This window comes from Crotalus tigris, unplaced genomic scaffold (assembly GCF_016545835.1).
Source record: "Crotalus tigris isolate CLP2741 ecotype Arizona unplaced genomic scaffold, ASM1654583v1 scf7180000018413.2111637, whole genome shotgun sequence".
NCBI lineage: Eukaryota > Metazoa > Chordata > Lepidosauria > Squamata > Viperidae > Crotalus > Crotalus tigris.
This window is the reverse complement of record NW_024096990.1, coordinates 426,512-666,473: the sequence shown is the minus strand read 5'-3', so window position 1 is coordinate 666,473 and position 239,962 is coordinate 426,512. Positions and strand designations below refer to the sequence as shown.

The 239,962-nt window shown below is 47.2% G+C and overlaps 10 protein-coding genes and 1 long non-coding RNA gene across 27 annotated transcripts in view; 7 read left to right on the top strand and 4 right to left on the bottom strand.

The window, feature by feature from the left end:
• Positions 1–1,584: 1,584 nt before the first annotated feature.
• On the bottom strand, positions 1,585–25,809 carry GSK3A (glycogen synthase kinase 3 alpha). Its single transcript, XM_039352145.1, has 11 exons — positions 25,202–25,809; positions 23,275–23,462; positions 23,103–23,186; positions 17,224–17,334; positions 10,545–10,675; positions 9,112–9,218; positions 7,060–7,157; positions 6,769–6,864; positions 5,535–5,721; positions 3,721–3,822; positions 1,585–3,099 (listed from the first exon to the last, which is right to left on the bottom strand). Exons 1-11 carry the CDS (start codon positions 25,404–25,406, stop codon positions 3,023–3,025), a joined length of 1,386 nt encoding a protein of 461 aa, XP_039208079.1. The 5' UTR covers positions 25,407–25,809; the 3' UTR covers positions 1,585–3,022.
• A 16,695-nt stretch (positions 25,810–42,504) lies between these two features.
• Positions 42,505–87,730, bottom strand: ERF (ETS2 repressor factor). 6 transcript variants are annotated; one of them, XM_039352137.1, is made up of 5 exons: positions 87,494–87,730; positions 78,433–78,518; positions 47,678–47,912; positions 45,378–45,493; positions 42,505–43,755 (listed from the first exon to the last, which is right to left on the bottom strand). In XM_039352137.1, the coding sequence occupies exons 2-5, from the start codon at positions 78,494–78,496 to the stop codon at positions 42,548–42,550; spliced, it is 1,623 nt and encodes a 540-aa protein (XP_039208071.1). In that variant the 5' UTR covers positions 78,497–78,518; positions 87,494–87,730; the 3' UTR covers positions 42,505–42,547. The 6 variants fall into 6 exon arrangements, with proteins under 6 accessions (XP_039208071.1, XP_039208072.1, XP_039208075.1 ...); XM_039352138.1 differs by lacking the exons at positions 78,433–78,518; positions 87,494–87,730 and adding an exon at positions 61,944–62,020; XM_039352141.1 differs by lacking the exons at positions 78,433–78,518; positions 87,494–87,730 and adding an exon at positions 59,919–60,105.
• On the top strand, positions 60,477–80,377 carry LOC120311988 (serine/arginine repetitive matrix protein 1-like). Its single transcript, XM_039352144.1, has 3 exons — positions 60,477–61,512; positions 75,435–75,629; positions 80,122–80,377. Exons 1-3 carry the CDS (start codon positions 60,830–60,832, stop codon positions 80,375–80,377), a joined length of 1,134 nt encoding a protein of 377 aa, XP_039208078.1. The 5' UTR covers positions 60,477–60,829.
• A 6,757-nt stretch (positions 87,731–94,487) lies between the features above and the next one.
• Positions 94,488–149,171, top strand: CIC (capicua transcriptional repressor). 2 transcript variants are annotated; one of them, XM_039352135.1, is made up of 21 exons: positions 94,488–96,199; positions 100,716–103,295; positions 120,371–120,520; positions 120,757–120,976; positions 122,213–122,342; positions 123,114–123,296; positions 124,525–124,663; positions 124,758–124,939; positions 125,270–125,489; positions 129,268–129,368; positions 130,118–131,393; positions 133,377–133,597; positions 136,243–136,412; positions 137,314–137,483; positions 137,612–137,884; positions 140,190–140,665; positions 142,268–142,536; positions 144,329–144,480; positions 146,192–146,323; positions 146,748–146,879; positions 148,358–149,171. In XM_039352135.1, exons 2-21 carry the CDS (start codon positions 100,748–100,750, stop codon positions 148,708–148,710), a joined length of 7,497 nt encoding a protein of 2,498 aa, XP_039208069.1. In that variant the 5' UTR covers positions 94,488–96,199; positions 100,716–100,747; the 3' UTR covers positions 148,711–149,171. The 2 variants fall into 2 exon arrangements, with proteins under 2 accessions (XP_039208069.1, XP_039208070.1); XM_039352136.1 differs by lacking the exon at positions 94,488–96,199 and adding an exon at positions 97,376–97,481.
• Positions 149,172–151,628: 2,457 nt separating this feature from the next.
• On the bottom strand, positions 151,629–159,118 carry PAFAH1B3 (platelet activating factor acetylhydrolase 1b catalytic subunit 3). 5 transcript variants are annotated; one of them, XM_039352130.1, is made up of 6 exons: positions 158,777–159,118; positions 157,845–157,936; positions 156,166–156,255; positions 155,960–156,076; positions 153,411–153,533; positions 151,629–152,293 (listed from the first exon to the last, which is right to left on the bottom strand). In XM_039352130.1, the coding sequence occupies exons 1-6, from the start codon at positions 158,976–158,978 to the stop codon at positions 152,027–152,029; spliced, it is 891 nt and encodes a 296-aa protein (XP_039208064.1). In that variant the 5' UTR covers positions 158,979–159,118; the 3' UTR covers positions 151,629–152,026. The 5 variants fall into 5 exon arrangements, with proteins under 5 accessions (XP_039208064.1, XP_039208066.1, XP_039208068.1 ...); XM_039352132.1 differs by having other exon boundaries at positions 158,730–158,915; XM_039352134.1 differs by lacking the exon at positions 158,777–159,118 and adding an exon at positions 158,418–158,565.
• A 2,724-nt stretch (positions 159,119–161,842) lies between these two features.
• Positions 161,843–181,106, bottom strand: DMRTC2 (DMRT like family C2). 3 transcript variants are annotated; one of them, XM_039352125.1, is made up of 9 exons: positions 180,974–181,106; positions 177,800–178,040; positions 176,197–176,366; positions 175,402–175,499; positions 172,850–173,021; positions 170,044–170,161; positions 167,074–167,149; positions 163,657–164,644; positions 161,843–162,532 (listed from the first exon to the last, which is right to left on the bottom strand). In XM_039352125.1, the coding sequence occupies exons 2-9, from the start codon at positions 178,027–178,029 to the stop codon at positions 162,363–162,365; spliced, it is 2,022 nt and encodes a 673-aa protein (XP_039208059.1). In that variant the 5' UTR covers positions 178,030–178,040; positions 180,974–181,106; the 3' UTR covers positions 161,843–162,362. The 3 variants fall into 3 exon arrangements, with proteins under 3 accessions (XP_039208059.1, XP_039208061.1, XP_039208062.1); XM_039352127.1 differs by lacking the exon at positions 180,974–181,106 and adding an exon at positions 179,100–179,329; XM_039352128.1 differs by lacking the exon at positions 180,974–181,106 and adding an exon at positions 178,733–178,907.
• Positions 175,358–176,429, top strand: LOC120311983. The gene is made up of 2 exons (XR_005557769.1): positions 175,358–175,530; positions 176,178–176,429. It is a non-coding gene; the product is annotated as an uncharacterized LOC120311983 (long non-coding RNA).
• A 65-nt stretch (positions 181,107–181,171) lies between the features above and the next one.
• LOC120311982 (guanylate-binding protein 1-like) lies at positions 181,172–194,393 on the top strand. Its single transcript, XM_039352129.1, has 11 exons — positions 181,172–181,322; positions 182,719–182,913; positions 184,156–184,283; positions 185,062–185,171; positions 186,464–186,651; positions 187,069–187,311; positions 188,917–189,197; positions 190,612–190,824; positions 191,004–191,106; positions 192,181–192,374; positions 194,014–194,393. Exons 2-11 carry the CDS (start codon positions 182,742–182,744, stop codon positions 194,224–194,226), a joined length of 1,845 nt encoding a protein of 614 aa, XP_039208063.1. The 5' UTR covers positions 181,172–181,322; positions 182,719–182,741; the 3' UTR covers positions 194,227–194,393.
• Positions 194,394–200,663: 6,270 nt separating this feature from the next.
• LOC120311980 (guanylate-binding protein 1-like) lies at positions 200,664–217,728 on the top strand. 3 transcript variants are annotated; one of them, XM_039352122.1, is made up of 11 exons: positions 200,664–201,231; positions 202,094–202,272; positions 203,718–203,845; positions 205,226–205,335; positions 206,673–206,869; positions 207,960–208,202; positions 210,330–210,610; positions 211,928–212,155; positions 213,292–213,394; positions 215,578–215,771; positions 217,203–217,728. In XM_039352122.1, exons 2-11 carry the CDS (start codon positions 202,101–202,103, stop codon positions 217,437–217,439), a joined length of 1,893 nt encoding a protein of 630 aa, XP_039208056.1. In that variant the 5' UTR covers positions 200,664–201,231; positions 202,094–202,100; the 3' UTR covers positions 217,440–217,728. The 3 variants fall into 3 exon arrangements, with proteins under 3 accessions (XP_039208056.1, XP_039208057.1, XP_039208058.1); XM_039352123.1 differs by having other exon boundaries at positions 200,664–201,331; XM_039352124.1 differs by having other exon boundaries at positions 200,665–201,231; positions 211,928–212,140.
• Positions 217,729–223,340: 5,612 nt separating this feature from the next.
• On the top strand, positions 223,341–228,589 carry LOC120312048 (adenosine receptor A1-like). The gene is made up of 2 exons (XM_039352252.1): positions 223,341–223,827; positions 227,262–228,589. Exons 1-2 carry the CDS (start codon positions 223,508–223,510, stop codon positions 228,013–228,015), a joined length of 1,074 nt encoding a protein of 357 aa, XP_039208186.1. The 5' UTR covers positions 223,341–223,507; the 3' UTR covers positions 228,016–228,589.
• A 5,998-nt stretch (positions 228,590–234,587) lies between these two features.
• The window catches only part of RPS19 (ribosomal protein S19), a 12,074-nt gene continuing 6,699 nt past the window's right edge, over positions 234,588–239,962 (top strand). The window contains exons 1-4 of one of the 3 annotated variants that reach the window (XM_039352120.1): positions 234,653–234,676; positions 235,254–235,308; positions 236,154–236,224; positions 237,956–238,056. In XM_039352120.1, coding sequence (XP_039208054.1) covers positions 236,154–236,224; positions 237,956–238,056 — 172 coding nt within the window. In that variant the 5' untranslated portion in view covers positions 234,653–234,676; positions 235,254–235,308. Of the gene's footprint in view, positions 234,677–234,787; positions 234,870–235,253; positions 235,309–236,153; positions 236,225–237,955; positions 238,057–239,962 lie in introns of those variants that run through there. The other 2 variants (XM_039352119.1, XM_039352121.1) reach the window with 2 other exon arrangements.

Here is a 239,962-nt window from a genome sequence, read left to right as displayed (position 1 = left end):
AACATTTTAGCGTTAACGGGGAAAGGAAATAATGATTTCAATGGCAGTGAGCATCTCCTTGGGTGGTTCGTTTTACCATGTTGTATTTGCAGCATTTGAACAACAGACTAACATGACTGATGTAACCCAATCTTGAGTTCATCCAGCGTACTAAACTTGAACTAGGCCGGCTGGCTTCACTAAAAGCACTTGAGCCATTTGCAGAATCTGGGATTGTTAGCGAACAGGCATGTTAGTTACTGGATGGAGTCACTGAAGCGGTAGGTGTGAATTTAAATGGACTCCAGAAGATGGTAGAGGACAGGAAGACCTGGAGGAACGTTGTCCATGGGGTCGCGATGGGTCGGACACGACTTCGCAACTAACAACAACAACAATGTTAGTTACATGGAAGGATATTACCTTTTTAGAATATAAAACTCAAAAAAGAGTTTAACCACCGAAGCAGATGGAAACTGCAGGGATAAAGCTAACGCCATTCAGTGGGAGGATCCCACTGCAATAACTAACCACCTGGTTGAGGCCATAACGGATATATTAATTGCACACACCTACAGTCCAGTTGGCAAATTCTCAGCTAATGCTAAAGGTTATTTTTTAATCGTGCAGTTCAGTAGCAAGCTTGAGAGCTGACACGGCTAAGACTGATGTCTCCACTCATACTCGCTGAACCAAGTAGAGCTGGGTCATCCAATCTAAGCACTCTTTTATGAACTTGAATTCTGTATAGGAGAATTTATGGCATTTCAAGTCGCCGGTGTTGACACAGGGAACGTGGCTGGAGCCTAAGATAGATACATAGCTCTAATTCGCACTGTGTGCCCCCAAAGAGTCAACCACCAATGCCTGGGGCAGCAAAAACCTTGATCCCAACATGAAGGAACGTTACGGAACCCCAAAACCCTACACATTCACATGTACGCAATGAAACTAGGATGGTACACAACTGAACCAATTCCATCCTCGCCGAGACCACTACAGGTAGTCCTCAACCTAGGACCACAATTGAGCCCAGCATTTATGTTGATAAAGTGAGAAATTTGTTAACTGGGTTTTGCCCCATTTTATGACATTTCTCGCCACACTTGTTAAAGTGAACCACAACTACAGTTGTTAAGTGAATCTGGCTTCCCCACTGACTTGTCAGAAGGTTGCAAAAGGGGATCACATGACCCTGGGACACTGCAACTGTCGTAAGTATGAGCCGGTTATTAAGCATCCAAATGTAAATCACGTGCTAAAATGGTCATAAGTCTTTTTTTTTTTCAGTGCCGCTGAAACGTCTAACAGTCACTAAGTCAGTGTTTCTCAACCTTGACAATTTTAAGGCATGTGGACTTCAACTCCCAGAATTCCACAGCCAGCAATGCTGGCTGTGGAATTCTGGGAGTTGAAGTCCACATGCCTTAAAATTGTCAAGGTTGAGAAACACTGCACTAAGTGAACATTGTAATTCAAGGACTACCTGTATTTGGCAACAAACACCTCGACAGTGATTTTCCATTTTCTAGGGCCTCCTTACTATTATTATTGTTTTATCTCTTTCGATTCTCTCCCCATTAATAAGGAGCTTCATGACAGTCCTTCCGTTCATGCCAATAATTTATTGAACCGGATGTCTGTACATAGCCAAAAAAAACCTAAGAAAGAAACTAACACACAATGTTGGAAGGAAAGAAGGGAGGGAGGGAGGGAGGCAGTGATGAGGATAAATATGAGGGTGAGGGAAATTATCCACAGGCTGCACCCTGGCTCCCTAGGGGGAACCCGTCAATCCTAGATGATTTGAAAATGGAAGGAAACGGGATTTGGGGGCGGGGGGGGGGTGTCAATCATTGCAACATTTCATTAAGAAAAAAAATAATCTATTTACAGGGATAATGGAAAAAGGAAGCCATTTTAAGGGGTTTAGATGAGGAAAATACGTATTTACAGCAGAAAGGGAAACAGGCATTTAAATTAAAACTTGCCTTCTCCCTTTTGAGAACCTCCCTACGGCCCCCAGAGGTCCACAACATGGATCTGCAGCACCGGGGAGGAAAACTTTGCGATAGGGAGCGGATGCAACGGAATTCAGAGCAAGCTTCTGCTTGTTTCCTGCCTGCTCTAATACCAGCTTGTTCCAGACACGCACGCACACACACGCGCACACATACAACGCACACACTTCACAGGGTTTCCCCCGCGAGAAATCCCAGTGCTACCTCTGATGGGATGGGAGGAAGAGCGAGGAATGGTTGGCCATGCCCCCCTCGCAATCCAAGGCAAGGGGGAGAGGGGGTTTCTTGTTCCCGGTTAAGAGATTGCGGTAGAGGCATGGCAAGCAAAAGGGCCAGGTCGGGATGGGGTGGGGGGGTGTTGCCAGGGGGGGGAAGAAGGGTGGTTTTCCCCCCGCTGGAATGGGACAAAACTGAATGTTTATTGGGCTATAAAACCGACCTGCTTTAAAACACAGCATCCGGGTTTCATAGGCAGACAGGCCTTGGGGATGATGGAGGGCAATCTGGGGAAGGAACCATTAACAGTGTGAAGGGATATACAGAGGGGTGGAGTTCGGAAAGCATGAATGACAGACTGGAAATAAAACCATTTTTTTTCCCCTCCCCAGGGGACCGTTAAAAACAAGAGCAAATTAAAACTCAATTAGGACAGACTTGGGATTACCCAGAGGGAGAGGGAGAAAGGAAGATGGCAGCAACTCTCCGGTCCTTCACCCCCCCCCCCTCCGGAGGCACCAACCTGGACCGCTTTTGACAAGAGAAGGGAGCCCTCAAGCCATGGGATTTTTCTGTCTCTCTCCCCCCCCCCCCAAGCCAAAGCATTAGAGGACAACCTGTGAGGGACTCCCCCCCTCCCCTCCCTCCTGTCCAAGTGGCCACCTATCCCCAACTGGCCTCCCCCTCCACCAGGTCCCCAGGCCAAGATTGCTTTCCCCCACCATTCACAGTTCAGAGAAGTCCATGTGGGTGGCCTGGGGGTAGGGGGTAGTGGAGGGGACCTGCCCCCCGGGCCCAGCGACCCCTCAGGAGGTATTGGCAATGGGTCCTGCACCGTCTCCTGGTGTGACCTGGCTCCTGTCAGTGTTCATTCTTCCCTCACCTAGAAAGAGAGAGAGAGAGAGAGAGAGACAGGAAACAGTCTGAAGCTATGTTGGACCTTCCTTTTCAAAAGAAGCCAAGTTGTTTGTCTCATTTTGTTGTTAAGGTGCCTTGGCGGTACAGTGGTTAAACTGCAATACTGCAGGCAAACACCACCCAACATCCTGGAGTTCCGAGCCTGACGGGGTTCAAGGTCAGTAAAACGAGGACCCAGGTTGTTAGGGGCAATAGGCTGACGTTGTAAACCGCCCAGAAACTGCTATATAGCACTATCGAGCAGTGTGTAAGTGTAGCAATAGCAATCCCACTTAAGACTTATATACCGCTTCATAGGGCTTTACAGCCTTCTCTGAGGGGTTTACAGAGTCAGCCTATTGCCCTAATAATCTGGGTCCTCATTTTACCAACCTTGGAAGGACGGAAGGCTGAGTCCACCTTGAGCCGGTCAGGATCGAACTCCTGGCAGTGGAATGCGGAGTTAGCCTGCAATACTGCCTTCTAACCACTGCACCACTTGGGCTTTACGTGCTATTGCTGTTGTACGCCACACACAAATAACCCCCTCGTGTTATAGCTCCTGCTCCAAATTCAAGCGAAGCACCGCAAATGAGATAGCACTCACTGTGCGAGGTTCCAGAGCCAGACACAGGCCCGACTGAGCTCGCCTGGGACCGGATGTGGGGTGGAATGAGGTTGGAATTCAACCCTGGCTGGATGGACAGCTCTGCAAAGAAAAAAGAGAGAGGGTGAGGCACCCATAACTCATCTGGGGAGGATCCGTTCATTTCTGCAGGCTCTTCAGCGTGCCCGAGGAGCTGTTAACCTACAAAAGTTGAGAGCTCCACCAGACGTTTTATTTTTTGATACACAGCGTAAAAAGACACAACTTTGCAAATGAAAAAATGCATTGGAAACTCAAGCTCTTCGCCAGCGGTGTTTTTAAAGCAGCTTTTAATCTCCCAACACTGCAAAGCTTCCGTTCCCAATTAATTGTTTTAAGATCATTCACACTCAACCGCTCAAAGATGTTATCTGGAGCACGGTGCCAGCCTGATGTGAAAGGCTGCAGGCCACGTGATAGCCATCTAGGGCACTTTTCTCCTGTTAAAGCTGTTACACGGACAGCATCAACTTTGCTGAATTGAAAGGAGCTACGCTGTTTAAAAAAAGAGAATGTCAGCATTTCAGGTTGCAGCCAATTACGTTTCTAGGGCTGGTATTTTATTCCTTTGCCGGTTCTACTTCACGGAGGCGGAAACCCTTCCTGGGACACCTCACCTGACCTTTTGTACAGAGGGAAACCAAACCAGATTAACTCTCTCAATCATTTATTCATTCAAACACAGGGAATAGGAAGCAGCAGAAGATGGAATGGAGTGGTGAAAAGGGCCAGCAAAAATATAGATCTCACAATATAACTGTCATAAATTGAACTGGGAGCTGAAGTCCACGAGTCATAAAAGAGCCAAAGTTGCCTACCCCTGGTCTAGCGGATAAGGCACCAAGCTAGAAAGTGGGAGACAATGACTTCTAGTTCTGCCTGAGCCATGAAAGCCAGCTGGCTGACCTTGGGCCAATCACCAAGAGACTGGGAGTTCTAGTCATGAAAACTGGTTAGGTGATTTTGGGGTCATCGCTCTTTCTCAACCCATTTCACCTCAAGAGGGTTTTTGTTGTGGGGAAAACAGGAGGAAGTATTGTTCACCACCTTGAGTTATTTGCAAAAAAGCGGGATATAAATTAAATAAATAAAGCATTGGGGGGAGGAGAAGGCAGTTCCCGATACGGCATTCAGCAGCAGTTGATTTGATGCCTGGCTCGATCAAGGCATAGGTTGGACCATAAAAAAGGCTGAGCGCCAAAAAATGGAGACCTTTGAACTCTGGTGCTGGAGAAGACTCCTGCGAGTCCCCTGGACTGCAAGGCGTTCAAACCGGTCGGTCCTAGAGGAGATCAACCCCGACTGCTCTTTAGAAGGCCAGATCTTGAAATTGAAACTCAAGTACTTTGGCCACCTAATGAGAAGGAAGGACTCCCTGGAGAAGAGCCTAATGCTGGGAAAGATGGAGGGCAATAGAAGAAGGGGACGACAGAGAATGAGGTGGCTGGATGGAGTCACTGAAGCAGGAGGCGTGAGCTTCAATGGACTCCAGAAGATGGTAGAGGACAGGAAGACCTGGAGGAACATTGTCCATGGGGTCGCGATGGGTCGGACACGACTTCGCAACTAACAACAACAGTTCTCCATAACAAATATCTGTGCTTCCTTGAATTTTTCAGCATTTTGGGAGAGGGGGGGGTCAGCACTGTTTCCCTGATTATTATTATTTTTTCCCAGCATTTGGGGGACCGTTGTGCCTGTTTTCCCTCGGAATTTTTCTTTTTTAAACCAAAAACACTTGTTTGTGTCCGACTAATTAGATCCCAGCCACTTACCCACAGGGCTGAAATTGAAGAGCGGGGGCAAGTCACGGCCATTGGGCAACCGGGCGTTGGGCTCGCGCAGCTCGTCAAAGAAACTGTTGGCACAGGCCTCCAGGGGAGAGAGACGAGTGGCCGGGGTGTACTCAAGCAGGCGGCTGCACAGCGAGATGGCCTCCAGCGGCGTGCGAGGCTTAAACACCTGCGGCGGCAAGTAAAGTCAATGGAGAAGGCTGGCTTCGCTTAATGACTGCATTGCTTCGCTTACCAACCAAAAGGCTGTAAAAATCAGGTAACTCACATAACAGCTGCATTTCTTAGCCGTGAAAATCCTGGCCCCACTGTGGTCATAAGCTGAAAAATACCTGTGCGATGCATGTACAGTAGTGGCCGAAATTATGAAAACCTTTTGGGAAAAGTGTATTTTTGAGGTTTGATGGCTAATAGCACCACTTTTTTTTTTGGAGCAGTACCATAAAATTACATATCAATTGAAAGATAATTTAATCAAGAATGTAACGCAACAAAGTTCGTTCGATTATCTGTACTGTAGTCTATGAAAAGTTACAGCCAAATAACCAGAAAAAGGAAGCACAACTTGCTTAGGTTGATATCAGGGAGCTTTCCTTCATCTGACGGTAGCCAATGAGCGTTGAGTGTTTAGAGAGCCAATCAGGTATCATCTTGTTTTGGCCATGAGCCAATCAAATCACAGTAGGATCCAATGATTGATGTCATGTACTGAAGCTGAGAGAAGGACATTTGTCTCTGTGTTATGTGATCGCTATCAAGTTGGTTGGGGTTTTTTTGGTGTTCTTTCATTGAGCGAGCTTGTAAAACGTAATAAAATTAAAGTCATGGTGCAAAGAGTTGACTGGTCGCCCAGAAAGCGATGTAAAATAGTATTTTTAAGTGAACAAGGCAACAATTATAAAGAAATGAGAAGAAAAATGGGTGGCAACTTAACCGAAGTGTTCCTACTGTACACTTTTCCCAAAAGATTTCCACAATTTTGGCCACTACTGTAGTTGCTGTATTTAACTGGCACAAGGGCAGCTGGCAGGGTTCCCTGGGGTGGCCTGGTTGCAGAGATTTATTTTAAAGCCAGGCGCATGGAACCCAACGATGCCAGGACCCTTCAAACGTGCCCTTTTCAGGGCTACTCTAGAAATATAACTCTCTTGGGCAAGAGCATGAAGTCAGCCCTCACGTTTCATCTTTTCCGCCCTCTCTCTGCCCCCCTCTTTACCTTTATCCATGGATGTGCTTTGATCTGGGGGAACTTAAACTCTGTATAGTTGGGGTTCATCTCTCGTATCTGTTCCCGCGTCGGTGTTCCCAACACCTACAGGAGGGAAGGGAAGGAGAACGATCAGAGCACGGCAAGTCTGGATCGTACTTCGATTAACAAAAGTCCAGTCACTCATCAGCCCATCAGGCTGACTCTCCAGTTCCACTTTAGAGCGTTGTTTGCAGGACTGAACACAGGCTGTAGCACTCTCGCTAAAGGGCAGCTGGGGGGGGGGAGTTAAAAAGTTACCTTGATGATCTCCACGAGCTGATCCACTCCGCTGTCCCCAGGAAAGATGGGCTGCCCCAGGAGCAGCTCTGCCAGCACACAGCCGGCAGACCAGATATCTACGAGGGAAGCCGAAAAGGGATGTCGTCAGTCCCGCCCTGGCGAGCAGCAGTACCCCACTGCTTGCTGTAAGGAGCTTGCTGTCAATGCTGCAAATACTGTATATTCTTGCTTTGACAATATGCAAAACTGTCTGGTAATTACTGGGTTAATACATAGCTTAGAGTGGGGGGGGGGAAAGCCTGGGAAAGAAAGAGGAAGTAAACTTTTGACCTTCACACTAATTGGATAATGTGACTTGTGACTGCAAGACAAGGGAGGGGTTTAGCAAGAAAAGATTGATGCCAGCGAGAGGAAGTCAGATTCTGGCATCAATACGTCCATGATTGTGACCGGCAAAATTGTAGCTCTGTAATAAAGACTTTAGGAAACATGCCTGAAAGTTCTTTGAAGTGCTTCATTAGTCGGAACCTGTGACACTTGCAGTGCTTCCCCTTGGTTCCTGAAACCGCCCTCCCAGCTTGGCTGGTTTTCTGGCCAGACAAGAGATCTCGGCTTCAAAACTCAGCAGCTCCAAGCAGATGGCAAAACAAGGGCCAGCGAAAATGCTTGTCAGTGAAAGACAAAAACACGGTCCTAAGTGACAGGAATCAAAATGCTTGCTAAAAAGATTGGGGAGGCAGAGCTGAGGGGCCTAACGGCCACTTCCAATGCTCGCCTGACCGTTACAAATAGTCCTCCAGGTACAACTACAATTGTGACTGGAACTTCCGTTGCTAAGTGACGTGGTCGTTCAACGAGTCACATCCAATGTTACAACTTTTCCCACAGTGAAGTGCACTTGGTTTTCCCCATCAGCTTTGTTGGAAAGCCCTGGGAAGCTCATAGGTGGCAATCAGAGGGCCCAGTGTAGTAATCAGTGCTCAGTCATTGCAGGGTGCAAATACGGCTGCCCGTCTTCACAGCATTTATTGCATTGTGTACAGTTTTACAAGCAGCAAAAGTTTAACATGGCAATAGCGTAGCAATAGCATTTCATTGGTTAAACTCCTTACCAATCCTTAAGGATAGAAAGCCAAAGGCCCAAAACAGGGAGCAGTTGGCTGTAACATCCTGTTGGTGTAAGCTACCTGATATCAGGCAGGTGAGGTCATTGTACCAGCCTGGGGTACATTGTACCAGCCTGCCATGGTGATGTGTAGGGATGAGATAATGTAGAGCAGTGGTTCTTAACCTGTGGGTCAGGACCCCATTTGGGGTCAAACGACCATTTCACGGGGGTCGCCAAACAATGCAGTCCGCCATTTTTTTCCCCTTTTCCTTAGCTGTGCTACTCCCTTTTATTCTATTGGCTTTTGAAAGCCAATAGAATAGACTCTCTTGAATAGAGTCTAATTCTATTGGCTTTCAAAAGCCAATAGGAATTGTCCAGGCTGTCTCTGCCCTGCTGAGCCCGCCAAAAGTCCCATTCTGCCAACGGTGCTGCACCAGTTGAGTAGTCCTCAACTTACGACCGGTTGGGGGTCGCGGCATTAAAAAGGTTGAGAACCACTGATGTAGAGAGAAGAGGCACACAGGCTTTGGAGGGGCAGTTTGCTGCACACGACCTCTACCTGGCCCCCACCTCTACAGCCCAGGATGCTGCAACTATTTTAAAGACACGTCAGTTGCGGAATGTCCGAATTCTGACAATGTGGCCGCGGGGACCCTGCACTGCCACAACTTTGAACAGTTGCTAAAGGAATGGTCCTACCTATATAGGTCTGTCTTCCCAGGATGCAGCACAGACAAGAGTTATACCCTAATGCACCCCGTTTTCAGGCAGGCTACAACTCCCAGGATTCTCCAGCTAAGGCATTTCTGGAAGTTGTAACGCCACACCTGGAGGTTTTGGGAGAAGGCCAACGCTCGGAGTTTGCTTCCGGAAGCAACACATCGATAGGAAGGAAATTCACTTGGTCTGAGAGACAAAAACCTGTCAGATGCCTCAACGGGCGGCCAGGCCATTCTCACCTATGTTTGAAGTGTAATCGGTGGCTCCAAAAATGAGCTCAGGCGCACGATAATAGCGAGAACAGATGTAGGAAACGTTTGGTTCGCCCCGCACCAGCTGCTTCGCACTGAAAAAAAGAGGGAACGGTGGATGGGGGTCCAGAGAAAACTGGAATGCTGTTGAAATGAGGGCAGAGAGGCATAAATCAAAGCCTCCCTATGACCCCACCCTCAAGACCTCCAGCATTTGTGAACTTTATTATTTATTATCTAACCAAAAGTGAAAATTATTCAACACGCAATCTAAGAACGCCAATATAAATTATAATGTATCTACAGTACAATTCTATGTAAACAAAATAAATACAAGGATAGCTTTTGGTCCTGGCTCCACTCAGTTTTGGGGACTGCTGTTTGCCCTCAGCCCATCATTCAAAAGCCACAGAGCGATCTCAGCCCAGAAAAGGGATACCTGCTGCCCCATTTAAAAGAGTAACAGAGCTGGAAGAGACCTTGGAGGTCTTCTAGTCCAGCCCCCCCCCCCCCGCTCAAGCAGGAGACCCTATATTATTCCAGACAAGTGGCTGTCCAGTCTCTTTTTAAAAGCCTCCAGTGATGGAGCACCCACGATTTCTGAAGGCAAGCTATTCCACTGGTTAATTGTTCTCACTATCAGGAAATGTCTCCTTAGTTCCAGGTTGTTTCTTTTCTTCTTGAGTTTCCATCGGCTGCTTCTTGTCCTTTCTATTCTATTCTATTCTGTTCTGTTCTGTCCCTCCATTCCATTATTCTATTCTATTCTATTCTATTCTATTCTATTCTATTCTGTTCTGTTCTGTTCTGTTCCGTTCCATTCTATTCTATTCTATTCTGTTCTGTCCCTCCATTCCATTATTCTATTCTATTCTATTCCATTCCATTCCATTCTATTCTCTGTTCTATTCTATTCTATTCTATTCTGTTCCGTTCCGTTCTATTCTATTCTATTCTATTCTATTCTGTTCTGTCCCTCCATTCCATTATTCTATTCTATTCTATTCTATTCTATTCTGTTCTGTTCTATTCTATTCCATTCCATTCCATTCCATTCCATTCCATTCCATTCTCTGTTCTATTCTATTCTATTCTATTCTATTCTATTCTATTCCATTCCATTCCATTCTCTGTTCTATTCTATTCTATTCTATTCTATTCTATTCTATTCTATTCTATTCCATTCTCTGTTCTATTCTATTCTATTCTATTCTATTCTATTCTATTCTATTCCATTCCATTCCATTCTCTGTTCTGTTCTATTCTATTCTATTCTATTCTATTCTATTCTATTCTATTCCATTCCATTCCATTCCATTCCATTCCATTCCATTCCAATTCTATTTTTGGCTGTAGTGCCACAAGGTCTACAGGCAAACCCACTCCCCTGGTTAGAGGGTTATGTCGCGTGCTTCTCTCACCTGCCGAAGTCGCAAAGCTTCAGTACTGCTGTATCAGGATCCACCAACAGATTCTGAGGTTTGATGTCTCGATGACACACACCTTGAGAATGAATGTAAGCAAGGCTGCGGAACAACTGATACATGTATACCTGAATGGAAGAAGGGCAGCAGCCATTAACAAGTGTCAGTTTGATATACTTTAAATCATTAGCATAGAAAATAGCAGCCTGTGAATTCTTAGTCCTGCCTCAGACAGGAAAGCGGGCTAAGGGACTTTAGGCCAATGACCAGGAGATGGTGAGTTCTAGTCCCTCCTTAGGCATCAAAGCCGGCTGGGTGACTTTGAACCAGTTCCTCTCCCTCAGCTTGCCTCACAGGGATGTTGCTTATTGATTATTTAATTTTTATCTCACCTTTATTACCTTGGAGAGTGAACACACCTAATCCTTCTACTTTCCCCTGTATAACAATCCTCAATTGTTGCAGTGAAAACTGATGGAATGGGTAGTAGGTTATGTTCGCTGCTTTCAGTTGGCCAAAATACATATTTTAAAGTGGGATGAAAATATAATACTATATCTTAAAGCAAAAGCTAGCTATAAATATCGGCTTCCTTCATACTACGATCCTCCTCTAATTTTAATATAGCCAACATAAAGAGTAACGTGGTATCCGTCTACCTACTCTTATTATGGATAATGCAATCACATGTGATTTTAAAGCACATTCCTCTGTCCGATGATACCAATGTCCTTATTGTCTAGGCCAGGGGTAGGCAACCTTGGCTCTTTTATGACTGGTGGACTTCAACTCCCAGAATTCCTGAGCCAGCCATGCTGAGGGGAAAGAGAGAGGTTTCCATGCTGAGCCATGCTGGCTCAGGAATTCTGGGAATTGAAGTCCACGAGTCATGAGGGGGGCCATAGTTCTCCCATGCTGGCTCAGGAATTCTGGGAGTTGAAGTCCATGAGTCATAAAAGAGCCAAGGTTGCCTACCCCTGGCCTAGCAGATTCAGTTCAGCATATCTGGAAGCTGTTAGCTTTCCCCAACCTATCTTAAGATTACCAGAATTGAAAGACCGTGTTGCATCCGAGCAGATACTTCCAACAGCAACTGGGCAAGTATATTTGAGAATTTAAATGAGATAACCTTCCCTATTATCATTTGTCCCTATCGTCTGTAGTCCTCAACTTACAACCACAATGAAGCCTGGAATTTGGGTTGAAAGTCATTGCGTTCATAAGTTGAGGCACCAAGTGATTCACTGTGTGATTCATTTTACGACCTTCGACTTAATTTGAAGACTGTTTTCAGGGAGGCCGTAAAGAGAGTTGCCTGATGAATCACTTGATTGGTAAGCAAATCAAACATAGGCATTATGCAAATTAAACATAGTCAATGGACTTTTTTTTTTTTTTTTTTGCTGTTTTCTGCCAGAAAAATGGGGGGGGGAGACAGAAATCATGATCACATGACTGCAGGACACTGTAGATGGTCGTAAATGTGAGCCGGTTGCCAAGCACCCAAAATGCAATCACATGACCACAGGGGTGGGGGGCGGGATGCAGCAGACGTAATTTCGAGGACAGGTCGTTAGTTATTTTAAAGACCGCTGCAACTTCAGACGGTCATTAAGCGGGGACTGCCTATAATACGTCTGCAAAAAGGGGGTCCTAATCGGACAGCCTGTTGATCAATGTTGGTAGATCCCATCATTATGGAGGCATCAAATCAAAGCCTCAATGCTCGCTGTCGTCCATTTGTGCAATAGACTATCCCAGTGGTAGCAAACCTATGGCACGCGTGCCAGAGGCGGCACTCGGAGCTCTCTTTGTGGGCACGCGCACCATGCCCTGGAGAGGGCAACCATCTTCTTCAACCAGCCGCCCGCTAACTTGCCGAGGTCCCATGCGCTTGCTGGCCTCTGTGTGCGGGGGCCGATGGTGTCAGGCAACAGCCCCCTGGCCCCTGCCTCGCCTAGCCCTGCGACATGGCACCCCCGCCCTGCCTCGCCTCACCCCGCAGAACCAGCCTCCTGTCCACCGCCCCACCCGCCAGAGACCCCTGGATCTCCCCCAACCCTGCCCGGCCCCCACAGGTGTCCCTCCCCAGGAGCAACATTGAGTTGGCCATGCCCACCCTGGCCATGCCCACCCGGCGGGCCACGGCCACCTGGCCAATACATAAGGTGGTTTGGGGTTGAAGTTTAGACACTCGGTCTCTAAAAGGTTTGCCATCACTGGACTACCCCATGGAAAACATAGGGGAAACGCCATGCCCACGGGTCATGGGTATGGATGGATTAAAAAGGGGGGGGGGATTTTTTTCTTTTAGCACTCTTTCTGCTAAACCACTGCTAGTTAACTCAGTGTTTCTCAACCTTGACAATTTTAAGGCATGTGGACTTCAACTCCCAGAATTCCACAGCCAGCATTGCTGGCTGTGGAATTCTGGGAATTGAAGTCCACATGCCTTAAAATTGTCAAGGTTGAGAAACACTGAGTTAAATGGACAGAAAAACCTAGATGCAGGCAGAAACGATCACAGCGCAGAATAACTATCGAATTCCGTTTGAGAACTCCTGACAGGAACCTAAAGGGAGTTAAGAGAATGAGGGGGGAAAGAGAAATGAGAGAGAATGAAGAATGTGGGGAGAAGACAAATAAACTGAACAGAAGGGCAGGCAAATACACCCATTCCAGTAGTCATACGATGAACGTGGGCTACGGGCCGAACTATTGCACTGTGTGGTCGTGAATGCGAACGTTGCTTGATTTTAGTGCTTGTCAAATATATTATGGAGAGAGAAAATTAGGAGCTTTTTTTAAACCACAAAATAATGCGAGTCAGTTTTCTTAACGGTGAAATCCACTTCTTTTTGCTTGGCCTGAGGCAGTCTGCAGCTGCCACCCACAGCAGCCATCAAGGGCAGACGGGGATCACTATGGCATCCAAATTGTGAGTCATCCTTTGCCCATGGTTCATTACCGCTTGCCCCAAGGGAAGCAGCCCTGGATGGGGAGGAAGACATGCACAGTCTGTCCCAGAAGCCTTGCTCACTGGGCTGCATGTGGTTGTCACCACCAATTGCAACAAGGAGCCATTCCAGAAGTTCTCCTTAAAAAAATAACTTATATTTGTTTGCAATCTTTCGGCTGGCTTAAAAGCCATTTGGAGAGGACTGGCCTCGAAAGACATAACGATACTAATGAAACAAATAAATAAACAGAGCCAGTTTGATCTAGTGCAGTGATGGCAAACCTTTTAGAGACCGAGTGCCCCAAGACCGCCCCCGCTCTGCCTCCTGCCCTTGCTTGCTCTACCCACACCTGCCCCCTGCCTCACCTGCCCGCAGGCCACGCACAGCCTCCATGGCCCGCTGCAGATTGCCCAGGCAGCCCTGCAGCGCCATGGCAGCCATGCCCTCCGCCACACCCCGCAGCATCATCTGCACACTATGGGGCTCGAGGGTGGAGTCTTGTCCATGCTGCCCGGCTGTGTCCTTGGCTGTGCTGCTCTGTGCGGGCCGTGCCTGGGGGTGACTCTCCTCCAGGGGGGCTGCTGGTGAGGAGGGGGCCACAGGGGGAGGTGGGGCTGGGGCGACGGTGCATGTGTCCACAGAGAGAGCTCCAAGTGCCGCCTCTGGCACGTGTGCCATAGGTTCGCCACCACTGATCTAGTGGTTAAGGCACCGGACTAAAAACTGGGAGATGGTAAGTTCTACTCCCACCATATCTATGAAAGCTAGCTGGGTGACTTTGGGCCAATCACCAGGAGATGGTGAGTACTAGTTCCACCTTAGCTGGAAAGCCAACTGGGTGACTTTGGGCCAGTCATTCACTCTCAGTCCAAATCACCTCACAGGATTGTTGTTGTGGGGAAAATAGGAGGAAGGAGGTGTGTTGGATATGTTAGCTGCCTTATTTGTAAAAATAACAAAGGCGGGAGATGGATGGATGGATGGATGGATGGATGGATGGATGAATGGATGGATGATAGATAGACAGATGATAGATAGATAGATAGATAGATAGATAGATAGATAGATAGATAGATGGATGGATGGATGGATGGATGGATGGATGGATGGATGGATGGATGGATGGATGGACGGACAGACAGATGGACATAAGGGCAAAACAGATATTTGCCTTTGGACTCCCTACAAGTAAAAAAAAACCTGATAATAATAAAGAAATAGCTGCTAAAGCCATTGCAAAATGCCATGCCATTCCATCTTTACACCCTGCCCCTTGAAGAGAGGGACAAACCAAATTCGACCCACTTTTCGGAGAAAAAGATCAAGAATTAAAAATAAAAGAACAACAATAAAAGAAAAAAAAAGAAAACACAGCACCCCAAAAGCACTGCATTTAATGGAAAGGTGGTTCGAAAAAGACCAAGGTATTTAAAAAAAACAAAAACCCGGAGGTATTTAAACTCAAGTGATTAAGAAGAATGCAAGGCAGGGTGGCACCCAGGACAGGTCATGCAATGGGGACCAAAGCTATTTAAGTGATGGGGAGGAGGGGAGAGAGAGAAAAAAAAAAGGGGGGGGAAGGTTTAAAAAAATAGGCTTTGTGTAAGGAAAGTCTCCTCCCAGTTTTTCTGGTAAAAAAGAGCTCAGGTCAGGAGGTGGTGGGATTCAACCGGAGCCCCTGGAAAGCTGCTATTCTTAGTTCGATAATGCCCAGCTGCTGGTAGAACCAAAAGTTTTCTTGGGAATCGGACGTTTTCTTGGCATACTCTCGTGTGGGATTTTATAAGTACAGGAAGAATAAAGAGATCTTTAAATCAAATAGGAATCCACCCAATCACTTGAAAGGCAAGCGGAAGGCAAAGAGCTACTGGTATGCAAAGAGGTGTTAAACAAGAACAGTGATCCCACTTCAGAGGTAGCTGGAGATCAGCTTCCAGGCTAAAGGTGAGGGTCAGCTGGCTTTGTGCTCCTCGCAACAACTGGACAACTACCGTTTCCCAATGCCAGTCTTGGCACTGCAGTCTGAACACTATCTTCCGTCCCTGAGTAATGCAAAGGCCAGGGCAGGTAGGAGAAGATAACCAAGTTGTAGCCAGACTGAGCCCTACAACGATTAACTTCACTGAAAATCAAGGGGCTTTGATTTGGACCCATTCAAGCTTCTTCCACACACAATATAAAACCCAAACAGTCAGTGGGGCAGGGCAACAACAGTCATATTCAATTCATGCCTTAGAAATAGAAGGTTCGTTCTAGAGAAAAGTCTATCTGGCTGCTTAAAAAAAATGACATTAATATTGTTATTAAATAGCCAGGGAAGATGGAAGGCATAAATGCTCGATGGGCAAAAATAATTTTACAGGAATAATTTCTCTTGTTAAGACAGTATTACGGGTGAAGGATTCCGCCGCAAACAAGTTTCTTTTCTTTTTTTTTATGATAATCGGAACAAATGCCCCCAAAGGCGTTACCCACAAGAAAGCTCACGTCGGACACCCATTCTGCCCAACCCGCAAACTGTAACTGATTCCCACAACTTCCTCCAGTCCTCAATGTGCAAACAACGGCTTGGTTTTTCTCCTAAACCAGGGGCAGGCAACCTGGGCTCTTTTATGACTCGTGGACTTCAACTCCCAGAATTCCTGAGCCAGCATGGCTCACCATGGAAACCTCTCCCTTTCCCCTCAGCATGGCTGGCTCAGGAATTCTGGGAGTTGAAGTCCACGAGTCATAAAAGAGCCAAGGTTGCCTACCCCTGGCCTATACTGTTCAAATGGCTGTCCAGTCTCTTCTTAAAAGCCTCCAGTGATGGAGCACCCACAACTTTTGGAGGCAAGATGTCCCACTGCTTAACTGTTCTGACAGGAAATTTCTCCTCAGTGCTAGGTTGCTTCTAGAACGAAGGAGAAATTTCCTAATGGTGAGAGCAATAGACCAATGGACTAGCTCGGGGGTAGGTGACCTGGGCTCTTTTATGACTCGTGGACTTCAACTCCCAGAATTCCTGAGCCAGCATGGCTAAGCATGGAATCCTCTCCCTTTCCCCTCAGCGTGGCTCGCTCAGGAATTCTGGGAGTTGAAGTCTACCAGTCATAAAAGGGTCATAGTTCCCTCATGCTGGCTCAGGAATTCTGGGAGTTGAAGTCCACCAGTCATAAAAGGGTCATAGTTCCCTCATGCTGGCTCAGGAATTCTGGGAGTTGAAGTCCACGAGTCATAAAAGAGCCAACGTGGCCTGCCCCTGACCTAAACCTAAGCCGTGATTTTTAAACCCTGGTTTGCTGAACAAAAGCCACAGTGGCCTGCTCATGATGTGAAGTTGTGAGTGAAGAGAGACAGAGATACGAAACCAAAAAAAAAAAAAAAAAAAAAAGAGAGAGAGAAAGGAAGTGTGTTCAAAGGGAAAGCGTGGGGAGCAGTACACTCACTTCTCTGCTCTGTAGACCGGCCTTCAGCAATTCTGCTCAAGGTCACTCTCTCCCTTTAGGGGAGGGACACGTTTTTCTCCTCTACAAAGTTCCTTTCCCAGCCCAAAGCGCTTGCATTTGGTTAAGAGTCCGAGACCCCTTCTGCAGGCCCACAGAAGGAAACGGATGGATTCTCCCATGACGCTCAACCTAAAACTCCAATCTCATTTATAGCTTCGTATGCGGTGGGAATTAACCAAAGCCTCCCTTCGCTGGTAGGAGAGGTTTCGAGAGAGGAGCCGTACTTACCTTCACATAGATGACAGGGATGGTCTGTTTGGCTTTGGTGAAGTGGCGGGCCACACGATAGACCGTTTCGGGCACGTAGTCCAGGACTAAATTAAGGTAAACTTCATCCTTCTGCAAGAGAGTGCAGAATGTAAGAGAACAAATGGGATCCCCCCCCAACTCACAGCGCCTTATCCAACAGGGGTGGGGAACTGTGGCCCTTTGATGACTGGTGGACTTCAACTCCCAGAATTCCTGAGCCCTCAGGAATTCTGGGAGTTGAAGTCCACAAGTCACCAAAGGGTCACAGTTCCCTACCTCTGCTATAACACGACTATAGACTATACCAGGGGTAGGCAACTTTGGCTCTTTTGTGACTCATGGACTTCAACTCCCAGAACTCCTGAGCCAGCCATGCTGAGGGGAAAGAGAGAGGTTCCCAGGCTGAGCCATGCTGGCTCAGGAATTCCGGGAGTTGAAGTCCACGAGTCATAAAAGAGCCAAGGTTGCCTACCCCTGGTCTAGGTTTATTCTAACCACACAGCCCAGCTCCCTCTAGGACACGGGTAGGCAACCTTGGCCCTTTTATGACTCGTGGACTTCAACTCCCAGAATTCCTGAGCCAGCCATGCTAAGGGGAAAGGGAGAGGCTCAGGAACATGCTGGCTCAGGAATTCTGGGAGTTGAAGTCCACAAGTCATAAAAGAGCCAAGGTTGCCTACCCCTGAACTAGACATCCCTAATTCCATTGCTGGCAATAGGGTGGGCACGGCTTCTGCATGACATGTCCGGCCAGCCGTTTGACACCCCTGAACTAACTGTCCTCATAGGCTCAGAATACTTACCTAGACAGAAACTTTATCCTGGAACGGTTAGTTCTAAGACAGGGGTAGGCAATCTTGGCTCTTTTATGACTCGTGGACTTCAACTCCCAGAATTCCTGAGCCAGCATGGCTCAGCATGGCAACCTCTCCCTTTTCCCTCAGCATGGCTGGCTCAGGAATTCTGGGTGTTGAAGTCCACGAGTCATAAAAGAGCCAAGGTGGCCTACCCCTGAGCTAGGCCTGTATTTCTCAACCTTGGCCACTCGGAGATGGGTGGACTTCAACTCCCAGAATTCCTTACCCATCATGGCCAAGGTGGCCTACCCCCCGACTAGACTATCGTTGTTTATTTGATTTGTATGGCAGCCCATCTCATCTAAGCAACGCTGGGCTGCTGACAACAGGTTAAAAAAAAAAAATCCCACAAAAAAGGCAAGTTAAATATCAACATACAAACACATAAAAAGCATCCCGCATCAGTGATGGAAGCCTGCATCTTGTTAGCAATGTCGCTTCAATAAAGAAAGATTCTAGCCCTGCTTGGGTAGCTGCAGTCTAAAAATGCAGAGATAAACATGCTTTGTTTATAAAATGAGAAAGGCCCTTTCCTGTCACCCTCTCAGAAAGCGGGGTGCAGCCGGCACCGTTGTGGCTTCCTCCTCTATAATTCTTGCGGTTTTGTGCTCAGAGGTATCCTGCTATTACTATCTCCAATTATTTTTGGATTCAGCTCCAAACATGCAACTTGCAGCGGAACTCCAGAGTCTCTTGCCTCGACTAAAACAGGGCTTTTCAACCATTTCACCCATTGTACCACTTTTAGGATATGGCAACATCCGAGTACCACCAGTCGCCTAGCAAGGGGTCAAAAACATGATGACCAAAAAAAAGGAAAGAAAGTGATAAAGTACAGGTAGTTCTCGACTTACAACAGTTCGCTTAGTGACTGTTTGAAGTTACAATGGCACTGAAAAAAGTGCCCCCCAAGCCACAGCCAAGCAAGACACCTGCCTGCCCGCCCGGTGGCACTCTTCCTCCTGTCCGAGGTTTTCATTGTTGTGAGCATTTCTGTTGAGGATTGGCAGCGGGGGTGGGGTGGGGTGGGGAGGTGTTTGGTTTTTATTCCCCCCGTCTGCTGGGTGGTTGCAGCAGGTTTTGGTCGCTTCACATGACCCTGGGACACTGTGACTGTCATAAATGTGAATCAGTTGCCAAGCATCTGAATGTAAATCACAAGACCCTGGAGAAGCTGCAACAGTCCAGCGGATCGGCGCATCTTCTGGGCTCAGCAGAAGCGCCAGGATCAGCGCTGCTTTCCAGCTGATTGGTGCTTCTTCAGGGCTCAGCAGAAGCACCAGGATCAGGGCCGAGCTCCAGCTGGAGCCTGGCGCTGATCCTGATGCTTCCACTGAGCCCTGACAGCCCTGCAGCTCCAGCCGTCTCTCACTCAGGCTTGTGCGGTGCTGCCACCGGTTCAGCTCATTCCCCTCCCCCGCTACTTTTCTAGGATGCTGGCGTACCACCTGCCAGGTGCCAATGTACCACAGGTGGTACCCGTACCACTGGTTGAAAAGCCCTATTCTATTCTATTCTATTCTATTCTATTCTATTCTTTCTAGTCTAGTCTAGTCTAGATCAGGGGTTCTCAACCTTGGCAACTTTAAGACTTGTGGACTTCAACTCCCAGAATTCCTCAGCCAGCTTTGCTGGCTGAGGAATTCTGGGAGTTGAAGTCCACAAGTCTTAAAGTTGCCAAGGTTGAGAACCAATGTTGAGAACCCCTGGTCTAGATTCATTGCATAAATCCTATTAATCCATGTTCAAGTTCCCTTTGGGACTATCACTATGGGAGATCACTTGAGCCGCAACCAGGTTTAAGCTCCTATTTGGTTTTCAAACTCATTGGAGAACTTTGACACACATAGCCGTTGAATTCATGCAATGCCTTAAGACAGAATCCAACAAACCACAGCGTTACCAGGAGACCAGATAATATCTATCAACCTAATCTGTCTCACAAGGCTAATGGGTGGGTAAAACTGGAGAAAAGAGCGGACCAGAAGTATAGGGAGGACACGTTGGAGAAACAGTGCAGACACCAAAACGCTAGCTCAACCAGAGGGAATCCGCGTTTGAACAGAACGTGTCCAGAAAAAATATCTTTTCCAGTGATCATGACACCTAGTAAGCTTAATGAATAAAAACATGAATACTCAATCTAGAGGGGGTACATATAGTCCACCTCAGTCAACAGGTGCATGGAAGCACAAACTATAGTAAGGAGGACTTAAAATCTTACCAAAAAAAAGGTTTTTAATATAAAAAAAACCCTCATGGTGTCAAAAACCAGGAGAATATCAAAGTGCGACTGAAAGATAAAAGTATCAAAAGTCAGGACAGGAACGTCAATCAAGAATTAGCCACTTACACTCCTGCCTGATCCATCTTCTAAAAAATCAACAATATTCCATGACAAGGTAGATAAAAATCAGCCGGTCACAGTCCAATACTTTTTAGTTTATAAGATAAATGACAAGAGTCTATAGGAAGTGAGTGGTATAAACATTTCTCCATTCTCCAGCCTGGTTAATTGCCATTATTTTTCCCTGTTATTTCTCTTACTAGCCTGTTTCCACATTGAGAAATCTGTGTGGAATCCAAGAGCTACAAAGCCATTTTGAGTAACGATCTGATTACTACTCCAGATAACCTCTATGCCAGTGGTGGCGAACCTATAGCACCGGTGCCAGAGGCGGCACTTGGAGCCCTCTCTGTGGGCACACGCACTGTCTCCCCAGCCCTGCCTCCTCCCACGGCCCCTTCCTCACCAGCAGCCTCCCCCCGGAGGAGAGTTGCCCCTGGGTGCAGCCCACACGAAGCAGCGGAGCCAAGGACATGATAGCTGCGCAGCGGGGACAAGACTCTGCCCTTGCATCCCGTTGTGCGCAGATGATGCTGCGGGGCACGGGTGGAGGGCATGGCCGCCATGGCACTGCTGGGCTGCCTGGGTGATCTGTGGCGGGCCATGGAGATGGTGGGTGGCCCAGTGGACAGGGCGGAGCAGGGACAGGGGTGGGGGGCAGTTGTTGGGCACTCGGTCTCTAAAAGATTCGCCATCACTGCTCTATGCTTACATTACTTTGGAAAACTGTGTGGATCAGCAGTTATGGATCTCTTAACTACTCATCCTGGCTCAGAGAACTCTATTAAATGGACCTTCTTTTCAATCTCTGATTCAATAAACTTATGCAATAAACACTAGGAGATGTTTCCTTCTTTGGAGGTTTTGTCCACCAAGGGAAGGAAGTAAATTATTTGTGGTTTTTTTCCTTCCCAAGGTCTAGTATACTGCAGGCGTTCCTCCACAATTGAGCCCAAACTTTCTGCTGCTAAGCGAGACAGTTGCTAAGTGAGTTCTGCCCCATTTATACGACCTTTCTTGCCGTCGTTAAACTAGTAACGTGACTGTTAGTTGAATCAGGCTTCCTCCATTGGCTCTGCTGGTCAGACAGTCGCAAAAGGTGATCACATGACCCCAGGACACTGCAACCGTTATAAATATGAGTCCATTACCAAGCCTCTTGAATTTTGATCATGTGACCGTGGGGATACTCACTTTTGCAGTGCTGTTGTAATCTGAACTGTCACTAAATTAAGGAGAAGCTTCCTGACAGTGAGGGCAATCAACCAGTGGAACAGCTTGCCACCAGAAATCATGGGCGCGCCGTCACTGGAGATTTTTAAGAAGAGACTGGACACTCACCTGTCTGAGACAGTATAGGTTCTCCTGTTTGAGCAGGGGGATGGACTAGAAGACCTCCAAGGTGCCTTCCAGCTCTATTCTATTCTAAATGAACAGTTATAAGTCGAGGACTATCTGTATCTATCATCTGTTTCAAGAATGGGCTATGAAGTACAAAGGATGCATTTTGATTGTGAACATGGAGGGGCATCAAGTATTAACCCAAATTTCTTGAGTCAGGTCATAAACATGGTTTCTGCACAGTCTTGGATTCCTGTCAACGCTTTAGAGCAGGGGTCTCCAACCATGGCCACTTTAAGACTTGTGGACTTCAATTCCCAGAATTCCTCAGCTAGCATGAATCTTAAAGATTACCAAGCTTGGAGACCCCTGCCTTGCAGTATAGACAGTATACTATAGATCAGGGCTTTTCAACCTTTTCACCCATTGTACTACTTTTAGGATATGGCAATATCCGAGTACCACCAGTCGCCTACCAGGGTGTCAAAAACATGATGACCAAAAAAAAAAAAGGGGAAAAAGTGATAAAGTACAGGTAGTCCTCAACTTACAACAGTTCGCTTAGTGACTGTTCGAAGTGACAATGGCACTGAAAAAAGTGCCCCTCGAGCCACAGCCGAGCAAGACACCTGCCTGCCCGCCCAGCGGCGCTCTTCCTCCTGTCCAAGGTTTTCATTGTTGTGAGCATTTCTGTTGAAGATTGGCAGTGGGGATGGGGTGGGGGTGTTTGGTTTTTATTCCCCCCCGTCTGCTGGGTGGTTGCAGCAGGTTTTGGTCACTTCACATGACCCTGGGACACTGTGACTGTCATAAATATTCAGATGCTGAATATTACATTCAGCATCTGAATGTAAATCACAAGATCCTGGGGATGCTGCAACAATCCAGCTGATCGGTGCTTCTTCTGGGCTCAGCGGAAGTGCCAGGATCAGCGCCGAGCTCCAGCTGGAGCCTGGCGCTGATCCTGGCGCTTCCCCTGAGCCCTGACAGGCCTGCAGCTCCAGCCGTCTCTCGCTCAGGCCTGTGCGGTGCTGCCACCGGTTCAGCTCATTCCCCTCCCCCGCTACTTTTCTAGGAAGGTTGCGTACCACCTGCCAGGTGCCAATGTACCACAGGTGGTACCCGTACCACTGGTTGAAAAGCCCTGCTATAGAGAAAGAAAGGGATTACGGGAATTCCAGTCCAAAATACAAAGTGGGCAAATTACAAATCTGAGGCAGACCCTCAAAAGCAGAAAGAGGGCCAAGAAAAAAATAAGCCCCGTTACTCTTCTATGGCGTGCCCTCTTTTCTCTCTTTCCAGCTTTTCCTTACCTTTTCTCCGCTCGAGTAGAAGAAATATCGCAGGCGGACAATATTGCAATGATCCAGCTTCCGCATGATCTGTAGCTCCCGGTTCTGAAGTAAAGACAAGAGCGGCCAAAATGAGACAGGGAAACCCAGTGGTAAAACCAGCAAAAGACAGACCAGCCCCTTCCAGTCTCACCTTGAAACGTTTATCTTGTAATACCTTCTTGATAGCCACCAGCTCACCAGAGTCTGCTAATCGGGCTTGGTAGACAACGCCAAAGGACCCATTGCCGATCACTTTGATATCGGAATATGAGACTTCTTGAGGGCGGTCAGGACCCTGGCCGGGTGTGGCCACCACCGTGGTCACTTTACTATTATCTCCTGGAAAGAGGAAGGACGGTCAAGTCCAGATGGCTCAGACGGGACAAAAGTCTGATGTAGTCCAAGTGGCCTAGTTTGAACTTCCCATGTGTCTTCCTCTGTCTTTCCCAATCCATCTCCACAAACGACACCCTTAAAACATGTCCCGTTCTAATGAAAAAGATGATCTTCACCAAACCCACATTAATACTAATAGCAATAGGCGCCTTGGGTGCAACCCCGAAAACAGCCCGAACACTCCTTGAATACCATCAACATTGAGAAAATCCTCCTCAGTCAATTGCAAAAGGCAGCTTCACTCGGAACAGCTGACATCCTGATACATATCTGTAACACCTTCAAACATGCTCATCTGCCTATTCCAGGTCCCTGGGAAGGACTTGATAGGTGGACAAAAATACCAAACCCAGTCTGAACATCTGGCTGTGTGATGAACCATAGGAATAATAATAATAATATAAAAAAACAAGTGGTTCATCCTTGGCCCCATGGGTTCCAAAGTCAAATTCTACCCTAAGACGACCCAGACGCCTACAAAGCACATCATCACATCCCAACTCCTGACGTGCTTGAATGCCAGGAAGGAACAACTAGATGCCGCCAGGAAAGAGCAACTAGATGCCCTAGTAGCAAGGTTGACCTTTTAAGATGTGATGGCCGGCTCATTGCTACCAAACCTGCTACCAAACCGGGGGTAAGTCGTTAAGAAAAACTGGGGGGGGGCAAATAACCAGAGAGAAGAGCAGAAGGACAAAAGATTCGGGCACCCATTTGTTTTTTTTTGCCCAAAGGAGCTGGCAAACCACTACCATGGGCTTTATCCTCCCGCCTGCCTCACCCGGTTTTCCTGCTACAACTTGCATCCCTGGTGAGTTTCGCTTCAGGCTTGCCACTCCGATGCCCTCACCCCTCGCCTGACACCCCCCCCCGCCCCACCCCTCGGCCCCCACCTCTGGCCAGCAGGCTCTTCTCTCCCCTCTTCCCTCCAGCTGTCTCCCCTCGCAGCCCTGGGGCTCCGGGGGAAGAGCCTCTAGCAGCCCAAGGCAGGGCGCCCCTTCGCCGCAGCCCTCCTTCTTCTTCTCCTCCTCCTCCTCCTCCTTCGCAGCCGAGCCCAACCGGCGCTCCATCCAAAGGCTACGGGCGCCCGCAGTCGGCAGCCGGGGACAGCCCCGGGAAAGCAAGCCCCGGAGGCCTCCTCTTGCCCAACCTCTCTCCCCCCCCCACCCCACTCCCTACCCCTGATTTCATCCTGACGTCACCGGGGTAATTCTGCAGCCCTCTTCCAGTTGCTGACCTCGGATAGCTTCGCCCTCCCGAGCCCCGGTGCTGCCAGGGGAGGACTTCTAGGCGGGCGGGCGGGCGGGCTCACCTTGGGCGAACCCAGCCGGCCTTTCCGCCCTACCCCGGCCGGGCCCAACGCCCCCCGCCCACTCGAGGGGCGTCCCCTGGCCCTCCCCACCTGCTCCCTCCCTCCCTCCTCCTCCTCCCCCAGAGCCCCCTGACCCAACTCCTGCGGCCCCCCCCCGGGGGCAGATGAGGCTCGCGGGGTCTTCCCCCCCCCGCCCAGGTTTCCCCTTTCCGCAGCGCGGCTCCTGCCCCTCCCGGCGCCTCGTGCCCGGCTCCTGGCGCCCCCCCCGCCCCCACCCCATTCCGGCCCCCTCGGCGCTCCTCCTTTGTGTGGCTCCCCCTGCCGCGCCTGCCCATTCATTCCCGCCCCGCCCGGCCCGGCCCAGACTTACGCCCGAGCTTGAGCCCCGGGACGGCGACCGTCGAGCTGGTCCCGCCTCCCCCCGGGCCAGGCCCGGCAGCCCCCCCGGGTTTGCCCCCAGGCGCTGCCCCCGAGGTTGGGCCGGGCGCGGTGGGGGCCGTGGCGGGAGCCCCGCCGGACGGGTCTGCGAAGGAGCTCGTTCGGGGCCGGGAAGAACCGGCGCTGCCGCTGCTCATGGTGAGGCCGACACCGGGGAAAAGGGGAGGGGGGGCCGCGCTGGCTGGCTCCGTCTGAGGCGGCTTGGGAGCCGGCCCTACCCGGCCCTGTTGCAAGAGCCGACGGGAAATGGAGTCTCGGGCGCGGCCCGCCTACTTATCTGTTACGGAAGGGAGAACTCGATTTCCCAGAAGGCGCCGCGCAGGGGACGGTCGTCAGCGCGGCGGCCGAAAGAGCTGATGGGACATACAGTCCTCTCATCCCGCACCCTTCTGCAGCCGGCCGGGCTCAGGACTACAAGCCCCGGTGTGCCTAAGCCTTGAAGCGAGGGAACGTGGGAAATGGAGTCTTAGTCTTCGTAGCGCGTAATTCAGAGCTGACGGGAGAGCACTCCGCTTCCCAGCATTCCTCGCGCGGACCTGGCCAGCCTATCGCACAAGAGGCAAGGGGACGTCTGAGGGGAAAAAAAAAAGATTTGAGTTTGGCTCCGCCCAACCAGAGCAGGGAAAGGAATCATGAGGCGCGATAGAGGCGCGAGGCGAGCGCTCGGCCGCCTGAAGAAAAAGCCAAGAGACTTAACCTTTTGCCCATCGCCATTTCTTATCCATTACCCCAAACTCAAAGGGATCCGCCTGGAGGGCTAACAGGCTGTGCGGCGCGACGCACGGAGGGGGAAAACTTGAGGGGCTCCGGCAACTGCTTTTCCCGAAGTGCTTTGCGCAGGCCCCGTGACTCGGCCTGGGCTCGGGCTACCAGGGCGGACTACGGGTCCCAGAGTGCATTGCGAGCAGAAAAGGCGTCGTTGGGCTGAGGGGTCTTGGCGCCGCCGAAGTACCGAGGAGTCGTGAAACCCTTCGCCGCCGCCGCGGCAGACGAGAAGCGCGATATCCAACCAGGCGGCCGATACCCCCGGCCCGGAGGGCAGTCGGAGGAGCTCAGGCGGCCTTTCGGGCGCCCGGCGCGGCCCCGACACGCTTCCCGTCATGCACCGCTCTGCCCTCGAGAGGACTTCTGGGAGTTGTAGTTTGCACTACAGCTGGATAAAGGCCTCTGGCTCAGAACCAAAATAACAGAATTGGAAGGGACCTTGTGGGGGATCTAGTCTTGGAGGCAAAAATCAATAGCACTTAGGCCTATTATACGTTTTTATTCTTAACACATTTATCCCACCAAACTGAAAGTGGAACAGTATACAGGTAGTCCTCCACTTACAGCCACAATTGAGCCCAAAATGTGTGTGGCTAAGTGAGAAGTCGGTTAAGTGAGTTTTGCTCCATTTTATGACTTTTCTTGCCACATTTGGCAAGGGAATCACTGCAGTTGTTAAATCAGTAACACGGTTGTTAAATGAATCTGCTTTCCCCACTGACTTTGCTTGTGAGAAGGTCGCAGAAGAGGATCGCGTGATTCCGGGACGCTGCAACCGCCATAAGTTCATGCCAGTTGCCAAGCATGTGAACGTAAATCATGTGACCAGGGGGATTCTGCAACGGTCATAGGTGTGAAAATTGGTCATAAGTCACTTTTTTTCCGTGCCATTGTAACTTTGAACGGTCACTAAGCAAACTGTCATAAGTTGAGGACTACCTGTAGCTTTTCTTTGATTTATTTTGCAAGAACCCAGTGAAGTAGTAGATGGCAATGCTGGGTTGTATATCAATCATTACATTTCATAGAGGAGTGGGAATTTAATCCAGGTTGTTTGAATTTTATGATTGATGATCAATAACTTATCACTTTGTTAGAATAGAATGGAATGGAAGAATAGAATAGAACAAAGCAGAACAGAATAGAATAGAATAGGAACAGAGCAGAATAGAATAGAATATATAGAATAGAATACAGAATAGAATAGAATAATGGAATGGAATGGAATAGAATAGAATAGAATAGAATAGAATAGAATAGGAATAGAATAGAAAATGTGGAATGGAATGGGAATATTAGAATAGAATAGAATAGAATAGAATAGAATAGAATAGAATAGAATATATGGAATGGAATGGGAATATTAGAATAGAATAGAATAGAATAGAATAGAATAGAATAGAATAGGAATAGAATAGAAAATGTGGAATGGAATGGGAATATTAGAATAGAATAGAATAGAATATATGGAATGGAATGGGAATATTAGAATAGAATAGAATAGAATAGAATAGAATAGAATAGAATAGAATAGAATAGAATAGAATAGAATAGAATAGAATAACAGAGTTGGAAGGGACCTTGTAGGTCATCTAGTCCAACCCCCTGCCCAAGCAGGAGTCCCTCCACCATTTCTGACAGATGACAGTCCAGTCTCTTCTTGAAAGCCTCCAGTGATGAAACACTGACAACATCTGAAGGCAGTCTGATCCATTGATTCATTTTCTCACTGTCAGGACATTTCTCCTGTTGTTTGTATGTACACTGAGAACATGTGGACCAGAGACAAATTCCTTGTGTGTCCAGTCACACTTGGCCAGTAAAGAATATTCCAATTCCTGGTTTTCATCCTAACTCGGTGCTTCTCAATCTTCTCAGTTTCAAGATGAGTGAACTTCAACTCCAACCAGCAAAGTATAACTCTAGCTATAATCTCCTAGCCTTTCCGCGCTACTGTGCAACAACCCTGTGGGGTGGGGTGGGTTGAGAGAGGGACTAGTCCAAAAGTCCCCCAGCGCACCCAATGGAAGACTAAAATTCACCCTTTCCCCATTTATAACCCAGCATCTTAAATGCTGCACTGTAAAGGCTCCCGGTTTCTTAGATTCCTATTTCACTAGATTTGTTTGGGTTGCCAGATTTGTTTGCAAAGTATATTTGATTACCTGAAACAACCTTTCCTGAAACATAGTTCGCACCTTTCCAGGTAAACAATGACATGCAAAGCACTACCTCAGCTGCTCTTTCAAGGAAGGAGAGCTCACCTGTGTTGCCATGCCACAGAGGTGAAAGGGAGGCTATGGCTAGTTAAGAAACCAAGGGAACTGTCTTGTGCAAACTCAGAAAAGGGGGAAATTAATAACCAGGTTGGGTATGTTATGAAAGCCACCCCACATTTGGTGTACCATCAACGCTTGTGTGTACCGTTTCCTGAGACTAATAAAAAAAAAAAAACTCCAGGCTAGGGTGCATTTTGAGAAATGAGTAGCACTGACCTTTGAGCTGGTTCTTAAAGGGTGGAGAATGAGTTTCTCACTTCCAACCTCTGGAAAACTGCACCTAATCTCATATGTGTGAGTCAGTCTGGAAAATTCCTTATATGACCTCCATTATTGGAGGCAGAAGAGCCAAAGGTGAGCGCATTTAAGATATATGGACTTCAGCTCCTACAATTCCTCAGCCAGAGGAGTTGAAGCCTATACATTTTTAAAGTTTCCAAGTTTTTTTTGGGGGGGGGGAGAAGCAATCCTTTTTTAGAGCCAAGGATTGTGAGATTCCAGGCGATGATGGTGGTAGTGTGTGGTTGTTGTTTTTTTTTAAATAATAGCTGGCATTGCACAATCTTCTAAGCTGTAATGTGGTTTCAGCTGTTTGCGGTTTAGCACGGTGCACGAACTTGCTATTAACTTTAATTTGGCCAACCATGGCTTAGCAGGTTGAGCTGAAGGCAAGCTGTATGAAATCTCTCTCAACGGCGGTGGGCAAGGAGAATCAATCTTTTCCAGCTTTCCACCTCGGCAAATCAGTTTCTCTTACTCAAGTTATCCACAAATCCATGTTTGTGTTTAAAGCAGCGTTTTTCAATCTCACCAAAGGTTCAAATGTGCGGACTTCAACTCCCAGGTGAACATTTGGGGAATTCTGGGAGTTGACATCCGCAGGTTTTAACCTGGCTGAGGTTGAGAAACATTGGTCAAAAACCAGGGGGGGGGCTCCTGTGTGGGATCCACTAGGGGGCACTTGGAACACTTGCAAAGAACAATGCTTTCTACATACAGTACACACGTGTGCATGTAGCCTGTTTCTTAAGGCAAAATCAAGGACCTGGGCAACTGTAGAACCTGCCACTGAGCACAATGGCTGAAAACTGGATCGCTGGAATAAGCACCGCCAAAGATTAGTGCTGTGTTGAAAATGACCTGCAGGACGGATTTCATGCTCATGACTCAAAGCCACCTAAGAACTGTCTGATTCCATCCGAAGTCCATCACGTTGAGTCTGAGGCTTCTAACTTCTGCTCTTGAAAACTGGTGGAGGACACATCATTAACCCCCAGCCGGTCAAGTGAATGGTCATCACCTAGTGGTCCCGGCGTTCTTACTGCCAATCAGAAGCTCATGAGTTAGGCTACAGCACTGATTCCTCCACCCCTCTAGCCTTTGTTCTAGTAATTATAGAGCTTAGTGACTTTTGGACACCAAGGTAGCATTTTGGTCTCTTTTGGGTGTATATAGGTCAGTGGTTCTCAACCTTTCTAATGCTGTGACCCCATAATACAGTTCCCCATGTTGTGGTGACCCCCAACCACTTATACATCACCGGGTGCCAGGGGCGTGGCCAAAGAAAAGGGGGGGAAAATGGCGGACAGCCTTGTTTGGCGACCCCCGTGAAATGGTCGTTTGACCCCAAATGGGGTCCCGACCCACAGGTTGAGAACCACTGACATAGGTCTATGTCAGCCTTTTCCTAATTTGGCATGTGACAGATCGATTTTTTCAGGGAAAGTTCCAGATTTTGCAGCTAAGATGAAATTCAAAATGAAATTCAATGGTGAAAAAAGTAAGGTGTTACATTTAGGCAAGAAAAACCAAATGTACAGGTATAGTATAGGGGGTACCTTGCTCAATAGTAGTAACTGTGAGAGGGACCTCGGAGTCCTAGTCCTAGTCCCTGCTCCAACACTGGAAGTTTTTAAGAAGAGACTGGACAGCCATTTGTCCAAAATGGTGTAGGGTTCCTGCCTGAGCAGGGGGTTGGACTAGATGACCTCCAAGGTCCCTTCCAACTTTATTATTATTATTATTATCGATCATCGCACAGTCAGCCAGATGTTCAGACTGGATTTGGCATTTTGTCTACCTATCGAGTCCTTACCCAGGACTGGGATAGGCAGATGTGGATGTTTGATGGTATTACAGATATCGTCGCAGGATGGAAGCAGTTCCTAATAAGGCTGCCTTTTGCAATTGACTAATAGCGAATTTGTCAATGCCAATGGTGTTCAAGTGGTGCTCCAGTTGTTTTGGAATTATTATTACTATTATTATTATTATTATTATTTGCAAGTCCAGCCCATTGGGATGCTGGATAGGGAAGGTTGGTCAGGCTTTATGATGTAAAGATAGTCCTTGACTTACGACTCAGACCACAGCTGAGCAAAAACCTTCTGTTGCTAAGCAAGACAAGTTGTTAAGTGAGCTTTGCCCTCATTTTATGATCTTTCTGGCCACAGTCGTTAAATGAACCGCTGCGGTTGTGAAGTTGGTAACACAGTGGTTAAGTCAATCTGGCTTCCCCATTGACTCCCCACGTGACCTCGGGACACTGCAACCGTCATAAATACATGCCAGTTGGCAAGCATCTGAATTGTGATCACATGACCACAAGGATGCTGCAACGGTCGTAAGTGTGAAACCAGATTCCAAGTCACTTTTTTCAGTGTTGTTAGTAACCTCGGTCACTAAACAAACTGTTGTAAATTGAGGACTACCTGTATATATATATTTTCTTCCGTTCGATCATGTCCAATTCTTGGAGAAGTGCCTGGAGAAATCCCTGCAGTTTTCTTGGTAAGGTGTGTTCAAAAATGGCTTGCTTTTGTGTCTTTTCTAGGGCTGAGAGGAAGTGACCGGCTTTGTGTCTGAAGGCGGGACTAGAACTCACACCCTCCCAGTGATTGGCCCAAAGATTGGCTTTGTGTCTAAGGCAGAACTAGAACTCACAGCCTTCCAATTTCTAGCCTGATGCCTGAGCCACCACCTGAAGCTAGTATTGACATTATGCAACACACTATTTCCTGTCTTTAAATTTCCTTTGCTAATCAACCTCCTGACTTGATCTCCACATAGAGTACTCGGATCTAGTATAATTAGCAAACTGGGTGTGTTATGTGTCTGATCCTCAATTACTGGAGCCTAAAATAATCGTGTGCTTGCCCAAACAAGTCTTGCTTTGGAACAGGACTGTATCTGAAGCAGAGCTTGGCTCTCTAAAACCACTTTTTTAAAAAAATGTCTTTGATCTCTGGAATTTTGGAACCTAGCGTATTTCTGCGCCTGTGCAAAATAAGCCTCCGTGCAGAGAAGGAGGAAAGAACAACCTCTCCCAACACATCTGGATTTAGGAGCCAGTCCTCCAGGTGTTCTCCAGTCTGTGTTTCCCATCAAAATGAACCAGATCAGGCACTTGGTAATCAAACCAGGAAAAAGTTAATTTCTGCCCCTGGCAGACAGTTGCCTTCTTGGTGGACAATCTCCTGGAATAGTGTTTCTCAACTTTGGCCACTTTAAGGACTTCAACTCCCAGAATTCCATAGCCAGCCAGTTTAAAACCAAGAAATCTTTACTTTTTCAATCTGCTACCATTATAATGTGATCCTTTCTAAGCCCAGCTACTCTGTTGCACCAATTCAGCCTTGTGGAGGGATGAGGGTTTGTGTCACGTGAAGAGTTTAGAAGAGAAAAACAGCATCAATGCACTCTGACACTACTAAGAATGCCTGCACTGTACTTGTTTCCATGCTTTCAGTCCCCTTGGGTTTTTAAAAACATTTTTTCTAGGGGAAATTAAACCAACCCTGGGCCTTATTAACTTTCCTGAACAAGCTTCCTTTAAAACAGGGGTTCTCAACCTTGGCAATTTTAAGACTTGTGGACTTCAATTCCCAGAATTCCTCAGCCAGCTTTGCAGTTGAAGTCCACAAGTCTTAAAGTTGCCAAGGTTGAGAACCCGTTTTAAAATTAACAAGTCCGGCTCAGATATGTGCAAGGTGCTGGTGATTTTTTTCCCTTTATGATTCCTTTTTCTATCTTTTGCAGAAGTTTATGGTATGGTATGGTACAATATACAGGTAGTCCTTGACTTACGACCTTGAGCTCAAAAATTCATGTCGCTAAATGAGAAATTTGTTAAGTGACTTTTACCCCATTTTAAGACTTTTCCTGCCACATTAGTGAAGTGCATCGCTGCTGTTGTTAAATTAATAACACCGTCATTAAGTGAACCTGGCTTCCCCCATTGACTTTGCTTGTCAGAAGGTCACAAAAGGGGATCACGAGACCTCAGGATATGGCAACGGTCATAAATGTGAGTCAATTGTCAAGCAGCCGAGTTTAAATCACATGCTGCAACGGTGCTTATGTGTGAAAATGGTCATAAGTCACTTTTTTCAATGCTATTGTAACTCTGAACAGTCACTAAACAAACTGTTGTAAGCCGAGGACTAGCTGTAGTATGGTATTAGAATAACATATGCTATTTAAAGTGAATAGAATAGAATAGAATAGAATAGAATAGAATAGAATAGAATAGAATAGAATAGAATAGAATAGAATAGAATAGAATAGAATAGAATAGAAAATAGAATAGAATAATGGAATGGAGGAATAGAATAAGGATAGGATAGGATAGGATAGGATAGGATAGGATAGGATAGGATAGGATAGGATAGGATAGGATAGGATAATGGAATGGAGGAATAGAATAGAATTCAGAAAGAATAGAATAGAATAGAATAGAATAGAATAGAATAGAATAGAATAGAATAGAATAGAATAGAATAGAATAGAATAGAATAGAGGAACGGAACTGAACGGAATGGAATGGAATAGAATAATGGAATGGAGGAATAGAATAGAATAAGACTAGAATAAGAATAGGATAGGATAGGATAGGATAGGATAACGGAATGGAGGAATAGAAAAAATTAGAATTAGAGTGGAGGAATAGAATAGATTGTAGAATAGAATTAGAATTAGAATAGAATAGAATAAGAATTAGAATTGAATTAGTGGAGGAATAGAATAGATTGTAGAATAGAATAGAATAGAATAGAATAGAATAGAATAGAATAGAATAGAATAGAATAGAATAGAATAGAATAGAATAGAATCTGGAAGGGACCTTGGAGGTCTTCTAGTCCAGCCCCCTGCTTGAGCAGGAGAACCTATACTGTCTCGGACAAGTGACTGTCTAGCCTCTTCCTAAAAACCTCCAGTGATGGAGCACCCACGATTTCTGGTGGCCAACTGTTCCACTAGTTAATTGTCCTCACTGTTAGGAAGTTTCTCCTTAATTCCAGGTTGCTTCTCTCTTTGGTCAGTTTCCAACCGTTGTTTCTCGTCCTTCCCTCTGGTGCTTTGGAGAATAAGGTGACCCCCTCTTCTTTGTGGCAGCCCCTCAAATACTGGAACGCTGCTATATTTTAAAAAGAGAAAGAAATGCATCATGTCAGAGGCATCCTGTCTGGACAAGTACAGCTGATTTCACACGTGGTGGCTAAGGGGTTTGTTCCACTTACAACACGGTTAGATGGCAGGAATACCCTTGTGCCTTGCACAGCATAACTTCAACCCACACTCCCCCCCCCCACAGGAAAATATTTCTGGCTTTTTAATTGCTGCAAGTACGCACTTGAGGCGCAAAAACAAAATTCCAAGCCAAACCAAAACCTCCCGGCATTGGGAGGTAGACAAAAGTCTTTGACTTATAGCCATTCGTTGAGTGTCCATTCAAAGTCACAATGGCACTGAAAAAAGGTACTCGTGATAGGTCCTCCCACTTGCGACCATTGCAGCGTCCCCCACGGTCACATGAACACAATTTCGGGCACTTGGCAACCAGAACGTATTTGCAATGATTGACAGTGTCACGTGATCGCCATTCACCGCCTTCCCAGCCAGTCTCTGACAAAGCCAGTTAATGGGACGGGTTGGGGGGGGGGAAACAGGATTCGCTTAACGACTGGACATTCATTTAACAGCTGCAGTGATTTTGCCTAAACAGCCTGGCCAAAACACTCCTAAAATTGGGCAGAATTCTCTTAGCAACCCCCTTGCTTAGCAATGGAAATGCTGTTGCCTATTGTGGTCGTACGCCGAGGACTCCCTGCAGCGTTGAAGTTTTGAAACTTACTGCCATTTATTTAGTGACCGTTCAAAGTTACAACGGCACGGAAAAAAAAGAGAGACTTACAGCCCCTTTTCACTCTTTACGACCGTCGCGGCATCCCCACGGTCACCTGACCAAGATTCAGAGGCCTGGCAACTGACTCGTATTTATGACCGTTGCAGAGTCCCGGGAAGCCAGATTTGTTTAACAACCAAGTGATTCACTTAACAGCTGTGGCAAAAAAAAGGTCGTAAAAAGGGGCCAAACTCACTTTGCCACTGTCTTGCTTAGCAACTGAACCAGTGGTTCTCAACCTTTCTAATGCCGCGACCCCATAATACAGTTCCCCATGTTGTGGTGACCCCCAACCACTTATACATCACCGGGTGCCAGGGGCGTGGCCAAAGAAAAGGGGGGGAAAATGGCGGACAGCCTTGTTTGGTGACCCCCGTGAAATGGTCGTTCGACCCCAAATGGGATCCCGACCCACAAGTTGAGAACCACTGAACTAAACTGTTGGGCTCAATTGTGGTCATAAGGCAAGGACTATCTGTATCTATTTTGCTTTTTTCTGACCGAGATGGCATAAATTATTATCCTCTACTGTTAACTAGTGTACAATCTCTCCGAAAAGAGGCCAGGATCTTTTCTAGGACTGTTTTTTTGAAGCTTCAGACAGCTAAACAATAATTCCCGTTCTAGAGCAAAGCCCATTTCTTCCACTTCCAGTATGCATGGAGGAGGCTGCAGTTCCTGGAATCGTGAATTTCAGCCGGACTGGCAGATAATCTTTTAGGAAAGACAAGAACAAGGAAGAGACGAGCGTGTGGCACCACCATCTGACTAACAGAGAAAGTCCCTGGGGAATTTCTAAAGACTTACATAATTGTAGAACGGTGAGCTGTCATGTCCAAACCTCCTCCCCAGATTCTCAGCCTTTTGGCCATGGAAATAACTCTCAATCGCCAGGGTTTATGGGGTTCGCAAAATTGGACTTTTAATAGAACTGCCTTCTGCCAAGAAATTAGATGAACAGTTCCTTGCCCCAAAGGGGGTTACAGTCTTAAACATAGCAGGGTTAAGAACAAATGCCCAATTAAATGAAATTTGCAGAGTATATACGAGGGGTAGGCAACCTTGGCTCTTTTAGGACTCGTGGACTTCAACTCCCAGAATTCCTGAGCCAGCTTGGCTGGCTCAGGAATTCTGGGAGTTGAAGTCCACGAGTCCTAAAAGAGCCAAGGTTGCCTACCCCTCGTATATACCGTAGGTAGTTCTCAAGTTACAATCACTCATTTAGGGACCATTCAAAGTTACAATCATGCTGAAAAAAAAATATGACTTTTTAAGATTGGTCCTCCCATTTATGACCGCTGCAGCATCCCCACGGCCATGTGGTCAAATTCTGGGCATTATATTTACAATGACCACAGAGGAGTCCCTGGGGCACGAGATCACCTTATGCGGCCTTCCCAGCTAGTTTCTGAGAAGCAGAGTCAATGGGGGAAGCCAGACTCGCTTAACAACGCCCGATCCACTTAACGACTGCAGGGACTTCCTTAGTAACCAGGGCAAAAAGGTCATAAAATCAGTGTAACTTATTTAACAACAGCCTTGCCTATGAGCAACAAATTCTAGCAGGACAGGCTTGTCCCAAAGGTGGGTTTTAAAAGGGATCTACACCTAGAATAGATATTCGGTAGTAACTTTTCCCAATCTGTTGCCTTCCAGAGTGTGATTCCTATTGGTCTCCTGATGTTGCTTAGCTATTTGGGATGGAGAAGATTCGTATAACGTTAGAACAGTGGTTCTCAACCTTTTTAATGCCACAACCCCCCCAACCGGTCGTAAGTCGAGGACTACTCAACCGGTCGTAAGTCGAGGACTACTCAACTGGTGCAGCACCGTTTGCAGAATGGGACTTTTGGCGGGCTCAGCAGGGCAGAGACAGCCTGGACAATTCCTATTGGCTTTGGAAAGCCAATAGAATTAGACACTGTTCAAGAGAGTCTATTCTATTGGCTTTCAAAAGCCAATAGAATAAAAGGGAGTAGCACAGCTAAGGAAAAGGGGGAAAAAATGGCGGACTGCGTTGTTTGGCGACCCCTGTGAAATGGTAATTCGACCCCAAATGGGGTCCTGACCCACAGGTTGAGAACCACTGCTCTAGGCGCAAAGCAAAAGAGTTTGAATGCAAGGGCTTCAAAAAAGCAGATTTCCCCACAGCTGGCTGGGGAATTCTGGGAGTTGAAGTCCACTTAGTTGTCAAGGGTTAGGTCTAGTCCAGGGGTCTTCAAACGTGACCCCTTTTATGACTTGTGGACTTCAAGGACTAGGGAGGGGGGACATGATAGCGCTGTTCCAATATGTGAAAAGCTCCTACAAAGGGGGTCAAACTCTTTTCCAAAGCACCAGAAGGCAAGAGAAAGAAAGAATAGTTGGAAACTAACCAAGGAGAGAAACAACTTGGAATTAAGGAGAAATTACCTAATGGGGAGAGCAATCGACCAATGGAACAACTTGCCTTCAGAAGCTGTGGGTGCCCCATCCCTGAAGGCTTTCAAAAAGAGACTGGACAACCATTTGTCTGAAATGATATAGGACAGCGGTTCTCAACCTGTGGGTCGGGACCCCATTTGGGGTTGAACGACCATTTCACAGGGGTCACCAAACAACGCAGTCCGCCATTTTTTTCCCCTTTTCCTTAGCTGTGCTCCTCCCTTTTATTCTATTGGCTTTTGAAAGCCAATAGAATAGACTCTCTTGAATAGAGTCTAATTCTATTGGCTTTCAAAAGCCACTAGGATTTGTCCAGGCTGTCTCTGCCCTGCTGAGCCCGCCAAAAGTCCCATTCTGCAAACCGTGCTGCAAGTTGTCTGCAGCGAAGGCGAGCTGTCTGGAAGTTTCCACCCCTCCCTGCTGAGCAACTACTAAAAATGTAAGTAAAAGAGGGCCAGGGGTGGGAGGTGGGAGGCCGGCGGGCGCAGGGAGGGTTGCTGGCACGCGTGGGGCCCGGCGGATGCCTTACCTCCCTTGGGCTGGGCCAGCTGGTGGCCCAGCCAGTAGTCAGCCTGCACTGTCTCTGCCGCTTGCCAGCTACGCCTCGGCCGGCGCAGGGGGCGGCACCCCGCATACGCGGCGCTCCCGGGCAGGGAAAGTCCTTGACTTATGACCGGTTGGGTAGTCCTTGACTTATGACCGGTTGGGGGGGTCACGGCATTAAAAAGGTTGAGAACCACTGATATAGGGTGTCCTGCTCTAACAGACTCAGGGCTGGAAGGAACATCCGAAGGTCATCTAGTCCAACCCTTTGCTTAAGGCAGGAGCCTTATAGCATCCCAGTCAAACGGTTGTCCAATTTTGAAAACCTCCAAGTGAAACACAGATTTCCACTCCTGAAGTGGAATGGCTGAAGAGCCTGTGGAAAACAGACAGGATTTTTCTCCAGGGCAGGATGCAAGAGGCACTTTCAGCACAAACCAGTATTTCTGGAAGCCAGCACAATACTGTGGCATCAGTGACAATTTTAAGGGGTGATTGTGTGCAAGGCTAACTCCAGTATCCTAATACGGGCTTTTAAAAAGAAAAAATTAATATTTTTTTTTAAAAAAAACACCAAAGCATTAACTTCCTTCAAACAAACACATCCCTTTTTGTTTAAAAGCTTTTTTTTTTTTTTAAATATGCACCCATCAAGCTATGCACTTTTTTATCAGCTGGGTGTTTTTTGAGTTTGTTTAATTTCACTTTTATCCTAATAGTGTATGACTTGTGGCAAAAGAAAGGAGTAATAGTAGTTCTTTATTTCTGTCCCCTCTCTCTCCCCCCACCCCAACAGTTTGTGGTTTTCAAGCTTGCAGGAAGCAGTAGTTGGCCCAATCTAAACGTTTAGATTTGTATTTTTTAAAAGAAAAAAAAACAACAACTAGAGATTCTCCAAAAATCTAATTCTGCAGCCAATGCCATGTTCCACAAGTTCACAGCATGCACTATTCCTATTGGTGCGTGTGCGTTTTTCAAAGCTTCGGAATCAGGATTATATTATCGTATCAGGCAAATCAGAAACTTTACATACGTTTCCATATAGAATTAAAGCAAGCTAGGAAATCAAGTCAGGAAAAACAGGGCACCTCTAGATTTAAATTGAAGGGAAATAAATAAAAGCAGGCTAGATTAAACTGGACACACACACACACAGAGGCCAAATTGGGTTTTGCAAGTACAAGAGAACCAGCATAGGATGAAGGAACATAGGTAAACATCTATTTTCTGAAGCAGCTCAGGGTCATTACTTGACCTCACCTCCAACATAAATTCAGCTACAATGCCTACCTTAGCAAAGAACTTTTACTGATAGTCCTTGACTTACAACTGTTCATTTAGTGACTGTTCAAAAGTTACAATGGCAATGACAAAAATGACTTATGACCAGTTCTCAGTTACCACCTTTGACAAAAATCCAGATGTTTGGCAACTGGTTCATATTTACGACCTTTGCTGTGTCCTGGAGTCACATGATCCCTTTTGCGACCTTCCCAGCTGGATTCTGACAAGCAAAGTCAATGGAGGGAAGCCAGATTCGCTTAGTAACCAAATGACTCACTTAACAACTGTGGCAAGAAAGGTCGTCAATGGAGAAGCCAGTTTCACTTAACCACCCAGGATACTCATGTAACAACTGCAGGGATTCACTTAACAATTGTGGCTTGAAAGATCGTAAAATGGGGCAGGATTCACTTAACAACAGAAATATTGGGCTCAGTTATGGACGTAAGTCGCAGACTACCTGTATTACCCAAACACAGGTAGTCCTCAACTTACCACCATTCAATGACTGTTCAAACTTACAATGACTCTAAAAAAAAGGAACCTATGACCAGTCCTCACATTTACGACCATTGCAGCATCCCCATGGTCATGTGATCAAAATACGGGTGCTTGGCAACTGATTTGTATTTATGATGGTTACACTGTCCCAGGATCCCCTTTTGTGACCTTCCCAGCTGGATTCTGACAAGCAAAGTCAATGGAGGGAAGCCAGATTCGCTTAGTAACCAAATGACTCACTTAACAACTGCGGCAAGAAAGGTTGTAAACTGGGGCAAAACTCATGTAACAATTATCTTGCTTAGTAATGGAACATTTGTGTTCAATAGTGGTCATAAGCCAAGGACCCCCTGTATGCTCTCCCCCCCGCCTTCCCCAGTGTTACCAAAATATCTCTGCTTCCCCCCAAATATACATATTGATTGCACCCATATCCCAAAATTCATAATGGACCACCAAGTTATGAAATCTCAAAACCCTTTATTGTTTTCATTTTCTTTTTGTACATTCTTAAAATGAACGACACCCCATTTTCTTTGATATGTACAAGAATCTGAATAAGGCTATATATATATATATATGTATATATACATACATATACATATATGAAACAACCCTCAAGCATGTTACTGCTTTATATTGACCCCACAAAGAAGAGGTTATTCATTCCAGATCCCGCTTTGGGGTTCATGGCAGCATCCCTTAAGTCAGCTTTTTTTGGGGGGGGGTCTACATGCAAATCTGTCTCTTTGGGGAACTGAGTCACCTCTGTCTTAACAGAGTGGAGAGCAAGGCAAATACATCCATAAAGATTTGAAGCACAGCTGAGGGGAGACATGGCTGCGTTGCAAGATTCCCAAATATTTTTTTTTTGTTTACTCCAAGGCACCATCATCCTGCAGGATCACTTTTGTTGATCCTCTTCCATGGAGGATCCAAACCTTCCCTTGCAAAAGCAAGGAGGTGGGATTACTTAACAAGATGGGGGGAAAGAGTTGTCTGGGCGGGAACGGGCACAAGGAAAGGACAACAGTTGTGTGGACAGAAATAAAAAAAAAAAGGATGCCCGCTCCCTGTTTACGTTTCCTTGAAAACAGCAACAGGCACTTTTAAAAAAACCCTTCGGATCCCACCCACCCCTTTAATTCCCAAACCTAATGGGGGTTTAATGGCCACGAGGGTCCAACCTTTTGGCTTGCTTGGGCTGCACTGAGTGAAGATGATTTTTTTATTTTATTTATTTGTATCCTGCCTTTTTTACGTTTACAAAGAACTCAAGGCAGTGAACATATTCAACTCACTTTCTTACTACTACTACTTCCTCACAACAACCCTGTGAGGTGGGTTGGGCTGACAGGGAAAGGTCACCCAGCTGGCTTTCATGGCTAAAACGGAACTTGAACTCACAGCCTCCTGCTTTCTAGCCTGTTTCCTTAACCACTAGACCAGGGGTAGGCAACCTTGGCTCTTTTATGACTCGTGGACTTCAACTCCCAGAATTCCTGAGCCAGCACGGCTCAGCTTGGAAACCTCTCCCTTTCCCCTCAGCATGGCTTGCTCAGGAATTCTGGGAGTTGAAGTCCACGAGTCATAAAAGAGCCAAGGTTGCCTACCCCGGCCTAGACCAAACTGGTTCTGGAATCATCTTGGGTGGCCTATAAAATACATACAGGTAGTCCTCGACTTACAACCATTTGCTTAATGACCGTTTGTTACAACGGTCACATGATCAAAATTCAGACACTTGGCAACTGCCGTGTATTTATGATAGCTGTGTTGCCCCGGGGTCATGTGATCAATGTTTGTAACTTTCCCAGCCGGCTTCCTAGCAAGCAATTCAATTCGCTTAACAATCACACATTTCAGTTAACAACTTCAGCGATTCAGTTAACCACCAGGGCGAGAAGGGTTATAAACTGAGGCAAAACTGCCGCCATTTTAACAACACAACATCTATCGCTACAGTTACCAAGGGAATCGTTTGGTCACTAAGCAAAACTCACTTAACGACGGTCTTGCTTAGCGACAGAAATTCGGGGCTCAGTTGCGGTCATAAATTGAGGACTACCTGTAGTACAGTTAATGTGTATAAATCACATAACGTTAAAAGATTACAGACTTGTGAGGTGGCATTGTTAGCTGTCCAGGCCTGCAGGCTGGACAAGCCTGAACTAGGCCGAAGCCTATCCTTGGGTTTGGTTTTTTTTTTTTTAATAGTTTCCTGAAGCATTGTTATAAAGGGAAAGTCTTTGGTGGGGCGGGCAAAGATAGATAGAAAAAATCATCTTTTGCCACTAGTGGTGAGGATGACATTTTGTACAGACACCCGTCAACCATCCATGGGGTAGCAAGCCCCGAAAACGTACGCGATCCCCTTTTTTTCTAGGTTAGAAGACAACGGCAACACAACAGACGAGTTTTAACAACAAGGATGCCTCAATGATCCCGCGCTAACCATTTACAGCGGGCATGTCAAAGCTTTCGACTTGCCTGGGCTGCATTGAGTGAAGAGGAGTTGTCTTGGGCAGCATATAAAATATTTAATATAGTTAATATATAAAAGGGAAAGGTCTTCCTGTCCAGTTGTGTCCAACTCTCCGTTTCTTGGCTGAGGGAGCCAGCGTTGTCTGAAGACAATTTCCGTGGTCATGTGCCCAGCATGGCTATGCGCCAAAGGCGTACGGGAAGGGGTTAAGAGGGACAGAGAACATATGGCTAACTCTCTTTTTGATCCACTGGGGGATTAAAAAGTGTATTGTGCTTAAGATTGCTAATTGCAAGTGTGTGTGTGTGTGTGTGTGTGTGTGTACGAAATAACAGGATGGCCGCTTCCATAAGATAATAAGGGTAGCCTTATTATCTCCTGCAAAGCTCCCCCCAATACACCATATTTTTTTGGGGGGGGCAATCTTAATTAAAAAGGTCCTGAGGCTTATAGTATGTGGGGCGGGAGAAAGAGGAAAGAGAACCCTTAAAAACAAACCTGGCATATTAATTTTTAGAAATCCTCCCCTTGCAAAGAGGTTTTACATATATATAATATATATATATATATATATTTAGATTTAGATTTATATAATGCATATAGACAAGTAAAAACTTCCCCGCCCCTACGTATTTTTTTTTTCTGGCTTCCAAAGAAAGAGAAGAGCATGTACAGAGTTCCAGGCCAAGGAAGGAAGAAAAAAGAAAGGAAAGTAGAAAGATAATCTCTGAGTTAAGGCAGCAAAGTCAGCCCACCCACCCACCCCGTCATCAGTCCATCTGTCCAGAGGGAGGGAGGGCTGTACGTCCCCGTCTAGCAGTCCCGATTCTCAAGGGTCAGCTCTGCTGTGGCCTGCTGCAGCTCCGTGCTGATCCGCCGGCCTCCCACTGCGTCCCCGTGACCAACAGCATCCTCCTCACCCTTCACTTTCTTGTCGTCTGTTTGGTCGCCTGTCCCGCCGGCTTCCAGCCGCTGATCCTCACTCCAACGGCGTTTGAAACGTAATTTGAGGGGAATGCATTTGCCGCTCTCCCCGGCCCGAGACACGGGGGGCGCCAAGGCTGAAATCTCCCCATTTTCGATCTTCTCCAGGGGGACCGAAGGGGCCTTAAAGACCTCCTCGTCATCCTCGCTGATATCGGTGACCTCCACCGTGAGGTCTTCCTCAGACTCTTCTTCCGAGATGGGTTCCACTTTGATCTGGGGGACGAGGGGCTCCGGAGCAGCTGCAGAAGAGGAGGAGGAGGAGGCAGGAAGACCACTGCTGGAGTCTCCCGGGGGCACAGCTGGAGCTGGCGGAGGCTGCTTGTCACGGTTGCGGCGCCCCAACGGTGGCGGCTGCAGCTTGAATTTGAAAGGGCTGGGGGTCTCCTCAGCCTGTGGGGGCGGAGGGGGAAGAGGGGGCTTCTCCAGGCGCTGGGGCTGCGGGATGATAATGTTGGGGTAGTGGAGGAAGGCCCTGGGACTGAGATGGTAGTTGTATACACTCTGGGTGTGCGCTTGGAGGTAGCGCTTCATGTCCTCGGGGTTGAAGGAGAAGTGGGAGCCGCTGGGATACATGGGGCTGAGGGTGGGCGAGGGAGTGTAATTCATGTGAGTGGGGGTGAGGGGCAGGGCAGGGGACATCTGGGGGGGCAGGAGAGCAGCAGGCCCAGTCATGGGGGACACGGGGAAGGGGCTAAGAGGCTCAGGAACCCGCGGGCGAGGATAGATCCTAAAGAGGGTGTCGTGGGTCAAACGTGGATGGCCGGGCAAGGGGGGACCACGGAATCCACCTGCCTCTCCTCCACCACCACGCCGCTGCTCTTCGGCCAACGATTCCTCGACTTCTGAATTGGCTGAGGTGCCGTCGCTGCAGTCGCTGACCGAACCCCGAGCGAGGCGGCGAGCCACGGCGGAGAAGACCCCAGGCGAACGCAGATCCTCGGCCGGTGACAAGACATCGGATGGGGTGGAAGGGGGAAAGCGGAAGTGTGACCCACCCGAAGGCACAGGTGGGGCACTTTGGGGCACGGCCCCACCTACAAGGAGGAGGAAAGCAAACCAGGGAAATCAGCGTCACAAGAAATGAGGGTGAAAACATCTAAGAGGAGAACTAACCTCCCTCTCCATCCAACCACTCCTTTCTCAAAGTCCAGGTGGGCAGATTCAGCTCAAGGAAGCAAGACCAGTGACCTGTTAAATATCTACCCCATTTGTCAAAGGCCTTTTCCGACTCCCTTGTCAGGCACCAAAGCTCAGGTCCCCATGTGAAAGTCCAATCTAACTGATTAGTTGCTAATCCTGAATTTTCTCAGCTAACTTTCGGCACCTGCTTAAAGTGAGACAAGGGTCAACAACATTCAAAAGGGGTTGGATTTTGTCTGCGTGTTAGCTATGTAGGGATTCTAGGCTGATACCCCTTTTCACTCTCCCTCCAGATACTGCCGTCCCTTTTCCTAGTATAGTAGATTGGGGATGTCCAACCAAGGCAACGTTTAAGACTTTAAAAGACCTTTAAGACCTTCAGGAGCATCTAAGACAGGGGTGTCCAACCTTTGCAACTTTACAACCTACAGCCATGGCTGGCTGTGGAATTCTGGGAGTTGAAGTCCATAGGTTGTAAAGTTGCCAAGGTTGGACAGCCCTGCCTTAGATGCTCTTGAAGACATTCCTTGGTGGAGAACCAGGGTGATCATGGAACAAACAGAGCATGGGAAATCAATGGAAACCTCCCTTGAAGTCCACAAGCTTGGACATTCCCACTCTAGAACTTTTGAACTGGCCACATCCTGGACTGTATTCTTGCTAGACAAACACATTTGTCTCCCAAATGGTCATCTTCCCCAGGACCAATCAGCCTATTACCCCCCAAAAAAGAGAACTCAGAATTTAACTTGCAATTCCTTCCTTTCACCTCTATGTTAAAAAAAACCTTCCACCTATACCAGTGGTTCTCAACCTTTTTAATGGCGCGACCCCCAACCGGTCGTAAGCTGAGGACTACTTAACCGGTCGTAAGTCGAGGACTACTCAACTGGTGCAGCACCGTTGGCAGAATGGGACTTTTGGCGGGCTCAGCAGGGCAAAGACAGCCTGGACAATTCCTATTGGCTTTTGAAAGCCAATAGAATTAGATTCTATTCAAGAGAGTCTATTCTATTGGCTTTCAAAAGCCAATAGAATAAAAGGGAGGAGCACAGCTAAGGAAAAGGGGGAAAAAAATGGCGGACTGCGTTGTTTGGCGACCCCCGTGAAATGGTCGCTCAACCCCAAATGGGGCCCCGACCCACAGGTTGAGAACCACTGACCTATACTCTGTTTCCAGCACAACTACAGGGACACTCCCGTTCCAAAGTTAAATTATTTGATGGGAAAATTATCTTCCTTCCTTATGGGTCGATATATTTTTCCATAAGTAAAATAAAGACCTTTGAACCTCTCTCTCTTTTTTTTTTTCCTTTGGGGCACACCCAATAGACCCATCACGATGTAGATGCCTGCGTGTCTGTGGTCGGGCGTCGCTCATTTTTCCAGCGGTACTAAATGCTTTAAACTTAAGTTTCTTTGGCGTTCTAGCCCTGGGTTCGAGAACGTCTGCAGAAGAGCAGAGAGAAGATTGCCCAGAGGTAATCTGCTCTGCAGGGCTTCCAACCATGCTTACCTGCCATGCCCATATCAATAAAAGGGTAGTTGACCAGCACCAGTTTGTTAAAGTTGAACTTGTAGGTGAAACGTTTTCCTTTGGTCTTGTGCAGGATCCGCTTGTTGTAGTAATATCTGCAGGATCGTGAGGAAGAGGAGGAAGAGAGGGGTCAGTGACTCACAAGTCCTACTTCTCCCCCACCATCAAAACCAAACTCGGGAGTCTGTGGGTGTCTGCACAGCCTCGAAAGGAAGTGTTACAGCCTCAGCAAGTGTGAAGCAGCATCTGTTCGTACGGGGAAAAAGCGATGCTTCTTGTCCCTGTGATTGCAAAGGGATTTGGTAACAGCCTTGTAAATAGCCACTAGCCCACAAACTTTGCATAGGAACAACTGCCTATTACATAAAGATGAGAAACCAGTCTAAGCAAATTATTAGCCTTGGGGCATGTGTACATTTTCTACCCCTCCAGTTATGAGGTTATTCCTCTATTATACATGTGGAAAAGAGGGATTTATTGGTGTCTATAAGCTGACGTTGGTTTGCATCGAGTTTCCAATCCGAATCATTCTTTTTAATGGAATGGCACACACACCCCTCGGTCAATAGCTGTGAGTTGGATTAGGACAGGGGTAGGCAACCTTGGCTCTTTTATGACCAGTGGACTTCAACTCCCAGAATTCCTGATGGGAAAGGGAGAGGTTTCCATGCTGGCTCAGGAATTCTGGGAGTTGAAGTCCACCAGTCATAAAAAAGTCAAGGTTGCCTACCCCTGCCCCTCGAACTAGGAGGCACCCAGTCATAAAAGAGCCAAGGTTGCCTACCCCTGCCCCTGGACTAGGAGGCACCCATTCCTAGAGGTAGTCCCTAACTTACAACCATTTGTTTAGCAAAGTTACAAAAGCACTGAAAAAATGTGACTTATACAACTTAATCCTTGCACTTAACAACCACTGCAGCACCTCCATGATCAAAGTCAAGAGTGCCTGGCAACTGGCATGTATTTACAAGTATCGCAGTGTCCTGTGTGTGTGTGTGTGTGTGTGTGTGTGTGTGTGTGTGTGTGTTGTCATCGCCATTTGCAACTTTCCCAGGCAGCTTTCGACAGGCAAAATCAATGGGGGCGGGAAGCCCGACTCGCTTAACAACTGCAGTGATTCGCAATCACTGGCAAAGCAAGTCACAAAAGCGAGCATGACTCACTTAACTTCCGCCTTGCTTAGCAACAGAAATTCGGGTCCCAACTGTGTTTGTAAGTTGAGGAATACCTGTACTCCTATCATTTTAGGTGATCTTATATAGGGGGGCTACATCTAATTTTTCCCAAGTTGTATTCCACCAACAGCAGAAACAGTCTCACCAGCAGCATTCCACAATTTCAGATAGGAATCTTTTTCCAAGCTATACAGGAGACATTTGTGAATGCAATACAGGTAGTCCTCAACTTACGACCACAATTTGTTGAGTTTTGACCCATTTTACGACCTTTCTTGCCACCGTTGTTAAGTGAATCACCGCAGTTGATAAGTGAGCATCACGGTTGTTAAGCGAATCTGGTTTCCCCATTGACTTTGCTTGTTATGAGGTTGCAAAAGGGGATCCCAGGACCCCAGGAAACTGCAACCGTCATAAACGTGAGTCAGTTGCCAAGCATTTGAATTTTGATCACGTGATCATGGGGATGCTACAAAGGTGTGAAAAATGGTCCTAAGTCACTTTTTCCAGTGCCGTCGTAACTTTGAGCGGTCACTAAATGAACTGTTGTTAAGTCAAGGGCTACCTGTACAGTTCCCCTAGTTTTGTTAAGTGGAAAATTTATAAAGTAACCCAACAAACTAAATCAGCACCTAAACAAACAAAAACTGGTCTTCACTGAATTAGCCCTTGAACGTAACGTAAACTCCTGCCATATCTTGCATGGAACGTGTGCTTAGAATCGTAATCACCCTATTCAGACAGCGATAACGCTCTCAGCTGCTTGGGAAACGAGGGGAATAAAAAAAGATTTTCCACCCCTAAAGTTTTATTCTCTCTTGCAAAACATCCCCAATTTATTTTTCATCGGAGCACTGCAAAGTGAGCCAAGCTTTCCATATTTTTGCGAGAGAAGGGCTGGGCCAAGTGGCACGTGCATGTGTACATCCCTGGATGCCTTGCATGCATGCCTGTGTGGGCATGTTTCTAAGCCCTAAATTAAAAAGCTGCAGAGAGCCCCACTGGCTGAATTTTGCAGCCGTTCCTTTCCCACCATCCCCGCTGGCTTCTCACCAGGTGCTCACCCCTCGCCTTCCAAATTCCTGGAATTTCTGCCCGTCTCACCTCAGGGCCCGGCTCAGCTTGTCGTAGTTCATCTGAGGCTTGCATTTCCTCACCCCCCAGAGCCGGGCCACTTCGTCGGGATCCTTGATGACAAACTCGCCGTAGTCCCCTTGCCAGGCGATGACGTCATGGTACTCTTCCTTCCGCAGCAGCTCCAGGATAAAGTGCCAGAGCTGGATCTGACGGGAACCGGGACTCGACTCCGGTTTATAGGCCCAATCCGGGAAGGCGAACCCTGCCAAGGAGAAGGGCAGCCAAGGAGAAGGGCAGCGTTAGCCAGCTCGGTCTGGGAAGGGAGGGGCGTGTTTCCAAGACAGGGTAGCCAAGAGCCCACCACCCCGCCACCATGCCCCCCCCCCCTCAGCATAGAAGAGTTAGAAGCAAAGTGCCGGCAATTCCCATACGCGGATCCTCTGGCTGCATCTGATCAGGACATGTTGGCAGGAGCCCTGGGTGGCTCAAAGCCACCCCCCACCAGGATGCAACGGCTGTGGCGGCGGCATGTGGATTTTAGCCACCCCCCCTCCCCAGTGTGCCAGGGGAGGAAAAACAGGAAACCTTCCGCAAGTCGTCGCCGCCTCTCCCCCTCTGCAGCCAGGAGGCTGGGAGGGCAGCCAAGCCACCTCACGACTTCCAGGCTGGGCCCTCCAAGCGTGGGAGGGCAGGGGCAGCCAGCTCGAAGGAAAGCCTCCCTGCCTGCAGGACGGAGGACAGCATCCCAGTCACCCCCGATGCCCCAACCCTGGCGCCCGGGCTTTGCACGTCCTACCCAGCAGCGCCACGGCTTGCAACCTGTCCTGGGCAGCCGAAGGGTGCTGGAGGGCGACCGGGTGGAACCAGCAGCAGAAAGGGGCGAAGGAGAAGGTCTGAAAAGACTCCCCCAGCCCAAGGAAAGAGTTGGCCCCCGTTATGGCCTAGACAAGCACCGGGCGTGTTTAGAAGTGGGGGAACGGGGCCCCGGGAGGGCCTTTGTGCCATGTTCTCTCCCCGGGCAGCGCATACATGAGGAGGGGCAGAAGGGGGAATGGTTCTCAGCTGAGGTCAGCAACTTCAAGACAAGGCTTTCTTTTTTTCCCCAACGCGCAAGCATTCCTGGGGAGGGGAGGGGGGGGCAGAGAAGCCACCACTGCTGCCCCCGCCCCCATCGGCTTTCCCCCACAAAGGCCGGACAATAGCCAGGGCTGTGGAAGACCCCAGATGGTCATCGGTGTCCCCCCCCCCCGCCCTCCAAACTGGGGAAGGAACAAACAGGAGGAGCAGGAGGAACTGCTTGCAAAGCCCCCACCTCTGAAAGTTTTCACAAGGCCCCCTCGCCGCCGCCCCCAAACAGGAAGTCGCAAATAAAGGCTGCCGTGGGTCTCTCCAAGATGGGGGCCTCTCCCATTGTTTCATAAACAATCTTTCCAGCACAGCAGTCAGAAATGCTGGCTCTCCTCCCCTGGGGAGGCAAGGAGGAAGCTGTCCTTTCTCAGCCATTTGGGGAGGGGGGGTCCCCCTTCCCAAATGGCTGGCTGTGTCTCAACAGTTCTGGTTGGGCCAAACTAACTCAACACAACGCGCGCGCACACACAGACACGCACCCAAAACAAGGCAGTCATTCATATCTCAGGGTGTGCAGCCAGTATCCTAAGATTTTTGACACTAGACCCTCTTGCTCTAAAATGTAGTAGTAGTAGTAGTAGTAGTAGTAGTAGTAGTAATAATAACAACAAATTCGCTATTAGTCAATTGCAAAAGGCGGCCTTACTAGGAACTGCTTCCATCCTGCGACGACATCTGTAATACCATCAAACATCCACATCTGCCTATCCCAGGTCCTGGGTAAGGACTCGATAGGTAGACAAAATGCCAAATCCAGTCTGAACATCTGGCTGACTGTGCGATGATCCATAATAAGATGTAGATGTAGATGAAGATGAAGAAGGAGGAGGGGAAGGAGGAGGAGGAGGAGGAGGAAGAAGAAGAAGAAGAAGAAGAAGAAGAAGAAGAAGAAGAAGAAGAAGAAGAAGAAGAAGAAGAAGAAGAGGAAGAAGAAGGAGAAGGAAGAAGAAGAAGAAGAAGAAAGGGAGGAGAAGAGGAAGAAGGAAGAAGAAGAGAAGAAGAAGAAGAAGAAGAAGAAGAAGAAGAAGAAGAAGAAGAAGAAGAAGAAGAAGAAGAAGAAGAAGAAAGAAAAACATCCACATCTGCCTATCCCAGGTCCTTGGTAAGGACTCAATAGGTAGACAAAAATGCCAAATCCAGTCTGAACATCTGGCTGACTGTGCGATGATCCATAATAATAATGATGATGATGATGTTGGAAGGGACCTTGGAGGTCATCTAGTCCAACCCTCTGCTCAGGCAGGAAACCCCACCTTTCTTAAAAGAGCTGTGGACTTCAACTCCCACAATTCCCCAACCTGCATCAAAATACACAGGCAGTCCTAGCCTCGCGATCACAAGCGAGCCCAACAGTTACGCTATTACGGGAGACATTTGTTTTGCCTCATTTTATGACCTCCTTTGCCACGACTGTTAAGTGAATCGCTGCAGTTGTTAAGTGAGTCTAGCTCTCCCAATGCCTTTGGCTTGTCAGAAGCTTGCGAAAGGGGGTCACGTGACCCCAGGACATTTCAACGGTTGTAAGTACGAACCAGTTGCCAAGCGTCTGAATTTTGATCACGCGATCATGGGGGTGCTACAAAGGTTGTAACTGAAAAACGCTTTCAAGTACCGTTCAGTACCATTGTGACTTGGAACGGTCACTAAATGAACTGTTGTAAGTCGAGGACCATCTGTACTTCTCTCTGGAAGAATTGGCCTGCAGTCTTGATTTTCTCCCACAGCCATGTGAAGTCGGTTAAGCTGTGGTAGCAACTGATCAAACATTGCAAGAGCTCCCATGCTGGGCAGACGACAGAGGTTGCTGTTTCTCTGAGCCCACTAAAGTGTGAAATCACAAGTGTTCTTTTGTTAAAGCCGGGTAAAAGGCTTTCAAGTATTGTGTCATGCAGGCAGTCTTCAACATACAACTGTTTTTGTAGCGGTCCTAAAGCAAACGAGCAGCTGTAAAAGAAACACTGAGTAGGTTAAGCTAACTCGTGGTTTGCTTTGGCAAAACCACTGTGCAACACAGCCACATTGCTGTGAGGCCCTGGAAACGGCCATAAAATTTAGTCGTGTTGCCAAAGTGCACAAAGTTTGGCTAGCGGACTGCGAAGGGGGCCCGACTGTTGGAACTTCAAACCTGGGTTTTCAAAAAAAAAAAAATTCCCCTTTTCAACGTTGGTCATATGCATTGGCTCCTTTGTAGTGCACAGAGTAAACCTTATAACTTGGCCACTTTAAGACTTGTGGACTTCAACTCCCAGAATTCCTCAGCCAGCTTCGGCAAAGCTGGCTGAGGAATTCTGGGTGTTGAAGTCCACAAGTCTTAAAAGTGGCCAAGGTTGAGGACCCCTGCCCCAAACCTTTAGGGAGCAAAGCTGGCTGGGGAATTCTGGGTGTTGAAGTCCACAAGTCTTAAAGTCACCAGAGTTGAGGACCCTGCCTTATACTGTATACAAGTAGACCTTGAATTACAACCATCCTTTTAGTGACCAAAGTTATGTCACCGTCGCCCGGTCGGTATAAGTCACACAAACCCGCGTTGTGTTCAAGGTTTCCCATCTGGTGCATAGACCTCTGCCGTGGGAGGGAAACTCTGGCTGAGCATGTTGTCTGAACTCAGCCTGCCTGTGGCCCAGGAGATACACACACACACACACACACACACACACACACACACACACACACACACACACGCGCGCGCACACACACACACCATGCTTTTATTTCTCCTTGGCTGAAATTGCTGAGCCTGGGCCCAATACCTTCAGAGAGGGTGTCAGAGCTTGGTGGGGAAGGAGGGAGGGAGGAGGAGGAGGAGGGGGGGCGCTGTGGTTTCCCATTTCCCAAACCCCAGGCGCTCTGAGCCCATCAATAATTCAGGCCCCTGTAATGGAGGCCAGGGACACGGGCGCCCGTTCAAGGGCATCAGCGTTAGACCGAGCCATTAGGATGGTGATGTCATCTTGAACGAGGGGTGGGAGGGCGAGAGCCAAGCCCACATACTGCAACCTGGGGGGGCTGGCATGCCTCAACTGCATCTACCCCGCCCCCCATGCCCACCAAGCACAGAATTGCACTAGGGCCAAATGGAGTGGTACACCCCCCTCCCTTTCAAATGCAATTCAGCATCCTTCCCTCTTCCTTGCTTCTTGGCACTACAAGACCTAAAAAGACCCCCCCCAATACTCTTTCACACACACAACCCCCCCCATACACACACACACACACACACACACACACACACACACACAGACACAGAGGCACGGCACCAGTCTCCAAGCAACAGGCAACGGCAAGAGAGGCAACAGCTAAAAATAAACGGGAGGAAGCAAAGAGAGACAGCACGAACTGGGCAGCACCCCAAGAGTGACAGCCACGAGCACCCCACAAACTGAGCTGTCTTCCAAACCCCGACAAGGAGGAGGAGAAGCACGTGCTGGACGTGGGGACAACTGCCTCCTCAGCTCCAACCCGCCTCCTCAGAGGAGTGCGGCAAAAGAGGGCTGGCGTGGGAAGTTTGCTCCCTCTTGGAGCCCAGGGGAGACGTGAGGACACCGAGTTGCAAGCGCGCACAACACGTGAGTCGTCGGGGCCCACCAAAGCCTCCGGAAGAGGCAATGTTGAGAGTAGGAAGCTGCCTACCATCCATGGGTCTAGCTTACTTAAGGCCTTCACCTGCTAGTTGTGGCGAGCTTGGAGAACAAGAGGTTGAGAGAACGATTGGAGAAGAACAGTAGTAACACATGGACTCTGCTCTTTCTCCATCGTCCGAGTTAACCTATCTCTCTCATGCACACGCAGGGACACATGCACGCGCACACACACACACACACACACACACACACACACGCACACAGAGCCTGTTCTCACTAATTAGCAAGGGAAGAAGGGATGGTGGTGGTGGAGAGACCGTGACATCAGCTGCCCAGCCCCACTGAATGGATTACTGTTCTCAGGCTGGTGCTGCCCGATACGCTGGTGCGGTCTGCCTCTACCATCCAGATGATGCTCCCAGGGTGTAACAGGCCACCCTCCCTCATCTCATGTGACTGTGACAATCATGGCATTCCTCTGCATGGACATCCCGAGAGGCTTCCCCATTGAACTCAAAGCATGGGTCTTTGTTATCACCTGCACACGGGGGGGGAGGGGGCTCTTCGCTAGGCACCGTCCATCAGGAGAGGGGTTTAGGCCCAGTACAACTTTTTGCAAGGCAAAAGAGGGGGGGGGGGTGTGTGGTTCAAACTCATCCTTTCAGTCCTGGTCAAGTGGGACTCCTCACTTCAGGGCCATCTAAGTCAGTGGTTCTCAACCTTTTTAATGCCGCGACCCCCCCCAACCGGTCGTAAGTCGAGGACTACTCAACTGGTGCAGCACCGTTTGCAGAATGGGACTTTTGGCGGGCTCAGCAGGGCAGAGACAGCCTGGACAATTCCTATGGGCTTTTGAAAGCCAATAGAATTAGACTATTCAAGAGAGTCTATTCTATTGGCTTTCAAAAGCCAATAGAATAAAAGCGAGTAGCACAGCTAAGAAAAAGGGGGGAAAATGGCGGACTGCGTTGTTTGGTGACCCCTGTGAAATGGTCGTTCGACCCCAAATGGGGTCTCGACCCACAGGTTGAGAACCACTGATCTAAGTGCACCCAACAGGCTGGGCTCCCACACTGCACCTCTCCATCACGTGGTTTGCGCTAGGGATGCTTATTTAAGACATGATGGGCAAGCAAACCAGGATACATCACAGTGTGCTTTGCATTCCGTACTAGTTCTGTTTTTACACTTTAAAAGGAAAATACGTGAAAAGGTACCCTGCACTTTTTCTGGCCTTCCTCAGGCATGAGAAGGCTACGATCTCTTTTTCTGGACATATGACAGGTCTTATGCATGACCAGAATGCGTACAAAAATAGAAAAGCACTCTATACATAGATGTATATATTTGGCGTCAAAGTCTTCTGGAGTTGCCCATAAGAGTGCTCAATACTCAACAGAATATTAGGCCCAGGAGAAATCTCTAAACCCCTAAAAACTAACTTTTATCTCGGTGGGTCAGATCCAAAGGTTTGGATTGCACAAGCCACAACGATGGAGAACACGAGAGACAACAGTGGGCCCCAAAAAAAACAAAACAAAACAAAAAAAACTTTAAAAAGACAGAACTGACCCCAAGGGAATTAATAAATTCAGCCTGAATAATCCCCAATGCATGGAAGCAAAATGAGACAAAACAAAGCTATTTTGGGACTGGAAAACGTCATACTGCTTCTACTTTGGAGGACCAGACTTCTAAACATATCCATCCCAGAAAGAGCTTTGGTGTGGTCCAGTAGGAAGTTGTATATTGTGTTTCCATGTCTCCTCCTTTATGGATTAGGTCACCAAAATTCTTGCTCAGCCAGGGGAGAAGCGTTGCTACCCACACATGAGAAAGCAGTGGACTGGGTTAGGGGTGTCATGGGAATACGGTCCAATGGGTGCCTTACGAATGGCAGAGGCAAGGAGGACAGTCTATTTATCCATCCTTTTGGTAAGGAAATAGACTCATCTGAGCGTTGTCTGGATTACTAATTCAGAGAAGCCTCTGCTTCTCACAAAGAGATGGAAGAGAAAGGCAAAGATAGCACAAGCTTGCCATATTACACACTCACATGATTTGAAAGGAAACATCTGGATGCTTGGCTTGTGGCAAGGCTCCTGGAGGCCAAAGAGGAAGCCTGTCCTCAGGTTGACAGTCTCCATAATCAAGGTGTGCATTCCCCAAAACCAGGGGTCTTCAAACTTGGCCACTTTTAAGACTTGTGGACTTCAACTCCCAGGGCTGGCTGAGGAATTCTGGGAGTTGAAGTCCACAAGTCTTCGAGTGGTCAAGTTTGAACACCCCTGCCCCAAACCTTTAGGGCAGTGGTTCTCAACCTGTGGGCCGGGACCCCGTTTGGGGTCGAACGACCATTTCACGGGAGTCGCCAAACAACGCAATCCGCCATTCCCCCCCCCCCTTTTCCTTAGCTGTGCTACTCCCTTTTATTCTATTGGCTTTTGAAAGCCAATAGAATAGACTCTCTTAAATAGAGTCAAATCCGATTGGCTTTCCAAAGCCCATAGGAATTGTCCAGGCTGTCTCTGCCTTGCTGAGCCCGCCAAAAGTCCCATTCTGCAAACGGTGCTGCACCAACTGAGTAGTCCTCGACTTACAACCGGTTGAGTAGTCCTCGACTTACGACCGGTTGGGGGGGGGGTCGCGGCATTAAAAAGGTTGAGAACCACTGCTCTAGGGAGCCAGCTTGAAGAAACAGGCCGCCTTTTCCAAGATCCTGCTCCATCCGTGGATGTCCCAGGCCTGGCCTGCTCTGAGGCTCTCGCTCAGGAACAGCTTCCCAACAGGCTACCTGCATCTTCCTGTACTTAGGGCTGACCAGGAGGGAGGGAGGGAGGGGTTGGAAGAGACCTCTTTTCTTGACCCATGCTTTACAATCCTCTTACCAATCAACAGCCACGTGTCTATGGAGATTCTCAAGTCCTCCAGGTCATGGCTACTGGACTTTCTTGGTTTTTCCTGGAAGATGTTTCGCTTCCCCTCCAAGATGCTTCTTCAGTTCTTTCTTCAGTTTCTCAGCAGCTTCTTGGAGGAGAAGCGAAACATCTTCCAGGAAAAACCAAGAAAGTCCAGTTGCCTTTTGGAAAAGCACCTTTGGGACTATCAGCTGCCTCCCTTTCCAGTTCTCAGTTTCTTAATGCTGATCAGGCTGAAGCAGTTATAACCTTCCAGAAAGGGGGGGAAAATGACTTTATGCAGGAAACCACCCTCCTTTGAAAATAATAATAATAATAATAATAATAATAATAATAATAATAATAGGTAGACAAAATGCCAAATCCAGTCTGAACATCTGTCTGACTGTGCGATGATCCATAATAATAATAATAATAATAATAATAATAATAATAATAATAATAATAATAATAATAATAAAGTTGCGCTCTTCACAGTCACTTCTCATCTTATTCTTTTTTGGGGTATTTTGGAAATCCAAATTAGGAAGCCCAGAGTAGCAGGCTGTCACACTAAAAACCTTCCGTGCCTTACAGACACTCCTATCCTTCACTCTCCCCCTCCCCACTCCCCCCACACAGCATCTCTTCCCAGAAACTTCTGGGGTCTGTTTGTTCCCACCTCCAAGGTAGAAGAGGGAGCCTGCAGAATATTTCCTTAGATTCCCTCCGCCATACCTCCTACGCCATTGCCAGCATAGCTCCACCAACTCAGCTATCTTCTTTGCCAAGCCCAGAGGGAGGAGGCAGAAAAAACAACACACCGCCGTCTGTTGGCTGGCATTGCCCCCAGGCCTGGCACAAACCAACCCCAGACCAGCGCCAGGGTGTGGGGAAGGAAAAGACGAGACAACCGGCAAGCTCTACCACAGAGGCCATGACAGTCTGTACCACCCACACAACCCCAATCTGGGTCCGGGAAGAGGGGGGGGGGAAGAGCACATATGTGGGAGAGCCAAGGATTGCATTGCTCCTATCTCCCCCTTCCCATTTTTGGGGGGAGGATGGTCCCAGACTTCCCAACAAGTACCTACTCAACAAGATCTTGTGCAGGAGAGCCAAGGGTTCAATGGCTGCCTTCTCCCCTTCTGCATCTCTTGGGGGTCCCAGTCTCCCCCACAATTAACCTCTCAACAGAACTTCACGTAGGAGAGCCAGGGATCTGATCCCTGTCCTTGCCCCTTCCTCGTCTTTCGGGGGTCCCATTCTCCCCAACCATTATCCATTCAATAAGGCCTTGTGTTGGGAGAGCCAAGGAACCAATCCTTGCCATCTGCCCCTCCCCAATTTTGGGGGGGGGTTCTAGTTCCCCAACAATTACCCCACAAGTCCTTGTGTAGAAGTAAGCATCTAATCACTATCCTCTCCGCTCCCCATCTTTTTTGGGTCCCAGTTCCAATATATATATCCCCCACAAGTCCTTGTGTAGGAGAAGTAAGAATCTAATCACTATCATCTCCGCTCCCCATCTTTTTTGGGGTCCCAGTTCCAATATATATACCCCCCCCCAAGTCCTTGTGTAGGAGAAGTAAGAATCTAATCACTATCGCCGCTCCCCATCTTTTTGGGGGTCCCAGTTTCAATATATATATACCCCAAGTCCTTGTGTAGAAGTAAGAATCTAATCACTATCCTCTCCACTCCCCATCTTTTTTGGGTCCCAGTTCCAATACATATATACCCCCCCAAGTCCTTGTGTAGGAGAAGTAAGAATCTAATCACTATCATCTCCGCTCCCCATCTTTTTTGCGGTCCCAGTTCCAATATATATACCCCCCACAAGTCCTTGTGTAGGAGAAGTAAGAATCTAATCACTATCGCCGCTCCCCATCTTTTGGGGGGTCCCAGTTCCAATATATATATATATATACCTCCACAAGTCCTTGTGTAGAACTAAGAATCTAATCACTATCATCTCCGCTCCCCATCTTTTTTGCGGTCCCAGTTCCAATATATATACCCCCCACAAGTCCTTGTGTAGGAGAAGTAAGAATCTAATCACTATCGCCGCTCCCCATCTTTTGGGGGGTCCCAGTTCCAATATATATATATATATACCTCCACAAGTCCTTGTGTAGAACTAAGAATCTAATCACTATCATCTCCGCTCCCCATCTTTTTTGGGGTCCCAGTTCCAATACATACATACATACATACATACATACATACATACATAGTTATATTGAGACTGGCACACAAAACCTGATGTAGGAGAGCCAAAGATCCAATCACTGCCATCTCCCCCTCCCCATCTTTTGGGGGGTCCCAGTTACCCTGCCAACACTTACTCTCCCAACAAGGCTTCAAATGGCAGAAGGCAATGGGCCACACACACCCAGGATGGGAAGCAGGCCAACGCCAATCCTATCCCAGGATGGGATGCAAGCCTTCCAAAGTTACTCAGTGGAAGGGCTGAGTGTAACAAGGGGCCCCGCTTTGGTGTGAGCACAGCTACGCGCCCGCCACACAATGCGGCGAGTGTTTCCAATCCCGAAGTCCAACTTTTTTTTTTTTTTTTTTTACAGCAGGCTTTCTGCCCGGCAGTTCATATTTTCCACCAGAGCGCCTGTGTGGGAGCTTGAGTGTCTGTGGGCTCAAACGGCTCTTGGATGTGCCAGAGTTTAATATTTATATATGTATATGTTAAATTTCAAAACCTCAGCTGAAAGGGGACTCCATCTTAAGACACTTTCCTCCTCTCCCCCCCCTCCGCCCCCCCCCCATTTTCTGTCTGGCTTACTAACTCAAAGCCAGTTCTGCAGGATTCACCTTCCCTAAGAATGAGGGTCTATTTTGGACCGTAATTATTTGTTGAGGATTTCCTGGAAGATGATGTGCGCAGCCAGACAAAAATAAAAAATAAACAAAACAAAAAAAAAGGGAGGAAGAGGGGGGAGGCGAATCGTGTTGGTGTCTCTTTAAATCATGCCCCCTCCTTAACACACTCTAAACCACACCACCCCTGTGACTAATCCCCGGAGCCAGAAGCTAAAAGGGCTGGAATTCAATCCCAGCTTTAGAAGAAGAAGAAGGAAAAAAAAAAAACCCTTAATATTACATCACTCCCCAATGCCAACAGCGTCTTAAAGATACACACACAAGCACACCATTCTCTGCCTTTGATGGGGGGGGGGGCCTTCACACAGGCAAAAGGAACCCACATCAGAGACTTTTGGCTTGCAGTGTGCCAAAGGGAGGGAGTCACCCCCCCAAAAAAAAATCAAAAATCCCACACCACACAATGTACCAGACAACTGTTTTGTATGCCCCCTTTTCCCATCATCACACACTCCCAAAGCTTTGGCTGAAAACACACACAGACACACAATTTTGGAAAGAAAAAAAAAGTGTTTCAGAATCTGGAAAAATGAAGGGTGGCTGCAAAGATCCAGGAAGGAGGGAGGGGACACAGCCCTGCCTGGGTGCTCTTTGTGGGGAGGGGGTCCAGCCTGGGAGAGTTGCTATGCTGCAGATTTATTTTGTTAGCAGTCTGGGCGAGGCCCAAGGAATTATTATTAGGGGTGGCTGTTTTTGTTGAGTTTTTTTTTTTTTTGCTCTGGTGTGTGTGTGTGTGTTTTAAACCTGCGCCTGAAAGAAAGTAACTTTCCCCAAGTTTGGGGGGGGGGGAAAGGAGGCGGAAAAAAAAAGTTTGCAGCGGCCTGGATGATTGCAAAAAGGAAGGCAAGCCTGAACAGAAGCAAGAGGCACTTAAACAAAAAAAAAAAGACACACACACACACACACAAGATTCCAGGAGACAGACAATCAGGCAAGGGAGGGGGGGAGGTGGCGCCAGGGGGGGATGGGGTGGAAGCACTGAACAAAACCAGAGTGAGTGAGAGAGAGAGAGAGAGAGAGAGAAAGGGGGGGGGAGAAGAGAGGAAAGAATCTATTCAATTCTTCCCGAGCCTTTTGCAAAAAGGAAAAGGGGGGGAACCTCTTATCCACCCCCAGCCCCCCCTAAAGGATCTTTTTTTTTCTTTTAAAGCCATTTTCAAACAAACGGGTCCTCCACCTCTTAATGCAAACGCAGCTTTCTCTCCTTCTCTCCACCCAGCCCCCTTTCCCGGTGCAAAGTCCACCGAGACCCCTCGTCTTCTTAAAAAGGAAAGGGGAGGGAGGGGAAAAAAAAAAACTCGTCCGCCGCGGAAGTTCCTCCAAAGCCGTTTTCAAAAGCGCCCTCCGCCAAGAATCCAGGGTAAGCGCCACCCCATCCCAACCCCGCGGGAGGAGGAAAAAAACCCTCCGCGGGTCGAGGCGGACTCCGTTACTCCACCCCCGGGGCTCGGGGAAACTACTACTTAAAGCCAGCCGAGGTGGGAAGTCGGCCTGGCTTGGATTTGAAGCAAAGCGGGACTTGTTTTTTTTGCAAAAGCCCACCCCCCTCTCCGATTTCTTTTCTTTTTAAAAAGAAGGGTTAAAGTCCCGGGTTTAAGGTTAGAGTTTAAAACCCGCCGCCACCCTTTTCTTCGCCCCCCCCCCCGCAAGACCGAAGTTAGATTTAAGGTCGCCGCAACTTTTTGTTAAAGTTAAAAGAAATCTCGGCCGTTTGCCCCGTTTACACACAGACACACACACACACACCCTTTGATCTTAATCTACCTGGCTCCTTTAGCACGCTCCTGCTTTAGATTTGGGACGGGGGGGGAGCAGATTTTTCATGCATCCCCGGCCCACTCCGGTCCGCCTTCCCCCCCCCATTAACGTCACGTTGTTGGTCGGAAACAAAAGTTGCTTTTGTGTGTGTGTTTTCTGAAACGCCCGATTTCCAGTTCGGAAAAGCTTTGCAACTTTTTCTCCGCTCTCCGCCCCCTCTGCAATCAACACCCCCCCCCCAGCTGTACAGGCCACACTAACAACCATGGAGAACAGCCCACAATATTTAGGGGATTTTTTTTAAAAAAAAAAGGGGGGGTGGAGGAAAAAAAATATATATACCAATCACACTCTGGCTTCTCCTTCCCCACCGAAGAGCAGCCACAGCCCCTGCCGCCCCCTCCCCGGACCCTCTTAGCCAAGGCGGGGAGAGTTGTGCAGCGCTTCCGCGTTGCTGATAAGAGGGGAGGGCTGGGGGGGGAAGGAGCCCCCGCGATCGGCCAGATTCACTAGGAAGCGAGTTGTTTCTGCCTCCAGATTTCCTCTCTTTCCCCCCCCCCCGCTTCACTATGGACGCTTCAACTCGTTGCGCGGAGCAGCAACGTGGCGCTCCGTCTCCGTGCAACACTCTTTGAAATCAGCAAATCCCCCCCTCCGTGTACACACACACACACACAAGCACAAATCTGGATTTATTTCCTTCTCGCTCAAGCGCCAGAAGTTGACAGAAGGAAACTACCGTCCTCGTTGATTGGCGGCATTGGGGGGGGGGGGAACAGAGTGTCGATCCTCCGAGGCCTTTTCTTTCCCCAAATGCGATCCACCACCCCCCCTCGAATCAACTCCGCCACCCCATTCATTCCCCGGCCCCCCCTCAAAGAGCCCGCGAGGCTCGTTGCAGAACCGGTGGCGGCCGCATGGGGGGGGAGAAAGGAGGGGGGGTTCGAGGGTGCAGCAGGCGAAGTGGCCCCCCACTTCGGCTCGCCCCCTTCGGAAAGCCACCCCATTATTCACCGCCCCCCCTTCCCTTTCGAAGTCTTGGAAGGGGGGGTCGCCTGGGCTCCGGTAGCCGATCCTTCGCTCCCAAAGGCGACTTGCAAAGCCGAGCCCGGAGGAGGAGCAGCCGGGCAGGCAAAGAAATGCAACAGGTCCGCTCACAAACTCCGAGGCTTTGCAGCGGGCTGAGTCCCCGGCCGCCTCCCTCTCCGGCCGGCCTGGCCGAGCGCTTCCTCCCGGGGGCTGCTCCAACTCCTGCCCGTCTCCTTTCGCGGCCGGAGCCCGAGCCTAAGCAGGCAGGCAGGCGGCCGGGAAAGCGGCCGGGAAGGGGGGGAGGGAGGCGAGCGCAAGAGCCGGGGACCTCGCCCGCAGCACCATTCCCCACCCTTTCCCAGCAGGAACCTCCATTACGGCGGCACCCAAGACGGCAGGCGAAGCCGCCGCCGCGGCTCTTTCCCTTCCCGCCAGCACGTCCCGCTCCGGAGCGGAGGCGCCGGCCGCTTCCTCTCCAAGAAGCCCCCTCCCCACCCCATTTGGTGAGGGCCCGGTCGGCGGACTACAATCCCCATCAGCCGCCGCACACCCAGCGGCTCCGAGAGCGCAGGTGAGGCCGAGGGGGGGGGGAGAAAGAAGACCCCCCCTCCGCTTTGGAGGAGCCCCCCCTTCCTCCACTTGGATGTTCCCCGAGTTGGTTTTTTTTATGGAGCCCCTCCGGCCCTCCCCCGTCGGCTCCTCGATCTCGCCATCCCTCCGCCCCCCGCTTTCCTCGTCCCCGCGCCCCATTCATTCCCCCGAAGGGCTCCCCAAAAGTCCCCCCCCTCCGCCCCGGGTCGCCTCCCCCCCCCCCGACGCCCGAGAACGGCGGGGCAGAGCAGAGGACGCGGGGGGGGGGGAAGATGGAAGTAAGTTGCTCGCATCCCCTCCAACTTTCCAGCCCACGTGTCCTGGTGGTCATCCACCGACAGACCCCCCCTCCGCCTCCCCCCCCCCGAAGCCCCCCGAAGCATCAGCGTGGGACCCTCCGGCAGTCCCCACCTGCGTCCGCCGGGGTCTTCATGGCTCCTCGCGCCGCAGCCTCCAGCCGCCGGGTCGGTCTCGGGCTCTGGCCCCCCTCGTTTCCCCCCCCTCCGCTTCATATGGAGCCGGGACGCCCACGCCCCCCCGTCGCACGTCACCGCCGCGTCGCCATAGACACGCTGAGCCCGCCTCAGCCTCCCTCGGCTCCGCCCACAGGCCTCACGACGGGGGGGGAGTTAAAGGGGCGGCGGGCGGCACCTTGGGTGGGATGGCCGTTTGCAGGGCCGGGGGCGGGCGAGGAGGAGGAGGAGGATAGGGGTGGTGGGAGGATGCCCAGAAACGCACCCGTGAACCCGGGCCAACTTCCCCACGACTCCTTGCACGGGCTTAAGGTGTGTGAACCTTTGAAACAAAAAGAAGAAAATAACAAGGCTTGGCAACCTTATGCCTTATTTACACCAGGGGAAAACGAATTTCATAACTCCATAAACAACAGGCAGTCCTCGCCTTATGACCACCGTTGAGCCCAACGTTTCTGCCGTTCAGTGAGTTTGGCCCCGCTTTTATGACATTTCTTGCCAAAGTTGTTAAGTGAATCACGGCAGTTGATTAACTTAGGAACCCTGGTGGTTAAGTGAATCTGGCTCCCCCCCCCCATTGACTTTGCTTGTCAGAAAGTTGCAGACGGGGATCACGTGACCCCCGGTGGATGGTGCAACAGTCATAAGTATGAACCGGTGGCCAAGCGTCTGAATTTTGAGCACATAATCATGGGGATGCTGCAAAGGTTGTAACTCTGAAAAACGTTCATAAGTCACTTTTTTCTGTGCTGTTGTAACTTCGAAGAGTCACTAAATGAACTGCTGTAAGTTGCGAGACTACCTGTATGCAGATGTTAAGCCTGTGTGCTTATCAGTAGGCCCTTTTCAAAATGTGGAATTTATAGGGTCCAAACGAGGAATGGCAGAATTTACTGCTCTGAGAAAAGATTGCAGGACCACATTTTGGAGTCAGGGAGAAAGTATTAGGATAGGATAGGATAGGATAGGATAGGATAGGATAGGATAGGATAGGATAGGATAGGATAGGATAGGATAGGATCTGGAAGGGACCTTCTAGTCCAGCTCCCTGCTCAAGCAGGAGAACCTATACCACCTCAGACAAGCGTCTGTCCAGTCTCTTCTTAAAAACTTACAGTGATGGAGTGCCCATAATTTCTGGAGGCAGGCTGTTCCACTAGTTAATTGTCCTCACTGTTAGGAAGTTTCTCCTTAATTCCAGGTTGCTTCTCTCTTTGATCAGTTTCCAACCATTGTTTCTTCTCCTGCCCTCTGGTGCTTTGGAGAATAATTTAACCCCCTCTTTTTTGTGGCAGCCCCTCAAATGATACTGCTATCATGTCACCCCTGTTTCTTTTTTCCTCTTGGCATAGATGAAGCAACATCAGAAGGAATCAAATCCTTCCTGGTGTGGATGGCAGGTTCTCGTGGGTATGTATGTTGAGAATGACACCTTGCAGCAGTCATTGGGGTTTTACTCTCAAAACTGTGCAAGATTGCAACTGGAGATTTAACCACTTCCAGTATCTCTCTAAAAACGAAACTACGTACAGCAGAGTGTCTTCCTTACACATTTGCATCATTGTTTCCTCAAAACAAACAGTTTTACAAATGTTATAACTAACTACTTAGCTCCTGATGATCATTCCCAAATCATGATTGTGACAGAAATCAAAAGAAGAAAATAAAGAGCTAAAAGGCAGATCTGCTATTTCCCAAGATTTCGGGGGGGGGGGATTTCCACTTATTTTCCATGTGTTTCTCTTCATTTTTGTGGTTGTTTTTTTTTTACTACAGTGTTTTTCTGGTCTCGGTATTTTTGGGTGTGACATTTATTGTCATCACTGCATTGTACTAATTCTAATGTTTATTTTGTCCCACTGTTTTACCCTACTTTAATAGCTGCCTTGAAGGGGCTTTGTGCCCTAAAAGATGGCCTAAAGGTAGTTTTAAAAAAAACATAATATAAATAACCCTTTTATAAATAAGAATTAGAACGCCATCCCAAATAACTTTAAAATTTCAACCTACTGGCGAGATCTACAAATTGTGCTGTGTTCACGTAAAGCTCTGTAATTTCACCTAATAGCCTGGTTCCCCTGTGCTACTACACTATTAATTTGCTCACCTTAATTTTTAATTTAGTCTACAGGTAGTCAACTGACTTTCAACCATAATGGCCTGGTTGTAAGTGGTATCTATCATAAGACAGGTCACCCATGTGACCAACCACATTTTATGACCATTTTTGTTGTGGTCACTAGTCGTAAAACGAATGCCACAGTCGTAAAGCAAACCAATTGTTTGCTGTGGACTGATTCTGCTAAAAACTGGAAATAAATGCCAGTTTTAAAATGTGGACATTTGACTGCAAGACACAGCAAACAGGCATAATTGGGGCTCGGTTGCCGAGTGACCATCAGAACTGGGTCATAAGTAAGGTGGCCAACTTTTTTACAATGAGAAGGAGGACACAAATAAATTGAAGAAAAAAAGTGAGTCTAATGCGTGCGTATGTGCTGTGTCATGTTTCGGTAAGAAGTAAACAAAGCCACTTGCGTGCGGCGCACTCTTGCACGCGGCGCACTCTCTCAAAACAGTTCTCCTGTGCGGAGCACATGCGTCTCATAATCGCGTCTCGCCACACTGTACCGAGCCTTGACGAATCGTCATGTCAAATACAAATACATCACATCACACGCAACGGATCGGATCGGCATCGATCGAGTACAGAGATTTACAGATTAGTCTTCACATATCGAAAAGTAGGACATGTAGGAGGACACTTTTCAAGAGAGGACAGAACTTACAAAAGAAGGACTGTCTTCCCTAAAAGAGGACAATTGGTCACCTTAGTCATAAGTGCTTTTTTTTCTCGGGCCTGTAGTAACTTTGAACGGCCATTAAACAACCAATTGTAAGTCTAGGACAGGGGTAGGCAACCTTGGCCACTCGGAGATGGGTGGACTTCAACTCCCAGAATTCCTGAGCCAGCATGGCTCAGCTTGGAAACCTCTCCCTTTCCCCTCAGCATGGCTGGCTCAGGAATTCTGGGAGTTGAAGTCCACGAGTCATAAAAGAGCCAAGGTTGCCTACCCCTGGCCTAGGCCTGTATTTCTCAACCTTGGCCACTCGGAGATGGGTGGACTTCAACTCCCAGAATTCCTGAGCCAGCATGGCTCAGCTTGGAAACCTCTCCCTTCCTCCTCAGCATGGCTGACTCAGGAATTCGGGGAGTTGAAGTACACCAGTCATAAAAGAGCCAAGATGGCCTACCCCTGGCCTAGGCCTGTATTTCTCAACCTTGGCCACTCAGAGATGGGTGGACTTCAACTCCCAGAATTCCTCACCCATCATGGCCCAGCATGGAAACCTCTCCCTTTCCCTGCAGCATGGCTGGCTCAGGAATTCTGGGAGTTGAAGTCCATGAGTCATAAAAGAGCCAAGGTTGCCTACCCCTGGTCTAGGATTACCAATAGTATGTTTTTGAACCAAATCACTGGGAAGAGACGTAAAATGAAGCAGAATGAGAAGGAGAAACAAATGTGCTTCCATTCAATGCCTTTTGTTTACCTCAGAGATATTTGTAGGCCAGGCATCTTCACCACAAACCTGCTCAGGAGCTGCTAAGCACCCTCTCACTGTTTTTAAGGGTGGGGGGGCTTTTGGACCAGACTACCAAGAATGAAGTCCAGCAGATTATCCTTCTGCCTGACATAATCAGAAATAATTTATCCAGAGGGCAGAGGCTGACAGAATCTAGACCTCATAGAAGCCAAAACTGCAATAGTCTCTCTCTCTATATATATACCAGGAGGAAAGGACGTAGAGTTGAGGTCTTAAAGAGAAAGATTTACTGTTTATTGCTGAGAGTACCCTGGAGGTATAGATTTTTAAACAAACATGTCTGTGATGGCAACACAGCAGAAGAGGAAAGAGCTAAAAAGGCCTTCTGCAAACAGCCTAGGGGAGTAGAGAAAGGGTATAAAAGCGGAGAAGATGAATGGCTGAGGAAGAATGTCCAGACAATGGACTAAAAGCACATGATGCTATTAGGTCTGTTGAAGCTAAGCAGGGATCAAGCTTAGGTGGGGGACAACCTAATCACAACTGGCTTGGCCACTCTCGGCAGTCCCTGGCAGTTACCTCGGGGCACCTGCCCTGCCGGCCACAGAACTCCCACACAAAATGAGTTTAGGCCCACTCCCACAGTTCTGGGAGATGCAGCAAACAATTGGGGGATGCTTTATCAACTAATATATCAAGGTGCCTGGGGATCCAGCTGTGTGATTCGAAGCCTGCTAAGGTGCTGTGCTGGTTGACATTTGACTTGCACTTGCCTGCTTGTTATATTCTCCGGTTCTAAATGTTGGTTTCCATTGGGTTTTAGAGGAGTTGATTGTTTTTTTAGGACTTTTGTATTTTGTTTATTGGTTGTTTTAATGCGGTGAACTGCCCAGGATCACACATGTGAAATGGGCAGCTACATAGGAAGGAAGGAAGGAAGGAAGGAAGGAAGGAAGGAAGGAAGGAAGGAAGGAAGGAAGGAAGGAAGGAAGGGTGGGTGGGTGGGTGGGTGGGAGGGAGGGAGGGAGGGAGGAAGGAAGGAGGAAGGGTGGTGGGTGGGTGGGTGGGAGGGAGGGAGGGAGGGAGGGAGGCAGGAAGGAAGGAAGGAAGGAAGGAAGGGTGGGAGGGAGGGAGGGAGGAAGGGAAGGAAGGAAGGAAGGAAGGAAGGAAGGAAGGAAGGAAGGAAGGAAGGAAGGAAAGAAGGGTGGGTGGGTGGGAGGGAGGGAGGGAGGGAGGGAGGGAGGCAGGAAGGAAGGAAGGAAGGAAGGGTGGGAGGGAGGGAGGAAGGAAGGAAGGAAGGAAGGAAGGAAGGAAGGAAGGAAGGAAAGGAAGGGTGGGTGGGTGGAGGGAGGGAGGGAGGAGAGGAAGGGGAAGGAAAGGAAGGAGGAAGGAAGGAAGGAAGGAAGGAAGGAAGGAAGGAAGGAAGGGTGGGTGGGTGGGTGGGTGGGTGGGTGGGGGGAGGAGGGAGGGAGGGAGGAAGGAAGGAAGGAAGGGTGGGTGGGTGTGGGTGGGTGGGAGGGATGGGAGGGAGGGAGGGGCAGGAGGAAGGAAGGAAGGAAGGAGGGGGGAGGGAGGGGAGGAGGAAGGAAGGAAGGAAGGAAGGAAGGAGGAAGGAAGGAAGGAAGGAAGGAAGAAGGGAAGGTGGGTGGGAAGGGAGGGAAGGGAGGGAGGGAGGGAAGGAAGAAGGGAAGGAAGGTGGAGGAGGGAGGAAGGAAGGAAGGAAGGGTGGGTGGGTGGGTGGGTGGGAGGGAGGGAGGGAGGGAGGGAGGCAGGAAGGAAGGAAGGAAGGAAGGAAGGGGGAGGGAGGGAGGGAGGAGGAAGGAAGGAAGGAAGGAAGGAAGGAAGGAAGGAAGGAAGGAAGGAAGGAAGGAAGGAAGGAAGGAAGGAAAGAAGGGTGGGTGGGTGGGTGGGAGGGAGGGAGGGAGGGAGGAAGGAAGGAAAGGGTGGGTGGGTGGGTGGGTGGGAGGGAGGGAGGGAGGGAGGCAGGAAGGAAGGAAGGAAGGAAGGAAGGGTGGGAGGGGGGAGGGAGGAAGGAAGGAAGGAAGGAAGGAAGGAAGGAAGGAAGGAAGGAAGGAAGGAAGGAAAGAAGGGTGGGTGGGTGGGAGGGAGGGAGGGAGGGAGGGAGGGAGGCAGGAAGGAAGGAAGGAAGGAAGGGTGGGAGGGAGGGAGGAAGGAAGGAAGGAAGGAAGGAAGGAAGGAAGGAAGGAAGGAAGGAAAGAAGGGTGGGTGGGTGGGAGGGAGGGAGGGAGAGAGGGAGGGAGGAAGGAAGGAAGGAAGGAAGGAAGGAAGGAAGGAAGGAAGGAAGGAAGGAAGGAAGGAAGGAAGGAAGGAAAAGGATCATATAGGAACTACTCTCATAAATTCCACCATTGACAGTTAAAAATGGCCTTTTATCTACATTATCACTATATACTATATACTGTATATTTTTTTCTGTTCTGCCCTATAGCCAAAGCTCTCTGGAAAACTTACTGATTTATTGAAAACACTGAAATGTTCTGACTCGGTTTGCAGAAGTTGCTAATCCCGCGAAGCCCTCATTTTTGAACGAGGCCAATCACTCACCTTTGCTGAACACAACCAAACCACTACACAGGCTGAGTGCACACAACACATCGCACTAGAAACTAGGCCTAGTTTCTTCCTAGAAGATTCTGCAAAGTCTTTATAAAAATCCACATTACTGGAAAGGGGAAGAAGGAGAGTTTGGGGTTGACCTATCGAAAGCATAAAACATTTTTCAAACGCCTGGTGCGTTGGGTGGACTCTTTGCCCCGAAAAGGCTAAGATAGTTAGGATGCTCCCGTGCGGGAGACTGAATGGGCCGATTCTGGCAAAACACCCGGTGGAACACACCTGGGGGGGGGGGGCTTGCCAGGATCCTGAGAAAGCTCAACGTATGAGGATGAGAGCAAAGCAGTTGTCTGTTCCCGGGCCACGGGGCATACAGCAGGCACCAGCAAAATTTGAAAGAATGTGAACGGGGCGGGATCCCTGTCCAGGCACGTTGGGGAGTGTGGAAGATTCCATGTTGCCCTGTGAGACAGACAATGATCAGAGCTAGGATGGGGGGGGGGGGGAAGCTAGCTGGGAAGTCCCTGAGAGAGAACAGCAGCTGAAAGCACAGAATTGTTTTGCAGCTGCACCCAAAGAAATGGAGCCTGGGCCATCGAAAACTTGCAATTTTGGGGGTTAATCCTGGATCCCTAAATTCGGAGTGGGACAACTCGCCTCAGCCAGCTTGCTGCCGCGAGACAATTCAACACTTCGATGTGATTATTTAAAATAATTAAAACATTATTTTGAATTGTTGTAATTCCCATTTTATCTTGTCCCTCCTTTGGCATCCTCTCCTTTAACGATTCTATTCCACCATTTCTCTGATATTAAATATTTCTTGTCCTGCGGACAGTTGGCCACGATGAGTTGGCTGCAGCAATTTGGCTCTGGCAAGTTGGCCCTGGCGAGTTGTCATAGACCACCCTAAATTTGGGGGACTAATCCTGGCTCCCTAAATCTGGATCGCTGCATCTTCCAACCCTGTTGGCCTTTCGTAAGGTTTTAAAAACTTGACAGTGTACCCAAGCTTTGGGCTAGCTAGGAATATGTTAAGGGCCCTGTCTCTTGGCTTTAGTGTTAGCTGGTCAACTCTCCCGGCTTGCTACATGTCGGTATTTTGGGGAGGTTTTTAATGTTTGGTCCTTTTTTAATTGTATGAACTCTTTTATAGTTGCAGAATTGCAAGCTTTTTGCAATGGCAAGCTACCATTGAAATGGTATAGGGTCTCCTGCTTGAGCAGGCATTTGGACTAGAAGACCTCCAAGGTCCCTTCCAATTCTATTCTGTTCTGTTCTGTTCTGCTCTGTTCTGTCCTCTCCTCTCCTTCATTCCACTATTCTGTCCTGTCCTGTCCTATCCTATTTTTCATTCCACTATTCTGCCCTGTATTATAATAATAATAATCCCAAAACAACTGGAGCACCACTTGAACACCATTGGCATTGACAAATTCACTATTAGTCGGTTGCAAAAGGCGGCCTTACTAGGAACTGCTTCCATCCTGCGACGATATCTGTAATACCATCAAACATCCACATCTGCCTATCCCAGGTCCTGGGTAAGGACTCGATAGGTAGACAAAATGCCAAATCCAGTCTGAACATCTGGCTGACTGTGCGATGATCCATAATAATAATAATAATAAAGTTGGAAGGGACCTTGGAGGTCATCAAGTCCAACCCCCTGCTCAGGCAGGAAACCCTATACCATTTCGGACAAATGGCTGTCCAGTCTCTTCTTAAAAACTTCCAGTGTTGGAGCATTCACCGCTTCTGGAGGCAGGTTGTTCCACTGGTTAATTGTTCTAACTGTCAGGAAGTTTCTCCTTAGTTCTAGGTTGCTTCTCTCCTTGATTAGTTTCCATCCGTTGCTTCTTGTCCTGCCTTGGAGAATCTTATTTGGAGAATCTTATTCTTCATTCCACTATTCTATTCTATTCTATTCTATTCTATTCTATTCTATTCTATTCTATTCTATTCTATTCTATTCTATTCTATTCTATTCTATTCTATTCTATTCTATTCTATTCTATTCTATTCTATTCTAATTTTTCTACTTCATTCCATTATTCTATTCTATTCTATTCCTGCCCAGAGTCTTGTGGTTGAAATGGGTGGCTCTAGAAATTGAATAAGTAAGTAAATAAATAAAAGGAAGTAAGTAAATAAATAAAAGGAAGGAAGCAGACGGACAGGAAGACAGAGGGGGAATTCCGAACAGCAGCAAGGAGGGCAACTGGATTTTAACAACATCACTTGCTGCAGAGAACTGAGAAGAGTGATTCACTTACAACTGGCTCTGCTCGTGACACCGTAAGCCATGAACCACAGTTTATAAATCACACTGGTTTGGTTTATGCAGCATGCTTGGCCAACGGGAAAGCAACCACATCACAGTCTGGCACCGGGTGTGAACCCCACCTGCCTCAGTTTCCATTTGCATACAAGGATCCTTCAGGTTCATGGGAATGGAGCTCTTGAGTAGAGCAGTGGGAGGGGGCCTTTGTACCCTAGCAAGAATCCCCAGAGATATCAGCCAGGTTGGATGCTGGCATTGTGAAATCCTTAGATTCCATTTGAGTTGTTCAGTTAAAATGACCAAGTTTTCAGTCTTTATGATTACGACCCACCCTTCCTTCCTTCTTCCTTCCTTCCCTCCCTCTCTCCATCCCTCCCTCTGTTCTTCCTTCCTTTTTACCGTCTTTTCCTTCCTTCCTTCCTTCTTACCATCTTTTCCTTCCTTCTTTTCTTCCTTCCTTTTCCTTTCTTCTCTCCCTCTCTCCCTCCCTGTTCTTTCTCCCTTTTTACTGTCTTTTCCTTCCTTCCTTTTCTTCCTTCCTTTTCCTTCCTTCTCTCCCTCTTTCCCTCCCTCTGATCTTCCTTTCTTTTTACCATCTTTTCCTTCCTACCTTCCTTCCTTCCTTCTTCCTTCCATCTTTCTTCCTTCCTTTTTTCTTCTTTCATTTTTACCATCTTTTTTCCTTCCTTCCTTCCTTCCTTCCTTCCCTCCGTTCTTCCATTCTTCCTTCCTTTTTACCATCTTTTCCTTTTTTCCTTTCTTATCCTACAAATCCATTGCCTTGTGATAATGCTGTCACTGAAATCTTGAACAGGTTTCAAATTTAACAGTATTTCATCTTTTTTTTTTCACTCTCCCTCCCCAGAGTAAATAGTGATGGTATGAAACTGTGTAAAAGGAAGTGGAATTTTTTAACAAAGACGTTGCTGTAAAGTTCCAGAAAAGGATTTGGAGGGAAGTAAAATAACTAAAGAAAGAAAAAGGAAGGAAGAAGGACCAGTTTATACTTCCTCAAAACTCGGATTAGCCTGAACACATTGGGAAAACACCAGGTTTAACACCAGGGGCCTAAATGCCACCTCCAGGAATTGTAGACTGCAATTCCCTGTATATATATTTAAGGAATAAGGTCCAATAGCTGGGGTAGTTTTAAAAACTTTCTCCAGATTTGGGCACCATTGTAGTTTAGCAGTTACTGGCTGTTTTGATTTATTTGAATATCTTCTGAAAAGTCACAGGCAACACAGGCATTAATCCTGGGATGATTATGGGGGCTTGCCTCTGAACCAACCCAATGCATCTCTTGTTGGATATATGGAATATTTGTTCCAGATGCACATTGCCTTAAAGGGTATGACTGGATTCACAAAGGGAGCGGAATTATACAGGTGGCCCTTGACCTGCAACTGGTTGTTTAAGCAACATTCAAAATTATAAATGGGCCCAGGATAGGTGCTTTGTAGCCCATAAAGCATACCTGGCCTCTGAATTTGAGTTTGGTTGTTTTCTTGCCAACCTTTCATTACCAAACTAGGTAACACCATCAGTGCTGCAAGGGAATATAGGGTTTTGTAAGAGCACTGAGGATGTTATTTAAATTGGTCATGAATCTTCAGCAGGAAAACCACCAAGCTCAGAGAGCACCAAGGACCCCACAGTTCGACCCTAAGCTACAAATATTCTCTTCTATTGATAAACAGACTTTTGTCCTATAAACCAGCGTTTCTCAACCTCGGCAACTTTGAAGATGGATGGACTTCAACTCCCAGAATTCCCATAGCCAGCATGAAGTCCACCCATCTGAAAACCGCCAAGATTGAGAAACACTGCTATGAACTCTCTGGAATAATAGGAAACAATTTTTTTAAAAAAAGTAGTTTTGTCTGCTTCAGTTAACTGTTCAAAAATTATACTCTGAGGGCATCAATATAAGAACAGCCTAAGAGTGTCAACTGAAAAATAACCCAGAGCTGTCCAGAACCCTAAGTGCACCTCACCCTTTTTTTGCAGGTAAATATTACTGATTGACATTTATTAATTTTTTTCCCAAATCCTGGAGCCAGCCTTCCTCAGTGATCCCACCCCACCCTATTGATCCCCGGGCTGTTGTGAAATGGATGATTCCATGTAGCCGGGAGAAAGAACTACAAAAGCAAAAAGCAACTCACTAATGGAAGAACGGAGCTGGTCTGGTTTTAATCAAGTCCTGCTTATAGCCAAGATAATGAACTGACATTTGGATTCTTGACCTACTGGACCCAAATGCTGACAGAATTATACCTCCGATTTGGCAGTGGAGTTTGAAAACCTTGGTCCCTCGCAAGCGGGTTCCTAAACAAAATCTGATGGATCGTGAACTGGGGAGATCTAAGGAAAGAACTATTGGTTCAAGTGAAATTTCCATTTACAGACAGTCCCTTGACTTAACAACAGTAGTGGACGATTCGAAGTCGCAATGGCACTGAAAAAAGTGACTTGCGAACATTTTTTCACAGCTGCGATCTTTGCAGCATTCCCGTCCTCTTGGGATCAAAATTAGCTGACTCATATTTATGATGGTTTGCAATGTCCTGGGTCATATGATCCCCTTTTGTGACTAGCAAAGTCAATGGGGAAGCCAGTTTCGGTTAACAACTGTGTTACTCATCAACTGCAGTGATTCGCTTAGCAACTGTGGCAAGAAAAGTTGTAAATCGGGGCAAAGCTCACTTAACAGATGTCTCGCTTAGCAATAGACATTTTGGGGCTCAATTATGGTAGTAAGTCGTGAGCTAGCTCTATTCCCATGTCCTGTTTTGTACATGATCACCCTGATTCTCCATCAAGGAATATTTTCAGGAGCATCATACGGCAGGGGTGTCCAACTTCGGCAACTTTACAACCTGTGGACTTCAACTCCCAGAATTCCACAGCCAGAGTTGAAGTTCACAAGTCTTAAAGTTGTCAAGGTTTGACATCTTGGCTCTAAGGCAGGGATTGGCAACTGTGGCCTGTTTACAACCTGTGGACTTCAATTCCCAGAATTCCTGAGCCAGTTGACGTCCACAGGATGTAAAGGGACCACAGTTGCCCATCCCTGATCTAAGGGCTTCCCTTGGTCACATAGCCTAGGAAGTCATGCCAAAGGTGTCCCACTATGTATAGGACTAGTGTCACACAATGTGAAAGTGTGAAATAAGCCCTTACTGGTTGAGTTTCCACGCATCGTGAAACCATAAACCATGATTTCCAAGCCCCAATGTTTGTAAAGCTGAAGTCTATGAAGCTGAAACTACATTATGGATTGCCTTTGTCTAATCCAGTGGTTCTCAACCTGTGGGTCGGGACCCCATTTGGGGTCGAACGACCATTTCACGGGGGTCGCCAAACAACGCAGTCCGCCATTTTTTCCCCCCTTTTCCTTAGCTGTGCTACTCCCTTTTATTCTATTGGCTTTTGAAAGCCATAGAATAGACTCTCTTGAATAGAGTCTAATTCTATTGGCTTTCAAAAGCCAATAGGAATTGTCCAGGCTGTCTCTGCCCTGCTGAGCCCGCCAAAAGTCCCATTCTGCAAATGGTGCTGCACCAGTTGAGTAGTCCTCGACTTACGACCGGTTGAGTAGTCCTCGATTTACGATCGGTTGGGGGGCATTGGTCGCAGCATTAAAAAGGTTGAGAACCACTGGTCTAATCTATTTTCCAGAGCCATCTGAAGGAGCACATGCCACGTTCTCAAGTCTTCCCAACTTAACACTCTCCAAATGCGCTCCATCGTTCTCTAACCTCCATCATGGTGGAAGTTGAAAACCAAGGTTAGAAGAGGCGAGTAACTAAGTGATGCCAACTCTGAAGAATACCGCCTTTTGTCTGTTAGATTTGATATTCCAGTTCAGTGGCTCTTGAGTCATGGATTTCCATGGAAACTCATCTTCGCAATGAGAAGGTCAATAATAAAAGACAGAATTTTTTTCCAAAGAAGAAAAGAAGAAGAAGAAGAAGAAGAAGAAGAAGAAGAAGAAGAAGAAGAAGGAAGAAGAAAGAGAAGGAGAAGGAGAGGGAAAGGGAGAGGAAGAGGAAGAGGAAGAAGAAGAGAAGAAGAAGAAGAAGAAGAAGAAGAAGAAGAAGAAGAAGAAGAAGAAGAAGAAGAAGAAGAAGAAGAAGAAGAAGAAGAAGAAGTTTGTCCACCAATCAATCCTTCACAATTCACAGCTGCGTGAGAAGACTGGCCCGGCTTTAGGATGCAGCTATATCACAGTTTCTTTAGAATCTGTCCCCAGAAAATGTTGCGACATGCTGGGTTTCCATGGGAAACAGCCACTCCGTCTTCCTTCGCAGAAAAATGAGTGGAAAAAGGGGATATCCTGAGAGCAATAAAGTTTTTAAAGCTTGTTTAATTTAAATTATCTAATCCCAGATTTCCGGGCAAACTTTCTATGCCTCTTACATTCTACACAAGCTATGATCTGTAGCTTGGATTACGGTACAAGCAGTCCTGGACTTAACAGTTTGTTTAATGACCAATCAAATATATAACGGCACTGAAAAAAGTGACTTACGACCGTTTTTCACACTTACGACCTCTGCAATATCCCCATGATCATGTGATTAAAATTCAGACCTTTGGCAACTGACTCATCTTTATGACGGTTGCAGTGTCCCAGTCAATGGGGAAGCCGGATTCACTTAACAACCTGGGTTACTAATTCATCAGCTGCAGTGATTCACTTAACAACTGAGGCAAGAAAGGTCGTAAAATGGGGCAACGTTCACTTAACAGCTGTCTCACTTAGTGACAGAAATGTTGAGTTCAATTCTAGTCATCAGTCGAGAACCATCTGTACCTATTAAATTTTAACAGCGTCCTAATTGTAGAGAAGAGCTGGGAAAAAAATCCACAAGTAATGATGATAATAAAGAATAATAAATCTTAGGTATGCTTTTAAAAATTGGGGAGGTTGGCCATCAAAACTCGAAAACAAGATTTCTTTTCTTGCTCCTAATCTTCTGATTTTAACTTTTTGGTTTTTTTCCATTGCATTTGCAGGTCATCCTCAACTCAACGACTACAATGGAGACCAGGATTTCTGTCATTAAGCAAGTTGCGTGCCAAAAATATTCATGCTACATCATGCCTCCGCTGCCGGGTTTTGCTTGCTTTTCCTTCTGTTCAAAGGAAGCTTTTGGAGAGTCGGATTAAGATGACAACCCAGCAGGTTCCCAGCTTGTCTGACGATTGCAGGTGGTAGCATCCAATGTTTATTTAAGTTGTCATTTTAAACCGCCAAGATTTTGCTTTTCATAAGCAAATAACATTTGTAGGCATGCCTGCGTAAGCAGTCCCTTAGGAGCTGAAAACCTGAGTTTACATTAGCAAAAAAGTCTGATGATTTAATAATAATAATAATAATAATAATAATAATAATAATAATAATAAAGTTGGAAGGGACCTTGGAGGTCATCTAGTCCAACCCCCTGCTCAGGCAGGAAACCCTATACCATTTCAAATGGCTGCCCAGTCTCTTCTTAAAAACTGGAGCATTCACAGCTTCTGGAGGAAGGTTGTTCCACTGATTCATTGTTCTCACTGTCAGGAAATTTCTCCTTAATTCTAGGTTGCTTCTCTCCTTGATTAATTTCCACCTGTTGCTTCTTGTCCTGCCTTCAGGTGCTTTGGAGAATAGCTTGACTCCTTCTTCTTTGGGGCAGCCCCTGAGATATTGGGACACTGCTATCATGTCCCCCCTCGTCCTTCTCTTCATTAAACTAGACATACCCAATTCCAGCAGCTGTTCCTTGTATGCTTTAGCCTCCAGTCCCCTGATCATCTTTGTTGCTCTTCTCTGCACTCTTTCTAGAGGCTCAACGTCTTTTTTACACCGTGGTGACCAAAACTGGATGCAGTATTCCAAGTGTGGCCTTACCAAGGCATTGTAAAGTGGTATTAACACTTCACGTGTTCTGTTAATGAACAAGCTCGTTCCAAATTCAATTTACGCAGGATTCAATGGGGCTAAAATCTCTTCTAATGTAGCATATATCAGCAGACTATTATACTCATATAGCATATATCAGCAGACTATTATACTACTCATGCTGGAAGTAGACTTCCGTGCTGCTTCCTGGTCAATTACCGTGCAATAGCATCTCCAACATGCTTGCTTATAAGTGGAATCCACCCTTGTAAATTGTGTCCTCACGATAGGCTTAACCCTGTTTAATGAATCAACCCATTTCTGGGTTTTCTACTGTATGCTGAAAGATAAACTAACCCAGTGATCTGGTTTCATACTGAACCACCAACCACTCCACAAAACCCTAAGGAAGCTCGGAACAGGTTGTCCTCGACTTACGACAGTTCATTTAGTGACTATTCAAAGTTACAACAGCACTGAAAAAAGTGACTTATGACCAGCGGTGGGATTCAGCCGGTTCGCACCACTTCGGCAGAACCGGTAGCTAATTTTTTGTTGCCCAGGCCCAGAATGGACTTCCGGAAGTGGCATCCACACAGAGAACCGGTTGTTCACATATTTGAATCCCACCACTCCTTCCTTCCTTCCTTCCTTCCTTCCTTCCTTCCTTCCTTCCTTCCTTCCTTCCTTCCTTCCTTCCTCCCTCCCTCCCTCCCTCCCTCCCTCCCTTCCTGAGGTTTCCATGCTGAGCCATGCTAGCTCAGGAATTCTGGGAGTTGAAGTCCACGAGTCATAAAAGAGCCCAGGTTGCCCACCCTCTGCCCTAGATTGAAATGCAACAATAGACTCGGGCTGTATACATGGTACAAGTGTGCTGTAATCATTGTCCCACACTACCTAGCTCCATGGGGACCGTTTTCTCTCCTCCAGGCCTCTGGATTGCACCCCAACCTCAAGGGGGTAATTACAAAGATGTTTGTTTTCGATTGCCTCATTTAGACACAAGTGGCTTTTGTGCCTTACAGAAGCCACCTTGTTTGTGTGCGTGTGTCTAGCTGCATGTGTGTGTGTCTGTGTGTTTGCATGATGATGCAAGAATTCAACATTCAGGGAAGTATTGTTACCTTCTTAATTAGAGGGAGCTGTGTCTTCTAATTTAGTGTTTCTCAACCCTGGCAACTTTAAGCTGGGTGGACTTCAACTCCCAGAATTCCCCAGCCAGCTTTTGCTGGCTGGGGAATTCTGGGAGTTGAAGTCCACCCAGCTTAAAGTTGCCATACTTGAAAAACACCACTGGTCAGTCTTCAACTTACAACAGTTCATTTAGGGACCGTTCAAAGCTATAACGGCATTGAAAAACGGGACTCAGGACCGTTTTTCACACTTACGACCGTTGCAGCATTTCCCCACGGTCACGTGATCAAAATCCAGAAGCTTGGCTACTGAATTCATGCTTACAACGGTTGCCGTGTCCCGGAATCGTGTGAATCGGCTTTTGGCGACCTTCGGACAAGCAAAGTCAATGGGAGAGCCCGGATCACTTCACAACCGTGCCACTAACTTAACAACTGCAGTGATCCATTTAGCGACGGTGGCAAGCAAGGTTGTAAAACAGGGCAAAAAAAATCACTCAACAAATGTCTGTTTAACAACAGCAATGTTGGGCTACCTGTACTTCGGAAGCTAGGAGAAGAAGACCCCAACAGGAATGGATTCTCCGAAGCAGGAATTTGGGGAGGACCATCTTCTATTCTAGCCCCCCCCTTTCCACCCCCCCCCCCCCGGTCTTTTATTTCTTCTCTATCCCTTCCAGGTCAAATGAAGGCCTGGACCATCCCTGGAGATGGACTCTTTGAAACAGCAAGCACTAAAATTAGAAGACCTGTAACTAGGAGTGGAAGCGTGGGAGGCCTTAGTGTCGAGGGAGTGCGCCTAAATTATTCCTAACTTTATTAATTACAGTGTTAGTAACACCTGAGGCAGCCTGGAGCATGCACGCACAGAGAGACACACGCATCTGCACACACACACACACACACACACACCCCTGTAAAAGACTCCTTGGGCGAGAGGAAGCCAGGTCTAACAAGCAGGTGTAAAGGACAAGGAGGCGTGTAAGGCGCCACTCACCTGCTCTCCAGTCTGCCGCAGCTCCATCCCGTTTGGCATCTGACAGTCGGCATCCACAATGCATTCCACTGCTGAGGATGCCACAGCTGTGCCAAAAAAGCCAACAATCCAAGGTTACACAATAGGCCCAAAAAAAGGGGGGGGGAAACACAATTTATGTTTTGAGGTTTGAAGCTGTCATCTCCCGGTGAAAGAGCCAGTCGGACGGCCAGGCATAAAACTCCTGAAACTGCTTGAGAACCATTGCAAAAGTAGTCAGCTTATAGCCATTTAGCACGTATTCGAAATTACAACGGACTGAAAAAATGATTTAGGAGGGGTCCTCATTACGACCACCAACGTGGCCTCCCCCAGGGTCCCAGGATCAAAATTGGGGCACTTAGCAACCAGCATTTATTTACGACCGTGCCAGCATTCTTGGGCCAAAGGATCGCCATATGTGACCTTCTCACCCGGCCTCTGATATATAAAGTCAGTGGGGGAAGCTGGATTCATTTAATGACCAGGCAATTCGCTTAACAACTAAAGGGATTTGTTTACTACAACCGCGGAAAAAAGGTCGTAAAACGAGATACACTTAACAACTGCCTTGCTTAGCAGTGGAAAATCTGGCCTCAACTGCGGTCATAATTCCAGGACTGCTTGCATACTGTGCGGAGAATGACCGAGGCAGCGGTGACAGTCGGCCATCTCACTCAGTCAGCTGGGAAGGCTGCAAAGGCTGAACGGTTGCAGGATTTGGGTATGGCCAGTCTAGAGAAAAGAAGCCCCTGAAGGCAGGACAAGAAGCAACGGAGGGACACTAATCAAGGAGAGAAGCAACCTAGAACTAAGGAGAAATTTCCTGACAGTTAGAACAATTAACCAGTGGAACAACCTGCCTCCAGAAGCGGTGAATGCTCCAATACTGGAGATTTTTAAGAAGAGACTGGACAGCCATTTATTTATTTATTTATTTATTTATTTATTTATTTATTTATTTATTTATTTATGATACTTATATACCGCTTTAAGTGCAAGCACTCTCTAAGCGGTGTACACCAGTAAGCAATGTATATATATATTTACATTGCCCCCAACAATCTGGGTCCTCATTTTACCTACCCCGGAAGGATGGAAGGCTGAGTCAACCTTGAGCCGGTGAGATTTGAACCGCTGACCTGCTGAACACAGTCAGCTAAAGCGGCCTGCAGTACTGCACCCTAACTGCTGCGCCACCTCGGCTCCATTTGTCTGAAATGGTATAGGGTTTCCTGCCTGAGCAGGGGGTTGGACTAGAAGACCTTCAAGGTTCCTTCCAACTCTGTTCTGTATTTTGTAAAAGTTCAGAAGAAGAGGATTAAGGATGACATGATAGCAGTGTTCCAATATTTGGGGGGCTGCCACAAAGAAGAGGGAGTCAAGCTATTCTCCAAAGCGTTGTTGTTGGAACAATGTTCCAACACTGGAGATTTTTGAAATAGTATAGGGGGCTGGATTAGAAGACCTCCAAGTTCGCTTCCAACTCTATTCTCTATTCCAACTGTGACAAGTCATAAAATGGGGCAAAACTCACTGGATGAATCTCTCACTTAACAACAGAAAATCTGGGGTTCAGTTGTGGTCTTAAGTCAAGGACAGAGGTGGGATTCAGCCGGTTTGCACCGCTTCGGCAGAACCGGTAGCTAATTATTTGTTCCCCTGGCCCAGAATGGACTTCCGGAAGCAGCATCCACACAGAGAACCGGTTGTTCACATAGATTTCGGAATGGCAGGAATTTTAGGCCAGGACACAACTGGAGGGCAAGGAAGTTGGAGAAGGCGGATTTCAAGCGACCCGACAGCTGGGCAAGGAAAACTGGCAAGTGTCACAGCGCAGCTCATGTCTACTACATCAATCTCTAGAAATAAACAACTGATCTCTGATTGCACTCAGCACTCTCTTCTTCCCAGCCCACAAAGATAGATACACATCTTTGTGATGAGGCAGGATTGGGAAGACCTCACAAGGACAAACTCCAGGGGACTGGAGGCTAAAACATATAAGGAACGGTTGCTGGAATTGGGTATGTCTAGTTTAATGAAGAGAAGGACGAGGGGGGACAGGATACCCGTGTTCCAATATATCAGGGGCTGCCCCAAAGAAGAGGGAGTCAAGCTATTTTCTACACCCACCCAATGGGCCACACCCGCCCGGCACCCAACGATGCATAAGTGGGTTTTGGAGTGTTGGCTATTCCTTCCAGCTTGGTGTCGTCTGCAAATTTGATGAGTTCCCCATCTATCCCCTCGTCCATTTCGTTGATGAAGATGTTGAAGAGCTCTGGGCCCACAACAGAGCCCTGGGGCACCCCACTACACACTTCCCTCCATGTAGTTGCGGTTCCATTGAGGACCACACGCTGAGTACGGCCGGTCAGCCAGCTACCGATCCATCTGATGGTGATGCTGTCTAAGCCGCATTTTTGTATCTTCTCAAGTAGTAGGTTGTGGTCTACTTTGTCAAATGCCTTACCTATACAAGTGGTGCTTGTATAGGTAAGGCACTGTATAGGTAAGTCCTGGACCACAACCGAGCCCCAATTTGAAGCGAGACCGTTCTTAAGGGGTTTTTTGCCCCCATTTCACAACCTTTCTTGCCACAGTTGTTAAGTGAATCCCTGCACTTGTTAAGTTAGTAACCTGGTTGTAAAATGAAACTGCCTTCTCCACTGAACTTTGCTTGTCAGAACGTGTCGCAAAAGGGGGATCCCCTGACCCCTTGGAACTCCGCAACCATCATAAATATGAGCCGGTGGCCAAACGTCTGAATTTTGATCACGTACTCCGGGGGATGCTACAATAGTTGTTCAAACGTGAGAAGCGATTGCATGTCCCTTTTTTCAGTGCCGCCGTAACTCCGAACGGCCACTGAGTCGAGGACTACCTGTCTCTTTTCATTTTCAAACCCTTTGGGGGTCTCTCTTGGCGGGCAAGAGAGAGTCGGAAAGGAAAAACACCAAAGAGGAGAGAGACTGGAATTTCCTGGTTCAGCCCCTCTTCCAATCTCTAGGAACAAAGGAAAGGAGAAGGGATGGAGGAACAGCGAGGCTGGGCCCAGCACCCAAAGGGTTAACTGATGTTTGTGCTCTGGCACCTGTTTAAAGAGAATGTGGGAATGCTGGGTCCTGCCCCTGCCCCTGACCCCTGCCACCAATCTGCTGGGGGGGGGGAAGCAAGCCAAAATATGGGAGGTATCTCCCTAGGCATGAAAAGTGACAACGCGGGGAGAATGGAATGAAAAGAGGCTGGGGAATCCGTGTATTTCGGGGTGGGGGTGGGTGGCGAAGAGAAAGGCTATACAAGGACCAGCCATGGAAGACCCCCACTCAACAGATCCCCCCCTCCCCCCCTTTCTTTCTTTTTTGTGCAGTCTTTCATTGCAGGGGAAAATCCTCTTCAAGTACCCTTTATGGACCTTCTCTGCCCCGTTCTGCCCTTGAGCCTGGAGAGGGTGGGGGCAGTGTGTGTGTGTGTGTGTGTGTGTGTGTGTGTGTGTGTATGGGGAGGAGGGGTCACCCTCTGAAGGCTAACCACCGAGGTCTGGTGCCACATCTTCTGGGCCCGGGTTTATAAATAGTCAGCTTTATAAATAATGCAGCATTATTCTCTCTATAATTATCCGGTGGGAAGTTTGTGGCGAGGCAGGTCTTGTGCACATGGCTGCAGGGTGCGTTGACAGGCGGCCAGCGTCCGGCTGCCGCTTTGAAGCAGTTCCCTGTCCTCGTTTGCAGGCTGCTTTGGGCTGGCCGGGAAGCCAACCCGCAGCTTCTGCCATCCTATTCTCTGTCTGTGTGTGTGTGTGTGTGTTTCCCGAGATTCCAAACTGCATCCCTTTCACCGAAACAAACTTTAAGATGTGTGGACTTAAAGTTGCTGAAGTTGAGAAACTCTGATCTAAACTTCAGGGTCATTTAGTGACTATTCAAAGTTTACACCAGCCCTGAAAAAAAGTGGCTTTTTTCACACTTTTCTTTTTTTCATAGTGAAACAAATGTTCAATAGTATTCCACGGCTTAACAGACTCATAGTCAGCTGCAAATCAAAGGGAGAGAGATGAATAGGTGAAGATAGGAATGTAAAAAAGAATGAGTGAGTGAGAAAGAAAGAAAGAAAGAAAGAAAGAAAGAAAGAAAGAAAGAAAGAAAGAAAGAGAAGGAAGGAAGGAAGGAAAGAAAGAAAAAGAAAGAAAGAAAGAAAGAAAGAAAGAAAGAAAGAAAGAAAGAAAGAAAGAAAGAAAGAGAAGGAAAGAAAGAAGAAGGAAAGAAAGAAAGAATCAAAATAGAGCTGGACGGGACCTTGGAGGTCTTCTAGTCCAACCCCCTCGGATTATTTTTCACACTTAACGACGGTTGCAGTCTCCCCACAGTCACATCATTAAAATTCGGATGCTTTTGGCAACTACTTCACATTTACGATGCTTGCAGTGTCCCGGAGTCATGTGAGCACCTTTTACAACCCCCCTACCCCCTCCTCCAATAAGACAGATTCACTTAACAACCATGTTACTAACTTAACAACTGCAGCGACTCACTTAACAACTGTGGCACGAAACGGTCGTCAAATGGGGGGAAAGTTCACTTTACAAATGTTTCACTGAGCGACAAACAATGGGGGCTCAGTTTTTGGTCGTCAAGTTGAGGATTCCCATCTCTCAGGCAAGGCAGGTGGGAGGGGATTACACAAATGACAGGCCAGGGTTAAATTAGAGATAAAGTCACTCAAACCCTCTTCTTCGGTTTAAACGTAAAGGCTCTCTAGATGAGGTGATCTTTGATCCAGAGGCTTGTTCCCTAAACCAGGGGTCCCCAACCCCCGGTCCGTGGACTGATACCGGGCTGCGGCATGCCAGCAACCGGGCCGCACAAACAAGCAAAGCCCCATCCACGGGATGCAGGCAGCACACAAAACCACACAACGTCTGGTCCATGGAAAAACCTCTCTCCAGGGAACCCGTCCCTGTTGCTCAAAAGGTTGGGGGCCTCTGTGCTAAATCACAAAAGCATCTCAGCCTGTCTTTGGGACTCTGCTAAGGCACGGGATTACAGAAGAGAGTAACAAGAGTTGGATGGTGCCTTAGAGCAGTGGTTCTCAACCTTTTTAATGCCGCGACCCCCAACCGGTCGTAAGTCAAGGACTACTCAACCGGTTGTAAGTCGAGGACTACTCAACTGGTGCAGCACAGTTTGCAGAATGGGACTTTTGGTGGGCTCAGCAGGGCAGAGACAGCCTGGACAATTCCTATTGGCTTTCAAAAGCCAATAGAATAAAAGGGAGTAGCACAGCTAAGGAAAAGGGGAAAAAAAATGGCGGACTGCATTGTTTGGCGACCCCCGTGAAATGGCCGTTCGACCCCAAATGGGGTCCCGACCCACAGGTTGAGAACCACTGCCTTAGAGGTCTTCTAGTCCAGTGATGGCGAACCTTTTAGAGACCGAGTGCCCAAACTGCAACCCAAAACCCACTTATGCATATCAGGTGCCGGGTGGGTGTGGCCCACTGGCTGGGTGTGTCCCATTAGGTGGGCGTGGCTGCAGTGGTAACGGCAGACTGGGTGGGATTAAAAAGTTCAATCAATCAATTCCAATTTTGCAAGATCTTTTTTTTCCGCGAGAAGTAGAAATTGACTGATTGATTGGACCTTTTTTTTTTGTTGCACACGGCGGCGGAGGCCTAAAGCAAAAAGGCTTTATAAAACCCAGCTGAAGGCCTAGGACTGGGGCGACGGCGCACGTGCCCACAGAGAGGGCTCTGAGTGCCGCCTCTGGCACCCGTGCCATAGGTTCGCCACCCCTGTTCTAGTCCAACCCCCTGCTCAAGCAGGAGACCCTAAATCAGTGGTCCCCAACCCCCAGTTTGTAGACCAGTACCAGGCCACAGCATGCCAGCAACCAGTCCGCACAAACAAGCAAAGTCCCATCCGCGGGATGTAGGCAGCACACAAAATCACGCACTTTCTGGTCCGTGGAAAAACCTCTCTCCAATGAACTGGTCCATGGTGCCCTAAAGGTTGGGAACCTCTGCCCTAAACCAAAAAGGGCCTTGAAATTGCCTGTGGCTTCTTGATTACAGGGAAAAAGGGATGTTGGGTGTGTTTTAAAAACATTGTGGAAGTGTTTTTCAGCAGAGATCCTAAGCATAGCCTAATGGCAGATCCTTTCTAATTAGGAAAACCATCACTTTGCTGATCATAATTAATGATTTAGCTCTCCTTGTGCAGCCGGTCCTCAACTTACAACCACAGCCGAGCCTATATTTTTTGTCGCTAAGCGTGACAGTTGTTAAGTGAGTTTTGCCCCCATTTTATGACCTGTCTTGCCACTGTTGTTAAGGGAATCACTGCAGTTGTTAAGTTAAACAACACGTTTTCTGAAGTGAATCTGGCTTCCCCATTGACTTTGCTTGTCAGAAGGTCACAAAAGGTCACGTGATCCCAGGACACGGCAACCGTCATAAGTACATGCCAGTTGCCACGTGTCCAAATTTTGATCAAGTGACCATGGGGATACTGCAACGGTCGTGAGAACCGGCCATACGTCCCTTTTTCAGTGCTGTTGTAACTTCAAACTGTCACCAAATGAATAGTTGTAGGTTGAGGACTACCTGTATTTCAGAGCTCAAACATCTTAACAGTTCATTTCACACAACTCTTGGCTGATCAGCTGCGTTCATACCATGCAAAACCATAAAATCTCTTCTCATAATAAATGAAGTTGACTTCCAGATGTGTAAAGCTCCTTTTTAAGAATTCTGGTTGTCATCCAGCACATCTGGGGAGCATCAGAGTGGGGCAGAGGGTAGCCACAGTGGGGGTTCTAGCAAAGTCCTGCCAGTGGAGAAACTGAGGCAGACATCCTGAAATGCAAATCCCGGAAGTGCAGGCGTACTTATTCTCTACAGCAGTGGTTCTCAATCTGTGGGTTGGGACCCTATTTGGGGTCGAACAACCATTTCACGGGGGTCGCCAAACAACGCAGTCCGCCATTTCCCCCCCCCCCTTTTCCTTAGCTGTGCTATTCCCTTTTATTCTATTGGCTTTTGAAAGCCAATAGAATAGACTCTCTTGAATAGAGTCTAATTCTATTGGCTTTCAAAAGCCAGTAGGAATTGTCCAGGCTGTCTCTGCCCTGCTGAGCCCGCCAAAAGTCCCATTCTGCAAACGGTGCCGCACCAGTTGAGCAGTCCTCGACTTACGACCGGTTGAGTAGTCCTCGACTTACAACCGGTTGGGGGTCGCAGCATTAAAAAGGTTGAGAACCACTGCTCTTCAGACTGCCAGCTTAGAGAAATTAAGATCAAGGGCATGATTTTCAGGCTTCAACCTCTGCGCACCTACTCAGAAGTCCGTCTTACTGAAGTCAATGGCTGAGTAGACCTCTGTTTCAAATATTTTTATTTTATCTCTTTATTTATTAAATTTGTTCGCTGCCCCATCTCACCATGAGGCGAGATGAAAAGTGAAAAGAAGGACTTACAGGTGACATGATAGCAGTCTCCCAACATTTGAGGGGCTGCCACAAAGAAGAGGGAGTGAAGCTATTCTCCAAAGCCCCTGAAGACAGGACAAGAAGCAACGGATGGAAACTCATCAAGGAGAGAAGCAACCTAGAACTAAGGAGAAACTTCCTGACCATTAGAATAATAACCAGTGGAACTACATGCCTCCAGAAGCGGTGAATGCTCCAACACTGGAAGTTTTTAAGAAGAGACTGGACAGCTGTTTGTCTGGAATGGTATAGAGTTTCCAGCCTGAGCAGGGGGTTGGACTAGATGACCTCCAAGGTCCCTTCCCACTGTTATTCTGATAACATTTGCAGGAATAGAGCATGTCTAGTCTAGTGAAAAGAAAGACTGGGGTGCCATGATAGCATCTTCCAACGTTTAAGGGGTTGCCACAAAGAAGAGAGGATGAACCTGTTCTCCAAAGCGCCTGAAGGCAGGACAAGAAGCAACGGATGGAAACTCATCAAGGAAAGAAGCAACGTAGAACTAAGGAGAAACTTCCTGACAGTGAGAACAATTAACCAGTGGAACGACTTGCCACCAGAAGTTGTGGAGGCTCTTAAGAAGAGATTGGATAACCATTTGTCCAGGATGGACAAATATATATGCCCACCCACTACTTACTGGGTGACCATAGGCGAAGCTATGCAAGCATGCGTGTAGATGCACACCGTGTATATGGTACAAGTCTATAATAAAATGAGAAGAAAATAAATCTTCCTTACAGTGTTAGGAGTCAGACTTTTATTAGCTCTAAAAAAGATAAAAAGAAAGCTGTTCCTCTTGCAGATGTGGCACATATGAAGTTTTAGGCACTTTCTTTTTTTAAACTCAATTCCCTTTGCCAGGCAAAGAAGTAAAAACAGCTTTGGCTCGGCACACACATTCAGATTTCAAACGGGCTCCCTTAATTACTCCCCCCCCCCTTTCTCTAACCTAGATCCGTAAGTGGTCCAAATGGTGAGCGAGCCATTTGTCAGCACCCACTGCGGGGGGGGGGGGAAATACAGGGGTTTAGAAAGGAAACGCGACCGCTCTACCAATTAGAACCACCTCCTTTAATTCTAATTACGGGCCCTGCTTTTAAACGATTGGATTTTGCACAAAACTGCCGTGCCCGAGGGTCGTCCTCCTAGTATCCTTTGCAGGAACAGTTTTGATTTCACTGCCCGCCCGAACCATCGAAACCCATCCACGGCCTCCCCCTATTTTAAGCCCCTTTCGCGGCTTCCCCCTAGCCCAGGGGTAGGCAACCTCAGCTCTTTTATGACTCATGGACTTCAACTCCCAGAATTCCCGAGTCAGCTATGCTGAGTCAGCATAGCTGACTCGGGAATTCTGGGAGTTGAAGTCCATGAGTCATAAAAGAGCCAAGGTTGCCTACCCCTGCCCAAAAGAAAGGTGTCCATCCGGCACAGCCCAAAGGAGGAGGCAAGGAGCCCCCCCAAGAATGGCTCCACGAGATTCAAGAGACCCCCCCCCAATCCTTCCCCCAAAAAAGCAGGGGCGAAGAAAACGAGAGTATCGTAAAGACACTTACAGAGCAAAGAAGAGGCGGGGATCGCGAGGAAAAGCGGGGTCCCTGTTTCAGAGGACCCCCTCCTCCCATTTGGGAACCTCGACCTCCCCCCCGCCCCGCTCTCCGTTCGGCCCCGGCGAGGTCGGAAAGGCGATTCGGCCGCCGCGCACTGTCCAGACCGAGGCAGGGCGAGGAAAGGAAGGCGATTATATTTAGCTCCAGGGCGGGGTCGACTTTCGGAAGAAGTGAAGGAGGAAAAGGAGTATCGGAGGCTGAAACTTAGAAAGGAGGGCCGGGCGCCTTGTGACTCCCGCCGTGGCCGAAATAGCAAAAAAAAAAAAAAAAAAAAAGTTTGCTCCTGCGGCTGAATTAGCAGCAGGCACTAAAAACAGCTGCTGTGCAAGCTTTCCTGCCTGCCGCCGTCGCCGCCCTGGGGAGGCTGCCAGTTGGCATCGCTCTCCTGCCTTACCCCGGGCGAGGGGCGCGGGAAACGCAAGCCCGGGCCGGCTCCGCCGCTCGCACGCAGCCCCAGCGAACGGTTCCCGCCGGCTCGCCTGCCCCGCTTGTTGCTTTTCCCAGCCAGCCGGCCGGCCGGCAGGGCGCGTTGCTCTCGCCGGTGCGCTGGCTTCGCGGCGCCTCCTGCCGGCCAGCAATTAGCCCGAAGAGGCGCTGCGGAATAGCCCGCTGCCCTTGGGGTGCGCGTCCCCACGAGACGCTCTTTGCGGCTGCGGCCCCGCAGACCCAGCTCGTTGCGTCCGTGAATCCAGCAATCGGGTTAGGGGGTTTGTGTGAATGCAGCCATCGTGGGCTTTTGCAGGCTTTGAGAAAGTCGGTGGGAGCGGAATGACCCTTTGACACGTTTTCTTCTCTCTGTAGCGTTTAACCTTCATTGTCATTTTTTCCTGTGGGCATAATGGCACATTAAAAATGAAATGTAGTTGCTTCCTCTCAAAAGCGTACACATACGTGACGCATGCTTAAAAGATATTATATACAACGTATGTATAGACCTACACCCTTACATATAAGTAACATATGTATTCGGTGGAGGTCATTGTTTTTCCTGCCAAGGCGCAGGAACTCGATGGGTAACCTGATAGTAAAGTGACTCTCTTCTGAATGACTGCAGTAATTTAGCAACGGGCTCTTGCGGCCTGCTGCTAGCAAGCTTTTTTTTGCTGGCTTTGGACGTAATTGATTGGCACGACAGCCTTGTTGTGATTACAGTCTGGCTTCAGAGGTCATTGTCAACCATTGATCGATGGCCCTAATCCATTTGGGAGGAATAAGTGCAAAGTATGCAATAGTGGCCACTCGGGTATAGGATGAGGGTGAAAGTTCGTTCTCCGAGCTTGTGGGTTGGTTTGCGAATGTTTCGTTAATTCAAGGTAGTCAAAATAAGCATTCATAATTGATTTGTATAAGTATATACTTATACTAATTTGTATAAGTCTGGCAGGCCAAAAAGGAAGAATAGCCTAGTTCAGTGGTGGCGAACCTATGGCACGGGTGCCAGAGGTGGCACTCAGAGCCCTCTCTATGGGCACGTGCGCGGTCGCCCCAGTCCTAGGCCTTCAACTGGGTTTTGTAAAACCTTTTCGCTTTAGGCCTCCGCCGCTGTGTGCAAAAAAAAGGGAGAAAGTTTCAATCAGACAATTTCAACTTCTCGCAGTAAAAAAAATCTTGCAAAGTTGGAATTGATTGATTTGAACTTTTTAGTCCCACCCATTCTGCCGTTACCACCGCAGCCACGCCCAGCCAATGGGCCACACCCACCCAGCACCTGACAATGCATAAGTGGGTTTTGGGTTGCAATTTGGGCACTCGGTCTCTAAAAGGTTCGCCATCACTGGCCTAGTTACAAGAGTGTGCAACTGTGCCAAACTCTTATTTATTTGACCGCCGTCCCATGCAGAGGCTCAAAGAGGCAGGCACGGTGCCCCTTCCTCTTAGTTCCTGCAACAACCACCCTGTAAGGTAGGAGGGATTGAGAGGGACTAATCCAAAGTAACCCAGGGGTCAGCCTCTCTCTGTTCTGATCAAGTACCTTCACCCCTTAACAGAAGGACGGTTTGCACAATGTGCTGAACTGGACCCCTTACCCAACTCCATTTTAGCCTAGCCTGTTGTCTGAAGACACACTCTGTATAAGTTTCTGCTTTTTAATAAAATAGGCTAACAGGAAAAGATGCTACCGGATTGATTTATGATACACAGCGTCTTTTTAATTCCTTAACTGCAAATACTGGCCTTTGACTGCAGCCGGTTCCCAATGTAAGAACTGTATATTTTTTATGAACTTCCCTTCGGCCCGCGTGGACACGAAGGGAACAATTCTGTTTTGCCGATAAGGGACGGCAAGATTCGAATCTTGACTCAACATGGCAGAAATCCCACGTCTGGTTCTTTGTAAGAAGAGACTTAACAGGGCGAGGATTTTTTTTTTCTTCCTCCTTCCAGCTGGGGGAGGTCAAAATCACAAAAGAAAGCAAAGTGGAAAATATGATATAAATGGAACTGAGTTTCTAAAATAAAAGCTGCATTCTTCCTTCTGGGACGGCCATTATAGCATCAATAGTGTTTGTTTGGAAAAAGTACGAGAGGATGTTGCAGGACCAGTTCTGGAATGCCGCAAGGTTGGAAATTTGCCAAGTCTCAGAATTAAGGGGGGGGGGGAACTATTATTTCCAGTCGTTGGTTGCAATTCTGTTCATTTCCTTCTAATTTTAAGGGGAAACCCATCCCCAACATTTTGAAACTGCAGGTAGTCTTTGACTTATAACCACTGGTGGGATTCAGCCAGTTCACCACCAGTTCGGCAGAACTGGTAGCTAATTTTTTGTTGCCTAGGCCCAGAATAGACTTCCGGAAGCAGCATCCACACAGAGAACCAGTTGTTCAAATATTTGAATCCCGCCACTTCCTTTTCCTTCCTTCCTTCCTTCCTTCCTTCCTTCCTTCCTTCCTTCCTTCCTTCCTTCCTTCCTTCCTTCCTTCCTTCCTGTGGTAGGATTCAGCTGCTTCGCACCACTTCGGCAGAACCGGTAGCTAATTTTTTGTTCCCCAGGCCCAGAATGGACTTCCGGAAGTGGCATCCAAACAGAGAACTGGTTGTTCACCTATTTGAATCCCACCATTGTTTATAACCATTTGTTTAGCAACCGTTGGAAGTTACAACAGCACTGGAAAAAGTGACTTAAAACTGGTCCCTGCACTTATAACCATTGCAGCGTCCCCAACATCATATGATAAAAATTTGGGCACTCAACAACCGACACGTCGTCACAATGGTTACAGGGTCACGTGATTGACAGACAAAGCCAATGGGGGAAGCTGTGTTTGTTTAACAATTGTGCTGTTTGCTTAACAATTGTGGCAAAAAAGGCCATAAAACTGGATGTCATTCATTTAAACAGCTGTCTTTCTTAGCAGTGGAAATTTTGTTCAATTGTAGTCATACATAGAGGATTTTACCTGCAACACATCTGAGAACATGAATCCTCCAGATCAGGGGTGGGCAACCTTGGCTCTTTTGTGGACTTCAACTCCCAGAATTCCTGAGCCAGCCATGCTGAGGGGAAAGGGAGAGGTTTCCATGCTGAGCCATGCTGGCTCAGGAATTCTGGGAGTTGAAGTCCACAAATCATGAAGGGGCCAAAGTTTTCCCCATGCTGGCTCAGGAATTATGGGAGTCCACAAGTCATAAAAAAGGTTCCCCGCCTGTTCCAGATATTTGATTTCAATTTCTATTCAAAATCAACCTACGGATTTCCATCAAGAGATGATGGACTTCCTAAATTTAAGACTGAGGATTGGTACCTATGATGTGCAAGATATTTTACCCCAATCCAGGTATTGTCTACCTCTATACTGCAGGATCCATCTCCCCTTTTAGACATGGCACGATGAAAAACCAAAAGCCAAAAAACTCTTGACTTCACACAGCAAATAGATCTATCTCAACGTGTATACAAATGATTCATTGTTAAGAAATTTAAAGTGGCTTTTATTACCCTACATCTTGACCTTTGCATATTGACAATGATCCTACGATATATCGCTTAAATAAACATTTTGCACCGCCTCTAAAGCTGCTGAATGTTGCAAGCCGAAACAGCAACTTTAACAAAAGTCAGGGCACAGTAATCCTTATGTTTTCTTTTGCCTGTATCGGCTTTGACTGCATCAACGGTGTTTTTAAAGCACTGCATATTTTCAAACCTTTCAAGATATTTTTCCCCACTTGTCTGCAGCCAAGACAAACCAAAAGGCACACAGGGCAGAATGAGTTTGTACATGTCTAGACTCCTGGTCACCTGAGAGGCTTGTGAACAAAGGATTTTTGGGTGTGTGCATACGGCAATCATTCCGTTTGCAAGGAAAGTTTCCAAAATACCTAAGCTTAAGAAACAGAATAGACACCATAAAATAAAACCCATGTTTGAATTAAGCTTGGGGTTGAAACCAGGAGCCCCTACAGCTACGGATAGCCTTAAAAAAATAAAAAGGAGCATTGGAGCCCTTTTACAACTCAGACTTTTTATTCGGAAGTGTACAGGTAGTCCTCGTTTCACAACTACAATCGAGGCCCAAATTTCTGTCACTAAGAGAGACCGTTGTTATGTGAATTTTATAACCTTCCTTGCCCCAGTTAAGTGAATCAGGACAGTTGTTTAGTAACACGGTTGCTAAGTCAATTGGGCTCCCCCATTGATTTTGTTCAGGGGTAGGCAACCTTGGCTCTTTTATGACTCGTGGACTTCAACTCCCAGAATTCCTGAGCCAGCATGAGGGAAAATTTGGCCCCTTCATGACTCGTGGACTTCAAGTCCCAGAATTCCTGAGCCAGCATGAGGGAAACTTTGGCCCTTTCATGACTTGTGGACTTCAACTCCCAGAATTCCTGAGCCAGCCACGCTGAGGGGAAAGGGAGGTTTCCAAGCTGAGCCATGCTGGCTCAGGAATTCTGGGAGCTGAAGTCCATGAGTCATAAGAGAGCCAAGGTTGCCTACCCCTGACTTTGCTTGTCAGAAAGTCGCAAAAGGGGATCACGTGACCCCTGGGACGCTGCGACCGTCATAAATAGGAATCAGTTGTCAAGCATTTGAATTCCGATCACATGACCCTGGGGAAGCTGCAACGGTCATCAGTGTGAAAAAAGCTCCCGGGTCACTTTTTTCGGTGCCGTTGTAACTTTGAACAGTTACTAAATGAACTGTCGTAAGTCGAGGACTACCTGTATGCCTTTCAATTTAAAAAAAAAAAAAACTGGAAAATATGCTACCAGATTCCTTGAGATATTTTGCCACTGTAAACTATTACACAGCCCTCCTTCCGTCAGGCAGCCTCTGAGTCTCATTTTTGCATTCTGATCACAATGCCAGATCATGGGCAACATGGGTTTCCAAAATTTGGAAGCAGGACCTCCCTGAAAGCAGCAGCAGCAGCAGCAGCACCTTAACCCTTAAATAATCATAATCAAAGAATATAAACTGCTTTTCGAAACCCAGGGAAATAACCCAGAGAATCTGGCCCAGATGACGTGACATTTCCTCACTTACTTGGCTTGGTTAAAGCAGTTCTCTACTTACGACCATTCACTTAGCAACAGTGGCACTAACAAAGTGACTTACGACTGGTCCTCACACTTATGACCATGGCAGCATTTCCCCACAATCATGTGATCACAATCTGGATACCTGGCTTGCCTTTATGGTGATTTAGCATCCCGAAGGTCATGTGTTCTCCATTTGCGACCTTCCCAGTTGGCTTCTGACAAAGTCAATGGGGAAGCCAACAGGAAAAGAGCCGAGGTGGCGCAGCAGTTAGAGTGCAGGACTGCAGGCCACTTTAGCTGACTGTGTTCAGCAGGTCAGCGGTTCAAATCTCACCGGCTCAGGGTTGACTCAGCCTTCCATCCTTCCGGGGTAGGTAAAATGAGGACCCAGATTGTTGGGGGCAATGTATGTATATATACATTGCTTACTGGTGTGCACCGCTTAGAGCAGTGGTTCTCAACCTGTGGGTTGGGACCCCATTTGGGGTCGAACGACCATTTCACGGGGGTCGCCAAACAAGGCTGTCCGCCATTTTTTCCCCCTTTTCTTTGGCCACGCCCCTGGCACCCGGTGATGTATAAGTGGTTGGGGGTCGCGGCATTAGAAAGGTTGAGAACCACTGGCTTAGAGAGTGTGCTTGCACTTAAAGCGGTATATAAGTCTCATAAATAAATAAATAAAATAAATAAAAGTTGCAAATCATGGCTTACTTAATGATTATATTGCTTAACGCTGAATTTTCCAGTCCCAATTGTGGTTACACAGTGTAAGTTGAGGACTACAGAAGCTTACCTCATTATAGCTTCTTTCTTTCCAAAAATGTAGCCTCCAGGTAGTAAGAGACTGGCCAGGTCTAGCTGTTGCCATACCTATTCTAGATAAACCATACCTGAATCCACAAACAAATTTATACAATATGTTTCCCTGCCTTGTTAATCACTAGGATCATTCACACATGGACAATTAATGAGCAACTTGGACAAATCCCCTCCCTGCAGATTCTCACAACTCTGCTTCTCGCCTGCAAGTTTTTGCCCGTTTTGTATGTTCAAAATGTTTTGCATGGAGCATTGGTAAGAAACATGGATATAGAGCCAGAGAAAGTGCTCCATTTTTGATACCTGCCTAGAGCCAGTCCTTGGCTTATGAGCACACTTGGAGCCAGAATTTCTGTTGCTAAGCGACACAGTTGCTAAGTGAGGCATGCCTGATTTTATATATTTTTTTTGCCACAGATAAGTGAACCACTGCAGTCGTTAATGAATCACACGATCGTTAAGCGAATCCAGTTTCCCCCTTTGACTTCACTTGTCAGAAACTGGGCCCGAGAATGTCACAAATGGGGATCATGTCATCTGAGACGCTGCAACCATCATAAATAGAGGCCAGCTGTCAAAGCACCCAAATTTTGAACATGTGATGGGGGGGTGGGAATGCTGCAGTGGTTATAAGTGCGAGGACCCCATCCTAAGTCACTTTTTTCAAAGTGCCGTCGTAACTTTGAACCCTGTCTAAACAAACGATTGTGAGTTCAGGACTCTTTGTATTTCTTTTCTATTCCAAAGCAGAGAAGCCTGCAGACTGCAGAACTTTGTATACACCTTCAAAGCACTTTCTTTGCAGCAAAAAAGTTTCCTGCAAGTAGCACCTCGCCCTCAAGTCATTTGGCAACTTTGGCAAAGCTTTATACACAGGATCCCTTAAGGCAAGGTGGTGGTGATGGGAACAGGCCACTCTGGGTGCTCAAAGGCACTGCGCTACAGGGTCTGAAACAAACGGCCGCCAATCCTAGTGGTAGGGGTTGCACCAACAACTCAGGCTGCCAAGATCTGGAAAATCCCAGGTCTCCCAATCAGGCTTTTGTGCACCTCTGTATCTCCCATACATTAATTCCCTTTTCATGTTACACTCTGCAATTCACCCACTTGCAACATTTCTAGCAAAAATCTGTGCCGTCCACCTATGACCAGAATTTATAAAAGATCAGCAATGGAAGGAAAGCCACATAGCTTAGCAAATAGTCCCCACTTGGTCTCCTATCCTACCTCCCAGGGTTGTTGTGAAGATAGAATGAGAGGATCAACACAATGTGCTCAGATCTCAGAGGAAACGGGTGCATACATGCACTAGATGGAGGGTTGAGGGAAGGAGAGTGGGAAGGTGGGGTATAAACGCAACCATTTTACTTATGATTGCTGGGGCATATTCATCCCTCTCTCTCTACATTAGGGGTGTCCAACCTTGGTGACTTGAAGACTTGTAGACTTCAACTCCCAGAATTCCCCAGCAGCAAGGTGAATTCTTTGGGGTATAAATGCAACCCATAAAAGTACTTACCATTGCTAGGGAACATTCATCCATCCCTCTATACTAGGGGTATCCAACCTTGGCGACTTTAAGACTTATAGACTTCAACTCCTAGAATTCCCCAGCCAGCCTGGAGAATTCTGGGAGTTGAAGTCCACAAAGTTGCCACGGTCGGACACCCCTGCTCTGTACGGACACAGCCCAAACATTAAAAATGATACAAAGGCTGGAGCCTTTCCTCTCTTCCTGCAAGTGTCCCAGAACTGCAGTCCTGGGAATTGGGTTGCCTTCCAAAGTCCCAAGTGCACTTTCTCTACACACGCCACTCCTGTTTGGGCAGGGCAGGGCAGGGCAGACCATAAGGTCCTTCGGGTAACGTTTTTGCCACGATCGTCCTGTGCACCCCCTCGAAGGATCGCGTACAACCGCGGGCTAAAAGAGCACTGTCCCCGTTGACTTTAGGCAATAAGGGGGGGAAAAAAAGAAGAGGAGGTGGGAATAAAGCAACACACGCGCGCGCAGGCGAGAAACCCCAACTCCGAAGAACGGCCGCATTCCCACGTTGCCAAATACACTCAACTCCCGAGTTCTCGCCCATTCTTGTCCTGTTGGAAGCGTTTTCTGATTGGCCGCCGACCTTAGCGACAGCGCCCAATCCAACTGCACCATGATGACCTCATTCTTCGGCCGCCCCAGGTCAGGATTGGCTGCTGTTGGTCCCGCCTCTCCATCCCCACGTGGGGAAAGGCGATCCCGGTCCGGGCGCTGATTGGTCGCGGCGTTGTCGGCGCTGGCTCCTCTGTTGCTGAGGGGAAGCGCAAGAGGCCCGGCCGGGATAAGACAGGCCAGGAGCGGACCGCCGGTAAGTTGATGCATATGCTAATGACATGCAAATAGGATTCAAATGAGCCCTCCCGTGAGGGGATTTCTGAGGGGAATGAAGTCCACCTTCCCTCACCTCAGGAGTTGTACTTTGCGGTCCTGCAGGGGGGAGGGGACGGACTCGAGGTAAGCCGCATAGCCTGATGGGAGTAGTAGTTCTCCAATAGGGAAGTCCCCAGGAAATCGGAACGAAGGGTCGCCGCTGCGGACTACAATTCCCATGGAACCCGCGCGTCGGGTCCGGGCTTGTTCAGGAGCTCTGTTTCCTCAAAGCATGATGGGTGTCCTAGTCTTTTCGCTCTCGCGTCCTTCCACTCGCCCGGTCTTAAGCGCCGCTCCTGAAGGATTTTCGCTCGCGCGAAATATCCGGCATCTCCCCTTTTCAAGAGCCGCGGTGCGCGCTGCATCTTGGGAGTTGTTCCTCTGTCTAGGAGAACTTCCTGGTTTCTTCTGTAACACTTTGTGGGCTCCGTGACTACTACGGCCGTGAGGCTTTGCGCGCGCCCCAGCATTTCGGAAGACGGGAATGGCTTTGCCCCGGTGCAACATGGGAGTTGGTGTCTTTTCTTCCCTTGGGGGTGTCGTTCCCGATAGGAAGGATAAGGCGCAAAATTACAAGTCCCACGAAGTCGGACTCTTTCTCCTTCGCCCAGCCTCGTTTCGCGGTACCTTCTGGGAATTAAAGTTTTTGGGGCGAGCAGAACTGCTTAAGCAGTTAAAGAAGGGAGCCTTGGAGAGACTACATGTCCCGTGAGGCTTAGAGTAGGTTCCTTCTTCCTGTTCGCCTTGCGCCAGGTAAACAAGTCTTTCTTCTGGCTCCACCTCTTCATTTCTATTGGCTACTGTATGTTAAGTTTCCTCCCCTGCTTCCTGAAGTCGCCTTTTCACAGGTTACTGTAAGTGTTCCTCTCAAGGGAGGGGCAGGAGTCCTTTGAACGGTACAGCCCGCCCTCTTCAGCGCGGATAGGCGGCGCTTGCTGCCTGTCTTGGGAGGTGGTGCAGGCGAAACCTGCCATGAGGCGTCATTGGCTGCGGCGAAAATCTGTCACCGAGTTGTGGCTGCTGATTGGACGGCTCTTCCAGCTGGTCCAGATTCATTCACCATTTTGTCTGTTGGAGTAAAAGGGGCTCGGAGGGGCCGAGAGGGGCTCGGGCTGGACCATCGGGGGAAAAAGGGGAGGGGGGAGTTGAACTGTTCCAAGATTTCCGGGATACAGACTTTGGCTCTACTAAAGCACTCTGGAAAAGGGGGAACCGTTCAGGTAAGGGGGCTGGGAGGTGCCAACTTTAACACCCCCCCCACTAAGGGCGGGGGGGAGGGGGAAGGGGAAGATCTGCAGAAGGAGACAGCTGCACCCGGAACCTTTCAAAGTAGGAGAAGGAATACATGGCAGACCCAACTTTATTGATTTGTGTCCCCCCCCTCCCCAATTATGTTGGGGAGGTACCAACTCTGGCACCCGGGGCATTCCGCACTCCCCACAAGTTTGAATGGTTCGCCCCAGAGAGAACCTGCAGAGCTGGGACAGCCGTTTGGCAAAAAAAAAAAAAAAAAGAGGGGGGGAATCCAGGAGCTCCCCAACTTTGCCCCTTTCCCCCCCATCAGAATGCAGGGGCTGGGTTACGTGTCTGCTTGGATGTGTGTGCGTGAGACAGAGGGCGAGAAAGCGAGCCAGCGAGCGAGCGCAGGCATGTTTATTATGGGATGGCACCGAGGAGGCAAGGTTCCAAGCTGAGACCCAATCCCAGTTATTATGGGATAGAGGGATTGACAGGAAAGCTTCGGCCGGTGCCTGCCTGTAGCAAGAGTGGGACGGAGAGGCTGGTAAGTGGAGGAGTTGCATAATATGGGAGGGTCTTCCCCAAGTGCAGAATTGGGGGCGGGGGGGAGGAAGGGAGAGAGGGAGGGATCCATAAGATCCAAGAGAAGGATCGCAGCTTTTGGAAAGCATTGAAGGTGGAGGGTGTGGGGGGGGGGAAAAAGTGAGCAAGGTCACCTGCTGGAGGAGGGGATTCAGGGTTGGCTTTTGAAAGAGGAGGAGGAGGAGGAGGAGGAGAAGGAGGAGGAGGAAACATGGCACAAGCAATAAGCTGGTGGTGGTGACTCTGGAAAATCCCTTCCGGAGAGATTTTCCCAACCGGGGATTTTGGGGCTGGGGGAGTCAGGGGGAGGAGGAGGGCTGAGACAAGGAACGCCGGGGCTGGATTGGTTTCCAAGCCTCCTCTGAGTTGCAAGGAATCTGACGTAGATGCCAAGGAGATGTGATGTAACGGAGAAAGAATGCCTCTAAGCATGCACAGAATTCTGTGCATTAAATAAAGGCCAGGCTCAGGCCGGACACCTATGGAAAAGGGGGGCAAGGAGACTGAACACATGGAACTGACTGGAAGCTTAGAAGGGCCATTGGCACCACATCCCTGGCCCTTTCTCTTCACAAACAGCTGATCTTTGCAAGCTGGAAGGAGAAGGCTTCAAGTGATAACCTTATGAATATTACAGAGTCAATCCTTAGATTGCTTTTTTTCCAGGAAGACTCTCTCTCTCCCCCCCCCTTTTTTTTGAGGTAGGGTGGGGGAAAAGGAAAGAAATTTGGCCTCTGTCTCTACTTGACTAAGTTAACTAACGGATGGGTTGCAGCCATTCTGCATTCCTTTGCACCCTCCTCTCTCTCTCTCTGGCCAGCAAGGAGATAGGAATTCAGGACTCTTTGGGAGGCCTCCAAACAGTTCTGTATTCCCTTCCCTGCTGTAATTTACTCTCAGAAATGAATTACGTTCTTCAAATACTGCCTATAAGCTTAAACTTATAAAATGTAGAATCTTCTCAGCTGGGCCAAGGTTGATAGTGAATGAATGAGAGAGTCAATGAGCTTTGTTAAAGTGCGAAGAAAATGACTAGTTTTGAGCTATTTATTTTTTGCCATCCCTTTATTACCTTGACAAATAAATCGCGGCAAGGAACACATCCAACATACATTCCTCCTCTTATTTTTCCCCACGACGACAACCCTGTGAGGAAGGTTGGGTAGAGAGAGAGGGACTAAAGTCACCAAAGTCACCCAGCCAGCTTTCATGCCTAAGGTCAGATTAGTGCTCACCGTCTCCTGCTTTCTAGCCTGGTGCCTTAACCACTAGAACAAACAGACTCTCTAATATTTATATAGATTATAATTAATTTGGGGAAAGCAGTTCACTCTTTGGGACTTCACTGAACTCCAGGGATGTCCTTCAGCAGAATCAACAGTGTTAAGGATCACACATATATATATATATATGTTTTCTGAGGTTTTTGCGGGTGTTTGTATGTAGGTCTTTGGTTATTCGGGTTTTCTCCCGCATCAGATTGGAAGTGTCTTGGTGACGTTTCGACGAAGTCCCATTCGTCATCTTCAGGCTGGTGTTTTCGGCTTCGTGCTTCTAGGAGCTCCTAGAAGCACAAGGCCGAAAACACCAGCCTGAAGATGACGAATGGGACTTCGTCGAAACGTCGCCAAGAAACTTCCAATTTGACACGGGAGAAAACCCGAATACCAAAGACAGACACACACACACACACACACACACACACACACACACGCACACACACACACACACACACACATATATGAGGTGTTTCTCCATGATTCGAAATGTAGCTAAAGACCGGCTTCATATCTCATACCAAGTCATTGTTTTCTTTATTCATGATGCAATAAGCTATAGTGGATGGGTGCTAAGCTATAAGTCACGGTTTGTAACCAGAAAGGCTGGGTTCAGGTAAACACCAAGCTAAATCCACATTATTGGGATATTTTGAACATAACAATGGAAGTTGTAATCTCTCCTATACTTACATTGACACTGAATTGGTATCTAATATTAAAAGTGCTGGAACTCCTGATGTTGAATAAAATAGAACCCTCTCTCTCTGTGTGTATGTATGTCACCTTATTTTTGTATCATTTGAAAATGTGTTTTTATTTAGCACGTAAATCCCAGATTTATTTTAAATTAATTCTTGGCTTGTTTCAGCAGGAGCAAGTGCCTGGACCGCCACCCTCTCCCTTTAGGATGAGTTTACATTTAAATAAATAAAAACAAAACCCTTTGCCTGTCTATAGATATTATTGCATAATGTCTTTTTGTATTTATATAGAGTGTGCAGCTTCTTAAAAGGGTGCATTCTTAGTTATTTCCAGCTGCCAGGCTGGAATTGAGGCCTCCTTACAGTTTGGAGTTTAGAAAGTTCAGGATAAGGAATGGGATGAGATTAACAAACCCAAAGCGAGTCCTTAGACGTGGACGAACAGCCGAGAAAGTACTTGTTTATTAAATGAGTGGTTTATGGCTCAAGCAGGACAGTTATTGGGTTCACATTTCAAAACATGTCCGCTTTAAAACCAAACATTCAGACTTCTCGAGCTGGAAGGATTAACGATGGTTGGAGAAAACCGATTACAGGGGAGTGTAGAGAGGAGGATGGTCCGGTAACCTCCATCTTGTCTTTTTCCTCTTAGCTCCCTGAGTCTATGCCCAGCCTGGGAGGAAGATGAAACCAGTGAGAAAGGCTGCCAGTTCCTCCTCTTCCAGTAGCAGCAGCTGCAGCCGCTCTCCACCCTCCACCCGAGCCAAAACTCAGAAGCGCAAGACCGCCATTGACGAGAGCCCCACGCTTGAAGGAACAGGAGAGGAGGCGCCTGATCAACCCCCAGCTTTTCTGGGTGCCCGGCGCATGCAAGTACAGATGGACCCCAGCCTGCGGGACTTGGCCGGAGCTCACGATGACCCCTACAAACTGCCCGAAGGTGAAGCACAGGTGGGGCCCGAGGCCTGCGGGGCAGAAGCCTCCTTGAACCGCAAGACGGCTACGTTTAAATCACGGGCGCCATGCCGGAAGTACCCCGGCGGTGAAGAATCGAACGGCAGCGAGAACGTAGCCATCGCCTTGGAGGAGGAGCCTCGCCGCTGTCCGTCTTCCAGCACAGACACAGCCAGCGAGCACTCTGCGGATGAGAATGACAAGGGGGTGGGAAACGTGTGGGCGATGCCCCCCAGCGCCTACGACCTGCGCCAGCTGCGTTCCCAGCGGGTGCTGGCTCAGCGGGAAGGACTCTTCCAGCCAGCCATTGTGAAGCAGGTCAGGCGAGGGCAGGACTTGGGGGTGCAGTTTGTGGCGGACCGGGTCACAGCGTATTACGAAGGGGCCCTGGGGTCTGCGGCTGTGGATATTGTGCTGGACACTACCCCTCCCCCTGGGGCTTTGACTGTGGGTACCCCAGTCTGTGCTTGTGTGGACCCCGAGGAGACAGCTTACCAGGAAGGCACAGTGGTGGAGGTCAGCGTCAAGCCTGCTTCCTACAATGTGCGATTCAACCGTTCTGTGGTTCTCCCTGGAAGTGCCAGTGCCACCTGCAAGGACTCCGCCTGGGTGCCACGCTCGGCCCTGCGCCTTCTGCGCTCCCCATGGCATTGTGACAATCCTTCTGAAGACAACAAGCCACCCAAAACGATGACGCCATTGCCAGAGCCAGAGGAAGTAGCTCTGGCTCTCTCGTGCCCTGAACCCAAGCAGCCCGAAGACGCCGAAGTATCCAAGATCAGTGCTGGGGTGCGGGCAGAGGAGAAGTCCATGGTGGTGCCACCCCAGATCCTCTCCCCTCCGAAGTCGCCAGCCTTCCCTCGCCTTCCTGAGCAGCGATCGCCCATGCTGGGTCCGGAAGCCAGCGGAAGCCGCAGTAGCAGTGTGATGTCCGTGGACAAGTGCAGCACCCCGGGCTCCTCTCGCTCTCGGACGCCCCTCACCGCCGCCCAGCAGAAGTACAAGAAAGGGGACGTGGTGTGCACCCCCAACGGCATCCGCAAGAAATTCAACGGGAAGCAGTGGCGCCGACTCTGCTCGCGCGACGGCTGCATGAAGGAGTCCCAGCGGCGGGGTTACTGCTCGCGTCACCTCTCCATGCGCACCAAGGAAATGGAAAGCCTCTCGGAAGGCCGAGCCAGTGGTTTGCGGGAGGGCAGCGCCGAATTTGACTGGGACGAAACTTCGCGGGACAGTGAGGCCAGCAGTGCCCGCGGGGACTCGCGGCCTCGGCTGGTGGCTCCTGCCGATTTGTCGCGCTTTGAGTTTGATGAGTGCGAAGCTGCCGTCATGCTGGTGTCCCTGGGCAGCTCCCGCTCGGGCACCCCATCTTTCTCGCCAGTCTCCAACCAGTCGCCCTTCTCCCCTACCCCCTCCCCCTCTCCTTCCCCTCTCTTTGGCTTCCGTCCAGCCAATTTCAGCCCCATTAATGCTTCGCCCGTAATCCAGCGGGCCACTGCTCGCAGCCGCCACGTGAGTGCCAGCACCCCGAAGGGAGTCGGGGGTGCCGTGCTGAGCCCCGAGATGTTGCACCACGCCACCTCCCGGGAGCGCCATCATTCGGGCATCAGCTTTCAGACCAACCTTACCTTCACCGTGCCAATGAGTCCGAGTAAACGGAAAGCCGAGTCGCACCACAGCAGCACCAGCTCGGCGGCAGACTTCCACAAGAATGACAGTCTTGACTCAGGCGTGGAATCTATTTCCCACACCCCTACCCCTTCCACCCCTGCAGGCTTCCGGGCCGTGTCGCCTGCGGGTGCTGGGCCCTTTTCTTCGCGCTCCCAGCAGGCCTCTCCGCTGTTGCTGGTGCCTCCGCCCGCTGGACTGACCTCCGATCCAAGCCCCACCGTGAGGAGGGTGCCTGCCGTGCAGAGAGACTCCCCCGTGATTGTGCGCAACCCCGACGTCCCATTGCCCTCCAAGTTCACCGAGAAGCCGCTGGAGAGCCGAGGGGGCAGCCCAAGGATGGGGAAAGCCGGCTCCAAGGAACATCTGGCGGGCAAAGGGCAGTTGCAAATGCCGGTGCCCATTAACGTGGGCCGAACTCTGCCATCCAGCCAGCCTAGCGTAGTGTCTGTTCCCGAACAATCCCAGCCAGTTTTCAGTGTGTCCTCCCCCTTTCAGCCTGTGGCCTTCCACCCATCTCCAGCTGCCCTCCTGCCTCTCCTTGTCCCTGGAGAGTACACCAGCCACCCGACTCCCAAGAAGGAGATCATCATGGGACGACCTGGGACAGGTAAGCTTTGGGGCTTCCTTGATTGCGTTAAGTTTTTTGTCTTCGGGTGTTTGCCTCTCTCTGTTTATTTCAAAATAAACACAGGATTAATTTCAAAATTAAACAGTGCATAGTGGCTCTGGGGAAAGGTGCCAGGGCTCTATGGCCATTTGCTGCAGCTAGATGACCAGGGCCAACTTGCCACAGGACAAAGAGTTACACTAATACAGGGGTCTTCCAACTTGGCAAGTTGCCAAGTTGGAAGACCCCTGCCTTAATATCAATGAAATGGTGGAATGCTAAAAGAGGAACAAAATAAAACAGGAATGACAAAAAAAAAAGAGAGAGATTTTTGGTTTATTTTAAATAATTAAATGGAATTGTTAAATTGTCCCTCCGCGAGTTCGCCTGTGGCTGCAGCAAGTTGTCCCGTTCCGAAGCGCGGGGTGGGGGGGTAGTATAAGGGGGGGATTGCTGGAGTCCCAGTGCAAATCCTGTTTGAGTTTCCATATTCCAGCTCCAGAATTCCGAGCAGTTCTGACAACTGCTTTTTTTTTTTTTTTTTTGGCATAAGACTTGTCCGTACAAGCTGGAACCTTGCTTGGTGTCCGTGGTATGAAAAGCAGCGCTGATTTTCTTTGCAGAAAGCCAGAAAAAAAGCAAGCTGTTCAAAGAGGCAAGCCTCTTTCTGCAACTGAAATAGAACTGCAGTTCTGCATTCCTTCTCTGTCGGCCTCAACAGGCTATTAATCTCTCTTTTTTTCCCCCCTTTTTTCTTTTTCTTTTAAAGTCTGGTTTTCCTTAGTGGATTGGATTTTGAAGAGCTGTTTGCGAAAGGTTCTCTTCGTACACAGCTTTGGGCAATCCTTTCGTTTTTTTTTTTCTTCTCTTGTAAACTATCACTAACACTAGCCTCCTCCACAAAGGTGGTGGAGAGAGTAAGTACGTTAACTATAGCAGAACCCCCCCCCCAACCTTTTGGGCACCAGGGACCGTTTCCGTAGAAAGAGATTTTTCCGTGGACCGGAGGATGCGTGGTTTTCTGTGCTGCCTGCATCTCGCGGATGGGGCTTTGCTTATTTGTGCGGATCGGTTGCTGACATGCCGTGGCCCGATAACGGTCCACGAACCTGGGGTCGGGGACCCATGAACTGTAGTAAAAGCTGGGGGGGGGGGGAACAAGATTTCTCTTCCAAAACCTGGGATTTTAGGGTTGCTACACCCAGCTGAAGTTGTGATATCAGAATCATTTGTTGGGAGACAGTTTTTCAACGTTGTCTTCCTCTTGTCTACTGGAAAAAGGAAAGACTAGTAAAAGAGAGAATATTGATATATGTATGAAAGGAAAACCATTTTTAAAAGACCAAATTCCATTCTCTGGGGAGCGCTCCTGATGAAAAGCCTCTGCAATCCATCATCCCGTTGCTTCTGAGAATAGCTTCCAGATGGTTCCAGGAAGCCGAGTGTGAAGTCATCTCTGTTGCTCTACTCACTGGAGATTCCAGCTATGTTTTGTGCCGAATAGTCTTTTGATAGGCCTGTCTGTCACGAACCTCAATCGTGGTTTAATAGCACCCAGTCTCTAAGTTGGTAGGCTTTAACGTGGCAGACACTGTCATGGTGCTTTTTAGTAAGAGAGATTTAAAAAACTGAGTTTAATTCTTCTGTCAGGTTTACTCTTGACTCAGATTGGCTCTTATCCAACTTCTTTAATATCGTAAAACAGGGGTCTTCAAACGTGGCCCTTTTATGACTGGTGGACTTCAACTCCCAGAATTCCTCAGCCAGGCATGCCTGGCTGAGGAATTCTGGGAGTTGAAGTCCACCAGTCATAAAAGGGCCACGTTTGAAGACCCCTGGTCTGGATCTAAGCCTGCAGTTTCATCAAAATGGCCGACTGAGGAATTCTGGGAGTTGAAGTCCACCAGTCATAAAAGGGCCACGTTTGAAGACCCCTGGTCTGGATCCAAGCCTGCAGTTTCATCAAAATGGCCGACTGAGGACTTCTGGGAGTTGAAGTCCACCAGTCATAAAAGGGCCAAATTTGAAGTATCTCTGTCGTAAAACCTATTCGATAAGTGTAGTATTGGTGTGTTCAGAGCTCAACTGGATTTTTATCTTCGGTTTCTTCGGTTATGATTGAAAGCAGGACCCAAACAGGCCTTTTTTCGGCCTTCTAGAGATGACAGAGGCAATTTCCCCCCAACATACAATATATACGATATGGGAAACGAATGTCTTGGGGATGGCTTTGTTAGTTTTCCATGTTGAGTTGCCTGCTTCTCTGTTTACGCTTGAAGGAGATCAGAGTGACAATTATATGGGTGGACATGCTGGGGACCCCTTAGCCACTTGCATAGTTCCGGGCAGCAAAACTGAAGAGAGCATCCATGCTGGTTAATGTTCGTCTGTTTGGTTAATGAAGGGCCAAGGAAATCCATTTGGTTCACTATTTGTCATAGGTTAATATTGAAGACCTGTAAATAGCAATCTGCCAGGGATGAAGAAGAATTCTCTTGGGCTGGGAAAGTTTTTATAAAGTGAAAGGTGATTGGATCTTCCAGAATTTTCTTCCAGGCCATTCATAGGTTGGCTAGCCAATATCTTCCTATGCTTTATCCAGCATAGGAATCTTTGGTCAATGTGGTGCCCACTGATACGGTTTTGCCAGTACTGTTGAGGTGCCAGGCTAGAAACTGGGAAGCCATGAGTTCTAGTCCCACTTTAAATATACAGCCAGCAGGGTGACTTTGGGCCAATCACCGGGAGACTGTGAGTTCCAGTCCCGCCTTATGCATGAAAGCCAGCAGGGTGATTTTGGGCCAATCACCCCAGCAGGGTGACTTTGGGCCAATCACCGGGAGACTGTGAGTTCTAGTCCCGCCTTAGGCATGAAAGCCAGCAGGGTGACTTTGGGCCAATCACCGGGAGACTGTGAGTTCCAGTCCCGCCATAGGGATGAAAACTAGCTGGGTGACTTTCTGCCAATTATCTTTTCTCAGTCTAGGAAGGAGTCTGTGTCACTTCTGAAATCTTGCCAAAAGAATTGCAGGGATGAGGTCAGGCAATTGCCAAGAGTCAACACAGACTGGAAAGCCTATGCACTTACACACAAACACAAACACAGAGGGGGAGGGGTACCCCAAAGAGCAGTACTGCAACTCTTTAATGCTTTCTGGAACTTATATTAAACTGTGATCCAATCTATTGGAGGAAACCAGATGAGAGAAAAGTAGGAGCATAGAAGTTCCATTCTAGAATGACCAGTGCTTTGATCTGCCTCCTGTTACCAGCAAGGAAAAGCTGTTGTATCCTTAGCTGGTGTGTTCCCCATTTCCCCCCCCCCCACGCGCGCACACACACACACTTCTTTTGTAGCATCTGGAGCCCTTTCTGATCATTGCTGTAAAAAAAAAAAATAGTGGTATAATTTCCCACCCTTTTGAGGCCAGAAACAAATAATGTAAGCATTCAAACGACAGGCTTACCCTAGTTTAAAAGTTTAAAAGCCTAAAAAAAAAAAAGAAGAAAGGGGAAAAAAATAAAAGCCCTGCCAACATGTGTTATGCAGCCACATCTGTTGCAGCCTTTCGGTTTCCAAACATTTCATGTGGTTTCTCTGGAGATCAAAAGGTTCCCCTCTTCTGCATTGGCCCCTCATTTTTTTGGGGGGGGGGAAGAAGTATCAAAGAAATAATCTGTTAAAGGACCAGGACTGTGAGATGAAATGTATACGGTTCTTTTTATTGGAAAAGGGACATTTCTATCTGTCCACATGAGGGTGAATGCATGATGTGGGGGAATAGCACATTTATCTATCTATCCAATCCTCTGTGGGCATAATGTGACACTTGAATCAGCCAGCAGCCTAATAGTACGGTTTCCTGTAAGTGCTGGATATTAAAGGTACGTTTCTGGTATTGCCTTTTTTTTTTTTTTTTTTAAATAATCGGTGTACGTGGGCTGCTGCATCTGAGTGTAAGCCAGCTGGAGCATCATAGAGGACACGTGATTGTGCGAAGAGTGGTGCAATGAGGTCATGAGGATCTGTTTATATGGCCAAGTGTTTCTGGAGGACAAAGCTCACCTATCTTATCCTATACCTGGTGCAGCTCCAGGGCTTACAACCGCTTCCCCGTTCCAGCTTCAGAGTAAAAACAAAACCAAACCTGTTTGCCAGCTGTGTGTGTGTGTGTGTGTGTGTGTGTGTGTGTGTTTGTGCAGTTCCACATTTTAGCTGCACTGCTAGTCCTCGACTTACAATAGTTTAGCAGCTTTTAGCGGCACTGAAAGAAGTGACTTAGGGACCATTTTTCACGCTTACGACTGTTGCAGCATCCTTGGGGGTCATGTGATTTACGTTTGGATGCTTGGCAACTGACTCACATTTATGATTTCGCGACCTTCCATCCCAGCAAAGTCAATGAGGAAATCAGACTCACTTTAGCAACCGCATTACCAATTGAACAACTGCAGGGGTTCATTTAGCAAATGCAGCAAGAAAAGTCATAAAATGGGGCAAAACCCACTCGACAAATTTCTCACGTAGCCCACATCAATTTGGGGCACTACAAGTTGAGGACTACCTGTATATAAATGGTAACTTCGAATTTCGGATCTCGGTACTTTCCATATAGTAGAACAGTGGTTGGGGATACAGGCCATCCTTGTACTTACAGCCATTCATTTATCAACCGTTCAAAGTTACAATGGCTCTGAAAGAAGGGACGATTGCAGTGTCCCAGCGTCATGGGATCGCCATTTGCAACCTTCCCAAACAGCTTCTGAGAAGCAAAGTCAAGGGGGCGGGGGAAGCCTCATTTGCTTAACGAATGGGGGACTCCCTTAACAACTGCAGTGATTCGCTTAACAGCCGTGGCAAAACAGTTGTGCAGTCAGGCGTGTCTCACTTAACAACCATCTGTAGGAGATGACCAGGCTTGAGCGTCAGATTCGTCATAGGTCAGGGACTACCTGTATGGGGAGGTATAGCCCACTCATGTGTGAATGCTCCGAGTCAGAGAGAGCTGCCATGTGCCTTACACCAGGGGCCCCCAACCTTTTGGGCACCAGGGACCGGTTCCGTGGAGAGACGTTTTTCCATGGACCAGAAGTTGTGTGATTTTGTGTGCTGTCTGCATCCCGTGGATGGGGCTTTGCTTGTTTGTGCGGACCGGTTGCTGGCATGCTGTGGCCCAATACCGGTCCACGGACCGGGGATTGGGGACCCCTGCCTTACAGACTACTGAAATAATAATGCATTTGCTTATTTTGGAAAGCTGGTCATTTCTTGCAGAAAAAGATAAGCCACCCAAGGAAAAACCATTAAAACAAAATGTGTGTGGCTCACCTCCCTAGGCATATAAAAAAAAAGCAAGAATTTTGGAGTGAGTTGATATATTCATGATTGGCTTAAGCTCGCCCAGTCCTTGATGTTCTCCAGATGTTCGATGCTGTGGGGTTGGTCGCAGATCGTTCTCCAAATGGTCATCTGGCAATCCCCAATGGTTGTGGGCCCTCAGATTTGGCCCGGAGGTCCAGCCCTTTGCTGTGCTTGCTCCTTCTAAGACCCCTCTCCCCCGAGATGTGCCTGAGCATCTATCCTGTTCCCAATCTCATCAAAGGCTCTTCCTCTTAACAAGCTTCACATGTAAAGCACCATATCCATGTTTTTTTTGAATGGGATATGATAGCATGTTTGCCATTAATCCTGGCTTCCTCAATCATGCAGGCGTGCTCTTCAGGAACTCTGACTTCGGATCTCTGATCAGAGGATTATTTGAGTCCTGGGAGTCAGAGGATTGCATAAAATTATGCTCCAAGACAGTGTTTCTCAACCTTGGCAGCCTGTAGATGTGTGGACTTCAACTCCCAGAATTCCCCAGCATTCTGGGAGTTAGTTGGAAGTCCACGCATCGACAAACTGCCAAGCTTGAGACACATTGCGCCAAGGACACACAGGTTTTACGTGCCGTTGTGTGTTTGTGTGTTTGTGGTGGGGAGGAAGAGCATCTCTGATCTGCTCAGGAAAGAGGTCCATAGTTGGGGAGAAGCTTGCAAGCCAAGGAAGTGTGCGGCATGTGCTTTTCTGAATCCTAAGGTTGGGCTCCGGTTCCTCCTTCAGCATCACATATGCAGGTTGCCGTCTCCCGGCAACTGGTAACCAAGACTACCGTCTCCCGGCTGCTTGGAGCCCCCGTCTCTATTTTTATCATGGATGGGAGGGATCTGGTCCAGATTTCGTGTGGGGAGGGGGCGGCGTCCTATCTGGTTGCCTGTGGCTTTAACGCAAGGGAAGTGCCTGATTTTGGAAAAGTCTCTGCAGAGGTACCAGCTGACATTTCCACATCCTCACGTGGAATGGACTTGCTGGGATGTTCCCCCTTAGCATCACAACAAAGATGCATCTTCTGCGTGTGCTGCCTTGCCGGGAACGTTCCCACATTTTTGCCTGCGCATAATTCTTACAAGGGTCCTCAGATGACCCTTTTCCGAAGCAATTCAAGTAAATTTAGGGGCTCTTGTCTGTGCCCTGATTTAATGTCTCCAGCTGGAGTTCCAGGCCATGTATGACTATCCCAGTTACCGGCAGTCCTCGACTTACGATTCGTTTAATGGCCTTGCTCAAAATTGATTGCGAGAGTACAGGTAGTCCTCAACTTACAATAATTCATTTAGTGACCGTTCCAAGTCAAAACGGCATTGGGAAAAAAACCTGACTTACAACTGTTTGTCACACGGCCGTTGTAATGTCCTCGAGGTCATGTGATCAAAATTTGGGACCCTTGACAACTGGGGTTCATATTTATGACGGTTGCAGCGTCCCACGGTCATGGGATCCCCTTCTGTGACCTTCTGATAGCAAAGTCAATGGGGGAGCCAGATTCACTTGACCACGGTGTCACTAACTTAACAACTGCAATGCAACTGGTGCAAGAAAGGTCGTAAAATGGGACAAAGTTTATGTAACCAATTAATGACATAAATTTTGGATTCAGTTGTGGGTCGTAAATCGAGGACTACCTGTATCTTCAGAAAGTAAAAATGTGTCTCCGTGAGAGGGACAAGAGACATACACACACTCACACACTCACACACACACACACAGAGACACAGACAGAAACACAGAGACAGAGACACATAGAGAGACAGAGACACACACACAGAGACAGAGAGACAGAGGGAGAGACAGACAGACACATACAGAGCCACACACAGAGACAGAGAGACAGAGACACACACACCACACAGAGACAGACACACACACATAGAGAGACAGAGACAGACACAGAGAGACATAGAGACAGACACAGAGAGACAGACACACACACACACACACACACACACACACAGAGAGAGAGAGAGAGAGAGAAGTTGTATTCATGCGATTAAAATTCAAAAGAGCTTGGAATTACTCCAGTTCTATGGCCTAGAACTTCCCTGGAGGGGAGGATAGGTTACATAAATAGCAGGCATGAGACTAAAATAATGAATGAACGATGACACCATAGCCAGCCACTTTTGGTCACACTGGTTAGCCTGGGGATGGGGTTCTGTCAACCTTCCAACGGCCTGTGACACTTCTCCCAGTTGCAGTTTGGCAGCTTTCGGCACATAGCTGTAGCAAAGATCAGCCAGAAGCCCCAATTTGGTTCCTCCTTCGCTTGGGTTGATTCACACCTTACAGCTTTCTCCATCTGTCATCGAGCATCATCTCTGGACACAACTCAGCGGAGGGGAGGGGCCGTCCTGATCCTCCGGCGGCGTTTTTCTGAGATGGGCAGAAAAGCGCAACCTGGGTTTTTGGGAACCATCAAGAAAACACTATTTGGCTCACAAAATCTGGGAAGCTTAAGAGTTTGGTGCAGCATGGAGGTCTGCCGTGTTCTGTTGTGATCTGTTGTGACTCTTGTAGATTCTCTGTGAAATTTCTGCCCAGTCTACTGGCAGTCCTCGACTTACGAAGACAATTGCGACCAGCATTTCTGGCCCTGTGGTCTCTAAGTGAGTCATGCTCGATTTTATGACCTTCTTGACATGGTCGTTAAGTGAATCGTGCAATCGTTAACGTGAACCTGGCTTCTCCTGTTGACTTTGCTTGTTGGAAGCCGGCTGGAAAGGTCGCCAATGGCAGTCACATGACCCATGGATGCTTCAACTGTGGTAAAATACAAGTGTCCGTATTTTGATCATGCCGCCATAGGGATATTGGCACAACCTGTACGTGCAAGGACCGATCACAAGACACTTTTCCAGGGTTGCAACTTCGAAAGGATGTAAGTTGAGAACTACCTGTCTACCTTGCCATACACAGATAGATTAACCTGTATGGGTGTCTGTTGTGTGGATGGGATTTGAAAAGAAGGACTAAGGGTGACGTGATAGCAGTGTTCCAATATCTCAGGGGCTGCCCCTAAGAAGAGGGAGTCAAGCTATTCTCCAAAGCACCTGAAGGCAGGACAGGAAGCAATGGATGGAAACTAATCAAGGAGAGAAGCAACCTGGAACTAAGGAGAAACTTCCTGACAGTTAGAACAATTAATCAGTGGAACAACCTGCCTCCAGAAGTTGTGGATACTTTTAAGGAGATTTTTAAGAAGAGACTGGACAACCATTTGTCTGGAATGGTGTAGACCAGGGGTAGGCCACCTTGGCTCTTTTATGACTCGTGGACTTCCAATTCCCAGAATTCCTGAGCCAGCACGGCTCAGCATGGAAACCTCTCCCTTTCCCCTCAGCATGGCTGGCTCAGGAATTCTGGGAGTTGAAATCTACCAGTCATAAAAGAGCCAAGGGTGCCCACTAGATGATCTCCACGGTCCCTTCCAACTCTATTCTGTAAAAGTTCAGAAGAGATTAAGGGTGACATGATAGCAGTCTTCCAGTATCTGAGGGGCTGTCACAGAGAAGGGGGGGGGGTTCCGACCTATTCTCCATAGCACCTAAAGGCAGGAGAAGACGCAGCGGTTGGAAACTAACCAAGGAGAGAAGCAACCTAGAACTAAGGCGGAATTTCCTGACAGTGAGGACAATTAACCAGTGGAAGGGCTTGCCTCCAGAAGTTGTGGGTGCTCCATCACTGGAGGTTTTCAAGAAAACACTGGACAGCCACTTGTCTGAAATGGTATAAGGCAGGGGTAGGCAACCTTGGCTCTTTTATGACTGGTGGACTTCAACTCCCAGAATTCCTGAGCCAGCATAGCTCAGCATGGAAACCTCTCCCTTTCCCCTCAGCATGGCTGGCTCAGGAATTCTGGGAGTTGAAGTCCATCAGTCATAAAAGAGCCAAGGTTGCCTACCCCTGTCCTAGAGGGAGCTGGGCTGTGTGGTTAGCATAAACCTAGACCAGGGGTAGGCAACCTTGGCTCTTTTATGACTCGTGGACTTCAGCTCCCAGAATTCCTGAGCCAGCCACGCTGAGGGAAAAGGGAGAGGTTTCCATGCTGAGCCATGCTAGCTCAGGAATTCTGGGAGTTGAAGTCCACCAGTCATAAAAGAGCCAAGGCTGCCTACCCCTGAGCTAGTCCATTGGTCTATTGCTCTCACCATTAGGAAATTTCTCCTTCGTTCTAGAAGCAACCTAGCACTGAGGAGAAATTTCCTCTCCCTTTCCCCTCAGCATGGCTGGCTTAGGAATTCTGGGAGTTGAAGTCCACCAGTCATAAAAGAGCCAAGGCGGCCTACCCCTGGTATAGGGTTTCCTTCCTGAGCAGGGGGTTGGACTAGATGACCTCCAAGGTCCCTTCCAGCTCTTTTCTGATTGGTTGGTCGCTCGTGTGACCATCTTGCAAGAAAGAGAAGGAAGTTCAGGTTTCCACGAGTTGCCTGTATGTGGGCGGATGCACCTTGTGGAGCATGAGTGAGTGTGGGTGTTGTTCTTTATACATACTTGTCATCCTCTCCCACCAAATCGTGTCCACTCTCCCTCATTGTGCCCGGGGATAGTACAGTGTGTGCTGGGAGTGGTGTGTTTGTTTCTTCCCCCCCCCCCCCCCGCTCCCATTTAACAATGATCTGATCTGGCCTGGTGCCCAGATGTAGTGTGTGTATGTGGGGGTGTTCCTGTGTGTCTCCTCGCTTCACCTCGTTGTCTATGGGCTGCCTGCTAGGCGCTGGGGGGGGGGCTGGCTGTATCCCACCCTCCCCCAGACATGAGCAGAAGCGGCATTGAGTCAGGCCTGAGGAGGACGATTGGGATGCTAAGGGAGGAGGCGAGTGTGAGTCATAGGGAGAGCAGCACGAAGTGGAGGCCGCTGCTCTGGAAAAGGCGGCGCGGGGAGAGGCATTTATCACACAACACCCAGACATTTGACATCCAGACATTCATCGTTCCCCCATGCATATACACTTCTGTTCCTCACCACCCTGTCCCAGGGTAGAGAGATTATCCCAGGAATGCAAGCTTTTAATCCCCAGCTGGGCTGCCTGCCAGCAGTAACTGCTTCAATGTCTAGGAGCCAGCAAGGAACAGGAGTGACTTTCATTCAGTGGCACATAGGGGTGTGGACACACAATGGGGTTCCCATTTCAGAATCTCTCACACGCCTGGCTGAGCCTAGCGATCTGTGCCCAAGCCAGGTGTAAAATAAAGGTGCTGGCCCGCAGCTGTGTGTGTGTACACAGCCAGCCTGGCGCTCACCTTAGCATGTGCAGACAGCTTTGAGCGTCAGCCAATCTGATGACCCAAACTCAACCTTCCACATAGGGGTGTAAACTTGAACTAGCCTTTATTCAGATTCAGAAGTGTTATCAGCTGGCAGAGAGGCAGGACATTCCTTAACGTGCAGAGACACACATAGACAAAGGGAAGGAATGTGTGGGGAACCTGCATATGGTCCATGCCAGTGAATGCATCTCTTTCTCCCGCCCCCCTTTGTAGTATTTTTCTCAGCTGGCTGAGCCCAGGAAACATAGTCCTTTCTCAGGTCAGATACAAGTAGTCCCCAATTTACGACCGTTTGTTTAGTGACTGTTGTTCAAAGCTACAACAGCACTGAAAAAAAGTGACTTATCACCATTTTTCACACTGACGACCGATGCAGCCTCCCCAGGGTCATGGATTAAAATTCGGAGGATTGGCAACTGGCATGCATTTATGATGGTTGTAGTAATAATAATAATAAAGTTGGAAGGGATCTTGGAGGTCATCTAGTCCAACCCCCTGCTCAGGCAGGTAACCCTATATCATTTCAGACAAATAGCTGTCCAGTCTTTTCTTAAAAACCTCTAGTGTTGGAGCATTCACCGCTTCTGGAAGCAGGTTGTTCCACTGGTTAATTGTTCTCACTGTCAGGAAGTTTCTCCTTACTTCTAGGTTGCTTCTCTCCTTGGTTAGTTTCCTTCCGTTGCTTCTTGTCCTGCCTTCAGGTGCTTTGGAGAATAGCTTGACTCCCTCTTCTTTGGGGCAGCCCCTGAGATATTGGAACACTATCATGTTCCCCCTCGTCCTTCTCTTCGTTAAACTTGACATACCCAATTCCAGCAGCCGTTCCTTATATGTTTTAGCCTCCAGTCCCCTAATCATCTTTGTTGCTCTTCTCTGTACTCTTTCTAGAGTCTCAACACCTTTTTTACATCGTGGTGACCAAAACTGGATGCAGTATTCCAAGTGTGGCCTTACCAAGGCCTTGTAAAGTGGTATTAATACTTCACGTGATCTTGATTCTATCCCTGTTAATGCAGCCTAGCACTGTGTTGGCTTATTTAGTGTCCCGGGCTTATGTGACCCTCTTCTGCCACCTGACGTACAAAGTCAAGGGGGAAGCCAGATTCCCTTAACAACCATGCTACTACCATCTGCAGTAATTCACTTAACGACCGTGGCAAGAGAGGTGGCAAATAGGGGAAAACTTACAGCCGTCTTGCTTAGCAACAAGAAATTTTGGGCTGGTTGTGGTCCTTAAGTCAAGGACTACCGGTAAGGTTTTGGAGATTGCATTTGACCGGAGGAGGCGGTCCGAGTGGTTAGCGTAAACTGAGACTGGCTTTGTATGTAGTGCAACTCCAGGCCGCTTGGCTTCTTTAATGTTCAAAAGAAGTGTTGCTTCAAGTCACCGGGTTCAGGGTGTCTTGTGTGAACCTTTAATCTCACCCTCTCTGCAACTCATCCCCTCCAGTTCTGCTTTTCTGCAGCTTGTTCTGGTTTTTACCAATCTCCCCCTCCCCGCCCCGTTTGTCTCCCTTGTTTTGTCCCCCCTCCAGCTTTCCCCCCCCCCGTCTTAAGTTAACCCTGCTTTGCCCCTTAGAATAGAATAGAGCTGGAAGGGAACTTTGAGGTCTTCTAGTCCAGCCCCCTGCTCAAGCAGGAGGCTCCCCTTCTTCGCCACTCCACAGTTGCTCTCCTCCTGCACCCCCTTCTTCCTTCCCACGTCGCCCCCTTTTTAATTTTTGCTGCCCCCCCCCACGACCCTCCTTCCCCTCTCACCTTAGCCACCTCCCTCTCCCCCCCCCCCGTTCAGGCGTCGCCTTTCCCTCGTCCATCCCCCCCCCTCGCTTTCCCCCGAACGTGGTCTCTCCCGCTCCCAGGGTTCTGACGCGCGAGCCCGAGGCGGTAGAGTAGAAAAGACGAAAGGGAAGGGGGGGGAGGGAAAGAAAAGAGCTGGAGTAAACCTCAGCCAATAGGCTTCTCTTTGTCCCCGTGACCCGTCCTTGTTTTGCATATGACTGACATTCCAGCGGCGGCCAATGGGAGGCCGCCTGGTGCGCGTGTGACGGAGAGCAAAAGGGGAAGGGGGTCTCATTTGCATGTGAATGACCCGGCGTGGAGGCAGCCAATGGACTGCGGAGAGCTAATTGGGCATGCGTGACGGGACTGGCGCTGGTGTGTGTGTGAGGGAGGGAGCGTGAGCGAGCGAGCCAGGGAAGGGAGGGGCGAGGGTGAGGGCTCGGGCGAGGGGCCGCCCTTGTTCGTAGCCCAGAGCGGTGGGGAAAGGCGAGGAGGAGGAGGAGAAGGAAGGCGGGAGAGGCAGTGAATGGTGTTTGGTTACAACCGGAGTGGACGGCGCGGCGGGCGGGCGGAACAGCAGCGACAGCCTCCTCTTCTTCTTCTTCTCTCCCCCCCCCCGCCCGCCAAGCGGCGCCGAGACCAGCAACCGCCCGCCTGTCGCCGACAGCCGCGACAGCCCAGCGAGGAGGAAGCGGAGGGGCGGCGGAAGGGACGGAACAGCCGGACAACTTGGAGCCCGCGCCCTCCCCCCTCCCCTCTCTGTCTCCCACGGCGGCTCTTCCCTCCTCCCCCCCGCCGCGCTTCCCTCCCTTTCCTTGCGCGCGCCCTTTAATCCTGCCAGGCTACGGTCGCTGCTGCTGCTGCTGCTGCGGGGGGGGGGGACCGAACAGGCGGGCCAGCGTCGTCGTCGGCTGTTCCCTCCACTTCTGCTCTTCTGCTAACCCCCCCTCCTTTCCCCACTTTTTTCCTGGGTGGACCTTTTTTTTGCGGTGGACCGTCCTTTTTTTTTTGCACAGATTGGTGCCCCCTTCTGACCTTTGAAAACTTGGGCTGCCTGGGTGTACGCCCTCCTCCTCTTGCACACCCACACCCACCCTTGCACAACCACCTGGTCTTTCTCCGTCTCCTTCCCCCCCCCCCCAAATATGCCTTCTGACTTCACCCAGGCTGCCCACCAGGCTGAGACCCAGAGGTGCTGCTTCACCTGGGAGGAGGATCGGAACAGGCCATAGGAGAAGACGGTTGCCCCTTCGGCTGTTTTATTGCAAGGTGGTGGTGTTGAGGAGGATGAGGATGGTAGCTGGTCATTAGAGGGTGGACCTCCAGCGGGCCTGCTTTCCGCATGGATCCAGAGACAGGGTGCCCCTGGCCCCGAGAAGCACCGGCTTGCTGACCTCGCCACTACATCTTCAGCCTCTGTCCGAAGCTGCTTGCTGTGATTGGCCTGGGCCACGCCTCCTCATTCCTGGGGAGGGAGAGTGGGGGAGAATGGTCTCCAGACAGGTTCGCTGAGAGACATCACCTGGCGGCTGGCGATGTTTTCCACAGAGAGACCTCCGGCAACTTTGCCCCCTTTACCATCCAGGGGGTTAGGCATGTTCGGTTAGTGCCTTATGGGGTATATGTGTCTGGATGGAGAGTGGGAGGCAGGGGCAAGGTGATTCCTGGGTTGGCTGTATCCCGGTGAAATGATGGGAGTGGTGGGATGGGAAGGTGATCAAGAGCCCCTAACCCTGAAAAGGATGACCTTTAACCTTGGCGGTGTCAGGTCGTGGCTTGTCTGCGATTGAACATTGTGCTTAGAGGGTTTGAGTCCTGTGCAGTGGAAGAAGTGGGGATTTGGTGAAGGAGTCTCAAAATATCCTCACGGTCTCTCAAAAGCTTAATAAACATACAGTGGGATTGCATTCTTTATTTGAGACAAGAAGTGAGCCTTGGATGTAAGGTTTTGGCTTATTTTTGCTGTCCCGTGATGGATATTAGGATCCTGTTACCCAGAAATTTCCAAATGAACTTTTTTTTTTTTAGAGAGGAGATGTGATTAACAGAAGTTATTAAATTCCAGTGGCTCAGGATGCTGCTAGAAGCACAGTGGCTGAAAGTAAAGTGACAGTTCTGTTTGAATGTGCACATGGCCGTTTGAAGTCCGTCCTCTTGGATGTGATAAGAAGTGGCAGGACGAGACCTGCGCAAACCCCCACAGTACTTTCCTTTTGATTTTGGACAGTTCATTGACATGCGGGATTAGCTATTATTTCTCTCCATGGAAGCAAAGGTCTCCATAGGTTGCAGGATATAACTACGGATATATAATTTGTGACACAAGTGGGATTTGAATCCAGGTTTTAGACGGTTGCTTTGTGCATTTGTAAACTCAGGCAGCTGTAGAAGAGTGTGTTTATTATATTATTCAACCTGTATTGAATAGTCCCCCATGTGTGCAGTATTTTCTTTGTCACGTGTTTTGGTAGTTTTTCTTCACTTGATGTGGCTTCAATCTCAGAAGCTGAATCTTAAATCTTTGCTTGGGGGATAGTGTGCTAGGACGGCTGATGGCCTCTGGTTGTTATATTTAAGATCCTTGTTTCTTGGGGAGGGGGAGGGTCTTATTGTTTCTCATCTTCGTTTGTACTCTCCTTCCTTCCTCCCCCCTTTAATTCTTTCTCCTCCCGCATAGGGATGTGGTCACCAGTGGAGGACAGGAAGCAACTGAGCCAGCGCTTCCCGGCAGAGTCTGACCACGATGCACTCAGTGCTTTTAATAATTGAGTTAACTTTACATGCAAGTGCAGGTGGGGGAGGGGGGAAGCAGTGTAGCCGATCCATTAGGGACTACAAGGAAGGGAAGAGGAATGACGGGAAAAGAGGCATTTTGCCCGGTAGGTAGTGTGTCCCCTTTTGGAGCAGGCCTGCCTCTTCTCTCTTGGAGCAAAGTCAAGTCCTTTCTCCCCCCCCCCCATTTAATCACTAATGCAAAGTTTTAAGCAAGTACTTAAAAAGGGTTTTAATTCTCTCCCCAGGAAACAAATTGTAGATACAACCGGTAGCAAAGGTGATCTAAGTCCCTTCAGCGGTTGTGTATCTTAGTTGCCTATCTCAGTTCCTGGCAGCAGCAAATTAAGAAATTTGCAAATCTGCCTGGTTATCTCCTTTCCTGATCTTTTGAATGGAGATTGCCAGGACTCAACCTGCTGTGCCTTTACGCCTGCAAGATACTTTGGGTTTGTTTCCTAACCTTTCTGTTACCGAAAATGCTAAGGACAGAAGCCTCCTTGTGCTGTGGAGGCATTTAACCCTTCAACCCTCGCTTTTACCACTCGGTAATCCCCTAATCCTTCAACGCCAGTCTCTCCTTTTGCTTTTTCTTTGGCTCGTTCAGTGTCAGCTTGGCAGTCTCCCGGAATCGGACACCCTTCCCTCCCTAGACCGTAGCTAAAACGTGATTGTTGCAGTCTCGCTGAGTCTTCTTTATCCAGCTCTCTGGATGTTCCTTGCAACGTTGTGTTATCCTGCGGTGGGATGATTGATACCTAATTGTGGCTGCCGTTATTATTGCCGACGATGATTGAAAGTCAATATGGCTGATCTGCAAAAGCTACACTACAATCGGTGTTGGGTTAAGGGTGGTGGTGGTTGTTGTTGTTTTGCAAACACCGCAGTCGTGGTCCGTTGCCATGATGCAAAACTCTGGTCCGTTCACACCTGTTGCTGTGTTAAGCTGTAGTTTCACAGTTAAGAGTACGTTGACAAGTGAATGCCGCTTATTGGCAGTTAGGGGTTATTGTTCAGTGTGTTGTGACGTGTGTGTGTGTGTGTGTGTGTGTGTGTGTGTGTGTGTGCGCGCGCGCGCGCGCGCGTGTGCGCGCGCGCAGGCCTGTCTTATTTGTCCCTTTCCTCTGCGTTGGCCTTTTCCTGGACATCCCAAGAAGGAAGTATTGCTTAGCTTGATATGGGGGCAGCAGGAAGCGGACGGGAGGGCAAGAGAATGCAGCACACCAAAACATTCCTCATTTGGGCTCTGAAGTGCCTGCTGGCCGGATCTCACCACCTCTGTTGGAGGCCCCCCCCTCCCCCAAATCCCCTGTATAGAGCTGGTTTAGTGTTTGGCTCTCTCTGCCCTGCACAGCTTGAGCTCCTGAGGATGCTCCCGAGTTTTCTAGTTGGGCGGAAGCCAAACGGCTTGGCTGCCCCACCAGTGAGCGTGGGAGTCTGAGCCAGGGGGGCCCCTTCCCCTCCTGCAGCTGTAAAATTCCTGTGCCTGGCTTCCAGCTGGGAAGGGCGGGACGCCATGGTGGCTTCCTGGCAGGCGGAGAAGAAAATCTCCCCCTTGACCCCCCCCCAGGGACTCAAGTGACTAAGAAGCGATAAGGCATGGCACAGACTGTGACTACCGGGCCCGAAAACTGTGGAGGGAAAACAAGGCATCTCTGCCAGGGAAAGGGAGGGAAGTTTTAAAGGGAGGGAAAGGAGCCCTCCTCCGATTCCCCTAGTAACCCAACTCTTTGTCGATCCTGGGCTCCCGTTTTTATCTTTTTGTCCCGTGCCATTGAACCTCCTCGCTCTGTTTTTTTTCTTCTTTTTCTTCAAATGCTCGGACTGAGTTTGGCTGACGAAGTACTTTTGTGTGTTTTTTCTCCCCGCCTCCTTCCAGTGTGGACAAACGTGGAGCCTCGATCTGTGACAGTATTCCCATGGCACTCGCTAGTGCCGTTCCTGGCTCCAAGCCAACCCGATTCCTCCGTGCAGCCCAGTGAAGGCCAGCAGCCTGTCAGTCATCCGTCCACATCCAATCAGAACAAAGGTAAGGTGGGCAAAGGAAAAAAGAGAGCGGATCTATAGCTCTTTTACGATCCGTGGACTTCAACTCCCAGAAGTCCACAAGTCATAAATGGGCCAAGTTTGAAGACCCCTGCTCTAACCTCTCTGGGTAGGGAATCCGTCGCTGAAGAGACCCTCTGGGAGCGAAGGGATGCAAACTTTGTGATAACACATCCTGAAACCATCCCCTGGTTTCAACCTTGGTGTGTATGTTATCAGAACCTCCAGAATCGGCTGCTGTGGCCCACGAACTCCCTGGGTTGTCTTCAGAGGCTGACAGTGCAGGGAGGCCGACCCCCTCGTACCCCGACAGTCCCACTCCAGTTGCCCAACCGTCTACGGTGACTCCAGGAGGAAACGGAGGTCCACCTCAGCATGACGATGACCTCCCAGGGCACCCACGCCTGGACAGCGAGACAGAGAGCGATCACGACGATGCGTGAGTATCGCTGTTTGGGGTTGTCATATCTTTCATTATGCTGCTCGGGACACCAGCCCTTTGTAGCTGCACTTCCTCCTATTTGATTTGCCAACTGTTTGCATGGTTCGTGTTTTGCACACAGTGATTGCACGGCAAATGCAGGACTGACTTTCCCACTGGATTCCGGGAGGGTTGCTGGTTTCGATGGGAAGCATAATGGGAATTGGATGTGCAGCTGGAGGCAACCACTTGAGGGAATAACAACAACAACACAATACACAAGCACCTGCAGCAACAACAATACACAAGCACCTGCAACATAACACCCCGGACTTAACAATTGTCGATAAGAAAGACAAAGAAGTCCTGCAACATAACACCCCGGACTTAACAGTTGTCGATAAGAAAGACAAAAAAGTCTGGATAGTGGACGTGGCAGTGCCTGGAGACAACAGAATAGACAAGAAAAAACTGGGGAAGATAACAAAATACAAAGACCCACAAATAGAAATAGAAAGACTGTGGCAAAAGCAAGCAAGGGTAGTACCAATAGTAATAGGCGCCTTGGGTGCAATCCCAAAACCACTGGAGCACCACTTGAACACCACTGGCATTGACAAATTCGCTATTAGTCAATTGCAAAAGGCGGCCTTACTGGGAACCGCTTCCATCCTGCGACATCCACATCTGCCTATCCCGGGTCTTCGGTAAGGACTCGATAGGTAGGCAACAATGCCAAATCCAGTCTGAACATCTGGCTGACTGTGTGATGATCAATAACAATAACAATAATAAAGTTGGAAGTGACTTTGGAGGTCATCCAGTCCATCCCCCTGCTCAGGCAGGAAACCCTACCCCATTTCGGACAAATGGCTGTCCAGTCTCTTCTTGAAAACTTCCAGTGTTGGAGCATTCACTGCTTCTGGAGGCATGTTGTTCCACTGGTTAATTGTTCTCACTGTCAGGCAGTTTCTCCTTAGTTCTAGGTTGTTGCTCTCCTTGAAATTGCCTGGGGGGAGAAAACACTGTGGGAAGGAACCCACAGGGAAAAAGAACCCACAGGGATGAATGGAGGGTGTGATCAAAAAAGTCCGGTTGCAACAGAGAGATTGATCCCTTCTTCCTTTTCCATAGGCGGGAAGGAAGGGTTAGGGTGTGGTGCCAGGAGTATTGAAGACTACTGGGAGGTCTCTGGGACTAGGCAGAAAACGGGGGTTCTGCCTTCGGGTCTTCACCTGACGTTTCCACACCTAGGTTCCTGTCCATTTCATCTTCCGAGATCTCCCTCCCGCTACTGCCAGGCAAACGACGCACTCAGTCCTTGAGCGCGCTGCCGAAAGAGCGCGATTCCTCTTCCGAGAAGGACGGTCGCAGTCCAAACAAGGTGAGTGTCAGGGTTCCGACTAATGAAGCACTTCAAAGAACTTTCGGGCATGTTTCCTAAAGTTTTTATTACAGAGCTACAAATTGCCGGTCACCATCATGGACGGTTTGATGCCAGAATCTGACTTCCTCTCGCTGGCATCAAACTTTTCTCGCTAAACCTCTCCCTTATCTTGCAGTCACAAGTCACATTATCCAATTAGTGTGAAGGTCAAAAGTTTACTTCCTCTTTCTTTCCTGGGCTTTTTACCCCCCCCCCCAGCTATGTATTAACCCAGTGAATACCAGACAGTTTTGCATATTGTCAAAGCAAGAATATACAGTATTTGCAGCATTGACACATGGCCAACTGCAGGTGGCCAAAGGGAGATCCAGGCAGGTGGGTGAGCGAGCAGGTGGGCAGAGACAGAGTATATTGGGGCGGGTGGTGGGGAGGAAGCAGCAGCTGGGGACTTCCCATTTTCATGCCCCATATTGCCACCACTGTACCAGGCTTGGATTTTGATGCAGCCGCTGCTGCCACGGCACCAAGCACAGAGCCGCTGCTGCTACAGACACTGACAGTGAGGACGGATTTTTTCTTCCTCCTCCTCCTTTCCTATCTCATCATCAACCTGCTTTGTTGGGAGTAATTCGAGAAAGGGGGGGAAAAATGTCATCGGCCACCCTTTGCTTACTCGCAAGACGTTCTGCTGCCCAAATTCATGGTCTGCCTTGGGGTATAACGTAACTGTGGCTCTTTCCTCCATCCCCTCTTTTCTTTTTTGGGTAGAGGGAAAAGGATCACATTCGGCGGCCCATGAATGCTTTCATGATCTTCAGTAAGAGGCACCGGGCCCTGGTGCACCAGCGGCACCCCAACCAAGACAACCGTACCGTCAGCAAGATCTTGGGCGAGTGGTGGTACGCTTTGGGGCCCAAGGAGAAGCAGAAGTACCACGACTTGGCCTTCCAGGTACAGCCCATTGCAGAGCCTTGGTCAGAAAAGGAGGTCAAGGGTCAGAGCGCCGGTCAGGCGGGCCAGCTGACATGGCTGGAGTAATTAAGGGGTCAGCAGTTGTCCAGTGTTCTGCCTCTGAGAAGTGACGACAGCCCGTTTCCATGCAAGGGAGGAAATAGGATTGAGTGAATCATCCAAAGTGCAACGCGGGCATTTCCAGCAGAACTAAGTTCCCAGGAAATCCTGGCTTTTGTGCAATTTTAGAAGACGAGTCTTATCTTGGAGGGCCACCATGATGAAAGTGTAGACCAGTGGTTCTCAACCTTTTTAATGCTAACCGGTCGTAAGTCGACGACTACTCAACCAGTCGTAAGTCGAGGACTACTCAACTGGTGCAGCACCGTTTGCAGAATGGGGCTTTTGGCGGGCTCAGCAGGGCAGAGACAGCTTGGACAATTCCTATGGGCTTTTGAAAGCCAATAGAATTAGAGTCTATTCAAGAGAGTCTATTCTATTGGCTTTCAAAAGCCAATAGAATAAAAGGGAGTAGCATAGCTAAAGAAAAGGTGGAAAAAAATGGCGGACTGCGTTGTTTGGCGACCCCCGTGAAATGGTCATTCGACCCCAAATGGGGTCCCGACCCACAGGTTGAAAACCGCTGGTGTAGACAAAGCTTAGTGAAATCTCAGAAGCCGGAGAATTGACTAGAGAAGACCCCCCCTCCCCCCCAATATTGGCCAGCAGGCCTTCATGGTCTTAAGATAGATTTAGATAGGAAACTGGTTTCAAACTGGGTGAAGCTGCACAGATAAGATAAGATAACCTTTATTTTCATTTTTTTACTGTGGGCACAACGGCACCCATCAAAAATGAAATTTAGTTGCCCGCTCTCAAAGTGAAACGCATACATGACACACCCCTAAAACGTACTATGTACAACATACGTATAGACCCCCACCCCGACATATACATAACAAATAAATATTAAATACTGTCCATCTTGAATACATAACGGAAGGAGGAATATTGACGGGAATTAGGCAGATACGAATTTATGGAGGTGGTGGTTTCAAAGCCGTCGAGAATTTTCCATAGTGTGGAATCTTTGCAGCTGGAGCAGTGACCGGTTCAAAGCGTAGCCCTCAAAACATCTGGAAGCTCTCTGCTTGCAGTCTCTCTCCTCCTCCCCATGTTCCTCTCTTCTCACACTTTTCTTCCCTCATCTTCTCCCACCCCTCCCAAGGTGAAGGAAGCCCATTTCAAAGCACACCCCGACTGGAAGTGGTGTAACAAAGATCGGAAGAAGTCTAGTTCGGATATAAAATCTGCCGTGCCAGGAGGGTGCCCCAAAGAGACACGTGAACGTAGCATGTCAGAGACAGGTACGGCTGCTTTACCTGGAGGTGAGCTACTGTTACGCCGCCTGCTGTCTCCTGGATTTTTCTTAATTTTTGCCTCTTTTTTTTTTTTAATCAGTTGCTTCTGAAATGCTATTGGGCCCAGATGTCAAGGCAGGTGTCATGGGATCTGGGCACTGCCACGGGGAGCGAATCCTGGCCTCGGGCTCCGATGCCCAGCGTCCGCGGGCCTTTTCCCACAGCGGTGTGCACGGCATGGACAGTGACCGGGACAACCAGGTGTTGCAAGAGCTCACCCAAGTAAGTCAGCACAAGGAACTCTGGGGCAGCAGGAATTGAAGAAGCTTATGGGGGGGGGGTTGGGTTGTGCCTGCCCTTAGACTTCAGGCTTCGGGCCACCATTGTGGATAAGGCTGCTTCTTGCCAAAACTTCTGTGAGTTCTTTCTTGTCCGAAGTGTCTAACACAGTGTTTCCCAAACTTGACAATTTTAAGGCATGTGGACTTCAACTCCCAGAATTCCACAGCCAGCGTTGCTGGCTGTGGAATTCTGGGAGTTGAAGTCCTCATGCCTTAAAATTGTCAAGTTTGGGAAACACTGGTCTAACAGACAATTCTCTTGGTGTTTCAGATTTGCTCGGGACAGTCTCCGTATGCCAGCGGGAAGGGTCAGTACGGGGGGCTGGGCCCCTCGGGGTCCCCCTTTGCAACTCCAGGCGAGGGTCCCCGTCATTCCCTGCACCCACATTCCTTCCGCGCCTCTCGCTCTCAGCGCACAACCAGCGAGGACATGACCAGTGATGAGGAGCGCATGGTTATTTGTGAGGAGGAAGGGGACGATGACGTCATTGGTGAGGACCCCCTACCCAAACTGCTCTGACGTTTTTTACATACAGGCTTTGGAGCTTTAATTGGAAGCCGGATGGCTTTCTCCTGCGGGACAAGGAGAGTCTCCCAGAAATTAAAACAGAAGCCAGAGACGTTTTGGGGCGAGGTTTTCAATCGTTTTAAGAAATACTCCTTAAATATTTCTTAAATGCCCCCCCCCCCTTAAATTGGCCATATGCAGCACAGGTAGTCTGGAACTTATGGCCGGTCACTTCTTGACTGAGGTGGCGCAGCAGTTAGAGTGCAGTACTGCAGGCCACTTTAGCTGACTGTGTTCAGCAGGTCAGCGGTTCAAAATCTCACCGGCTCAAGGTTGACTCAGCCTTCCATCCTTCCGGGGTAGGTAAAATGAGGACCCAGATTGTTGGGGGCAATGTAAATATATATATACATTGCTTACTGGTGTACACCGCTTAGAGCAGTGGTTCTCAACCTTTCTAATGCCACGACCCCATAATACAGTTCCCCATGTTGTGGTGACCCCCAACCACTTATACATCACCGGGTGCCAGAGGCGTGGCCAAAGAAAAGGGGAAAAAAATGGCAGACAGCCTTGTTTGGCGACCCCCGTGAAATGGTCGTTCGACCCCAAATGGGGTCCCGACCCACAGGTTGAGAACCACTGGCTTAGAGAGTGCTTGCACTTAAAGCGGTATATAAATCTCATAAATAAATAAATTACGACGGGCCCCAAAACGGTACAACCCAGATTCAAAAAATCGGGTGATTGCAATTTTTTTAAAATCAGAAATTAGCATTTACTTCTGGGTTTTGGCAAAGAAAACCTCATACCATTGTGGACAACGGGCTTGCTTAGGAGCCACGAATTCATTTAACCACCTTGGTGATCCATTTAATGACCACCGCAAAAATGTCATAAAGTTGGGTCGATCGTGTGATGATCCATTTAACAACCGACACGATTTGTGACTTATTCCGGGCTCAGTTGTGGTTGAGGACTATTTTCATCCAAAGCTTTAACTGTACCCTTTAATTTACTCATTCTGATGAGGCTCTGGAGGTAATTAAAGGGACTCTTGACGGGCCACACTCACTTTTCCTGCTTTATATTATGAATAGCTGGTTTGTGAAAAACTGCTCTCTCTAGAAACTAAAAATTTAACCCTGCCAAGTAGATAGTGTACAAAGGATGAGATAAGAGAGAGAAGTGAAATACATATTTGTGGATAGAAGATGTAGCCCGTCTTGGATTGCCTTGACTACATAGTTTGACATTTACAAATGATAGCTAGAAATTAAAAGGCGCTTCTTTTTTTAGCACCAAGATCCTCTATGAGGAACATTTTCATCTGGGAACTGTTAACATTGACCAAAGCTGATTTCCAGGATTATAATGCATGTAAAATAGCTGGGATCTTCAAATATTTCCTCGAGCAATTTTAATAACCAGATTCCCTTACGCAGAATCTGTTCTAGGAGATAGAAATTGGATATAAGGCAGAACCCGTTGTCATTATGAAAAACAGAAGTGGTTCTGCAGAAGGGAAAATATTTTTTGTGGAGAAAATCCCAGGTTCAGTCACCATAGGCCAGTGGTTCTCAACCTTTTTAATGCTGCGACCCCCAACCGGTCGTAAGTCGAGGACTACTCAACCGGTCGTAAGTCGAGGACTACTCAACTGGTGCAGCACCGTTTCCAGAATGGGACTTTTGGCGGGCTCAGCAGGGCAGAGACAGCCTGGATAGTCTATTCTATTGGCTTTCAAAAGCCAATAGAATAAAAGGGAGTAGCACAGCTAAGGAAAAGGGGAAAAAAAAATGGCGGACTGCGTTGTTTGGCGACCCCCGTGAAATGGTCGTTCGACCCCAAATGGGGTCCCGACCCACAGGTTGAGATCCACTGCCATAGGCCAAAAAATCCTGAAGAATCCTTGCTTGCCAGTGCAGAAAACAATGAGCCGAGGCTCCAGTTGTGGGAAAGCAGTAAGAATGGGAGAACCCACAATTCCTGATTGAAGAAGATCTGATTGTATTCTCAGTCATCTTGGTAATGGGTCTGAATGCACTGTCCCCCAAAGTGGGTTTTTTTTTTTCCAAAAGGCAACTGGATTTTCTTAGACCAAAATACAGAATGATAGAATTGGAAGGGACCTTGGAGGTCATCTAGTTCAACCCCCTGCTCAAGCAGGAAATGCTATACCGGGGTAGGCAACCGTGGCTCTTTTATGACTGGTGGATTTCAACTCCCAGAATTCCTGAGCCAGCATGGGGGAACTATGGCCGCCCCCTCATGACTTGTGGACTTCAACTTCCAGAATTCCTGAGCCAGCATGGGGGAACTATGGCCCCCTCATGATTTGTGGACTTAAACTCCCAGAATTCCTGAGCCAGCATGGGGGAACTATGGCCCCCTCATGACTCGTGGACTTCAACTCCCAGAATTCCTGAGCCAGCCACGCTGAGGGAAAAGGGAAGTTTCCATACTGAGCCATGCTGGCTCAGGAATTCTGGGAGTTGAAGTCCACGAGTCATAAAAGAGCCAAGGTTGCCTAGCCCTGACCTATACCATCTCAGACAAGTGACTGTTTAGCCCAGGGGTAGACAACCTTGGCTCTTTTATGACTCATGGACTTCAACTCCCAGAATTCCTGAGCCAGCATAGCTCAGCATGGAAACCTCTCCCTTTCCCCTCAGCATGGCTGGCTCAGGAATTCTGGGAGTTGAAGTCCACGAATCATAAAAGAGCCAAGGTGGCCTACCTCTGCCCTATATCATTTTGAACAAGTTGCTGTCCAGTCTCTTCTTAAAAACTCTGGTGATGTTCTTGTTTTTTTCCTTGAAGATGTTTTGCTTCTCATCCAAGATGGTGGAAAATAGAAGGATTTATATTCTTGGCAGTCATCTGCTTGTTGAAGAAAACAAAAGCAAAGTCCAGTTGCTTTTTGAAAAGAACATCTTTAGGACACCATGACCCAGAGGACTGAGAATCTCCATAGATGTCCGAATGCCCTGTTTCAAAGCTAGGTAGTGGCCAGTTAGGAGCCAGGCATTTCTGCATATCATCTTCCCCCTCTGCCTTTATAGTGGTTTCTTGTGCCGTAGTTATTTGCTGACTGTCACCTTCGTTTGCTGCATTCACTCAGTTCTTTGTGTACTCAGTTCAGCTGAGCACCCTGTACCTGAATTCCTTGTTTAGAAAAATCTTCTAGGACAGTGATGGCGAACCTTTTAGAGACCCGAGTGCCCAAACCGCAACCCAAAACCCACTTACGTATCGTCGGGTGCCAGGTGCGCGTGGCCCATGGGTGGGTGTGACTCATTGGGTGGGCGTGGCTGCGGTGGTAACGGCAGACTGGGTGGGACTAAAGTTCAATCCATCAATTCCAACTTTGCAAGATCTTTTTTTTTCCCCCACGAGGTTGAAATTGATTGATTGATTGAACCTTTTTTTTTTTTCGCACACGGCGGCGGAGGCCTACAGCATAAAGGTTTTATAAAATCCAGCTGAAGGCCTAGGAGTGGGGCGACAGTAGGCGTGCCCACAGAGAGGGCTCTGAGTGCCGCCTCTGGCACTGTTCCAGGATTTCTGATATGTGCACTGGGGGGCACCCAGATCCCTGCCCTTTTGAGCTTGCTTTTGCAGTAAGTGTATTTGCAGATAGTAATACTATCTCCTGGACAGCAGCCTCGCTGCCTGTCATCCTGGAGAGTTTTCACAGGGGAAGCTAGATGGGGGAGACAGGATCTCGCTGACTCACTCCCATTGCTTTCCTCCTGCAGCCGAAGACGGGTTCAACCCGGCTGACGTCGACTTGAAGTGCAAAGAACGAGTGACGGACAGCGATAGCGAAGGATCGTTAGGGGATGAATCCGACAGCAAGGTGTGTGAGTTGCAAGAGGCCGGTTAGAACAGAAGCTTTTAAGTGCACTGATAAGTACAGAGATTTGTCACAGCTCCTCCCCGCCTAGCAGTTGGAAAGCATGCGACTGCAAGTAGATAACTAGGTACCACTTCGGTGGGAAAATCACGGGGACGTGAAAGGAGCCCCCTCGGGTGTCCCTTGGGCAATGGGGATGTCACCGGCTAATTCTTTCAACCTGGAAGTGCCTTGGGATACGCTCTCCACGTGATGAATGTCGTAGTAGTCGCAGTAATAAAATAGAAATGGAGGGGGTCACAACTAAGTGGCCTGAAAAGGCCATTCTGTCTAGGGCAGGGGTAGGCCACCTTGGCTCTTTTATGACTTGTGGACTTCAACTCCCAGAATTCCTGAGCCAGCCACGCTGAGGGGAAAGGGAGAGGTTTCCAAGCTGAGCCATGCTGGCTCAGGAATTCTGGGAGTTGAAGTCCACGAGTCATAAAAGAGCCGAGGCAGCCTACCCCTGGTCTGGGGAATTCTGTGCGAGCACGTATGTATCCTATTTGGGAACGTTCACCTTACCTTAACTGGTCTACCGTTCTCATGCATCTGAGAGATTGAAGCTGGAGAAAGTCTGGTCTCAAATCGTGTTCGATGAGACTTGAGCTGGGGCCTGATCAGTTTCCAAGCTGGTCTCCATCTTTGGCAGAACATCATGAAAAACGGTTTTCCCGGGGGCTGTTTTTAAGAGCGTCCCTCTTTGCTTGTAGGACCTTGGACGGAAGCTCTTCACCCCGGTGATCCGCTCAGCAGCCCTGCCTCCTTCTTCTGCGGCCTTTGCCCCCTGTCGTCCGCCGCCCCCTCTGGACTTAGAGCCACCCCCACCGCCTCCACCCCCACCCCCACCTCACAGTCACGAGGAGCAGCCCCCGTCCAAATCTTACAGTTCCTTCCAGATGTCCCCCAGCACCTTCAAGGCCCAAGACTCGCTCGGAACTCTCCGTCCCCACAACACCCCAAGCAAGCGGTTGGAGGCCCGCTTTGACCCAGCGGCCGTCCCCTTCAGGCGGAAGAGAGCGGACAGCGCCAGCAGTTCCCAGGGGCCTTTGGAGGCAGGCACGGCTCCCCTCTCGCTCCCCGCCCACTCAGTCATCTCTCCGCCCAGCGGGGCGGTGCAGACCCTGGTGCTTCCGGATCCGACCCGCTTGTCCACTGGGACCGTGTTGGTGACGGCCCCTTCTGTCGGCGCCCCAAACGTGGGGGTGATCGGCTACAGCGGATCGCCCAGCTTGGTCCGGCCTGCATCCACCGTGGTCACCAACGTGGTCAAGCCGGTTAGTAGCACTCCGGTACCTATTGCCAGCAAACCTTTCCTGCGTGGAACGGGGGACCTGCTGCCGCTGGTCAGCCCCCCGCCTCCTGACAGCAACGCTAAGCCAGAAGGAATTCCCCTAAGTCGACTCGGCTTGCTCTACACGGATAAAAAGACTCCGCAGACCTCCGCCATGGCTGGGATCCAAGCCACGTCTCCCCACTTAGTCGCTGGACCGCTTCTGGGCCAAGGCTTGGCTGCGGTGGGGAAATGCCCCCCGAGCCAAGGAAGTGTCGTGACCAATCTCCTGGTAGGAACTCAAAGTTACAGCCAAGCCAGCGGCGCCGGAGGCGCTGGCGTCCCAGTGACCGTTTTGCCCCCCGGGGCCATCGCCCAGCAGCCTTCTGTCCAGTTCATCACCCAGAATCCCCCCGGACAGAACGGTCCGATGCCTCTCAGCATCCTGCAGCCGCAAGGTATTTTTTCGGGCACGGCAGGAAAGCCTGGAAGCATCACGCAGGTTCAGTACATCCTCCCGACGTTGCCTCAGCAGCTGCAGGTAGCTGGGGGGAAGATGCCGGCCGCGGCAGGCGCTCCTGCGGCCGCCAGCATTCACTTCACCCTGCCTCCGCCCAACGGGAAAGTCATCACTGCCCCTCAAGCCATCCCCATCATCCAGCCCGCCCCGGGAAGCAACAGCAACAGCGTTACCGTCATGTCCTCGGCACCCACAGGTAAGCTTTAGGCCAGGGGTGTCTGTTGGAATATTCATGAGCAAGGAAGAGTCATGTGGTCACTCAGTCAGCCAATGTGAAGAAAGTGCTACTGAGTCTGTGCAAAAGGGTATTGAGTTAGGTTAGAACAGTGGTTCTCAACCTGTGGGTCAGGACCCCATTTGGGGTCGCCAAACAACGCAGTCCACCATTTTTCCCCCCTTTTCCTTAGCTCTGCTACTCCCTTTTATTCTATTGGTTTTTGAAAGCCAATAGAATAGACTCTCTTGAATAGAATCTAATTCTATTGGCTTTCAAAAGCCAATAGGAATTGTCCAGGCTGTCTCTGCCCTGCTGAGCCCGCCAAAAGTCCCATTCTGCAAACGGTGCTGTACCAGTTGAATAGTCCTCGACTTACGACCGGTTGAGTAGTCCTCGACTTACGACCGGTTGGGGGGGGTTGCGGCATTAAAAAGGTTAAGAACCACTGGGTTAGAAGCTGAATTTTCAGTCTCAGGTTTGTCTCTGTATCTCTCTGTAAGACAGTGGTTCTCAACCTGTGGGTCGGAACCCCGTTTGGGGTCGAACGACCATTTCACGGGGAAGAAGTCTTCGTTAAGCTGTGTTGCTGTAAAGAAGAATGTATGGTATTGTAAATATTTTGATATGAATATAAAGAAGTTATTTTGAATCAGCTAAATGCAGTCAACTGTGAGAGCTTCTGATTTATTTTTCACCAACAGAGAAATTAAAATTCTCTTAACAGTGTCCAATCTCTGCAACTTTTAAGTCTTGTGGACTTCCAGTTCCCACAGAACGTGGCTCACAGAGTTCCTTCCAAGCAAAATATGAATTCTTTGAACTCTTGAAGGCTGTGAAATAACTTGTGTTCTACTAGTTAGTTCTTTTCCTTTGTGGTGTCCGTCTTGGGAGTAAGTGAGGTTTTTTTATTTTTGCAATGCATTGTTTTTAACTTGTCTTATTTTTAAAACTGTTTCACATCTTTGCACTGTGGTATCCTGTCCAGAGTCTACAAATTGGAGTGGGTTAAAAGAAAAAAAAAAGTCAGTGAAATAAATAACGCTTCTCAGATATTGGAGCAATTCATCACAGCAATACCTTCATTAGCAGACGATAATGAAAAAAAAAAAACATTTCTACGAAGTTTAATACCTGATTTTTCTCTGCCTAATGGAAAGCCAAGTATTAGGCCTTCGCCATTGGTATGTTGTATGATGTTACCTAGCTGGGTAATGAAACGTCTGCAAGAAAACAACAAAGCTCAGAGAGCATCAAGGACCCCCCCCCTCCTCCTCCTCTCCACACTCCCTTCTTGCACTGATGATGTTACCTAGTTTGGTCCTGAAACATCTGCAAGAAAACCACCAAGCTCAGAGAGCACCAAGGACCCCACAGTTCAACCTTGAGCTACAAATATTCTTTTCTTTTGCTACCAAGTATTAGGGGTTCCATCTATTGCAGGGGTTCTCAACCTTTTTAATGCCGCGACCCCCAACCGGTCGTAAGTCGAGGACTACTCAACCGGTCGTAAGTCGAGGACTACTCAACTGGTGTAGCACCGTTTGCAGACTGGGGCTTTTTGCGGGCTCAGCAGGGCAGAGACAGCCTGGACAATTCCTATTGGCTTTTGAAAGCCAATAGAATTAGACTCTATTCAATAGAATAAAAGGGAGTAGCACAGCTAAGGAAAAGGGGGAAAAATGGTGGACTGCGTTGTTTGGCGACCCCCGTGAAATGGTCGTTCGACCCCAAATGGGGTCCCGACCCACAGGCTGAGAACCACTGATCTATTGGAAAGGCTCCTTAATGAGACAAAGACACAGGAAGTAACAGGAAGGTTAAATGGGGGGGATGCACTTTAAACACACAAGTGCTCCTCGCATTCAGTAAATTGATGCATCCCTAATATCAGTTGTCATGATTTACTGTGCCATCCCTCACCTCCCCTGACCGTTTTCTTCCTCTCTCTCTCTTCCTCCACAGTTCAGTCCGTGTCCCCGGTACAAGCGCCGTCTCCCAGCAATTCCGCCCACCTTGTGTCTGGGCAGGTGATGCCCCCCGCAGGGCTGCAAGTGCAAGGCAAAGTATTGGTGCCTATGGCAGCCTCCCAGGTGACAGTAAGGACCACCTCAGCCACCCAGCTGCCTCTGGTGACTCCACCTTTTCCTGTCCCAGTGCAAAATGGGAGTCAGCCAGCCAGTAAGGTCAGTATCTTCAGAACAGGATGACTTTGAGGAAGGAGGGAGAAGAGATGGTGTGGAAGAAAGGGAGGGTGATGAATTGTTGACATTCATTGTTGGAATGTATTTCTATGCCACAACTACAGTGGTATTCAGCCACTAGATGGCAGTGTTTCCAAGTTTGGATCGATGGTATATAGTATACTCTATGCTCTTTTGTTCTAAGTAGCATTTCCTGTCCTGTTAACAGTAACACAGTTAAGCAGTAAAGCACATAGTAACTGTACCCTTTGCTTGCTTTGCGGTGCTTTATATAAACAGAATTTCTAACGCGAATAAGCAGTTTTGTGTAATGCAAAGTATCGATGTTGTGATTGGCAGGAAGTGCAGGACAGGCACAAATTGTTTGTTGTGCTGCATTTTTGACATGTAGGATCTAAAGCACCTTCCCGGTCCTAATAGGGGGTGAATGTTAGGTTCATGAGGGCAATAGACAAGCATAGGGGCAATGAGGGTTTGGAATAACATCCAGTGAAAGAGAATTTCTCAATGATAAACATATAGAACTGCAGCCTCAGAAATATGTAGCTAGTTCTCGACTTAACGGCCATAATTGAGCCCGTAATTAGAGTTGCAGGTCATGGTGGTTATTGTGGGTCACCACATAACCGCGCCCAATTTTATGATTTTTTTTTTGTGGCAGTCATTAAGCGAACATCACTATTATTAAACAAGTCCATTTTCTTCAGTGGACGTTTTTTGGCAAAAAGCAGAAATACTACAAACTGGCAAAAAAAATGGTGAAAATTGCAGTTATGTGACTGTGGCATGATGCAAATGGTCGTCAGTGTAATCCAGATGCCCAAAAGGCAGTCACATGATCTGGGAGTGGGGTTATGACCATCGGACCTTCAAGAATGGGTTGTAAGTGGTTCTGGAGAAGTTCATCCTAACTTTGACCGTTGTTGATAGGTTGTTAAGCGAGGACTCCCTGTGATTCCCTTAAATTGTACTTCGAGAAAGTTGTTTCCAAAAGGTTGGGATGGGAAGGAGGTAATAGTAGTAGTAGTAGTAGTAGTAGTAGTAGTAGTAGTAGTAGTAGTAGTAGTAGTAGTAATATGTTGTGCTGGTATTGGTCCAGAAGCTAGGTATCTGCACCTTTTTGTTATGGACTTTATAATGAAGAAACTGGATAAAAAAGGTATTTAGACAGAATAATAATAATAATAATAATAATAATAATAGTAATAGTAATAATAGTAATAATAATAAAAAGTTGGAAGGGACCTTGGAAGTCATCTAGTCCAACCCCCCTGCCTACCCCTGCAGGAAACCCTATACCATTTCAGACAAATGGCTGTCCAGTCTCTTCTTAAAAACCTCCAGTGTTGGAGCATTCACCACTTCTGGAGGCAGGTAGTTCCACTGGTTAATTGTTCTAACTGTCAGGAAGTTTCTCCTTAGTTCTAGGTTGCTTCTCTCCTTGATTCGTTTCCATCCGTTGCTTCTTGTCCTACCTTCAGGCGCTTTGAAGAATAGCTTGACTCCCTCTTCTTTGTGACAGCCCCTGAGATACTGGAACACTGCTATCCTGTCCCCCCCTCATCCTTCTCTTCATTAAACTAGACATACCCAATTCCAGCAGCCGTTCCTTATATGCTTTAGCCTCCAGTCCCCTAAACATTTTTGTTGTGGAGGCCCAGGGAAAAAAACACGTATGTGTCCTACTAAAAAAAAGAAAAGCATGATTGGGGCAGAAATTATCTCAGGCAGCCCAAGATGAACCACTAGCAGCTTATTTGGATAAAGGCAAGAATACCTTGAATATTTTATACACTTAAAATATATCTTGAGATCATTTAAATCCTGTGGGTTTTTTTATGAATGTGGGAGTGTATTTTGTGAGTCCGTACACATGTTAAATAAGGCCTATGTGCACATTGCACATCTACTCTGCAAAACTGGGATCTCGGGAAAAGAAAAAAGGGAAAGAAAAGCAAGGTGCAATCTGTTCCCCAGCCTGGTGTTCTCCAGATGTATCTGGCTGCAAATCTGAAAACATTTGGAGATTTCCCATTTGGGAAAAATCTGTATTCTGCACAGTATTCTGCACGGCTACTGTTAGAAGTCCGCGTGCCTCATTTTGCTTTGTTATTTTTTTTATTTTTTAAAAAACAACAACAACAACAACAAATCTTTCGTCTTCTGGACTGTGAAATAGGGGAAAAAGAGATTTCATAACGAAAACGTCTCTTTTGGGCCTGTCAATTTACGGAGATTTGGGCTTTCCAAAATCCTTTCTTTAAAAGGTCTGAAGGCGTAGAGAGCTTCATAGGCCTGAAGAGAACCACAGACCTCTTTGTTGGTGATCACCGTTTCCGGCCACTCGTACTTCCTCTCTCTTCTTCCGTGTTGTAGTAGGAAAGACTGAAAACCTGACGTGTGTGTTGTGCAGACTCCGTCGTCTGTCTCCAAGTGTATTTGAATACTATCAGTTGCTAAATTTCTTGACCGCAAATGACGTTGAGTCTGAGTCTGGTTTTGCTCAATTCTTCTTCTTCCTTTTTTTTTTTTGCTCCGGGGGATAAAAACGGCTCAGCTCCAGCCTGCCCCCCCCCCCGGTGTTCCTCTTGGCTGCCTGTGCCAATTGAGTCTTTCTGCTCTTTCAGATTATCCAGCTCACTCCAGTGCCAGTTGTCCAGCCTCAGTCCTCTTCTCAGAGCAGTGCCACCTTGGTGCCCCCACTTAGCCCTGCCGCACTCCAGGGCACCATGGCCACCGCTGTCATTGGTTCCCCCAGCCAGGCCCAGAAAGTCCTCTTGCCCTCCTCCTCAACCAGGTATGGCTTTGCAAGGTTGGTTTGTAGCACTGGATCTTCCAGGCATGGGGACTATATGCGTGATTATAGCAGCTGCCATAAAATTCTCTCTCTCTCCCTCCCTCCCTCCCTCCCTCCCTCCCTCCCCAACTCTCCCCCTCCTCTCTCCCTCTTCCTCCCTCTCCCTCCCCCTCTCTCCCTCCCTCCCTCCCTCTCTCCCCCTCCCTCCCTCTGTCTCTCCCCTCTGTCTCTCCCCCTCCCTCCCTCTCTGTCTCTCCCCTCTCCCCTTCTCTCCCTCTCCCTCCCTCCCTCCCCCTCTCTCCCCCCCTCCCTCCCTCTCTGTCTCTCCCTCCCCCCTCTCCCTCCCTCCCTCTCTCTCCCCCTCCCTCCCTTTCTCCCTCTCTGTCCCCTCTCCCTCCCCCCTCTTTCTCCCTCCCTCCCTTCCTCTCTCTCTCCCCCTCTCCCTCTCTGTCTCTCCCCTCTCCCTCCTCTCTCCCTCTCCCTCCCTCCCTCGCTCCCTCCCTCTGTCTCTCCCTCCCCCTCTCTCTCTCCCTCCCTCGTCTCTCCCCCTCCCTCCCTCTCTCCTCTCCCTCCTCCTCTCTCCCTCTCCCTCCCTCCCTCGCTCCCTCCCCTCTCTCCCTCTTCCTCCCTCCCTCTCTGTCTCTCCCCCTCTCCCTCCATCCCTCTCCCTCTTTCCCTCTTTCTCCCCTTCCTCTCCCTCCTTTTCCTCCCTCTTTCTTTCTGTCTCTCCCTCCCTCTCTCCCTTTCTCTTTCCCTCCTCCCTCCCCCTCTCTCCCTTTCTCTACCTCCCCTTTTCTCTTTGTCTCTCTCTTCCTCCCCCCTCTCCCTCCCTCTCTCTCCCTCCTCCCTCCCTCCCTCTCTCTGTCTCTCCCTCTCTCTCTCCCTCTCTCCCTCTCTCCAGGATCACTTATGTGCAGTCAGCAGCTGGACACGCTCTGTCCCTGGGCACCTCAACTTCTCATTCTCAACCCAGCGTCCCCCCGGCTGCTCCTACCACCACCTACGTCCAGTCCCCAGTGGGGCCTGCCCCCATGGCACTGGGCTTCACAGCCATTGGGCCACTGCTCTCGGGTAAGGCCAGAGAGGCAGTTGTGTGTATGTGGGGGGGGCGCAAGCGGGCAGAATGCCAAGCTAACAGACTGGTTGGCTACCCCGAAACAATATTGATCTGAAACCTGCATCCGGTCTGCTTCCTTCAGGTCAGAATCCTGTGCTGACGTCGGGGCAAGTGGGGGTGTCTCCCCTTCAGAGCCCTCAGCTCCCCGTTTCCGGTGCTGGACAAGGGCAGGTCATCACTGCCGTCTACCCCACCCCCACAGGGACCAGTCCTGTTCAGTCTGCCAGTCACAGTGTGGTCTATTCGGTGGCCGCCACGGGCACTGCCACGGTCTCCTCTCCCACAGCCATCCTGCCCAAGGGGGGCAGCGCCAATCAGAGTGCTGGCAGTTCCAACCACAGCCTGATGTCCACAGGTATGGGGGTAGGGTGATGGGGGTCAGAGTCGCAAGGGGAAAGGGATGGGGGGAGTTGTCTCCCAGAGAGAAAACCAAGAGGGACCAAAGGCAGACTAGGAGGAGGGAGGCAGGGACTCAAAAGGACCTGTTCTGAAAGGGCAGATAAAGCCATCCCTCAAAATGATGATCCTCATTTAGCTTTGGCTGGTCACGAGGAAAAGGAAAAAGGATTAAATTCCCCTGGATGTTGTAAAATGTAAAGGATGCTACGTTGGTTCTGGTGGTTTCGCAGATGTGACCAGGCAGTTTTCTGTAAGACGCTAAGAAAAAGATGCAGGCATGTCTTGAGCAGAGGTTTGAAGCTGCAGGACACAGCTTGACAAACTCTTGAGTTTATTGCTTCTTATATACTTGTTACATACATAGGCTTTACCGTTAGATGCTGACAAAGGTTTCTTCATTGGAAAATTCCTTCATATAAGCAACTATTTTCTAGTAACACATTACATGGTCAAAGACCAGGTAAGAACAAATACAGGTAGATCAAAAGGAGAAAGAACTGACAAAGACAGGAAAAGATAGGAAGGAACTTAAGCATATTATCTGTTTAGGTAGGTGAGGCATTAAGTCAAAAGGGGATGACCTGGCTGCTTCATTAGGACAAAGGGTATCAAAAGGTTATGAGGTTTGTGGAGGGGGGAAGCATGGCAGTTTGCTGCGCGTGCAGTTTTCAAGCCAGGTTTCCCAAATGGTGCACAGCACTGAGATAAACCCTAAAACTCGGTTAGCGAAAATCTTTGTGGCTCAAATACAGGATGCGACGTTCATAGAGCAGGTTCCCACAGCCCACCTGGACTGCAAACTATCTGATCTCATTTTAGTTTAGCCTAGTCTAGTCTAGTCCAGCAACAACTGGATTTTCTTGCATTTTATTATGATGGGATGAATGCAGGTCCACAAGGGGGAAGATTAATGGGCGGGGGAATAATGGGAAAGGAAAGGTGGATGTCTCTATTACAGGTAGTCCTTGACTTACTACTGTTTGTTTAGTGACCGTTCAAAGTTACAATAGCACTGACCATTTTTCTCAGCAACCCCATGGTCACATGATCAAAATTCAGGCGCTTGGCAACTGGCACGTACTTGTGACGGTTGCAGAGTACTAGGGTCATGTGGGGCCCTTTTGCGACCTTCTGCCAAGCAAAGTTCATGGGGGAGCCAGCTTCACTTTAACCCTGTGGCTAACTTAGCAACTGCAGTGATTCCCTTAACACAGGGCTAGGCCACCTTGGCTCTTTTATGACTCTGGACTTCAACTCCCAGAATTCCTGAGCCAGCTATGCTGAGGAGAAAGGGAGAGGTTTCCAAGCTAAACCATGCTGGTTCAGGAATTCTGGGAGTTGAAGTCCACGAGTCATAAAAGGGCCAAGTTTGAAGACCCCTGTCCTAGAGGGAGCTGGACCTAGACCAAAGGTAGGCCACCTTGGCTCTTTTATGACTCGTGGACTTCAACTCCCATAATTCCTGAGCCAGCATGAGGGAAACTTTGGCCCCTTCATGATTCATGGACTTCAGCTTCCAGAATTCCTCAACCAGCATGGGGAAAACTCTGGCCCCTTTATGACTCATGGACTTCAACTCCCAGAATTCCTGAGCCAGCATGGCTCAGCTTGGAAACCTCTCCCTTTCCCCTCAGCATGGCTGGCTCAGGAATTCTGGGAGTTGAAGTCCACGAGTCATAAAAGAGCCAAGGTGGCCTACCCCTGCCCTGTAGCGTTCCAGACAACTGGCTGTCCAGTCTCTTCTTAAAAGCCTCCAGTGATGGAGCACCCACAACTTTTGGAGCCAAGTTGTCCCACTGCTTAATTGTTCTGTCAGGAAATTTCCCCTCAGTGCTAGGTTGCTTCTAGAAAGAAGGAGAAATTTCCTAATAGTGAGAGCAATAGACCAATGGACTAGCTCAGGGGTAGGCAACCTTGGCTCTTTTATGACTCATGGACTTCCACTCCCAGAATTCCTGAGCCAGCATGGCTCAGCTTGGAAACCTCTCCCTTTCCCCTCAGCATGGCTGGCTCAGGAATTCTGGGAGTTGAAGTCCACAAGTCATAAAAGAGCCAAGGTGGCCTACCCGTGCCTTAACATCTGTGGCAAGGAAGGTCCTAAAATGTGGCAGAACTCACCCTCACAACTGTCTTGCTTAGCAATAGGAATTTGGGGTATCAGTTGCGGTGATAAGTCGAGGACTGTCTGTATTGTAACTAGGCTGGCTGTATTGTAACCTGTGTTGCTCACAGTCTTTACTTCTTCTGTTCTTCCCTCTCAGCCACGCAAGTAATTCCTTCGGCGCCCCCTCGGCTTCAGCGCCCGCCCCTCAAGCCCCCCCAGAAAGTGAAAGCCACCATTGCAAGCATCCCGGTTGGTTCTTACGAATCGGTCTCCTCGCCAGGCCCCGTTTGGCCGCCTCCGGGGCAGCAGCAGCAGCAGGACTCTGGAGGAGTGCGATACCACCGGGAAACCGAAACCTTGGAGCGGCCTTTGCGGGAGGCTGGGCCCCAAGATACCCCCTCTTCTTCCCCTGCATGCCCGGGGCCCGAAAAGAGTCCTGCCAAAGCCCAGGAGTTGAAGCGAGATTGCTGGGAGCCAGTATCGCCTCCGGCATGCCAGCCGTCGCAGGTTACGGAGACCCCGGCCACAGAAGCCGTCTGGAGCCAGCGGGAGATGGCAGCGGGGACCAGCGAAGAGGGTGCTGGCCGTGACCCTCCACCACCCTCTCTCTTAGGCAGCAAAGGGACGGAAACGGTAAGAAAGCCGGGCGACAGTGCCTGCCCCCTCTCCTTCTCCCCATAAGCCAGTGGTGGCGAACCTATGGCACGGGTGCCAGAGGCGGCACTCAGAGCCCTCTCTGTAGGCATGTGCACCATGCCCTGGAGATGGCAATCGTCCCTTTTCAACCAGCCACCCACTAACTCACTGAGCTCCCATGTGGCTGGATGCATCCCAGCATGGCTGGTTTTCCTCCCTCCCATTCCATCCCTCCTGGCCTCGCATGCTCTCCTTTTCTTGGGAACGACCCACTGCCGGCCGTCCAGCTCAGAGGCGGCTTCTCTGAACTGCTGGCGGTGGGCTGCGGAGCCCCCGAATGCACCAGTTGAGGGGCTGGCAGGCTGTGGCTGCTGACAGACACTGTTGGCCTTCATGCGCTCACTGGCCTCGCGGCAATGGCACCTCCGTCTTGCCTCACCCCGCAGGACGAGCCTCCTGCCCACCGCCCCACCTGCCAGAGTCCCCCTGGATCTCCCCTAACCCTGCCCGGCCCCCATAGGCGTCCCTCCCCACGAGCAACATCGAGGTGACCTTGGCCACACCCACCCAGTCTGCCATGACCACAGCCATGACTACCCAGTGGGCCACGCCCACCCAGCAATAAATAAATGGGTTTTGGGTTGCAGTTTGGGAACTCGGGCTCTAAAAGGTTCGCCATCACTGCCATAAGCCGTCTTTGTGGCTTCTAGCTGCCTTAGCCATGCCCTGCAGCAGTTTTGTGAGCCTTGCAGTGTACTAAACAGCCTGTCATGGTTCCGACAGATGAAACTCTTCAAAGAACTTCCAGGCATTGTTTACCTTAAAGAATTTTGATGGGAGCAGCATAGCTTCGGCACTAACATAGTTGAAGCCAAAAACTGAATTCCCCTTCCCTTAGCACATAGTATCAAAGCACAATTCCTTCCTCCAATTAACATTCTTAAATCACATTCTCCAATTCGTTTGAAATGCAGGCTTTCCTTCCAGTTCTGCTACCCGCCAATCCTTATCTCTTATTTCACACACTAGTACAGTGCTGGCGAACCTTTTAGAGACCGAGTGCCCAAACTGCAACCCAAAACCCACATGCATCGTTGAGTGCCGGGTGGATGTGGCCCATTGGCTGGGCGTGGCTGCGGTAGTAACGGCAGACTGGGTGGGACTAAAAAGTTTAATCAATCAGTTCCAACTTTGCAAGATCTTTTTTTTTTTCCGCGAGAAGTTGAAATTGACTGATTAAACCTTTTTTTTTTTTTTGCACACGGCGGTGGAGGCCTAAAGCGAAAAGGTTTTATAAAACCCAGCTGAAGGCCTAGGACTGGGGTGATGGCGCGTGTGTCCACAGAGAGGGCTCTGAGTGCCGCCTCTGGCACCCGTGCCCTAGGTTCGCCACCACTGCCCTAGTACAGTATTGTTATGTCTAACTAACTCCCACCCCATTCCGCCTCCTCCCCCAGCATCGTCTAATTCTAAGAGTAAAGCATAAGAAAGAAAAAAAGGCTGCATCTCCGTATGTTGTCAAAGCAAGAACGTCCAGTGTTAGCAGCATTGACACGTGCTTTTGAGTCTCACTAGTGTTCTGCCTGCCTCCTTGTCTAGGCCCCAAAATTCCCCAGCTCCCCTGACTGGAGGACAGCTGGTCCCGAGGCCCGTCCTGAGTGTTCGGCCTCCTCTACGGCTCCATCTCCCTCCTTGGCGCTCAGTCCGATCCCATCGAGCTCTGCAGAAGGCTCCAGAAGCGGCTCTTCCACTCTCCCCCCAACGGCGGCCCCTTTGGCCGATGGCCTCGAGCCGAAGGAGGGTCCAGGTGGGAAGAAAGTGAAGGTCCGGCCTCCTCCGCTGAAGAAAACCTTCGATTCCGTCGACAAGTGAGTGATGGGGAGGCGAGCGTGGACAGGGTCTGTGGCCAAAGTCCTAAAGATTCCCACTGCGTGGATTGTATTCTCTTTTTTTTGTGGGGGGGGGGGGAGAGGACTTCTTTGTGACTTCATAATGGTGGCCATTTGCAGGGGTAGAAAAGGTGCCGCTCTCTCCTCTTTGGCCAGCCACAGCGGCCTTCGTTGTGTTCTACGAGCCACCCTTCTGCTTAAATTCGAGTGATAATGAATTGAGGATGAGCTGAATGCCTGTAAAAAATCTTCCCCTAATCCAGTAGTTCCCTCATTGGCATTAGAGCTGCTTGCGCAGGGCAAGACGGAATATTTGCAAGACGTGAACCCGTGAGGAGATTTCTTTTCCTCAGGAAACGGGTCCAGATAGGCTCAGAGGAAAGACGAAGAGATTCTGGAGGGATATATAAAAACTAGGGCTTTAATCACTAGACCAAACTAATTGTTATGGGTTGTTATTTATTTATTTATTTATTTATTTATGAGACTTATATACCGCTTTAAGTGCAAGCACTCTCTAAGCGGTGTACACCAGTAAGCAATGTATATATATATATTTACATTGCCCCCATCAATCTGGGTCCTCATTTTACCTACCCCGGAAGGATGGAAGGCTGAGTCAACCTTGAGCCGGTGAGATTTGAACCGCTGACCTGCTGAAAACAGTCAGCTAAAGTAGCCTGCAGTACTGCACTCTAACTGCTGCGCCACCTCAGCTATTGTCGCTTGAACAACAACCTTGTCCTGGGAAGAGTCAAAACTCCCTAACATGGGCAAGTTTTATGTTGGTGCCTGTTTCGGCCACCTCCACAGGCTCCTGAAACCAACTTCCCACCTCTGTTCACCTGTCCTATGACAGCTGTGTCTCAGGGCCATGTTTCCTTGCAGAATAGAGGCTGTTAAGGTGTATAAATGTTATTTAAAACCACCTGCTATCCCCAGAAAGCCCATATTCCTAGAGCAGGGGTAGGCAACCTTGGCTCTTTTATGACTCGTGGACTTCAACTCCCAGAATTCCTGAGCCAGCCACGCTGAGGGGAAAGAGACAGGTTTCCATGCTGAGCCATGCTGGCTCAGGAATTTTGGGAGTTGAAGTTCACAAGTCATGAAGGGGCCAAAGTTTCCCCCATGCTGGCTCAGGGATTCTGGGAGTTGAAGTCTACGAGTCATGAAGGGGCTATAGTTCCCCATGGCTGACTCAGGAATTCTGGGAGTTGAAGTCCAGGAGTCATAAAAGAGCCAAGGTTGCCTACTCGTGGTTTAGACTTAGTGTTTCTCATCCTTAGCCACTTGACGATGAGCAACTCCCAGAATTCCTGAGCCAGCATGGCTCAGCTTGAAAACCTCTCCCTTTCCCCTCCACAGGGCTGGCTCAGGAATTCTGGGAGTTGAAGTCCTCCCATCGTCAAGTGGCCAAGGATGAGAAACACTAAGTCTAGACCAGGGGTAGGCAACCTTGGCTCTTTTATGACTTGTGGACTTCAACTCCCAGAATTCCTGAGCCAGCATGGCTCAGATTGGAAACCTCTCCCTTTCCCCTCAGCACAGCTGGCTCAGGAATTCTGGGACTTGAAGTCCACGAGTCATAAAAGAGCCACAATTGTCTACCCCTGTCCTAGAGGGAGCTGGGCTGATTGGGCAGCACTGCCGTATGGAGGGATGCACAGCAGGCTGCATTGGAAGCGGTGGGGAGCCTGTGGGAGGACAGGCTGCCCACTGCCTTGGCTGGCCTGACCCATGGCTCCTCCTTGCCCTCCTCTCGCCCCACCAGGGTTCTGTCTGAAGTGGATTTTGAGGAGCGCTTTGCCGAGTTGCCGGAGTTCAAGCCCGAAGAGGTCTTGCCTTCACCTACGCTGCAGTCCCTTGCCACCTCTCCTCGGGCCATCCTGGGGAGCTACCGCAAGAAGCGCAAGAATTCCACCGGTAAGGGGGTAGGACAGTGATGGCGAACCTTTTAGAGACCGAGTGCCCAAACCGCAACCCAAAACCCACTTATTTATCTCTGGGTGCCAGGTGGGCGTGGCTGTGGTCATGGCAGACTGGGTGTGGCCAAGGTGGGCGTGGCCACCTTGATGTTGCTCATGGGGAGGGATGCCTGTGGGGGCCGGGCAGGGTTGAGGGAGATCCAGGGGGTCTCTGGCAGGTGAGGCGGTGGGCAGGAGGCTCGTCCTGCAGGGTGAGGCGAGGCAGGGCTGGGGGTGCCATTGTCGCAGGGCGAGGCGAGGCAGGGCCGGGGCGGCTGCTGCCTGACACCATCGGCCCCCGCACACAGAGGCCAGCGAGCGTATGGGGGCCGACAGTGTCCGTCAGCAGCCACAGCCCCACTCTGGGGCTCCACTGCCCGCCGCCAGCAGTTCAGAGAAGCCGCCTCTGAGTTGGACGGCCGGCCAACAGCTGAGGAGGCGATGCAGTAGGTCGTGCCCAGAAAAAGGAGAGCATGCGAGGCCAGGAGGGATGGGACGGGGAGGGGAGAGGCAAACCAGCCATGCTGGGATGCATCTGGGCACGTAGGACCTCAGTGAGTTAGTGGGCAGCCTGGTTGAAGAGGGACAGTTGCCGTCTCTGGGGCATGGTGAACGTTCCCACTGAGGGCTCGGAGTGCCGCCTCTGGCATGCGTGCCATAGGTTCGCCCCCACTGGGGTAGGAGAAGGCCAGGATGGCGGGGGGAGGTTGGCTGAATCTTGGAAGAGAGGGCGGGCATCTTTAGCCCTGACAAGGATCTAGACGTGGCTGTGCCATTCGTACAGTACGACTTAAAGACCTAGATTTACTGGGGAGCAATTTGAAAGGTTTTTTTTTTTTTTAAATACTGGTTATAATTCATTGAGTTAACCTGAAAGAGAAGACGGCTAAGTTTCTTGTTTGCGTGATTGGGGTACCGTATTTCCCCGACAATAAGACCAGGTCTTAACGTTAATTTTTCCTCCAAAAGAGGCATTAGGGCTTATTTTCCAGTTAGATCTTATTTTGGGTGGAAATGCGGTACTAAATGCCTCCATCTGGCTGGACGATCTTAACTGGGGCTTGTATTACGAGCATCCTGAAAAATCATCCCAGGGCTTATTTTCCAGTTAGGTCTTATTTTGGGTGGAAACAGGTTAGTTCAGGAATTTTTATTTGTCTCCCGCCTTGATTATTTTTACAAATAACTCAAGGTGGTAAACATATCCAACACACTTTCTTATTCCTATTTTCCCCACAACAAAACCACCCTGTGAGATGAGTTGGGCCAAGAGGGTGTGATTAGCCCAAAGTCAGCCAGCCAACTTTCATGCCTTAGATGGGACTAGAACTCGCCACCTCCTGCTTTCTAGGCCAGCCCCTTAACCACTACGTCAAACCGGCTCTCCATTGAGAATTGTGGGGGTCTTGGGCAGCTTTTGGCATACCAGCTGAAGCCCCTGAAATGGGACCTCTGAATACACAGAGGCCCCGTCTCATGCTGCTGAGTGATCCTGCTTTCTCTGCTTGCTGGACATCCCTTGTAGAGCAGGATGAAAAACCAGCAGCATCCGTGTATGTTCCTAACGCGACAACTTCATTTGATAAAGAGTTTTGGGTGGAGTAGATTACTGGAGTGTGAGCATCTCTCTGTGTGTGTCTGCCTCCTAACCCGGGTTCCCCCCCCCCCAGACCTGGACTCCTCCACAGAAGACCCCATCTCCCCCAAACGGAAGATGCGACGTCGCTCCAGTTGCAGTTCGGAGCCCAACACTCCCAAGAGTGCCAAGTGCGAAGGAGACATCTTTACTTTTGACAAAACAGGTAGATGGAAGCGGGTGGGGAATCTCTCGCAGGCCGCTCAGGTGGGCCATCTCTGCTCAATGGAGGAATTTATTCACGAAAATGTATATGGCCACCCAATAAGTGATTCCCACAGCTTACAAAAGCCCAATATAAGAGCGATAAAACAACAATAACCCTCCCCTTTCCCCCCATTCCCTCAAATGAGCCATTTGATGGGCTCCATCCCACTCTGGGCACCCCAGGCCCATTGGCAGAACTGTGTCTTCAGGGCCTTTTGAAAGTGTCCAGGTGGAAGCCATTCTTACTTCCGCAGGGATGATGTTTTTCTTAGGGAGGGAGCCACCACGGAGAAGGCCCTTCTTGATCCTGTTAGATGGGCCTCCTTAGAAATTGGCAAGGAATTTACAGGCTCCCTCTTCTAGCAGTGTCTATCTCTCCGTAGGCACAGACACGGAAGATGTACTGGGAGAACTGGAATACGAGAAGGTGCCCTACTCTTCACTCCGACGTACCTTGGATCAGAGGAGGGCTTTAGTCATGCAGCTCTTCCAGGATCATGGCTTCTTCCCTTCAGGTAGGAGGGTTTGGGGGGAAGTTTGAGGCATGGAGTGGCCTTGGAGTGACCAGCTTTAGACTCCGATTCGCTGCTTTGGCCCTGTCTGGCTTCCAACTGAATGGCCGTCTTGAGTATCAGAGGGTTCTGGATTTCCGAGAGTAACTCCAGCTGGGTCTTCTTGGCTGTGCTAAAGAAAATGGCAGCTTGCTTCTTTCTCTTTTTTTAAATAAAGCAGGAGATGCTTTTGACGAATTTCGGACTTGGCTGGGGAGGGAAGGGCTGTCTTGAAAGCTGCAGGCCAGAGTGGACTCATTTCTGCAGGTTTCTGGATTGTTGAGTTGGGGAAAAAAGGCTTTAAGAAATCACCCTCTAGGGCGGTGTTTCCCAAGCTGGGCCACTTTAAAATGCGTGGCGATGCTGGCTGGAGAATTCTGGGAGCTGAAGACCAGGGAAAAGATTTTCCTGTACAGTTGTCCTCACCTCACAGCCATTCATATTAATCACCATTCAAATTAACAGTGGCACTGGAAAAAAGTAACCTAAATCGCTTTTCACACGGCCATTGCAGCATCCCCGTGGTTGCGTGATTAGACTTCAGATATTTGACAAAGGACTCCTATTTATGATGGTTGCAGCGTCCCGGGGTCACGTCACCTTTTGTGATCTTCTGACAAGCAAACTCAGTGGGGGAAAAGCCAGATTCACTGAACAAACAAACATGTTACGAATTTGACAATTGCAGTGGTTCACTTAACAAGCGTGACCATTTGAAAGCATGGCCATTTGTAAAATGGGGCAAAACTCACGCCAGAACGGTCTTGCTTAGCCACGGAAAGTTGGGGCTCAATTGTGGTCATAAGTCGAGGATGACCTGTACAGGGAGCTTCCTCCCTTACTATCTGTTCTGTCCCAGCCCACGTGAGTCCTTGTTCTGCTCATAAGGAGAAACCCCTCTTCCAATCAAGCAGGCTGGAACCGCAGGAAAAACCCAAACCCCTTTTATTATTCATAGACCTGAGTCAGTGTCCAAGGCAAACAAACACAGTCCACAGAAACCCGATCCTCAACACGAATGGCTGCCTTCGGCAACCAGCACCTGCCACACCTTCCCTTTTATTAGGCTTCCTAATGCCTTCTCCTTTGCCTTTGGAGCCGCCCCATTGCATCCCTCTGTCCTACTCGCTTCTCTTGCCTTCGCATTTGTGCATCCGGGATTTGTCCCAACTGTTCTTCATCACTGTCCAACTCAGGCTCCCAGCACAGCTGTGTCTCAGCCTGAGCGCGAGTGGAGGGGCCAGGCTCCTCCTCAGACTGTAAGTCTTGGAGCTCCTCAGAGCCTTCCTCTGACTCTGATGTCACTCCAGGCCCCTCCTCCTCCTCCTCTGATTCCCCAGACTCAGCTGCCGGGCTAGCGAGGAATCACAACACCACCATCCCATTTGTTCTCAATTTTATGTGAGCCTTGCTGATTTTTTTTTTCTTTTTCCTTTTGACAGCCCAAGCCACCGCAGCTTTCCAAGCTCGCTACTCTGACATATTCCCCACCAAGGTCTGCTTACAACTCAAAATCCGGGAAGTGAGGCAGAAGATTATGCAGGCAGCCAATCCGACAGAACAAGCCCCAAGCACGCCGGAGCCCGGAGGCACCCCGAGCAGCACCGCAGAGGGACAGCTGGTGGAACTGAGCCTCCCACAAGACTCGGCCCAAAGCACAGAGGCTGCCCCCCCAACAGCCAGCCCTTCCACTACAGCCGCTGGCTGGGACTCTAACCAGCAGTCTTCTCCGGGGACGGCTGGTAGTAGCACTGCCCCCACCAGCACCATCGCCACCACCAGCAGCAGCAGATGAAGCGCAGCCAGCAGCAAGCGAGAAAAGCAGCCGCGTGGAGGGTGGGGGAGCCCCAGGGCTTTCCCCCCACCCTTGTCCTGCTCCTCACCGGTGTCCCTCCCTTTGCTAACTTCACCTGGTCTCTCCTGTGACTGTACGGGAGAAGCTTCTGCCACCTGTAGACACTGCCTGGGCTCCTTGCAGGCCTCTTCCGCCGTTCTGATCCGACACGGAAGGGCTGTGGCACCTTCCTCCTCCCAAGAACTCCCAACGTGGTGGTGCTGCTGCTGACCTATCCACCATTCCAGGACGCAGGCCAGGAGACGGCCGGGGCGGGGCTGCGAGAGCCCTCCCCCCCCCAGGAGCACCAACCCACCCCTGTAAAATGACAGACCTCGTGTTGATTTCCCCATGTCAAATAATGTTACACGTATTTGGAGATCCCACCTACCTGTTGCTTCTGTGTCCAGTCATCGGGGCAGTGGGGGGCGGGGGCGGGGTGGGGAGGGGAGCCTTGTCCATCCATCCTTGCAGCGGGAAGGAAGAAAGGAGGCTTGGCCTTCCCAGACAGGGGATCGCTTTTGGTCATTGGGCAAACCGGGTCACTGGAGGAGCCAGAAGGAGAAGAAGAAAGTCCATCCGGGCCACGGCCAGGGCCCCGTGGAGTTTGGCCATGCCAAGAGAGGAACAATGAGAGACGTTTGCGTGTGGCACAGCCTAAATCTGGACGGGAGTTAAGAGGGGTCTTGGAGAGGGGGGGCTGGCCTGGCAAGCTCCCCTCCCAAGTGTGAGCGCCCTGGTGGCCACAGCCACATGTTGACCATGTGTAACCCCTTCTGTATTGGGGTGGCCCCACCTCACATACTATTAAAGCTCTTTAACAATCTGGTCCGGTTGTAGAATTTCGGTACGTGCGGAGAATCCATCCCTTCGGCGTCCCCCACGTTCTTCGACGCGACCCTTTTGGGGCGTTGGGCCATCTCGGTCCTTCAGCCCTTTTGGCTGCTGACTTGGCTTTTCCCATCCTTGCAGGTGCCAAGGTACGCTTCACATGTTTGGGGTAAGGTCTGTTGGAAGGTCGGGAGCTGGAGACGTTCCTTCGGGCAGGTTTTAAGCTTGGGGCAGCTTCTCAGCTGCCCCTTGTGTTATTTGCCACAGCAGTGGGAACACAATCTGGTCTTCGGGTCTTTGAAACAAAAAACGTTCCTGCAGCACCACGATGCAGATCTCTGGAATTGTGCCTGTAGGTAATCCTCAACTTACAAACCATTCGCTTAGTGACCATTTAAAGCAGTGTTTCTCAACCTTGACAATTTTAAGGCATGTGGACTTCAACTCCCAGAATTCCACAGCCAGCAACGCTGGCTGTGGAATTCTGGGAGTTGAAGTCCACATGCCTTAAAATTGTCAAGGTTGAGAAACACTGATTTAAAGCTACGAGGGAACTGAAGAGAGACTTAAAACGACCGTTTTTCACACTTTTCGACTGTTGTAGCATCCCCTTGGCCACCTGATCAGAAGTCAGACGCGTGACAAGCGGCAACGTATTTATGACAGTCGCAGCGTGAAACTTTTGCAACCTTCACCCGAGAAAAGCCGATGGGGAAAGCAGAGTCCCTTAATAGCCGTTACTTAGCTGCAGCAATTAATTTAATGACCGTGGCAAGAAAAGTCGTAAAGTGGGGCAAAACTCAGCAATTGTTTTGCTTGGCGACATGTTGAGCTCAATTGTGGTCCTACGTTGAGGACTGCCTATGTTTTGAAACCGAGCCCTTCTAGCGCATCAGTTAGATGTGGCATGGAGGTTGGAATCGCTTTGCGACCCCTTATCGCATTTTGCAAGCAGTGAGGAAGGAAAAATTCTTCCTCCATCTTGAAATGAAATCAAACTACCCCGGCAGCTTTTTAGTTACTGCCCCAATGTAGCCCACCATGCAGCAATCCAGGAGGTCTGCAGATCCAGCCAACTAGGCAGGGGTAGGCAACCTTGGCTCTTTTATGACTCGTGGGCTTCAACTCCTAGAATTCCTGAGCCAGCATGGCTGAGCTTGGAAACCTCCCCCTTTCCCCTCAGCATGGCTGGCTCAGGAATTCTGGGAGTTGAAGTCCACAAGTCATAAAAGAGCCAAGGTGGCCTAGCCCTGTCCTAAGTCCTCCTGTTCTAAGTGGTGAGTCTCCTAGGCCAGGGGTAGGCAAACTTGGCTCTTTTATGACTCGTGGACTTCAACTCCCAGAATTCCTGAGCCAGCATGGCTCAGCTTGGAAACCTCTCCCTTTCCCCTCAGCATGGCTGACTCAGGAATTCTGGGAGTTGAAGCCCACGAGTCATAAAAGAGCCAAGGTTGCCTACCCCTGAACTAGGCTAATTAAACTCAAGTTGATACTGTGTCTTCGGCCACAAGGCACCTAATGTTCGCACTTTTTTCCCAGAGAAATGGGATGGGAAATAAATATATTGCTTACAAAGTTCAGTTGAGAGAGTCAACTGTTAACATGGTTCTGCAGCACAGCTGTTAAGCTATGTATGGTTGTCCCTATAAAGCAGATGTGGGGACCAATGGCCCCTTCAGGGTTTGTGGACTTGATTGACTGGCTCAGGAATTCTGGGAGTTGAAATCTACCAGTTATAAAAGGGCCATCATTCCCCATACCTGCTATATAGGCTGGCTTTTTAAAAAAAGCATAAACAGCCTCTTCTTTTCAACTTCGTGAAGATAAAACTAAAGAATTCAAAAAGACAGCAACCAGGAAAAGCTTGCTGCAGAGGGCAAGAACAAATTCTCCAAAACGTAAAAGACTTGGTATGCAAATTGTTGCTAATTGCTTCCAGGAAAACCTATTTTCAGTGTAAGCCAGGCGTGACAAATGACTCGCCCCATTAGCACATTACCTGTCTGAAACTCAAGTTAATAGGTAAAAAAACACAAAACCTCTGCCCAGAAATTTCAGGTTATTTTTATTACGTAAAAACACATAAGTTCCCATTAAGTCTTCTGCCAAACTTTTTCTTTTTGGCAGCTGTAGGTCATTGTGCCATCCATTCCCATGCCTTGCCAGAAAACCCACACTGAGGCTTATGGAGTTAGTAAAGAAGTGCTCAGTTCCATATACCAGGCAGAACATGGGTGGGAAACTATTTTGGCACTCTGGAGCGGGTTCTTTCAACCGTGGCAACTTTTAAGACGGGTGGACTTTTAACCCCCAGAATTCTGGGAGTTGAAGTCCACTTATCTTAAAAGTTGGCACAGTTGAGAACAGCTGATAATCTAGCTTCTAAGCCTCCTGCCGTCATTCAAGCCAATGACAAGCACGCTTGAGGTGTGATTGACGGCATCCATCAAGGTGTCTGAGCATGGCATTCTCCCAGCAGGCACAGCAGCAGGCGATGCAGCCCAGGGCAGAGTCTGGCATATCCGTTGCGGGTCAGGTGGAGGTAGTCGTACATGTCATGGTGACTTATAGTCCCGTCTGAATGCACAAAGCCCGGGTCAACATTGAGGAAAGAGGCATTGGGGAGCAGCGGCACCTTAACCTCGAGCAATTCGTTCACCCTTCTGTTCTTCTCTCGTAACGGGTTGGGGGTTTTGCCCCGTGGCAGCAAACCCTGTGCAGGATACAGAAAAGACCCCGGTCTGCTTATTGCAAGATTCTAAGTCACAAAGGGGTTGCTTGCTAAGCCGATGCAACGTGTGAATGTTCCATCAGCTGGGCTCAGTGACCTGGGAAAGTACCGTAAATGCCGGTGTATAAGACGACTTCCGCGAGTGCTGAAATCGGCGCCAAAGACGGGGGTCGTCTTATACGCCGGAAATACTGGTAGTTTCCGGCGTATAAGACGACGTTCTAGGAATGCGGCCCGGCTATAAAGGCGGGGGTCGTCTTATACGCCGGGTCGCCTTGTACGCCACCATTTACGGTAGTCTTTGTTTACTGCTAGTAGTTCTCGCTTAGTGACTGTCCCAAGTTCTGATACACCAGGCATGTCAAACTCGCGACGTCATGTCGCGCGATGTATTGTGACTTTTTCCCATTGGGGTGGGAAATGGGGTGGGCGCAGTTTCGGCGTGACGCATCCAGCCTACAGGCCGGCAGGTTGACAATGCCTTTCATACACCTCCCCAGGACTACTAAAAAGCTGGTTCTGGAGTTCTGATGGACACGTATATAGTCATGTGATCACAATTAGGGTGCTTTGGCAATTAGCTTCCATTTATGGACATTTGCAACACCTGTGGTCACGTGACCATGATTTTTGGCATCATTTTTTTTTTTGCCAGTTTCTAAATTTAATTCCAGTTTCCAGCAAGAAACAGCCATAGAAGAAAATGGCTTAATTTAATAACTGCAGTGGTGTAGGGTTTCCTGCCTGAGCAGGGGGTTGGACTCAATGACCTCCAAGGTCCCTTTCAACATCATCATCATCATCATCATTATTATTATTACCACTGCAAAAGTCATAAACTTGGGCATGGTGACCCGCTTAATGACAGCCATGGCTTAGAGCCATAACACCAGGCTCAATTGCAGCCATAAATTGAGGACCACTTCTATAAGCTTCATAAATATGAAGGTAGCCCTATATTGCAAGCCACATCATTCTAGTTTCTTTGGCCAATATGATTCTGGCTTAATGTTACAGGGCAGCATGAAACCCAGCCCAGTCGAAAAGATGGCATTTTTTAAAAGCATTCTTATCAGACTGAGCCGGGCTTGGAACTCACCAATACAACCACGCGGGCCTGGGGTTGTTGCTGATTGATGACACGCACAATGGCTTCTATGCCAGCAGCCACCTGTTCTGCAGTGTGTCCGTGGTTATTGGTGCCCACCCAGAGTACCACAATCTGGAACCAACGAGAAGGAGGAAAAGAACTGTTTCCAAGTTCTGGGTGTGGAAAGTGACCCAAGATGCTTGGGTGAAAGGAAGTCATTAACGACGTCCTTGCTTTTCGGCACAGCTACCTATCTAGCACCACAACAGGAAAGCTGGCTCTTGAAACACCACATCCTCTTGTGTTGTGTTTCAACAACACAAGGCCTGCTGCTATAAAAGTGGTCATTCTGGATCTTTATATGGACAAGGCTATATTTTGGGGAGTCTTTACACAACCCATAAAGCAGAGTTTCCCAACCTTGGCAACTTTAAGATGTATGGACTTCAACTCCCAGAATTCCGCAGCCACCCATAGAGAAACACTGCCATAGAGGTACTGTATAGCATTTTATAATTAAATGTTTTTAAGAAAAAGTTTCAGGCAGGTCTTTAAATGTGCAACGAATCCCAGATAATCTCAGACTGTTTGTTCTTCCTAATTATTACGCAGAAGAATTAAAGGAGAGGGAGGAGGTAGGAAAAACTAAATGGGTATATCTTTACGGATTGCATACATACTCGCAGGTTATTTAGCTTGCCCTTTCTCTTTGATTCCCATTTGATGCTTCCATTAAGAAAGTATATATGAGAGCCAGTTTGGTCTAGTGCAGGGCTAGGCAACCTTGGCTCTTTTATGACTCGTGGACTTCAACTCCCAGAGTTCCTGAGCTAGCATGGCTCAGTACGGAAACCTCCCTTTTCCCTCAGCATGGCTGGCTCAGGAATTCTGGGAGTTGAAGTCCATGAGTCACGAGGAGGCCACAGTTCTCCCATGCTGGCTCAGGAATTATGGGAGTTGAAGTCCACGAGTCATGAAGGGGCCACAGTTCCCCCATGCTGGCTCAGGAATTCTGGGAGTTGAAGTCCATGAGTCACGAGGAGGCCACAGTTCCCCCATGCTGGCTCAGGAATTCTGGGAGTTGACGTCCATGAGTCACGAGGGGGCCACAGTTCCCCCATGCTGGCTCAGGAATTCTGGGAGTTGAAGTCCATGAGTCATGAGGGGGCCACAGTTCTCCCATGCTGGCTCAGGAATTCTGGGAGTTGAAGTTCACGAGTCATGAGGGGGCCACAGTTCCCCCATGCTGGCTCAGGAATTCTGGGAGTTGAAGTCCATGAGTCATGAGGGGGCCACAGTTCCCCCATGCTGGCTCAGGAATTCTGGGAGTTGACGTCCATGAGTCACGAGGGGGCCACAGTTCCCCCATGCTGGCTCAGGAATTCTGGGAGTTGAAGTCCATGAGTCATGAGGGGGCCACAGTTCTCCCATGCTGGCTCAGGAATTCTGGGAGTTGAAGTTCACGAGTCATGAGGGGGCCACAGTTCCCCCATGCTGGCTCAGGAATTCTGGGAGTTGAAGTCCATGAGTCATGAGGGGGCCACAGTTCCCCCATGCTGGCTCAGGAATTCTGGGAGTTGAAGTCCATGAGTCATGAGGGGGCCACAGTTCCCCCATGCTGGCTCAGGAATTCTCAGGAATTCTGGGAGTTGACGTCCATGAGTCACGAGGGGGCCACAGTTCCCCCATGCTGGCTCAGGAAGTCTGGGAGTTGAAGTCCATGAGTCATGAGGGGGCCACAGTTCTCCCATGCTGGCTCAGGAATTCTGGGAGTTGAAGTTCACGAGTCATGAGGGGGCCACAGTTCCCCCATGCTGGCTCAGGAATTCTGGGAGTTGAAGTCCTCGAGTCATGAAGGGGCCAAAGTTTCCCCCATGCTGGCTCAGGAATTCTGGGAGTTGAAGTCCACGAGTCATGAGGGGGCCATAGTTCCATGCTGACTGGGGAATTCTGGGAGTTGAAGTCCACGAGTCATGAGGGGGCCATAGTTCCCCCATGCTGGCTCAGGAATTCTGGGAGTTGAAGTCCACCAGTCATGAAGGGGCCAAAGTTTCCCCCATGCTGGCTCAGGAATTCTGGGAGTTGAAGTCCACGAGTCATGAGGGGGCCATAGTTCCCCCATGCTGACTGGGGAATTCTGGGAGTTGAAGTCCACGAGTCATGAGGGGGCCATAGTTCCCCCATGCTGGCTCAGGAATTCTGGGAGTTGAAGTCCATGAGTCATAAAAGAGCCACGGTTGCTTACCCCTGGTTTAGTATTTAAGGCACCAGGCTAGAAAGTGGGAGACGGTGAGTTCTAGTCCTGCCTTAGACATAAAAGCCCACTGGAGGACTTTGGGCCAGTCACTCCTAGCCCAACCCACCTGTCAGGATTGTTGTGGGGAAAACAGGAGGAGGAAGGAGTGTTGGATATGTTCACGGCCTTGAGTCACTTGTAAGAATAATAAAGACAGGATAAAAAATAAATATATAGGGAGCAGGGCTGAGTAACATTTTTAAGAACTGTAGGTAGAGGATCTTGGGCTTGAGGCCTACTTCATCAGCCGCCATCTACTTACCTTTGGACGGATGTGTTGCAGTTCTCCATTCTGCAGGCGCCAGAGCACGTGCTGAGTGGCATCGCCCCCAATGCCAAAGTTGAGGGCATGCAACGGGGAGAAAAGCTCCCTCCAAATCTGGAGGAGGAAAAAAAAGGCGAATGAGCAGACGATAAGACCGATGGATCCATTTGATTTTTCCAGAGACTCTTTCCAAGACACTTTACCTCAAACTGGTGCAGCAGTTGTACCAGGGAGTCCCCAATAAAGACCACTTCAGGTTCCTTGTCTTTGCTATCGGCAATGAAACGGTGGTGCTGCAGAAAATGGAGAAAATTGGGAGAATTTTCAGAAGGGGAAACTGATGAGAGATTAAATTTCTGGAAGGGGGAAGAACAGCAGAAATAGCAGCCCAGGAATTGGGATCCAAAGCAAAGTTCAGTGGATTGAGACAGGAGATCTCTGATTGCTAAACCCAAGATTTTTGACATATATGTTGATATGTTCCCATTTTGCTGCTCATGGAAGAATTAGCAAATTGTGTATCCAAGGGGAGATTGCTTTCTCTCATTTAAAACATGGCTGGCTAAGGAATTCTGGGAATTGAAGTCCAAAAGTCTTAAAGTTGCCAAGTTTGGAGACCCCAAAGAAATTATGGTGGCAAATTTTGAAAGGAAAGACCCCAAAGAATTATGGTGGCAATTTTGAGCTGATTCAGTTATAGCGAGCCAAATTAGGCCAGCCACAGACACTCCTAGTGAATGTTGCTCTACAGCAACAGCAAACGTCATGCAGATAGTCCTCAACGAATGGTGATAATTAACCCCAGAATTGTCATTAAGCAGATCACTGCCCTGTGCCTGATTTTATAACCTTTTATGCAATGGCTGTTAACGCAACGCTGTGATCATTAAATGAATGCTGAGTTTGTTAAACGAATGCATTGTACACAATGGGCACTTTTGCTGGAAATTGGAAGTAAACCAGCAAAAAGAAAATGCCAAAAATCACAGTTCACAATAAACATAAAATGAAAGTTAGCCATCCCTTCACCAGCATCTTCAAGATGTTTTGTTTACTGCAGTCCCCAGAATTTCATTGGGCGTACCGGTTGGGAAGGCTGGAAGCTGGCTTTTTCCAACATCTGGAAGGTGTAGGTGTGTGGGAGGAGTCAACCCGAATTAAAGAAAAGAATGGGTGGAAGGACTTGCCTCCAGAAGTTGTGCCCCCTCCATCAGAAAATGAAATTTGATGGCATTTGTCTGAAGTGGTATAGGGCAGGGGTAGGCAACCTTGGCTGTTTTATGACTCGTGGACTTCAACTCCTAGAATTCCTGAGTCAGCATGGCTCAGCTTGGAAACCTCTCCCTTTCCCCTCAGCATGGCTGGCTCAGGAATTCTGGGAGTTGAAGTCCACGAGTCATAAAAGAGCCAAGGTTGCCTACTCCTGTCCTAGAGGGAGCTGGGCTGTGTGGTTAGCATAAACCTAGACCAGGGGTAGGCAACCTTGGCTCTTTTATGACTTGTGGACTTCAACTCCCAGAATTCCTGAGCCAGCATGGCTCAGCTTGGAAACCTCTCCCTTTCCCCTCAGCAGGGCTGGCTCAGGAATTCTGGGACTTGAAGTCCACGAGTCATGAAGGGGCCATAGTTCCCCCATGCTGGCTCAGGAATTCTGGGAGTTGAAGTCCACATAAAAGAGCCAAGGTTGCCTATCCCTGATATAGGATTTCCTGCCAGAGCAGGGGGTTGGACTAGAAGACCTCCAAGGTCCCCCTTCCAACTCTGGTTATTCTTGAACAGAATCAAGAGGAACGGAGTGGCCGTACAGCTCCAGGAAGAGGCCTCCCCTCCACCCCAAGACCCTCTTTTCGGCCGGATCCCTGCAGCTCAGCAGGCAGCTCACCAACGACATCCATCGTCCATCCCCTTGCACGTCGATGACTGGGGTTGGGGTGCTGGCGGGGTTCTTGTCGCCATCGCTCATGCTTGCAGATCCTAAAGGAGACAAAGCAGAGAACAGGGACTCAATTCCTGGCTCAGTGGCCTGCCCGCCCCGCACCTCCACAGCGCATCCCACCACTGAACCCCCTTGCTCCGCATCCCCAGAGGGCAAAGCAAAGGAACAGCTGGACCTGCGCCCAGCAGCTCCGTCCAGGAACAATACGGTCCTGCCAGTCACCGATCCTCCCTCGCCCGTCGAGCGCTAATGGTTTCGTCTATTCATTTCCCCTCCACTGCACAAAGCTTCGGCGATACCATTCCTCAAAAGGGGGGGGAATTTGAACCTATCCTGTGCAACGCCTGTAGGGCTGTCTTTTTTTTCCTTTTTTTTTTGCAGCTAAAGAAGTAATGGCGAAGCTGTCAGCAATTTTGATTTCCACAACAGCAAAAGACTAATTTATCTGCAGAGGTTTGATATTTGCAAGCCTTTGCACCTCTCGCTCCCCAGGGCATCGTTTGCACCCATTCCATCTACCCGTAACAGTAGTGGATCAATGCATCGATGCATGAACGGAGGGAGAGAGGGGCGGGAGACGCGAAGGAGGATTACACCCCCCCTCCCCATCACACATAGTTCTTGATATTTGTGCGATGTTCCTTCTCTCTTCCTTTTCAAGCCTTCGAACTGACTCATCGTTCTTCCGTTTTCGGGGAGGAAATAAAAGTGGGCTTAATCCAGTGCCTCCCCCCCCGTGCACAATGGTTCGTTCTCCCTGCGAGCTGCCTGCCTGCCTGCTTGCAAATAGCCGGTACCATTCGAAAAAAAAGGGGGGAGGAAACTACTCACGGTATTGATCGGGGAAAAAAAAAACAATAATCAACCGCGCTCCCGTCCTTTAAGTCGCCCGAGAAATTGCTCCGCCTGCCCGGTTTCAGCTCTGCTTTGGAAGCGGTTTCCTGCAGCCACCTGGACGGAACCACCTGACCAGGCAAACTGGGGGGTGAGGAGGAGGAGGCGGCGGCTCGTTTTTCTCTCCCGCACCCTCGCGGTGAAGCCAATGGTATCGGCCACTCTAGCCAGGCAGCGGCGCCCCATTCATCTTTCCGCAGCGTTTCGCTTCTTGCCTCCGTCGACGTGGCTGCTCGAGAACATCCCCTGTGGAACTGCGGCCTGGGAATCAGCTCCGTGCGCTCCACGGTCCTGGCCGTTTCTAGCCATCTGTGCGTTTAACGCAGGGGTCGTCAACCTTGGCTCTTTTATGACTCGTGGACTTCAACTCCCAGAATTCCTGAGCCAGCTTAGCTGGCTCAGGAATTCTGGGAGTTGAAGTCCACGAGTCATAAAAGAGCCAAGGTTGACTACCCCTGGTTTAACGCGTCGTTGGATTCAGTCAAGAGTTACAGGCGAACATCGACTTACTTTCCCCAATCTGGTGGCTTCCTGTTATTAAACTACATGTCCCAGCATCCTCGTTTCCGGGGGTCAAAGGGGAGTTTCTGTGTGCATAATAAAGTAGACAAGAGCTAATAGCTGGATAGTTTGGTTAATATATGTGTGTGTGTGTGTGTGTGTGTGTGTGTGTGTGTGTGTGTGTGTGTGTGTGTGTGTGTGTGTGTGTGTGTGTGTGTGTGTGTGTGTGTGTTATAGATGAAGTAGATTAGGTAGGTAGACAGGGCTAGAAGGCGAGATAGACAAATAGAAAATAGAGGGTAGATAGTGAGATACACAGACAGACAGACATAGACGGATAAAAGGTAATTGAGAAAGATAGATGATAGATAGATAGATAGATAGATAGATAGATAGCTATTTAGATATAGATAGGGAGGCCTGGAGCAGTGGTTCTCAACCTTTTTAATGCTGCGACCCCTAACCGGTCGCAAGTCGAGGACTACTCAACCGGTCGTAAGTCGAGGACTACTCAACTGGTGCATCACCGTTTGCAGAATGGGACTTTTGGCGGGCTCAGCAGGGCAGAGACAGCCTGGACAATTCCTATTGGCTTTTGAAAGCCAATAGAATTAGACTCTATTCAAGAGAGTCTATTCTATGGCTTTCAAAAGCCAATAGAATAAAAGGGAGTAGCACAGCTAAGGAAAAGGGGGAAAAAATGGCGGACTGCGTTGTTTGGCGACCCCCGTGAAATGGCCGTTCAACCCCAAATGGGGTCCCGACTCACAGGTTGAGAACCACTGGCCTGGGGGTCGCGATGGGATGGACACGACTTCGCAACTAACAACAACAAAGATAGAGAGAGAGATAATAGATAGGTAATAAATGGATAGATGGATAATAGATACTGGGATGGATCGAGAGAGAGAGAGAGAGAATGGATAGATGATAATAGATACTGGGATGGATAGATAGATGATATAGATAGATAAAGTATATGTGTGTGCATGTCTGTGTATGGATACATATGGGTAGTCCTCAGCTTACAACCACAATTGAGCTCAAAATTTATGTTGCTAAGTGAGACATTTGTTAAGTGAATTTTGCCTTTTCCCCTGACTTTTCTTGCCACAGTTAAGTGAATCATTGCAGTTAAGTGAAACTAGTTTACCCATTGACTTTGCTTGTTGAAAGTTCACAAAAGCTGATCACATGACCCCAGGACACTGCAAATGTCATCAGTGTGAGTCGGTTGCCAACTGTCTTGAATCTTGATCTCGTGATCGTGGGGATGCTCCAACAGTCAGGTGTGAAAAACGGTCATAACTCACTTTGAACAGTCACGAAATGAACTGTTGTAAATCGAGGGCTACCTGTATTTATTTCCTTTGGAGAGCGGGTGTCAGAATTTCATTTTTAATGTATGTCAAGTGTGTTCACAGAACATCCATTTGAGGCTTTAGAGCAGTGTTTCTCAACCTTGACAATTTTAAGGCATGTGGACTTCAACTCCCAGAATTCCACAGCCAGCAATGCTGGCTGTGGAATTCTGGGAGTTGAAGTCCACATGCCTTAAAATTGTCAAGGTTGAGAAACACTGCCTTAGAGCTCTGCATTTCCTTCAGATCATTTAACGAAGCCTGCTTTATCTTGTTTCATGGATAGATGTGCTCTCTATTGTACTTAAATAGGAGCGGACTAATATCTATGGAGATTCTCAGTCCTCCATGCTGTGGTTGTCCCAACGGTGCTTTTTCACGAGGCAACTGGACTTTTTTTTCCTCTTTGAAGACCTTTCGCTTCTCTGAGAGCTGAAGAAGCTTCTTGGATGAGAAGCGAAACATCTTCAAAGAGAAAAAAAGCAAGCCCAGGGGCCTCGTGAAAAGCATGTTTGGGACGAGCTAATAGTAATCGTTGTAGTCCCACCATCAGCCACACGAGTGTCCCAGTTTTCTACAAATCTTCAAGTAAAAGGGATGGTGCCTAGATCAGCACTAAAGGCAATTTTGGGGAAATAACAGCTCACTTAAATTGGGATCACACAGCACCATGAGGTGACATTTGTTAGCTAAGGGGGGGAGGGAGATCTATCACGGGAGAGCTGCGTAGTATTTTTTGTAGAAACAGACCTGGTAAGACAAATCTGATTATGGAAATAACTCCAGAAATTCATAGAAAGGTGAAATAAATCAGAAGAGGGGTTACACATGGTGGAATGTCAAGTGGTTTTGTCAGATCGCCATGTGTTATTTAAATAATACATTTATAGTTATCCTGCATATCCTCAAAAGATATTCATTCGAAGGTATCTATCAAAGAAATATGCTTAATTTCTCAGTCCCCAGAATTTTGCTACCTTCAACGTGGAGCTAAAAGTTGACACATAAACGTAACAAAATACTTGGGAGTGCGCAATGTCAGGATATTGGGTTTGAAATCTAAATAGCCCCGATTAAAGAATCCTTTGTAAAACATGACATAATTCTAAAAGTCTTTGAAAACTGCAACCTTTTGATAAAAGACAGTAGAAACCAGCAGGATTTCTCAACTTTTTATTGGCAGCAAACTTTTGGATCATGAATTCAACGCATGTCTCTTCTCCTGAATCAATCATATGCAAGATCCCGTAAGCAGGTCAAATTCTCAGGAAACGCTAAGCCTATTTTTGCTTATAAATCATATCTCTATGATTCGAGAGAACGATGGAAAACACCCTTTCCAAAAAGGAATACGCACAAACTTTTGTTACTAAAAGTAAACTGGCTGTTGTCTAAAATATAACCGTTGTTCAAGTCAAAGAAACTCTTGCCTTCCACCAGGCACAGAACTAGTCAAAAATGAATGGACCACGTTAAATGATCTGGATTTAGTGTGTTACACCAAGAAATGTACCAGCAATTGCAATAACTGCCAATTGCGAGTAGAATGAAAAACATGCCAAGGTTGCAACCTTGAGAAGCCCCCCTCTCCTTTTCAAAGACTCCTGGCCTGGAATGGGACCTTAATTAACGGAAACCTCCCCCTTAGAATTCTGCAGATGCAGTTGGAAGTCTGGCCAGCCTTGTCCTTTCCTTTCCAATCGGAAGACTAACTGGGAAGGGAGATGGAGCCCATCTGGCCGATGCTAAAAGACACCGAAGGGAAGCTGTCAGCTCGGGGAAGCTGGCTTGGTTGCTGGGCATTTTCTGAGACTTGCTGAGCAGACTGGCTGGGCACTTGTTTGGGTGTCAGGCAGTTGGGCCCTGCTTCAGTGGAATCTAAACAGAACAGAGGAAGCCTGTTAGATCATTGATGCTACATGTCACTAACTCTTAGCCTCCTATATCACCATTACGCTGAACTTATGACAGCCATTCAGACAGACTTTGGCAAAACATGTTGTTGTTGTTAGTTGCAAAGTCGTGTCCGACCCATCGCGACCCCATGGACAACGTTCCTCCAGGCCTTCCTGTCCTCTACCATCTTCTGGAGTCCATTGAAGCTCACACCTACTGCTTCAGGGACTCCATCCAGCCACCTCCTTCTCTGTCGTCCCCTTTTTCTATTGCCCTCCATCTTTCCCAGCATGAGGCTCTTCTCCAGTGAGTCCTTCCTTCTCATTAGGTGGCCAAAGTATTTGAGTTTCAACTTCAGGATCTGGCCTTCTAAAGAGTGGTCGGGGTTGATCTCCTCTAGGACTGACCGGTTTGATCGCCTTGCAGTCCAGGTGACTCGCAGGAGTCTTCTCCAAGACCATAGTTCAAAGGCCTCAATCCTTTGGCGCTCAGCCTTTTTTTATGGTCCAGCTTTCACAGCTGTAACATACTAGCCTGCTATTTGGGAAGACCATGTCGCTAGCCAGGGTTTGCCAGGTCAACCAGAGGTGAAATAACTGAGACTTCATTGCCTTCTGCCTGATCCAGAGTGAACCCTGGTGGCTGTAGCATTATAACCATTGGCATCCTGTAGGGTCCTGTATATATAACCCACGTAGAGTTTCACCAGATCTTTTCGGTTTCTCTTTCCTGCACATTGCTATGACTAAAAATTTTTAACCCAAAGATCCTCAAATCAACTTTAATGGGACTACACTGGGATAAGGAGGCAGCTTTGTAAGGCCTTCCAGAAGGAAGGCCAGGAGAATGGGGGCCCTGTTGTATCTCAAGAGCTAAAGGGTTCTCCGGGGCAAGGGCTACAGTTGAGAAGGTGTGTCTCCCAGGTCCTGCTACAGAATGCCTCTCTGTAGCTTTTATTTTTTCCCTCCAGTGTAAATGTAAGACAAGGAAAGTCAATCTAATTACAGGTATAATTGTGTGAGCATCTCCAGAAGACGTATTCTTGCAACCTGTGCCTTCTCCAGGGATGCTCAAAACGGCTAGGTAATGCTTTCTGCTAAGCCTACCTTTTCCATTCTTGCTGCCAGGAGCCTTAAGGCTCTCGCCCTGCTCGTCTTCTTTGGGACTTCTGCTGGAACACCTTCCTTCTTGGAACGGCGGGGGTTGGCACTGCGGAGACATCTGCCCTGGGAAAAGCATTGGGTCTGGGAAAGAGGGCTGAGCGAGAAGGCAGGGGCCGGGGTTCAGCAGAGACAAAGTGGGAGGGAGCATGTGCAGATCCATCCCAACGGGGGACCCTGCTTGGAAGGGCATGGCGACCGAGACATCCAGGGGTGAGACGCAGAAAGGCAGCAGGGGCGGATTGCCAGGGGCGGAGCCAGCTGGGGCGAGGACTTCCACGCTGGTCTCGGAAATCCAGCCGGCCTCCATGCTTTGGGGCAAGCAGACCGTCTTCTGCACGGAGCCCGAGGCGCTGTGGTAAGTTCTCAAGTTGGGGGCAAAATGGTAGTGGCTGTAACTGGAAGCCCCACCCAGGTTAGGTTTGACGGGCTGGATGCTGGAAACCATTAGAGAGGTCGCGACTTGAGCCCCCCGAGATGGAGCCACTGAGAACAGACGGACGTTTTTGTACTGCTGGGGAATAGGGCTACCGTGGAACAGGGGGAAGAAGAAAGGCCCGGAAACTTGTTCGGCGTGAGCACTGACCGGTTCTGGGGCTCCCTGGGCTCGCTTCAAGGCGATGTCCCGAGCGGCCTTGACAGCCTGCGGAACGTAGGGAGGCATGAAGTAGGAGGGGTGTGGCTGGAAAGGACTGGGGATGGCAGGGCTGGGAATGGCTTCCACAGGGTGGGAGAAACTCGGGGGGCCCATGAGGGCAGAGACGCTGTTGGCAGAGGGCAGAAGGCCTGAAGGGGAAAGCATGGGGCTAGACTGGGGGGCGTTTCGTAACACCATCAGGGCTTCGGCGGCCTCTTTCTGGAGCTGTTGCTCAGAAAGGGGCGAGAAGAAGAATCCTCTGGTGGGCCAGACTGAAAGATGAGCAGAGGGGTTGGGCTGAAAGAGAGCAGGACACACAATTAACCTCACGATCAACAAAGAGACGTCCACAGCACCAAAGGTATATTTTCAGTTCAGAAAAAGAAAGTTGGAAGGGATCTTGGAGGTCTTCCAGTCCAACCCCCTGCTCAGGCAGGAAACCATAGTCCAGGGCAGTGGTTCTCAACCTTTTTAATGCCGTGACCCCCAACCGGTCGTAAGTCGAGGACTACTCAACCAGTCATAAGTCGAAGACTACTCAACTGGTGCAGCACCGTTTGCAGAATGGGACTTTTGGCGGGCTCAGCAGGGCAGAGACAGCCTGGACAATTCCTATTGGCTTTTGAAAGCCAATAGAATTAGACTCTATTCAAGAGAGTCTATTCTATTGGCTTTCAAAAGCCAATAGAATAAAAGGGAGTAGCACAGCTAAGGAAAAGGGGAAAAAAATGGCGGACTGCGTTGTTTGGCGACCCCCGTGAAATGGTCGTTCGACCCCAAATGGGATCTCGACCCACAGGTTGAGAACTACTGGTCCAGGGGTAGGCAACCTTGGCTCTTTTATGACTCGTAGACTTTAACTCCCAGAATTCCTGAGCCAGCCATGCTGAGGGGAAAGGGAGAGGTTTCCAAGCTGAGCCACGCTGGCTCAGGAATTCTGGGAGTTGAAGTCCACAAGTCATAAAAGAGCTGAGGTTGCCTACCCCTCCCCTATACTATTCCAGACAAGTGGCTATTCCAGTGATGGCGAGCCTTTTAGAGACCGAGTGCCCAGACTGCAACCGAAAACCCACTTATGCATCGTCGGGTGCCGGGTGGGTGTGGCCCATTGGGTGGGCGTGGCTGCGGTGATAACGGCAGACTGGGTGGGACTAAAAAGTTCAATCAATCAATTCCAACTTTGCAAGATCTTTTTTTTTCCGCGCAAGAGGTTGAAATTGACTGATTGATTGAACCTTTTGTTTTTTTTTGTACACGGCGGCGGAGGCCTAAAGCGAAAAGGTTTTATAAAACCCAGTTGAAGGCCTAGGACTGGGGCGACGGCACACGTGCCCACAGAGAAGGCTCTGAGTGCCGCCTCTGGCACCCGTGCCATAAGTTCGCCACCACTGGGCTATCCAATTTGTTCTTCCAGCAAGTGAGGAAACACTATAAGGGCAGGGTAAACCTACTCTCTCCGACCTCATCCTAAGATAACAGACCTAGACATTCTGGAAAAAGAGACAAGACCCTAGGCTTTTTCTAGCTGTTTTCAACCGAGCCCATGGCTGGCTTAGGAGGTGGCACGTGACCTCGGTACTTTTTTATAGCTCTTTCAATTCAAGTGGGACAAAGATGACGTGCTGGTTGCTTATATAAGTACACTGTGCGAAACACTTTCCCAGAAATTAGTCATTTGACCACCTACCAGTGACAAAGAGCAAAACTGTTTGCTTTAATTAATCATTTTATGGATAACATTTAGGCTGCTTTATTCCCTGGCTATGCATTCTCTTTTATTCATTTTGCTCAGTTCATGCATTCTGTAAGTTATTGCATGTTATTGCATGCGTCTGCAGACATTAAGAGTCTTGCAAGGAAGCGATCTGTGCTAAGCAGGAAGCAATCCCCCCCCCCCAGAATGCCTGGCTTCCTGCAATGTACTTTAACCCTACAGCCACGTTAACAACTTAATTGCTACGCCTATATAAAAGGCCATGCCCAAACAAATATTCCATAGAAATGGCTTAATGGATTGGCCTAGTTCCCAAGATTTGCTAGCTTCCCACACCATGGCAAACCACAAACCAGAGATGTCGGTGGCTAGCCACCATTAAAGATGCATCACAGGTTGCCATGCACATTTTGCCATTTGCCTCTCCTGCAAATGCCTATTCCACAAAGTGCCTGGGTATTTTAACTTAACCTTGCTGGCTGGTTAAATTCAGCCAGTGGGTTATCAGGAAGCAATATGTTATCTATTCAAAAGTACCACTGAAGTAGGAGCTCCTGAACGACTCTCTCCATTTGTTTATAATAATACAGGCAGTCCTCAACTTACGGCCATACGTTGGGGACCGAACTTCCAATTGTTTTAAGTGAGTCGCACCCAAGTTTACGAACTTTTTTTTTGCTGCAGTTGCTAAAATAAATCTAGCTTCCCCACTGACTTGCCAAGTGCCTGAATCACAGTCGTGTGACCGTGGGATGCTGCGACGGTCAAAACTGTGAGGGATCCTTTTTTCCAGTGGACGTACGTCTCGGACTACCTGTATCATACTCCTATCGGCCAATAAATGGAAACGGAGAGAAACCCCACCAAACGAGTCGGTTTATGAGTCTGTCCCCATCTCATGCCCACAGACGAAACATTTGATCACCACTTCCCCCACGTTGGTTCCTTTTGAGAAGGACCGGAAATAGAATGACTCCAATTCACTGGGCTCAACACAGCTAAAACAAAATACCTGACTTCCCAGCGGTGGGGCCTTCGAACGGCGGCTCAAATCCATGTTGCCACTGATGGGGTTCAGAGCCATGCGGCTGTAAAGAGAAAGAGAAAGGGAGCGAGAAAGAGAGAGAGGGAAAGGGAAAAAGAGAGAGAAAAGGAGAGAGGTCTGCTTGTAACATCCTTTAGTGGCAGCTTGTCTCCCACTTGCCTTCTGTCCTTGCTAAAACACGCAAACTGTTGAGGGGGAAGAGAGACTTCTACAGCTGTCATTCTTCCAAATTCTCCTAACATGTACACCCACAACTTGCTGTTTGGAGTAAATGTTTGTCAGTGTAGACATCTGCTCCTGTACTGGGACTAGAAAATACAGGATAGCTAATTTATGTTGGTTATTCCACTCGCCGAAGCATTTTTTCCTCTTGGGATATGGGGCCTAGACCAAGGGTGGGCAATCTTGGCTCTTTTATGACTCGTGGACTTCAACTCCCAGAATTCCTGAGCCAGCCATGCTGAGGGGAAAGGAAGAGGTTTCCAAGCTGAGCCAGGCTGGCTCAGGAATTCTGGGAGTTGAAGTCCACGAGTCATAAAAGAGCCAAGGTTGCCTACCCCTGGTCTAGGTTTATGCTAACCACACAGCCCAGCTCCCTCTAGGACAGAGGTAGGCCACCTTGGCCCTTTTATGACTCGTGGACTTCAACTCCCAGAATCCCTGAGCCAGCATGGCTCAGCTTGGAAATTCTCCCTTTCCCCTCAGCATGGCTGGCTCAGGAATTCTGGGAGTTGAAGTCCACGAGTCATAAAAGAGCCAAGGTGGCCTACCCCTGAACTAGACAGATCTTAAAAGACTGTTTGCGAAACCATTATTCCAACGGTTTTGTTTTCTATTTATCCAATTAATCCACTGTCTAGTTCATGTTTTTTTGCATGTTCCTGCTATATTCTTCTAGTGGAAGAGTTCCGTCCATATAGAACTAACTAGTTTGAGCTCTTTCTTTACCAATAAAACTTGGTATTTTAAAAAGTATTAATTTTCTCTGCATTATTTCACACCTTTCTATAATAAAACCTGTCTTGTTTTTTGGGTTTATTTATATCTAGGCCCCAGGGGAGCCCCTATATTATCTAGTTCAGATGGAATGAAAAAAAAAATCAGGGTTGGTGATCGTTTTAAATAATTCTGCCAGAATTTCTTTTTATAAATCTGATAGGATTTCGTTCTTTTCACTAAAAACCTCCCTTCTCAAAACGGCAGGAATCGAGTATTTAAAACTTCCCATAGTTCATCCAACTGGCACAGCTTAATTGCTTCTTGTAAATATATTCCTATAAACCAATTTTGGTTCAGTTCATTTCTCCCCTCAAGATAATCTTGACTCCGGTTGAGCTTATTGTTAATTCATTTAGAACTCAAACGCGACTCTGGGTGGCATGCAAATATCATTAAACTACAACACGGAAGAAAAATAACACACACCATTAAAGTAAACTAAAACGATTAAATGGCAATTGGGACTAAACAATCGACGAATAAATAAAATGCCACTATTAAAGCACAATCAGGATTAAATAACTCCAACTGGCAGCTCTAGTCATCCTGACCCAGATGCTAGGAAAAGAGCCAGGCCTTCAATGCCTTTCGAGAAGCCTACAAGGTCAGGGCCAAACATTTATCCCGTTTATTTAGGGATCAGCGAGGGATCGTCTCACTCCACTGGGATTGGCCCGTCCCACCCGTGCCGGCAGAGGAGGCTTGTTGTGGGTCCTGTCGGCCCGATTATTCCGGCTGGCAGGGTTCAGGAGGAGGGCCTTCTCTGCTGTGCTCCGCCCACCGATGTGAGCTTAGGCCTAACCCTCCTATTCTTTAGTAAGGGCCCAAAGATGTGGCTCTGCCAGTTGGCTTGGGACCCCAGTGGGGGATCATCACAATGGTGGTTGATTAATAACAGATCCCACCTCCTCCTCCCACTGTGCCCCACTTAATTTCATTGTGAGTTACACAATGACAATAAAGATATTCTATTCTATTCTATTCTATTCCTTATTCTATTCTATTCTATTCTAATTTCTCTATTCTATTCTATTCCTATTCTATTCTTCTTTATTCTATTCTTCTTTATTCTATCCTATCCTATCCTATTATTCTTATTCCAGCCCAGCCCAGCCCATTCTAGTCTAGTCTAGTCTAGTCCAGTCCAATCTCCATTATTCTATTCTATTCTATTCTATTCTATTCTATTCTGTTCTGTTCTGTTCTGTTCTGTTCTGTTCTGTTCTGTTCTGTCCAGTCCAGTTTATTATTCTATTCTATTCTATTCTATTCTATTCTATTCTATTCTATTCTATTCTATTCTATTCTATTCTATTTCTATTTCTATTTCTATTTCTATTTCTATTTCTATTCCCATGAGTTCTTGGTTTTAACTTTTTATGTTTTAACTGCATATGTGACTGTAAGCCACCCAGAGTTTTGGCTGTAAGATGGGTGGCCAAATATTTTTATAAATAAATAAATAAGTAAAATCAATCAATCCAGCTTGATTTTTGCAACGGTATTTTTCAACTTCCCAATCTTGTTCACAGCCCTGGGATTTCCTGATGGCCTCCCATCTAGGTATGAAGCAGATTGGACTCTGCTGGGCATTTCTGAAATCACCCAGGATCAGCTAGGTGCTGCTTCCTCTGAAGCCTCTGCAGGATCTTCTCTGTGCAGAAATGTTGAAGGAGCCCACTGCAGCAGGATCCAATCTGAGTCGGTCACCGGGACCAGAGATCTTATTCTCCCAAGCTTTTGGGCTGGTGCTGGAGCCCACCCTTAGGGAACTTCTCTCTCTATAAAATGTGTCACTTTTTGGAGAGAGAAAAGTTCTCTGACGATGGGCTCCAACACGTGTCTGAAAGCTTGGAAGAATAAAAGTCTGCTTCCGGTGGATCCTGCGACATTATCCCGGGACACGTATATTTGCCTTCATTCACAAGCCCAGTGTACCTCGATAGGTCAGCAGGTGGAGGGAGGCACCAGGGAGCACCAGGCACGTGATGAAACATTTGCCCTGGAGCAGACAGGTAACTCTCTGGCGTGTATAAAGCTTCATTTCCGTTGCAACCTGCAGAAAAGAAGTAAGTGGCTGTTGTGGAGCTGGAATAGGAAGGCCAATAAGAGGCTTACACAGTGCTTTTTTTGTCAAAGAATGCACAGAACGGTGTTCCAGCACCTTTTTTTGAATGGAAGAATCAGTTCCTTCTAAGCTGCCAGCCCGAATGAGTTACGAGCATTCACTTAAGGCTCTCATGCTTCGCCCTCCCTTCCTGCTGCACGGGACTCACCCGGAAAAGATCTGTCTCCTCTCTGCCACGGTTCCTGATGCTGCTCCGATCTGAGGCCAGGGGACGAGTCCATGGCCCCCTGCGGCCCGATCTGAACTCCGGACGCCTGGAAAAGACCTCTGTCACCTGGATCTATGGCCGTGGAGCGATTTTGTAGCCCCCGCATGGCCTGATCTGGGCTCCAGAGGTGTTTTCTAAGCCTCCAGAGCCTGGATCGGGCCACTGGGGGGGGGGGCGCAAAATGTTCCGTGGCCATAGATCTGGGCTCCGGAGGTCTTTTCCAGAACTCTGAAGCCCAGATCGGGCGGGTTGGGGGGGGCGCAAAAATCACTCCGCAGCCATGGATCCAGGCAGCAGAGGTTTTTTCCAGGCCTTCAGAGCCTGGATTGGGCCGCAGGGGGTTATGGATGCCTCCCCTGGTCTCAGACCAGAGTAGCAGCAGGAACCGCGGCAGAGAGGAGACAGACCTTTTCCAGGTGAGTGATCTGCTCCTCGGAAGTTCCCTAAAACGGTTTCTTCTCCTCCCCCCACTCCATAAAGGGCTTTCGATTGGAGCCGGAACTGTGTGTAAGTTCCAGCACCTTTTTCTTTGCAAAAAAAGCACTGGGCTTACAGTATAAAACTGAGGCCGAGGTAAGAGTTTTTGCAGGCAACTGTAGGAAAAGGCAGAGCCTGGAGGGGGCAGAGTCAAAAGAGGAATCAGCCTGGAATCGTCCAAGCTCAGCCCCTTTTGAATCCCATTAACTCTTATCTAATCCCAATTTAATCCTGACCATTAGTTAACTAGATTCTTGTGTATAGGCATGAGCAATAAATCAGTTTAGCTGGAACTTAATGTGTAGTCCTGATACTTCCTTGAAGCTGTCTTCTGGCTGAAAGCATCTACCAATGGTTTTCAAAAATGTTAGGTCCCAGACCATCTCTATTAAGTTGCCGCTCAATATTTGCTAGCAAAGGCATATATGAATGGTACTTTTGATTTCTATTCCTGGGTTTGCTGATTTGATGAAAATTGGGTTCCCGATAGGCGAACGGTGGAGTTTGTAAATTTAAATAATTCATTGACTGCTAGTGTAACTTAGAACTCTTCACAATAATCATGTTCATGTAGTTTGAGTTAATTGCAATCAGTTTTAATATTGGGGCAGCATACTAGAAGATTTCAAATAAAAAGGAGCTTTTCCCATACATCTCCTTTCCCAAAATATAAGAAATGAGAGAGAGAAAAAAAATACTCGAATCCGTGCTAAATGTGAATTGCGTTTTTGTATTTATTAACCAACTGTTAATCACGAAAAATTCCTTGCATAATTCCTAAGAATAGTTCTATGAGGTGAGTCACTATTCCATTTAGATGTAAACAGGAAAAGTGAAGCCAGAAAACAACCGTATGTTCATCCTGATATTTGAGTGCTTGTTTTACTGAGCCCACATCAAACTCTGAACTATGCTGTTTTCTCTCTTTGTGCCTTTCAGTCAATGAGTCCTGCCAACTGCCTAGACAAGGGATAGGCAACCTTGGCTCTTTTATGACTTGTGGACTTCAACTCCCAGAATTCCTGAGCCAGCCACGCTGAGGGAAAAGGGAGAGGTCTAGTCCATTGGTCTATTGCTCTCACCATTAGGAAATTTCTCCTTCGTTCTAGAAGCAACCTAGCACTGAGGAGAAATTTCCTGACAGAACAATTAAGCAGTGGGACAACTTGCCTCCAAAAGTTGTGGGTGCTCCATTACTGGAGGCTTTTAAGAAGAGACTGGACAGCCATTTGTCTGGAATGTATAGGGCAGGGGTAGGCAACCTTGGCACTTTTGATTCGTGGACTTCAACTCCCAGAATTCCTGAGCCAGCCATGCTGAAGGGAAAGGGAGAGGTTTCCAAGCTGAGCCATGCTGGCTCAGGAATTCTGGGAGTTGAAGTCCACCAGTCATAAAAGAGCCAAGGTTGCCTGCCCCTGGCCTAGACAAATCCTGCTGTTTTCTTGGAAAGATTTTTCAGAAAGATTTGCTCTGGCCTTCTTCTACCTAGGGCTGAGAGTCACCCAAGGCCACTTATCTGGCTAAGGCGGGAATAATAAAGGAGAATATTTGTAGGGTTGAAACGAGGGTGTCCTTTTTGTTCTCTGAGCTTGGCTGTTTTCTAAGTTGGATAATGAAAGGTCTGCAAGAAAACAACCAAACTCAGAGAGCACCAAGGACCCCCTTAAGGCAGGACTGGAACTCAGGGTCTCCTGGTTTCTAACTTGGCGCCTTAATCACTACACCAAGTATGTCCAACCCACGGTTCACAGGCTGCACGTTAGTAATGCGGCCCCATAAAATGGTGAACTTTTACTATGGGATTTATATACATTGACTATGTTATATATTTTATATCCAGCCCAAAATGATTCCTCTTCACTCAGTGGAGCCTCCATGCAAGCCAAAAGGTTGGACACCCATGCTAGCTTCATGACTCATGGCTTACCTACCTTCCATAGGTGGAAGATTAAAGGGATGTTCCGGAGGCAGAAAAGGAGAGAAAGAACTCGGGGGCATTGCAAGAGGAGGTGGGAACCAAGAAGGAGAGGCTTGATGTCCTCCAAGGGCCCAGGGCAGCTCACTGACTTTTGAACAGGGAGACAGAGGCAACCAGGAATTTTCCTGAAGGACAACGTATAACATTAACTCAGTATAAGAAACATCTTGTAAATACTGCACTGCTAAACATCTTACACGTTATTCTGTGATGTCAATGAATCCCCCGCCCCCCACTAGCATCTATCTTACTGAAATTTATTTGCAGGGACGATTTTAAGTTTTTGAAATAAGTGTGTCTGTTTTTTGGAACTTCAGAAAAGCTTACTTAGAGCCACAAAACATGTTAGCTAGTTACCCTTAGAAAATCACTATTGTATATAGCACTGATGGCGAACCTTTTAGAGCAGTGGTTCTCAACCTGTGGGTCGGGACCCCATTTGGGGTCAAACAACCATTTCATGGGGGTCGCCAAACAAGGCTGTCCGCCATTTTTTTCCCTTTTCTTTGGCCACGCCCCTGGCACCCGGTGATGTATAAGTGGTTGGGGGTCACCACAACATGGGGAACTGTATTATGGGGTCATGGCATTAGAAAGGTTGAGAACCACTGTTTTAGAGACCGAGTGCCCAAACTGCAACCCCAAACCCACTTATGTATCGTCGGGTGATGGGTGGGTGTGGCCAATTGGATGGCTGTGGCTGCGGTGGTAATGGCAGACTGGGTGGAACTAAAAAGTTCAATCAATCAATTCCAACTTTGTTGAGATCTTTTTTTTCCCCCGCAAGAAGTTAAAATTGATTGATTGAACCTTTTTTTTTTTTTTGCACATGGTGGCGGAGGCCTATAGCGAAAAGGTTTTATAAAACCCAGCTGAAGGCCTAGGACTGGGGCGACAGCACGCGTGCCCCCAGAGAGGGCTCTGTGTGCCACCTGTGGCACGCGTGCCATAGGTTCGCCACCACGGATATATAGGATATGGTTTTGGTTCTGCTTCGGGAGCAGAACAGTGAGGTCTGGTTCTTTATATTTTTTCCTCCCTGGCCTGGTTGGTTTTGCACATTGCACGTATGTTTATAGCCTAAACATGTAGGGGAGAAAACTATTAGCAGTTTTCCAATACTTTAAGGACTGTCACTGGGAAGACAAGGTTGATTTATTCTCCAAAGCATCCGAGGGCAGGACAAGAAGCAATGGGTGGAAGCTCCTCAGAGGGAGACCCAAACTAGAATTAAGGAGAAATTTCCTGACAGTGAGAACCATTAATCATTGGCACAGCTTGCCACCAGAAGTTGTGATGCTCCATCACTGGAGGTTTTGAAGAAGAGATTGGATATCCATTCGTTCAGAACAGTACAGCAGGAGTCCCCAACCCCCGATCCGTGGACTAGTACTGGTCCGTGGCATACCAGCCACCGGTCCGCACAAACAAGCAAAGCCTCATCGGCGGGATGCAGGCAGCACACGAAACCACGCACCCTCCAGTCTGCGGAAAAACCTCTCTCCATGGAACCGATCCCTGGTGCCCAAAAGGCTGGGGGCTTCTGTGGTAGAGGGTCTCTGCCTTGGGCAAGGGGGTTGGACTAGAAGACCTCCAAGGTCCCTTCCAGCTCTATAATTCTATGTTCATTACAGAGGTACTGACACTTTTGTCTTAGGCTCTTAGAAGCACGTGGGATGAAAGCACAGCCAATTAGGAAATCGTGTTGGTGAGAACGAACGGCTACCTGGTGATTATTAAATACCCAGAGGTAAATGTTTTTCCTACAAAATATTCAGGTTTTCTGCATAAAAGAGGTACAGGTAGTCCTTGACTTACTACCACAATTGACTCCAATGTTTCCATTATTAAGCGAGTCATTTATTAAGTGAGTTTTGCCCCATTTTATGACTTTTCTTACCACAGTTGTTATGTTAATAACAAGGGGTTGTTAAAGGAGTCTGACTTCCCCCACTGACTTTGCTTGTCAGAAGATTGCAAAAACTGATCCCATGATCCCCGGGACATTGCAACGTGAACCAATTGCCAAGCATATGAATTTTGATCCTATGACCACGGGGGATGCTGCAACGGTCATACGTGTGAAAAATGATCATAAGTCACTTTTTTCAGGACCGTTTTAACTTCAGTCACTAAATGAACTGTTGTAAATTGAGGATACTATATTGGTAATAGAATGAGATACATAGCAATCCTTAAACCCCCCCCCTTTTTTTTTCATGGATTCTGTTACACTTTTTAAAGGGATCTTGTTTTCAGGGAACTATCACAGGTTAGGCCAGAGGTAAGCAACCTTGACTCTTTTATGACTGGTGGACTTCAACTCCCAGAATTCCTGAGCCAGCCGTGCTGAGGGGAAAGGGAGAGGTTTCCAGGCTGAGCCGTGCTGGCTGAGGAGTTGAAGTCCACGAGTCATAAAAGAGCCAAGGCTGCCTACTCCTGGGTTAGGCGCTCTGTGGAATCGGCTGTTAAAATGACTCGGTCAAAAAGAACTCCTTTTCTCACCTTCCTTGCAGTTCTCCGCCTTTGTCTTCGCAGGAGTCCTGAAGCTCCCCGGAGCCCATCTTCCGCCTCAATCAAGGGTTCTTCATTTTCCTTTTTCTCTATCCAATCAAAGGGGAGAAACAATCCAGGGTGAGTCCGTTTGACTGATGGTCAGATTCCCACACAAGTTTCCCCAGTAGCGATGTGTCACGTCTTCTAGATCGGTGTTTCCCAATATCAACCATTTTAAGATGTGTGGACTTCAACTCCCAGAATTCCCCAGCCAGCATGGCTGGCTGGGGAATTCTGGGAGTTGAAGTCCACACACATCTTAAAAGTTGCTCAGGTTGAGAAACACTTCTTCTAGGTCAGTGGTTCTCAACCTTTTTAATGCCGTGACCCCCAACCGGTCGTAAGTCGAGGACCATTCAACCGGTTGTAAGTCGAGGACTACTCAACTGGCGCAGCACCGTTTGCAGAATGGGACTTTTGGCAGGCTCAGCAGGGCAGAGACAGCCTGGACAATTCCTATTGGCTTTTGAAAGCCAATAGAATTAGACTCTATTCAAGAGAGTCTATTCTATTGGCTTTCAAAAGCCAATAGAATAAAAGGGAGTAGCACAGCTAAGGAAAAGGGGGGAAAAATGGCGGACTGCGTTGTTTGGCGACCCCCGTGAAATGGTCGTTCGACCCCAAATGGGGTCCCAACCCACAGGTTGAGAACCACTGTTCTAGGTCATCTACTCGTTGCTAAGCCACTGCAGTTTTTTTTATATATATATTTGTATTTTTCGCAGATGCTAGAAATGGTTTTACCTGTCCCTCCCCTGCATGGTTTAATCGCTTTCAGCGGTTTGACTAAGAGGAGGGAGTTGGGTGGCCCACTGTCCTGAGGCTGGAGAAAACCATCGCCAAGTTGCTTTTTCAGCTCTATCTCCTGTTGTCTACGAAGAGCCACTTGGGCAGCCATGATCCGGCGTCTCTGCCTAGAAGACCCAATGTTGTTTTTTAAACAATAAAATTCCAGAAGAAGTAAAGACAAACCATCACATAGCATTGTTTGGACTATTATTGTAGTAATGTTTCCCAGTGACCACACAGCAAGTTAACTCAAAAAGAAGTTCAATAGGTCAAGATAAACAAAGAGGCTTTATTGCCTCCATTTATAATAAACTCCACTGCTTAGAGAATAGGATGCATTGTAAATCGGGTACAAAGTGCGTTTCTGTTCTTCCTCAATTTCACTTTGAGGTTAGCCTGTCAATTAACCCAGTGGGGATATAAAGGCTTGTAGCTCAGGAACAGCTTCATGGATCTTCCTTGGGCTCTACAAGGGATGGGTAATTAATACAGGTAGTCCTTGACTTACGACATTCATTTAGAGCCTATTTGAAGTGGCAATGTTACTGAAAAAAGTGATTTATGACTGACACGACCGTTGCAGCATCCCCATGGTCATGTGATCAAAAGTTGGAGACTTGACCACTGGCTCATATTGATGATGTCCTGAAGACCTTGGATCACCTTTTGTGACCTTCTGACAAGCAAAGTCAATGGGGAATCCAGATTCACTTAACGGCCATGTTAGTAACGTAACAATTACAGTGATCCGACGGCAAGAAAAGTCGTAAAATGGGGCAAAACTCACTTAGCAACTGAAATGTTGGGCTCAATTGTGATCACAAGTCGACAACTACCTGCAGCGTCCCCTTGTGTTATTCAAGTGATGGCGCAGTGGTTGTAACGCACTATTACAGGAGAACTCTGCCCACAGCCAGCAGTTCGATCCTGACCGGTTCAAGCTTGACTCAGCCTTCCATCCTTCCGAGGTTGGTAAAATGAGGACCCAGATTGTTGGGGGGCAATAGGCTGATGTTGTAAACTGCTCAGAGAATGCTGTAAAGCACTGTGAAGCAGTATATAAGTCTAAGGGCTATTACTATCTTCCCTTGGCAAAAGCAAATGGGACTTGAAATTTAGCACAATCTAGAGCAGGGGTAGGCAACCTTGGCTCTTTTGACTCGTGAAGTCCACAAGTCATAAAACAGCCAAGGTTGCCTACCCTGACCTAGAGGGTCTGATTTTGTCTATCCCTGCTTTAAAAAATACCTTTAAGATGCTAGCATAAAGTCATGTTTCTCCCATTAAAACTGTAGACTTCCAAGGCTGTTTTATGTTTCCAGAGCAAGTTACTGGCCCAGAAGCTGTTAAGTCAACCAGAAGCCATTGTTATTCGGAAACAAAAGCAGGTCCTATCCTCCTGAACATGTCTCCAAGCTACCAAATCCCTGCAAAGAGCAATTCAGTTATCTACACTTCCCACTGGGACCCCTCCGATGAGGCCATCAGCTGCAAGCGCATCTCCCAAGAACAGCAAAGCCCAACATTTATTTTCACCATGTTCCCCCTCCTAGCTTACAGAATAAGGATGCATTTGTCACACTGGCAGTCCATGAATTGGCAACAGTTCTTGTGGCCTTTCAATGGCACCCTGATGCCATGATTACGGCAGCGGGCGCAGGTTGGAGACCGTGCAGTGGTGGGAAGCGGGTAGTCATCTTGAGTGACACTGTTCTCCAGAGAGGAGTCTGAAAGGCTGCTCTGAACATTTGGAGCATCTGCAGCATCAAAATCCTCATTGTCCCCCATAATGTACGAACCTGAAAGAGAGGGAGGAAGAGAACATTAAAGGCCCTTCCTCAGCCAGAGTAGATCCAACCACAGAGTTAATTGGCTACAGTTTAGGAAATTGATTTTTTTTTTTCCAATTCGGGTACCATGTTTGATACACATCAGAAACATCCCCCAGAGATTCAACCCTGCCACGCATCTCCTATCTTCTCCCTTATCTGAAACGTGCATTTTCCCCTTATATTTTGTGGTTGCTTTCCGACGTTAGAGCAGCACTGTCAGAGGGGGATTAGCATGTACAGGAAAATAAATAAGAGTTATTTTAAAGCGAGCCATATCTGCTTCCAGGAAATTTATTTCCAAATAAGCGAAATGTTGGCTTGAGGCCATAAAGATGACAATTAGAGGCTAGGAATTAATACTCCTCTGTGAAATGAGGGCTTTTGTGGGAAAGCCTGGCCCTTTAATTGTCACCATAAATTGCTTGGGGGACATTTCCTATTTGCAAGATTCATGAACAGACACCGGGAGAGTCCTTTTGATATGACTGAAATGATTATGCTGGAGTTGGACGAGTCCATCAAAGTTGGGCAGCTATAATAAATGAAATTAAATGAAATAAATGAACCAGGGCAATAAAGGGTTGACAAAGGGTGCAGACTGGACCCCAGCTGGCAATCTTAAGAGGGGCCCCTTCGCATGTGGCATCTTCTGAAAACACCTCAGGTCGTTTCCACTGCAATCACAGCTTGAGCTAAGCCACGGTTTGTTTAATCCTGGGTTGCTGGCTCATCCGCAACTGGCTGGCATCCCCTATCCTGAAGCACAAACCCATGGCTTGCAAAGGGGACAGGCCTCACAGGAGACTAAAACCAAAGGCCCGAGGGCTTCACACCATGGGCGAGAGCCCCATGTGGGAAGCAGGGTCCCCACAACAAGCAGGGATGCAGCTGCACCCAAAGGAGCCCCCCTCCCAACATTTTGGCTAGGCAGAGATTTGCAGAGCCTGCAAGGCAACCAGGCCTTTTGAAAAGAGGTATTCTTTAAGTTTTTCAATCAGGAGGAGGAAAAGATTTAGAAGGGTCGACCTCAACCAGGATGGTTGTGAGGCAACAAATGGATCTTCGATCTCTCTGATTCAAGTCACTCTCGGGGATTAGGCAGCAACGTGCAGCGTTATCCTGCCACTCGGGAACAAATATTGCAATAATAAGGATTATTTGGCTGGCGAGCACCGGGACAGAGAGAAACTCTAAATCAGAATTAAATCTGCATTTCTGAAACCTCTCTACTACTCCCACTACTGCTGCCCATAAAACGGTCCCTGCAACAGCTCGCCGCCACGCAGCCAATAGCAGCTTTCCTAACATCCTCCCCGGGCACGGCAAGCCAATCAAGGACGGGCTGTTATTTCTCCTCAACTCCAGCGACCAATCAAAATCCTCCTAATTTGCCTGCTTTTGATCAGGACTTAAACTGTCGCTTTTTCAGTCAATACAAAAAAAAAGCCGAGGGACTGACGCACGCGCCGGCGGGGGGGCAGCCCCCCCGGACATTTGGGGAGGAGGGAACGAGCAACAGTTGGGCCGAACCATTGCAAAACCATGGGTGGGGGAGAAGGGAGCGTCCAAGAGAGTGCAAAAGGGGGGTGTCGCCTCTTTCATATAAGGCAGCAAAAAAAAAAAAAGTTTCCTTAAAAGAGACATAAGAAATATACATTTTATTATCTAGCGCACGTGGAGGGAAAACCAGGTTATGATAAATTCATTATGGTTGGATTCATTATGGCCCGACATATCCAAAGTGGCCTTTGAATTAACTCTGGGTACATTTGCACAAACAATACCACTGAAATTCTAAACTAACCTGAGTTTGAAATTAACTAATCCAGGTTATAACTAATGGAGCATGGCATTTTGGAGAAATGCAGCTATGGTTTTCCCAGTTGCAATGTATGGCTGTGAAAGTTGAAGAATAAGAAAAACTGAGCGCCAAAGGATGGAGGCCTTTGAACTATGGTCTTGGAGAAGACTCCTGCGAGTCACCTGGACTGCAAGGCGATCAAACTGGTCAGTCCTAGAGGAGATCAACCCCGACCCGCTCTTTAGAAGGCCAGATCCTGAAGTTGAAACTCAAATACTTTGGCCACCTAATAAGAAGGAAGGACTCACTGGAGAAGAGCCTAATGCTGGGAAAGATGGAGGGCAACAGAAGAATGGGACGACAGAGAAGGAGGTGGCTGGATGGAGTCATCAAAGCAGTAGGTGTGAGCTTCAATGGACTCCAGAAGATGGTAGAGGACAGGAAGGCCTGGAGGAACGTTGTCCACGGAGTCACGATGGGTCGGGCACGACTTCACAACTAACAACAAGGTTATGTTAAGAGTTGCAATGAATGAATGAATGTCTGTCGCTTTTTTTGTTATAGAACTCACCAGAACAGAGTTCCAGCACCTTTTTTTGACAAGATTTTCCAGAGTTGCCTTGAACAAAATCCTAATCTTTTAGATACACTAAAAATTGAAGGCTTGTTTCTTTTCAACTACAGAGGTAAACCTTGTAGGGTAGGCAAGATGGGTTGTATGACATGTGTGAGTTCCGGCCCCTTTTTGTTTTTTTGTTTTTTACAAAAAAAGCACTGAATATGTATATTATCTAAGCTGCAAACCTCTAGAAGTATTCCTCAACTTTGGCAAACTTTAAGATGGGTGGACTTCAACTCCCAGAATTACCCACCCACAACTTCTGGTGGCAAGTTGTTCCATTGATTAACGGTTCTCATCGGGAAATTTCTCCTTAATTCTAGCTTGGGTCTCCCTCTGAGGAGCATCCACCCATTGCTTCTTGTCTTGGCCTCGGGTGCTTTGGAGAATAAATCGACCCCATCTTCCCAGTGACAGATCTTAAAGTATTGGAAAACTGCTAATAGTTTTCTCCCCTACATGTTTAGGCTATAAACATACCTAGTTCCCTGAAGCAAAGTGCAAAACCAACCAGGCGGAAAAACCCCTACGCGTGCAAAACACGGTGCAAAAGGTCAGACTCGGCGTTGCCAAGACGTCTCCATCCGATATCCGTCCGGGGGCTCATCCTCCTGGCAGGGACTTTGCGCGCTTCAGAGGCGCTTAGCTCACTTGCTGAGAAGCCAGCCGCTTTCCGGGAAGCTGAAAGCCCGGCCCGCTTTGCTTTCGCTTTCGGTTGTTGCTGCTGCAGCTCAATAAAACCCCTGAGGCGAGGGCTGGACGGGAGAGAGATCGTTGCAGGCTGCAAAGAGAGTCGGCGGGCGATCCTGTGATTTCCTGTGCAAAGACGGTAAGGGGGGGGGACCCGGGGAGGGGACGACGCTTTCCCCCGGCTTCCCCTCCGGGATCCGGTGCATCGCCGTAGCGGCAGGAGCTTTCCAGACTTGGGGTCCTCCGGCGGGGCTGGGTGGGTCCCCCTTGCTGGCTCTGGCCGAGCAGTTGGGGGGGGGGGATCCGAGAAGCAGAGACGCCCTCCCCCCCCCGAAACCAGGTTAGGGGGAATGAAGGTCTGGCGGGAGGGTCCGTTGGGGGCCAGAAGGGCGAGAGATTGGAGGGGCTTCTGCTCAGAAATAACTTTTGGGGAAGCTGCTGGGTAGGTGGTCCCGTTTGGCCCCTGTCAGTCCGGGTCTGCCACCGGGGTCTGGCTTTGCTCTGGAGACCCGCTGCTCTTCAGCTGAGAGGCTTCTGGAGGTCTGGGGGGAAGATGGCTTGAGAAGGGATCTGTTGGGATTACAAAGCCCATACGCTCACTGGCCTGGGATGGGCTTGATGTCACTTGGAAGTCATGAACTTGGGAAGGGTCTTTGATGCTCCTCCTTTGGGAGCTCGTTGTGAAGAAAGTAATAATAATAATAATAATAATAATAATAATAATAATAATAATAATAATAATAATAATAATAATAATAAAGTTGGAAGGGACCTTGGAGGTCATCTAGTCCAACCCCCTGCTCAGGCAGGAAACCCTACACCATTTCGGACAAATGGCTGTCCAGTCTCTTCTTAAAAACTTCCAGTGTTGGAGCATTTACTGCCTTTGGAGGCAGGTTGTTCCACTGATTAATTGTTCTCACTGTCAGGAAGTTGCTCCTTAGTTCTAGGTTGCTTCTCTCCTTGATTAGTTTCCATCTGTTGCTTCTTGTCCTGCCTTCAGGTGCTTTGGAAAATAGCTTAATTCCCTCCTCTTTATGGCAGTCCCTGAAATACTGGAATACTGCTATCATGTCCCCCCTTGTCCTTCTCTTCGTTAAACTAGACTACCTAATTCCAGCAGCCTTTCCTTATATGTTTTAGCCTCCAGTCCCCTAATCATCTTTGTTGCTCTTCTCTGTACTCTTTCTAGAGCAGTGGTTCTCAACCTTTCTAATGCCGCGACCCCATAATACAGTTCCCCATGTTATGGTGACCCCCAACCACTTATACATCACCGGGTGCCAGGGGCGTGGCCAAAGAAAAGGGGGAAAAATGGTGGACAGCCTTGTTTGGCGACTCCCGTGAAATGGTCGTTCGACCCCAAATGGGGTCCCGACCCACAGGTTGAGAACCACTGTTCTAGAGCCTCAACATCTTTTTTACATCGTGGTGACCAAAACTGGATGCAATATTCCAGGTGTGGCCTTACCAAGGCCTTGTAGAGTGGTATTAATACCTCTACAAGTGCTGCAGCTGCCCCATCCTCTCTGCAGCTGAATCTCCCCCCAAAGCCAGGATGGAAGCTCCGGTGTGCCTGGTTGAAAACAGGCCAGATGGCCTCCGTGTCTCACCAGAGGCCCTTCGTTTGCTCTCGGATATCCGGAATCCGGTGGTGGTGGTGTCCATCGTGGGACTGTACCGGACAGGCAAGTCCTACCTGATGAACAGGCTGGCTGGCAAAACTCCAGGTGAGAAGGGCTGAGGTGAACCAAGACAATATGGACAAGGGCAAAACCTGGGTGGGAAAATGAACACTCCCCAAGTCCGGAGTTTTCTGCTCCGATGGAATCCAGGATTCTAACTTTCCCAAATGCCCACCATGAATGATCCTCAACAAGTGACATGGAACCTTTTGGACTGACGTGATCTTAACTTGCAGAATTTTATCATCACCTTTATGATTATTGGCCTCATGGGGCTGGTTTGCCTGGCTTAGCAGGAAGCCTGACCAAATGAGCTATTTTATTTTATTGTAAAACTGCATTGGCAGAATTTTGCAAGCCTGAAAGTGCAATTTTTCACCCATCTTTACCTTTGGAGAAAGTAGGGCGGGTCTCTTCTGAGGTCTTGCTCTTCTCACTATCCATCTACTGCAAGGGTCCCCAACCCCTGGTCCGTGGATCGGTGGCGGGAATGGCATGCCAGCAAACGGTCCATACAAAGAAAGCCCCATTCGCGGGATGCAGGCAGCACACCACACACCCGCACACACAGACACACACACACATACAGACACACCGTCCGCAAAAAAACCTTTCTCCACAGAACTGGTCCGTGGTGCCAGTTGGGGACCTCTGATCTACTGTAAATGTGCTGTTTCGTATGCGATCATTTTCTAGCCAGTGTCTCTGGTAGGCAACCTTGGCTCTTTTTGACTGGTGGACTTCAACTCCCAGAATTCCTGAGCCAGCATGGGGGAATTATGGCCCCTTCATGACTTGTGGACTTCAACTCCCAGAATTCCTGAGCCAGCATGGGGGAACTATGGCCCCCTCATGACTCGTGGACTTCAACTCCCAGAATCCCTGAGCCAGCATAGCTCAGCATGGAAACCTCTCCCTTTCCCCTCAGCATGGCTGGCTCAGGAATTCTGGGAGTTGAAGTCCACGAGTCATAAAAGAGCCAAGGTGGCCTACCCCTGGCCTAGACTCACGAGGCCTTTCCCACATACCATTACAGACAGTCCTCAACTTATGACCTCAGTTGAGCCCAAAATTTCTGTTGCTAAGTGAGACATCGATTAAGTGAGTTTTGCTAAGCGTTTCCATTTGGGAAAGTGCACCCTGGAATATCTTCCTGTTTAAAGCTGAAACGACAGGGGAACAACCATAAAAACGGGTGGTGGAAAAGCTATTTCCTATTACCTGCAGCTCACCCATTATAGGATAATCGATTTTGGATCTAAACATACAGCATATTTTTTTTTGTAGGTTTCTCTTTGGGTTCCACAGTTCAAGCAAAAACGAAAGGGATCTGGATGTGGTGCCTTCCCTATCCAGAACGGCCCCATCAAACCCTTGTCCTTCTGGATACTGAGGGACTAGGTGATATACAAAAGGTGATTTTTATATTTTTATATTTATTTGTATAAAGCACCACATCAGTGGGATTTTTGTTGTGCAGTATGTACAGCCAGCTATCCTTAAGTCGCAGCCATTCATTTAGTGACCATTTGAAGTGAGGGCCGCTGAAAAAAAGGAGTTATGGCCAGTATTTACATGTTCAGCTTTTGCAACATCTCCATAGTCACATGATCAAAACTGGGAACCGGCATGTATTAAGTTGTTGTTGTTAATTGCGAAGTCGTGTCCGACCCATCGCGACCCCATGGACAACGTTCCTCCAGGTCTTCCTGTCCTCTACCATCTTCTGGAGTCCATTTATGTTCACACCTACTGCTTCAGTGACTCCATCCAGCCATCTCATTCTCTGTCGTCCCTTTCTTCTATTGCCCTTAATCTTTCCCAGCATTAGGCCCTTGTCCAGTGAGTCCTTCCTTCTCATTAGGTGGCCAAAGTATTTGAGTTTCAACTTCAGGATCTGGCCTTCTAAAGAGCAGTCAGGGTTGATCTCTTCTAGGACTGACCGGTTTGAACGCCTTGCAGTCCAAGGGACTCGCAGGAGTCTTCTCCAGCGCCATAGTTCAAAGGCCTCAATTCTTTTGCGTTCAGCCTCTCTTATGGTCCAACTTTCACAGCCATACATTGCAACTGGGAAAACCATGGCCTGGACTATACGCACTTTTGTTGGCAGGGTGATGTATTAAGTACTAATAGACATAGATAAACTCAGCAGAAGTCAGAAACAGATCATAACCTGTTCTTATATTTTTTTAGTGCAATCCTCAAACTGATGACTGGATCTTCGCTTTGGCCGTGTTGCTGAGCAGCACCCTGGTCTACAACAGTGTGGGGACCATTGATCAGACTGCTCTGGAAAAGCTTCGGTATCCTTCTCAAGGATAGCTCTGTTGTGCTACCCCAGAGGTGGGGAAACTTCAATTCCCATGATTCCTGAGCCATGATGGCTCAGCATGGAAACCTCTCCCTTTCCCCTCAGCATGGCTGGTTCAGGAATTCTGGAAGTTGAAGTCCACAAGTCATAAAAGGGCCATAGTTCCCCACCCCTCTTTTATGCAGTCAGATATGGAGTGAGGTAGACTTCAGGAAAATCCTTGCCTACATCATTTCCAAACTCATCCGCTGTGTTTCCCCACCTGCTAAGCTTGATTAGAGTGAATGTTTTTTTCCAATTTTTATTATTTTATTTTCATTACAATCATAAGAAAAAAAATTCAGATACATAAGTTAAAATAGAACACAAATTCCGACATTGCTCACCCATTTCCCCCCAGACCGCATCCCCGTCATCTCTTCACTTCCCCCTTCCTTCTACCTCCTCCTCTCCTCCCCTCCCTCTCTCCTCCATCTTTCTACTTACTTATCCCTCTCCTCTTCTTCTCAATCAGATGCAGTCTGAGGGAAAATGCCTGAGCAATCCTCTATCACCAAAATCTCCCCTCCCCCCTCCCCCGACTTCCCAGAGCTCAATACAGGGTTACAAAAAAAAAGAAGAAGAAGAAGAAAAAAGAAAACTAAACATAGTCAATTTAAATTTACTACTTATACAATAAACGGAGTCCTAATAACCCTTAACTCTCTGCAAACTTGAATTCATAATTTAGTAAAAATCCATTATTCATAAAATAAATGAAACTTTGTTGTTCCATACTTCTTCTGAATATATTCTATCCATCTTCTCCATACAGAAACATATCTCTTTTGTGAATGGTCCTTTAAGTAAGCAGAAATTTTAGCCATTTCTGCTAAGTTAGAAACCTTGAACACCCATTCTTCCAAAGAAGGCAGAGAATCTTTTTTCCAATACTGACCCACCAATAGTCTTGCTGCTGTTATTAAATTCAGCATTAAAATAGTTTCTTTCCTTCTTTCCTTTCTTTCCCCACATGCTTAAGCTTGATTAGAGTGAATGTTGACTGGCTTACATTACGGGGTATTGTGCAGACACAGAAAATGCGTTGAGGCAATGAATAGGTGAAGTCTGTTATTAGAACCACGTTGCTCTTCAACAGGGATAATTTCACTTTATTCTGAGGCTATAATGTTGTTTCATTTATTTGACAATTGCCCTGGTAGCAAATCTTCTCTCTAGCCTTCAAGACCATCCTCTTTGTTCACTGCACATGTACATTGCTTGATTCCTAAGCTGGGCCAACAGTTTTGTGACGGAGCTGTCGGAACATATTAAGGCGAAGGCTTCCTCCGCTCCTGGAGACGCTTCTGAATTTGTTCGCTTCTTCCCAACTTTTATCTGGACGCTACGAGATTTCAAAATACAGCTGGAATGGGATGGACAACCTATCACGGAGGACGAATATCTGGAACACGCTCTGGAATTAAAAAAAGGTAACTGATGACAAATGCAGTGTGAAGATCTACATGATCATTTGGATAAGGAAGAGGAGCCATCGGCTCTAAATTTTCCTTCTTCAGGGAGACACAGAATAATCCTCAAGAGATGAAACCAGTGAAAAGAGTCACTAGTTTTCCTCTTTCATCTCCCTCTGTGATCTTACCAGGCTAGAAACCAGGAGACTGTGAGTTCTAGTCCCACCTTAGCCAATAAAAGTCAACTAGGTGACTTTCGGCCAATCACCAGGAGACGGTGAATTTTAATCCCACCTTAGCCATGAAAGTTAGTTGGGTAACTTTGGGCCCATCACCAGGAGACTGTGAGTTCTAGTATCACCTTCCCCAATGAAATGTCCACGATTAGCAGATGCAGTTCAGAGTCACCTTCAAGGTGGACATGTTGCTTTCCAGGTAACACTAAAGAGAATGAGATACTCAATCTGCCACACAAATGCATCCGATTATTCTTCCCCAAACGGAAGTGCTTCGTCTTGGAATGCCCTGCTAAGAGGAAGGAGTTACCTCACCTGGAACAGATGAAGGATAGTGAGCTGGAGTCTGAATTTGTGGAACCAGTGAACTCGTTCTGTCGTTACGTCTTTCAGACTTCTCAAGAAAAGACTCTTCCCGGCGGGCACGTGGTCACAGGCGACTGTAAGTGCCTCTGCTTTTGTTATTACTACTGGTTGTCCTCGACTTAGGACCATAATTGAGCCCAGAATTTCTGTTGCTAAGCAAGACGGTTGTTAAGTGAGGTTTACCTGATTTTACAACCTTTCTTGCCACAGGTAAGTGAATCATTGCAGTTGTTAAGTTAGTAACACGGTTGTGAAGTGAATCTGGCTTCCCCCGCTGATTTTGCTTGTCAGAAGGTCTCAAAAATTGATCACATGACGCCGGGACACTGAAACCGTCATAAGTACATGCCAGTTGCCAAGCGTGTGGATTTTTGATCATGTGACCACTGCTCACAATGGACGAGATTCAAAAAGTCTTAAGGCACTGTGCCACAAGTTACTTTTCAATCTGGATGGATGGCGACTGCCATATTTTCCTAGCCTGTTCTGTCTCAGCCTGCGTGAGTCCTAGTTATGCTCACAAGGAGAAACCCCTCTTCTAAGAAACAGGCAGGAACCGTAAGAAAAAAACAACTCCTTTTATTCTCATGGACCTGAGTCAATGTCCAAGGCAAACAAACACAGTCCACAGAAACTTGATCCTCAACACGAATGACTGCCTTCGGCAACCAGTACCTCCCACACCTTCCCTTTTATAATTCAGCGAAACCATGGCTTCCTAATGCCTTCTCCTTTGCCTTTGGAGCTGCCCCATTGCATCCCTCTGTCCTACTCGCTTCTCTTGCTTGTGCATTTGTGCATCCGGGATTTGTCCCAACTGTTCTTCATCACTGTCCAATTCAGGCTCCCAGCACAGCTGTGTCTCAGCCTGAGCGCGAGTGGAGGGGCCAGGCTCCTCCTCAGACTGTAAGTCTTGGAGCTCCTCAGAGCCTTCCTCTGACTCTGATGTCACTCCAGGCCCCTCCTCCTCCTCCTCTGATTCCTCACACTCAGCTGCCGGATCCACTGGCTGGCGAGGAATCACAAGACAGCCTGGGTAGTTTTCTGGAGGGTTCATTCAAGAGAATGAGGGATAAGGAGCTCAAAATTTTCCTAGCTGTCCCTGACTTACAATAATAATACAGGTAGTTCTCAATTTACAACCATTCATTTAGTGACTATTTGAAGTTGCAATGGCACTGGAAAAAAGTGACCCATGACCATGCCCTCAATTATGCTTGTAGGTCTAGACCAGTGATGGCGAACCTTTTAGACACCGAGTGCCCAAACTGCAACCCAAAACCCACATGCATCGTCGAGTGCCGGGTGGGTATGGCCCATTGGGTGGGTGTGGCCCATTGGATGGGCGTGGCTGCAGTTGTAACAGCAGACTGGGTGGGACTAAAAAGTTCAATCAATTCCAACTTTGCGAGATCTTTTTTTTTCCCCACGAGAAGTTGAAACTGATTGATGGATTGGATTTTTTTTTTTTTTTTTGCACACGGCAGCAGAGGCCTAAAGCGAAAAGGTTTGATAAAACCCAGCTGAAGGCCTAGGACTGGGGTGACGGCGCGCATGCCCACAGAGAGGGCTCTGAGTGCCACCTCTGGTACCCGTGCCACAGGTTCGCCACCACTGGTCTAGACTACTTGCACCCATATACGCAGTTGATGCTCCCACAATCTTATTTTTTTCTATGCAGTGTTGGCAAAGTTAGTCAAGGACTATGTAGATACTATCTGTAGAGGGGAAGTTCCCTGTCTGGAGAACACAGTCCTGGCTTTGGCTGAGATTGAAAACAGGGCAGCCCTGCAGGAAGCTGTTGTTCGCTATGCGGAACTGATGGAGCAAAACTTGCAGCTACCCACTGAGAATCTCCAGGTACTTCTGGATGTACACAAGAAATGTGAGGAACAAGCCCTTCAGATGTTCCTGGCTCGTGCTTTCAAGGATGATAGACGTCAGTTCCAGGTTGAACTCGTGGTAGGTAATCGTAAGAGACAAACAGTCATAGACAATGTTTATTTGCATCAGAAGCACCACAGTTAAAATAAGGCATACGATATGACATGAAATACAAGATACAAGACTAAAATATCTACAAGTTAAAATAGTTCTTGCCCAGAAACTAGCAACATTAATTGCATTTTGTCGTGCTGCCATGAGGTCCTCAGGTGTGCACTCATCAGGACACAAAGGACAGGTATACATATCTGTTGTCTTCTTGTCACCACAATCACAAAAGGAAGGCGCTACCGGATAGCCACATTTGTGCAGATTGTCCCTGGATCTTCTATCCATGCACAGTCTATTCAACACTTTCCGTACTTCACACTTTTGCCAGACTTGGATACCAGCTTCTCTTCTGATTCCATCAACTGATGGTTCTTGGTAGCTTTCTATAGGTCCTCTACTCATAGACAGTATTTAGAGCTTATGGATCCTTGGGATCTAGTATCTTGGCCTCCAGTATTTTCTATATAAGAGCGGATATGTAGACAATATTTAAGGCCCGTGGCTGCATATAGTTGGCCTCCGGTAGTTTTTCTATAAAAATACAGAATATAGTATTCTTGTTATAGTTTCACACAAGTTGTGTAAATGTTCTTCATCAATTGGAGGATGGCTGCAGCCAGGTGTTTTGTTTAGAAACATGCCTGATTGCCTAGAACAGGGGTAGGCAACCTTGGCTCTTTTATGACTCGTGGACTTCAACTCCCAGAATTCCTGAGCCAGCCATGCTGAGGGGAAAGGGAGAGGTTTCCAAGCTGAGCCATGCTGGCTGAGGAATTCTGGGAGTTGAAGTCCACCAGTCATAAAAGAGCCGAGGTTGCCTATCCCTGGGTTAGAAGGATAAAGAATGGATACTGGAAGGAACATCCAGGATGATTGACAGGATGGCAAGCAATATCATCAGCCTTTTTGGACACTTACGTTCCTGCTCTAAGAATTAATGAGCCTTTAGTTGAATGTTTCTCAAACTTGGTGGCTTTAAAATGTATGGACTTCAACTCCCAGAATTCCTCAGCCAGCAATGCTGGCTGGGGAATTCTGGGAGTTGAAGTCCATACATCTTGAAGCCACCAAAGTTGAAAAACACTGCTCTAGTTCAATTGAAGGAAGAGCATCTGCAATTTCAAATGGTGGTGAAGCTCTATTTCAGTGCTTCTCAACCTTGACAATTTTAAGGCATGTGGACTTCAACTCCCAGAATTCCACAGCCAGCATTGCTGGCTGTGGAATTCTGGGAGTTGAAGTCCACATGCCTTAAAATTGTCAAGGTTTAGAAACACTGCTCTATTTAATCCTGGGAGACCACCCAAATCTATGCAGTGTAAAAAGATGCATTTATTTGTCAAGTCTCACCTCTTGCTTTGTTACATTTTATCCCTACCAGAAAACTCTGGAAAGCAAAAAGAAAGAATACTGCAGCAAAAATGAGCTGAAATCTTCTGAAATCTGTTCAGCTTTATTGAACTCGCTATCTGAGAACTTGGAGAAGAACGTCGAGAACGGAAGCTACTCCCGAGCTGGTGGCCACCAGGAATTTCTAAATGACCTTGAAAATGTGGAGAAATTATTCTTGGAGACACCTAAGAAAGGAATCATGGTACAAAAATGAGGAGGGTTGCTAAATTAATACTCATTTTGTCTTTTTGTTGCCCACTTGATAGCTGTGCCACCCTCCAGGGAGATTGTTCCCTGCTTTACTTTGACAAGTACTTCCTTTTCATCGCTATGGCATCTCTGTGACACTCCAGATTGTTCTTTTTGTCCCCCTTCAACCAGGCAGGGAAGTTGTTGAGAGAATTCCTCCAGCGCCAGGAAGCCATCCGCAAAACCATCCTTAAAAGCGACCTGAGCCTTCAAAAGAAGGAGAAGGAAATAGAAGGTAAAAGCGTGAACACGTTGTGAAATGATGCTGGGCTGTTGGTTCTGCTTTGAAGGTGGGAAAAGCCTTGTTTATCTTTCAACCTATCACTAATTGTGAAAAATGCTTTCCTCTCTACCCCAAAGGTGCCTTTTCAGGAGGCAACTGGAGTTCCTTTGTTTTTCCTTGAAGAAGTTTCGCTTCTCATCCAAGAAGCTTCTTCAGCTCTGACTGGATGGTGGGGAGTGGATGGGTTTATATTTCTTGCGGACAGCTGGTTATTTGTCTTCTTTTAGAGCAGGGGTGTCAAACTCAATTTCATTGAGGGCCGCATCAGTATTGCGGTTGCCCTGGGGGGGGGGGTGGCCAGGGTGGGTGCGGCCTACTGGGTGGGCGTGGATGGAGTGGGGGTGGCCTACTGGGTGGGCATGGCCAGCTTTACATCGTTCACGGCAAGGGAGCCTGTGGGGCCTGGGCAGGAGTGGGACAGATCTGAGGGTCTCTGGCAGAAGGGGGTGGGACCGGGGCAAGCACCAAGGCATGGTGCATTGGAGGAGCCTTACTGCCTGCTGAAACCCCTCTGCTGGAGCCCATCAAACTGGATATGTGAAGTAGGCAAGGGCCATTTGCTGGCCACTTCCAGGCGATGGTGCATTTCTTCATTCCTCACAAAGGACGACACCTCCCCAGCATGCACCCAGGTGGCGGGGCTGACATGGCAGGGGCTGGTTCCTCGCTGTTTGTAGACGGCCTTGTGGAGCTAAGACTGAATGCGTTTCAGCATAGATGGCCACCACAAAATTGGGTCAAGGCCAAGGCAGCGGGGGCCGTTCCCTCACTGTTTCCAGGATGGCTTCGTGGGCCACATGAAACCACTTCGCGGGCCACATCCGGCCCCCGGGCCTTGTGTTTGACATGTCTGCTCTGAGTGGCCTCAAGGACTCTCTAAAAGAATGCAAATGTCCAGCTATCTGCAAGGAATATAAATCCTTTCACTCCATGCTTATTTATCACATTATTTGCATACTATCACGTCTAGCCACCTTGCCCGCCCCCTACAGATGTTTGTCCTTTCTCCTCCCCCCCTGGTTTTAGATGAAAAAATGAAGGCCAAAGCCAGAGAACTAGAGCAGAAGGTCCAGAAGCAGGAAATGGAAATGTCCAAAGAGAAGGAGGAGGACCAGAAACATAGTTATGAGATGAACCTTCAGAAATTAAAGGAGAAGATGGTGGAAGAAAGGAATCAGTTAAAGGCGGAGAACGAGAAGATGATGGAAAACAAACTCAAGGTAACACTATTATCTCAGCAACGGTTTGCTGTAGTTTGGCAGTCAGGTGTTAACAAATATGCAGACTGTCAAAACTGAAAAACAATAGATTTAGAATAAGTACAGGTAGTCCTCGACTTACAACAGTTCATTTAGTGACCGTTCAAAGTTACAACATCACTGAAAAAGGTGACTGATGACCATTTTTCACACACCTACAACTGTTTTAGCATCCCCAGAGTCATGTGATTTACCTTCGGATGCTTGACAGCTGACTCACATTTATGACGGTTGAAGTGTCCCATAGGTCACATGATCCCGTTTTGCGACCTTCTGACAAGTAAAATCAATGGGGAAGCCAGGTTCACTTAACAGTCGTGTTATTACCTTAATGACTGCAGTGATTCACTTATCCCCTGTGGCAAGTAAGGTCGTAAAACGGGGCAAAAACTCAATAAATGTCTCGCTTGGCAACAAATTTTGGGCTCAGTTATGGTCGTATGTCAAGGACTATCTGTGTTACAGTGAAGATATTGAAGTGGACAGTGTAAAAGCAGCAACAGTCAAGAAATAGGCCATGAGCCAGGCACTTATTACCATGCCTGGTGGATATGCCCTATCGCTAAGAAATATTGGTCTAAGATCCATAGATGGTTGGAAAAGATGATGAAACTACAAATAGAATTTAAACCAGAATTGTTTTTGTTAGGAATGTTAAGACCTAATTATGGTAAAGAGAATGATTACTTGATATTGCATGTTTTAACTGCTGCAAGGATAGTATTTGCCCAGTTTTGGAAAAATGAGAATTTACCATCTGACCAGATTATAATTGCTAAAATTTTAGAGTGTGCAGAAATGGATAGACTGACATTAGAAATGAAGGAAAAAGATGATTCAATCTATTTTGTAACTTGGGAAATTTTTTATTAATGGTTAGAGACATGTTAGAACTTGAAGGATTCAATATTTTAGAATAGATGACTGATTTTTAATCGAGTTCTAACTAACATTTTGATGATATGATTATTTTTCCTGATTTACTGATTCTCATTTGTTACTTTTGATTGTAAGGATTTTTTGAGATTTTATTAGTAGTGTTTACTTAATAGATCAACGTATTTGTTTACTAATTGTTTCTAATATGTTATAGTCCAAGCTCTGATAAAAATGGTTGAATATGATATTTACTCTTATTATGATCTGGATGGTAGCTTGTTTGTTGAAATATGTGATTGTACCTATCCTTGCTTTACCCTAATTCCTTATTCCCTTCTCTTTTTCCTTCCACCCCTTCCTTTACCATACCTGTATTGTTCCTATTTTTCCTTATCTATATAAACTTAATAAAATTTTGTTAAAAGAAAAGAAAAGAAAAGAAATAGGCCATGGATCAGCACTTGAAAGAGGAGCAGCAAAGGCCTTGGAAAAGAGGAGTCTGTATCTACAAGGATCAGAACTGTGTATTTATTTTCCTTTGATTTCTGATTTCCAACTGACCTCATGCAGGCTGGACAGGGACCTCCAAAGGGCTGGATGTGGCCCGGGGGGGGGAGGGGGCGGACATAAAATGGCCAAGTCTGTTCTTGAAGCTCATCTGCAATGCTAGTCGCATGTTTTGTTTTCAGTCTAATAACTTTGACATTTGCTCTGTCTGCAGGAACAACAGGCTTTCTTCAAAGAGGGTTTCGAGCAGGAAGTAAGCCAACTGAAAGAGGAGATCCAGAAGCTCAAAAAGGAAAATGAAGCTGTGGAAGAACCAAGTTGGATCAGCTTAGCTTTGGAAACTCTGGAAAAGGCACTCACTGACGCAATGCCCATAATTTGGGATAAAGCTGTTGCGGCAGTTTCCAAATTGATCAAGTCTTTCTAATCAGAACAGATATTCTTATTTCAAGAAGTTCTCCTAGGACCATGGTGGCAAACCTATGGCATGCATGTCACAGGTGACACGTAGAGCCCTCTCTGGGGGCATGCATGCCATCACCCCAGTCCTAGGCCTTCAGCTGGGTTTTATAAAACCTTTTTGCTTTAGAGCTCCGCCGCCATGTGCAAAGAAAAAAAAATTCAATCAATCAACTTCTCACGGAAAAAAAAATCTCGCAAAGTTGGAATTGATTGATTGAACTTTTTAGTCCCACCCAGTCTGCCATTACCACCACAACTATTCCCACACAATGGGCCATGCCCACACAATGGGCCACGCCCACACAATGGGCCACGCCCACCCAGCACCCGATGATACATAAGTGGGTGTTGGGTTGCAGTTTGGGCACTTGGTCTCTAAAAGGTTCGCCATCACTCTCCCAGGAAGTGCATCTACTTCCTAGATTCTCTCCCAGGAAGTACGTCTACTTCCTAGATTCTCTCCCAGGAAGTGCCTCTACTTCCTAGATTCTCTCCCAGGAAGTGCCTCTACTTCCTAGATTCTGTCCTAGAAAGTGCCTCTACTTCCTAGATTCTCTCCCAGGAAGTGCCTCTACTTCCTAGATTCTGTCCTAGAAAGTGCCTCTACTTTCTAGATTCTCTCCCAGGAAGTGCCTCTACTTCCTAGATTCTTTCCCAGGAAGTGCCTCTACTTCCTAGATTCTCTCCCAGGAAGTGCCTCTACTTCCTAGATTCTGTCCTAGAAAGTGCCTCTACTTCCTAGATTCTCTCCCAGGAAGTGCCTCTACTTCCTAGATTCTTTCCCAGGAAGTGCCTCTACTTCCTAGATTCTCTCCCAGGAAGTGCCTCTACTTCCTAGATTCTGTCCTAGAAAGTGCCTCTACTTCCTAGATTCTCTCCCAGGAAGTGCCTCTACTTCCTAGATTCTTTCCCAGGAAGTACGTCTACTTTCTATATTCTCTCCCAGGAAGTGCCTCTACTTCCTAGATTCTCTCCCAGGAAGTACCTCTGCTTCCTAGATTCTCTCCCAGGAAGTGCCTCTACTTCCTAGATTCTTTCCCAGGAAGTTCGTCTACTTTCTATATTCTCTCCCAGGAAGTGCCTCTACTTCCTAGATTCTCTCCCAGGAAGTACCTCTGCTTCCTAGATTCTCTCCCAGGAAGTGCCTCTACTTCCTAGATTCTCTCCCAGGAAATGCCTCTACTTCCTAGTTTCTCTCCCAGGAAGTGCCTCTACTTCCTAGATTCTCTCCCAGGAAGTACCTCTGCTTCCTAGATTCTCTCCCAGGAAGTGCCTCTACTTCCTAGATTCAGGAAGTGCCTCTACTTCCTAGATTCTTTCCCAGGAAGTGCCTCTACTTCCTAGATTCTCTCCCAGGAAGTGCCTCTACTTCCTAGATTCTGTCCTAGAAAGTGCCTCTACTTCCTAGATTCTCTCCCAGGAAGTGCCTCTACTTTCTAGATTCTTTCCCAGGAAGTACGTCTACTTTCTAGATTCTCTCCCAGGAAGTGCCTCTACTTCCTAGTTTCTCTCCCAGGAAGTGCCTCTACTTCCTAGATTCTTTCCCAGGAAGTGCCTCTACTTCCTAGATTCTCTCCCAGGAAGTACCTCTGCTTCCTAGTTTCTCTCCCAGGAAGTGCCTCTACTTCCTAGATTCTCTCCCAGGAAGTGCCTCTACTTCCTAGATTCTCTCCCAGGAAGTGCCTCTACTTCCTAGTTTCTCTCCCAGGAAGTGCCTCTACTTCCTAGTTTCTCTCCCAGGAAGTGCCTCTACTTCCTAGATTCTTTCCCAGGAAGTGCCTCTACTTCCTAGATTCTCTCCCAGGAAGTGCCTCTACTTCCTAGATTCTCTCCCAGGAAGTGCCTCTACTTCCTAGATTCTCTCCCAGGAAGTGCCTCTACTTCCTAGTTTCTCTCCCAGGAAGTGCCTCTACTTCCTAGTTTCTCTCCCAGGAAGTGCCTCTACTTCCTAGATTCTTTCCCAGGAAGTGCCTCTACTTCCTAGATTCTCTCCCAGGAAGTGCCTCTACTTCCTAGAAATGACCTGGTTGCATTCTTGCTACAGTTATTTTAGATCCGTTCTGTACATTTAAATTCATGCCATTCAAATTCTTCTCAGACTTTAGGGACATTTCTTTAAGAAGCTGGAGATTTGATTTCAAAGCTTCATAGGCTTCTTGGGATGCCACAAGTTAAGTTCAGGCTTTGTGTTGAGCTCCTGTTTGTTTTAATCTTGATGTTTTAAATTGTGTCGGCAGGGGTTTATATATGACCCGAAGCCCAAATTGAGCGCATCACTTAAATGCTAATAGACCGGCTCTTTCAACACCCACCCAATTTAGGTGCTACATCTGAATGCTCTTTGCATAATTTATTTTACTTTCCCTGACAATATCGATCAGTGTTTTTCAGCCTTGGCAGCATTGAGACATCTGGACTTCCACTGCCACAATTTCCTGGGCACTGCTATGGATTTTTAAATATTTTCTTTAACAACAGTTTTATTGTGTTTGTTGAGTGAGAAGCCTATTTACACTAGTTCATTAACAGAACTTCCAAACTCCTACTAGAGTTCTGAATTTTTTATTTTCACTGTTACCCTGTGCATTTAACCTTGTTCTTAATTCTATTTTTAACTGTTCTTATCCCACTGAAGCATGGGATAACTAAATATCAATGTTTTTGCATTGCAACTGAGCCACATTAAGAAAGTACTTGTTTTAGCATATGACACCAGTGAGATTAGCAAAAATGTTTAAAAATACTTCAAATAACTGTTGGAAATGCAAACATTATCATATCTGGGGGACATACCCTAAAGCAAAAAGATTTTGGGTTAAAATACATTTATGGTTGGAGAAAATGACTAAAAAAATAAACAGACTTTAAACCAGAATTATTTTTGTTAGGAATAATATGAGTTAATTATGAGAAAGATTGCAGATATTTAATATTACACGTACTAATGGCAGCAAGAATTGTATTTGCCCAACATTGGAAAAATGAAAACTTAGCAGCTGAAGAAGTACTAATTAAGAAAATTCTAGAGTGTGCAGAAATGGATAGATTGACTTTAAAGATAAAAGAGAAAGAAGACTCCGTGTGCTTTAGAACATGAGATAATTTCTATCAATGGCTAGAAAAATGAGTCAGAGAGAAAGGAATGTGATATGTAATTTTGAACATATATTAGCAAGAGGAAGGCTATTGAGTGATTAATTAACATTGTTTATGGTAATTAACTATTATCTATTATTGTTTGTTCAATACATGAACCCAGACATTATGCTATTTGCTAAATATTGAGAATGTTATTTGGAAAAACCCCAACCCTAACCTTAATGCTAACACAAATCCCAACCCTGACCCCACCTTATTCCTAACCCTATAAAAACTAATAAAATCTATACAATAAAAAAAACACCTTGTTTTAGAACAGTAGTGGCAAACCTTTGGCACGGGTGCCAGAGGCAGTACTCAGAGCCCTCTCTGTGGGCACGCGTGCCGTTGCCCCAGTCCTAGGCCTTCAGCTGGATTTTCGTTTTAGGCCTCCGCCGCCGTGCAAAAACAAAAAAAAAGAATCAGTCAATTTCAACTTAACACGGAAAAAAAAAGATCTTGCAAAGTTGGAATTGATTGATTGAACTTTTTAGTCCCACCCAGTCTGCTGTTACCACCGCAGCCACGCCCACTCAATGGGCCACACCCACCCAGCACGCGGTGATGCATAAGTGGATTTTGGGTTGCAGTTTGGGCACTCGGTCTCTAAAAGGTTCGCCATCACTGCTTTAGAACTACAGTTCTAACATGTATTTGAAAGACAGACATTTTTCATAACCCATCATGGCGTTTTCAACACCTGCTCAACCTCCTGGTCTGCCATGCCGATTGATGGGAACCATAACACCATGGAAGGATCTGGTTGAAATCAATAGTTTCCGTGTGGGTCAAACCATGAATTGATCCGTCCAATGCTGGATTTGTTTTTCCCTGGTGTGATATAGCCAATGATCACACAAGGGAGGAAACGGCAACCTGTTTATTCTGTACAGGGCAAAGAGGTCTGCTCTTGGGGTTAAGTCACATAAATTGGCATAGCTTTAAGCACTTGAAAAATCAAGGATCATAATCATTAGCAAGCAAGGGGCAACAAGCAATAAAGTATTAACATATTGAGGGCGGGCCTCCCAGAAGCTGGTTCAGTACTAAAATATTACAGCCCTTGCTGTGTAAAGTCCACATAACTTGGCTTCCTTCACTTTCAGATTCTTGTTCTGCAATTCAGAAACACGGGAGAAGAAAAATATCTGTTCCAAAAGCGATTCAGTCATTTCTCAAAACAAGGCATCCATTTTTGTCAGGCTTCTGCATGGATTTTTTTTTTTTAAAGACAGCCCTGTTTTAAGAGTTGTATAATCTTTCAGCAGTCTTTTTTTTTTCCCCCTTCAAAAGAAGTGAGAAACTAAAAGTGGGCTGGAAGAGCAAAACAAGATAATTAGGACAAAGTCCCAGGCATTTGCAATAAATTCACAAATCAGCTTGGGTTGGGTTGCCCAAGAATCATTTAGAATATAGATAAAGAGATGGAACACGCTCAGATAATAATCTGGCCCCCAAGAGATTTTTGTTTCCTGATTGTACTCTGAATCAAAGTTGATTCCTTTTAGCTGAGCTGGGAAGAGTTCAGATTAAGGGGGTAAACATGTAGCAATTCATTTCTTGGAGGCTGGATGGAGGATATATTTATAATGAACAGCTACATTATTCGCTCTTTGTTTATATACTAGTGCAGGGGTGTCAAAATCAATTTCATTGAGGGCCGCATCAGCATTGTGGTTGCCCTCAGGGGGCTGGGTGGGTGTGGCCTACTGGGTGGGTGTGGATGGAGTAGGTGTGGCCTACTGGGTGGGTGTGGCCAGCTCTACGTCGTTCACATCAAGGGTGCCTGTGGGGGCCTGGGCAGGAGTGGGACAGATCTGGGGGTCTCTGGCAGAAGGGGGTGGGACCGGGGCAAGTGCCAAGGCATGGTCCACTGGAGGAGTCTTGCTGTTCTTCTCAGGCCATGGAAGGGAGGGGGCTTATGGAGCTAAGACTGAATGCGTTTCAGCATAGATGGCCACCACAAAATTGTACATTGGCTCCCAGCCGGCCTGGGCCAGGGCCAAGGCAGTGGGGGCCGTTCCCTCACTGTTTCCAGGATGGCTTCGCGGGCCACATAAAACCACTTCGCGGGCCGCATCTGGCCCCCAGGCCTTGTGTTTGACGTGTCTGTACTAGTGGCTTGCTCTGTTAGGGTGGCATCATTGATGGTGGCTCCACTCCTTTCTAGCACTGATGCCGTTACGTAATTGGATAATGAAACGTCTGCAAGAAACAACCAAGCTCAGAGAGCACCAAGGACCACACAAGTTGTAGGTTATTGGTACAAACCCCATGTAGCTCATGGCTTTCAACGAGCAGCAGCACAACTGTACCAGTGACATGCTTGAACATATAATGAGATCCAATAACCCCAGTTCCCCCCCCTTTCCAGCCTTTCCTCCAAGTTATGGGGTGACAAGTGGCAATTCCTTCCCAACACGTCTAGTAAACGGTGGTGTCGCACCCATCTCCTCTCCCTCCCTGCAGTCTCAATTTGTGCACTTTTAAAAACTATTAACAGCTTAGGTACAATATTAGATACATCTGTATTAGTTTTTTTTAATAATCACAGTGCTTAAAATATTAGCAACATATTTTCTGGATTTCAATGTCTAATTTAGTAATACATATTAAGTTCCTTTCACTCTACCTCATTTATCTAGCCAATTATAAAAAGTATTCCATGTTCTAAAATAAACTGAATTTCCTTTCATTATTGTCAATCTATCCACTTCTGAGCACTCTTAAGTTTTTTTTAATGAACGCTTCCTCCGCTGGTAATTCTTCATTTTTTCAAATATTGAGCAAATACAATTCTTGCTGCAGTTAATATATGTAAAATTAAATAAATACACTCTCATCATCACCTACAATTATACCTAATAAAAATAATTCTGGCTTAAACTATATGTTTTTTGGTCATTTTGGCTTAGATACAATATTGTAGGGGATCTCTTCAAAATTAATAATAATAATAATAATAATAATAATAATAATAATAATAATAATAATAATAATAATAATATAAAAGTTGGAAGAGACCTTGGAGGTCATCTAGTCCATCCCCTGCTCAGGCAGGAAACCCTATACCATTTCGGACAAATGGCTGTCCAGTTTCTTCTTAAAAACTTCCAGGGTTGGAGCATTCACGGCTTCTGGAGGCAGGTGGTTTCACTGGTTAATTGTTCTAACTGTCAAGAAGTTTCTCCTTAGTTCTAGGTTGCTTCTCTCCTTGATGAGTTTCCATCCCTTGCTTCTTGTCCTGCCTTCAAGAGCTTTGGAGAATAGCTTGACTCCCTCTTCTTTGGGGCAGCCCCTGAGATACTGGAAACTATCATGTCCCCTCCTCATCCTTCTCTTCATTAAACTAGACATACCCAATTCCAGCAACATCTTGAGCGAGTAACCCACGATGAAGCAACCAAGGCAAACTGCTAGTGCCTCCACTCAGTAAAAACTGACCATAAAGGTTATCTAAACCTAAAAATCGCCGCATAAGACGCTCATGTCCGTTACATTCACACGTGCGGATGGCACACGCGTTTATACAAAAAAAAAAAAAAAAAAACCCCAAACCCCCGACGCGTGCAAACCACAGTGAAAAGATCAGGCTGGGGTGTGTGTGTGTGTCAGCCAATCCCCCCTCCTCTCTCTGCACCCCTGCCCTCCCCAGCCAGATCTTATTCCCCGAAGTTGGCAGGCGGAAAGGTTTTCAGGATTTGTCCCGCCTGCCCGAGAGGCTGGCCGCCTTTGATGCCTGCCGCCGCGTCTTGATAAGAGCTGCGAGTCGGTCGCGGGAGGGCCGCGAAGAGAGCCGGAGGATCCCCGCCTGATCTCCTTTGCAAAGACGGTAAAAAGGGGATCCGGGAAAAAGGGGAGACGCTTTTCCCCACCTTGCCCTCCGGGCTCCGGTCCTTCGCCGCAGCTGCAGAGGCTTTCCTGGACTTGAGGTTGGGAGGGGGGGGCCCCGGGAAACAGAGACCCCCCCCTGGAAATTGGGGTGGGGGGAGTGAAGGGCTGGTGGGAGGGTCCCTTGGGGGGCCAGAAGGGTTTCTCCGGACAGGTGTGGGCGGGTGGGGGTGGGGGGGTCTCCCAGGTGAGAAATGCTTCTGGGGAAGCTGTGGGGAAGGTGGTCCCGTTTGAGCCCTGGGGGGGGGGGTTGGGGGCCAGAGGGGTTTTGCCCCATAGACAAGTTAGGGCGAAGGTTGGAGGTAGGGTGGAGTTCCGAGGGAGCTTGTGGGGAAGGGGACGTGGGGACCCCTCACTCCCTTTTGGACCGGGGTCTGTCTTGGCCCTGAAGACCCTCTGCCCTTCAGCCGATCAGGTTGGGGGCCAGAAGGGTGAGAGATTGGGGGGCTTCTGCACACAAATGCTTCTGGGGAAGCTGCTGGGTAGGTGGTCCCATTTGGCCCCTCACTGCCTTCAGTCCGGGTCTGCCACCGGGGTCTGGCTTGGCCCTGAAGACCCTCTGCCCTTCAGCTGAGTGGCTTCTGGAGATCTGGGGGGGGGGGAAAGATGGCTTGAGAAGGGACCTGTTGGGAATTACAAAACCCATCCGCTCGCTGGCCTGGGATGGGCCACTTGATGTCACTTGGAAATCACACACTTGGGGAAGGGTCTTTGACGCTCCTCCTTTGGGAGCTCACTGTGAAGAAAGTGCTGCAGCTGCCCCATCCTCTCTGCAGCTGCATCTCTCTCCCCCCCCCCCCCAGAGCCAGGATGGAGGCTCCGGTGTGCCTGGTTGAGAACAGGAAAAATCGCCTCCGTCTCTCTTCGGAGGGTCTCCAGTTGCTCTCGGACATCCAGAATCCGGTCGTGGTGGTGTCCATCGTGGGACCCTACCGCACGGGCAAGTCCTACCTGATGAACAAGCTGGCTGGCAAAAATTCAGGTGAGAAGGTCTGAGATGAACCAGGACAATATGGACCAGGGCGAAACCTGGGTGGGAAAATCAGCAAACCCCCCCCCTCCCGCCCAAGTCTGGGGTTTTCTGCTCCGATGGACAGGTTGTGCTTTCGTTTTCCAAAATACCCTTTGTGAGTGATCCAGTGACAAGGAAGGGACCCTTAGAAATGATGTCATCTTGCAGACGTTTATCATCCCCTTTATGATAGTAAGTTTGACAGTAAGTAAGAAAAGTACCAGAAGGCAAGAGAAGAAGCAATGGGTGGGAAGTAATCAAGGAGAGAAGCAACCTAGAACTAAGGAAAAATTGCCTAATGATGAGGAGGACAATTAACCGGTGGAACAGCTTCAGAAGTTGTGGGTGCTCCATCACTGGAGGCTTTTAAGAAGAGACTGGATAGCCACTTGTCTGGAATGGTATGGGGTCTCCTGCTTGTGCAGGAGGTTGGACTAGAAGACCTCCAAGGTCCCGTCCTGCTCTTTTATTATTAGGTCAGTGGTTCTCAACCTGTAGGTCGGGACCCCATTTGGGGTCGAACGACCATTTCACAGGGGTCGCCAAACAACGTAGTCCGCCATTTTCCCTCCCCTTTTCCTTAGCTGTGCTACTCCCTTTTATTCTCTTGGCTTTTGAAAGCCAATAGAATAGACTCTCTTGAATAGAGTCTAATTCTATTGGCTTTCAAAAGCCAATAGGAATTGTCCAGGCTGTCTCTGCCCTGCTGAGCCCGCCTAAAGTCCCATTCTGCAAATGGTGCTGCACCAGTTGAGTAGTCCTCGACTTACGACCGATTGAGTAGTCCTCGACTTACGACCGGTTGGGGGTCGCGGCATTAAAAAGGTTGAGAACCACTGTATTAGGTGATGTTGGCCTCGTGGGACAAAGCAGACAGGAAACCTGATCAAAGGAGCCAATTTTCTTTATTGTAAAGCTACCCTGACAGAATCTGAAAATTGAGTTCTCCACTCATTTCCTTTAGTGCCAGAGAATCTGGGGGGGGGGGTGGTCCTCTTCTGAGCCTCTTGCCCCTCCCACTGTCCATCAGAAGGCTGTGCTATCTCTTATCTGATCGTTTCCCAGGAAGTGTCTCTTTGCCCTTCTCCCAAGGTCTTTCTCCCCTCCCATTACAGAATGTCTAGATTGCTATTTTAATCAATACATGTTTATAACTCTTCTTCTGGTGTTTTTTTTTTTAGCTTCTCAGAAATGTAGGCTCCCTTATCTTTTGAGGACTCTTGTGCTTTTTTTTATATTGCAAAATGAAATATTTTTTGATGACCATTTTCACATGGGAAACTACACCCTTGCATAACTTCCTGTTTCAAGGTGTAAAGACAGGTGAACAACCTGTGTCTTATTATTAACTGTAGCTAACATATTACAGGTTGACCATTTTAGATCTAAACCATATCCCATTTTTCCATTTGTAGGCTTCTGTTTAGGCTCCACAGTGCAAGCAAAAACTAAAGGAATCTGGATGTGGTGTGTTCCCTATCCAGATAGGCCTAAGCAAACCCTTGTCCTTCTGGATACTGAGGGAATAGGTGATGTGGAAAAGGTGATTTTTATATTTTTATATTTCTTTGTATAAAAGAATTCAATTACTTCTGTTTTTGCTGATTTTCGTATTATTTGTCTGGCATTCCTGTCCATAAGATGATTTTGCAGTTTCTCAACTGGACTTGCTATCAATGCCTGATCATCTGCAAAGAGACGTTTGTTCATATTATTTCCATTCTTGGGTTTGGCTGTGCTTATGCTGTCAATGTAGGTGATAAACAATAGTGGGGATAGTTTTACTCCAGATGTTACTATGAAGGGTTCAGATGATCCTTGGTTTGTTTTGATTGGACTTCCGCAGTCACTGTATAAGATTCTGCATACTCTAATTAAGATGTTTTTTTAATAGAATAGAATAGAATAGAAATACAGAATAGAATAAAAATGTAGAATAGAATAGAATTCAGAATGAATAGAATAGAATAGTGGAATGGAATAGACTAGACTAGACTAGACTACAATTAGAATAGAATAGAATAGAATAGAATAGAATAGAGGAATGGAGTAGAAGACTAGACTAGACTAGACTAGACTAGACTAGACTAGACTAGACTAGACTAGATGAGACTAGACTAGACTAGACTAGAAATAGAATAGAGCTGAAACGGACCTTGGAGGTCTTCTAGTCCAGCCCCCTGCTCAAGCAGGAGAACCTATACCTATGTTTACTTACTCCACATTGAGTCAATGTTTGCCAAAACAATTTCCTATCAACTCTTACCAAATGCTTTCTCTTGGTCTACAAATGTGAGAAAGGGATTTTTATTGTATTCCATATTCTTTTTCTGTTGGTTGTTTAAGCACAAAAATTGCACCTGTGCAGCTTCTATTTCTTCTAAAATGCATCTCCTCTTCTGCTAATTGTGCTTCTATAACTGGTCTTGATCTTGTTTCTATTATCTTACCGTACATTTTCCCTTCATGGCTCAAGAGTCAGATGCCTCGATACAATAGCACTGAAAAAAGTGTCTTATACTGTATCTGATCCTCACACTTATGACCATCACAGTATCACCACGCTCACGTTATCATAATTTAGGCCCTGGGCAACTGGCATGTATTTACCATAGTTGTAGGATCCCCAAGTCATTTACAACTTTCCTAGCCAGCTAAGTAAATGGGGAAAGCTATTTACTTTGCTTTTACGTATACCTCCCCACCTGTTATTTGAAACTCTTGCAATGCGTGGCCTCAAATTTTCCTAAACTACAACTCCCAGCACCCTGGGACTGTCTGAATAGATGAATGACTCAGTGAATAAATACTGGAGTGGTGAACGAATGGTATCTTATGCTTATTAGAAGTTACCTTCTAACCGTCATAGATAAACTCAGCAGAAGTCAGAAACAGATCATAACCTATTCTTGTCCTTCTCTAGGGCAGCAATCAAAACGATGCCTGGATCTTCGCTTTGGCCGTGTTGCTGAGCAGCACCCTGGTCTACAACAGTGTGGGGACCATTGATCAGGCTGCTCTGGACAAGCTTCAGTATCCTTTTCAAGAATAGCTCTGTTTGCTGTGCCAGAGGTGGGGAAACTATGAGCCCTTTATGACTTGTGGACTTCAATTCCCAGAATTCCTGAGCCATCATGGCTGGCTGGGGAATTCTAGGAGTTGAAGTCCATAAGTCATAAAAGGGCCATAGTTCCCCACCCCTGTTCTGTGCAGTCAGATTTGGAGTGAGGCAGCTTTCAGGAACATCCTTGTCTACGTCATTTCCAAACTCGCCCACTGCATTTCCTCAGCGTGCTAAACTTAGTTAGATTGAATATTGATTACCTTACATGTCGGGGTATTGTGGAGGCCTAGAAAATGGGTTGAGGCAATGAACAGGTGAAGTCTATTGTTGGAACCCCATTGCTTTTCAACAGGGATAATTTTGTTTCGCTTTATTACAGTTTTATTATCAGTTTTAAGAAAGAAGGTAAAAGTTTAAGGGAAATTAATACAGAGTAAGAAAAGAGAAAAAAGAGATTAAAAAAGAGGAAAGGCAAAAAAGAAAGAAGAGAGAAAAAAAGGAAGTCAATTTTGTTATGCTTTAAATAACCATAACTGGCTCTGGAATTCTGTGAGTTGAGGTCCACAAGTCATACAAGGGCCATATCAGTATTCTCAAAAAGTGGGGAGACTATGGCCCCTTCATGACTCGTGGACTTCAACTCCCAGAATTCCTGAGCCAGCATGGCTCAGCATGGAAACCTCTCCCTTTCCCCTCAGCATGGCTGACACAGGAATTCTGGGAGTTGAAGTCCATGAGTCATAAAAGAGCCAAGGTTGCCTACCCCTGGCCTAGGCTTGTATTTCTCAATCTTGGGCACTCGGAAATGGGTGGACTTCAACTCCCAGAATTCCTGAACCAGCATGGCTCAGCGTGGAAATCTCTCCCTTTCCCCTCAGCATGGCTGACTTAGGAATTCTGGGAGTTGAAGTCCACAAGTCATAAAAGGGCCATAGTTCCCCACCGCTGTTCTATGCAGTCAAATTTGGAGCGAGGTACACTTCAGAAAATCCTTGCCTACATCATTTCCAAACTCATCCACTGTATTTCCCCACATGCTTAAGCTTGATTAGAGTGAATGTTGACTGGCTTACATTTCGGGGTATTGTGCAGACACAGAAAATGGGTTGAGGCAATGAATAGATGAAGTCTGTTATTAGAACCACGTTGCTCTTCAACAGGGATAATTGCACTTTATTCTGAGGCTATAATGTTGTTTCATTTATTTGACAATTGCCCTGGTAGCAAATCTTCTCTCTAGCCTTCAAGACCATCCTCTTTGTTCACTGCACATGTACATTGCATGATTCCTAAGCTGGGCCAACAGTTTTGTGACGGAGTTGTCTCAATATATCAAGTCAAAGGCTTCCTCCGCTCCTGGAGATACAGATGACTCTTCCGAATTTGTCGGCTTTTTCCCAATGTTTATCTGGACAGTGCGAGACTTCTCACTGCAGCTGGAACGGGACGGGCAATCCATCACGGAGGACGAATATCTCGAACACGCTCTGGAATTAAAAATAGGTAACTGATGACAAATGCAGCGTGAAGGTCTATGTGACCACTTGAATAAGGAACAGAAGCCTCAGCCCTAAACTTTCCTTCTTTAGGGAGTCCCAGAATAGACCTCAAGAGGTAAAAAGTATCACCCAAGCTAGTTTGATCTAGAAATGAAGACACCAGACTAGAAACCAGGAAATTGTAGGTTCTACTAATTTAGGCAAGGAAGTCATCTGAGTGACGGAGCATTGTAAAATAAGACTCAGCAGATATGATACAATAAAAAATAATTGAACTTTGAAACAGGCTAAATCGACAACAAAAATACCCAGTAGGAATATGTTTTTCTTAGGAAACCCATTTCATTCTCAGTAGTCACGGCACTGAAATAAAAGCTGAGTTGTTTTCCTCATTTGTTCCCTAACCAAATTACTTGTTGTACAATAAGCAGTGGTGTTATTTCTTCAATGCTCCGTTTTCTCGATTAATTTAAATCAGGGTTGCAACTGCCAGAAGCTGCCGCTTGAAATTTCAGGTTGCAATTTGCATATACTTTGGTGGCTGAGTCTGCAGGTTAAAAGACTAAATCACCCTTAATTTGTACATCACCTTTCCACAAAATCCTTCTGGGTAAATCACAGTGCAGTGTGTTAAATAGAGGCTATCCGAAGTCACTGGTTTGGAAACCAGAAAAACTCACATTATAGATTTGTGGCCTCTATAAGAGAGAAAAGGTGGATAAAGTAAGAGGAGAAACATGTACTAGGTAAGGATAACAGTGAAATGGCACTAAATAATAGAGATGAGAACAATTAATGTGAGAACAATTAATCAGTGGAACAACCTGCCTCCAGAAGCAGTAAATGCTCCAACCCTGGAAGTTTTTAAGAAGAGACTGGACAGCCATTTGTCCAAAATGGTGTAGGGTTTCCTGCCTGAGCAGGGGGTTGGACTAGATAACCTCCAAGGTCCCTTCCAACTTTACTACTACTACTACTACTACTACTACTACTTCTACTATTATTATTATTATTATTATTATTATTATTATTAGATAGGAACTTTCCCCAGTGAAATTCAGATTTACCTGCCAGGTGGACATGTTGCTTTCTAGGTAACAGTCAGAAGAAGCAGACATTCAATATGCCACGGAAATACATCCGACTATTTTTCCACACCCGGAAATGCTTCGTCTTTGATTCCCCTACTAAAAGTCGGAACTTGCGCTATCTGGAAAATATGGTAGATACTCAGCTGGAGCCTGAATTTGTGGAACAAGCAAAGAAATTTTGTCATTATGTCTATGCGACATCCCAAGAAAAGACTCTTCCAGGCGGACATGTTGTCACTGGCAACTGTGAGTCCTTCTAGCTCTATCATTATTATTATTACTAGCTGTACCCAGCCACGTGTTGCTGTGGCTCAAGAAAGAAAAGAGAAAGCACACATTTGTAATATGTTTAATTTCACAATGCTTGTGGGTATGCAGTATTTTTTGTTGTTTCATTGTATGTGCAGATATAGAGATTACGTCCAACAGATGGCGCTGTTTTTCAAAAAAAGCATGTTTTTACCTGTTTTTCAAAAAAGCGTGTTTTTACCTGTCACAGGTGTGACATCTATATAATATAGGTATATAAAAACATGTGCATATTTGAATGCAACGTTGTGTCAAAATTTCAAAGCAATCGGTGAAGAACGTTCGGAGATTTAAGATTTTGAAGAAACGAACATTTACATTTTTATTTATATAGCTTGTGTTTGGTTGTATACAGGTAGGCCTCGATTTACAACGGTTCATTTAGTGACTGTTTGAAGTTACAGCAATACTGAAAAAAGTGATTTGTAATTATTTTTCACACGTCCGTTGCAGAATCCCCTCTAGTCAGGTGATCAAAATTCAGACGCTTGGCAACTGGCTCATATTTATGACGGTCGCAGTGTCCTGGGTCATGTGATCCTCTTTTGCGACCTTTGGTCAACCAAAGTCAATGGGGAAGCCAGATTCACTATTACTGATTTAAAAACTGCAGTGAGTCACTTAACAAGAAGTGTTAAGTGTAGCAAGGAAGGTCATAAAATGGGGCAAAATTCACTTAAGAAATGTCTCACTTAGCAACAAAAAATGGGGCTCAATTGTGGTTGTAAATCGAGGAATAACTATACTCAGCCAGATGTTTATATTGGATTTGGCATTTTGATCCAATGGAGTTCTTCTCAAGGACCTGGGATAGGCAGATGTGGATGTTTGAGGACGTTAAAGGTAACGTCACAGCATGTCAACTTGTCCAACTACAGTTGCCTTTTGCAACTGACTGATGGAGATTTTGTCATTGCTGATGGTGTTCAAGTGGTGCTCCAGTTATTTTGATTGCCCAGGTGCCTATTAATATGAGTTCCATCTTTGCTTTCTTTTGCCACAGTAGTTCTATTTCTATTTGCAGGTCTTCTTTGTATTTAGTTATCTTCTTGAGTTCTTTCTCTTCTGTTCTCTGTCTCCAGGTATTGCCACATCAACTATTCAGATTTTTTTTGTCTTTCTTTTCAACACTTGTTAAGTCTGGGGTGTTATTAGTATAAGCCAGGGACAGCTGGAAAATTTGCATGCACTATGCCTCATTCTGTTGAATGAAGTCTCCTCCAGAAAGCCATGCAGGCTGGACCATCTAGCCCATGGGTAGGCAACCTTGGCTCTTTTATGACTCATGGACTTCAACTCCCAGAATTCCTGAGCCAGCATAGTCCATGAGTCATAAAAGAGCCAAGGTTGCCTACCCATGGGCTAGATCAGTGGTTCTCAACCTGTGGGTCGGGACCCCATTTGGGGTCAAACGACCATTTCACGGGGGTCGCCAAACAAGGCTGTCCGCCATTTTCCCCCCTTTTCTTTGGCCACGCTCCTGGCACCCGGTGATGTATAAGTGGTTGGGGGTCACCACAACATGGGGAACTGTATTATGGGGTTGCGGCATTGGAAAGGTTGAGAACCACTGGGCTAGATGGTCCAGCCTGCATGGCTTTCTGGAGGAGACTTCATTCAACAGAATGAGGCATAGTGCATGCTGATCTAGCCCAACTGGCAAGCATGATGCTTTTTCAACTGGACTTTCTTTGTTTTCCCTGAAAACTTTTTGTGTCTCATCTAAGAAGCTTCTTCAGTTTTGACTGGATGGTGGAGAATGGAAGGATCGATATTCCCTGTGGTCATCTGGTCATTAGCACTCTTTCTGAGAGTCGTTGAGTCCGAACTGAAGAAGCTTCTTGGATGAGAAATGAAATATCATCAAGGAAAAAGTCCAGTTGCCTGTTGAAAAAAACACCTTTGGGACAACCATGACCTGGATGAGTGAGAACCAACATAGACTATTGGCAAGCATGTTATGGCACAGTGCCTTAAATTCTTGAGTCTGCTCCACAAAGAGCAACGATAGCTGAATATGGCTGGCTGATGGTTCAACGATCTATATTATTTTTCTTTATGCAGTATTGGCAAAGTTGGTTGAGACCTACGTGGATACTATCTCTAGTGGGAATATTCCCTGCCTGGAGAACACAGTCCTGGCTTTGGCTGAGATTGAGAACAGGGCAGCCCTGCAGGAAGCTGTTGCTCGCTATGCGCAACTGATGGACCATAGCTTGCAGCTACCCACTGATAGTCTCCAGGAACTTCTGGACAAACACAAAATATGTGAGGAACAGGCTCTCCAGATGTTCATGGCTCGTGCTTTCAAGGATGATACACGTGAATTCCAGGTTGAACTCATGGTAGGTAATCTTGTATGACACCAACCTTTATAGATAATACTGAAAACTGGTGGCTCCTTGTTCTGGAACTTAACCTCCAGTATTTTCTGTAGTTATAAGACTACAGAAAATATGGAATTGATGGAGATGGCCAAATGGTTTTTATTAAAGAGAAGAACTCTTCTTGTTTTGTTTCTGTCCAGAAAATGCTCCTGACATTTTTGCTCAAAGTTGAAAACAGAAGTTTCTTTCTGCATATTTATCTTATAATAAAGTTTTAAAAATATTTTAGAAAAGAATACAAAACATAGTATTCTTGTTCTAGCCTCGCAGAAGTGGTGTAGATGTTCCTAGTCAAGATATTGGTGGATGGCTATATCGCCAGGTGTTTTATTTGGAAATGTGCCTGATTGCCGTGAAGGACAAATGATGGATGTGGGAAGGAACATCCAGGAGAATTGACAGGATGATGAGGGATGTTATCATCAGCCCTTTTGGAAAATTCTGTTCCTGTTCTAAGAATTAAGTATCTTCTAGTACAGTGGTGGCGAACCTATGGCACGGGTGCCAGAGGTGGCACTCAGAGCCCTCTCTGTGGGCACGCGTGCCGTCGCCCCAGTCCTAGGCCTTCAGCTGGGTTTTATAAAACCTTTTCGCTTTAGGCCTCCACCGCCATGTGCAAAAAAAAAAAAAAAAGTTGAATCAATCAGTCAATTTCAACTTCTCACGAAAAAAAAAAGATCTCGCAAAGTTGGAATTGATTGATTGAACTTTTTAGTTCCACCCAGTCTGCTGTTACCACTGCAGCCACACCCACCCAATAGGCCACACCCACCCGGCACCCGACGATGCATAAGTGGGTTTCGGGTTGCATTTGGGCACTTGGTCTCTGAAAGGTTCACCATCACTGCTCTAGTAACTAGTTCAGTGTTTCTCAGCCTTGATGGCTTTAAGTTGTGTGGACCTCAGCTCTCAGAATTCCACAGCCACCAATACTGGTTGAGGAATTCTGGGAGTTGAAGTCCACACATCTTAAAGCCCTGTTGCCCTGAAGAGACACTGCTCTAGTTAAATTAAAGCAGGGGTCTTCAAACTTGGCCCTTTTATGACGTGTGGACTTCAACCCCCAGAATTCCTCAGCCAGCGTGCCTGGCTGAGGAATTCTGGGAGTTGAAGTCCACAAGTCATAAAAGGGCCAAGTTTGAAGACCCCTGAATTAAAGGAAGAGCATCTACCATTTCAAGTTGGGATGAAGGTCTGTTTAATCACGGAAGACCACAAACATGGATTTGTTTGTCAAATCTCAGTTCTTGCTATGTTATCTCTTGTTCCTACCAGAAAACTCTGGATAGCAAGAAAGAAGAGTACTGCCAGAAAAATAAAGAGAAATCCTCCGAAATCTGTTCAGCTTTATTAGCCTCACTGTCTGAGGGCCTGGAGCAGAATATCAAGAACGGAAGCTATTCCCGAGCTGGTGGCCACCAGGAATTTCTTAATGACCTCCAGAAACTGGAGAAACAATTCTTTGATACACCTAAGAAAGGAATCATGGTACAAAATGATGAGGTTTGCTAAATTAATACTCACAAAGGCTGATGTAGTTCTGTTAGGCCAGACTCCGTAACATTGGATAAAGCTGTCGGGAAAATGAAGCATGTAATGTACAGATGGACCTGATGGCTCCTTGGTTAAAAATGCTGAGAGTTTGAGACCTGAGCGCAGTGCAACGAGTGAGCTCCCGTTTCGTGCTCCAGCTCAGTTCAAAAGCAGGCAAATGCGAGTAGATAAATAGGTACCGCTTCAGTGGGAAGGTAACAGCATTCCATGTGTCTCAGCTATAGCCAAGCTGGCCATATGACCATGGAAATTACAATGCTGGCTCCCTCAGTTAAGAAACAGAGATGAGCACTGGCCCCTAGTGTCAGACACAACTCTTATTATTATTATTTCCGATCGTGATAACAAATGTTTCATTTTTGGGTGAAATTCCCATCATTGCACACCTACCTCCCTGGCATCAAGACTGTCCTTTTGTGTTTAAAATGTCCTTTTGACGAGCTACAGGAAGACAATTTTCCCCCAATTCGGCATGAGATTTCACTTGGTGTCCCCCATTTGACAGCAGGGAGATCGTTCAGGTAGACACGCAGTTCCTGTGCTCCATACGAATATGGGGTGAATCTACCTCTAATATTTTACTGTTCTGGTCCAAACAAGAGATCTGCTTTAATCCTGTTCGTCACAGACAGATAAACTCCAAAGACCGATTAATATTCAAATTATTTATTCTTCAGGAATCTCTAAACAATAACTTATAGTCAAGAAGAGTTCTTCTGACGAACGTATCATACTCTTTCCGTTCTTGTGGTGTAAAATATTAGAGGTAGATTCACCCCATATTCGTATGGAGCACAGGAACCACATATCTGTCTTACACAAAGGCTTTTACATATACCTAGCCAGGAAGTCCAGTCATAAACTTTGAAGCCCCTCCCACTGACTAGATAAGATATAGGACTGACTAACAGTAGACTACATTTCCCAGAGGCCATCTCTTAAGGAGACAGCATTAACCCTTTAAATGCTAAATGCTCTAACACAGTTCTTAATTCCTAAGCTAGCTACCATCTGGTCCAGCAAACTTCTCATCGCTGGCGTCTCTGCGTCACTCCAGCTCTCTCTCTCTCTTTTCCTTCAACCAGGCATGGAAGATCCTGAAAAAATTCCTCCGGGGCAAGGAAGACATCAGCAAAGCCATCCTTCAAAATGACAAAGCCCTTCAAATGAACGAGAAGGAAATAGCAGGTAAAGGTGTGAACAAGCTGTCGGATGATGCTGGGGTGTTGGTTCTGCTTTGGAGGTGGGAACAGACTTGTTTATCCTTAAACTCATTGGGAAAATGCTTTCCTCTCCCCTTTGAGTAAGCACTTGGTAATGAAAGATGGAGCGGTGTCCTTTTTAATAATAATAATGATAAAGTTGAAAGGGACCTTGGAGGTCATCTAGTCCAACCCCCTGCTCAGGCAGGAAACCCTATACCATTTCGGACAAATGGCTGTCCAGTTTCTTCTTAAAAACTTCCAGGGTTGGCGCATTCACCGCTTCTGGAGGCAGGTTGTTCCACTGGTTAATTGTTCTGACTGTCAGAAAGTTTCTCCTTAGTTCTAGGTTGTTTCTCTCTTTGGTTAGTTTCCACCCGTTGCTTCTTGTCCTGCCTTCAGGCGCTTTGGAGAATCGCTTGACTCCCTCTTCTTTGTGGCAGCCCCTGAGATATTGGAAGACTGCTATCATGTCCCCCCTCGTCCTTCTCTTCGTTAAACTAGACATACCCAATTCCAGCAACCATTCTTTATAAGTTTTAGCCCCCAGTCCCCTAATCATCTTTGTTGCTCTTCTCTGTACTATTTCTAGAGTCTCAGCCTCTTTTTTACATCGTGGTGACCAAAGCTTGATGCAGTATTCCAAGTGTGGCCTTACCAAGGCATTGTAAAGTGGTATTAACACTTTTCTGCAGCATTATCCAATATTTGTAACTGCATTCATTTATATCCCAATAAATGAACTGCAAAATGGTGAGCAGGAGAGCCCAGGACCTTGGGAAGGAGCTGATCCAAGCATATCACACCCGTTTTAAGATTTCTTTTTTTTAGAAAAAAAGGATTCTAGGGGAAATAATTGTCTTTCCTAAAACGTTCGTGTAATTTGTTTAATGCCTCTTTGGGCCATATTCTTGTAATTCCCCTACAGCAGCCAATAGCCTTCACTTGTTCCAAACACCTCATTACAGTGAGGCTGGAAATGTGTACAGGTCATCCTCGACTTACAACAGTTCATTTAGTGACCGGTCAAAGTCACAAGGGCACTGAAAAAATCGATTTATGACCATTTTTCACACTTATGACTGTTACAGCATCTTCACGGTCACGTGAATCCAGATGCTTGGCAGCTGATTCATAGTTATGACGGTCGCAGTGTCCCAGGATCACGGGATCCCCTTCAAGCAAAGTCAATGGGGAAGCCAAGTTCCCTTAACAATTGCATCACTTAGCTGACAACTTCAGTCATTTACTTAACACCTGTGGCAAGAAAAGTCATAAAATGGGGCAAAATTCACTTAAGAAATGACTTGCTAAGCAGCAGAAATGTTGGGCTCAATTGTGTGGTCGTAAATGGAGGACCTGAATTGTACTTTATGACTGAGTGGCTGAGGGATGGAACCTCTGATCATAATTAAGCAAGGGCTGCCTGTAGCCAAATCTACTTATTTATTGCAATACAATCGTGGCCAAAATTGTGGAAATCTTTTGGGAAAAAGTGTATTTTTTGAGGTTTGAAGGCTAATAACACCACTTTTTTGGGGGGAGCAGTACCATAAAATTATATATCAATGGAAAGATAATTTAATCAAGAACGTAATGCAACAAAGTTTGTTCAATTATCTGTACTGTATTCTATGAAACGTTATAGCCAAATAATCAGAAAAGGGAAGTACAACTTGCTTAGATTGATCTCAGGTAGCTTTCCTTCATCTGATGGTAGCCAATGAGTGTGAGTGTTTAGAGAGCCAATCGGGTGTCATCTTGTTTTGGCAATGAGCCAATCAGATCACGGTAGGATCCAGTGATTGATGTCATGTATTGAAGCTGAGAGGAGGACATTTGTCAGTGTGTTATGTGATCGCTATTGAGTTGGTTGGGGTTTTTTTGTGTTCTTTCATTTGGTGAGCTTGTAAAACGTAATAAAATTAAAGTCATGGTGCAAAGAGTTGACTGGTCACCCAGAAAGCGATGTAAAATAGTATTTATTAAGCGAACAAGGCTACAGTTATAAAGAAATGAGAAGAAAAATGGGTGGAAACTTAACCAAAGGTGGCATTTCTACTGTACACTTTTCCCAGAAGGTTTCCACAATGTTGGCCACTACTGTATTTGCCAGCTTGCACATCACCTGCAGTTGTTTATGTCTTCCTCCCCCCCCCCCCGGTTTAGATGAAAAGATGAAGGCCAAAGCCAAAGAACTAGAAAAGGAGGTTCAGAAGCTGGAAAAAGAAATGTCAAAACAGAAATCGGCGGACCACAAACAGAGTCAGGACATGAACTTTCACATGCTGAAGAAGAAGAGGCTGGAAGAAAAGAAGCAGAGGCTGGAAGAATACGAGAAGATGATCGAAAGCAAACTCAGGGTAAACACGATAATCTCAGCTTGCTGTCGTTGGGAGGTCGGGTTTTAACAAACAGGCAGACTTTCAAAACTGAAAAGCAATGGGTTTAGGACAAGCGTACTGCAAGTATCTCTTTCACGAATGAAGGTGAATATACGTGTCCCAGGAAAATGCTTCAGGATCCAATCTGGATTGGTCAATAAGCAAATCATCCCATCAATCAATTTTGCAGCTACTAAGATTGTTGGACGAGCAGGTCCAAAAACAGTCAGGACAGTGATTGGAACCTGGGAAACAAGCCTCTCGTCAGTCGAGTGGAGTGCTGATTTGCCCCCAGCTTATCAAGTATTTAGAAGGCGAGGGCTGGGCAGCACAAGCAAACGACAACCAATGACTTAAAAAGCCAGTCATCAACAGACCCCAGTCAACATCTAAAAAGCCGCATACAACAGGCACCACAAAAATACACAGAAAAGCACGCACTCTGCTAGAGAGACGTTTCCTGAAGATGGGCTCAGGAGACAATGCCCCTGGTCCCGGCGACGGACTCAGATTGGATCCCGAAGTATCTCTTTCTTTATTTTGTCACAGTCATTAAGCGAGACAGCCCATGACTATACTGTACTTGTACTGACTTATGATGTCAGCTCTGGCTGTGATCTGTTAGGAGTAATAGAAGAGGAAATGAAAAGAGGATTTTCCCCCCCTCCTCAAAGCGCAAAGAATCTTTTGTGATTTGGGGAATGAGGATTTCTGACACAGACGGCTTTGAATTCCCATTTCCTGTGCTACTTTATATGCTAACTGGTGCAAAAGCCACGTGAATTGTTCACTGCAGGACACACCTCACCCTGGCCGAGAGAGTAACTGAGCTGAATTATAGGGATCTAATGGGGTAGAGTCAGTGGGGGGATTCAAATATGTCAACAACTGGTTCTCTGTGTGGATGCTGCTTCCGGAAGTCCATTCTGGGCCTGGGCAACAAAAAATTAGCTACCGGTTCTGCCGAAGTGGTGGAACTGGTTGAATCCCACCACAGGAAGGGAGGGAGGAAGGAAGGAAGGAAAGAAGGAAGGAAGGAAAGAAGGAAGGAAGGAAGGAAGGAAGGAAGGAAGGAAGGAAGGAAGGAAGGAAGGAAGGAAGGAAGGAAGGAATGGTGGGATTCAAATATGTGAACAACCGGTTCTCTGTGTGGATGCTGCTTCCGGAAGTCCATTCTGGGCCAGTTCTGCCGAAGTGGTGAGAACTGGATGAATCCCCACCACTGGGTGGAGTCCATATGAGGTTATTTCCTGCTTTTCTCATTTACAAAATTACACTTTGACAGGAATTGACCAAGTAGATCTTGAATCTCTTTCTTTCTTTCTTGGGTACATCCTTGAACACGGTCTAGGACAATAATCACGTCTTTTGCTTTCAGTCTCATGATGCTGATGTTTGCTCTGTCCGCAGGAGCAGAAGGCTTTATTGGAAGAGGGTTTTGAGAAGGAGGCGAGCCAGCTGAACGAGGAGATCGAGGAGCTTAGGAAGAAAAAGGAAGAGGTGGAAAAACCAAGCTGGATCTCCTCAGCGTTGGAAAACCTGAAAACTGCGATCCGTGAAAAATTATCGAAAATTCACGAGGAGGTTATTGAACCGGTTGTAGACCGCTTCAAAACTCTAATCCAGAATACAAGTTCAAAGGACTGATCAAGTGCTTTTACATCCTGAAAATGACCTGGCTGCATTCTTACTAGAGTTGGTGTAGATACGTTCGGTCCATTTAAATTCATAGTATGCAAAATCATTCTCAAACTTTAAGGACATATCTTTAAGATCTTTGAGATTTAGCATTTGAAGGCCTCAGAGGCTTCCTTAGGTGTCACAAGTTGAGGTCAGGCTTTATGTTAAACTCCTGTTTGTTTGTTTGCTTGTTTGTTTTAATCCTGATGTATTAAATCATATTTGGGGGTGTTATAGATGACACCAAGGCTAAAAACTCTTTCCTTTCCTTGGCAATATAGTTCAGTGTATCTCAACCTTGGCAATTTTAAGACATATGGACTTCAATTGCCAGAATTCCCCTAGCATTGATAGAGATTTTTAAGTAGTCTCCTTAGTAAGATGACCAACCGTCCTCCTTTAGGGAGGACAGTCCTTCTTTTGTAAATTCTGTCCTCTCTCGAAAAGTGTCCTCCTACATGTCCTCCTTTTTGATATTTGAAGACTAATCTGTAAATCTCCGTATTCGATCGATGCCGATCCAATCCGTTGCGTGTGATGTGATGTATTTGTACTTGACATGACGATTCGTCAAGGCTCGGTACAGTACAGCGAGACACGATTATGAGACGCATGCGCTCCGCACAGAACTATTTTGAGAGAGTGCGCCGCGCGCAAGAGTGCGCCGCACGCAAGTGGCTTTGTTTACTTCTTACCGAAACACGACACGGCACACACGCACACCTTAGACTCACTTTTTTTCCTTCGATTTATTTGTGTCCTCCTTCTCATTGTAAAAAAGTTGGTCACCTTATCTTTAGTGTTAATTGTGTTACCAGATGGGTGAGGAGCCAATTTTCACAGCAGGAGCTTCATAAACCAGAACTCCCCAGGCCTAATTCAGATTCATATTTCTGAAGCTTTTAACTTTGATTTCCACTTTGAACCTGTGCGTTTCAATCTTGTTTTTTAATCCTGTTTTGATCATGTGTTTATAGCGGCTCTTGTAATCTGGCCAGAGTCACTTAAGTCAGGTGAGCAATTCAGAAATTTAATAAATAAATAGTTCATTTAATTAGCCCAAGCAGCTGAGTATGCCTATTGTATCCCACTCAGCCATCACAGAATTACATATCAAGTTTTTTGTATTGAAACAGGCTGTTTCAAGGCTTGCGGTGCCATCTTTGGAATGGGATGAAAAGTTTTTTCCCCATGTTCTTCCATGCAGCTTTAAAAACCGGTTCCCAAATAGGTGGCAAGTAGCTTTTTCTTTTTTTTTTATTAAAAGTTTTAAAAAATTTACAATATAAGCCCCTCCCACCCCTTCCCCCCTCCCCCACTTCCCAGAGCTGATTACAGGGTAACAAATAAACAAACATAATCTATCTAACATAAACCAACTATACTATCAAACGAAACCATAACGCACTTTAACTCCTTTTCAAAACAAATATTAACAAATTAAAACAAAAATAATAATATAATTAAAATTATTAATAATTATCTAACATCTACACATATGCAAGATAATACTTATCAGTTTCATATTTCTTTTGAATATAATTAATCCATCTTTTCCAAACCATAATATATTTTTCTTGTGATTGATCCTTCAAATAGGCGGAGATTTCCGCCATTTCTGCTAAATTAGACACCTTAAGTATCCATTCTTCCAAGGTAGGCTGTGAGTTTTTCTTCCAATATTGCCCCACCAATAATCTTGCAGCTGTTATAAGATTCAACATCAAACTAATTTCTTTAACATCAAAATCTACAATAAGCAAGTAACTTCTTATGGGTACAATGTACATCTGGTTGTAACATTTAAAGTAAATCCTCCGGGAAGTGTTTGCTATCTACTGTGATGGAAGGAAAACTGGGGATTGCGAGTGATTGGGATCAGAGGCAATAAAAACAGGAGAAAGATCTTTGGTGGGTAGAACAGGTGGGGGAACAGCAGCAGCATAAGAAGAGCTGTAAATAAATATATTCTTCATTTTTTCTTTCCTCTGTATTTTTTCTTCTTCCTTTATTTGGCTCATCCAGCTTGGTTATAATCAGAGTGATTGGAAAAACTTCCAAAAACTTTCAACTGCTTTTTTTTTGAAAAAACCAAAAAACCAAAATAGTAAACACAAAATCAAAAGACCCCGGCTTCGAATCCCACCTTTAGGCATGAAGCCAGCTGGGTGTTCTTGAGCCAGCCCTTTCTCTGAGCCCTAGGACAGAGGCAATGGCAAGCCGCTTCCGAACAACCTTGCAATAAAAATGCAGGAATTAGTGGAGGAGGTCGTCAGAGGTCAACAAGAATTCAGAGACCAGACAAAAGAAAAAAAAGAAAAAATTAATGTGAAATGGAAAAATAAAGCAGACAAAATTCCTATCGTGCACTGCCCTCTGCTGGCTGCAGATCAGTTGGTAATGATGACTATTATATAATAGGGAAACATAAACTGTACATAGGTACAGTTATTTCAAGGGTTGTTATTATCACTTTAAGGCAGCTTTCTTTCTGTCGATGCTCCTTTCATGTGCTGGGTTTAAGTTGGACCATAAGAAAGGCTGAGCGCCAAAGAATGAAGGCCTTTGAACTCTGGTGCTGGAGAAGACTCCTATGAGTCCCCTGGACTGCAAGGCGATCAAACCAGTCAGTCCTGGAGGAGCTCAACCCTGACTGTTCTTTAGAAGGCCAGATCCTGAAGTTGAAACTCAAGTCCTTTGGCCACTTAATGAGAAGGAAGGATTCACTGGAGAAGAGCCTAATGTTGGGAAAGATGGAGGGTAACAGAAGAAAGGGACAACAGAGAATGAGATGGCTGGATGGAGTCATTGAAGCAGGAGGCGTGAGCTTAAGTGGACTCCAGAAGATGGTAGAGGACAGGAAGGCCTGGAGGAACGTTGTCCATGGGGTCGCGATGGGTCGGACACAACTTCGCAACTAACAACAACAACAAAAAGTGGTAATCCAAAATATTTCAAGGACACAAAGTTGGCTGCAAGAAATATCACACCGATAGTTCTCAACTTACAACCACAATTCAGCCCAAAATATACGTTGCAAAGTGAAACATTTGTTAAGTGAGTTCTGGGAGTTGAAGTCCACGAGTCATAAAAGAGCCAAGGTTGCCTACTCCTGCCCTTGGCTAAGAAACAGATGAGTACAGCCCCTTTGAGCTGGACACTACTAGACAGGGCAAACCTTTATCTTTAAATGCATAGATGCTGTATATCCCATGATTCTTAGTCACTTTAGTGCTCTCTGCACAGCTCACAACCGAGAAAGGTAGCCCATCCTTTTAAAGTCCCAGCCCTATCGCGGGAAAAAGCAAACTGGAAGAACTCCAGTCTATGTTCACTTTTTGCCTGCAGTAAGCCACTGGTGACATGGAGAAGTCCCTTATATATGTCTCTGATTCCCTCGCCCCCCCCCCCCCTTATCCAAGCAGCTTGCAAGGAAAGTCTCCAGAGGAATGTTGCTATTATTTGCAAAGCCTGCAGGAAGGCCCTCAACACATGAAATCCTAAGATATTAACGATGAAGCAATAGGGAATGATGGAGAAATTCCACCCCCCTTCTTTTCACCGCCAATTTTGGTAGTGGGATTATCCGGCTGATTCTAATTGGTCTCCTGTTTCTCGGAAAGGCAGTTAGCAATCTGTACAGATCTGTCCACCTCCAGAATCTTCCTAACAAGCTTGCCGTCGATTTTAGTGTGCGTTTTCCCCGATGAGCTGTATTTTTCCTTCAATAATTAGGAAAAAGAGCCCGAATGCATGGGGGTTTCCAATTTAGGTAGACACCTGACGTGGGGGAATGGCCATTAGGGACGTACCGAATTTATTTGTAGAAGGGAAGGCTTGGCATGCAGTTAGTCTATTTCCGCAGTCTGTGCCTATACTAAAAATAAGCAGTTAACCCGAATCTAATGAGAGAAAAAAATAGAAACTCATTTACACCTGGAGAGTGCCATTAAGCAACATGCTACAAAGGAAAGGGAAAAAAACAAAAACAGAATAGCTTTATCAGACAAGGGATTCTCTCTGGACCAGCCTTTTCTGGCAAAATCAGCAAGTTGCTTCTGGCAAAACCCCAGCCAGAAGTTGATTTTGATTTCCACATCTTTCTTTTGCAGAAGCTCATTTTTATTCAGCAGGAACTGGGTACGTCTCTAGTTTAAGGGGAAAAAGGAAAAGGACGAGGGGGGACAGGATAGCAGTGTTCCAATATCTCAGGGGCTGCCCCAAAGAAGAGGGAGTCAAGCTATTCTCCAAAGCGCCTGAAGGCAGGACAAGAAGCAATGGATGGAAACTAATCAAGGAGAGAAGCAACCTAGAACTAAGGAGAAACTTCCTGACAGTGAGAAGAATTAACCAGTGGAACAACCTGCCTCCAGAAGCAGTGAATGCTCCAACACTGGAAGTTTTTAAGAAGACATTGGACAGCCATTTGTCTGAAATGGTGTAGGGTTTCCTGCCTGAGCATAAAACTGAATATTTGCTGGACACCTTCTGTATTCCTGATGATTTGCTGGATACCTTCTATATTCCACACATCCTCCCCAGTGGGTGTTATTTTGAGCAATTTTCACTCCTCATTTACAAAAGGCAAACTGAAACTGATTTTTTTTTAAAAAAAAAACAAAATATTTACTTAGAAGAGAATCCAAAACTGGTAAAGGAATGAGGAATAAAAATGGGAGGAGAAAGAGAGCTACATAAAGGAAAGATTAGATTTATTCTTTTTTAATCCTGCTTTTCTAAGTTTTATAAACAATTCAAGGTGGCAAACACACCTAACACTCCTCCCTCCTCCTATTTTCCTCACCACCACAACAACCCTGTGAGGTGGGATGGACTGAGGGAGGGAGGGACTGGGTCAAAGTCATCCAATCAGCCTTCATGCCTAAGGTGGCACTAGAACTCACCGTCTTCTTGTGATTGGCCCAAAATCACCCAGGCGGATTTGGACTAGAACTCACAGTATCCTAGTTTCTTTAACCACTAGACCAGGTGTAGGCAACCTTGGCTCTTTTATGACTCGTGGACTTCAACTCCCAGAATTCCTGAGCCTGCCATGCTGAGGGGAAAGGGAGAGGTTTCCAGGCTGAGCCATGCTGGCTGAGGAATTCTGGGAGTTGAAGCTCACGAGTCATAAAAGAGCCAAGGTTGCCTACCCCTGCACTAGACCAAGCTGCCTCTTAGAAATAAATGGACAAAAGATGGTGGCAAAGGTAAGACTGCTTAGGAAAAAGAGATAATGGCATGGGGCAATAGGGACCAAAAGGAATGGTCTACCAAGCCAAGATGGTGGTCAATCAATGCTCCTCCTATTTTTATGTGTTGTATACAAATGAGAGGATCTTAGATCACATCCTCATGATGGCTGCCATTTTGACTTTTTGGACCCCATCCTCCAGAAACCCTTTGAGTGTATCTATCACTGCATAGAAATAATATGTCATTTGAAGATGGTAGCAAGCCAGGATCAATTCCTGCATGGTTTTCCAACCTTAATATTATTGGGCAATTAAACAAGGCGGTTACCCAATTATTTTGTACTTATTTACACACTCACACCCACAATTTAATTCTAATCTTACTCTGCTTTTCTCACCGGTTATATTTGAAAGGTAGATGTTTAATACAAGGGATGTTTTAATCCAGAATTGGCATGATAACCTCCCCCTGCAAATTATATCTTTCAGTTCAGGTTGTTTTATTATCTCTAGTTCTGCCTACCGCAATCCACTTAAGCTCTTACATTGATTGGTTTACTCTAGAAATACATCACTAATACACAGAGGTTAATGCACTATCACACATAAAAAGTTATCTTGTGCCCATGACACATCTGATCTATGGGTTGGCAATGCACTGAGTAAACAGACATAGGTCTCTCTTATTGCTCATGGAAAGCAAAGAGCCAAGATTTCACACTGCAGAAGTCAGAGAAATAGCTGGATGTTGACGGGCCTTTTGGATTTAAGATATTTGGATGGAACAGATCAAGTTATCGGCAAGAACAGGTGACTTTGCCATCAAGAACAAGAGCTGCCATGGATATTGGTTTTGTGGTCCTTGAGAGCATCCTAGCCATGGCCATCATCACAATCAACTTGCTGGTGTGTCTCACCATCTACCTGCACAAGGAACTACGATGTATCACCAACTATCTGATTGTCTCCTTGGCGGTGGCTGACCTGGGCGTGGGCGCCCTAGCCATCCCCTTCTCCATGGTGCTCAGCATGGAGTATACCTTGTATTTCTACACTTGTCTCTTCCTCACCTGCTTCCCACTGGTCACCACCCAGTTCTCCATCCTCCTCTTGTTGGTGATAGCCATCCATACTCACTTGAAGCTCAAGTTTTCCAACAGGCAAGTCATGTTCTTGGATCAGAATCCCAGTGTGTGAAGCTTGAATGTGTGTGTGTGTGTGTGTGTGTGTGTGTGTGTGTGTGTGTGAGAGAGAGAGAGAGAGAGAGAGAGAGAGAGAGAGAGAGAGAGAGAGAGAGAGAGAGAGGGGTTAGCCATAGTCACGGCCATCTGGATGGTTCTAGGAGGTTCTGCAGATGCCAGTGGAACGTATTTCCTTTTTTAAAATTTATTTTATTTTATTTATTTATTTTTAACCAACAAAACAAAACAAAGCATAACACACATACACACACAGTATATACTCCTCCCCCTCTTTTAAAACAGCAATTACGTAAGAGTAATCTTCTATTATTTACATTTCCCCCCTTATTCTTCTTTAGAATATTTGTCCTTATTGCCCCGTTGTTTCTTATTTACATTTTTCTTCCTTCATATTCTACTTCTTATTAAGAATAATTCATATTATTATTATTATACATTATTATACACATATTTTCACTTTTGACCTTTCCATATTTATTCTCCTCTAATATCAGTCATACCACTTGTTCCATGTTAGTACTCTGTGTCTTCCTTTTCTTTTATCTTTTTTGTTAATTTGTCCATCTCAGCACAGTCCAGGATTTTTCTTATCACTTCTTCCTCTGATGGTATATTCTCATTTTTCCAGCACTGTGCATATGCTATTCTTGCCGCCGTTATTATATGTAAAATTAAATACCATATTTCTTTACTATATTTTCTGTTGAAAATACCCAACAAAAAGATCTCTGGGTTCCAGTCTAAGGGCTGGTCTATTATTTCTTTGATCCATTTTCTTATTGTAGTCCAGTATTTTTTCGCAACTGGGCATGTCCATCAGTGGAACACGTTTCAATCAATCAGAATAGAGCTGGACGGGAGCTTAGAGGTCTTCTAGTCCAACCCCTGCTGAATCAGAAGACCCTATGTCAGGGGTCCCCAACCCCTGGTCTGTGAACCGGTACCGAGCCATAGAATGCCAGAAACTGGGCCACACAAGCAAATGAAGCCCCATCTGTGGGATGCAGACTGCATGAGAAACTGCACATCCCTCCGGTCCATGGAAAAACCTTTCTCACGGAACCGGTCCCTACTGTCCAAAAGGTTGGGGGGCCTCTGCCTTATACCACGTCAGACAAGTGGCTGTCCAGTCTCTTTTAAAAAGCCTCCATTGATGAAGCATTCACAGCTTCTGGAGGCAGGTTGTTCCACTGGTTAATTGTTCTAACTGTCAGGAAGTTTCTCCTTAGTTCTAGGTTGCTTCTTTCTTTGGTTAGTTTCCACCTGTTGCTTCTTGTCCTGCCTTTTCACCCGTTGCTTCTTGTCCTGCCTTCAGGTGCTTTGGAGAACAGCTTGACTCCCTCTTCTTTGGGGCAGCCCCTGAGATACTGGAAGATTGCTATCATGTCCCCCCCTCGTCCTTCTTTTCTCTAGATTAGCCATACTCAGTTCCTGTCACCGTTCTTGGTATGTTTTCAACAACATACGTTCTTCCTATGTTTTTACTTGAACCAACATTCAGGGGACAAAGACAGGAAACAGGCATTTGGAAATACTTGACCTTTCTCTAGATTGCAACCATTTGTTGAGTGACCATAATTAAAATGGCACCGAAAAAAGTGAGTTACGACCAGTTCTCACACTTATGACCATTGCAGCATCCCTAGGGTCACGTGATCAAAATTTGGACACTTGGCAACTGGCCTGTATTTGTGATCGTTGCAGTGTCCCCGGGGGAATCACGTGATCCTCTTTTGCAACCTTCTGACCAGCGCAGTCAATAGGGAAGCCAGATTCACTTAACCACCGTGTGACTAATTTAAGAAACTGTGGTGATTTGCTTAACAACAGTGGCACGAAAAGTTGTAAAATGTGGCAAAATTCACTTTACAGCTGTCTCGCTTAGCAATGTAAGTTTTGGGCTCGAATTTGGGCTCCCTGGAAGTTTTTAAGAAGAGACTGGACAACCATTTGTCTGAAGTGGTCTAGGGTTTCCTGACTGAGCAGGGGGTTGGACTAGAAGACCTCCCAGGTCCCTTCCAACTCTGTTATTCTATTCTGTTCTGTTCTCAATGTGATCGTAAGTCGAGGATTCTGTAGTGAATCACCCTCCCCCTCTTTCTGTTTAGAGAATTGAGGGCAACTCATCTTGGTTTGCTTGTTTTCATACCTGAGATCAATCTGTGCAATGGAAGAAGAATGGCTGTGCCCAAGGAATATTTGGTCTCAACTCACCTCTCTCTTTAACAATGCCATTTATATATTTTATCGTCTTGTATTTTAGGACAATAATAAGATTGTCTTTTTCAGGATGAGCTGTCTTGAGGTTGGGAAAAAGCCAGTAAACATCATCTGTTTTTCAGCCACTTAAATTGGTCGCTAGCTATTTTATTGGCTATCTGCCTGGTTTGTAAGGGCAGAGGAAAGCTAATGGTGTACAACAGTGATAAAAACCTACAAAACAGGTTTCTAAGTGGCTCTCCTTGGGACAACCGTGTTCTTGTTTTAATTTAAGAGAAGGCGAGGATGGAGCTAATTTATCAGCAGCGGTTCAGACATTACATTGTCTAACCATGATTTATTAACTATATCACTAGTGGCTGGAGGACAAGCAGTTGGGGGTTGAGGTCACGTGTGGACTTCAACTCCCAGAATTCCCTAGCCAGGACCTGGGATAGGCAGATGTTGTTATTTAATATTATGAAAAGTATTGTCACAGGATGTAAGCTGTTCCAAGTAAAGCTGTCTTTTGCAATTGACTGACTGTGATATTAATTATAGTGAATGAACTAATTGATTTAGTTTACATTGCTGCCTCATTCCCAGCAACACTGAGCGGTTTTGGGTCTGCTGCAGGTTTTAACAATGGAGTTGTGTGTTTTTTTTGTTTTTAACACTGGGGGCTTTTAAGAAGAGACTGGACAACCATTTGTCTGGAATGGTGTAGGCCAGGGGTAGGCCACCTTGGCTCTTTTATGACTCGTGGACTTCAACTCCCAGAATTCCTGAGCCAGCCATGCTGAGGGGAAAGGGAGAGGTTTCCAAGCTGAGCCACGCTGACTCAGGAATTCTGGGAGTTGAAGTCCACGAGTCATAAAAGAGCCAAGGTTGCCTATCCCTGGCCTAGGCCTAGGCCGTTTTATGACTGTGGACTTCAACTCCCAGAATTCCTGAGCCAGCTTGGCTCAGCTTGGAAACCTCTCCCTTTCCCCTCAGCATGGCTGGCTCAGGAATTCTGGGAGTTGAAGTCCACGAGTCACAAAAAAGCCAAGGTGGCCTACCCCTGGTGTAGAGTTTCCTGATTGAGCAGGGGGCTGGACTAGATGACCTCCGAGGTCCCTTCCAACTCTGTGATTCTTTTATTCTGCCTTCTACCCATCCAAAGATACTAATGGATGTCTTTCATTGGACAGCTACCCCCTGCACGTGAAGAAGCGCTGGGTGATGATCGTCGTGGCCTTCTGCTGGTTGCTGTCCCTCTTGATTGGCCTCTCCCCGATGATGGGATGGAACCGATTTCAGCAATACGGAGAGACCAGAAACAAGACGACGGCCATCAGCTTCCAGAAAGCCGTCTTCGTTTTTGTCATCCAGGATAAACCGCCCAGAGACCTTCTCTCTCAAGCCTATCGCGATCCAAAGAATCTGAGCTACGGTCACGGCCAAATCGAGCATCTGGGCCGCTGTTCTTTCACCTCCATCTTTAGCCCCGAGTTTCTGGTTTATTTCATTTTCTTAATCTGCACCTTGCTGCCCTTGGCGGCCATGCTGGGTATCTACGCTGACATCTTCCGTGTCGTCCGAGAGCATTTCCGGTCGCGGCCCCTGTGGCCAGCCAAGAGGAAGGAAATGCAGATGGCTTGCACCCTTCTGCTCCTAGTGGGCGTCTTCTTCCTCTGCTGGATGCCGCTGCACCTGATCTACTTCATCCAGCTGCTGTGTCCCAGCTGTGAACAGTACGAGTCTCTGGAACATCTGGCTGTCTTGCTCTCTCATCTGAACTCTTTGGCCAACCCGCTGGTCTATGCTTTGAGGAAGAAGAATGTAGGGCTGGCCCTCCGGTCTGTCTTCCTCTATCGAGTCTTGCGCTGGCCTTCCGTGAAGACCTGTTGTGGTCCGAGTCCCAAAGTCCATCCTCAGGCCGAGGTGAGAAAGCACCATTCCTGAATAACTTTTAACGGATGAAAATAACAATTATGTGAACTCCTTGCAGTGGCTCCACGGTGAAACAGGAAGAAAGATACTGTTTGCCTGAAAGAAGCTGAGACGCCCAGAAAAAAAGCCAATTTGATCTAGTGGTGAAGCTGTTGACCTAGAAACCAGGAGTCTGTGAGTTCTAGTCCGGCCTTAGGCATCAAATAGCAAAAGCTCTTAGACTTACCGCTTCACATTGCTTGACAGCCCTCTCTAAGCACTTTTCAGAGTCAGCATCTTGCCCCCCCCAGCAATCTGGGTCCTCATTTTACCGACCTCGGAAGGATAGGAGTCAAAGCCAGCTGGGTAACTTTGGGCCAATTACCAGGAAGCTGTGAGTTCTAGTCCTGCCTTAGGAATGAAAACTGGCTGGGTGACTTTGTACCCATTGCTCTCTCTCAGACCAATCTTCCTCACAGGGTTTTTTTTGTGGGGAAGTTAGGAAGACGAAGGGCTATTATGCATGTCTGCCGCTTTGAGTTACTTATAGTAACTTAAAGGCAGGATAAAAATCTCATAAATAAATGTTGTTGTTGTTAGTTGCGAAGTCGTGTCCGATCCATCGCGACCCCATGGACCATGTTCCTCCAAGTCTTCCTGTCCTCTATCATCTTCCGGAGTCCATTGAAGCTCACGCCTACTGCTTCGGTGACTCCATCCAGCCACCTCCTTCTCTGTTGTCTCCTTCTTCTATTGCCCTCCATCTTTCCCAGCATTCTCCAGTGAGCCCTTCCTTCTCATTAGGTGGCCAAACTACTTGAGTTTTAACTTCAGGATCTGGCCTTCTAAAGAGCAATCGGGGTTGATCTCTTCCTTCCAGAATCTTCAGCAGCCAATGCTTGCCCACGGAGCAGGCATGCTTAATTGTCACAGAACACAAAATATCCACTGGAAAAAAATAAAAATGGGGAATTCTGTACAGGCCGTCCTCAACTTACCACCGCAATTGAGTCCATAATTTCCTGTTACTAAGTGAGACATTTCTTAAGTGAGTTTTGTTACAACTTTTCTTGCTTTGTTGTTAAGTGAATCACTGCGGGTGTTAAGTAACACGGGTGTTAAGTTAGTAACACGTTTGTTAAGTGAATCTGACTTTCCCGCTGATTTTGAGTCCGAAGGTCGCAAAAGGGGATCACATAGCTCCGGGACACGGCAACCGTCATAAATATGAGTCAGTTGCCAGGTGTCCGAATTTCGATCACGTGACCACGGGGATGCCGCAATGGTTGTAAGTGTGAAAAACGGTCATAACTCACTTTTTTCAATGCCGTTGTAACTTCAAACGACCACTAAACAAATTGTTGAGTCAAAGACTACTTGTGTGTGTTATGTGTGTGATATCCTAGAGGAGAGCATGCTGTGTGAAATGTTGAACAAAAGCACTCCTGCCGGGGAGTGACAATACTACACCACAACATGTTTTTTTATAAGTGCCGTCCTAGTTATCCATCCAAAACAAAATTCATCTTGAAAAAGCCAAGGTCGATAACTTGCATTTTAATTCTTAATTAGTTAATATGATGGTGACCTGAGATTTTGCATAAGTTCTTGGTGGTCAGAGCATTCAGATTCTCTACCTTTTGCAATACACAATCGAAGCCCACCATATAAAAATGGGCAAATATGAAATAGAGGAAGGATCAAAGAGATACGTTCATTCTGCTTTTTTTCCCTGTCTTCGTTCTCGCTCATTGGCAGCCTCTGATGGGAACAGAGAAATTCAGAGCAGAACACTCAACTCCATTTTGTTTTGCAACGTACTGCTGAGCAAAATACGGATGAAACGTAGAAGAGCCTAAAATATTTGCAGCGTTCAATGATAATTGAAAAGACACAGATCAGCAATCCCTTGAAAGCCTAATTAAGCCTGAAAAAATATGTATTTGTTTTATTCATTAGAAACAATTACATTGACCAATTAACTAAATGAAAACAAATAACAATAAGGTACATCAAATCCAATCATGTTTGCGTGTATAGTATAATATCTCTTGCTAGCCAGATTAATTCTAACCTTATTTCTTTTGGGGTCAAGCTCTAAATTATGTTAAATATGTGATCACTGTGTAGCTAGCAGATATACTCATTGGAGCAATACTGTTCCTCTCTTGAAAAAAGCAAGATTTATAAGCAATAGATCAATCCAGTGCGGATTAAAAATTTTGGAAGAGGTTGCCTCTTGGACCTAAGGTATCTTTGCCGAGCAAAAGAAGGAACAGTAAGCGATTGGTCCTGCTCCTAATTCTTAGGGAAGCAAGTACAATAGTCCTCAGCAAGAAGTAATAAGAAAAATCCTGGACTGTGCTGAGATGGACAAATTAACAAAAGAGATAAAAGAAAAGGAAGACACAGAGTATTATATAGTATGGAACAAGGTGTATGTCTGTTTGGAGACTAGAAATAATAGAGGAGAATAAATATGGAAAGGTCAAAAGTGAAAATATGTGTACACATGAAGGAAGAAAAATGTAAATAAGAAATAATGGGGCTATAAGGACAAATATTTAAAGAAGAATAAGGGGGAAATGTAAATATTAGATTACCGTTATGTAATTGCTGTAAAAAAAAGGAGGTATATATTTGTGTGTGTATGTGTGTTATGTGTTGCTTTGTTCTGTTTTGTCTTGTTGGTTAAAAATAAAAATTTAAAATAAAAAAAAAACAATAGTCCTCAGCTTATGACAGTTTGCTTAATGACTGATTGAAGTTACAACAAAACCCGAAAAAGTTACTTACAACCCAGCTTCAAAGTTCTAACAGCTGGCTCCCCCCCCCCCAGCATGCTCACACAACTGGATTTGGGCTGGATTTGGCAATCAGCCTGCATGTATGACCATTTGCAAGAGCCGAGGTGGCGCAGCAGTTAGAGTGCAGTACTGCAGGCCACTTTAGCTGACTGTGTTCAGCAGGTCAGCGGTTCAAATCTCACCGGCTCAAGGTTGACTCAGCCTTCCATCCTTCCGAGGTAGGTAAAATGAGGACCCAGATTGTTGGGGCAATGTAAATATATATATACATTGCTTACTGGTGTACACTGCTTAGAGAGTGCTTGCACTTAAAGCGGTATATAAGTCTCATAAATAAATAAATTTGTGGTATCCTATGGTCATCTGACTGTGATTTATAATGGTTTTTCTGGAAACTGGAGTTTACTTCTGGTTTCCAGCAAAAAGCTCCCCCTAGTGAACGATAGGATTGCCTAACAACTGTGGCCTTCGCTTAATGTTCAAGGCATTTGCACAGACACCTTCGCTGAATGACAGTGATAAAAAAAGTGTAAAATTGGGTGCAGTCACATGACTCGCTTAATCATTGTCACGGCTTTGGGTCATAATTGCGGGTTAGATCACGTCATAATTCGAGGACAACTTGTAATTAGGGCAACAGCAAAAAGGAACAGAATGCACGTTGGTAAAAATTTATTGACAATGAGAACAATTGATCAGTGGAACGGTTTGCCTTCAGTGGTTAGGGTGCTCCATTACTGGAGGCTTTTAAGAAGAAACTGGACAGCCATTTGTCTGAAATAGTCTAGGTCTCCTGCTTGAACAAAGGGTTGGTCTAGATGACCTCCAAGGTCCCTTCCAACTCTTCTGTTATTCTGAATAGTCCTGATGCTGATGCCTGTTGGTGCTAGCTCTGAACAAGCTAATGAGGACAAAATAGCCCCACTTTTCTAATGGTGCAGAATGGATAATTTGGCTATCCCTCCTTTACCCATTTCAGTCTGTGTGCTTTGTCTGCTTCGGGGTGTCATCAGCTGAATGCAATAGACCGAGGCCCACTTAAGACAACAACGGGAAAATCGCTTCCACCCACAAAGCAATTATCGAAAGCGAGGGAGTTGAACTGCACAAAGCTATTGAATATTGCGACATTAAGGCACATAATGGACATCAGTGAATGTCGATAAGCCCATTATTTAAACAAAGGTGGTAGCTTGGCCCCTATTTTTAGACCCTTAAATAAAGAGATGAAATTGATTTGGTTTAATGTTCGGTGCAATAAATCTTATCATTATCTTGGAGACGTAAAAAGGAAGGAAGGAAGGAAGGAAGGAAGGGAGGGAGGGAGGAAGGAAGGAAAGAAGGGAGGGAGGGAGGGAGGAAAGAAGGGAGGGAGGAAGGAAGGAAGGAAGGAAGGAAAGAAAGAAAGAAAGGAGAAATAAGTGCCAGAAAACATCTATTTGAATTATTGATCTCTGGTTCTTACAATGCTGGGGATACCCTACAACTTTCATTCAGATAATTTACCTCCAGCCTTCTTGGCTTGTGATGTAGTTCTCCCTATTAACTTTCTACCAAGAGAGGCTGCGAGCCTCCGAGGGCCTAACTAATAGGCATAAATCAATAATGGAAGTTTAGCTGGCCAGATTTGCCTATTGATTTCCATCTGTTGCAGCCACCCTTAATAAAGCTGGTTCCAGGCAGTTGCTAGGAAAAGCCATCAATCTTCAACTACTTCCATTTCAGCCTCCATAGCATGGATTCTCCTGGCCGAAGGTAATTCATGGGGCCTTTTAGATAACTTAACCACTCCAATTTTTAATTTTCCAACCTGGGAATAGGGTATTTACATATGACTGGGCAGCTTATTCCAAGATCTTCTGCTTTGTAAAACAATCCAGATATGCCTTGCATCCTCTCTCCACCCCACTAAAGTTACTATCCACTGCACTGTTCGGACACCAATGTCTTCCTTCATGTGTACAGGTAGTCCTCGACTTACAACAGTCCGTTCAGTGACTGTCCAAAGTTAAAACGGCACTGACAAAAGTCACTTAGGACGCTATTTCACCATTATGACCGTTTCAGCATTCCCAGGATCCTGTGATCAAAATTCGGACGCTCGTCAACTGGTTCCTAGTTATGACCGTCGCTGTGTCCTGGGGTCACATGATCCCCTTTTGCAACCTTCTGACAAGCAAAGCCAGTGGAGGAAGCCAGATTCACTTAACCACCCTGTTACTAACTAATCAAGTGCAGCGACCCATTTAATGACGGAGACAAGAAAGGTCGTAAAATGGGGCAACGTTCACTTAACAAATATCTCATAAACTTTGGGCTCCATTGCGGTCGTAAGTTGAGAAATACCTATATCCCCAACCCTACGTCTCTTACTTGGGTGCCCTCAAAAGCAAAGAGCTTCCCTGAGCTGTGTGGGGTGATCCAGGGGACGTCAGCCCCACACCAAAAGCTCCTTCCTCAAAGAGTAGCCTTAGGCTGCCTGGGCTATTTGCTATGGAGGAGGAAGGCGAGGGAAGCACAGAAACATTTGAAGAACACTGCTAATCACTTCTGTGCTGTCGTGTTAACTAATGTACTGAAATGTAGAGATTTTTAGAATCTGCCCAATCGCTTTATAAAACCCTAGTGAGACCACACCTGGAATACTGCAGCCAATTTTGGTCACCATATCACAAAAAAGGTGTTGAGCGTTTGGAAAAAAATCAGAGAAGAGCAACTAAGATGATCCAAGGCCTGGAGACTAAAACATACAAAGAACGGCTGCGGGGCTTGGGTTTGGCTAGTCTAAAGAAAAGAAGAAATAGGGGAGACATGATAGCAGCATTCCAGTATCTGAGGGGCTGCCACAAAGAAGAGGGGGTCACATTATTCACCAAAGCACCAGAGGGCAGGACAGGAAACAATGGTTGGAAAGTGACCAAAGACAGAAGCAACCTGGAATTAAGGAGAAACTTCCTGACAGTGAGGACAATCAACCAGTGGAATAGCTTGCCACCAGAAATCGTGGGCGCTCCATCACTGGAGATTTTAAAGAAGAGACTGGACAGTCACCTGTCTGAGATGGTATAGGTTCTCCTGCTTGAGCAGGGGACTGGACTAGAAGACCTCCAAGGTCCCTTCCAGCTCTATTCTATTCTATTTCTTATTCTTTCCTCTGGGTTCCTTGGCATCATCATGGGGTGAAGGGGTTTCCAGCTGGAGCAACATTCTTCTTTGTTATCTTTTCCTTTGCTAAACAGCCACTTCCTGTTCATGGATCACACAAGAGTTCACACCCAAAGGCATGACAATAAAATCACAATCCTCTCTGCCCTTCCCAACCTGCAGTTTAAGGCAAGGGCCTCACCACTCTGTCACCTTGGATAATCTGGCCATGTTTAGAACTTGACATCCTTATTCCCCAAATATTGCACCAATTGTAACTGCCATATATATATATATAAATATATATATATATATATATTAAGCAATCATACTTTTGGAATTTGGGGAGATCTTTTAACATTTATCACAGAACCCCAGCAACAACAGATCCCATTGCTTAGAAAAGGAAGATCAAGGAAATACCCACCCAGTTAAACAAACAGAATCAAGAAACTTATCATCGAAATTAGGAAAACAGGAAGAAGAAAAAGTGAATCGACTTCCGCCCTTCGATGGGCAAATTGCCTCGGCGACTTCCGGCTTCGCGAACCGTCCTCGTCGCTTGGAGTGAAATCGCGCGGTCACTGCCCCTCCCCGCCTTCCACCCGTGATTGGGCAAGGCCCAAGTCCCGCAGACGACCATTGGTGGAGAAAAACCTCGCGACGCTTGGAGCCCTGCGAGGAGCGGGTGGGCAGCCCCGTGCGTTCTTTTTCCTGCCCGGTAGCGCTGAGGCGGCAACACGGTGAGCGAGGCGGTGGCTCGTGGCTCGTCCGGGGGTCCGGCTGACCTCCCCCCCCATGGGGTCGGCTTCGGCTTCCCTAATTTTTCTCGGTGCTCTGGCCTAGCCTCCCTTCGGCCTGGCCTGTGGGCCATGTGGCAGCGTGGGAGGGAACCGAGGAATAAGCGGGGGGACGCTTGGAAATGAGAAAAAATAGGTGGGGAGACGAGAATAAAAACCATCGTTTGACTGGATTTACTGGACATCAGTCATATTTTATGTTTCAGCGTTTCAGAAAAGATCTGCATATTCATATTTTTTATATATTACAAATATTAATATATTAGAAATTATATATTAATATATTCATACTATATTAGAAATAATATATTAGAAATAATATATTAATATATTCATACTATTATATTAGAAATAATATGTTAGAAATTATATAAATGTATTCATATATTAGAAATTTTAATATTGACATCTTTTTTTTTTTAACCTTGGGGAAGCTTCGCATCTTAAATATCACTATTCCTATTGGTTGTTTCTTTGAAGCAGTTACTGAGAAGAAAATTACATTTTTATCTATTTACAGTAGTATTCGATGCTTGGATCCTTACAAAGTTTAACAAAACAGGGAAACAGACTTGGTAGGTAGAAGCTGTGAAGACAAAAATTGTTATTAAAGCCTGATCTTTTAGGTATCTTATAAAACAACCCCTAAGGAATCTGTTACTTTAAGTGTATATTTCTGATTGAAAAGTTGTGGTAGAAAAGATACAGAAATTGAAACCAGAAACGGAGAGACTTGGAGAATCTAACAAATCACCAAAATCATATTTTATGATGCAGTATTTTGCTTTTCTTTGGGAAGGAAGAGGAATAGGAAGATAGCAGTGACAGTGTGATTTGCTGTAGAGTAATGTAAAGAATAAAGATCCTGCTCTATAAGCATTCTACAGATACTAAAACTTAAGGGTTGTAAGCTCGGTGTAATAGAAATCATATAAATAATGGTTCTTACTAATTCCAATAATAGCAGTTGTAGGATTCAGGATTACAAACATTGAGTATTGCAATCCTTGGTCACCTGTCCAAAATTCTTGTCCCTTTTTGTTTCAAGGCAGTTGCCTCAATGTGGGATTTCTGGGAAAAGCAAACTTCGATTTCTTTTCTGAACCTTAAGATAGGGCAATATGGGTGTCCTGCCATGGAATCTGCTGGCAGTGGAGCTGTCTGTTTTTGCTTGGCCGCTCCAATAGTTATTACTTGTATGTTATACTGTTTATTGGGGATGCTTTATTCCTGCTGGTAACTGCCAAGAGGCCTTAGGAATTATAATGATAATATTAATAAACAATAAACAAATGAGCAAATATTGTGAAGTGAGGGGTGCTGTCCTGGCCTCAGCAGTGGTGGTTCAATTCCCAGAAATATGAAACGATTATTATTTTTTAAAAAATTGGAGATATTATATATTATTCCCCCTCTGCAGATGCCTGGAGTAACTGTAAAAGACGTCAACCAGCAGGAGTTTGTACGGGCCCTTGCAGCCTTTCTCAAAAAGTAAGTTGTGTGAAAAATTAATTAGCACATACAAATTGGACTTCTGATGTAGTGAGTTGTATTTGCACTCTCTCCTGAGTTTATATTAATCTAATAAACACTTCTTGCTTAACATATTTTAATGGTTTTGATGGAAATGTCACTTAAATAAAAGAAAAAAGTTCTTTTGCAATAGCAGTAATTCAGGAAACGGGGTGGGTAATTTACATTATGATTCCTGTAAATCAAGACAAGAAAATGATTATGGACTTAAAGCACCATCTAATTTTGATGGCCTGTGAATAGGATAAATAGTTGGAAGACAAGCATATTTATTCTCACTAGAATTAGATTTATTGGTGGCTAAAAGTATACTTCCATGCAACTAATCGTACCAGAATGGAGCTGGTATGCAAATACGAGTTTGTGTCCTGTTAAGCTTCTGTGGGGTTAGTAAAAAGGATTATGTTCAATGTTTGCACCTGTTATTTCCAAACAAAAAAATGTTTTTTTTTTTTTATAAATTTGGTTTTCTAAACAAAAACGTCTTTAGGCATTGTGTAGGGATATGCTCAGTATGGACCTTCCTCTTCATGACTCCCAAAATGACATGTTCTTTTTCTTCTCAACCACATTGCTGATATCCTAGACCAGGGGTAGGCAACCTTGGCTCTTTTATGACTCGTGGACTTCAACTCCCAGAATTCCTGAACCAGCATGGCTCAGCTTGGAAACTCCCTTTCCCCTCAGCATGGCTGGCTCAGGAATTCTGGGAGTTGAAGTCCATGAGTCAGAAAAGCCAAGGTTGCCTATCCCTGTTCTAGAATGACATACTCCATCACTTGAAAATCTATTTGGTTCCTTTCCTTTTCTCAATGATCACTGACAGTCAATCTACCTCTGTCCCCCCCCCCCTTTCCCAGCGCCTGTCTCTTGCTTCTCCTTAAGTGCCATTTCTGAATGCTCCTGGCATTTTCCTGCCCTTCCTCTCCAGTCAGTGTTTCTTCCCAGAACAGTATGTTTCAGTCTAGAAGTTGAAATTGAGTCCTGTTTCATTTTGTTTTCTGGACCAAACACCTGCTTCATTTTGAACCACCAGAAATCAGCTGTTTTGTGTGTGGAATAATTCACGCCTCATGTGTAGAATAGTTCATGCACAAACTGTTTTGCACATCTCTAAAATACCAATAACTGCCTTAAGTATATTCTGGATAGTAACATGGGGTACAAATCGCATATATCTGTGTGAACCAATCATTTGAGCGTTTGACAAATAGTGATGCAGTAAAATTTACAGTAAAATGGGCATTTAAACCAAAGCATCCTGTATTTTTTTAAAAATGGGTAACTAACTGCTTTTATTGGTATTTCAGTCCACAAAGCATTGTCTACATTTGGGAATTGATTGGTTACTGTGGTAGTTGCCATGCAAGTTGAGTAATTCAAATTTTAAAAAAATCCTATCTTAGAACAGGACTGTTTTCTTCCAAGTAGTAGATTTAGTGCATCTGTGCTTCAGCTGTTTTCCCTTTGAATTATTTCATGAATATATTTGGATTAATCAGTTGCCTAAATTTTAAGACACTGATTGTATCTCTGCAGCCCTTTAAAGCAGTCCTCTCCAATCACTGTGTGATCTCAGAAAAGAGTTACAGTGTTGTGTTTGCATCCCATTTGATTTGAACCACCCTTTTGGAAACGAGTAGGAAGCACTTTGCAGTCCTCATAACTGATATTTGAATTGTTTTGCAGGTCAGGTAAACTAAAGGTACCTGAATGGGTGGACACAGTCAAACTAGCCAAGCACAAAGAATTGGCTCCATATGATGAGAACTGGTTTTATACCAGAGCTGGTAAGGAATGAAATAATTTCAGTGCTGTGCTAATTATAATTTTTCTACAATGTGTTCTTTGTGTAAGAGGGGCCAAAGTGGAACGTTGTTATTGAAATTATTTATAGGTAAACAGTGCAATGTGCTTCTCATTGGGCAATGCTGGATCAGGAATTCTCAGGAGTTGAATTCCACAGGTTGTAAAGTTGCCATAATTTACCCACCCCTGCGTTAGTATATATGGATAAAGATAAGTTTATCCTCTTAAGAAACTTAAAGTGGAAGGGAAAGACAAGTAGAATAAGAGACAAAAGTAGGTAAATGTAGTAAAATTCATGACTTAGTTTCACTAGCTGGTTAACATGCAACAACAGGCCATACTGTAAATTGTTAGGCTTTTCACAACATTTGTTACGCAAATGTTTGTTTTTTGACTAAGCCTGGCATGCAAATCAGCCATTGGTGATTTTAAAATATGGTTTAGTTGCTTAGCACTTTATATGGACCTGTGGTACAGTGGCTTGTTTAAAACTCTGTGAAATGGATGGGCAGTTTCAAAATTGGATAAATACTATTGTTTTGTATATGTGAACTGCTCAGTGTCTATGAATGGCTATAAATAAAATAAATCCGTGATTGGGGTTAAAATCATGGCTTACTGCAACGACTGAATTCATCTAGTACATCATTCATCCTATAAAATGGGCCCATGGTATTTGCAATAATACAGGGGAACAGTTGCTGTGGGGAAATGCTGAATAGTGTCTGGTTTTGATGTGTTTCAATCAGTGTTGACTTCTGGTGAACCCCTGCAGTTTTCTTGGCAACATTTTCTGAAGTACTTTGCCATGGCCTTCACCCTTGGCCTGAGAGACTGTGTGACTGGCCCAAGGTCACCCAGCAGGTTTTGTGCCTAAGACAGGATTGGAACTCAAGATCTCCTGGTTTCTGGCCTGGTGCCTTAGTCATGATATTAAACTGGCTTTAGTGTTAGCCTTTACTTGTATTAAACAATAACATTGGTTTACATGAGTAAGTCTATAAATAATGGTTTTTGAAGAAACTTTGCTAGACAGAATGCTGCAATTCCTACTTTTCTAATCCAGCCCCTGGGCATGTGTCTTTTTGCCTCTGCCTTCTGATGACACTGCAGGGAGTGTGTCTTTTGGGACAACGGATAGTCCTCTATGTCAGGGCTTTTCAAACAGTGGTACGGGTACCACCTGTGGTACATTGGCACATGGCAGGTGGTACGCGAGCATCCTAGAAAAATGGTAGCAGGCAGGCGTCTTGCTCAACTGTGGCTTGGGGGACACTTTTTTCAGTGCTGTTGTAACTCTGAACAGTCACTAAGCAAACTTGTAAGTCGAGGACTACCTGTACTTTATCACTTTTTTCCTTTTTTTTTTGGTCATCAAGTTTTTGACACCTTGCTAGGTGACTGGTGGTACTTGGATGTTGCCATATCCTAAAAGTGGTACAATGGGTGAAAAGATTGAAAAGCCCTGGTCTATGTCACCTTCACAACTGCCTTGTTTAAGCTCTGGTCTGTGCGTGTCCTGGGAGGGATGAACAATGAAAAGAACAGACTCCTTTCTCATTTTCCCAGGAAATAATGTTTAGCACTGGATATATGTGAAGTAAAGGCTGCAGCTTTACAGTAAGCTCTCTGTGGCTTGCTAGCAATTGGAAAGTTTGCTAATGTTATCAATCAAGAAGATAATTGACTTCTCTGCCCCTAGTTATAAAGCCTTTATATCTTGGGGGCCAATCAGAAACACAGATGCTTTGTTGGCCAGCTCTTTAATACGATGTCTCATAAAAAGCCTCAATTGTGGCTTGTTTTTCTGTCGGCCCTTTAATCTATTACCAATCGCTGCTAGATACTTTGGACAATCACCATCCACGTTGAGTGGGCAGCACTCCT

Coding starts and splice junctions, on each gene's coding strand:
- LOC120311982 (XM_039352129.1), top strand. CDS start 182,742: ATGGAAGCTCCGGTGTGCCTGGTTGAAAACAGGCCAGATGGCCTCCGT. Junction 189,198..190,611: donor AGTTCCAGGTTGAACTCGTG/GTAGGTAATCGT, acceptor TATCCCTACCAG/AAAACTCTGGAAAGCAAAAA. Junction 190,825..191,003: donor CACCTAAGAAAGGAATCATG/GTACAAAAATGA, acceptor CCCTTCAACCAG/GCAGGGAAGTTGTTGAGAGA.
- GSK3A (XM_039352145.1), bottom strand. CDS start 25,406: ATGAGCAGCGGCAGCGCCGGTTCTTCCCGGCCCCGAACGAGCTCCTTC. Junction 23,463..25,201: donor CCCGGGGCTCAAGCTCGGGC/GTAAGTCTGGGC, acceptor TCCTCTTTCCAG/GAGATAATAGTAAAGTGACC. Junction 3,100..3,720: donor TGGCTCTGGAACCTCGCACA/GTGAGTGCTATC, acceptor CTCTCTTTCTAG/GTGAGGGAAGAATGAACACT.
- ERF (XM_039352137.1), bottom strand. CDS start 78,496: ATGCATTGTGGATGCCGACTGTCAGATGCCAAACGGGATGGAGCTGCG. Junction 45,494..47,677: donor AAGCTGAGCCGGGCCCTGAG/GTGAGACGGGCA, acceptor ACGATCCTGCAG/ATATTACTACAACAAGCGGA. Junction 43,756..45,377: donor TATTGATATGGGCATGGCAG/GTAAGCATGGTT, acceptor TCCTCCTTGTAG/GTGGGGCCGTGCCCCAAAGT.
- LOC120312048 (XM_039352252.1), top strand. CDS start 223,508: ATGGATATTGGTTTTGTGGTCCTTGAGAGCATCCTAGCCATGGCCATC. Junction 223,828..227,261: donor AAGCTCAAGTTTTCCAACAG/GCAAGTCATGTT, acceptor TTCATTGGACAG/CTACCCCCTGCACGTGAAGA.
- CIC (XM_039352135.1), top strand. CDS start 100,748: ATGAAACCAGTGAGAAAGGCTGCCAGTTCCTCCTCTTCCAGTAGCAGC. Junction 122,343..123,113: donor ACGGTCGCAGTCCAAACAAG/GTGAGTGTCAGG, acceptor TTTTTTGGGTAG/AGGGAAAAGGATCACATTCG. Junction 136,413..137,313: donor TTGCCCTCCTCCTCAACCAG/GTATGGCTTTGC, acceptor CCCTCTCTCCAG/GATCACTTATGTGCAGTCAG.
- LOC120311980 (XM_039352122.1), top strand. CDS start 202,101: ATGGAGGCTCCGGTGTGCCTGGTTGAGAACAGGAAAAATCGCCTCCGT. Junction 203,846..205,225: donor GAATAGGTGATGTGGAAAAG/GTGATTTTTATA, acceptor GTCCTTCTCTAG/GGCAGCAATCAAAACGATGC. Junction 205,336..206,672: donor GCTGCTCTGGACAAGCTTCA/GTATCCTTTTCA, acceptor CTGGGCCAACAG/TTTTGTGACGGAGTTGTCTC.
- DMRTC2 (XM_039352125.1), bottom strand. CDS start 178,029: ATGGGGGACAATGAGGATTTTGATGCTGCAGATGCTCCAAATGTTCAG. Junction 164,645..167,073: donor CCCCACCGCTGGGAAGTCAG/GTATTTTGTTTT, acceptor GCTCTCTTTCAG/CCCAACCCCTCTGCTCATCT. Junction 162,533..163,656: donor TGGCAGCAAGAATGGAAAAG/GTAGGCTTAGCA, acceptor TGTTCTGTTTAG/ATTCCACTGAAGCAGGGCCC.
- PAFAH1B3 (XM_039352130.1), bottom strand. CDS start 158,978: ATGGGGCGCCGCTGCCTGGCTAGAGTGGCCGATACCATTGGCTTCACC. Junction 156,256..157,844: donor ATGGACGATGGATGTCGTTG/GTGAGCTGCCTG, acceptor CATTTTCTGCAG/CACCACCGTTTCATTGCCGA. Junction 156,077..156,165: donor AACTGCTGCACCAGTTTGAG/GTAAAGTGTCTT, acceptor TTCCTCCTCCAG/ATTTGGAGGGAGCTTTTCTC.
- LOC120311988 (XM_039352144.1), top strand. CDS start 60,830: ATGGGGGGGGAGAAAGGAGGGGGGGTTCGAGGGTGCAGCAGGCGAAGT. Junction 61,513..75,434: donor CAGCGGCTCCGAGAGCGCAG/GTGAGGCCGAGG, acceptor TTGCATTTGCAG/GTCATCCTCAACTCAACGAC. Junction 75,630..80,121: donor AGCTTGTCTGACGATTGCAG/GTGGTAGCATCC, acceptor CCCCTGGCCCAG/AATGGACTTCCGGAAGCAGC.